This window comes from Apis mellifera, linkage group LG13 (assembly GCF_003254395.2).
Source record: "Apis mellifera strain DH4 linkage group LG13, Amel_HAv3.1, whole genome shotgun sequence".
NCBI lineage: Eukaryota > Metazoa > Arthropoda > Insecta > Hymenoptera > Apidae > Apis > Apis mellifera.
This window is the reverse complement of record NC_037650.1, coordinates 7,651,736-7,940,093: the sequence shown is the minus strand read 5'-3', so window position 1 is coordinate 7,940,093 and position 288,358 is coordinate 7,651,736. Positions and strand designations below refer to the sequence as shown.

The window sequence follows — 288,358 nt, the reverse complement described above, 5'->3', positions numbered from 1 at the left end:
CCCTTTGAATATTTCATTTCGACGACACCACGTAGGAAACGTAAATAGTCCGTGAGCTTTTTAATCATTTTCTCCGCTCTCCGTATACGCGGGGACACAAAGTTGTAGCGTGCGCGCGCGCGTCCGTGTTGCTCGAAGGGAACAAAAACATTGCGCGCTGTACAACGCTGTCAAAATATACCTTGCTCGCGCTTTCGTCCCGCGGGTCCCACATTACGCGAATGTTAAATATTATTTTTAGGGGGACACATTTATTTGCGAATAAAAAATAGAGCTGTCTCGTGAATAAAGTGGAAGCCCCGCGAAGCGTATTTCGACGAAGCGCCTGTTGCTAAATATCCCGTTCCTCTCCACGCGCCCTCTCTGTCCCCTCTCTTCCTCTTCGTCTCGCTCGCGCGCAAGAGGAGGAGGAAGAGGGCGAAAGAGAAAGAGGAAGAGAGAGAGAGAGAGAGAGAGAGCGTGTACGTGTACACGTACGCGCAGAGGCCGGTGCACGGTAATTACTTGGTAAACAGTAATTATTTTTGAGAATATAGAGAAGCGACCTTTTCACGAGGGTGCGGATCGCGCGATGATAAAGCGCGGCAACCCGATTAATGTTTTAAACGATAACGTGTAACCGGAGACAATTGACATCCGGCCTGGCTCTCTCCACGCTTCCTCGGCTTCCGTGGCAATGTTCGTCAGGGTATTTTTCCCCCACCCCCGCTCCTCTATCCCTATCTACCAATTTCGTTATCGAGAAGTAACGAGATCGGTTTATCGGCGGTTAATGGAGGATCGGATGGAGTATTTTCTTTTCGGTGAAATTTCGTTTCGGTTTCGAGAGGGGGAGGTTGGGAATGCGGTCGGGGATTTTGGCCAGATTGTGAATTTATTATATCGATTCGGGGATCTAATTTCTTCGGGTTGTATATAGCTAGCTAGTTCAAGTTAATGAATTTACGATGCGTGTATATTGGAATAATAGGAATAATTAGATCTGAATCTTTTGTCAGAAGGTGATGTAGAACACGCGATACTTACAACGAATCGAGTATGGAAGGAGAAAGGAGTTAAGTAGATACGGATTGTTCGTAATCAGACGCACAATCCGATTACTCCTATTCTTCCTCCTTTTATTCATTCATAATGGAATTATAAAAGTATATTTATATTACGTTACAAATTTTTATAGTAAAAAATGTAGAAACGTATATTTTTTTCCCCAAAAACTTGCAGGAATTCTTTCAAAATGATCAGGATGAGCGCGATTTAAGAAAAGTCGAAGATCAATGATCGAAATCATCATTTGACCGTAAACGAAAAAAAAAAAAGAAAAAAAGAAAAAAAAATATCCCGAATCGTATCGATTGACAAGTGCAAACAAAGAAAATTAGAGCGTCACGATTGTTCAGTTTGAACCCAAAAACCGGGATCGTTTCGGCGGGGGGCCTCAAAGACGCATCGAAGCGGTCGGTCGGGCGTTTTGCGGCGTTTATTCCGGGGGCTGGTGTGGCAACAAAGGGACGCGAAATCAAAGAAAAAGAACGGGGGAAGAGAGGGTGTAGGAGGAAGGGGGGAGGGGCAAAAAAAGGAGAGAAGAGAGGGGAAAAAATCAAATTTTTCGGTGGAAAGACCGGTATAACTGAATGCATTTACAGATATGTAGGATAAACGCGTATAGTGCCGCAGTGGCGCGCGTCTCTACACGTACACACTACTCCCTTACCTCCTCTCTCTCCCCTCGAACCGACGAGCCCCCCCCTCCCCTCCCCCCTCGTGTTTCTACCCTGTACACGCTCGCAGCACGCTCGCGCTCTCCTCGCGGATGTTGGTAGACGTGCACGCGCATCGAGACTACGTAACCACGTTAGCGAAGAGAATCTGGCCGCGGGGTACTTTTTAAAAATTCGTGATTTTAAAATTCGCGTTGGCAAACAGCCCCCCTCCCCTCTCCTCCACCCGATTCGGGAGAGCCGAGCCACCCCTCTAGACCAGATCCACTCTCCTACTCTCGGTTCTACCTCGATACGGTACTCTCTCTTCCTCCTCGGGGGGTGCTGCGCCCCAATCTGCGCCCCCTCGTCACCGTTTCGTCTCTTTTAGCCTGCACTCACACTCCCGACGGCGCCAATGGATGACAAAATATAAGCTCGAAGCCTGGATTCAATCAGAAATGGCGACGCCCCGCGCGCCACACATACGCGATGCCTTTTTTATTCTATTTCTTTTTTTTTTCCTTTTCTTTTTTTTTTATTCTTCCCAGGTTTTTTTCTTCCTCCTCTTTTTTCCCCTCCCTTCCTTTTTTCCTCTCTCTCTCTCTCTCTATTTTTCTTTCCTTTTTTTTTTCTTCTTTTTTTTTTTTTTTTGCTTCCTTTGTCGGCTTCGAACCGTTCCTGTCGGCTTTTCCGGGGTCGACGGCTCGATAAATAACCATAAGAACGCAGAGGACTCACTTTGTAGGCGATATGAAGCGATCATACGTACGCCTTTTCGGTCGCGGTTCTGTTTTCTCCGTCTCTCTCTCTCTCTCTCTCTCTCTCTGTCTCTCTCCCTTTCTCGCTTTCTCCCACTTCTCGTCACCTCGTTTCGTCTCTCTCGTTCTTTCGTCTCTTTTTTGCGGGATCCCGGATAATTAAGCGATTGCTTTCCAATCCCCGGACCACGGATGCTCTTTGATGGAAAGGCTTTTAAGATCGTTTTTCGAAAGCGTGTCGAGAGGCTTTGGTAGGTCGAGTTTGGCTTGCGGCTACCGGGATTAGGGATCGAAGGTGGCAACTGTTGATACGCCCGCCCGGAACGGTGAAATGTGGCGAACGTTATCCTCTCACGAGTCCTTCCTCTCCCTCCTCTTCTTGTACTCCCCTTGTTTCCTGCTCGTGTATCGCCTCGGATCATCATTTTTATTAACATATCCGTTTCGCCAACCTCGCGTTTTTAAAATACTCGTTCACACTCGTTTCATCGTTCCCTCGCGTATTTATCGGCCCCTCAACACCGCATCGCGCTTGATTTGTCGCGTCCCGAATTTCCAGAGATCATCAAGTTCGCGCTCATTCATAAGCGATGAGATATTCGGAAAGAAATCGTTTTCGATCGATATATATATATTTATAAATTAATACAATTACTTAAAATAATTATAATTGAATCTGGACTGCTTGGAATTTAGTTAGATTAAGAATTTATAATCTTTGAAGCTAGGCTTTGGAATGTAGAGAATCTTTAAGAGAATCAGGAAACTGTAAAAGTTGTAGGATTTGGAATCACAAGTTCGTTGTATCCCTGAATTCTGGGTTTTCCTCAATCTCCAGAATTTTAAGTCCTTTAACCCTTTCAAATTTGGAATTTTTGAAATTTTATTATCGAAGCTCATTATATTTGAGATTATACTTTTCCAAAATCTACAATCTCCAAAATTTTATTCTAATAATCTATAGTTCAAGTTGAAAAGAAAAAAGGAGGAAAGAGTGGAGCAAAGCCTAACATCGTAGATAGACGAGATAGCATTTCCCCGCGAAACTTCCCCTCGTGAAACGCGCGAATAACTTGTTCGAAACTAGGTATCCGCGTGCTCCCCCACGAATTTCTCGCGGGGGAGAAACGGAATGCAATATCGATTAAAGACGAAAGCAGCCGGCACACGAGCACGTCGGTCGAGGGTAAACGGGGCTCCATTGTAAGTACCAAGTGGCATTTTAACGTCGTTAAAGCGGCGTTTCTGAGGGCGCGAGAATTCCGCGGCGGCGCTCTGTGGATTAAAAACTAGCTAACGAGAGCCGGGGCCCCGCGATGGTGATTGCAAATAATAAAATCTATTTTGCCGGTTTATTAAATCCGGGGCGCGGAATAAAAATGCTGGCGGATTATTGAATTATTCCCGCGGCGCGGGCGTAAAGCGCGGGCCCGGGCCACAATAGCCGTCGTGCGGGCGGAAAGACTAACAATTTTTGCATCGACCAAGGCATCGCTTATGAGATTTCGCCCACGGTATTACGACGAATGTTAATGGAATTGCTAGGCGCAAAAACCGGCGAATGATTTCCCGACGTCCTGCGCGGCCCGCCAACTCTTGGTTTTTAAAAAAATCCAACGAGAACCGCCCTCGTGGAAGGAATAATTGTGTTTGTGATTGCGAAATTGACTTGATCAAGTGTATTTGTATAATTGTACGAATTAGTACCGATTAATCGTAATCCTTCTCTCCGTTTAACGATTTCCAACGGTAATAGAATCATCTGTGCAATCGTCGTTTTTATTTTTTCCGCTTTGTCGGTGAAAATGTCTTGTGCAATTTATTATTTTTTATAATTGCTTTTGTGTTTTATACGTGATTCCTAAAAGATAGAGAGAAAAGTATCAGGAGAGTACAATTTGAGGGGAGGTGGCGTAAAAAAATTTTCCTACAATTCAAGACAAAATTTTAAATCTTGTCAATCTTCCAAGAATTCTTTGTCTTCAGTTTGACGACTTGACGATTGTATCAGGAAAATATGACGCGCAAAAGACAAAGCGTGAACTGTTTCCAACAACAAATTGTTGTTTCGATATCGAACGTTTCAGTATTTAAAAAAAGGAAAAAAGAAAAAGAAGAAAAATACAAAATCTTACGTATCATTATTACAAATGTACAATTCAAAATCGTAAATGGAACAAAACTCTTTTCATTCCTCTTCAAATCGTTGCTCATCGAAATAATTACGATCTTATTCAAGCCGACGCATCGAAACCCGGCTTCGAAAAGATCGCATCGTGCACCAAAAAGAGAGAAAGGGAAGAAAGAGAAGAAAAAGAGGAAAGCAATACGGAGAGAGGGAAGAAAAAGAAACTAACAAGTACGAGGAATTAAAACGAAAACTGGGGGAACGAAACGCTCGTCGTCGATTCCATCTCTAAAGAACGAAAAACTATCTATATCCCCGGCATCATATCGATAACATTCGTTATTACTCTTTTTGACATTTCATTTCCATGGTATGCGGGTCGAGGGTGCACGTGCAGCGTGCTGGCGCGCGCGCGCGCGCGCGTGTTCCACGCGCGCTAAGCATATAACACCGGGTCCACCGGTGAAAAGACATCTCCGTTCCATACCCGCGTTTTCCAAGCTCGAAATCCGAATCAAAAATGCTTCGCGAAACGAGAGGCGCGCATGACGCGAGGCAAAAGTCATTTCGACGCCGCTCCTCCTCCCTCCCCGTTTATTTATATTTCACAAATCGCTTTCAAAAAGAGCGCAATACTTTGGGATTATCGGGAACGGCTCAGTCGGCCAGGAGAGAGGGGGGAGGAGGAGAGAAAAAAAAAACTAAAAAAATAATAATAAAAATGTCACACAGAGAATCGCCTATGAGTCGCAAGAGCGAGAGAAAAAAGAGAGAGAGAAAAAAAAAATTCGGAAATATTATTAAAATCCGGTGGAAACCCCCCGTCCACCACCCTTTCCCCACCCGTCGACCCGTTTTCCATACCAGCTCTTCGAGTTCAGAGGTACACCTCTCTCGGTTATCTTGGTCGAACAGCCCGTACACAAACATCCATTTCGATCGTATTCAACGCGCGTAGAGAGGATCTGTCATCTCCGTTCCTTCACGGGGTTCCCCCGTTCCTGGGGTAAAGTAGGATGTACGTATTAGATGATGGAGAAGAGGCGGGATAAAGCGTGTGTGGACGAGCGTGCGGTTGAAACTGGGTCTCTTCGTCTCTCCTATCGGGTATCGAGGATTTTTTTCGATCACGTACGGGTCTTGATTGCAATCGGCCGAAGCTCGTCGATATCGCGAGGAGAAGTTATGTCGCTGCCCGTGTTGAATTAACGACGCTCGGGTTGGAGGAGCGGCAGGGGGAGGGGGGAGGGGTTGGATTGTTACCACCGTAGGGATGGTGAAGGATTTAATGCGACAAGTTTTGGGGGTGGATTCTTGGGGAGCGGGGATTTTTTCCCTTTCTTCTTTTTTTTTTTTCTTTCTCGGGGGTGTTGTTTGACGGACGGACGGACGGACGGACGGGATTAATTGGACGGGAAGGTGAGAAATTGTTTGCAATGGTCGGAAAAGGAGAGGTACAAATGATTATATTGTTCTTTAAACTTTATTTTTAAAACTATTGGGTTTCTATCGAAGCGTAAAGTAATAACTCTTCGTTAGAAATAGAATACGGAATTTTTCCCTTCTCTGTGCAATTTATGATAGGATTGGATATTTTCATTTCATGGTGTATATATATTGATAATGGAATAATTAATATACGATCAATAATTAAATTTTTTACTCTTATTTTAGAAATTAAAAATCAATAATTAAATTTTGTTTAGATTGAATGGGATATTTCGATAATAAAATATTTAATCGAATGATGTAACAACGGTTAATAAATAAATGTTAACAAAATTACAATCAAAGAACGCAGAGGATTAATTAGAAAAATAAGAATAAAGATTCGAAAGCTAGAATCATCGCGATTAATTCAACCTTCAACATCGATAAATATAAAATAAATATAAAATAAACCGATCTCTTCCAATTATTCGTCATCAAAAACTGTTCGAATATATCGCCTACAAGAAAGAACCCAACAAGAATTAAATATAAGAATAAAAGTCAATCAACTCGACAAGGATCTATCAAATTCTCAAAATTACACCAAAAATTTTACAATAAATTTCACGTCAACAGAACGTCAAAATCCAAAGAAAACGAAAGATTATTCCATAATAATAATAATAATAACGACGATGTAGGTGGTCCCAGGTGAGTTATAAAAATTTGATAATCGAAAGTAGATTCATTTACGCGCGTCGTAGAAAGAGAAGAGTATCGTCGAGCCACTTTTTCTGCCCGATCCCTCCAGTGGTTCGTGAGGTAATCTACATTCATATAAAATATTCTTCCAGGGCAGAAGAAACGAACGATAATAGTATTCATTATGGGGCTAAACTGCGGGTAAACGATCGCGTCAGTATCGTAACCGGCCACGTCGTTACGTGTGAAAGTGTTGCAAACCGAAAAGGAGAGATACAGAACTGGTTCTGACATCTTCACCGGTTCATTACAGACCGCGCCACGTATAAAAAGAAGCTTGGTGGCGAGCCGCGTGCACCGAGTCGGCCGATCCGCATTATTATCATTAATTATATGCGCATTACGGACACGACTCTGTTCGTAACAGTGTTGCGGCTATTAGGCAGCCGTGTAAACTCGCGTCGATGATCAACATGGGTACAAGTACACGATCTCGATGGCTTTTTGATCGGATCAATTGAGAAATAATTCGTATCCCTGGATAAAATATTCTGGGAATGGTCGATGCTGAAATCGATGAATGCGAAGGCCGATACGATGAAAAGGTATAAACACGAAAATTTGAAAACATTGATTCTATATTTAACGTTGAAATTTTTATTCGATGCGAATAAATAATAAAATGAACGTTAATTATTTATCCGTCACGTATTTTCGTCTCGAATGTTTTAGCAACAATGAAATAGAAGAATGTAGAAAAGTATATGATCTCGATCTTTTATCTTGAAACGAAGATCGATCGAAAATTACTCCAAGTCAATTCAGTCAGAGTGTCAAAAGTGTATCCTGAACGCAAGAAATGAAAGCAATAGAGAAATCAAACTCAGGCTATACTATAAATCACGCAGCCATTCGGATTAAATGAGATTGAAAGACAAGTATATTAAGAGAATCGATCCAAGAGGATTGTTGGACGAAGGAAGCAGAAATAACGTAGAAAAGAGCGTAGAATCTCGCATCAGCGAAGGTGAAACAGAGAGCCGAATGTAGAAATATGGACGGCGGTGAGGGAACGGGGAATAGGAAACATCATCCCTTCCAACGTGAGTTTTTTCGAAGGTCGGTCGAACCGGGGGAGAGGCAGAGTCCGAGGCCGGGTTTAATGTAATGCTATAAAACCGGCATAATTTAGTAATGAACGGCCACTTTGCACAAATGGCTTCGTGCATCACGGGCAAACCAAAGAAGTCCCTTTGGCCGAGCGAGCGCGTGATAGGATAATAGTAATGTGCTTAATGGTAAATGGAGGCATTCAAGAGGCCGAGATTCAGATGGCACTCATAATGGCCGCCTGAACCGGCGTATCACCCCTAATAAGTACAAGTGGCACAAAATAGCTGTAATCACTTGACATCGTGGATCGTAAGATTATCCTTCTCTCCCCCCACCCCCCTAAGACGTCGTTCTGCTTGCATGCGATGATGCGTTTGTCACATAAGCATCTCCCGTTCTCTCTCTCTCTCTCTCTCTCTCTCTCTCTCCTTTCTTCCTCCTCTCCTCCACGAAGAGTGTATCACTTGGCTCGAGCCATCCAAGAAAGTAAGAATCGCTCGAGATTGGAATCCTTCTTGCTCCATCCACGTTATTTCCTCGATTTTCATCGAGGTCTACCGCTTAATATTTCATAATTCCAATCCACGCGCGAATCTTCTTCTGAAAACGCTCCGTCGTGTGTTCGTGCAATCGTGAGAATCGTAAGAAACACGTTTTAAAATCGTTCCAACGGGGAAGTTTCGCGCGAATAATTCTTTCTCGACTTGAAAGAGGGAAAGCGGAGGTGCGAGCGAGAGCACGCAAGGTCACGGCAATGGACCGTACGGGGATCACGGGTTAATAATAATCCAGGTCGCGTCGCACTATCGGCGGTAATTCAAAGCAAATTTAACGCGGAGCGTATCGCAATTGCGGACAAACCGTATATAGAGCGGGAAGCATAACTCACCGTGGGTTTGTTTGCATTATCTGCCGCGCTCAAATACCCGTATTTATCTCATCTCTCGTGACACCCTGATGGGAGATCGTTATTTTATTGACACCTCGCGTTACGCGAATATTAAATAACCAACGATAACATCGGCGGATAACGCGATATCGTTCGTACACACGGCAACTCGTCTACTCCTTACGATTCTTTCGATGCCAATCGGATCGAAAATCGATGGCCCACCGTGATTCCCCGACCGAACCGTCTCCACGTGGATGGACAAAATTTTGCAGGCCCGTTTGCCGGCCTCTTCTGCGATTTTTCTGATCGAACCGAGGGAAGAGGATGTATGATTGGAGGGGGGGAGGAGGGCGGTCGATGAGTTATCGGTAAAACAGCCGGCATAATATCGGCGGCATTAATCCCAGTAATGGCGACGCGGGGTAATTATTAATTTATACGACGCCTAGGAAAACGATTCGTGACGCCGGGGCATTTGTCACCGGCTTAAACCTCTCTCTTTCTCTCTCACGTACCCTTTCGACTCGTCCCTCGCCAACTTTCATCTCCCTCTTCTCCTCGTTTCCCGCCAACAGCCACCAACTTGCAAAAGCCGAACTGACCTCTCCTCAGCCCTGCCCATCTACCTAACTATCTAACACCTATCTCGTCTCATCGTCATCCGTGGACGTTCGTTTAAGGGGTTGTCCGTGAAACGATTTCAATTAACAAAATGCGCCGCATCGGTACGCGCGTAGCCCGATGTCTCTCATTTCGCGTTTTCCGAATTCCGTGGAAAAATATGCTCGCACTCAAGGTTAATGGGCCGGTCGAACGAGGCCGTTTCGACGAACCGGAAATCGCAGGGAGAGATACTGCAGTTGCCCCGGTGTCGCATTATTTTCCGGGCCTTCGATGGGAGTGGTTTATTCCGAGGCGAATACGCGGTGGGCGCACTTTTTTTCCACGGTTTCCATTTTCGAATTTTGCTTTTGATCTTGTGTGCGCAACGTTCTGGCGTGTTGTATTTTTTTTTTTTTTTTTAATTTATCGAGGAAAATTTAAAGGTGATCGGACGGAAATTTCGTTTATTTGTTTATTTAATCTATACTCTATCGGGGAGTCACGTAGTTATGTATAGTTTCGTATAGTTTTTCTAACACGAGGATCGTAAGGTGTTTCGTATCTCGATTCGAAGAAAATCAGAATACGAAATGCGGTATTCGCAATTATGGATCGCTTTGCCCGAGTATCGATTAAATTTGAAGAGCCTTTATTGTTTACGATAAAACAATGAAGTTTTGCGTTTACAGTTTGCTTCAATTACACATCTCTATATTTACCTTGTCAAGTATGTCGTTTATCAATATTTTCCTTCCGATCTACACGCGATTTCCAATTCCTCTGGATTTTGAATATAACGAATTATTTCCATTCGTTCATATTCTGGAACTCTTTCATCAATCTTTATAAATTCCTTCTTATAGATTGATTTTGAAAGCGATTGAATTCTGTACAATTCTGAGCAACTTCAAAGATAAACAATAACGAACAAATTATTGAATTATTCCGACCATCTCAGATGTTAAAATCGACAATGTTATAAATAATTTCACTTAAACTTAAATATATTTGACAAAAAAAAAAATTGTTGTCAAAGAGAGTAAGAAACTAGGCTCTACTCGACTCGATTTTCAAACGATCGAATTTTTACATTAACGATTCCAAATTTTCGACAGTACGTGCACGAGAAACGATAATAACACGAAGCGATAAGAGTTCGTTACTTATCGTAACGTGAAAACTGTCGGCACGCCGGTTCTCGGCATTCATGCAACGGAATTAACCGTGAAAATTAATTAACACACTCGACGTGGAACGTGATATCGATACTCGAATCGGCGAAGGAAACAATCGGGCAGAAATCAGATTCGCCTAGAAACGCACCATGCTACGCGCGTTTCTCACTTGAGCGTCGTCTGTGTAACGTAGCTACCTGCGATAATTAAGCGACTGCTCTAATGAATCTCTATTCGCATGACTAATTTGCGCGATAAACTGACTAAATAATAATCCGCGATATTTCTCCCCTAGGAAAAGCATGGTCGATCGGATTCAACGTCGAGGATACACATATATTTCACGTATATTCGTATATACCGTGTATGCGTGCGTGTGTGTGTGTATACACATCGTTGAAGGATCTCTCTACGCGAGAGAGAATGTAATTTGACAGGTCAACGTAGCCGATAATGCGTTTCGAATTAATTCCTTTTTAATCCTTTATGCCCTCAACGAGCTGCAACTCGACTATCAATCGTCCCTCTCCCTCCCCCCCCCACCCTGCATGGACGTTCGAAGAAAATTTGAAAAATACAATTTTTCGAGAAGAGAGAATTCGTTCGTAAAGCCGAAACGAAGAATTTCGTGGTCGAAGAATTTTATAAAGGATATCACGTTAATTGAAAAATAATGTTTGACGTTCCCTGTAGATGCGCAGGATAAATATTTACAAAGGGAATCTTTGCAGGTCTATTTGTAAATTACACATTTGAATTGATTCCGATTGATTCCGCTTTTATCGTAAATATCGCGTGTATCATAAATGCGTATTATAACCGGAAACAAATATGCAACTGCGATCGTTGACGGTGTACTTACCCATGCGCTGAATTTCAGTTTCACGTGTTGATTCGTCCCGTCGTTGTTTTTGTTGATCATTGACGTCGGAGGCGAATCGAAAATGAGGGCGGAAGGGAATAAAAAAAAAAAAAAAAAAATCGAAGATTGGTTTCGAAGCGAAACCTTTATTATTATTCGTTATTATATCATTACAACGAAAAGAAATTTGTGGAAAGAAATTTTTCCTGTTCGACGAATGATTTCGAAACAATGATTTAATAATCGCGTGATCAATCACGATGATGATGAAGATATTTCATATATTTTTATCTCGTTCATATTAATTCAACTCTACTAAATATAATGAAACGTATTTTATTATGGACGTTTTACATATTTGTTCAAGTTATATAAATTTTCATCGTGTACATTTTCACACCTTTAAATTTATGCAAATTCAAGAAGCGGGAATATAAATTTAATTCGCGGGCTAAATATCATAAAGGATACTTCTATTCTACGTTTCTGCATTGTTGCACAACCCCGTGCACAACCCTTGCTACTTTAGAAAAGTCGAGGATTATAAAACTGCAATTGTACTATTAACTGAAACAAATTATTACGAATATTAATAATTAATATTAATAATTAATATTAAAAGTAAATTGCAGCCGGAAGAAACGAAACATTCGAGAGCTACGTGATAACGTACAAAAATTTATTCTCACTTTATTACATATTTTTCACGCGTTAATTAATTATATCTTCACTAATGATAATAAAAAAATACGATTCTACAAGAATGTGTTACGAGTATGATATAAATACAGTATGCAAACGCCATCATGATAAAAGAAGAAGGACAAGCCTCGAAAATGATCGATCCTCGGGGACGTCTTGAACCGTGTCCGCAAGATCTCTTGGAGGACGAGGACGGTCGACCTAATTAATTTCCACGGTTAATCCCCGAAAATTAGACGGGTTTCTCGGCGGCGCTGATTCGCTAATGATTCAAGGCGAGATCCTGGAGAAAAAGTTCTTCTTCTTTTTTTTTCCCCCCCCTTCTTCTTCCTCTTCCTTTTTTCCCCTCCCCTCCCCCTTTTTATCTTCACAGTCTCCACGGCCGGATCTCCGCGGGTTCCGCATTAGCCCGGGATCGAGATAGTTTCGTGGGCCGAGATGGCGCGATCTCATTTGCATGAAAAAGGCGAATGGAAACTTTTTTCCCGCGGACTTCAACTTTAATTCTTAATGAAAATGAGACCCTCGTGAAGTCACTAGGCTGGCGCAAGATGAGATGGGAGCGAGAAAGCACGGCTGGTTGGATCCCGTCCTGCCGTGGGGGTGGGGGTGGTCGACAACCGAGAGAGGCTACCAAGGGGTAGGAGGGCGCTGACTATGAACAATGAACACGAGAGGGCCGTTCCATCGCCTTTGGCCACGCGGCCCACGGCCGTGCCACTTAACGTCGTAGCTCTGGAATTGTCGTTGTCTCTATCACGTGTCTTTGCACCCTGCCACCCCTTTCTATATGGTGGAAAACGATACGCGCTTCTTTATGGATTCGATGGATTCCGATGCGAAGAAAAATTTGGTTAAGAAACATTATTGATCGAAGATTTAATTTTCTATCCCATTCCTATTTCTTTATTAATTATTAATTATTGTTTCTTTTCTCTAACTGAGTTGGTCCAGAATAAAATAGGATAGGATCTATACAATACAAAAGATTAAAGTATTAAAGAAATTTTTCTAAATTTTTGTCAACTTGGCTTCCATCTTTTGAAAATATTCTTTTTTATCTACGAAAGAACCGTGAAAAGGATTAAATATAAGAAATATAAAGAAATCGACGGTTTAGAAATTGCTGAAAAACTGAGAACGGATTCTGCAGACGTACCATTGGGGCAATCTTATTAGTCGGCGGACAAAATTTCACCGGCCGGATTCACCGGAGAAGAATCTGGACGAGTATATGTACTCAGTAAGTATATGCAAGCCTTTATCTTGCGGAAGAGCCCTCAAAACCTTACCGCGGGCGTCACACTTGGCGAGTGTACGCTCTCTTTCGAATGCAATATTGCTTTACCCGGTAGGCAGTCGAGACGCTCGACTGCCAGGCCCGAAACAATAGTAATCGCACTCGACTTCATACTTAACCGAACACGGTTGTGGCACTGCCAGAAGGTATGTCTCAAAATCAGGAATATAATCGTTATCCGTGCTACGCGTACAGTTAAACGAGCTCCCGCTTCTTCAATTCCACCGTTCCCTTTTACTCGTCTCTGTTTCAAATTACTTTTTCAAATAAGTTGGATTCGCCTTTAATTTAAAATTATCTCCTTATAAATCATCCATTAATTTACTCTGATTAAAATTTCAAATAAACTTGTACATATTTGTTCAACAATTTCAGATCTTTTTCTCCTTCCATCGAGCACTCGAAACTCCTTCCATTCCTCTTTTCGAAAATAATCCAAGATCAATAATCCAGTTAACGAAACAAAGAAAGTCTTGTACAAAGTGTAGAATCTAGCTTATGCAACCGATCGACCCTAAAAGAGAAAGAAAAGAAAGAAGGAGAGGAAGAAGGAAGAGAAAAAAGATCGAACGGTTCGTTTCATGGTCGAGGTAAGCACTGTTAAAAAATCTTGGCCGAGAAAAATCCCTTCCGTTACCCTCTCCCTCTCTCTCTCTCTGTCCGCCTCTCTCACTCTCCCCCTCCCCCCGTTCGACTCCTTTTCCACCACCTCCGCCCCCTACCACCTCCTCCGGAGCCAGGCCTGTGCTCCTCCTGAGTTAACAATGGGGCGAGGCTCACGTGCGCGAGGAATCAAGTGTTCTCACACACTGGCGCAGTCCACTAGACCGAGGGCGCATGCATAATACAATGACCCTGCTAAGTACTATTTTAAAACAATGCTGAAATTGCTTTAGGGGATAAAAATGAACGAGGTAGCTAGGTGTATTTTTCTCCCCCACTTCTTTGACGAGGGTGCACGTACACCCAGGCCGGCCCATGCACGGGGTAGTTACCGTCGCGCCCCCCTTTTTTTTGCGCCCCCTTCTTCCTGCTGCTGCGCCTGCACATAGGCATCGCTACGTACAAAGCTCCTAAGCCTTTGAGTCGCAGTCTCACCGGCGCACAATAAGGCGTCCCACTTTTTTGTTTTTACATTCACTTGGAGGGAAGTAGTTGGCGAGAGAAGGATGGATAGCGGTGAAAGGGGGAGAGAGAGAGAGAGAGAGAGACACCGCTGGCTAACCAGTCAAAGGAGGGAGGGTGACTATAAGGCAGGGAAAGAGAGAGCCGGAGATGTAAAGTATGTATGTCTACCGGACTGAGGAAACTACGTTTTTTTCCTTCTACTCTTTCCTTTTTCTTCTTTCTCTCGCTTCTTCTTCTTCTGCTTCTTCTTCTTTTTCTTTTTCTTCTGTTTCCTTCTTTTTTTTTTCACCGAGTACGAACAGATAGTTATCCGACATCGCGTGCAGGGTGAGTTTAACGCAGATCTTCGAACGGATTTTTTCACAAGTTTGCGAGATTTTTTTCCCAACTGTTGATAAGTTCGGTAAATTATGGAGGATTCTTCCCTTTCTTTCTCGGTTGGAAAATATTATTTAACTTTCTTTTCTTATCTACTAGCAGAATGATTAAAACGAGAACAAGTTTAAAATATCTTGAGTATTATTCATACGCTTTATCGAAAAATATTTGTATCTTTTGTATCGAAAGACGTACATTTTCCGTCATCGATTCCCGTCTAATTACGCTGTTAGAAAAGAAACCGATAGTTAGCACCACAAAAAAAGCGATCCAATTTAAGCTATTATCAGTTATTCTTCCACGACGACGATTAAAACTATGCACGAAAAAAAATTACACGATAAACTTACTTCGAAATCCCAATCCCGTCTCCCGATGATGATCGAAACAAGAAACTTGCCAAGAATCCAAAAAAAAAAAAAAAAAGAATGAAAAGTTATAATCGAGCATTTACATACACGAACCGGTCATCTTTCTTTTTTCCATACGTGAGTCAGTCGCTCATGGAACAACCGCAATTAACGGTTGATCGAAAGTTAGTCCGATCCGAATTTATGATTGTCGCGTCGTGGGAATTTGACCGTCGCGTACCCTCTTTTATCGATCTTCGAAATCGTGGTCGGCCGTCGTATTCATCGTCTCGGGGGTGTATAGGCGGGGGTATCGCGGGAGGGTGGGTCCGAATGGCCACTCGAGGATCACATAGACGGAGGGGGGAGGGGAGGGGTGGGGGAGAGTTCTTAGAACCGGCTGTTACTTTGACATTTTTAATTACCGACCCCTTGTTTCCGGCAAGCTCACTTGTCTGTGCTTTGTGAGCCGTCGACTCCTGCCGGCTTGACCGGCATTAAAAAGCGGAATTTTTCTCGGCGGAACGAGTCGAGTAGCACCGGGTTAAGCTTAAATTAGCGATCATCTAAGGCTATACCGGCCGCACTTCATACGATTCCTTGCTTCCTGGAACCCCCTTTGACAACGAACGGTAGACGAATCTTAATTCACCCATTATCCCTATTAAATTCTTTCGTTGTTAAATTTTTTTGAGGAAAGAAGAAAAATGGCGAGAGAAAATATCGATCGAATCCATTTCTTTTTTTTTCTTTTTTTTTTTTTGATCGAGGTTTCGATGTTATTTTTTAAAATAAGGAAAAAGAAAAGAAGATTCGTCGAGGATTTAAAATGTCTTAAGAAAAGATATTTCTTTTTCTTTAATAATGTTCAATAAAATGTGTGAACGATCGTGCGTTTTTCACTTGGACATGGAAGAAAAGGGTTGATATCTTTAATTCACTAAACTCGTTTAAGTGACGTTAATTAATCGGAATGAAAATTTAATGGTTGTAATAATACTTTGTAAGCGATCCCTGATTTCATATTTTCTTGTTACGTTTCACGTACTTTTCATTTATTTTCATTACTCGATTCCAAATTCTTGGGGGGGGAAAATAGTTTATTGAGAGATATTTCTCGTTCCATTTATCAGAATCTTATACCAGAAGATATTATATTACGATTAAAAAACTTTTTCCCCGGAGAATATTTCTGATAATTTATTATACATTTCGATTATTTTTTTTTTCATTTTTGGATTATCAGATACTCCTTGGAATTATGAAAGTGTAACAAAAGTGTAGCAAGTTTATACGTTTGTTTGTCAAAGGAGGGCGGCAGAGAGAAAGCGAATCGGACAGACCCTTCAATTTTGTCCGTATCTTGCAATTTTGTTAATGCGATTCGTCCCGTGCAATTTGATTAAAGTGATATTAAATCTCTGCCGGGTTTCAGATTCGTTTATGACCGCCACATCGATAATGATGTTATTTTTATTGTAAATGAAACGAAAAGCAGGGTGCAGGAGCCGGTGAACGACCGGTGTCCTGCTCTCCCTTTCATCGTCTCTAACGCAATTTTTCAATGTCGTTACCGGCAACGTTTGAGGGAAAGTGGAGGCTTTTAAGGTAAACTAATGCCTCCATGTTTTTCACGGATGATATTCGATACGATCATAATTATCGGCATTAAAATAAATTGTTTTGTTATTTCATATTTTTCTCGTGTTACTCGAATTTAAACAATTTCTTAAGAACGCGATCTTATCATTATCTTCGTAATAGCATCTCATTTAAATTTCAAGAATAATAAACATAACATATTACTCGAAATTTCGAACGATCCTACATTGTTGTCCTTTTCAAGATTTTTCTTCTTTATCATTAATTTATCTCGAAAGAATGCAAAATTGTATTTCTTTTCTCATTAATTAATCAGTATTCGATCAATAGGATTCTCTCGTTCGTCGGAATCGAGTCAAATAGCCGAAATTGTACGTTATTTATAAACGACGCGTATCGAATATTCGCCGATTAGAAACATACGCATTTCCAAAATTAGCGTCACCCTGTAGGCATAATGTAGATAGCCGTCCTCGCGTGAAACCAATAATCGCGTGGCACAGGGTTGGATATAGATTAGAAGGGTGAGTCGGCATAGCTAATACACGCGTTAATAAGAGCCCCGTGTTCCACGCTCGAAGCTCTGTATATAAACGGTAGGCATGTAATTTCTAACCGCATTTCCCTGTATTCGCTTCGAACCTACGTACACGTACGTACGAACGAAGGTGGCTGCAAGGCTTACGAATTAGTATACCGTGTGTCTCGTGGCAGAAAACAGCCAGATGATACAAACGTTAGAATTAACGTCTCCCTCCCCCCTCCTCCTCGTATCGTGATAACTGACCCCTAGTTTCCTCCCTGGTTCATTGATTTTTCTTTTTCCCTTCCCTTCTCGAAAATTATATTTATAAATATTTTAAATAGAAGAAAGAAGGGGAGGAGAGGGATGAAGAAACGCAGAACGTTTCGTTATTCGAAAAATCTTTATATATATCTAAATATCCTTTTCACGTGTGTCATATTTATGTTGCCATGAATTTTAGCCTCGAGGCTTTAATTAACCTGAATCAATTTGTACCACGTTCTTCGATTAAACGAAACGATCACGCAGAAAAGACGCTATACAAAATTTACTTTCTCGAATAAATTTGAATAACACGTGAACGATTGGAAGAGAAAAATGATGGAGGAGGATATTAAAATATCCATGGACAGTCTGGCTCGATTCTTGAGATCCGGGCTAGATGTTTGCGAGACAAGTGTTTCCGGCCTTGTTCGCCGAAACGTTCCGGTGTTTAAGCAACGCGGCGTCGGGGCAGCGTATCACCCGTTACAATTTGACTAGACGAGTACTTATACGCCCACAGAGAGAGAGAGAGAGCAGACACACCGGTAGCCATGCAGGAGGGCGGAGGGGGTGGACGGTGGTGGCTGTCCGTAGCCCGCAGCCTGTAGTCACGTAATTAGGTGATTAAAATTAGATCTCGCATCAGCCAGAAACTCAATTAGCAATTAAACGTGGCATTTTCTCTAATTACGATACGTTCTCACTAATTACAGCAGCTAACCTTCCTCCCTTTCGCCTCGTCTCTCGCGAACTCTCTCCTCCCTTCCTCCCCTCCATCCTCCCCTAATTCTCTCCCTTCCGTCCTCTCCCCCTCCCTCTCCCCTTGGTGGTGTAGACCCACTCTCTCGCGTGCACACGCAACTCGCTCTCTTTCCTTTCCCTGCCTCCTCCTCCTCCTCCTCCTCCTCCCCCTTTCTCTTCTTCTCTCCTTTTTTTTCCTCCCCCTGCCTCCCTCTTACGACGGTGTCCTCCGTCGAAGCGAGAGAGCACTCGGGGAAACGAACCGGATCTGACTCGATGCACGCGTTTCGACCTATCGAAAGTATCGATGCCAATTGCCTGCCGTCGCACAGGCGGCCCCTGCGACGACCCTCCGGATCGTCGACGATCGGGGACGACGACCATCGACGCACTCGTTTATCGAATTACGGCGAGGAGAACACTGCGTCGTCTCCTCTCTCGTCTCTAACTCTTTCGTCCCATCCCCTCGATACTTTGTTACCTTCCACTTGGAGGAGGGCTGATCATGCTCGATCGACGAGATCGCGGAACTTGGGGAGGATGAGGAAGGGGAGGGGGAGAGACGAGGGAGAGGGAGGAGGATTGGAAACATGGTGTTTTTCTACAAAGGGTGGAGAAAAGGTTGTTGTGCGTGTCGCATTACTTTTCTTTTTTTTCTTTTTTCATTCTATGTTTATATGTCGTTCGAGTCGCAGAGTTTTGAAGGGTCGCAGAGAGGGATATTTTGGGTAATTGGATCGTTCGTTTTTGCGGTTGTTTTGAGAAGGGAATCGTCTTTTATCGTTGAGGTAAAAAAAAAAAAGAAAAAAAGGAAAGAAAAGAAAGAGAGAAAAAACGATAGTTACGTTTCGATTTCGAATTTTGAATAATTGTGATATTAAATAAATTTTGACAATTTTCTAAAATTTAAAATTTGTAACAGTTGTACGATAAGACGTTAATTTCTGAGGGATCGTTCTCCACGCAACGAACCGTGGCAACGTAAACTTTTGCCCGGAAAATTACCGAGATCGTTTCGATCCAGCAATAAACTCGGCCGGATGGATTCGGCCATTAGCATAATGCGGCGAATGTCTGTATTACAGTTTTCGGTCCAGCTAACTGTTTGCCCGCGATTAAGTCAGGCAACGGTCATTACTTCTTGAAATGTCACTAGGCATTTAAATCGAAACGGTTTATTACACTATCTTCCTTTATTCTTTTTTTTTTTTTCTCGTATCGAAACGACATTTCCCAAAATTCCTCCTTCAATTATTCTCTTACTTAACATCATCAGTATCAACGAATCACATTATTCCGAAGGAACTTGAAGAAATAATCGCAACTTAAAATATTTCAATCGACCCAATATTCAAAATTCCATCCATCCAATCAAAGAGAATATCTTTCGAAATATTCCTCCAGATTTCTCTACTGCTACTATTCAACGAATATCTCAATAAAAATACTTATAGAACTTACAGTAAAATTTAATGGTTTCGAAGAATTTCCAAGATCCCTCGATCGATCACTGGATCGATCGAAAAGGCTTTCGGGGGAGGAGGTTTCGCGCGGGAAAAAAAATGGGGGCACGAGGGGAGGTTCGATTCGCGTGGACGGATGAAAGCGTTTATTATCAGGCGGGTAACAGAAATGCGATGCCGGTGCACGGTCACGGGTGCCGATTATTTTAATCACCGCGGAATTACCGTCGCATTCACCTGTCCCAATGAATAATCATATCGAATTACACACGAACGGCTCTCAATCGTAGATACGATTATACAGCGTAGGTACGTTACGTAACACCAGCCGACTTAATTATTGAACGGGAGTCAGGCGCGACTATTGGGTTTGGTAATTTGCCACTTACACGGATTGTCGTATATGCGCCCGGGAGACAGGGGCATGTATGTACGTGCCCGAGATTGTTATTTCGGATATCTGATGATGAACGCGAATCTGATTCTCGTAAGCACGTGTTGTCGGCAGTGGTTTGAATTATTGGTATTGTCGATTAAATAGCTGACGTTAATTCGCCTTTCCCGATTCCCCCGCATTTTCTTCCTTCCTTTCTTCCTATTTCTTCTTCTTTCTTTCGATATTATTCTCTGTAATTTGTTCTTTTTATATTTCATTCAGGAGATTTTTTTAGGATCTTTCTTTCAATTTTTTTATCGTTGAAAATTGATTTCTTACGAAGTGAGAAGTTCGATCGATCAATTTAGGACAATTGTTTTCTTCAATTTCGTTGGAAAGTGTACAAAGAAAAAAACGAAGTGTCTGTTCCCCTTCAAAGTGGGATGGAATATAATAAACGCGGCACAACGTCACACGTGCGGTGTTTAAATACACGGTATTTGGCGAGACTTTGCGTCCGATTAAGGTTTCGCCGGATGAAAATTGATTCCTTTTTACCTCTCCTCATTTATATAACTCCGACATCCGTTAATACGTTTATTAATCCCTTCCGCCCGATGGAGTTCATTAATTTAAATCCATACCAGCTTTAAACGCTCCTCAAGGGTGTACCGTTCGCGCTGATTTCAATTATTGGTGTCGTCGATCAATTAACCGAAGTTAATTGGCGGTTCGAAGACCGTCGTGCCCGCTTCTTCATAACGACACCGTGGCAAATAGGCTCGATCGAACCTTCTTTTTTTTTTTCCTTTTTCCTTTTCTTCCCCTCTACATAATTCGCTTTAAATTGGCGCACACTCGAATTACTTTACCGCAATTTATTAACTCGAGCCGTTAATTCGTCCGATTGTCGCGCCCATTTTAAATTTCCCGCCACCGTGAGAGAAACCTTTCGAAGTTTAACGATCACGGTCCGATAGATATATTTATACGATATTTATACGAACGAAGTAATAAGCGCTGATTGATCTGCGTTAACGATCGTTAATTCAAATCGATCCTTGTTTCCTATCACAAAAGTATAAAGATAATAAATCGAGCATCGAAATATTTATCTTTGAAACGAACGAAAGAACGGACGGAACGGACACTTTGATTAAAGAGAACGGTATTAATTCTAAGAGCATTACAACTTTTCCGAGATTAAAAATGTAAATAATAATAATAACAGTTCAAAGAAAGAAGATCGAAAAGTTCTGTTGCCGATCCAATTGTTTATCTTTCAAACGAATGACTATCATAACCCCTCAACTTCCCTCAATTACCCCTCTCTCTCTCTCTCTGTCATTGATCCTTTCTATCAATTTTTCCTCTCTTTCTCTTTTTTCCAAAAAAAAAAAAAAATGACGAACGAACACGAAGGTTGAATCTAACTGACGGACACCATGGAATTCACAAAACAGCATTGTTAGCCTCGGTTAATAAATTACGTTGATCCGGTTAGTTCCGATAAAAAGAAAGGAATCACTTTGACGTGCGTTACAAAAGACACTAATGACGCCCGGCCCAATCGATAAAGTCAGCCTAGCATGACGCGGATCCTGAAAGCCTCCGGACTGGTGAGATGTATAATTAAAGCAATATTTGGGCTTACGTAATTACGGTTCATTACTGGGTTCCCCCGACAAAACACCGGACTCAATAAGATACGCATGCTTGGTTAACATTATGTCACATGGCCAAATTACGTCCCCGATTCCATTAGCTGAGTTGGAATAAAGTTACCGATCGATACACCCTCTCTCTCTCTCTCTCTCTCTCACTTTGTATATATATATATATATATATATATATACATGATTCGAGTCGTATAAACTCGACGACGAGCGAAGAAGATTGGTCTCCCAAGTTGGTTGGTGGCGACGATCGGTCAAACGGACGCCATTGTGCCTTACTTCAAGGAAATTTGTACAGTCAGGGCGGACTATTTTTTTTTAATGAACCAGATTTGCATCTCTGAACGGCGATAAGGGGCGCAAAGTGGTTGGTTGGAAGGACTCCGAGATTGGGACCAAGTTTCAGAGATAAATTAAGGCGTGCTGGTTGGAGGGTGGGCTTTTGTGGAAAGGGTGGATTAGTAACGTAGGAGTCGAGGTGTTGGGAACTACTGTAGGATTGGAAGTGATATTTTAAGGGAAGGGGTGGGGAGTTTATTTTTTTGAAATTTAAAATTTCGTTTCTCTCTAAGCAACTTTTAGCAAGATTTATTTAAGTTTCTTTTCGAATTCTTTTTTCTTTTTCACTTTCTTTTCAATCCTTTTTTGTTTCCAAGTATTCTCTCGCTCTATCGAGAAAGATATATATCCACGAAAGAGTTAAGCAACGTGACCGACGAATAATTTCTGGCAGAAAATATTTTAAAGATCCTCCACTTTCCCACACCATGAATATTTTATGAAAACAGTTCCACGAACAGGAGGAGGTGAAACCTTCGCGCGATAATGAACAAGTACTCCGCTCTCGCATAATTCATAATAACCACGATAAATCCTCGAAAATTCTACGTTTTCCAGGGAACGACACCGACGGATCCACGGGTAGGAATGTTATTTCAGAATATTAACATCGTTGACGTTAATTGGCAAAAAATCGTCGGTTTGAGCCGATTACGCGCTGGATATTACCGACGTTCGAAGAAACAGGTATCGATCTACGTGGCGAAAATGCTACATCGTTCAACATAGTAGTGTTTACTCGCGTGAAGGTTGGAGGGAGAGGAGGGGGTGGAGGGGAGGAGGGAGAGGAGGGGCAGGGAGGGAAAGGCATTAAAATTAAAATTGATGGACTGCAGTATCGCAGCCAGCGAAATAATCTGGAAAGTTATGGACCTCGTAATTTACCACGGCCTTACTTAAATTCATAATGAGACGCATTTAAAGCAGCTGCCGGTAATCGCGGCGATTAAAACGTCCTTAAGCGCGCACCGAAACAAATTATATGCCCAGTTACGAAACAACGATTTTTATTTGATCTTTTCCTTCCTCCTCCCTTTCTTGCATTTCTCGTTTCTCCTTCGTCGATATTGAAAATTCTTTGTATCATTATTGTTGTTGTTATTATTTTTTTTTTCCTTTTCTTTTTCGTATCTTCGATTCTAATTAATTTCTAAAACGCGAAACCGTTCGTTCGTACGTTCGTTCTTGATGTGTTATCATGGATGGTAAACGATCGTACGCGTAACACGTTGAGATTGCCTAATTGCGAATGAACTATGATTCACCAGCGCCGTTTAACCCTTACACGTGAGCCTCGCGTTCTGCGATGATTCGATGTGATTAACTCGGCTTAACTGCGGGGAAACGGAATCTAGGGCAGGAGTTTGTATTTTTTGTTTCAATTTCATTCCCACATTTGCAATTGTGCGCCAGTATATCTTATCTAATCTAGATCGCAAATGATTATGCAAGCTCGTATTTCTTTAATTGCAATTAAACGAATAATGCAAATTTAATTTTTATTACCGAATTTTATATAATAAAACGAGCATTTAATTCCAAGAATAATATTTGCAAACTCGTACGTATTTTTCGCTCGTTTAACATCTATTTTTATTTTGTATTATCCCCCGGTCATCGATGCGGTCTAAGCAACGCTCGAAATCCTTTTTTTCTTTCCTTTTATAAATTGGTTCGAAAATTGATTCGTAATTTTAATACACGTTGACGTATTTCTATTATATTAAATTACAATACGAGAGAATAAATTTTACGTATTAAAACTGAAGGGAATCGAATGAAATAGAACGTCAAGTCCAATTCGACGTAGGACCGCAATAGGTTAACCCCTCTGCATCCGCAGATGAGATATCTCGCGATGTAATTTCGTTCATGCGATACTATGAACGAAATATTTCGCATCTCTATTTTCCGATATTTGTGATATATTTACAAAAAGTAGGGGAAAAAAATTTGTTTCGATTTAATTTAATTTAATAAATACATTTGACATTGCCTACGAATATTCCAGATTGAAGAATGACAAATATTTTTATACATATCCCTCCTTCCCTCCCTTAAAAAAAAATGTGTCGCCAATTGCGTCAATAAATATCTTCCTATTCCATATTTTAACATCGTTAATTATTTTTTTCTTTTTCGTGCGCAAAAAAAAAAAAAGATAAAATCAATCTTTTCCATTAATAGATACCTGTACGTCCCATAACGAACATAACGTAGTCCAATGAGATCTAGCCCATAGGTGTAAAAAAGGGTTAAGCAAATTTGCGGCGATCACCGATCACCCCGAAGAATTTCCTTTTTTTTTCCTTTTTTTTTTTCCAACACCGAAGAGCTTATCCGCGATAAGAGAAACGGATATTACACATTGGAGATTTTTCAATTTTGCAGTTTTAATTCATTACAACACTTCCATATAATTTTTTTTTATTTTCTTTTCCCTTTTTTTTTTCCCCCTTCCTTTCTTTTTTTCCAGGGAACTTTCGATTCGAAATTAGTTATTGTACACGAGACCCGTCGTCGTCGTCGTCGAATGGAAGTCCTGAACCCCCTCTCCCTCTCCCCTTGCCCCCTCTCCTCGCCCCCCTCCCGCGAATACAAGAACGATATCGAGACACTTGGTGGAAATTGATTACCGCTTTCGATCGAACCTCTCTCTTCCCCTCTCCCCCCCCCTCCCCTCACTCCCGATATCAAATTCAACAAATATAATTGCAGCAAAAACGAGGCTTTACTAGTATGACACGTTCCCCGCACGTATCCGGACAATTATTTCTCCATCCATTTCCTATCGCCGCAACCACGATATTCTCGAGGAATCCGATATATTCAATTAACGTTATACCGCACCTCCACTTGCGGGGGGCAGAGCGGGGAGGAGGGAACCGCCGCCCGCGCGTATTTTCCACCGTGCCTGAGAGTTGGGGAGGGGAGGGGGGGGGGGAGTAATTCTTTTCCGGGACATCGCCCAGCCTTTTTTTGCGCCCGCCACGGCTCCCCCTCCCCCGCCCTGCCTTCTCCCGCCACCTCGCCACCCCAAGTTTATGAGGTCAATATGCGGTTTGCGGTCGCTTACGATTTTAATTCGACCGGCGCGCATATATCCCCGGCGATTCTTTCGCCGATTCTCAATCTTCGTCTGACCGAAACTGGATAACTGGATTTTTGCGATTTTCACAGCGCGAAACCGATATACACGCGCGGCAAGGGGAGGGGGAGGGGGGGAGAAAAATTTACACGGATTCAATTCGATGATTTCGATTCCGATGTCCCAGTTGTTGGGGGGTAGTTTCTTTTTTTTTGTTTTTGTTTTTTTTTCTCCTCTCCTTGAGAATATCGGGAGTCGGTGAAAAGTGATTTGTTCGATTTGTCTGTGAGGAGAGGAGTCGAGTGTTTGAACTGGGATTTTAAACAAAGGAAGATTAGAAGATTAATTTTCTTCGTTTGGAGAAGAAATGGAGAAGAGAAGAATTTGGGAGGGGATAAAAATTATTTGATTGATGGCGTTTGTAAAATAAATAGATAGTATGCCGGTTGGAAAAGGGGTGGTAAATAGACGAAGAATTTGGGGAGGAATAAAAATTATTTTTTTTAATAATTACGATGGGAGTAAAATAAACACGAATTGGAAAGAGAGAGAGAGAGAAAGAGAGTTGTAAAGAAGCGAGGTAAAAATAATGTAGAAACGGTAGTTGGATAAATAAAGAATGTTGATTTATTTTTTCACTAGGTTTAATAGGTTGTTTTTTTTTTTTTTTTAGATGGTAGAATAATTTTTATGTAATATTTTATTTATATCGGGGAGTACATTTATTCTGATTTCTTTTTTTGAATAATTTCGACATTAGTATTTTTGTCGCTTCATTATTGCATTTTAACAGTTACAACGCCCGTGTATATGAACTTTATAAAGAGGTGAAGCGAAGATAATATAGAAACAATATGTCCTTATCGCGGGGATAAATTTTCGAATAATTTTGATATAATCTTTTATTATTACTTTCATTATTATTTTATGATATAACTTTGCAAACGATCTTTCTAAAGAAAAAAATAAATAAATAATATAAGGATAATTAAATAGAAACGGTAATAATTTTATACATATATAAAATTTTCAATAAATTTACACGTTAGTTTTAATAATTCTAGCTTTAATTATTATTATCTTTCAACGATTGTATCGTTTCATTTGGAGACTACACATTACACATTTTTCTCATTCATTATATTTATCCATACGTACCGATCTATCTATCCAGTTCGATTCAATTTCATCATCGAGAAACTTCTGGCGAACAGAAAATCCGTCATACCATTCACATGTAAAAGGGAAATTTTACTAAATTTTACCTGAATGCAGACTCATGGAAATACATAACATAAACATGAAATTTTCTTTTTATGGTTTGATTACCCGTAATTTATCTCTCATTTGCATACCGCGTATCGTATTCATGAAAACTCCGCGTGTATCTGGGGAGAGGGGGGAAGAGGGAGAGGGGGAAGGGGAACGAGAGGAGAGGGAGGGAGGGGAGGGGGAAAAAAACCCGGTGGGTGAATTCGATATACCATAAAAATCGACATTCCTCTCAATCACCCTGCACCGCTCATTATCCTCATCGATTCGAAAACGCGACGAGGGGTGGCCGTGCTTCGAAAAAGCATTTTTATTTTTTTCATTCTTTTTTTTTTATTTTCTTTTTTTATTTTTTTTTTCCACGCGACGAAAATTCCTTACAACGATAAATCATGATTATTTGACCGAGGCTTCCCCGACCGGGCAGTATATTTTACTTACAAAGTCACACGTTGGATCACGCGCACAATTTTTTGCCTGGTTGCCGGGGTATTATATTTTTAAATGGTTTTTACGTTTTGAATAGCAATAGGGGTGTCGCTTACGTGCACCCTCCACATATTCCTCCCTTTCGCCCATTTTCGTCCACTGGACTGAAGATTATTGTGCTTCAAGGTCACTGGATCTCTTCTCCTCCTCCCGCTCCATTTTCTCGAATTTCTTTTTTCGCGTTAAATTTTGATACAAATTAATCGATTAATCAAGTAAATGAAGTTACGAGTTTAAAGAGATAAAAAAAAAAGCGTATAACGATATTAAAAATAAATGGAAAATAATCTTTGTAGAAGAAGTATATGAAAGAGCGTATATAAAATTTCAATCGGGAAATTTAAAATTTTAATTCTTACACATTTAATATCTGAATTGGGAAAATGAAATATAAATTTTCAATTCTTACGCACTTAATATTTATTCGGTTTTTAACTTAACTCGATAGTTAAATTTAATTGAATTTCAACTATTTTATTTTAATTTTATCGATTTTATTGATGTTTATCACAATGTGAAATACATAGAATGTAAATCAAAATAAAATATCGTCAAGTGATACGATCTAATCGTTACTACATATCGATCAACGATATTGAATCATAATGAAAATCGTAAATGCGTGGACTTTAAATAGATAATATTAAAGAAGGAGATTGATTTCTTTAACAGACGAATCGAAATCGTTCGACCTCGTTATGATTTCCAACTTACGATCACGCCTATGAAACGAAGTCGACGTCAGGCTTTCCGCGCTCGTGCACGGTATCGTTTGTGTCAGACAGGCGCCGACCTCATTTGCGGGGCTTTCGTTGGAACTTCGCGGCCAAGAATTATAATTAAGATCCTGTGGCCCTTCTCCCCCCCCCCTTTGCCCTCACCCTGTCCAAGGCCTCTTCTCACCTCTCCTCCTCCGACGCACAGGCCACCTTTCGTGATATTACATTCCATTCCAAGCTGAATCAATCCTCTAAATGGGCGGAAGTTTAATTTGTGAGCCGTTGCAAAATAATCGGGCACGTTGGAAAACGTGACTCCGTCGTGACTCGTTTATTATTCATCGGTGCCGGTTCACCATTGCTTCTCGTCGATGCTTCAAAATGTCCGCCCCTGGGATGGGCGGGCGGCCCAAATTTTCTCAACCGAAACCGATTCCAAAATCCGGTTTGCAATCATGGTAAAGGAGAATGGAGCAAATATTGAGTCTATCAGAGAGACGTGTGTCCATTGAAAGGATAGATACTACGACGAGAATCGTGTTGATCGAGTTCGATGTCCAGACAGGCAGGATTCTCATTGTTTCAACCAAAAATCGGATTGATCAACTATGTTTATTTATTTATTTATTTTTTTTTTGCTTTTTGGAAAAATTAACGTCTCTATAATGTACTATTAGCTGTTACGATAATAAAAATAATTACACGATTAAAATTTTCGTAAAAAACACGAGAAGAAATTAAAAGTATTTTCGTTGAAAATCTCCGTTGAAATCGCCTTTCATTTTATTTTAATATATCAATCGGTTATCGGGATATCGAGGATGTCAAAATGTCCATGCGAATGTTTTTATTTATGAATAAGCTCGTGACCTATATTTTTTACTGAAAGTAATACGCATTGATACTTGCAAGTTAAGTAAGTATCGCGTCTTTCGTCGTGTCCGATACTTATCCAACGAGAGCAGGTGCGAGCGAGAAATTGGGATAAACAGAGATAGTAAACGATTAAAAAATACCTTTCCCTTTACAGGATGTGATATCTCGAGAACCGGAAGTCGTATCGAGATAAATAAAAAAATGTTTCAAAGAACAAGATTCCACGCTTTTAACCATCATTCATCCATTGACCGAAAATTATTATCTTCGAAGTTACAACGGTTTAAATTTTTTAATAAATTACTCGAATAAATAAATAATAGGAAAAATATATACCTTTCCCTTTACAGGATGTGATATCTCGAGAACCGGAAGTCGTGTCGAGATAAATAAAAAAATGTTTCAAAGAACAAGATTCCACGCTTTTAACGATCATTCATACATTGACCGAAAATTATTATCTTCGAAGTTACAACGATTTAAATTTTTTAATAAATTACTCGAATAAATAAATAATAGGAAAAATATAGAGAATCGAAAAAAGTTAGGATAAAGGATTGCAATTATTCTCACTCGAAGAAATCGAATTACCTTCGACTTCGAACTTCGATAAAAAAAAAAAAAAGCACAAGAGATATAAGAAGTATTAATCTTTGTCCAAACGGGTGAAAGACAGTATCGAAGTCGGTATCGACGATCAAGAAGTTGAGAAACCGCTTCGGGAAGTCTCGCTGCGGGAGAAAAAAGAAAAGATAGAAAATATTTTTCGTTATTGATCGATTGGTCGTCGTTCAATTGATAGTGAATATTTTTCTTCGATTAAAATCTGAAAAGGTTTTTAATCGCGGCGAGCGGAGACGCTCGTTGAAAAACAACAAGCCATCGTAACGAATAATATTTAATTCATTCGAGTCGCGCTCCAGAGGAGGAAGGGAAGAGGAGGGAAACGCTCTTTCGTCACGGGTAAATATTAATCGCAAACCGGCTGGAGGGCGCGAAAGAGAAATTCGAGTCGATCTGCATGCGGAATCTTGTTACCATCCTCGATCGATAAGAATCGCTTCGTGTCATTGGATCGACGCTTATATATATACATATACGTTTCTTTGGAAGATACACATATATATGAAAGAAAAAAAAGTGAGAGAAAAGAAAAAAGAAGCAAAAAGAAAGGAGACGTATATATATCCATGAACAAACGAGAGAGAAGAGAAACAGAAGAGAGGGGGAGGTTACAGACTATAGTTTTCGCGTGTATATTATACGAACGTTTTACACGGAACTACGGTAATTTCGCGGGACGATTCGCGCGCGTCGAAAGTTATTCGTTTGATTCGTTACCAACGAAACGAGCACCACGCCTCGGCCATCGTGCTCGCTGAAATGCAAAACGTTTTCGTATCGCTACGCCCGGAGTCGGGATACATTTTTTTCAAAGCAAGTCCCGTATCAGGGCCGGCCGCGAGAGGGACAGAGAAGGGACCGGTCGGGAGGAGGATCTGGAGGGGGGGGGGAAGGGGATGAGGCGCGCTGAGGCGCGGAGGGTGGCGGGGGAATCGGGCAGAGAGGAGAGCAGAGAGAGAGAGCCCCCATATGAAACCGTTATCTCCACCGATTCAGCAATATTTTTACATTTACTACCCCTACTACCTCCACCGATGACCCCTCCTCCCCCCCCCCTTTTTATGCCCATACCCCTTAATCTGAAGCCCGCAACCTAACAAATGTACGAGTACAGCGGGGCTTACATTGACTGTCGCTGGGCGCAGTTTCCAACCAGCCTGGTATAGAGAGGCCGAAAAACCCAGGGAACACTTTAGACTCCGTTTGTTATTATTACGAATTCGATTGCCACAGCCACACTGCAGCTATACACTCTATCTACAGGTATACAGGTATACATGGATTTCTTTCTTTTGCTATTTTTTTCCTATTTCTTTTTTTCCTTTTTCTCTTTTTTCCTTTTTTTGCCTCCCCTCCCCTTCCCTCTTCCTTTTATTTCGAAGGGATACCACCTATATCCTCTTCTCGTTTCTTTTTTCTCTCACCCCTCTTTTAGATCTTGCCTACTTTTTGCAATTTTCATGTTTTCGCTTCCACGCGTCCACACCACCGCCTCTCCTCCTCCGCCCTCTTCTCCCCCTCCTTGCCTCCGTCGGTCCTGCACTACGAGTCGGAAACTGAATCCTGTAATAATCCTTTTCGATAGATCCGGCGTGGACTAGGGGGAGAGGGAGGAGGGGAGGGGAGGAAGGGGATGATCCGAGTAATGTCACCAGATATTTATAGCTCGTTCATTCGCATGCCACCGGGAGAAAAAACGTTATTTTCGAGATCCATAGTAAATAAAATTGCAGATTAATTCTGGCTAAAATACTACGTCGAGAAACGCTGCGACGCGTTGTTATCGTTGGGATACGGTTGGAAAAAAAGGAAAAAGGAAAAAAAAAAGTAGAGTAGGAGGCAAAGTGAGAGGGAGAGAGAGAGAGAAGGGGAGAGAGAGACAGAGCAGGCGAGCGAGGGAGCGAGACGGACATGGGTGGGGCGGAGGGGGTGGGAAAACAGAAACGGTTGTGTACGGTTATCGAAACAAAAAGAGGGAAAAAAGAACGGGAGGGGAGTGGGGGTGAGATAGAGGGGGAGGGGAGAGAGGAAGGAGGGTGGAGAAGAGACGAGCCGGCGAAAAAAATGACGGCAGACGAGACTGGCGCGAGGGAGGGAGGGAGGGATTTTCGTCGCGCGGAAAGAAAGTCATCGAATTGGACTTATCAAACGGCGGCTGGTGATCCATCGAACCTGATTTTCGCGGTTCACGTAACGAGCACGGTTGAGCTGTTGAAATCGAGGGTTCACGCGCAGTTGAACCGCTGAGTGGTCGTGAGTCACCTTAGAATACAGGCAGTGGTGCTTCGAAAGGGGTGAAAGCGTGCGCAGGGTGAAGTAGAAATGGGGAAGGAGAGAGGAAGAAGGAATAAAATAAAAAATAAAAAAAAGAAAAAAAGGGAGGAGGGACGAAAGAGTTTGATAGGGAAATAGACGGAATCGTTCCCGGTGTCAATTGTTCCGAACTGGATTTTATTTCACGAATGCGTTGACTCTCGCAATGCGTGTAATCATTCGAGTGGATCTCGACTCGCGTGCTGTCATTCCATCGATGATCGTACGCATACGATATGGGATTATTGTCTCGAATACGCGTGCTGATAAGATGTTCGGACGAGCGAGAGTTTTTTTACTCGGATAATTGGATATGTTAATTTTCGTTAGATTGAAAGAGAAGAATAAGGGATGATCGATGATTGAGGGTGAGAGCCGCTGTTGCGACTACGCAACGAGAACCCAAGCGGCGCGCACAGCCCTCGGTATAATTCCACCCTTACAATTATCCCTAGCATTAAAAACACGATGTTAATTTCGCCGCGTAGAACCCCCTTGAACCCCTTCGATTCAATCGATTTGTAATTCTGCGCCTAAGCGTTGCCATCTTGCGCGATACGCGCCGCCGATGAATTCGTAATATTCCACCCTTCGCGTTGCGTGAACATCGAGAAACGCGACAACGAACGAAATGGTCGAACAGCGGGAAGGAAATATATATGTTGAAAAATTATTTTCGATTCTTCGTGATTTTTTCCCCCTTTTTTTTGACTCGTATTATTGTTCGAATCGAATTTTTGAAATCGATACGGAAAATCGTACGAAATTAATTCGTATGAAATTGAAAAGAAAGGAAAGTAGTGAAATTGTTAAAAAGAAAGAAAAAAGTATTTTCATAAAAATTATTTTTCTTGTTAGGGGAGAAAAAGTAAATTGCATTCGGCAAATTATTTTTTTCCACGGCCGATCTTTGTTTTTCGAAAAGATCGATTTTCGAAAGTGCGCCCGGGTATACGGTTGCCGTTGATTAAGTCTCGATTTCACCAATCTCTGATACATGCCAAGTGCTCTGGTTCAGAAGTTGCGGTACTCGAAAAATAGGTAATCCAATCCTCATATTTTTTATCTTTTTTCAAGTGGTTGGGAATATTGTTAAAAAAAAAAAAAAAAATATATCTTCTTTAATGTCTACTCTTTGAACTCGTTAAACCTTTGAATATACTCGTTTCAAGTTTCTCTAGATCGCGTTTCCAATTTCTTTCCCCCAAAAATAATTTATCTTTTCCCCGAAAACGAATATTATTTGTTACGATCGAACATCTCGTTATTAACAACGTTTTTGTTACAAAATCAATTCGAACGAATCATCTGAAAGATAAAAGGAATAATCTTGAAAAATCTTTTCCACTTCCTATTCTTCCTATTCCCTTCGAAACACCCTTTCCATGTTCAATTACGACACATCCAACGCTCTAATCACAAACCATCTGTCACACGTGACAATCGAGTTATATCCAACATTCAATCGAACCTCCATCCCCCCTCAAAAAAGAACCCAATCATAACCAAACTTACTAAAAAACATTCTATTCCATTAAACGTATATAAATAGGAAAAAAAAAAAAAAAGAAAAAGGAAACTAAAATAGAACAATATTTATCTTATCCAAGCGCTATCCAAAACTCCACGCATCTTCCACCCTCCTCAGTCGTCTCAAGAAGTTGTCTCCATCCTTTTCTTCGTCGCTCTCTCTTCTTTGGAAATGTGACGACGGGGAAAAAAGAAAGGAAAGAAAGAAAGAAAGAAAGAAAGAAAGAAAGAAAGAAAGAAAAGGAAGAAAAAAAGAAAAAGGGGGGGAAAAAAAAGTTTAGATTCGCGTCTTGACCGTTGTTCGCTCTCGTTTTCAACGAGGGCATCTCCCCTTTACCCCGTGCGTGCCCAAGTGGTCCGGACGCATAATGCAGACGCACAGGATGGCGGAGTTGGCCGCGCGGGGGGCAAAGGGGGCGGTATAATTAGGGACTTGAAGGGCGGCTCGAAGGGGAGAGGAAGTAGAAGAGGCTGACAGATGTGGGAGCATTGTTTTATGGGGTGAACCAACCCCCTCCGTCCCCTCTGCCCCTCTGTACGTCACGGTGTTTCCCTACCACTCCTTTTGCGCCTTGTGTCTTCCGACTACACCCCACGGCGCGTGGCGTGCTGTGATTTCAAATGGGTCCGTCGATTTCGTGGATACGACCACGGACGCGACATTTCCAAGCCCAGAACGTGGTGATCCATCGTGTGAATGTTCACGTTTTTTTTTTTCTTTTCATTCAAGATTGGTTCTTTTTTTTTTTTTTTTTGAAAAGAAGGAGAAACGTTTCGTAGATAAGTTTTTGGATCGAGGATAAAGTAGAAGGAGTAGGAATTAGTTTTTTTCTTTTTTGAGAAGAAAAATCCATCGTGTGAATGTTCAGGTTTTCTTTTTTACTTTTCATTCAAGATGAGTTCTTTTTTTTTTTTTTTTTTTTGAAAAGAAGGAGAAACGTTTAGCAGATAAGTTTTTGGATCAAGGATAAAGTAGAAGGAGTAGGAATTAGTTTTTTTCTTTTTTGAGAAGAAAAATCCATCGTGTGAATGTTCAGGTTTTTTTTTTTCTCTTCCTTCAAGATTGGTTCTTTTTTTTTTTTTTTTGAAAAGAAGGAGAAACGTTTCGTAGATAAGTTTTTGGATCGAGGATAAAGTAGAAGGAGTAGGAATTATTATTTTTTTTTTTTTTTGAGAAGAAAAATCCATCATGTGAATGTTCAGGTTTTTTTTTCTTTTCATTCAAGATTGGTTCTTTTTTTTTTTTTTGAAAAGAAGGAGAAAGGTTTCGTAGATAAGTTTTTGGATCGAGGATAAAGTAGAAGGAGTAGGAATTAGTTTCTTTTTTCTTTTTTGAGAAGAAAAATTCTTGAAAATTAAGTAGGTGAAAATTATTATTTATTTATTCAAGAAAGTTATTGGAGATTTCAGAATCTTTTTTCAAAAGTCATTTCAGCTTTAGTGTTAAATTTTTGGCTTACCTTTGAACAAAGCGTCTCTTTCATGCCGATTTTTTCCCCGTGTCCCGTACAATAAGCACAGGAATCATCGGCTTTTGAAGCATGTGCAGTTAAGCTCTCATGAAACATTACACGGGTTTCCGTTAAAAATTCCGCGCCAGTTATAAAATTTCCTTTCAAAGTTTAATTTGCCGAAAATCGTATTTCAATTTTATAACAACCACCTCTCTCCCTTCCCGATATTAATCAAACGACGTTCTCCTTCCAAGCGTGGGAACAACGATTTTTCGAATTTCGAATCTATTTCTCTCTTCCTTTTCAAAACACGGACCGATCACTGATAATCCATAACTTTAATACACATCTCGTATGTGCCGATTTTACCAATTTTATTTCGCCGATGGAATTGGGTTCAACGGGAAGCAGAGATATCGATATAACAATCAGCCACGGTAACCGGGCTGATAGTTGGAAACCTCTCTCTCTCAACCGGTTGCCAGGAATATTTCAATTTATATATATATATGTATATGGGGGGGATGAGTCACGTCTTTGAATTTTAATTTCTCTCAAAAATCTGAGTAATCACGAGAGAGGCCGGTGAACATGTGCAGTCACACCTCTCATTAGGTTTTTGACAGCCCTTCATACGAGGATCAACCCAGCCCTGTGCATCCACCCGACCGTTCCCAACCCCCCGTCCGTCCCTGCACGCTTCTTTGTTCTTTGTCTCACTGAATGCTAGCAACCCCCCTTGCTGTGCGCGGCTTAAATCAGTCGAACGTCGAATATGAGCACGAAATTCACGAGTCGAGCGGCAATTAAAATATTCTTTACAATCGGGCCCGTGCTTTTTGGCCATCGTTTATTCCCACAACGATAATGAACGATCAATACCCAGATTCTAAGAATAATAAGATCGAGGCCGTGATTCGAAAAGAGGAACGAGAAATCTCCAGCTGCGTTTCCAGCCATTTTTTTTTTTTCTTTTTTCCATCGAGGAGCACCGAGATCTCGCCACTGTCGAGCATTCTGTCAACAGGAGAGAGAGAGAAAGGAATTTTAAACGGAAGAAAAATTATTTCGCGTAGAAAAAAATCTATCTGTTTATATCGAATAAAATTTTCCAGATTTGAACAGACACTTGAACTCGGTTTGTGGCTCGGAGTTTATCGAGTTGCACGTGTATAACCGGCGTTTACATAAATGATTAAAACGCGAGGCTTAATTGCGGGTAATAGTAGAAGGCGTACACACTCGTCTCGATACGTTCGATTCATAAATATTCCAGTAGCGGTTGATTTATTGGTGAGGCAGTCTGATAACCTCTTATCCACCAGCTTCGGTTATCATCGTTCCCAATCGACTATTAATAAACACGGGCAAGGATTTAAGAGACCTCGATCTGGAATTGAGCGTGTATCGTCTGTCATATCCGTAATGCGATTCAATTGGCCGTCGTTAACGTTCGGTTATCGTTGGCCGTGCGGATCGACAGTGAGTGAGTATTTTTAAAAATATTAATCACCATGTGAAATATTATTTAGCAAGTGGCCCCCGGCTACACGCTTCTTGGAGCGTGCACGTTTCACCTCAAGGATGAAAATCCAAGTATCGAAAATGGAAAGGTAATTAATTCGAATTGCGGATGTATATCCGTTGAAAAATCGAATTGGGTCATTATAATCGAGTCTTTTCTTTGGATCGATGTTTCCTCTCTCTTTTATTTATTTATTTATTCGCGTGAAATAATTAATCCAATGACGTGATGCAATCCATCGTAATATTATATCATCCGCTAGTGTTGATATGCAGGTACTTGGAAAATATTCCAAGATTGTTCTCCAGTGTTCAAGAAACGCTCGTTCACCACCCGTATCATCGGTGTAAAAGTTTCATCTTTGAAGGATTAAGTTGTTGGAATATATTACAAGATACCAACTCCTGTTATCCTCGCAACCATAAAATGAAATCAATTAATTAAATTTCTACTTTATTCAATTACGAACCAATTTTTCAATACGTCATCTAAATTCAAATTTCTAATTTATTCACAAATTAAAAAAAAAAAAACATTCGGAGTTATTTGTAAATATTACATTCAAATCAAATATCTATCCAAATTTCTATCCACTTTTAATTTCAAAAGAATTTAAAAATTTTAAATTTTAAAGGGGTGGAATATTTGCTGCTCAACGATCCGGTCGGTCGACTAATTCGGGTTAAATAACTCGAAAGATGTACAAATAGCAGGCGAGAAGAATCCAGTCACAAAGCGGAGGAGAGGGCCGATTGAGCGAAGAAAGGGTTGGCCGACGAAGGGGCCAAGGTTGGAGCAGGACGGAAGGTGGACTGGAAAACATGGAAAGAGGAACGTGTCTGTCATCGGTTAAAATCGATCTCGGGCCGGGCGCAAGTTAAAGGAAGAGGGGAAGATATATGGAGCGAGAGGGTGTCGCAGAATGAAGCGAGTGCCACGCCGCGAGAAGCGAGTGCGTAGCTTAATTTCCTGCTAAATTACTACTTTAATAGGAAAGATGAACGCCGTTGATGAGGAGGGTGAGCCAGAATATAAATAGGGGGTACTTCCCTTTCCTTCTCTATCCACTCGTTCCTCGACACCCCTCGACAGTACCGCTACCACCCCTTTTCTATCTCCTCTCGCCTCTCTCCTTCTCTCTCTCCTCTCTCTCTCTCTCTTCTTCCCTTATCCTCCCTTGCTCTTCTCTCTTTAGCAACCCCTTAACACGAGACATCGTTCGTCGCTCGGTTAACAGCGGTGACAGGAGGATGGAGGATGATGATTCACGGGCGTGACGATTTCACAAAGAGTTTTTTCTCTTTTCCTTTTTTTTTTTTTCCTTTCTTTTTCCTCTTTTTTCCCCTCGAATGCTGGCCAATTTCACGTGACTTTACGAACCAGACGACGACGACCACGACTACGACGACGACGACGACGACGATGTCGCGTGATCACGAAGTAGGAAAATCGAGGAGGGAGGATGGAAGCGCTCACCTCTCGTGTCGGGAGCTCGTTCACTTTTTATAAAGAGGACGCAGGAAGAATCGCGAATTGATTAATTGGTAATTGAGCCGTGACGGGTGTCCCAGGGAGGGATTCGAAGGGACTCTTCTTCCTTCTTCGTCGAGAGCGATTTCTTTTTTTTTCTTTCTGCCTTTGCGATTCGCGAGGGTTGTGCGTATTTGTCTTGTGCTTGGTATGGTGTTTTGTCGGGAATGGCTTTTGTTGTTTATTTCGATTGGATGCAATTGTGAATTGGAGGAATTATTAATTTTTTTCTATTAAATCTTTTATCAACTCGTTTATATCAGAATTGAAAATGAATTATAATTTGAAGAATCTATCTTGGAAGCAAGAAACAGTATATTCAATGAAACTTCTACTCGAGGCAATTAAACATAACGCCTCAGAGTGGTACCATCATGTTGCAAAATTCTCTCTCCGAGGAATTAAACACCTTCTCCTCTCAGTTTTCAAAAGACAGGGATTCAATAGAATAATATAAACGGTACTGGTAAAATACAATCAGAGCTAAAAGAACATTCATGCAAGATTCCTCAATTTTTCCAAGAAAAAGGTAAAAAGAATTCTGCTTTTTGATAGTAATTCTCTCTTCTCACTTCGAATAAAAAGATCTCGAAAATAACAGATAGATAGATACCCAAGGGTGGATTTACGACCTCCTTGGCGCCAAAATCCAAGAACCATCTCCATTAAGGCGTCGCACGGGCGAAGAATTCGTCCGATTAACGAGTCAAACACTTTCTCTTCTTCTGATTCAATAGTACTGGTAAAATCAGAGCTAAAAGAACGTTCACATGTTACAGGTATTTCTTCACGCGAGATCCATTCAAGAAGAAAATACGTAAAAAGAAACCTGCTTCTTGACGTTTTCTCTTCTCTGAATCCTGAATTCAAAGATCTCGAAAATGATAGATAGACACCGAAGGGATGGGATTTACGATCTCCATGGCGTCCTAAAATCCAAGAACCATTTCTATTAGGTCATTGCACAGGCGAGGAATTCTTTCTTCCGATTAAACACCTTCTCTTCTTCTTCTTCAATAGAATAATAAGTTGTACTAGTAAAATACAATCAAAACTAAAAGAACATTTACATGTTACGTATTTCTTCATGCAAGATTCTTCAATTTCTCCAAGAAAAAGATAAAAAAGAATCTGCTTCTTGACAGTAATTCTTTCTTCTCACCTTGAATTCATCCGATTAAAGTTAAACACCTTCTCTTCTTCGGATTCAATATATATATAATAATATAAGTTTTACTGGTAAAATACAATCAGAGCTAAAGAACGTTTACGTGTTACAGATATTTCTTCACGCGAGATTCCTCAATTTCTCCAAGAAAAAGGTAAAAAGAAATCTGCTTCTTGAGTAATTCTCTCTTCTCACCTTGAATTCAAAGATCTCGAAAATGACAGATAGACAGACACCAAAGGGATGGAATTTACGATCTGCATGGCGCCCCAAAATCCGATCCACCATCTCCATTAGGACAAAGAATTCGTCCGATTAACGAACGGAGGCGACTCGCGTCAATTCAAGATCGACGATCGACGATGCAGGCCGATAAATACAGGAAGTAGGGAAAGGAGGGGGAGTAAAAGAGGTCGTGGCCCGTTGGCATTACCGGGGCAAGAAATTTCGCATAATAATAATTATCGATCGGCCGTTAATCTCTTCTTTGTTCCCATCCCTGGTCGTTGTCCGCTCGCGCTCCCTCTTAGGCGCGCATTTCAACAGAGGAAAACGAGCCGCCACAAAGCGGATCGCTTTAGTCGTCTTATACATCTCTCGTGGAAGTTAACAAACATTGTGTTCCTTATCTCTCCCCGGCACAATTAATGCTAGAGAAGGAACGAATGAACGAACCCTTTTGCCTCTCCCCCCCCCCCCTCGCTTTCTTCTTCTTCCTCCTCTTCTTCTTCCAGTTTCCAAGAAGGCGCCTTTGGTGCTTTTCCTTAACGCGGTATTACTTATGTAGATGAGCCTCGCGATTCCTATACATTATTTGCGAAAGTGCCTCGACCCCCGCCCCGAGGGGCGGTTGAAACGGACTCCAAGGGGGACAATGAGGGATGGGGAGAAGCGAGGAGAGGGGAGTGAGTAGCGAGGCGAGGAGGTAAAAGGATCTCGAAGTTTCGAGATTGCGCCGCGCGGCACTGTGCAAATTCCGATTCGCGCCCGATGGAGAACAAAGGGAGACAGAGGAGTGTATTGGAGCTGGCTCGTTCCCTCCTCCGGAAGAGGAAGACGCGTGTCGTTTAAACGGTGTTTGTAACGAGGAAGCTGTGTCGTTTGATGCATCGAAAAGATGCGCCACGGTGCTTCGCTAACCTTTGACCCAACTTCGCCAAGGTGTTCTTCAATCTTTATTTCGTTGGGATATAAAAGGGGAATTGGCAGGGGATAAAGGCGTTGGATAATTATTTCTTCTTTGAGAGAAGGATCTTGGGGGTGATTTTTCAGCTTTTTCTTTGTCCTTTCTTTCCTTTCTTTTTTCTTTTTCCTTTTTGAGTTAGGTTCGAGTAGTGTCAAAGAGAGAGAGAAAGAGAGAGAGAGAGTTGACGTTAGATCCACGCAATCTATGCTTTGGAAAACTTACTTTTAAAGAATTATTTAAACTCTAAATTGAAACGGAAAATGGTGAGTGGAGATATATTTAAATATAAATTGTTTCTTTGTCTGGTTTTTATTTGAGAAAATTTTAATCACACGAAAAATGGTAGAATGGATAATTCCTATACTCTTTTTCTTAGTCCAATTTTTCTAAATTAGATCCATTTCATTTGAATAAAAAGAATAATTCTTTACCACTAATATAGATTAAGAATGTATCGCATCTGTTATGAAGTTCAAAATTGTACAATCTTCAAACCAAATATCCGAATTTAAATATTAAATTGTAACTCATAAAATTAAATATTGATAGACGAAGTAATTGAATCAGCAATCCTATCAACCTGTTCCTTCTTCAAAGGAGAAATTCAAAGCATTATTAAAGCCTACCATCACAGCGATCCGAACGAAGGGAAATTTTTACGAAGGAGAAGAGGAAGAAGAAGATTTTTACATTTGGCTTTGTAACGGACGCCCTCTTATTACGCGAAATCACGGCTAATCGTAAAAAATCTGAAGGTTTGATGATATACGACGAGAATATTCCGAGTATGCCTCGAAATCTTTAACAGGACAACGATTCGTGGTTGAGAAAGGAAGAAAATGTGACATTTTTATCGTGTCGTATATCGAAATGTAAATTCTGCAACTTGATGGCCGGGTATATCCACGGTTACAGCTGATTTTAGTAGTGATATCCTTGCACTTAATGTCACAGCATGCAGGCTGATGCTTCCTTGAATATTTCAACTGTTTTCTCGGCCTATTCATCTCTGCATATACTCTGGATATCGAGTTTCGTTGGTCCTGTGTTACTCTGTTCGAACACTATGCTTACTATCTTGTGACTAAATTCTAAATTTAAAATTAATGCATGACGAATGGAAAGATAAAGAAGTATAAAAAATTGTTATTATAAGAAGAAAATCAAAGTGCAAGCTCAAGAAAAATTCCATCCAATTCTCTTCAATTTATATGTTGCATCGAAAGAATAACGAAAAGATTTAACTCTTCGTAAAATTCTTAGATCCATTGGATAATAAGCGAAAACTTCTACGTTTCTCAATTATTATTTTAATCCTTTCCGAAGAAACTCTCGAGCGAATAATTTAAAAATAGATTGGATAATGGAACGGGAGAATCTTATCGACTGACTCTGAATATATCCTTGAGAATCTGGAACGTTAAAAAAAATATTTTGGCAAGGAAAATTCATGGATAATTCACACCCCACTTAATTCGAAATCTCCGGTTAAATCTCTCCTTTCCATCAAATTTTTAACAACCCCCTACCTACCCAATCATCCCTATCTCACGATTATTCCTCGCAACGAAAGAAATATACCTTGGCGAGAAATCAACGATAACGTTTGGAAAAAAAAGGCATTGATATACCATAATTATACGCGTGATAAAGGGCAACGATAAGCGAAACACTCGTGCACACGCGTTGGAGGAATAAAGACACGACGAGGCATGGAAACGGAAGGTTCGCGCGCTCATTTCGTCCCCCGCATCATTGAGAATTAAATGACCCGTGGTACACAGTCGGCCGTGTTTCCATTAAGGCTGTTGGCGCGATTACAACCGATCCAGGGTGAACAGCACGAATTCGCAATAAGAAGGCTCGCATTAAGGTGGCAACCGGCCGGAGAACGGATTCGCCATGCACGCAGCCGAACGCGAGCCTGTAATGAGAAGAACATTGGAATCTTATCGAGGTACACCCACGGATCTGGCTAATTATCCGGCCGCATTGATTGCGAATTAAAGAAGAATTTTTTCCACGGAGCGGATGTAAGGGGTATTAAATGAAATTGAACCAATTTTTCAATTCGTTCGAAAAAAAGAATTGGAAAGTCGTTCTTAGTAATTTTTTTCTCTTCTTTGAGTTAAGTGAAAATGGAATGAGAAATGTATCGTATCTCGAAGGAACGTTTGGGAACATTTCAATTTTGAGAATGAAGAGAAACTAGAAGGGAAGGTAGAATAGAAATTTGATCAAGAAAGGGAGCGGAAAGGAAGGGATTTTGAGATGCAAAAAAAAAAAGAAAAGAAGTTTCGTAATTAAATTCTAAAGGGGCCCATGTTTTTCTTGAGCGAAGCGAGATTTGTTACTTGTTACTTTGAAGACCTCTTTTCCATTCTACTTTGAAGACATTCCTTCGCACAAACCTCTTGGTCTTGATATTTTTAATTCATCACGCCACGTTAAAACGTATCCACTATGTTAAACGTGTTTAAAATTTTTCCTACCAACTATACAATAATTTACAACGTAAATTTGCGACGCAAATTTTGTTACAATTGAAAGAAAACTCCCCAATATTAAAAACTTTACAATGAGGATCGTTTAGAAAAGATCAAGAATCCGCGTGAAATTCGAATGTAATAAATGCATAATACACGGTAAACTCGCCGACAAATATACTCGAACGAGACAGTTTTTAAAACGGAAAAGAAACAGAAACGAAAATTACAAAAAACGTCAACGAGAAACGTACAACCATTTTCATCCTCGGGGAAAAAATAACAGCGGACGAGAAAGAGAGAGAGAGAGAGAGAAGGAAGAGAGAGAAAAAAAAAGAAACACGTTCAATCAGTTTTAAGCGGCAAAACGTTCAAGAAGATTTATCCGGGAAGCGTCCGCGTTCCCCGTTCGGTTGTAAAAATTGCCGGACCATTACTAATTGTCCCGTGTAATTATTTCATGCCGGTAACTGGTAACTCCGCCGCTCGACGATGGGCGAAGGGGGTGAAGATTCGTCGTAAAAAGCTGCGGTGCATCGTTCATCCAAATTTACTTTGCAACGCGGTTAAATAATAAATAATGCACTCTGTCACGCTGCCCCGTAACTTCCTCCATTTTTAAAGTCGCGCTTCATAACTATTGGATACCTCCGCTTCTTTCTTTCTTCCTTTTTTTCCCCACCCCCTCCTCCTCTCCCACCTCTTTCTCCCTCCGCCGTTCTATCACCGTTACACTCCTCTCTCTCTCTCTCTCTCCATCTCCATCTCCTTCCTCTCCCTTCTCCACCGGTTTTACGTACAGAGAGCGAGACGATTATCCAGCAGAGAGACCTGGGGGAAAGGGGGAGCCAGGAATCCTCCCCCGTGGATATCCTCGGGCCAGATTTTATAATCGCGGGAAACTGGGCTAGATATCCTGTTGGACACCTCTCCTCCCTCTCCTTCCTTCCCTTCTTCCACTCGACTTTCCTTCTCGAGAGCTCGAAACGAAGGTGAACCGAGAGAAGAAGAAAGAAGGAGGAGGAAGGAGGAGGAAGCGGCGTAAGGAAGAGCGGGATCGGTGGTGGGCCACGGGAAGTTGTTCGTCACGTCGGTTCTTATTGAAACATTCACAAAAGGGCGATCGTAGCTTTATCTGCAGTTTGATTGTAGATTATTGATGTTCCTCCCCGTGTTCGTTCATCCAGGCAAGCGAGGGCCGTCGCCCGTAAAAAAAAGCCCCGAAAAATCGACGGCAAAGGGTGGTCCACCCAAGCCAACCCTCCCCACCCGCCCTCCCCCTCACCTGGCCCTCCCCCCCTTCCACCAGCATCCACCGTGGATTCCACCCTCCCTCCCCTCTCTCCACCTCCCACCGCCCCCTCCCCCGACCACCACCACCACCACCCCCCCGGCCAGTCGAATGCATGTCTCTCCCTGCACTCTCTCCCGTTGCACGTAAAAAAAATATCTACGTCCTCCCGGCACGGCAGCAGCTCGGCGAAACGCTCGCGCGCGCCCGAGCTTTTTTTTTCACGCGTGTGCGTGAACCCGATGTGTTTGCGCCTATATCTACACCTACGCGCCTGTACACGTTTACGACGTACGCGTATCGCGAAGGGAGAGACGAATATACGCAGGAGAGGGAGGGAGAGAGAGAGAGAGAAGGAGAGGGAGAGGGAGAGGTAGAAAAGGGAGAGACGTGTGTGAAAACGATGTGGGTGGACGTGGACGCGTAGACACGTACGCTCTCCCCGCGGGAGAGACAGTAGTGGCGGAACCGTAGGATCCTGGCCGCGTTGTTTTCGCGTATGTAATCTCGATTCACAATGATTTCACATACTTTTGCCATTAGAGCCGATTCACAAGTGAGCAAACAATGCGTCCCATTCTTCCGATCGCTACAAAAGGGTTTTTGGCACACTTTCGCGCGCGCTCGAGCATACGCGTTTCACGAGCGGCGAGTGGGAGAGGATGGGTGGCGATGGAGGAGGAGGAGGAGGAGGAGGTGGCGCAGGGTGGGTAGGATGAGGGATAGAACGGAGGCGAGCGAGGGAGGAGCATAACCGTGTGGCACACCGGTAGTCGAACCGGTGGATAGAGGAGGCGAAGGAAAGAGAAGGAAGAGAGGGCGGAGGGGTGAGGGAAAAGGGAAGGCTCGACGCGAAAGAGGCGCCCACCGGCGGAGGGACATAGGGGAGGGGGGTGAAAAAGGGGTGGTTACCCACCCGTCTGAATTGCATCGTCGATGCACCGGCGCATCGGATTTCCATGCGACTCTTCCTGACAATCGCGGTCCTCCTCGTTAGCAAACGAAAAGCCTCCGCCTTGCTTGCGCATACACATACACGCGCGTCCCTCTTCCCGCGGCCGGGAAAGTTTGGCACCGACGAGCCCCCGAGCTTATCTTGTCACGGGACGATTAGCGAGTCGGTGATACCGAATCGGAACGCCGATGACGCGCCAAGGATTCCATCGCCCCAACCTTTCCCTCGCCACCTCGCGACGCGACAAGTGGGGATATAAATAGTAAAAGTAAGTAGGATTATTCGTGAAGAAGAAAAGGATGTTTCGATCCTTCTTTCGCGAATGATCGTTAATTTTAATTTTAATATAGATCCGATCATCAGAGATGCGAAAGCTTCGAATTCGTCGTTTCTTCACAAGATTTTCTTTTCTTCCTCTTCGTCTTTTTCTTCTTCTTCTTCTTCTTCTTCTTCTTCTCATCGTCTCATCTTCTTCCTCATAGGTGCCATCGTCACCGATTTTGGACTTGCATAAATTCTCGCAGGCCGGTAACACGATCGCTGGCGGATGGAATTCCTGCTGATGGGAATAAACGATTTCGAAACAATATTTGTTGTCTTTCCAGACAGCAAATACACGGGCACAGGGCCGTCGCGTACCGGCGGCTGTTACATAGAAATCAAAATGTAGAAACACGCGCGCGCACCACTTGAATATCAACTGAATTGGATATCGAGAGCCTCTCCCCGAGTGAGCGCACAGGGCTGATCAAATATTTTTTTTCTATGTTATTTTTCTTTTTTCCTTTTTTTTTTTTTTTTTTGTTCCACCGTACTTGACGAAAACACGTATCTGCGCCCGACTAATCGTTAGCAGCGGATATCTGAGCACATCGAGGGAGAATAGACGTCGCGCGGACGTAGGGGATTTGGTATTCGGTGGTTCCCCCCGACACGCTCTTCCAAGCACGCTTTTCCACGAAAGATCCACGTCGAGATCCACCGCGAATTCGCGACAGTCCATTAAATATTCCCTGTCTTCCAACATTAATTACCAAAAAAACCGGCGAATGCATCGAGGAAAATCTATTTTTCCACAAACTGATCGAACCCGACGCTTTCTAGCCGATCAGAAAAATTGACTCCGACCATTGGTTTTCCCCGTTCCACGATTCGATTCCCACGACATTTAGAAATTGGACGTCGAATTTTCCTACGTTCCATCAAATTTCCATCGAGAGAAAGAGTGTTACGATGCTACGCCTGATCTTTCATCGATCGAGGATCTCGTGCAATCCGAAAGAATTTAAAGAAAAAAAAAGAAAATCAAGACATATATATATATATTTTTTCACTATTACCAAAACCCTTTACACGATATTTGACCATAAAACATACATTACGTCCAACTAAAATAAAAAAAAAATATATATATATATATATTCATATAGATCAATCATCGAAAATCGTTGGGACACGACGTCGTGTTTTACGACAATACGTCTAACCGGATACAACGAGGCACGTCTGCTCGGCCGTCAACCCATGCCCATGGATTCCTGAAAATTCCGCCTTGGAGGGTGGTCAGGTTAACGCGGTGGCATCAGAGGGTAGCCACCCTCCCCCCCGATTCCCCGTGGCCGGGTAATATATCGAATGATGAATCCGCGCATCGCAAACCCATAAAAACCCGTCAAGCCCCTGGACAGATACGAGATACGCCCTATTACTGTCCACCAACACCCAGCCGGAGTATCCAGTCCGGAGCGTAGAGTTCAGCAACGGCTAACTAAATTACCAGTTACATTTTTTACTGTCCGATCCCTGGGCGTTTTTTACCATCGTATCGAACGCAATGAAATGCTTCCCTAGGTTCGTCGCCACCGTTACCGCCTCTGCTACTAGCCCTCTGAAAGGCCCCGGCTGCGCCCCCCGAAAACGTTGCTGCTCGCCTGCTTTTTTTCCACCCTTCCTTCCTCCATCCCCCCATCCCTCCCCCCGCGAACTAGCCGGCCGGCTAGAGCTGGCCTACGTTTTCCGCGCACACCGCCACGCGTCCCGGTTAAAAACGATAGGTTGGCGAAAGGACGAAAAAGGAAACGAATCGAAAAAAAATATATACATGTATATATATATATACGTATGCAGGCGCGCGTATATACGCGCGTATAGACGCGCGTGGATGTAATAATAAATACGGTCGAGTAACGGGCGTAAATGCGCGAAAAAAATACGACTCGTCATGGAGGCGCGGCCATCGGCGCAATGGCGAGGGCGGATACGACGAGTTTCCGTGTTTTCGAAAAAAAGGAAAAAAAAAATGGGATGAGGCCGAGTCAGTGGCGGAAAGGCGGCCTCATCCCCGGAGGGGATATCGGGGCATATTTTTATAGGGCGCGGGAAAAGGTTTTACTAATGTCATATAATACTTTTCGGGTTTTCGTGTTGATAGAACGCTCGTTCGAGGCAGAGGCTTGGTAACGCCAGACATGGCGTCGGCCGCGTCGACGCAACCAGGCGACTTCGACGACCGGGGGAATAATTATCAGCGGTGTGTTTAATTGATGGAATTGGATCTAGGCATACGAGTTGTAATGCGCGCTTCTGCGCGCCGTTGATACTTGCGCTAATCATTGCACCTTGTTAAGATGACGTTCGTTAAGTGGGCGTAATTGGAGGAAGATGTAATTAGAGGCTTATTACCAGGAACTGTTTTGCCATTTCTGGATGAGCGGGTAGGGATGATGATGTTAGAAATGTACTGCGTATCGGTGGAAATTTCTCGATAATCGCCCCGTATAAATATCGAAAATGTTCGAAATATCTTTTCCATAGCTTTGCTCGTCCATTTATTCGTTTACTCGTAACGTCCAATTATTTTGTATATCTGTTATCTTTACAAAATATCTATATAAAGTAAGACAGATTCTATTCCAGAACCTTTAGATTCTTCGATTATGTATATTCGCTTCGAAATATATATAATCTCGACAATCGAGCCGAAAAGCAACGAGGAAATATACGTAAAGTTCTAAAAGTTGGTGCAATTTCCCGCTCTCGCGAGCATTATCTGGACGGTAACTGCGGTTCGTCGATACATCGTGGCCAACAAATTTCCGCGAAACGGGCAGAAACTACACGGTGGAAATTTATTAACTGCGAACCACAATGATCGGCGGGCCCCCTCTCGTTCAGCGCACGCGTTCCAGGGGGACTAAACCGTTGCCGTTTTACGGTGAGCGATACGGGCGAAGTGCCGTTTCGAATTTTTTTCCTTCCTCTTTTTCTCTCTCCTTTCTCCTTTTTTCTATCTCCACGAAGAATTTTATTAGGCGGTCGCAAAATCAAATCCGTGACTAATATTTTACTATAGGAGGGGAGAAGGAGGAGGGTTTAGGTGTAAAATAAAATGTTGCACCCGTTTATGCAACTGCCGGCCCACTCGTTTCGGAAGTGAGATGGTGTAAATTTTACAGTGCGCGGACGATAAACGTGCGCGCCAGATGAAACATGGTCCCGACCATTTTTCTTCGCCATCCATTTGCGCGTAAGTCACCGTGGCGCGTTTCTTTTTTTCCTTTTTTTTTTTTTCCCCAGTCCGCGTGCGCGCAACCGGATCGTTATCCTTGGATCATAATCGTTTTCGATCCCGGATCCCTGTAAAACGTCCACCGCTTCTGGGAAAAAGGTATTTCGTTGGGGCATCTTCGATCGTCGAGAATGGATGAATGAATGGATTTCAGTATTGGTAATATTCAATGAGAAAGTGTCCCATGATTATCGATATATTTTATAAGAAGAGATTAAGAGGAGTTAAGTGAATGATATAATAGAGATCGGAGAAGAAAATTCAATGGATAAAGTTACTGTCTTTGGTAAAAGGAAACTAGACGTTGAAACGCTAGATGTCAGCACTTGTATACGAAGATATTTAATGTTAATTATCCCTTCTAGATAAATTGATACGAATATCCTTAGTTACTCTTGCAACGATCTTTCGAAAAATATTTACGATTCTGTTTATGTTGGAGAGATATGTTGAAAAGGAAAATTTCTTTCGAATTGGCGCACGGTGTATGCAAATCCCTCCTCGAGTCTGAGAAGAAAAAAGAAATGAAACAATCCGTAAAGAAAGAGAAGAAGTGGACGGTAGCAGAGAGGAAAAGAAGAAGAAAAAGAAGTCGAAGGAACAAGGGGAGCAAATTTGCAACGGCTACGTTGCATCGAGCGTACCTTCTCACCCCCTGCCCCCCCACACGTGCTTCCCTCTTTCTCTGATGACGCTGCAACTTTGTTCCCCTTAGAAAACGATAATTTAATTCCCGTGGGATATCCCCGGCCAATTATGCTTCGCGATAAAAAAATTACGCCTTCGGAACATCCATGAAAAATGCAACGGGGCCAAAAACTCCTTTCGGCTTCCCGGAAGGAGTAAACCGTGCGGTTAGCCTAATTTATGCCGATATCCTCTCCACTCCTTCCCCCCTTTCGAAGAGGTTAAAGGTAGAGTGGATCTCGGAGAGGCATCACAGCTCGTAACGGATAGTCGGATATTCGCGGCCTTAAGTTACGACCTCGTGGGCCCCGACTCTTCATCCCTCGTAAAAAGAAAGGCCCCGGGTACGGCCTTCCGAAACGAGGCAGTGCGCATAATTATCCCGCCACGTCCCTCATTCGGCCCCGGCCTCTCTTAACTTTAACTGTCCTCTCTTTCGGAACGCCTGTCGAAACTTTGGTGAAATTACGCGCAACCCGGGTCCGGCCGCGATTATACGCACACCTGAAGCGGTATCCGAGGCGGTATCTGGCCCGTTTGCGTGGCGAATTAGCCGGATGATGCTTACCAGGGGAAGTTGCATATTTTTCACGGAGGAATTATTATTAAAATTTTCGTGCACGACGATTGTAGAGAAATTACGGGGGAATGTAATGTCGTTCTGGGGGATGAGGACGAATTTTCGTGGGTGGATTATTTCTAATTTTTTGATGGCGTGATTCGTGCAATAGAGTTGAATCTTGTCGTTGTAATGGGGGGGATGCGAGGGTTGTAAGTAGCGAGAATATAAGTAGGGTTAAGATATAGGATATTGTGTTTAGCAGTGGATAAATTTATGAATTTGATATATTTAGAAATTTATGGTGCAGTCACTGATTAGGAAAATAGTAAGTTTATCCTTCTCAAAATCACAACCTCAGATTACCGATTTGATTTAGGAACAGAGGGATGGAAGATTTGCGGTCCCTGATTTAGTTGAAACTTTGCTTCGTTCTCTTTAAATATTCAGCAATTATTATAAACTATATTCGGACATGATCTATTTGAATAACTACCTGTCAAAATAATTTTTAGACACGCCATAACAATATATATATGTAATATTTACGTTTAATAACAAATATTGTGATAAATAATGATTCAACGTAAACAAGGAAAATTATAACACAATTTTGATATGATAGTTTCCTCTCGTAAAGAGAAATATATAAATTATTCGGCAAACAAATTTGTCGAATGATTAAGAGAATTTTTCGATTTTAAGTTAAGTTAATTCGACGTGTAACGAAACCGCGCTCGTTCCCAGTAAATTATGTTGCAATCACGCGGGAGGAGAGGAGAGTTCATCGGTAGCAGCGGGTAATTGCGTACAAGGGCGGTAATATATTTCAAGGTTCGATGTTTGGAACGGGGTAATAAAGTCATTCGAGTAGCTTGGTCCTAATTACTCGACGAGAATGCTTGACGAGAAGGCTCGTTAATTCTTTGATCGGGACACAGTTGTTTGTTTCTACCCACGGGTAGAAGATTATCGTGCGTAGTTATTGTCAAGTAGCACGGATACTCCTTCCACAGTTTTGGAACGGACGTTGAAACGGGACGTGGTTAAGTATCAATTTGCCCGGGAATCTGTATTAAAAGACTCGCGTCACGTGAATTTATTTACGTTCGTAAAAGGGGTAATCCTTTTTTTTTTTCTTCCTTCGAGGACGAGGAACGACCGCAAAACATCGATATCGATCAGCACAAAAGGTGCTCGAACGGTGCGTATCTACGTTGTTATGACTCAATTAAGGTCGCGCAAGGTGCAAGGACACCCGGAAGAAAACGTGCACCATTTCTCGTACACCTGCTGGATTAATTTCGTTCTTCTTTTCTTTCAACGCACACCGTTCCTTTCAACGAGAAGTTGTTTTCGAAATATACGGTATGTTTGAAGTTGAAAGTTAAAAAAATACGAATTCCGCTGTGTAAAATTCTCGAGATGCGATAAGTCGCACGAGAGAGCGTCATTTCGTATGTGAGCACTCGATTCGAGAAATCGTGTCACGATTAGGAATAATTTCGGTGCGATAATTCCAGGTGGAAAGGTACCAGTTCGAGGTGCGATATTTAAGGATCGAAAGTTGTTATTAGGTATAATTGTGGTATAGGAGCCCGTGCCAGCCTGCCACTTTGCTTGATAATGTTTAAGAAATTGGAGACTCGTAACTCGGAAGAAATTCAACGGCTGAAAATTACTCGTAGGGTTCGTTGTTCGAGAAAATTAAATCTGCAATTAAGAAAATTGTAACGGAGTAAGTTTCATATCTGGGAATGCGATTTTGCAATTGGAAATTTTGATATTCTAGATACGAATATTAAACACGATTCGCGGAATCGGAATAAAAAATGCTTCGCGTACAACACTAAATAAAATACTTTCCCAAATTTGCCTCACACTCTTCCACAAATCAACTAATTCACTTCCGATATCCAACCCCTCCATTATCCATCCATGCACGCTCACTGATACAATTTATTAATTAAAATTAAGGGACAGGTTTCGAAAAACCTTTCGTGGAAAGGTTAGGCGAGAATAGGCCGTCAAACTTCCAGTTTGGCGAGGATCGGAGGCCAATGGATGGAAACTGCGAGTGGATCGGGGTGCGGGGTGTCGCGCGATAAAGATTAACTCCGTGAGACGGGGCGAGGTTGAGGGGGGAGGGGTTGTAATCAGCAAGGCGGGCGCATAACGGCGAGCGGCGAGTTATCAAATTGATCAAGGCAAAATAATCTGTGCGGGAGAGCGGCCCCGTTTATGCGCCATAAACGCGGTGTACGAGCAATAGACCGCGTGCCACCTAACCGTGGCACACGTACAAAGCACGATGGAGCCAGGGAACGCTGAAAACGTGGGATCGTCCAACACACGGGCGGAGGAGCATAACATAACCCGGTGTCACGCGCAGGACTTTACAACTCTGCCATCTCGTCGTTGGTCCTCCTCGTTGCTCCTCCACCTCCTCCTCCTCCGCATCCTCCTCCCGCCCTTCCTACCTCGCCTCCCTCCTCCGCGCTCGGCCCTTAACCGCCTGTTCTTCCCTTTCGAAACGCGGCTCCCCCTTTCGCCTACGCCCCGCGGACAACCGCGTGCCCGCGATTTCATTCCTCCGGCAAATCTGTAACTCGTCGTTGCCCGCTCGAAATGGCGTGGTTTTCCCCAACGGAATCCCCCCGTCCAAAGAGGCGGGACTATCCCGTTTTCGGGACTGCTACGCGGAAGGGATGGGGAGAAGGGATCCGGGATGGTGATTCGGGGTGTTAATGCGACGCGTTTTCGGTTTTCTCGAAATGAGGATGGGATTTGGACGACGCCAATGATGAGGAACAGATAAGGAATCGAATTGAGAGAGATTTTTTTGGATCTTTCTCGGTAAGAATGTGAAGAATCTTTCGTGGAGAGGAAAGGAAAAAGTTAGATGAGAATAGATTGACAAATTTCTTCTTTAGCGATTGGAGGCCGATGGACGGAAACTGCGTAAGAAAATTCGTAAGAATTGGCCGATCGAGAAATTAAGTTTCTTTACGGATTGGAAGGATATTTGGCCCGACTTATTTCCTTCGAGGCTGTTGAAACTTAGAACGTAGAGAAGTGAATCATTGTAACGAGATAAAACGAGGGAAAAGGAGGAGTACGGTGATCGGAAGCGAGAAGGGACGATGGAACCGGAAGAGGAAGGGAAAGGGAAAGACGCGGCGAGGTCGCCTGGTCATCGAAGTCTCTGGGAGCGGATTGGACGATAGGAGGAAGAGATAGGCGCCTGGATAAAAGAAAACAAGGGGTCACTCGCGTCACGGTTGGCCATGGTAACGTCGGAGGAGAAGGCATTGAACATCCCGCTGGGTGCTGGCAGATATTACTATAATGCAACTCTGGACATAAACGCGTTTACGACGCCGGTGCGTTGTCATTACGCGGCCCCTGCATCGTTCGCCGGTGGCTTTAACTTTATCGGCACCACCACCGACACCGACACCACGCAATCCTTGTGCGCACCACCACTACCAAAAACGGTATCTGCGATACGACTACCGACTACCGACCATCTTCCATCCACCATCCGACCGTCGTCCATCCAAAGGAACCCGAATCCCTCCTTTTTCGAACACCTGTCCGCCGGTGTTTTACGGCGCAATCGTAAAAATTAATTACCTATAATTAGAAAAATCGCGAGTATGTGCAGGCCGAGTGGTGTACGCGAAGGGGAGAAGGTTTGGGAAGAAGGAAAGAAGGAGGCGGAATTGGGGGGGGGAAGGAGTGTGGTTACTTTTTCGGAGGAGGAGGGAGAGGGGCGTTTTATGATCGTTGAGAGTGACATTGGGAGGGAAATCTTCCGTTTTATCGCGTTCGCGAGGAACAAAAGGAAAATTTCTGACAGTTACAAACGAGGATATTAAAGATTCCGGAGGACTTTGAATATCGCCGTTAATCTTCAACGCGTGTTATTTCCAGATTTTTTTTTTTTCTTTCTTTCTTTTTCTCAACGAGTTGAGACAGTGGAGTCGTTAAAAGGATCACGAATCAAATTTATTCGTTCCTTTCCCCGTTGCTAAAAAAAGGATCTTTCTGGAGGATTCTTAAGACCATTAAATAGAGATTAATTCTTCAAAGCTTGATATTTTCGGATCATACGATGAATACATATATTTCAAGCTCGAAGAAAATTTCTTGAAATATTCAACATCTCCTTATTCTCTTTCTACTTTTCTTCAATCCTCCCTCTCTCTGTTTAATAATTTTTCTAATCGGAAGAAAAATCGATCGATTAATTTTCACAATTCTTTATTAGAATTATTTCAATCTTGCTAACAGCATCGATCCTCGTAAAGTTTCGACAATTATTCAAAATCCTTCGAAGTCGAATAAATTACCGAGAATTCGATAATCCCCTTCGATAAACAATCTCTGACCATTTTGAAATTCCGATTACGCATTAAAATATCGTATCGTATAGCTTTGAAAAATTGAACTTTGAAAAAAATACCGATTTAAATCGTTTCCACCACGTATATTCTTCCAATATACCTATGCATTCTTACGCAAAATTTATTCGATCGAACACGGCCAATTAAAGTCAGCTCGCATAACTCGTTAAATTAAACGCGGTTAAAGCATTCTATCGGTAGAATATTTATTCTATCCGAGAAGTAGCAACGACTCTTGGATCGTAACCTCTCTCTCTCTCTCTCTCTCTTCCACCAACATTCTGCTTACATCGTGTCTATTTAAACCAGTCTGAGTCCGGGTGGTAGATGGAAACTAACCGGTCGAAGGAGCACGAAACGGGCAGAAGAAGACAAAGTGGTTGAATATGTATTCGCGCGTGCGTTATATCCATCCATACACGTCCATTGGCCTCTGTCGTACACGCATTGGCGGGGTGTTGCGGCAAGGAAGGGTTTAACGATTCGCGTAGCTGCGTCGATTTACGGCCCCTAAAACACATCGAATGCGCTTTATATGTATGTAAATTAGGTCAGCCGCTTTGCCTCGCCCGAACCCCAATCTTGGTTGCGCGCAGGGCGAAACGGAGTCGAAAGCAAAATTACGACGTTTTCGTTTCGGACCGAGAAACCGTACAGGAGATATATAAACGCGAACTTTGCTCTGGATTAGAATTTCTTCTTTCAATTCTTCGCGAAACTTATAGGTAATACATATGCTTCTAAACTTCTAGATGAAAGCTTGAGAAAAAGAAAAAGAAAATATCGAGAAATGATACTTTAATTGTTGGACGATAATTAAAGATGTGAGATTGAAGATTCTCAAATTTGATTTTTGAAGAGCAATTTAAAGTATAATTGAAATGATAGTATAATTTAAAGTATATAATTTAAAGTAAGTAATTGTAACATTTTTAAAAAAAATTATTCATTTCTGCTCGTAAACTTCCTTTGTTTGATGATGTAAGATTGAAGATTCTCAAATTTAATTTTTGAAGATATAATTTAAAGTAAGTGAGAATTCGTACGCAACATTTCCAAAAAAAATAATTCATTTCAGCTCGTAAACTTCCTCTCGATTATCGTTAAAGTCAATATTGATCGCATTGATGCACCATTTCGAAAAATGTAAAATTAAACAAGAACGAAAGCGTTCCTCTCCTCCTCCCGTAAATTCCGTGTGATCGTCGAAAGGATCGACAATGCAGATCGAGTCGCGGGCTCGACGAGTGGCTAATTATCATTCCTCTCCCTCCGATTACCTTCGCACTTGTTTGCCTTGCCCAAGTCCGCTAATGGCCGCCCTTGAGTCGCCCCCTCTCCCCTCGTTTCTTCAGCGCCGCTCGAAATCGGCGGCGTTTTGCCGGCAATAAATCGTAAACAATGCGAGGGATGCGATGGCAGAAGAAACGGGGAAATTTTGATTTGCGAGCGTCGGATCGTCCGTAATTTCAGTAATAGCTCGCGCTAGTTTCTCTCGCTCCCTCTCGCTTCGTCCCGTTCGCGGAACGAGGAGTAGGAGGAGGAGGAGAAGAGAAGAGAAGGGAACGATTCGGAGTTAACCGCTTTCAGAGCGGAATGTTTCGCAGTGGTAACTTCATAAAAGGGCGCCCTACTCTCCCATGCCGTAGACGATTCCCTATAAAACGGTATATCTCAATTCTCCACTCACGTCCATCTTCTTCTCAGCCACGATGCCGTCCCTCTTTTCTTTCGCGTGATCCGCGTTTACGGGACACGATGGAGAAATTTCGAACGAGAGGGAGAGACAAGGTTTTCGGGAGAGGGATGTTGCGTGATGGTTCACTTCTGTTGTTTAAATTTTGTATCCCTTGGAATCGAGTTACTTTTAACGTATATACGGAATCAGAGATTGGAGAGGGATCTTAAAAACGAAGATACATGAAAAAAGAAGTATATATTCGTAAAATATAAAAACGATTCAGATGATAAATACTGTATTACGCGAAACCATCTAAATGGAAACATTGTTGTACGAAAGCGGCCTGTCAGGGTCGAGAGAGGAGGGGGTTAGGAGGGAAACAGTCGGCGAACTTTATGATCACCCGGTACAAGTTGAACGGGAATAGCCCACGTTCTAAAGGCTGGAGCGGCGCTGCCTACGTAGGTTGCAGTTTGAACTATAAAACGACGTAAATTATGGCCACGGATTGCAATATTATGAGGCTATATACGCACGTTTAATGATCGAAGCTACCGGGCAGGGGAGCCACGGCTAAATATTGTCCGGAAATGGTGCGAACGAGCATTCGCCCGCTGACTCGTCTTCGCGGCCGGCTGGCAAGTATTGACCGATACATTCGTGACTTCGAAACGCCTTCCATCCTCGCTTTCCCATTCCCCGGGGAGAGATTCCGTGAGAAAACGGTTGGGAACCGGCGTAAAAAAAAAAAAACATCGATCGGAATAACTGGTAAAGCGGACAATACCAATCCGATGGATGGAAAACGCGCCGGAGTAAATGCATTATTGCTGGTAATAATTGACACCTGTTTAAAACATCCAACTACCGGCATTCCAATCGCTTGTTCCATTAATGATACCTGTAAAAGGATTTATGAAATATCGGTGATATTAACAGATATTTAGAATCTCTTTCTTTTTTTTTCTTTTTTTATAATATCCTTCTAATAACGAAATGATTGTTTTTAAAGGGAAAGTTTTAAGGAAAACGTATCTTTTAATCTGAGTCTCGTTAAAAAAAAGAAAATATAATCGATACTTTTATTTTTCGGTTCTAAAACTATCGAACGATTAGAAATTCCATAAATAGCTTCGAGTGTATATAATTTCGAAATTTTTTTTTTTAGTCCTCTTAAGTTAATAATCCAGAATATTCGAAACGGAAGAGATTCGCGAGGAAAAAATTCTTCGTCTCGATCTCCTTCATCTTCTTCTCGCCTCCCTATGCCTTTATTAACCCTATGCCTCCGTTTTTTCCGCTTTTTAAAAGGATTTATGAAATATCGGTGATATTAACAGATATTTAGAATCTTTTTCTTTTTTTTTTTTTATAATAACGAAATGATCATTTTTAAAGGGAAAGTAAGGAAAACGTATCTTTTAATCTGAATCTCGTTAAAAAAAAGAAAATATAATCGATACGCGTGTTATTTTTCCATCGATTCTAAAACTAAATAGCTTCGAGTGTATATAATTTCGAAATTTTTTTTATTAGTCCTCTTAAGTTAATAATCCAGAGCTAAATATTCGAAACGGAAGAGATTCGCGAGGAAAAAATTCTTCGTCTCAATCTCCTTTATTTTCTTCTCGCCTCCCTATACCTCCGCTTTTTCCGTTTTTTAAAAGGATTTATGAAATATCGGTGATATTAACAGATATTTAGAATCTCTTTCTTTTCTTTTTTTATAATATCCTTCTAATAACGAAATGATCGTTTTTAAAGGGAAAGTAAGAAAAACGTATCTTTTAATCTGAGTCTCGTTAAAAAAAAGAAAATATAATCGATACGCGTGTTATTTTTCCATCGATTCTAAAATTAAATAGCTTCGAGTGTATATAATTTCGAAATTTTTTTTATTAGTCCTCTTAAGTTAATAATCCAGAGCTAAATATTCGAAACGGAAGAGATTCGCGAGGAAAAAATTCTTCGCCTCGATCTCCTTCATCTTCTTCTCGCCTCCCTATGCCTTTATTAACCCTATGCCTCCGCTTTTTCCATTTTTTAAAAGGATTTATGAAATATCGGTGATATTAACAGATATTTAGAATCTCTTTTTTTTTTTTTTTTATATAATAACGAAATGATCGTTTTTAAAGGGAAAGTAAGGAAAACGTATCTTTTAATCTGAGTCTCGTTAAAAAAAAGAAAATATAATCGATGCGCGTGTTATTTTTCCATCGATTCTAAAACTAAATAGCTTCGAGTGTATATAATTTCGAAATTTTTTTTATTAGTCCTCTTAAGTTAATAATCCAGAGCTGAATATTCGAAACGAAAGAGATTCGCGAGGAAAAAATTCTTCGTTTCGATCTCCTTCATCTTCTTCTCGCGATTAACCCTATGCCTCCGCTTTTTCTCCGTTCGAAATCCTCCACCAGTAAAGAAGCTCGCCACCAGAAAGAGGACGAAGAACAAGAAGAAGTCGATAGGGAGGGAGGATTATTATTCATCGAGTGGGCCTCCTCTAAACGCAAGGACAAGGGAGAATCGTTTCGAATCCCATTCAAACGAGAGAGAAGTGTTTTCTCGTTACCGGATCACGGCGGGAACGTAGCGAACGAGCGTGATCTTTAACGGCGACACGAAGATGCGGGTGAAATATCAAGTTTCTCTCCTCCCCTCCTCGTCCTCCGCGAGGGGAGAGAACACCGTCGGTGTCGCGAAACCATTTCAATTTACGAATATTGCGCGCGGGAACAATTACGAAAGAAGAAGAAGAGGAAGAAGAAGAAGAAGAAGAAATTTTTCGAAGATGAAACAGTGTGAAACGCAAGAACGATATAGGATATATTATGTACACGGAGATATATTGGCCGGAGAATCGTAAATCTCTGAAGGCTGGTCGACAAAGATAATAATTGTTAATTACGCGGTCGCAAGAAGAAGCGGTTTCGTTTAAAGTAATGCTGAAGGGGGATGGAGGAGATGAAGCGTCGCTAACGAATCTAAACGCCGGAAGGGACAAGATTCTGTTTTATTATCGGCGTGTAAATTGTGCAATAAACAACGATATAAGACACAAGATAGTGTATTATTTGCTCGTAAAAAAGGGCATGGTTTTCTGTTACATTTTCGCTGGAATGATTCTAGGATATTTCGTTTTCTTGTACAAATGAGATAGAAAATTTTTGTTTCCATTTATTTAATAAATTAAGCGATAAACAATAATCGGGATTGATTTAATTCGAATAATTAATTAAATGATCCGAGTTTGAGAATAAAAATCGAACGATTCAAACTTTAGAAATAATTGTACGTAACAATTTCTTTGAAAAAAAATGTTCATCCACGAAGATATATATGTATAAAAATTCCAAGAAGGATTTCTCCAAAAGGAAACAAAGGAGAGGAAAACGAAAAAATACTCGAGAAATTATTCAACCATGGATCAAAACACGGATCCAACGATCTATCTCTGGAGAAGAAAGGGGAATTGTACGACCTCTTCCGGAGAAACATAAAGAAACGTGTAAAGTCTTTTAACATCCATCCGCCTGATATACGTGGAGAAGCGGTTATTACGGCAACAATGATGCGCGAAATTATCGATCAATGGGAGGTTGATACAAAGAGATCCTCCCTTAGATTACTTTGTTTCCCGGGTATCCCCGACCGGACACGACATCGCACATCCTCGCGGTATTATCTTCATCAACCACCTGCTCGTCCCTTCTCGTATCCCTCTATTCTCGACCTCACTTTGAATACATCTACCAAGACGCGAATTTTCGGCGTGCCATTCCACGATCACGCGACCAAAGAGGTGCAAGGCGTACGTTTTTATTTATATCCTTCTATTTCCACTCCACTCGATATTCCCGTATATCTTTCATTCACCCTTTCTCGTGCAACGAAAAGGAACAATGTTATGAAACAAGAAACATATATATATATAAAATATATATAACATATATATATATATATCTCTTTCAATCCACCACCTTCATTAGGTAATTATCCTGAATCTCTTTTATGCCACTTTCCTTCTTTTTCTCGCCACTTCCATTCCTGCACCGCCTTCGTTCGTTTACCTCATTGTTTTCTCGCCTTTCATCGAACATGCACCGATCGACCCGTTCGGATCACGCAACATTGTCGATCGCCACACTCTCTCTCTCTCTCTCTCCCGCATTAATTAAGCCCGGTGGAATAATCGGAAGGAAGAACGGCCGTTCTTGTACAGGGACCAAGCCACGAAACAGCCGTTACGCGTGTTCCAGGGCCTGGGTTTATACTTCTGGGAAGATGCTCGTAAAGACTGCTTGGCTTTCGTTGGCTCTGTTATTAGCCGAGCGTAGTATGCGACTTAAAACGGGCGAAACCGGGGCCGAAGGGAGGGTGGAAGGGGTTGCAGGCCCCCGGGGATATAATCGCGCCTTCTCCAAGCCTTTCACCCAATACCACTAATCTTCCGTGGCTGACTATCAACGCGAGAAAAGGTGGTCGGTTTCGGCTACCCGGGATTAAAAGGCCTCACTTCCCTTTCGAACCGCGTTCAAGTTGGCGGGATTGAGTGATCGAGAGTTTCGCTTCGATTTTCCGAAACGAAACTCAGACTTGATTTCAATTTGAATTTTTTAATATAGGAATATCGTGTAATTGTACCGCATTGGAGATATCAGGGAGAGAGGGCACGTTGATTGAATCTCACAGTTGTTTTTAGAAATGTTGACGAGGGATGATATAATTTCGTAAATATTATATATTCGTCGCAATTATTTTGTAATTTACAAATAAAAGGAAAGAACTGATCAATTATTCTCACTCGCTTAAGCAAAATCAATAGTTGAAATTCCGCGCTTACGCTTAACGCGTAACTAAAAATTCCATCTAAAATTAAAAAGGTAAAAAAAGGAAGGAGAGAAAGAAAATCCTCTAAATCGTCCTCATAATCCGCCTAAAATGCAGGTATTACAAACTCAATCTCGTGGATTAGTCAGTCAAATCGAGGACTCGTCCTGCATAAAATCACCTTCCCTATTAAACGCTTCCTAAATCTCTCTTTCAATCGATTTCACGCGGGTGAAAGGAAAGAAAGAAAGAAAGAAAGAAAGAAAAAAAGACAAAAAGGAGAGGGGAGGAAAAAAAAATGATCTCGGTATCGTGAAAAACGTCCCCTCGATGTACCCTCTCCCCATCCCCCTTCACATCGCGGGCGTTGCACCCGTTGTAAAGACAGGAAGCGTGAAAGGAACCGATGAAAGAGGAGAGAAAAAGAAAGAGAGAGAGAGAGAGGGCGACGACGAAGTCACGGGCTAAGATCATTAGCATCCGTTCGGGTGGAAGAGGAGTGGATCCCCAGAGGGTAGGAGAGGTAGAGGTAACGTCCGATCGTCGGCGGCACGCCACAGGGAAAACAGAGAGGAGGAAGGGTCCCGTGGCCGCCGCGTTGGCGAAGGCAATCCCGTCGGGACGGAGAAGTTTTACGCGGAGATTATCAGGAAGCGGAGCGGACGCCCATGAATACGGAGATCCTGGGCGATAAAAGGACGAAAAAAAAAGGGGAAGGAAAAAAGAAAAGGAGAGAGGAGAAAGAAAGAAGGAAGGAAGGAAGGGGAAAAAGAAAGGGAAAGGAAAGAGGAAGATGGAAGATGGAGGGAGAAGAAAAAAGAAGGAAGAGGAAAAAGAAAAACACGGTTGGGAAGGTAGGTAGGTGGAAAGGTGGAGGGAGGAAGATGGAAGAAGAAGGGGAGAAGCGGGAAAGACAGAGGGCCAGAGGCAGTAGGGAAAGAGTTGGTAACCCAGTGCCGCCAGGAGAGTGGCGGAGCAATGTAGTCGACCACGAATGAGCGTACCAACGGATGGAGAGGCAACACTTTGTAGTTTTAATCGATCCGGTGGGACGGGGTGGAAAGACGGAGCACCCCCGTGCAGCAGTGGAGCGAGGGTGAGTCGGCATGTGCGGCAAGGAGCGCGAGGGAGGGTGAGGGAGAAGCACGAGCGAGACGGCTGAGAGGAAGGCCGAACGCGGACGAGGAGGGTGGCTATCGGCGGAAGAAGGACGCGGCGAAGTGGCCGAGCGACGAGGAAGACGGTGGTGGAAGTGGGATGGAAGGAATACCCGGAGAGAGAGTAGAGACCCACATCCTGCCGGCTCCTACAACTTCAACCACCAGCTGGGATACACCTCCTGCCTCCACGGGGGCGAGTTATATGTGAAAAGCACGTGGACCCTCGGGTGGAAGAAGGACGGGAGGATTCATTCATTTCCTCGTATATTTCCTGGAAAAGATACGCGCGTACTTTCGTCAATGTCGTGTGCGGGGTTCGAGGGATGGAGGAACAGGTGGAAGGTCGGATTTCTTTGGGAATATTAGGTCGCTCCGTTTAACGGGGTTTGGGGTGGCGTGCGAACGTGTATTTCCAAGAGAGAATTTTCACTCGAAAGGGAATTGTTCTTATTATATTGTAGATAGAGTTATTATTTCATTGTTAAAATTTGGAATAATTGATTTCCAATTTGTTAATCATTCTCTCGCGATCTTTTTTCTTTCGAATAGATATCGTTCTCGATGGATGATTGATATTTGATTGATTAACTATATACTCGAATTTTATCAACGACGAATCCTCAAACTTACCCTTGATGTCTATAAAATTTTACGATACTCGTAGCGTAATAAAGAAAAATTTGTCGATATTATGACAAAAAGTAAGTAATCGCTATCGATTTATCTTCGTCGGATAATTTCGATTCGAAGATGGCCGAATTCGAAGGGTTCTCATTAGGAATTACGAGACCTAATCAGCGGTTTCACTGATCGATATCAGCATTATGGCGAGCGTGGGGCAGCACGTAAAGAAGTACAATAATTTACTGTTAGCTAGCGTGACCAACATAGGCAGTAGGCTGGAAGAAGAGCGAAGAACTGGAAGATACTCGGTATCTTCGGGCGATGTTTCAGCCGAAATGTATTTGTAGCGGAGGACGCGCCTCCAAGGGTCGAATCACGACAGAATATTGTCGAGGTCGATGTTGGAGAAATTGAGGGGAGAACATTAAAACACCGAGGGTGCGGACAGTAATAGTGGCGCCGACGAGGGTAGCTCGTCGCTCAAAAGGGGTAAAATTTGGACTTAATAAAGGCTGCGTAGTAACGAAACACACAGTTATATTTACATGAAATTCACCGTTCAGGAATATTTTCACGCGTAGGTGGATCGTAGAAAAGCAATAAAAGAATCGCATAAAAAAAATCATTATATCTCTTATCGAACAATAAAATTTTTACCAACGAATAAAAAGACAAGAAAAGAATATTTTCTCGTGAAAAAAATTAATTTCGAAAGGACGATTTCGTCGCGACAGATGGCGGAAATAATCAACTTGTAAGTATACGGGCCGAGTCAAAGATAAGATGCAAAAATCACGTAATATATTCAAACGACCAGACTATACTGTCACTATGCAATATTGTGAACAAAAAAAAAAAAAAAAAAATTCGAAAGATTTACATCCTATGGAAAGCGTAATACTTTAGATTCGTCTACCAGATTGACGCATTTTAATACGTACAGCGGCATATTTCTTTTCTAACTCGACGTGATCAACTGTACACGATGAAAATTCAAACCTCGAGTTATTTCACTCGTTTCATGCGTCGAAGTAAAGAGGAATCATTTCGTCCCCTATTTTTTTCCCCAATGGTTCATCATCAAACCGATCGTTCCTTCCTCCACACATATTTCCATCGTTTTTTACTTCGTCGAGTTGACGATAGCAACGAACGTAAAAAAGGGTTTTAATGTTGATATAAGGTTGGCGTGTAAAGTATCTTAAATTGGGTAATTTCGTGCTGTACGCACCTGTCACTTAACGAGACTCGGACGAAACTCTTGAATTTATCTTGGAACAAAAGTTGAAACTGGGAACCGTTATTCGAGAGGATATTCGGGGAGACAGAACGAAACGAAAATGGCGCGTTATCGGTTCGTACCGTTGCAATTACCAGCCACGGGGTTCATTGCGTCCCTGAAGATAAATGAGACAGTGGATCAACGTCGACGAACTCCGACTTCTGTGTACGACGATTTATCAAAATTAATGATCACCGAGGCCTATCGGACCGACAGACCGTATATGTAATTGGGCTACGTATGTGACTACCAATTGATTGGATAGATACTTGAAAAATACGGACAATTGGTGAGAAATAATTTTTGGGAAATAATACGCAAAAGATTTCTCGAAGGTTTGTTGTAAAAGACAGGAACTTTTAATAATTGCCGAATAAATAAATTGGTTTTTATCTCTATAAATATTTTAAATTCCCAGTCCAATTAAAGTCTTTGGTCGAAAGAATTCTTTACAAATAGTTAAAATTCAGAGAGAAAGAGAGAGAGAGAAAGAGAATAAAATACTTCACAATATACTTATAAAGTCCAAGTATTCGTCATTCAAAGTATTCTTTTCGTTTACAAGTATCACTGAAACTCGAGTCAAAGTATCATCTACTTATTGTATTCAACAAATGGAGCAGAAAAAGGCGTATCGAATTACATGGACTCCAAGTTCGCTTGCGCGAAACATGATACGGCGTCTCAAATTACATGGACACCGAATTCACTTAAATCCAGTCCAAGTGCCATTTTTCCTCCGCCATTTTAACCGATATGAGACCCGATGCCTTCACGATCGTCTCCCCCTAAAAAAATATTTAAAAATTCAATCGAAACGAGGTAAAATAAACTAGTCGAAAGCACTCGGACCCCAAATTCACCTAATTCCATTCCACGCGCCATTTCTTCCTCCCCTTTCTAAATCTCGCAGGATCTACGCAGAATCACCCTCGATGACCTCCGAACTCTCAATGATAATCTTCCCCTCCCCTAAAATCGGCAAGCAGAAACGAATGGAACCGTCCCAGAGAACAGCCCATCACTAGCCGATCATCGAACCCACTCTTCTTACCGATCGAATCCACCTTTCGAGACGAACTCGGCGAGGAGGAAGAGGACGAGGAAAGGAAATCCTATCCGTCCTCGGGTTCCTTAAAATCACATCGTTAAGAAGCTGGTGTCAACCGGTGTTCCGAGAAGACCGATGGGTGACGGAGAGATCGGGGTCCTTGGCGGCAATCGCTCCTCCCGGGCATCCCCGGCGAAGTACTCTTCAGCCCCGTCGGGCTGATTTGCATCACGGTTACGAGCTCGTTCGAGCTCGTGGTGGTTATATTACAGAGCGAGGGAGAGGGCGGCAGGATGGAAAAAGGGGGACAGAGGAGCGCGCGGGTCCCTCTCGCTTGCCGCGTTCCACCCCCAAAGTAGCTCGCTGGAGGCAGCTCGGACACTCATAACAATCATAACAACGGGATCCCGCGAGTAACTCGCGGACCACCTCCGCGCATCGGGACCGCCCTCCGGACCGCCCACGTTACCCCTACCAACGGCAGCCAGCATTGGCTGGCGGCTAGGCGGGAGAGAAGCCACGGCGGGTTGCCTTCCCTCGGCTCAACAGCGGGGCCACTACGCAGCCAGACTGCGGACCGTCAGGATTCAGGTCCAAGTTTTCGCGCCGAGCTTCGACCGCGCAACGTGCACACCACGCTGCCACCGACACGAGGGCAGAGGGGATCCTATTGTCCAGCCATCGATCGTTCGACCAATAATCCATCGATTATCGCCGCATTCACCGGATCACCGATCGATGATTCAAGGATCCGTGGATCGAGAGTCCAGCATTCGAATCGTGCGAGAGTGAGAAACGACGCGAAGGGATCTCGCTGGTCGGGATAACGGGATGTAAAGTAGAGAGGAATAAGTAAAAAGTGAAGCAAGTTGAACAACGAGTGAAACGCGACGACGGTGATTCGGCAAGTGTGTGAGTTCGAGAGTGATCAGGGAATCAGAGCGTAGAGGTGCGTGCGCCAGTCGGCACGTGGACGCACCAAAGAAACACGTTATATATGTATATACATATACATATATACATACACGCATATACATATATATGTGTATATACATATACAGAGACACGCATTCCTGACTGTTGGTCGTTCGATCAACACGGTAATAGTGAAGCGACGAAACAACAACGGCTGTGACGCGTCCAGTGGAATAAGTGTCCATTGTCCGACCGCTACGTGCATAGACTACTTGTGTGCGTCCGGATCGATTGACCCGGACGGGGTTCAACCGGCGAACAGTTCGACTCATTCCACTGGCTTATTTCGGTGGTGGACTTCGGCGAGTGAGTTACGAGGGGCCAAGGGTTCACGTGTACGCTACGAAGACTGTCGAAAATATATTATCGCGAGGGCCACGTGCGGGAGGCACTAAACGTGGCAGGTGCTACGGACAGGTGGTGGCCGAGTTAATTGCACGGCAATAAACGTAGACATTCTGCGAAAGATTGATCAACGGCCTCTATCTACCTATCTCTTTGCATGTGTACATGGTGCGTACGTGTACGGTGTGCTCTGGCCAATCGCAAAACGGAGAACGTGCTCGGTATCATCCACGTCGGTTTCTAACGACTCCTAGCCGTTTCTTCGCGATAAAAGTGACCACGATACTACAAGGACTTTTCCGGACTTCTAACAAACTTCTAATTATCTGCCGCGGGTAATTGCGACACGCACGTGACCGTCGTTTCTCTCCCCCCCCCCCCCCCCCCCCTCCGTGTTCCCCGGCGTGGAATCGCGCGCGATAACCACGCTCGACGCGCACATCGCCTGACAAATAGAATAATTAAAATCGCATTAAAGGAACGCTCGTGTTCGCGCGCTTTACACACCGACGTTCTCCAACGAATCGTTATCTCCGACGAAACTCGAAATCGCTGAACTCACGTTGCCGGATATCTCACGGATTTTATAAAATTGTTTCAGTGGCAGTTATCACGGATATCACTGCGTATACGACGATATAAAACGATGAGCTTTTTTTTTCAATCTTGAGTTAATAAGAAGAAGAAGACGAAGAAGAAGAAGAAGAAGAAGGTGTATAATATACCAGTTTCTAGAATTGGAATTCCTTCCGGGTGGCAGGGACGATCGAAGAAGCTAGAGAAGGAATCGAGCGACGACGCATATTATCGGGATCGCGGGCAATTAACTGTTTGCTTCTTAATCGCTCCTAATTACTCACAATTACCCGGCGTAATTAAGTAGGCTGATGTCACCGGCGGTCGATGTATTTGTGAATCGTTTGTCCGTCGACGTCGGTCCACCGTCGCCATCCGGGCTGTTGCCTGTTGTCGTCGTCGCTGCTCGTTGGAAAATTACCGGGGGATCGTGAAAAAAAAGGGAAGGAGGAGAGGAAGGGGACAGAGGTGAGCACGGTGAAAGATCGGGCGGTGAAGGACCGCGGTCGAATCGTTCGTGTTTTGGATCGTGGAGAGGAAAAAGAAGAAAAAAAAAAGAAAAAGAAGAAGAAGAAGAAAAGGGGGACGATCATCCGAAGGGGAGGATCGATCGAGAAAGGGAGACAGAGGTCGGGATAGGACGGAAGATACCCGGATTCGTTCGAGCAGGTGGCATCGAGGTGAATAAATATAGCAAGAAGTCGAGAGTACCCGCGTCAGGACGACGTCCCACGTACAACAATCACAGGTCGCTTCAGGTGAGTTTTGCATTTCGAACTTTTCCTTCATTCATATTGGAACAGGAAATAATAGGATAACGGAATAATGATTAGACGAGCTGTCGGCTAGTTGTTTTCGGAGAGACATTCGGAGTTCCCATCGGAATATCGACGAGCAACGTTCGTTTCGCTAAAAGTTTCTCGATGGGAGTAATTATTTACAGGGGATGGAAACGGATTATTTCGCAAGTTTATTTGAAACGCGAAGGTGAAACGAAACAGGAAGAATTTCTTTTTCGTTTAGAGAGATTAATATTATTATAGAGAGAACGAGGCGAGATTTCTCCGTTACGATTTAATCCCTTAATAGAAAAGGTATATAATCGGTGTTGGTAATTGATGGTAGTCGAAAGGGAAGGGAATAATATATTTCCATCAAAATTCGGCTCGGTCGATCCAGCCGTGTATTTATATCTAGCCAGGCAATTGCGAGGCTCGCGAGCGATAATCGTTGCCCCGATAGCATGAAGTTAATCTCTGTAATTAAGAAAGTTACTCGGGGGCCTGGCCACGCGGGAATGTCGGCTAGCGAGAGATTGAAACAGGCGCTGGGTATCCGCGCTGGCTTCGCCCTCGAGTGCCCGGTGATAATTCCCCGCGGCTACTTAGCTGCGTTCTAATAATTAAGGTGATAATTATGCTCGATCGCGTACACGTCTGTGTCCGGTCCGCGAGTTGAAAATGCTAATTAAAAGATCGGCCAGATACACAGTATATTTCTCAACGTGATTTTTTTAACCTTCGATTCGTTTCCGAACGCAGGAATAATTAGTAGTTGTTTTGTCACTCGATTCAGATTCTTCTTTTCCATAATGGCGAATCGACGATGTTTTTGTGGAAAAATTGGAAAAAGCGAAAGAATTCTGCTAGAAAAGATTATTCTATTTTTTTCGTTAAAGGAAAAGTGTGGTAAAAAATTATATATAGTAGGGTGTACATGAAGGATTCGTTGAATTTTTTTTAGTTGTAATGTTTTTATCATTCGTGAAAAAATATAGTAGATAAATAGTGGAATTTATGCGTAGGATTTTTTGGAAAAAAAAGTTTTCTCGTTGAGAAAGAAAGAAAGAGAAAAAAAAAATTCAATTATTTTTCATCGACAGATATAGCGTATTATGATATTTTTAATAAGAGGAAGTTTCTCGCTAACAGGAAAATTCTATTATTTTTTTTATCGAGAGGATTCCCTGATTTCTCGTCGTAATTCTTGTTTAGACTTCAATTATAATGTTCAACGATTTCAAGCATAAAATTCTACCGGATGTCGTTTATTTTTATCTTCTTTCGACCACCTTGTAATAAAAATGTCAAAATGAAGTTTTTCTTCCAAACAAAAAGTAAACGTAGACGTATCTTCTCATAATTTATCCCCTCTATCAAATAACGTATTATTTCTCCTTAAAAAAAGAAAAGACCAAAAATTATCATAAGAAGTGTAAAAAAAAAAATCCATAAAATCCAAAAAATCGCGAAAAAATCCTCTTCTCATCCGATCTTCCTTCTCGATATTCTTCGAGAAAAAAAAAGAAAAAGAAAAAAAATTCATCGATCAAAAACGCAAAGCACAAAATTTTCCAACTTCCCTAAATCTCTCTCTCTCTCTCTCTCGTTTATCGTTTCAAAGAAAACGCGAAATAAAAAATAAAAACACGCGGCAAAAATAACGAACGATACAACTCAACAAAGTATCCGATCGTCATCATCACGAAACATCACTTTCACCCTTGAAACAAAAATCCAAACACCGGAATGGAAAATGGAGTAAAAGAGGGGAACAAAAAAAAAAAAAATAATAATCCGCGAGGGAAATGACTCGTAACGTCATCGTGGGGCTCTAAACCTCGACTACCATCGATGCACGCGGCGCGCAACCTCTTCATTACACCAATTCGATGACTGCCCTTCTCCCCCTCCTTCCTTCCCTCTGCACCAGGCGCGAGCGTGCAACCACCACCCTCCTCCACCCTTGTTGTTGTTGCGTGAAAAAGAGGCCGCGTGTGTGGACCGCGCGGACCTGTGGACCATCGAGATCATCGGCGGAATGATCCGGCCTGTTGTTGCGCGTACGCCGCAACCAGAAGTGCGTGTCGAACACGCATGCACTCGTCATGAATCGAGTTTAACCGGGCGCGCATACGCGCGCGCCAGATATTTTCGATGAAATGACACCGTCAGTGAGGGACGTGAGGCGCGTATACGTGCGCCCCGCGCGGGCCATGTGATCGGGGCAGAGAGGTAAACAGGAGCACGTGTTGGCAGCGTGACTGCTACGGCAGAGTGACGCCGCAGGGGTTGAGGCGAAGGCGGTGGTGGATGGAGGAAGAGAGCGAAGGGTGGTTGCGGAGTGGTTGCGCGGAGGGGGAGAGGAAGGGCGTCGAGGGTGGAAAATCGGTGCGAGCTTTACCGAGGGGGAGGAGGGTAAGGAGAGAGTTCTTTGCTCGCCGCCTCGGGACCATGGGCGAGCCGGTAGAAAGGGGGGTGGAGGGTGGAGGAGGGGTGAAGGGAGGAGAGAGGAGGGCCACCGCTTTTGCCGGGCGAGAGGGCAAAGCGGGGAGGATGGGACGAAGAGAGGAAAGAGGGAGGAGGAAAGTGGCGGTTGATGGAGAGTCGAAGGCGGAAAATCCCAAAGGAAACCACTCGACTCGCGATATCGTTGGGAGGGTGGTGGAGGTTTCTACATCAGCTGGGAAAGAAAATCAAAGCCTTTCCTTATCTGCCGTTGGATTCTTTTCTGGTGTTTCGCTTCGCGATTTCAGCGAAGGGAAATTGAAAGGGAACGGTCGGAAATTGTTTCTCTTGGCTTCGGATTTTTGGCACGTGTCGGGCAGAGGGATGTTTTTCTTGGGTAATTTAGGTGGACGCGTGTGAATATATAAATTTCCACGTTTTAACATTGAATATTTTTGAATCTTTAGGACTCGGTTATTGTATATAGGGAAATTTACTTACTACGCCCTGTGTGAATGAATTTTTCACGATTAAATTTCTGAAACTTTATTATTGATTGAAACGGGGACGGATAAAAAACATGAATAAACATTTTTTAATATACTCGACGTTAATTATACGAAAAATACTACGTACGTACGTATTTTTAATAATCACGAAAAATACGTTTGTTTCAACTTAATTCTAACGATTCGAGTGACAATTTGTTTTCCAAATTATCATTTTTCCATAGATACTATGGAATTTAATTTAATAAAAAATATAATACGCGGAAGAGAGACGGATTATTAATATTTAAAACGATATTCAAAAGAGAAACTACGAAATGGATACCATGGAAGGAGCGAGATTCCTTTTCACCAGGGGAAAAAAAAAGAAGGGAAAGAAAGAAAGAAAGAAAGAAAGAAAAAAAAAAGAAGAAAAAAGAAACGCGAAAGTATGAATAAACGGTTGGCCGGTGAGTAATAGAGAGAACGCGGATATTGTCCAGGTCAAGAAAAGTAATCGATGCTCTCTCTCTCCCCCTTCTTAAATCCTTGCACATCTCTCCTCGTCCCTCCACCTCGCTCAATCCTCGCTCTCTGTCTCGCCTTCTCCCTCTCGGCTCGTCAACCCCCGTTTCCAGCCCCATTCAAGCTCCCTTTTAGCCGATTCAACCCCTGCCGACGATCCGCCGCGCGATAACGTTTCGCTCGACAACTTACCCACTTCCAGGCTCGCTTTGTAGCCTTGCTTCTCTATTTTCCATCCGACGCCCTCCATCGATTATCGACTCACGGAATCATCGCTGGTGTAAGCAAGTTACACGCCGCCGCAGCCGTCTTCGAGCGTCAAATGTGAATCGAGTGTTTCCCACAGTTTCGTGCTCGAGCGCGATATCGCGTATTAAACGGCCGACACGTCTACTTAAGTCTCTCTATCGAGTAATCTTTCTTTTTCTTCTTCTTTTTTCTTCTTCCCTCCGTTTGAAAAATTGAAATTTTTTTTTTCTTCTCTCCACACGAACTCGAACTCGTTCGGCGTATCGATCTGTTTTCCTTGAATTATTTCGACGATAAAGCAAGTGATTTTAGAAGGATAAATTTATAGATACGTTGGAAATTATTTCGGTTGGTTATATCTATAATTCGGCCGAGTTAATTTATCAACGATAAATATTATTAGTCTTGTTTCGGATTAAAGATTCAGATATCGAGTCTATTTATCGATTCGATGTTTAATCTTCTTAGTGGATGGGTATCCAATTTGATCCAAGTTTTCAAGGAGTTTCTTGGATCGATGACTATTTATATATCATCGGTGCATACGAAGCTTCGATCTTGGGGATTGCTATATTATATTTCATTGCTATTTAACATTCGTCTTTTTTTATACCAGTATCATTGAAATTTTTATCCCAACAAATTTCTATTTCACAAAAAATTCGTATCGTTGAAAACGAACACTCACTAATTAAAGATTAACGTCTCCATGCGTAATTTGAATTATCGAGGAGAAATTCCATTTTCGATTTTATTTATTTATTTTTTTGGAACAAATTTAAACGTATTAAACTTTAATTCAATACGTAATTATTTCATCAATTTTCCTCGAACTTCAACGCACAATTTAACCAATCCATTATTGTGATTCGTCCAAGAATTAAGCACGTTTCAACCGAGTGGTTTTCTTGGCAAGAAAAAAAAGAAAAGAGAGAATCGAGACGAGTTGGATGGAAGCGATAAGAAACGGAACCCTTTCGCAGTTCGACCTCTTTTCTATCCCATTGAGGGATAAATCCTCGACGCAAAGCAATTGGACGACGTGACGCCCCATAGCGCGAGGCGATGCGTGAGGTGTCATTAATTCTAATAATTCATAAAGAAGCACGCACGTGCGTAACGGGACGACGTCGGGTGCACGTCGAGGGACAAGCGTGATGCCGCGGCACGAGTGTTTTTTTGTACGCTCGATGCTCCTAATAGACCTAATTTGCGTGTAAAAGCACTCCCGAGATTTCCGTGCCTCGTTGCCCTATTGAGAACTTCTTCTCCGTGCCTCCTGTGATTCCAGCCCGTGAAAGGGTCCTCCTGGCAAGAATTTTAATTCCTCGAACAATGGAAGCCCCTTTCCTTCGTCAAATCTTCTTCCTCTCTGAACCGATCTTACATTCCATTCGTTACACATTATCGTAAGATATATGCGTCGTTCGATTTTATTCTTCGAAGAGATCGATAAGGATCTCTTCCTCGAATTTGTAGATACTTGCACAATTTTCCAGCGCAGGAATTATTACAATATTAAGTGCAAGTGTTATGAGAATCGTTTCATTAGTGTAATAATTAAAGCTTATGAATGAACATTTATGCACGATCATCACGCGTTCGTTAATGATATTATATACGATTATATTCCGTATCATTTTGCATATCATCAAATTCTTCTTTTCATTGTATATTGTTACAAAAAAAAAAAAAGAAAAAAAGCATCCACAGTTATTAAAAATTAATACAAAATGAAATCGGCTAATGAGCGCGGTAATGAGCTCTTCTGCGTGTTTTAATTTTCCATAAATGAATAAATACCGTATAAATACATCCTCTCGTCACGAGATCGTAGATAGACAAAAAAAAAGAAAGAAAAAGATTAACAGTATGGTACAAGTGGTTGTTACAACCATATACTTGTTAAAAATCTACAAAATTTTAATGAATATTTTAAAATTTCGATGGAAATGCATGAAAATTTTCACTGATTAATTATCATTTACGGCGTCATCCCTTCTCCTCCCCCCAAAAAAGAAAAGAAATCGCGTTCACCCATAAACCAATAATTCCCTCTTTGAAACTTGAAAAACTTAGGTTTGCACGGATCAATTTTTCGGCTCGATCGAGGGGGGAGGGGGAAGCGGGGTACAATATCGCTCAACCGTCAATCCGCTGGAAGTCGGTGAAAAGGGGTCCAATGAACCGAGTGGCCAAGTCTCTGGGGCCAGATGTTAATACCGAACGCGCTCAGCGTGAGCCGCGAAGGCGGTTTAGTACGTAAATACATCTTCAGCAGGGGGTACCATTATAATAGGCATATGCGGTTAAAGTTCTATTTGTGGTAATTCGGAGTTTAATGCACTCACGCTCTGATTTAGCCGGCGGGCTGACACTTTTTTTGTCCGGCGCAACCCCAACGACGCCGGCGCCGTAAAACGTGAAATATTCTTCCTGCGGCTCCTCTGGACGGCCACCCCCTCCCGCCCCCCCCTCTCGCCTACCCGCTCCCTGCCCCAGCGTATCGTATCATATTTTCCATCCTCCATGCCAAAATTTGACGCCACATTATGCCACCTCTTCCTCGCACGCCCCTCTTCCCCTTCTTTTCCACGGATTATTTTCGCTTAAACCACCCGCCGTCTCTCTCTCTCTCTCTTTCTCTCCCTCGCTCTTTCTGTCTTTCTCGACCAACGTTCCGCCTTTTGATCGGCGGCGTCCACGTACGAGAACGGTCTCGTTTCGCGAATTGGGCTAATTTCTCGGGGGAATGCCACGGACTGTTTTTGAATAAAGTACTTACTACGCCACTTTACGCGTTTTACGAGGAATAAAGTGACAAATTATAAACGTTTGTCGGACAATTTTGTTCTGTTGGATATATATATATATATGTATATATATATGTATGTAGGTATTGGATTGTTATGCAGTTTTTATGAGAATTGAATTCGGGAAATGCGTATTATTAGATTCGGTTGTATCGATGTAATGGATTTTTTCTTTTTTTTTAGCGCGTGATTGGAAAAGACGAGAAATCGAAGTTAGAAAATTGGTAGAAAAATTATATGCGTGTTATTTTATTCCAACTTGCTTTAAAATATCGAATATTTATTACTTCCTCTTTCCAAACATAGAAAGCGCTAAAACATCAGAAAGTTGTTTAAATTTCTTTTACTATCTCCATGTAATATCAATCATACTTTCGAAGGCTATAAACACAACAGGCTAATTTGATTAAAACGTTCATAAACGTTTCCTCGAGGAAAGAGTCCAAATTGCGACGGGCAGCTTTCTAATAATTATAACAGTATATTCCTTCCCGTCCTTAATCGTTCATCAAACAAATCTCAACACTGTCTCTTAAAAACGATCTCGCTCTTAAAAAACGATTCTCAAAAAAGAAAAACGGAAGAGAAATGATCGAAAACGTGAAGAAAGCCCGAAGAAATCTCGAAATTTTTCTCTCTTCAAAATAATTCGTAACTTCGTTCAAAAGATTTAGAACGCGAAACAAAATCTTGTCTACTCTCACGAAAAATTTATATCGCTCGAGACGATAATAAGTTCCGATCCCCAAGCCGAAATCCCCACTCCCCTCATCCATCAACCCTCCATCCCTCCGTTAATCAAGCCTGTAAATCGTCATCCAAAATTTCAACCCCTTGCGAAACGCGTAAGCGGGGCAATCAGCCGACGTCCAAGCACGGTGGCAACCAGGTTTCCGGGAATCCCGCATCTTGGCGCGCTCGGACGTCAATTTCGGGATCCCCTTTGGATCGTCGATTTATAGATAGTCGTACGATCGAGGATCCGCAGGCCTGCGCTCGTACGCACACTCGTACAACGCGGCGTTGCTCGTATCCTCGGCGAGGCGTTTCGCACGGCCGCATTAGCAGGCCTGTGTTCGCGTTTAATCCCCGCGTTTCGTGACTCGGGACAAAGCCCCTCGGATTTCTGACGGAATGGTATCGCACGAAACGACCATTACCTCGGCCGGCACTTAGCCGCCAACCGTTACCTACGTACGCGCGTTAAAGATTAATTCGAATCACTCGATACCCGGCCGAGCCACCCCAGAGGAGAGAACGATTCAGGAGGACTCTCTGCGCCCGCCTCGCCGTTCCGATCCGATACGCTGTTATGCCCCGTTTTCCATCGTTTCGATCACGATGGACGGGGTACGTTTCATCGCAAGCTGGGGCTTCGAATGAGACGATCTATTGGGTTGACGAAGGATGAAAGGAAATCGAAAAGATGGTCGAATAAGTCCAAGGAGTCGAGAGAAAGGGTGAGATTGATCAAGGATTTGTAAAATGTGAGATTTAATGATTGAAATAAATAATGATTGTGAGATGTAAGATTTAAATTGAATAAAGTTGTAATTGAATGAAATTTAATCTTGGGATTGTGATGTCTTCAGGAAGAAATTATTGTAATTGCAATCTAAGATGTTGAGGTTACACCTGACGATGCAAAAGTGAAAAATTATATATATTATTGAGATTTTAAGCAAAGTTATATTTTCCAAACGAAATAATAAATTTAACGGAGAAAAAAATCGGCAAAAAGGAATCGTTGCATCATTCGATGCAATATACTTTTTAACCTCCTACTCTGCATTAAAATGGTGCAGTGGCATTGATAGAGGCTATAGAAGTATAAAAAAAAAACGGGTATCGCTATAGCTCGTGTCACCCCTCTCATCGAATCGTTTCGTACGCAGTCGAAATACGTTCAAGTTCTCCTTCCTTTTTTTTTTTTTCCGCCCGGCCTCTTTAGCATTATGAGCACGGCCAGGCGCCACAAAGCCGCGATTATGCGTTGCCATTAGGCTGGTCGATTGATTACGGATCGTGAAAAAAAAAGAGAAGGAAAGAAAGAAAGAAAGAAAGAAAAGGAGGCAAGCAAGGACAATGTCGCGATGGGCGGTTGCCAACTGGTCCCGCTGGGATCATTTTATTGGCCGTGTTTCAAGTAGGAGGGTTACCCATACTGGCTTCTTCTTCTGTCTTCTCCCTCTCCCTTCCACCTTTTCTTCTTCTTCTTCTACCCCCTCGCACACGTACCTCCGTCCAACAATTCCATATCCACAATTCCCCCTCCCCTTCCCCTCTCTTGATCCAAATTTTCGCATTAACATCGAACATCATCTAATTTTCTCCAACTTCCAAATTTCAAACGAACTTCTTCTTCTACAAATTTCCATTCAAAAATTCCGAAGTCTCATAATAAAAAGATTTCCCTTCGATCGATAGATAGATCCTTGGCTCTATATCCATAAATTCCCTCTGCAAGAAGAAAAAAAAGGACGAAACTTGTCTAAAATTGACAAGAAAGCATTGTTCATCTGTCTGACCTTGAAACCTCGAGCCTAACTCGAGCGGAGAGCGGAAGTCTCGTGCGCGAAGTGCGACGCATCTATCAGAAAATCGTGGGCTCCCCTTCTTCGATCGTCCGCCACGAAGTCGGCGTGTTTCTTCGCGTGCTCGGCCATATGGCGATTATCCACGGTTATTTATAGCCATTCGTGGAGAGCAAGAAACGTAGCTCGCCGGTCTCGGGAACGTGGCGCGTATCCGCCGCGAATTGGACCGAGGCTAAAATTCTAGAAGCGCGCCTCCGCCCGCGAATCGCTCTCATAAATCGAGGCAAGGATTTTCGGCCCTTTAGTTTACACGCACCTTTCCAGTCCAACGCCTAAAGCCACACGGATATCACCTACCTACCTACCTACCTACCTACCTACCCACCCACGAGTTGAAGGGAGACACGTGCACGTATACGCGATGGGGTATAGAGAGGGACGGGACGATGCAGCCTACGACCGTGTAGAGGAGCTAGCTGCCGGCCAGAGGCGTACCGTTGTTTCTAAACCCACCTTATCTACTAGCCCCTATAATAAGCTGCGATCTGAGACCGTATATTCCAACCGACCACCTACACACGTACACGTAGCGCGTAGACGAGGGAGACGCGGGTGAGGAGACGAAGAAGGCAATGTAGACACGTTCTCTCTAAACCGTGTGCAACGTATAACACGGAGTTTCGAGGAGTAGTTGTCGGTCAGCCGAAGGAAGGAGCTACCCGCAATTCCTGGCCGCTTATACTCGGTGTTGTAGGCAACGGAACGCTTGCAATTACAAGCTGGTCAACATATAATTATCCCCAATGACCATAAATTACCGGATTTTTATGCGCAACATTCTTAATTACCCTTTGAATTAACATCAATCAACCCCCTTAATTGTACGCTGCTGCTGCCGGCGTCGTTCGCGCTCTCTCTCTCTCTCTCTCTTTCTCGATCATCATCTTCTTCTTACCTCTTCTTCCTATACTCGTATTCGTTCCAACTTCTTAGACCTTAGGAGGAACTAAGCGGTAAACGATGATAACGCGAAAAAACACGCACACACGCACACACACACACACACACAGGTACAGCCTGAATATGGAAGGTGAAGCGAGAGGGGTAAGAGAAAGTGGAGGAAACAGAGTCGAACGTCTACGATTGGTGGAGGGAAGAGGGGTGAGGAAGGGGTGAGGGCTCGCGACCAGGCTCGTGACGTCTCGTCGCATAATGCACGCGTTTTAATTGCCTCCCTAGACACTCGACCGATCCTCGTATCAATGGGTCTCGGTGTTTTAATTGCATATTCGATTACGCGGACTTTCACCACGGGCTGATCCCTCGTCAGCAATTATCGCTCGAGAAGACACGGCGGGATGCGTCCCGGGTGAAAGCTGATACTCGGTGCCCGATCGAGAGAATCGAGGATCCTCCATTTTCTTCAAAAAAGGAAAATTAACCGGATTGGATGGACTTCCACTGGTATCTTCGAGGTTCGAAATTTTGGAAAGTCAAGGTTTCGTCGAGGGCTCGTTGTTGAGAGATGCTCCGAGAGGAATAGTTTTTAGTACTTTGCGCATAAATTTAATTTGAATTTTATCTTAATTAAAAAATGATATTATTTTTTAATTTTAGTATCTGTGACTCTAAGAGAATTAAAAGTATTCACGTAGATATTGACGAGCATTTGTAATATTCCGATACTTTGAAATTCTATGAAATCTAATCGAAGAACCAATTTGTAACCAATTAATTAATTCGAAATTTAATGATGCTCAAGAATCTTCGTTTCGTTAAATATTATTAACGTTCTACAATCATTGGAAGACGTTATTATTCTCCTTTTTCAATAACTAAATTCCATTACCACGAAACTCACTGCAATTAAATTGTCATTGCTTCAACATATCAACAATTACCATCAATATAAAAAACGTTACCAAATTCGACCATTCTACAATACAACTTTGCAATGACACGCGTATAATTGCGAAAATTGGTTCACAGTGTCGATTAATTCATTTCTCTCATCTCTTAAACGCAGAAACCACCTCTGGATGAAGAGGAGGAGGAGTAGTATCGGACCTAGCAATTTTTTAAAACGTTACCATTCAATGACACCCGGATGGACGATCAAGTCGATTTCTTCTCAAAGATTCTCTCCTTCCGTTTCACGTATCGCGATCGAGAAAGAGAGAGAGAGAGAAAGACAGAGAGAGAGAGAGAGAGAGAGAGATGAAGGGAGAAAGGGATGCAGGCAGGGAACGAACGATGCCGATACGCTAATGAAACCGCACTCTCATTAAAGCATCCAAATCGACGATACTAATTGGCTAGCTTTCGGAATACCCGGCATTATACCTCAGGATGCGATATAATAATCGTTGCGGACGAATTCGGGCCGGACAGCCGGTGGTTAAAGCGTCTAGTAATTTCATGGGCGCAGCCCTAGAGCGATTAATATGATTCCAACGGAAATTAACGACCGCAAACGGAAAAAAGGGAGGCACGGTTGGTGGATCGTCGAAAAGCGGGCAGGCTCTTCTGGAACGAGAGAGGATTGCTCAAGACCGATTTGTTTCGTTCGAGGCGTATGCGTCGGATGCGTGACAGCGTTAAGTTTAGCGAGAAGTTAACTCGCAACTTCGCTTTTCCATCCTCTCTCTTCGAGTTCGAGAAATGATTGATTCGATATCTCGTAAGATTTTCGTAAGATCTTGATCTATTTTTTCTTTTTATTTCGTGAAAAGGAAAGAAGAGGAGAAGAAGAAGGGAATGAAGAAAGGAAAGAGTGAGACGAAGGAATTTTTATAATTTTAATGCAATTGGCAATGATTGAAGATTTTGTGTCAAATACTCGGTGGACTTCGAGGGATCTTTTGTGGTTTTAATTTTGATATCGTCGTTTCGTTTTGCGTGACAAATGATTTTGATTGGATTCCTTCTATAAGGAATATCTATCCTTATCACTTTGTAACTCACTTTTATTTTGGAGAACAGGCAATAGATTCGAGAAAATTTTAATCATCTTGACGTTTGATTTCATACGAGGGATGCTGGTTTTACCATCTTTCCTCGGGATTATGTTACATTCCTCGTATATAAGAATCCTTTTCCAGAACAAGCTATTCGAACGTGAGAAGTTATTATAGATTTGACGTTTGATGACGATCCTGACTGACAGATTTAGATAAATTCTATCTTAAAATTGTCCGGCTACTTCGTATAACCTATTTTCTTTTATTTTTTTTCTTCTTTTCTTTTCAATAAAGAAAATCAGACTCGTGAAATATTTATAATTCCGATATGTTATACCGATATTGGACAACAGACAATTTATATTCTATAAATTACGCGAATCCCTTTGCATCCATTTCGCATCAATGGCCCTCACTTTACACGTTGCACATCAAATCTACAACTACTGGAAGCAAGACGCTTCCACAAACTTTCTCCACGAACACACTTGACGTTCCACAGATAATCTCCTCGAATTAACTCGAACGATTAGATCACCAAGCCACAATTACACTCTGCTTAACCATGACCCCAAAATTTCAACCGTAATAATTCCCTCAATGAAAACGATTAATCACAAGTGAGTGTAAACACGGCCAACCCTTTCTCCTAACTATGCTCCGCTCCGTAGAATAGAATTCTTCTTCCACGCAACGGGGAAAAAATCGTCGGGCAAAATCGTCATGAAAATCTTTCGCGCCTTTCACGAGCAATTAACCGCCCGCCTATAGGTTCTCCCAGAAATTCTCACGAATGATGCAATCCCGCGCGTTAATTCCCCGATAACGAGACACAAAACTACGGCAATTACGTGTGTTACGTGTACATCGGTGTGTGTGTGTGTGGTGCCAAGCCACCTCATACACACATCTCCATATCCCAACCCATGCATGCATGCACGTCTAGAACCAACCTCTCTCTCTCTCTCTCCTCCTAGAAGAGAACCTTTATATATCACGGATAGGGAACACGGTGTCGTATCGTTTTTTTTTTTTCCTTTTTTAAAAAAATACACCGTCCGAGAAATATTTACACGGTCTGCCATTATAAAACGCCTTTTATGAGGAACAAAGTAGCCCGGCCGGCAGAGAAGGTGCGCCCTTTGACAATAATTTGTCCAGAATAAACCGGCCACCCGTCTCTCTCTCTCTCTCTCTCTCTCTCCCCCTTTCTTTCGTACACAATCTCTGTTCCACCCCTCTCTAGCCCTGTTCTGCTTCCGCTCGATCATCCATCCAGCCGTTCGTCATAGGCGCACACGGCTTTTAAAAAAGTGAAGCGCTGGACTCGGGCCAGCGCAAAAATAGAAGCAGATGTTGTTAGTTGCGTTCAGTAAGTACACGGGCCGCGCCGTTTTCGACGATGGATCCCTCGAGATTTTGCCCCTCCGGGAGGAGGAGAGATTAGGGAGGAGGGAGAAGGAAGCGATGGAGAGTGGAAGGAGGGAGAGGATTGAAGAGGGAGGAGGAGGAAGGAGCAAGAAGAAGAAGAAGGATCCGTTCCAGTGGAAAGGCGGGTCATGATCTCATTGCCCTTGAATTCTCACTAACTAAGGCCACTTAGATAAAAATAATTAACCAGATAAATGCGAGGTGTCGCTAGGTGGCGCGCTCTGGTCGGAGGATTTTATTCTTGAATCCATCGGGTGCCATGACTCTCTCTCTCTCTCCCTCTATCCTCGCCTCGCCTCTCTTCTACTCGAACATTTTCGTCCGATGCCATCGACCAAATGTTTTTGCTTTGAAGTCGGGGAAGATGAACGGGGGAACCTCCTTCTAATTTCCACCGTCTGCATTCTTAACAGCTGCGCGCAACACGCGCTTCGATACGGCCGGCGGGAGAGGCCAGTGTTTAATTAGTATCGTGTTTACGCGTGTCGCTGCCCTTTCAAGTTTCCCGGGGACAATTTCGAAATCCGTCGATCGCGCCGTTTCTATCCGCGGTTTGATCGAAGATTTGCTCGGGAAGGTCAGTGATCGGTCGGAGCTCGAGCCGAGAGGTCCTCGTCGCGCTGTTGTGCTCGAAATCATGTGACTCATCGCCCGCGTGTCGCTCCGTGTTTCGCCTCATCGAAATATGTTGCTGCCTTCCATTCTATGGATCTTATTGGTAACAAATTATTTCAAATTATTAATTATTTGTTAATAATTTTAACAAGTGTTCGCGATTCTTTATCGTGTACTCGTTTATATTATTCGATATTCCTTCGAGAATTTAGGATTGTATCAGGAATCTTAATCGATGAGTTTAGATTTGTATTGAATGGATTAGTTTATTAATTAATTTTCTAGTTTGAATTGTTACTTATTAATATATCAGGAATCTTAATCGATGAGTTTAGGTTTTTATTGAGTAGATTAGTTTATTAATAATTTTCTAGTTTGTTGGTTCGTTTAATGTTAATTCAACGTCGATGTTAATAGATTTTCCTTCGTAATTCGAGAATTTAGGATTATATTAACAATTATCTTAATCGATGAGTTTAGATTTGTATTGAATAGATTCGTTTATTAATAATTTTCTAGTTTGTTGGTTCGTGTGATTCTTCATGTGTTTAATGTTAATTCGACGTCGATTTTCCTTTGTAATTCGAGAATTTAAGATATTATCAGGGACCATTTTAACAATTGATGAATTTTTATCGAACAGGAATTAATATTGTTATAATTTGTGCGAAAGATAGGATAGGAAAATATTCGTATTCGATAAAATTAAATTCACACGTGTCGCGAAAATTTGCGTCGCAATTCTCCGTGGGCTCTGCTATTTCGTAAACAAAACAAAGGTGGTGCGATACACGATTCGAGCAAGAAAAATTATTTGTGTACGTGGTACGGAAATTTACAATAACAAATGAGTGACTAAGCGCGTTCAACTTTTTACACATCTCCGAATACACGATACATCATAATGAATCTATGATATTTACTCGCGTGATCCTTTCCAAAATTTTCAAGGATAAGCGTATGATACAAAGGGGCGAGAGAAAAGAAAGAATCGTTTCTTACAAAGTTTCAATTCAAGAACAATTTCATGTAATTATCGACGTAATTCGGAGAACGAAAATGAGACGTGGTTCGCAGGTAAGGCGAATACGTCATCACGTATCCAACAATCGCGAAATGATATCCCTGGCATTATGGAATTGGAGCAGGGGTGGCGCGCAGCCGGCGATTTCAACTATTAGATCGGTCCTTAGAGAGTTTTGGTCGATTTGCAGATTACGAGTCCCCGGGATGCAAGGCTGACATGGCAGAGGGTTCGGCCGAGGAGGAACAGAGCAGTACCGCTGCGCCCGCTTCCCCGCCAGCTGATCTTCGCACTCTGAACACCCAATTGTCGCCGCCTTATCACCACCAGTCCCATCTCCAACCTCGTCTTCAGCATCTGCAGCATCCCAACATGTTGGCGACCGCCGTGCCGCCCAGGCACAGCCACAGTATGCTGTCTCATCAGGTGAAAACGGAAGCCGAGTTGGACGCGCCCTGTGATGTGCCATTGAATCTCAAGAGCGAGGTAAGTCCTCCATGAATCCACTATCTTCTATCCACTATCTCTCTCTCTCTCGAGAGAGAGAGGTGGATTAATGTACCGTGATCGATTAAGATTCGTTCTAATCAACGCGGGAACGGAGCTACGTCGACGCTCGTTAAATAGGCGATTATTAATTAAATTTGGATAATATTTAATCAGTCGTTCGCGTGGATGTCGTTCGATCGAAGAAATTTGTTGGAAATTTGAAATGGGGTGGGTTTGGAAATTCTTCGAGTATTATAATTAAAAAGGGTGGCTAATCATCGTGATTTATATCACTGTCGTTATTTTTTTCCCCTCTTTCTACGTATTTACGAGATATCAAGACTGAGAAAACGTTTTAGAAAATTGAGAAATAGAAACAGCTATTAAAATTTATAGAGGCTGTAATTATAAAATTTTTTACGATTGGAAATTTCTTCTTTTACAAAAGAATTAGAAATCGATAATTTGTGAATTTTAGATTAGATCATTTCGAGCATTCTTGTGAACATAGATGAAAATATTTCGAATTATTGGAGAAACGAGTTGTACATTTGCACAATTCGGGGCACATTAATTTCTCAATTCTACTAATTTCGGGTGGAGGCAAACGCGAGGATTCCACCCCACGGGTAGTATCCGTGGGCTGGCGTTCCAGATCGTTAATAAGAAAGACCCTCAGTCGAAAGGATCGTCACACTCGTTAGTAACGGTTTTGTGTGTCAATGACAACCAATTGTCTGGTTAAGTAGCTGCCGCGCCGCATCCCAACCTAAATCGGCCAATGGTCTCTCTGACCTGTATACGATTAACGTACAAAACAAAGCGTGTCGAACGACTTCCATGTGGACGGCCGGGGTCAATGTACCAAGCTGATTCTTTCTTTAGAGATTGCACAACGCGTGATACCCGATCATCAATCTGAAATCAAATTGTCCCCCCCCCAAACCTTACATGTCCAAACAATTGAGAAGCTTCCTGGTTGAACGTGATTGAAATTGTCTCAGTATTATTTTAATTGAATTTACATTTCAAATGTAATAAAAAAATTAAGGTCGAGGATGAAATAATTATTAATTACTCGAGAGAGTAAGACAATCTTTTCGTTTCTGAAATATTGATGAAAAAGATTTATAAGTTACTTAGCTATCTTCTCTGATAGATCGTTTTTAATTAAGTACAATCTGTCTGATGTACTTAAATCTATAAAAGTCAATTTCAATTTCGAAAAATTTGTAATTTTAGCTGTAGACATTTTTGATAAATCAAATATATATATATATATATACGATTTACCAGAGAATGCTTCATTTATGATAATTTTTCCCAGAAAGCTTCTCGAATGTTCCTCCCTAACCTCAAAAAAATGATGGAACATCGCCTCGTCAGAAATAACCATTTTTACATTTGCACGTCATAAAATATATTATTTCTAGAATGGAAACTTCTCCGATCGTAAAATTTTCACTCGACTTGGACAATTTCTCCCCATATTATATCGAATATCCGAGTATATAAATCGTGGAGGCAATTTATTCGAAATTTCCACCGAATCATAGATCACGCGATCACAAGATCACTCTTAAGCCCTTCCCGACTTTCTAAGCCCACGTATAGGCGGGGAGAAAAAAGACAAAAGCGTTATCGTTACACGTTCAGTTTACCCTCGTTTACACTCTCTGCCAATCTAATCTCCATACACGGAGATGCACACCGTGCATTAAGAAGAGAACGAAGACCCTCCCTTCTTCCCTCCCTCCCGACTCCTTATGCGTTATTACCTTAAAACAGGCGGAGAAATGGTGCTCCCGTTAGTGGATCGGTTTGCCCGTGGGAAAATCGTAGCGGATAGAATGTCAAAGTTTCTAACGGGTACGTACTACACGGCGTGTGTACCACCGCGGTATACGACTTCTCCACCGCGCTTATGCGCGCACGACATTTGCTTAAGCGTTTGCACGAAACACTTCCGCGTTCCACGGCACGGAGTAAAGTCTAATCACGGTTTCCAACCCGCCCCACCATCCAATAGGCGGCGTCGATCATTTATCAGGCTGTAATCTGTATCGAAGAATCGACCGCTCGATCTTTATTACGATCTCTTGATCTCTTTCTTCGTCTCGGTTGAAATTTTTCATTTCTTCTTTATTCTTTTTTTTTTTTTTCGGATATTGTGCGAGATTGCGTTTGTTACTCACGGATAATTGTTTATTATAATCCACGGGTATCGAGGAAACTGGGTGTAGACTCACGATCGAGGAACGGCTTTGAGGTTAGGTCCGTGTGTACGGAGCCAGTTGCGTGCTACGCGGGAAATTAATATTTATGGGTGGTTCTGTTAACGAGAAACGTTTTGTTCGGTTCGTAAGCGGTGAATTACTTGATAGGTATTCGAGAGAAAGAAGTTAGGAAACGATTCGCAGTTTCGTAAATTTGTTAGGAAGCGTTCTTGGTACTTTTTCGATTTTTGTATTCCGTAACATGAAATCTTATAAATTCCTTTTTGACGTTTGTTATATTTTATAGATTTGTCGCGTATGTAGGCATAAAGATTGTACGTATAAGAGAAAGAAACGCGTACAATAGATTACACGTAATGGGGAAATTTTCAGAAGCTCGTTTAAAACGATACATACAACGGAGCTTAGCCGATATTAACGCGTAATCCTAATTGTCGGTCGCATTCGACGGTTGTATTATTAAAGTTCGACAAAAGCGTTTCTTTTTTCCCGGGGATTCCAGTTGATTCCAGGCATCGCGGACAAATTCGCGTCCGTCCAACAATGCACAACAATGATGCCAATTAGCCGACAAAAGAGAATAATAGTATAGCAGAAGAGGAACCGCGAGGCGCGGCAAGCCTCGAGACTAGAAGTCTCGAAAACAGCAGTCTCATCCGTTGGTCCACGCTCCTCCTCTCTTTCCGTCTCTCCTCCCCCCCCCCCCCTCCCTCCATCCATTACACTATTATCCCCTCGGCAAACATCCATCCGTGGACACTCGACGCATGGACTTAATGCCTCCCAGGATCGGGTGTCTGAGGAAGGGAGAGTGCAATTTACGCGCAAAAGAACTGGAATGTGTTTCATAGCGACTACGAGCGCAAAAAAGAAACAGGCCCTCCCCCTCCTCTCTGTTTAACAGCATACATAATAATGTGAGCTTCAGCCGTGGCGGTGGCGGTTCCAGGTTGAAATATGAAAAGATTCTCGGCGAGAAATTGCGATCGTCCGGATTCTTCTTTACTTATCGCTGTTAAAGATTGTTCTTAACTTTTTCAAAGCAGTTTAAATGCGTTTGGGACGCGATGAAACGATTTTCACTTTATCTTATCCTTTTTCGAAATTTTTATTAGCTAGAGTTGAAGTTTGGAAAATTATTATTACAGGGAGAGATGGAAATTAAGAATTCGATGAATGAAAGAGAAATATGTACAGTATACATAATAGAATCTTTTGATTAATGTATATAATCTTTGCAACGAGAAAGATTTTCACGAAATTGCAGTTAATTTTAATTCTAAAAAATCAAATTACAATTTTTCCAAGATGAAAGTCTGTATGTGAAAGAGGAATCGTTCGAGATCCGTTCAATGATGATAAATTATCGAGCGCCGCTTTCTTGATGATTCTCTCAATGTCACTGTACTTATTTCTCTTCTAATTACGGAATATCTTCTTCTCGCGAGAATAATGGTCATTCAGCAACGATAATAATAAGTAACGAGAATACAAAGAGTCCTTCAAGGATTTTCGTTAGACGCGCGCGAGGCTGTTCGTGACTAAACGCGAGCCACTCAACTGAAAAACTCCTCCGTGAAAGAAAGACGGTGCGAGCGAAGACACGATCACAGATAGACAATTAAAAACCATAAAAAACGTCGTTGCGAAAACGTTTTCGATGCGAAATAACGTGTTCAATGCTATCGGTCACGGTTTTCTCATGGTCATCCGCTGCTTTCGCTATTTCTTCTTATTGTCTCATTGAAACAGTTACGCTCGATTCCATCTACGTCTAATACTTGCAGAAATCCTGCAAAGGTTACGCTTATACTTCCCTAAGATCTTTCCTCCCATTAGAATACCAACTGTACGTAACAAGATCAGATAACACGATCAACGAAAGTATATAGAAATTATACACCGTGTACACGTATGAAACGTGAAACTTTATCGACAAGAAAAATATCCCTTCTATACTATTACTTCCATTTCCTCAATTATTGGAACCAAACAATTCCTCGAATCATTCCTTTTAATTATTTCTAAAATTGTACATAAAATTTTGCTACAATTTTTTATATTCATTTGTCACTCTCGAAGCGTCTTATTTCGTATCTGTACATTTAACATTCAAAAAGTAATCTCCTCCCTCTCCTTTCTTCCAAAAAAAAAGGAAAGAATATTCGTAATAATCGATTTTATCGCGAGATACACGAAGTCGAAGCGCCATCGAGGGCATTGAAATCACCCGGCGTGCGGCGTGAAAAAGACCAACGGAAAGAAAGTCTGCCCACCCCCTCGATTCCATTCCACTGGCGCAGCGGCCTCGTCGTGATCCAAGATTCAATTTCCTTGCATCTCCACACCCTTGAAACACGAGTTGAAATAAAAAATAGAGAGGGGAGTGGAAAGTGTATCTTTGCCAACAGCATCGGCGAAGTCGATACGTATCTGTTCGACTTGAACGAAACCGAGCGGATGCATCGTCACGTACGTGTCCTTAAGAGATTCTTGAAGAAAGTGTCGTTCATCTCAGAGTTCATCTCAGAGTTGGAATATTATGAATCTATAAACGATTTCTGCCGAAAAAGCATCGTAGTAACGAGAAGTTGGCTGGTTGGATGCGAAGGATCGGATACGGTGTACGGGAGACCCGGTCGATGGATCGATAGGTTGAGTTCCTGTGTGAAGGAGGGCCTTAAGGCGCATTCCACCTTGATAGTCAGGAGGCCAGAACCGTAAATGCATCTGTCAAGAAAGTGATTGAAGGCAAACGAGGGGTGCTGGCGCTGCAAACCGGCTTCACGTTTGGATCTCATTACCTCTGCTGCCTCATTTCACCGAGTCAATCGAGGTTCGATCGAATTTCACAATTATCGTCCGCCACTCCGGGACAAGATTGCGCGGATTCGATGACTTCTAAATGATTCCTGATGACGGCTTGCAATTTTTCGGGGAAAAATTAAATAAAAGAAGAAAAAGTAAATATTACATAATTTTTTTCCATTCATCGAGTAGCGATATTGAAATTTATTTTTGATATTCAATCAGGGAGTTTTTCCAAAGGAGGGAGTTTAATCGAATGGGCTAAACGTTTGATAAGAAACGTGGTGAAATGAAATCTCAAATTTTTCACTTATCAAAGTATTGAAAATTAATCTCGATGGCGGCCGAGCCAAATTTTCGCGAATCTCTAATTCGTTCGAAAATGAAATTATTATCGAGGTAATAAAAATTGTCGGGATACAGGTTGTCGGGACAAAGTAAAGAATATCGATCGTGATTGCGCGTATATGTATTTTCGAAAACGGTTTGCCACATCCACCACATCTATACCGTGCAATTTGCTACTTTGTGTTTCCAGTTCATCAAGCACCTCCGTTCTTCTTAGAGAAACTTGTTGTCGTTGAAACTTGCCAACTAATTGGTTTACTGACTAAGTAGTTACTCATATTTCAAACGCGACATTGTCTGTTTTGTACGATATAAATGAATTTACGACACGTAGCTTTAAATTTCTTGTTTTCAAACGCAAATTATTTTCAATACGATCTTAACGAGTATCAAACCGACTGGAAAATTTATCCAATGTGCAATTAACAAGTTTTATTAAAAAAAAAAAAAAAAAGAAAAAGAAAGAAAGAAAAAAAAGAAAAGGAAACACGTGTACGAAAAATCTCAGCGATACCGCGATAATTAGCCGAACGATTTCTCTTACCCCCCCCTCCCCCTCTTATCCAAACTTGAAAATCCATAAAGCATCTCGCTCCGAGAGTGGACGTCGCTTTATGGATTGGAAAATCTGCGATTTTATGACGCACGATCGTGTGCTTGCCGTTCGGCGAAAGGTTTATTCAGCCAATAAAGAATAAAAAATGGGGAAAGGAGAGTAAAAAGAAGTGAATCGAAAGAAAAAAAGAGAGGGGGGAGGGGGGGGAAAAAGCGAGGAAAAAAGGAGAGAAAAGGGGTACGCTCGACAAGCGGCGTTCGGTAAAAGCAAGGCAGCCAGAACGACGTCGACGAAAACCTACAAAAAAAAAAAAGGAAAGAAAAGAAAAAAAAAAGAACGGACATAAAGAGCGAGCGAGAGAGAGAAGGAGGGGAGAAAGAACGAGCGAGAGGGAAAGATCCGAGCAGATAAAGAGAGCGAGAGAGAGAGAAAGGGAGGAAGAGGGAGGGAGGGAGAGAGACACAAGTACACACAGCGAGAGAAAGGGTGAGCGCACGGTGGAAGGGGTTTGGGAAGGGAGGGAGAAGGGTGATATCCCGTCGGCCGACGGCTCGTCTATTCCTCCCGCTTGCTATTCGCGGAGTGATGGAATGTTTATCAATAGATTAATCTCGGAGATCGGCGTGCGGCTCCGCACAATCGGTGGAGCGGTGGACTCCTCGATTGCGATTAAACATAAAAGTATTATTTCAATCTGGCCCCTCCGCGGCTACAACATTCAGACTCCAGTCGTTGTCGCTCTCCGTCCATACACGCATACACGTTATATACGCGTTATATAGAGGTGAAGCCATGCATGTACACGCGTACACGGAAATACGTACGAGGAAAGAGAGAGAGAGAGAGAGAGAGAGGGAGCAGGTAAAAAGAGAGGAGTAGAGGGAGAGAGAGAGAGAGAGAGAGACGACGAGCCACGGCCGAACATCCCCCGATAGATCGGGCATTTTTCCATTAGATTGGAACTTGATTAAATTGAAAATCTGTCAATTTAGGAAAAAGCATCCGACAGCTTATATTGACGGTGGACATTATACGCCAGTGGCCAGGCAACGAGGCAGAGAACTCGTTGGCCTGACAACTCCGGTGCAGATAAAAACCCATCGTCGCGCGAGGACCCCGCGCGCGGACCGTCCTGAACCACGGCCCACACACGGGCCGCTTTTCCTCCTCCGCTCTCTCTCTCTCTCTCTCTCTCTCCCTCCTCTACCGCCTCCCCCTCCGCCCGCCCGCTTATTCCCGTCCTTTTCGCGTCCTTGTAAAATTAATTGCCGACGCTCTTTGAGGGCGACGCTCCCGTCGCGACGCGCCGCGCCACCGAAACCTGTCCCACCATCTCCCGCTTCAGACCGCGAGCTCCTCATCCGCTCCACCCCCGCAAATTCGCTCGCGGCCTGTGTCATTCGTTCGATCTACACCTGATACGAATCTTGCGCTAATCGCGATTATATAGCTCATCTTTGATGGGATCGCTCTCCGATCTCTCTTCCTTTATTTGTTTTCCTCTTTTTTCGATGATCGATCGATCGATAAGTCTCGAGAGTGAATTTGCGGAAGTATTTTTGGACGATTTTGGAGAAATTTGTTCGTTGGTATTACGGTATCGAGTTTTGAGATTGGAAAGTATTCGTATTCGTAATTGTGATCCGTAAACGAAGAAGAGAATTTGTAGATGAATTGTAAGATAAATTGCGAGTGGGATGGATAGTGGTTTGGAGTGTTTTAAGAAAAGGATTTTTAGTTGGGTCAAATGTTTTTTTTTTTTTTTTTTGAGGAAAAGATTTTGAGGAATCGGGAATTTAGGGAAGTAATTTTAGACGATTTTGGAGGAATTGGTATTCGTTGGTATCGAGTTTTGAGATTGGAAAGTACTCGTATTCGTAATTGTGATCTGTAAGCGAAGAAGAGAATTTGTAGATGAATTGTAGGATGTTGGGAGTAGGATGGATAGTGGTTTGGAGTGTTTTAAGGAAAGGATTTTTAGTTAGGTCGAGTGTTTTTTTTTTTTTTTTTTTTTTTGAGGAAAAGATTTTGAGGAATCAGGAATTTAGGGAAGTAATTTTGGACGATTTTGGAGGAATTGGTATTCGTTGGTATCGAGTTTTGAGATTGGAAAGTACTCGTATTCGTAATTGTGATCTGTAAGCGAAGAAGAGAATTTGTAAATGAATTGTAGGATGTTGGGAGTAGGATGGATAGTGGTTTGGAGTGTTTTAAGAAAAAGGTTTTTAGTTGGGCCGAGTGTTTTTTTTTTTTTTTTGAAGAAAAGAAGATTTTGAGGAATCGGGAATTTACGGAAATATTTTTGGACGATTTTGGAGAAATTGGTATTCGTTGGTATTACGGTATCGAATTTTGAGATTGGAAAGTATTCGTATTCGTAATTGTGATCTGTAATTGTAATTTGGAATATTTTAAGGAAAGGGTTTTTAGTTGGGTCGAGTGTTTTTTTTTTTTTTTTTGAGGAAAAGAAGATTTTGAGGAATCGGGAATTTACAGAAATATTTTTGGACGATTTTGAAGGAACTGATATTCGTTGGTATTACGATATCGAGTTTTGAGATTGGAAAGTATTCGTATTTGTAATTGTGATCTGTAAGGAAAGAAGAGAATTTGTAAATGAATTGTAGGATATTGCGAGTAGGATGAATAGTGGTTTTAAGGAAAGGGTTTTTAGTTGGGTCGAATTTTTTTTTTTTTTTTTTTTTGAGGAAAAGAAGATTTTGAGGAATCGGGAATTTACGGAAGTAATTTTGGACGATTTTGGAGGAACTGATATTCGTTGGTATTATGGTATCAAGTTTTAAGATTGGAAAGTATTCGTATTCGTAATTGTGATCCGTAAACGAAGAAGAGAATTTGTAGATGAATTGTAGAATGTTGCAAGTAGGATGAATAGTGGTTTGGAATGTTTCTTTTTTTTTTTTTTTTGAGGAAAAGAAGATTTTGATAGAGGAATCGGGAGGAACGAAAATTTGGAATCGTTTCGATTAAACTGGAGATGCCGCTATTAATTTTAATCCAAAGTGTGGTATCTATTAACTAATAGAAAACGGAAGATGAAAAATAAAGGCGCAATTGTGTCTTAATCTTCAAACAAAGAACGATCCTTCGAGTCTATTTCAAACTAATTGTTAATCAACGGGCATTCATTGACAAGCTTAAGTTCCCCCTACCCCGCGCTGTGGAACAAGGGATTTTCTGCCACGTAGACACCTAATTCGGTATAATCAGTCAAGCCCGTGTGTATATATTCGTGTGTGTGTTTGCTGTGCAGCGGCCAGTACGTATTTAGCCAGAGATCGTTCCTTAACGAGATTCTAAGAATCCATTTGGAAAATACTTATTAAAACGACGATCCCTCTTGCTGCGAGCGACCAATCAATTACACGCTCGTATAAATCCCAGCTATCGTCGTGAGAATCTTCTCCAAACCCAGCCCATTAAATTCACATGCATATGAAATTATTTATAAACGGACATCTTATTACTTTTGATTGAATTTTTTTCTCTCTTCCTTTTTATTTTTTATTTTTATTTTTATTTTTATTTCTTTTATTTTTTTTTTTTTTTAATTCGATTTTTTTCTCCTTTCCTATAATTGTGGGTAATTGAAGAAATACAAACACAACGCTGCACATAATTGCACTGTAACTAATGATAATTATATCATTAACTATTAATTTACTCGAATTGCGCGTTGTAAGACGCGCATTTTATTAGTATATTAAAAAATTTATTTCAAAACTACAATTATTCAATTGATGGAAATTCCACGTAACGTTTATGTCTACTTGAATGATTTAAATAGGTCGTGCAAGAGTATTGAAGTTTATTAAGATCAATTACGTTTAATCTAATATTCCAAAATTTTTTTTACTCCACACAACAAATCACTTTGAACGAAAACATTGCTCAAGAAAGTTAAATTAATATTTAATTTTCGACTGCGGATTTTTATTTTACTCGAAAAGTAGATAAAACTTGAAAGTCTAAAAAAATTCTTTTCATCGAGGAAAATGCTATTAAAGTTGCTTCCCGTTTTATTTCGATATCTCAAACGGTTCCCGATATAATACAACGATTCGAAATTATCATAGTTTAGACTACGAATAGATGATTCACATTTTCTCCTGGAGCTAGTATTTCATTGATACGTGTCCGATACTTGACCAATGAAACGATCCGAATAATCGACGAGGATAAAAATAACCAACGATTTAAAATTATTCTACGACGAATATCTCAGGAACCAGAAATCGTATCGAGATAAACGAGAAACCATTTTAAAGGGAAAAATTCCACTCCTCCAATGATCCTTCATTCGTCGATCGAAAATCATTATCATCGAAGTTATATCGGTTCAAAATTTTTTTCCCCTATTTTAATAAGATCCAATAATATATATATAAAACATAACTGCTGACACGAAAGAAAAATAATTAAAATCGATACAACGATGTATACCACTCATCGATAAGTTTCTTTCGAATTCTTTATTTCTCTTTTCTTCTTCTTTTTTTCCCCAGTGTTCCCCGTATAAGGCTTCTTTTATAGCGGTTTCCTTTGTTTATTTTAATTCCACTTGTACATATCAGCGGTAGGAAAAAGAAGCTAATTCGAGCAGGGGGGGAGGGGGGGCTTAGCCGAGCTGGTAGCCGAGATAATTCGACGATTAGGCGGAACATAAGCCGGATAACATTATCTCGACTGATTTAAAACAGTATCTTGCGAAGGAGGGAACGCTAAGCACCGCGGGAAACGTGATTGCAATTCGCCGCTGCGCCGTATATGGGACCATTGTCCAAACCAGTTCGATGCTCGCCTCGCAATCGAGAACGTATTACGCCAGCGATAAGGCGTCGCGATTACGCGAGATATATTTAATTGAAAATGCGGACCGCCCCTAACGATACTGCCACGCAGCTAAACTTCCATTCCACTCCCGTGCCCCGTTATTAAGTAATTTAAACGGCGATGATTATACTCGAACCTCTTCTTACGATAATTCACGGATCACGTGTCGAACTCGCGCTACATTTTTCACGCGATCGAGATCCCAGATACTCGAGGGACGCATACCTTTTTACCGATATTTACGAGTTTGGTCTTGTTATCGCGCGATATCGAGGAATAATTTATCAAGGATATTCGAATTGAACGGAGAGGATTTAATGAATTTAATTCCTCTCCTGTAAACTGGATAAATAAAATCGTGAAGAAAATTGCCACATTTTATTAAATCGAACAAAATTTTGGCAAAGATATTTTCATGGATACACGCGATGTATTGTCCAATTCGCGAGAAGAAGGGGATCTAAGAGGCTAATTTCTTCACCTTGATTAAAGACAATGGTGGAAGGGAGGAAGAACCGCGGATAAGTCAGGGTGAAATCGCGCACCAGGACACCAGGCCTTTTAAAGTAGGAAACTCGGCGGAAACTAGCGGCCACACGGTACCTAGAACTCTCCGGTGCGGTGCCAAATAACAATGTTGAATCTCATAAACAAGGAGACAAGACAAATACCCGGTTGGACGGTGGTCCAAGGGCGCGGAGTGGACAGAGTCCGTTCCACCCATCCACCCACACGGGGATGGGAGACTCTGCTGGTAATTTCACGGTGTCTTGCATCCCTGAGCCACCCCCTCCCCTCCCCTCTGCCACTCCCCTAGGTCCACTCTCGGTCCAAAGCCGCCGCGATACGTTCGCCATATTCGTACACGCCACTCCTGCATTATGATCGGCGTTCACGGCATTAATCGGATGCGAACCGGCTGCCTCGACGCGTTCCTCGGATTCCTTTCCCTTGGAACACGTCTTGGCCATACTTTTCCGTCAAATTGTCCTCAAATTTAACCATTAATAACTCGATAAAACTCTTCATGATAATTTATCGAACGTGTTGACAATTTGTTTATATTTCTTTCCAAATCAGAATAATATCGAGTGAATTAAGATATCGGTGTATCGATTTCATTACGTGTTAAAAGACGTGGAACTGTGTTGATAAGGGGTTTTACTCAGAGAATCACTCAGGGGAAGAAAAAGACGATCGATGTGACGAAATAGATCGAAAGAGATGGTTGGTCTCTCGACTGACTTGTTGGTCTTTCTTTCAGGATTACGAACACCACGAATATTAGTAAAAATTGTCGCGAATATATCGTACGTGGCAGAGCAACACGGTGTCTTGGTGGGCTGGCGGATGTCTGGAAGGGTCAGCGGGATTTGCGCGAATGGCCGACGACTTAATTGATCGAGGGCCATAAGCGAATTAGGGATGACCAATGTTCCACGTGCGGAGCTCAGGAATAGAGCCGGGGGAAGACGCCGAGTTAATTCAATTCGAGGAAGGCTGAAGGGGTTTCGGGATGTCTCTCTCGCGAGACGTAAATTTGCGTACGTACCGCCCACCCCTCCACCGCCCCCATTCGGATCAGCCTCTCTTATCCCCCAAGGACGGTGGACACACTCCGGCAAATTGCATCGATGACTCCTCCGCAACCCTTCTTCCGCGCAAAACCCTTTCTTTCCTCCTTTTCCTTTCCCCCTTCCCTCCTCCCCTCCCTTCTTTTTTTTTTCTCTATCTCCTTCCGGCCGAACGGCCGCGAGTCATAAATCAAATTATACGCCGAGTGAGATTAGATTTCTGTTTGGCCACGTTCGAGTTTGGATCCCGTGGATTCGACGAGGGTAAGGACTGCTGCGGTGGCGTGGACCTTCCATCCTTCCCTCCCTCCCTCCCTCTCTCGTCATACCGGTTCATTCCCTCTCTGTCCTTCGTACACGGTGTGTTGCACGCTTGGTGATAGTGGCCTGCGACGATGGCCTGCGAGCCAGTTGGACGTGGTGGTGGTGGTGGCGGGTACACATCGGCTTGGTAGTGGTGGTGGTGGCGGTGGTGGTGGTGCGCTACGAGGTCCAACATTAGTTAACGATTAATCAAGGCGCTTGTAGCTCAACATATATCATTAAACTAGTTAGCGAAGTAGGGTCGGCCAAGTGTGCTGACCACTGGCTACCGCCACCCACCTCCCTCCACGACCTCTCTCCCTTCAACCTGACCAACCCCCTTGACCGAGCCACCTCCCCTCCCCCCATCTTGTTTCCGCGGCCGATCCAACCCTCCAGCGACGTGCTCACGTACCGAGCGGAACTCTTAGAGACTCCCCTGGAGTTGGAACCTCCTCGTCCTCCCTGATGTTTAGCCCGTTTCCACCGGGCTGCCAATTGCTCGTTAAAGCCCGGGCCAACGAGCAAGTAGTTTCGCGAAACACGGAGCGAAACCGTGTCCAACGAATTCGAATACCCAACGATCGGCCACGATAATCCCCGCAGGTGCATTATCCTACCCCCTTCAGCGGTGCATAATGAATGAGGGGGAGGGGTGTGTATCTGGACGACGTGATCCTCCAACGTTTCCATTACGATTTAAGGATGGAGTCGCGGTGGTACGTGGAATCAAGTACGTGGATAGAACCCAGGGAGGAGAGAGGGATTCGTACGTAGTCTTCGTAGCGTATGGATGATGGAGCGTGCGTTTCCTGCCCGGATCGTGGTAAACACCGTCCAGTTTTAACGGGAGAAATTCGAGAAGTTGGAGAGGCACCGGGGAGGGAGAAGAAGGGAGGAGGGTAGGTATAAACCGACCGAATGCACCCGATGCACGCGTATAAATATTCCCCCGTGTTTCCAGAGATCGCAAGCCTCCGGCTGTATCTCTGTTCTCGCCCTTCCACTTCTATCAGGCCGAGAGCGCGCATCTCCACTCTTGCTCCCCGATTCCTCCTCCTGTCTCTTTCCGTTTCTCCGCGATGTTGGCGGCCGGACCGATTCTCGATCCCTCCCCCTTCCCTCTTCCAGTTTTAACCAACGGAGAGAGAAAGAGAGAAGAGAGAGAGAGAGAGGGAGAGACGACCTCCGCATAGCCTCCTGCGCGCCCGCGGGCGCCCCTTATAAATCCTGCAGGACTCCTGCAGGCACTAATGTACGACTGTTTGCGGGTATAACTTGGCCCCGACACGAAGGATAGGGGATGGTGTTCCCAGTACATGCTAAGCCGGGGCTAAAGGCTCGCTAGACCGAGCCATTCCTCACTGCCCTACAGACTTACACCTCCCCGCCACTCCCCGTGTGCTTGTCTTTGCTTCTTATCCCTAAGCAAATGTGGTCACCGCGAGGAGGGCGCAGGGATTTATTGATGGATTTACGACCTTGATGTTTAGATCTTAGAGTAAGACGAATGGAATCTTGAAATCGCGGACGTCACTCGTGTTTAATCTTCGTTCGCGCGTATTCCTCCTCGTTCCGCATCCACCACCTCCTGCTCCTCCTCCTCCTGCTCCCTTTTCTTACTATTACTACCGGCCGGAATGGAAACGAGAAATGTTGTTTGTTTCTTCGAATTCACGTCAATGGCGACCGACCAACTAACCAACCACCCTCCCTCCTCGTTTCCTAACGTCGATGGGAATTTTCAATTAATACTGATTGCGATGGTGACTGTGGACTTTTTGCACGGTGAATTTAATCCTTGGCGCCTTTATTGGACCGTGTAATCGAAGCTGCTTAATTAAACGAGAGCCTAACTAACGTCTGATGGGGAGGAGAAGAATTATCGGGGTCATAGCTTAGATTAGGCTGGATGGATTTTTTTTTTGTGATTTTGGATGATGCATAGAATACATAATACGTGGGATATAATGGAATGGACACGGTTGCAGGACGGTTGAATAATTTTCCGGGAACGTGGAGGCTAATGACGCTGGAGGGGGGTGGCGGCAACACCGCGCCTTTAGATTATCGACATTTCGAGATGAAGCAGAAGCCCGAAGGGACTGGACACATTAATACCGTCGCAGGGAATCACTTGGCCGAAGTTATTTGACCACCACTGTTCATCCTGGGAGATGGTATTAAATCCCTCCCCCCTTGCCGCGACCCAACCACCCCCCCCGGTGCCCACCTTCAGTGGTTCGGACAGACTTGTACCAAGGACCAGAGCTAGCTAGGCACCAGTGTCCGGCGGTGTCGTCGGCAAACGTTTGCTCGACAAACAAACTGAACTCCCGGTCCCTGCTTCACCATTGCGCGACTCTGTTTTACTATATAAATGAGATGGTCACCCTAAGTACGGGGTTGAAAGGGATGATACTCTGTACGTGTGTGCCGCCACCACCCCACCCGACCCCACCCGTTTTCCACCTTGATGACCGCAACCACCGCCGATCCTTCGTCCCTGCTCTTTAACTTTGACTCGGCCGAGTTGGATTCAGCCCGATAAGAAGAGTTCCTCGGGAATCGCGTGAAAAGTCTCGAAAGAAAATTTTCTGCCTGAGCTAGAGATCGAGATCGAGATCGTGGATAATCGTTCGTGTCAAAATTTTATTTTCCAAAAGAATCGAAATTTGAAATGCATTGGAAGATTTCTTTCTTTAAATTTTTAACCAAGGAGGAGAGAAGTGTAAGGATTTTTTGGATAAAAAAGTTTGATTTTCCTTCGTCCCTGCTCTTTAACTTTGACTCGGCCGAGTTGGATTCAGCCCGATAATAAGAAGAGTTCCTCGGGAATCGCGTGAAAAGTCTCGAAAGAAAATTTCCTGGCTGAGCTAGAGATCGAGATCGAGATCGTGGATAAAGTAATATAATCGTAATCGAACGTTCAAAATTTTCCAAAAGAATTTTACTTTCCAAAATTTGAAATGGATGGACGTTTCTTTCTTTAAATTTTTAACTAAGGAGGAGAGAAGCGTAAGGATTTTTTGGATAAAAAAGTTTGGATTTCAAAGAAATGGAAGGAAGAAAAGAAAGAAGTTAAAGAAAAGGGTTAAAGAGTTCTTCTCCAAGAATAACATAATCCCCTCCGGTGTAGGGAGGGGAAGCTACTTCGTATTAATGTTTGCCCCGATATCTGTAAACAGGCATTACCTGTATCTCCGCATGGAGGTGTAACTATCTGCTTGGCCAGCTCGCCGTAGATTTGAACGTTAGCTGGCCACAGGGATTAGGAAGTTCCTTCGGCCGGGTCACCGTGTTTGCGCTTCCCTATCTGTGTGCATCGCGGAAGGAAAAGAGAAATTCGTAGTTTGCCGATTCTCCGACCCCCACCTCTGCAGATACGAACACTTTTAACTGTATCTTTAATAAGCTTAACGCTTTCGAAATTTATTATTAATCGCAGAATCTGTATGACAAATTGATAGCGTAACCGGACGCTGTTATGAAAATAATTGTACGATGGAAAGATTACGAACACTTGTGTATCGTTTGATCGAGGCAGGAAGGAATGGTGTACGTACGCAAGCGCGTGCGTGAATACGAGATAGAAGTGAAAAGAAAAAAGAAAGAAAGAAAGAAAAAAAAAAGGGAAAAAGTTTATCATCGGTGCGTGGAGGGAACAAAGGGAAAAACACGTTGGTCGTTGGAAGTTCCTGTTTCGCACGAAACAGTCCGGTTGTCACAAGGACAGAAACAGAAGCGGCATGAAAGCAGGGAGGCAAGGTGTTAGTCCGCACGGAATTTCCTACGCTTGATGCCGGATACGAGGCTTAATTGCACCGCCACACAATGTAAATATTCCGCGTCAGTTAACCACCGTCCAACGTACACGCACGCGTGTGAATGAAACCGGCCACTCTGTCATCTACGGTAATGCCAGTGTGTCATCGTTCTCCCTCTTCCCGCCCATATCTGTGCGTCCCTGTCCCACCGGCCGGGGACCATATAACCGGCGTTATCGTCCACAATGAATCCTTGCAAACCGGCCTTTTTATTCTCTCCCTTCCTACCGAAACGTATCTGAGCAAACAGCGTAATATAGATGATTGCACTGGCCGCCGATGACAAACGTTGAAAAAATACCGTGATTTAGGGCGTATGAGGACTGATAAACTGTGGCCGGGAACGTGGGCAAGATCCGAATATGTATTGCATATTTCACGCTGTGCTCAACGCCAATGCGTTACCTCCCCCCGTCGATTTTCGACCTTCCCTGATAAATTACCCCCCCGTTCCGCGATTATGGATCGAATAGATTCGGGTCGGATGAGATACCGAAGGGATCTGGGACAAGTGAGTGCCGGGGAGATAGAGCCGATACATGACTTTGTTTCATTTTTTTTTAAACCTTGAGAACGAGAAGAAAGGTACGAAGGGTCGCTAAATAAGTCGCTTGATGTATCTGGATGGACTTGGAATAATATGAAACAATATCAACGCTGTGGAGATCGGTGACGCGACACTAGCGCCACGCAGTCGTTAACTACCAACTTGAGAAGTAATGCATTCAAAAAGATTTTTGGAGAAAGTATTTTCCTCTCGATGCATATTTTTCTTATACATATTTTCGTTCTTTGTCAAATTTTTAAACGCTTATTTCTTTCTCTATTTTTTTTATTTCTTGAATGGGAAAGTTGGAAAAGGTGAGCCGGTAAATCGCGCGAATCTAAATTCATAAAGCTATGCGTAGCAGGAAACGAAGTTCGATCGTTGGATATCGATCGGCGCGCGCCATCGAGAGAGGGTGTAACTGTTTCTACTGCTCGTAAGGGAATTCCAGGCTTGAATCGGCTGGGAAACGTTTCAGGGGATCGTTAACGTATCCTTGACTCGAGCACACCTTACGGATGATTGTCCTCCGGGGCAACAGCATTTCCATCCGCAACATAATTCTTTGCTTCTTGTTCTTTAAGGATCGAGAGATTTCGTTAAACGCCAAATAAGAAATCTCCAATTAGTTCTAATAACGCGTGGATTTGTGGAAAATTATTGGTAATTTAATCGGAAGTACTTTTAACGAGATACCAAAGATTGTAATGGTAATTCTTTCTCTGAGATTATATCGTAATGGGCAATTTTTTTGGAAATTTATTAATTTAAAATGTTTCATTGCAGCATTGTGGGAGGAAGAAAGGAAGCGGAGATTTATCGATATATGGGGACAACATGTTGTAAAAAGTGAACGAGAGTTTCGAAATTCTTTATTAGATTTAGCGTAATTCGAATTGAAAGATTAAAATAAAAAATTTTAATCTAAATTTAGAGGTTCATGAATAGACGAATCTAAATTTAAGAATAATTTTAACTCAAAATTTGGAAAAGATCGAATTGGGGATTAAAATTGCCCGAAAAATTTAAATTTAAATTTAAAAATTAAATAATTCGAATTCGGATCGAAGAACTTGAAAAAAATTCAAATTAAAAAAAAATCTAAAAAATAGAATATACTATTATATAAATAATTCCAATTTTTTTTTTTTTTTCATCAACTCAAATTTACTTTTATCCCATTACAATTCATCTCGAATCAAAAACCGTACTATTTATGAAACCTCAAACTGCTACGAAGACTGTAACACAGATATTTTTCCACATAGCAATCCAATTATCCCATTTTATTAACCCTCTCCTCCCTCCTTAATTTCTATCCTTATCGAGCAACAAACATCCTTGGATACAAACATCCAACACCCCTCCTCCCTCACTATTTTCCAAAAATAATTTTCAATTTTTACTTTTCCTCTGAGCGGCCGATCCTTTGCACGATGCTCGTCGAAGAAAACGAGGATCCGCGAAACAATGGAGCCGAAGTAAGGGCAAGAGGCTGTATCTAGCCGCTCGAGTCTCTATCTATCCGGTTCTATCTTTTATTAGCATCCCGTGGAAGCTATTTCGTGGCCCTTTCTCTATCGGCGAACCTATCCCAGCCAGTTTCTCCCAGGCAGTTCCGCAGCCGAGTAGGAGTAGCAGAAGTGCGTATTTACGAGCGTTCCCGTCCATAAAGCAACCTCGCGCCTGATTTTGATACATTCTCCACTCGCGCCACTATCTCACGCGCGAATACGACCTACGTAGCCATACTACCACTTGGGATTTATGGTGATGCCGCTCAAGTGGCGCGATAGTTCTGCCTTTCTCCTCCGTTTCAAAAAATGTATATATTTTTTGTTTCTATCGAACGTCGCGTTACACGCGGATTCAGCTGATTTCTAGGATAGGAATTTTGCATTGGATTCTTTTTCAACGATCGCTCGATATAACGATCGGTTGCGTTCACGATACTACAAATTATGTACAGGACTGTCAATCATTTCTTAATATCTCTAATATCCGAATATCATTATCGATGGAATTTAACACGGAAAATAGCATCCGTTTGGAGTGAAAGTTTACTCGCCAATAATTTTCAAGAATCAAAAAAGAATATTTTAAGAAACTGAATAAATATATAATCGTTGCACACACAATCGAACATGTTTAAATAATTATCATTCTTTAACTTCTTTGAATAGAGGGAAGTTAAAAAGAAAATAATATTTGGAGTGAAACTTTACTTATCAACAATTTTCAAGAATCAAAAAAGTATCATTTCCACGAACGTTTTAATCGAAGTGTTCATCGTTCTTCTCGAAGCAATTATCACCAATCATCCCTCATGGAAGTTACACGAAAATAGCATCTGTTTGGAGTGAAAGTTTACCCAGCAACGATTTTCAAGAATCAAAAAAGTATAATTTCCACGAAACTATATAATCGTTTCATACATGATCGAAGTGTTCATCGTTCTTCTCGAAGCAATTATCACCAATCATCCCTCTTATAATACCATCATAGAAGTTACACGAAAATAGCATCTGTTTGGAGTGAAAGTTTACCTAGCAACGATTTTCAAGAATCAAAAAAGTATAATTTCCACGAACAAAGCTATATAATCGTTTTATACATGATCGAAGTGTTCATCGTTCTTCTCGAAGCAATTATCACCAATCATCCCTTATGGAAGGTACACGAAAATAGCATCTGTTTGGAGTGAAAGTTTATTCAGCAACGATTTTCAAGAATCAAAAAAGTATAATTTCCACGAATGTTTTAATCGAAGTGTTCATCGTTCTTCTCGAAGCAATCATCCCTCATGGAAGTTACACGAAAATAGCATCTGTTTGGAATGAAAGTTTACAGCAACGATTTTCAAGAATCAGAAAAGTATATTCTAGGAACGAATATACTACAAGAAAGACGAAACTGGTGACATAAAATTAAGAATTATCCTCCACCCCCTCCCCTCTTGTATATCTCGTCCAGGCAGTATTATTAAAATGTACATTTTAGGCGTCGGAGGACTATAATGACGTGAGAGGTCGATTATGCAGGAATAAATGTATCAAGGGTGGTGGAAGGGCGATATACCGATATTGGGCGAGTACACTGGGCAAGGGGTATCCGTCCGTACCCGCGCGAATATATAAGCGTCTCTGCATATCGTAATCACAATATTATGCTGAAATTGGGAGGGCCGAGTTTCCCATTTCTATTTTAATGGCTTCGGGGATTTCAAACGGGTCTGAGCCAAGCGTCGCGTAATAACTTGTATTCCCCTCCCCCGTTCCACCCTCTTTCCAAACCCCTCCTCCCTCCCTCCCTCTCTCTCTCTCTCTCTGGTTGATTGCCGAAAAAAAATGAGAGAGAGAGAGAGAGAGAGAAATATCGAAAGAGGCCCTGGGACTTTGGGTTTTTACGATTCCCGTTTTTCATCCGGCCGTATTTTAATAAACCTTTCCCAACGTTCGCGTTGTCGAATGAAACATTAAGGCAACGGGAGGGAGGGGAGGAGGAAGTGGAGGCGGCAGATCGAACAGGGAGAAACTCGATTCTCGCTTTCTGTCTTGCTGCTTTTCCATGAATCTCGCGTGAAAGGGATCGAATCGTGTTTTGCTTGCTTTTTTTTTACCCGATTCTTGAGAAAAAAGATCTTGTAGATCAAGTGGAAGTTGATATGGCATCGATAAGTTGAAGAAAATGATTGAGGAAATCGTAGAAGGAAAGTGGAGGATGTCGAGAATATTTGTTTGACGAATTTAGAAGAATTGAATCGAATATTATTATTTTATTTAATAAGAAAAGAAGCATAAAAGTATGACGATGAAAGTTTATGAAATTCAATGCATTTAAATAATTCGTTTTGAAATAAAACGTTTGTTCGAGGTATTCGAGGATTTGTTTCGTTTGGGTGAATTTCTCACCTCATGAAACGCGAAGGATAACGATTAACGACGAACACGATTGTAGATCTTCCTTTATTGCTGCGCGAGTGCAACACGAGTTAAGAAGATTTTTTATCGCAAAGATGCTGATAGTTTATCGTTCGCTCTGGATTTTAGAGAAATTAGAAGATGTATCTCGCTGGACTTTTTTTCTTTTTTTCTTTTCCTTCGAAAACTTCTTCCTCCACGGTTCGAAAGTTTGCGAATAAGGAGTGGCACGATATAAACGGAAAATTAGCATAATGTATGTCGTAATTATGATCATAATTGCCCAAGTTGTTGGCAACTTATTTCAATTTGCCAACATCCTGCCGCTCATTCTCGAATATCTTCCGCGACGCTCTCATTAAACTTCATTTTTCATAATTCTCTTTCCTCTTACACAGATTCTTCGTGTTAAACTTCTCGAAGGATAATTTTTTAATCGAAACAACATTCCAAAAGTTTACCATTATTACCCTCCTTTTCACGTGCAAATTCATCGAATCGTTCCAAATATTTTTAAAAATAAAAATCACAGCGGAAGAAATTTCTCGCGAAATGATTACCTTGAAAGAGAGAAAGAAGAAGATTTCACAAAATATTAAGGGAAAATTGGAGAGAAATTTTCCACGAGAATACCGAAAAACGAAACGATAAGAAAGATAAAAGAAAAATTATATTTTCTTTTATAAGTATCCCGAGCACGGGGATATAGGAACAAAAGAAAATACGTTGGATGGAAGGAGAAGGAGGAGGACGAAAACGTCTCGGCTTATTCGATAGCCATAAATATCGATCGAATTATGCCGCGGCTAATTGGAAATTAAATACATTAGGTGTCGATGGCGTTAGACAGAGGACAGCCAGGAGGGGCGTCGTTTGCCGGCTGTTTTACGAGGAAAGAAGAAAGTTGGTCGAAGAGGGGGGGTTGGAAAGTTTACCTCGCCCTCTGCGGGAGGGAAGGGGACGGTTCACCTCGAGAGAAGAGAGAGGGGTTGGGTGGTCGGCGGTCGGTGAGAATGACTCCGAGAAGTTAGGATCCATGAGAAAGGAGTCTGTAAAGTTGGCGGGAACTTTTTAGCAAGAATTAATCACCGGAAGATGGTGACTGGTCCTTATTAAATTGCGACCTCGCCATTTATTTCGATGCGGTTAGTCCTAACGATTCAATTTCGCCCCGACCCGGCATTATGCGAGTAAATTATGCGAAATGACGACTCCGCTGTTACTTAGCGCCACGGCTAATTTACGGAAATTTTCGCGAGTCCGCGGGAATTTCGTTACACGAATTCCGCGGGATCGTTAAAACTTGCCGGGAAACTTCGCGCCTTTCGCGGGAATTGTTCTATTTCTAATTTATCGTGTCCCCTCCCCTCCCTTCCAGCGAAATTATACTTTCAAAGGCGATTAAAAATAATCTCGGGCATTAGGCTGAGCGTGAAATTCATTTTCCTTTCTTCCAAACTTTGACGAAAAGAAAAAAAAAAATTGGGAATGAATTGATATAAATTTAACGAGATCTGATTACGATATAAAATTAAAGATTGCTTCTGTAATCTTCTTTCTCGTGTTCGAGTTTAAACTGTGTAAAAATCTGTGTCGAAATCTCAAATTTGGTTTGAGGGATTAGAAAAGTATTCTGTTCATAGTTTCGCAATTTTTTTTCATCGATAAATTGTTACGTAAGAATACGTGGAATCATACGTCTCTTTCTTTCTTTTCTTTTCTTTTTTAGTGAAATTTGTTTAAAGAAGGAGAAAATTTCATCACCGTTTCATAAGTATGAAAATGTACACGGGGGATAAAGGGAATGGCGCTTAAAAGGAATTCTAGTTAATCCAGTGTTTATTACGCGTGTAGGACGGTAAACTCGAAGGTTTAAAATGAAAGAAAATAGGGGTCTATTTAAGTCTCTTCTTCCTTTTTCTCTTTCTCTCTTTTTTTTTCATTATTACAGTAAATTCGAGTATTTTTGGAAAGCGTTGCAGGGCCCTTGGGCAAGACACAAACGGTCGTGAGTAATCCTGGCAAATATGTACTCTCACAACTCACGGGCAATCTGTTGTAAAATTCTCGTTCCATAGCAGGGAATCCTGAGACAAAAACTAGTCGCGTCCAAGTCCCTTACTCAAATTTCACCCCTCTCTAGTATTATATTTATCGCGCTTCCATACACTCGTAAATCCAGATTTTAATAACGCAGGAATAATCCAAGTCGCAACTTTTCAAGAGATCCCCCCCCCCCCCTTAACGAAAATCGAAGAAAATCCATCCGATGGTGGATTTTTCATAGACGCGAAAAATGCAACGAAATCCTACGCTTACTCGAACGGCTCTAAAAATAATTTCCAATCGAATATCAAAGAAAGTTGGATAAAAACTTTTTTCCATCTTTTATCATTTCTCGTGAAAAAGTTCACGATCGTGTCAACCGCCAATAAATAAGAAATCGACATATATACTCGGTCGAAAGTGGGACTCATTCAATTATCCCTTGGAAAAGTCGTCGTATCGTTGTACCGGAAACCGCACGGCCGCGTTTACGCCGCTATTTTTATGCCGCGTTAAACTCGGCTCGCCTTAATTCGCCCGCATAAAAACCGATGTCGAATTTAATTTCTCCCACCACGGTGTCGAGAGGAACAAAAGAGGGGAAGGGAGGGAGCCGAAGGAAGGGATGGAAACGAAACCTAACGATTACGCGTATTCTTCGAACGCCTCCTCCCCTTCCCTTCCTCCCCCCTCCTCGGCTCGAATCGCCACGCGAATCGAATTAATACGCGGCGCAAAATTAAATACACGCATTCTCATAATTACCAGAGAAGGAGGAGGAGGACCCACGAAAATTTTCGTCACGCGAACTCTCGTCGCCCCTCCTCCACTTTTTACCAGCCGAAAAATATTTTTATCCCCCTCCTACGACGAATGAATTATCCCAGCATCGTTAATGAATATGCGCAAGTGAAATCGCCGTTTCGGACGATCGGGGGAGGCGTAAATGGAATTTTTGCTATGGTGGAGTGATGGGTTGACCAGGAACGAAGGAAGTTTTGCGTTAAACGTCTGTCGGCCGGAGAAAGTTGGCGGCAAAGTTTGAATCGACGCGTTGAATCGTTGGAAATATCGGGGAATTTGCGCGTATGAAGACGATCTTTTTCTGGTGGTTCGAGCGAATTTGGTGGGAATTTTTGCTGGACATGGTTCGTGTAAATGTTTAATTTAATTTTACGGACGATTCGTGCGTCGGGATTTGTACAACTGAAAATTCGAGAGATCGGGGGTGATATTTGTTGCGTTATTATAAGTTTGAAAAATTAAGGATGATTCGAAGTATCTCGTGGAATAATAAAATGGTTAAAATATAGCTGTCAAGTTGCATGGAATCAATGCGATCGGAGAATGGAGATATATTTGGGATGACCTGAAAACATTGGAGTATTTCCACTGAAATATTTGTCTGGTATCCGATCGCGATTAAATCATAATTAAAATTTTTCTAGACAACGGTACGACACTTGCAATTTGTATTGTTAGGGAGAAATAATAATTGGTAAAATATGATATCGGTATGAAATATCAACACCTAATAACACGTCCCGCAATATACACATATAGAGAAAATTATGGAGGACGGTGGACATTGATCGAGATTTGAGAGATCAAAATAATCAATCTTATTTTATTTTGTACCAAGTAAACGTTTGAAAAATTACATATTAAAAATAAGAAAAAAACAGAATCCGAATCTCCGCAAATATTTAAGTGTTTCGCTAAATAAAATCGAAACGATATTCACATAGAAAGAGAAAAAAAAAATCGTCACAAAGGAATATCATCGAGCAGAAACATTTTCATTTCGCGCGATGCATAAAAAGAAAAAACGCCTATAAACGTCTCGTCTCGCGAGAATCTTGGCGACGATGTCCAGATACCTCATTACATCGCTATTGACCCGGATCCTTTATTATCCGTCGAACGTGCACACGTAATCCGCGATGGTGGGAGTGACTGGCGCTCATTATACCGTGGAAAATAATCATTATGCCTATTGATCGCCGCGCACGGGCAATTTTATATTTTCTGCGTGCCCGTGGTCGTCGGTGAATACGTCTCTGATGACGATTAGTGGCCCCCGGCATCCTTAATGACCACTCACACGTCCCTGCGACCCCCGTAATACTCTCGTGTGCGTGTCTAGTCGTTCTCCTCCTCGTCCTCGTCGTCGTCGTCGTCGTCGTCGTCGTCGTCGTCGTCGTCGTCACCGTTGTCGTCGCATGCACGACGACGGTGACACGGTCGCTGATATCTAGATCGTTCTACCGAGCTGAATATGATATTTTGAGCGGAGAACGTTTAATTAGGCGTCACGCGAGTTATCGTACGGAACGGTCACCCTCCCTCTTTTCCGTTGTTCCCTTTTTCTCGATCTGATCCCCAACCAGCATGGTGTTTTGTTAAAACGAACCGACGAGTTTTCGACACCGTTTCGCTGGTAATAGTTTGCAAATTATTAAGTTGCTCGTGTTTTCGAGTTATCGGTTTGTAATTGTTCCATCGAATATCGAATATAGAATGTTTTGGGGGTCAGGTTTTAGAGGGAAATATTCTCGACGTTTATAGAGGATGTTTATAGGAAATAATGTATTTTTATGACGAGGTAAAAAGGGGAAATTTTTAAAAGGACAAAAATTTTTTGGATGGATTTATTCTTATTCTTTCTTGAAATTAGTCGAAGATAAATAGAGTTTCGATTTAAATTAGTTTTCTGATCGGGACGACGATACAACGTGAATTTAATAATAAACATTATCCGACAGCATCTCCAAAATAGGTATTAGATTGGCGTTTAAGCGAAATTCAGGTCAGCCACGAAATATTTATTATTCCGAATGAATTAAAGTTCTGTTGAGTTCGTGATTTTACTGATTCTCTTAGATTAAAGAAAAATTGAAATAATTGCGGGCATCCTTAAATCCATTCTTAACGATATTCTAAATTGAATTTTCGTCTTGTGGAAGTAGATTCAAATATTTATTCACCTAGACGAGGTATATTTTAACAGTTAGCCGAGGTTTCTTCTCCGTGAAATCTACATTATGTTGATGATTAATCATTGATGCGAGCTAATATTACCTTTGAGATAAACGAATGGACATGTAACTGCACAAGGTCGGAACAGATGCTGGAATTCGGAAACAGCTTTCCTTTGATTAGAATCCTTTGGTGGAGGAATGCTTTGGATACGCTTGATCACTTAATGAAATAGACCCTGATAGGATATGTGTAATGGATAAAAGGATGTTCAAGGAAGTGTTAAATTTGTTTATCCATTTCGTCGTCCGTGATCGGCATTCGAACGGAATGACGAAATCTTCCCTTTCGTCATCCAATCGTAATCCTGGAAATAATGATAATAATGATAAACGAATGAACGAACGAGTGATATTTAAGGAAAACGAACATTTCGAATTATTCGAAATAAAAATAAATTCAACTAGTATTATGAGAAAAATTCGAATATATATATAAATAAAACTGTGACACGAAAAACAACGGTATTCGAAGTTTCAAGCTCGACAAGCTGCACGATTCTCACGCGCAGAAACGATTTTTAATCCGAAATCCATGGAACATGGGATATAAAAAAAAAAAAAACAGAGACAGAGAGAGAGAGAGACGAAATCGAGAGAAATTGGCCTAACTGGTGATTAACCGTAGCCGGTTAATCCTAATGATAGATCCGACAACGACAGCGTATACTTACGCGTGGCCGATTCGCCATTTCCTCGACAGATTTTAGATTTCAATGAAACGATCCAACGGCCAAGAGAGGAGAATTCACCTCTTTCCTTTCACCTCCCTCACCTTCCCCCAAGGAGGAAATTAAGGAACGACCTCGGGGTTGGAGGATAGATATCCTCCCCGAGGAACGATTTAAAAAAATCGGCGTAATTGATATGCGAGCAACGCGCGTTCGATGCAACGCGGTTGGATTCGAAAAAATTGCCGTGGAATCTGTTCTATTATTCCGTGGCCGGGGCTTCAAAAGACCGAGCGAAACGGTCGAAATTGAAAAGGGCCGGTGAAATGAAAGAAGCGATTAAAGAAGAGCGGGGCAAAGAGGAAGGGAAAAAGAAGAAAGGGGAAAAAAGAAAGAGAGGGAGAAGCCGTTGATGAAGACCGAAATTCTATTAAGCGGAAATTCAGGTAATACGGAGAAAGAGATACGGGGAGGGTGGAGCGAGAGGTTGGAGAGAAAGAGGGAAAGTTCGATCGGTAACCTTGAAATTGCTCGCGCGAGAAGGAAATGGTGGAACACGAGGAAACACGGAATCACCTTTAACTTCGATCTCGAGAGGCCTACTCTCGAGATCCCCGTAATCGCGGTTAAAAGCCGAGAAGCGGCGAGGGGGTTGGGAACGACCCAGTCCACCTCGTGGGGTGAAAAAGAGAGAGAGGAAAACGGTAGAGAGAGGAAAACGCGGCGGTGGAAATGGGAATGGTGGAGGAGGGGAGGGAGAAGGAGGGGGAGGAGGGAGAAAGGGGAAAGTGGAAAACCGAATAATCGTCCAGCGTCGACCTCGGTGTCGGTTAGGAGCCGACGAAAAAGAGGAGATGAAATGGACCGTCCGACTGACAGGAATTTACATCCTCTCGTGCGCAATCTGCGTGAGTGAATTGTGTCGTGTTACCGTCCGGAGAATTAGATCCGGAAAATCCGTAATAATTACTCGAGCGACGCTCGCCGAAGCATCTCTTCTCTTCCCTCCGACTTCGTCATCCCCGCTCTCCCATCCCCCTCCTTTCGCCACCCCCGTTTCGACGCTCGGCTCGCCGTCTCCGTCAGTCACCCGTGTATCTCTTCACCCTCGTTGTACCGCGTCGAAAGCCTTTTCCCTCCTTTCTTCCCAATCCTGCCCCTTCCCTATCCGCCTCTCTCTCTCTCTCTCTCGTTTCCTCCGGCCGGAAGTTGGCCGCTCGTTCCAACCTTCGACTCGTGACTCCCTCGACCTCCGACAACGGGGGAGTTTGTCCCGCGTTGGCCGCGAGGAATGCGCGGCGCGAGAAAATAAATAACGGCGATCCTCACCGCGGGTTAATCCGCCAAGAGATTCCTCCTCCGTTCTTCTACGAAACCGTGCTATAATACAAGTTGTCCGCGTATTCTCAAACGGATATGCGCGTACACGCGCGAAATGAAATCTGCTCTCATCTCGTCCCCTCCTCCTCTACTGCAGTCGTTGCACGTTTCACTCGTTTCCTCGTAATTCGCCTCGATTATTACTGAGTTTCGAGCCCCCTCTTACTTGTCTATCTCTCGGATCTCAAGCAGCGTTATCGTTATTGTTAAGGGTAATTCTGGCGCGATGACGGTGGAAGGGAGAAAGGGAATGGTGGTCGGTCGTGATCGTGACATAGCTTGAGTTTCCGCGCGAGCCGCATTCCAAGAAGTCGTTAAGGATCGGATCGGTAATATCGAGGCGGTAAATTCGTTTCTAGGAACCGTGGGTGGCGCCGCCGTTTAACCGACGCGCCGCTAATGTAGCTGCTTAGAGACAGTTGTAATTAGCACGCCTAATGCCTAATGATTTATACGGGGTGCTCGCGCGATCTGGGTTAAACGTTGCGCCACGTGCGCGGACGAGCGGCTGTCTGCGCTCAACCCGCGGTTAATTCTCTTCGCTTCGTTGGCGGAGTTGCGAAGTTTCGGGTGGTGGCTCGGATGTATCTTTGTTTTCCTTTCGGCGAGTCTTCTCGCCCGTCTGTTTACCTAATGAAAATATGCAACGCTTTTTCTTCCTTTCTTTTTTTAGAGACATGTAGGATGCCAATTTCGCTATTCAGAATTACGAGATAATTTTAACCGGTCGTTTGAGGATTTATAGAAGCTGCGGAAACGTATATAATTTTTTTTTCAGTCTCCGTATATAATGTAAATTAAATTCAATTTCACGTATACGATAATTCTAAATTAATTATCCTCTCCAGAAATCGAGAGGATCTTTATCTTCATTATAAATAAAATTAGAAAAAAAAAAATGTCACGAATCTTAGCCCAATTCGTCTGATAACGATCCGGGGGTTGGGATCGGATTACGAAAATCCAATGACCCGGTTCGCCGAATATTTAGGCGATCGTTTAGGGGCGATTTCATAGACGGGAAACACGCGGTGTAAACATCGATAATTTATCTCGAACCGATAACGATATAAATACATTATACATATATATATATATACACGGTTAAAATTTGCGAAAGAATCTTGCCATTCGAAAGGGCGATCGGCATGTGCGGTGACTATATATAGCACGGTCGATTGGTTCGCGCGAAATTCGAGTTAATGGAGCGCGCGCGAGTAATCAGGCTGGAATTCGAGTTCATCACTTTCTCGATGACTATTTCGGGTCATCGTTCACCGGCTCGTGTTACCAATCGAAAATAATAATTTTCTTTGTCAACATTGCGGCCCGACCGTGCCAAAAGCTCGCGCGTGTGTACGTGCACCGTATGCGCGCGTACACCGTCCGTTTATCGATTATCATTTTTCACACGGCCGGACTATTTATTACGCCCGCGGCTTTCCTCGATGATCATTGCCCCGATCGATCATCCGACACCCAACCCCCTTCCTCCTCCCTCCTCCTCCTCCCCGCCCCCCTTCCCTGTGTCTCTAGTTTCGCTATTTTAATTTCACGGCCTCCGACCGAGCCGATACCGAGCACACTTTTAATTGCCAATTATCGATTATAAACCACTTAAATACGACGTACCACAGATCTTGTTGCCGCGCTATTTTCCCCATCCCGACTTTTCGCGCCATTCGTCATTTATACCTCTGTCTTTCTTTTCCTCTATTTTCTCTTCTTCCCTTCGATATGTAATTTATCGATCTTTCCTCGAGATGTCAGGAAATTAATTCTACATAGTTTTGGAACGAGTGAGTTTTAAACGGATAAATAAACGATGTAAATATAATTTATTCGATTCCTCTAGAAGAATCGTCAATAGTTGAAATGATGTTGAACGGAAGGATCGATATTATTTCCGATTCACGCATGGTATTCGAGATATCGTATTCCACCAGGAGATCTAAATATACTGTTTAAAGAGCGTTAAGCGGGAATCGTGTTCGTTCCCGTCGACGACGTTGACAAATGTAAACGTGGCGGTTTTTATCCGACTTACGCCATCGTCCGGGAAATCCCCTCCATCGCGAGGACCACCGCCGGTGGTGGACATTGATTCCAATTCCGTGCGGTATACGCGCGACTTCTTGGTAATAATTCCAGATGAATTGCACGTCCGTTAGGATCCATCGTCACACACATATCGAGACACTCGGATTGTGGCAAGTGTGTACGAAGAGTCACATGAGGGCAAAGGCTTGAAAGAGGAGATCGGCCGGCGGATGAGCTTTTCCCCGCGGACAATAAAATTAATTTCATTCGATTCAGATTAACTTCGTTTGTAATCACGCGAAAAATAAACATGCACGAGAGGAAAGATAATTCCTGTGTCCCTTCCTCTCTCCCATCTCCTTCTCCTCTCTCTCCTTCTTTTTGTCGCTACTCTTTTTTTCCAAGGCAGCCGCCACCCTTCTCGCCCTTCCATTTGTCCGCCCGTCTGTCCGTCCATCCGTCCGGAATGGTGGCGAACGTACGGCGGTCGCTTTACTTTTTCAACAGATATATATTTTCTGTGTCCGGCCGCAGCGGACCGCTCGCGGACCGAAACGTAGCGAATGAAATAAAAAAAAGGAGAAAAGGAGGGAGAGCGACAGAGAGAGGGGGAGGAAAGGGAGAGAGAGGAGAGGAGAGAGGAGAAGAGAGACAGGGAGACGCGGCCGTCGGTGGGTGGGGGACAGCGAGGGGCGAAGCAAAAAAAAAAAAAAAAACGAAAAAACGAAAAAACGAAAAAAGGAAAAAAAGGAAAAAAAAACGGACGCGGATGAACTATTAAAAGGCACGTTCGGGCGGGCCGCCGATGGTCGGGGGTTTTCATTAAAATTCTTTCGATCTTTTAACATTTCCAATCGGTGTTTGTCGGAATATCGAGTTCTCGCGCGTCCGTGGTAAAAATGTAAAAGGGTCTGCGCCCACGTAGGGGGCACCGCCGTGTGCTCCCGCGATGCGGCGTCGACAGGGTAGGCTCGCGCGCGCTTATAAGCGTCCAGTCGTGTCGAATCGAATACTTTCGGTCCGCGATTTTCCATTGTTCCTGTCGCTTTTGCACGATCCACCACGCCAAGATTCGAACACGGAACACGGTGAATATGTATGCGCGCGCGCGCGTGTATATATATATAAATATATATGCGTATATCGAATGGCGGACATGGGGTGTAGGCGGGTGTGGGAGGAGGGGGTGGTTGATCGGGGGAAAAAAATTTCGGCGTGGAGTTCGGTTCGCGCGATTTTTCAATTAATCGACGGAAAAAATGATCGAGCCCCGAGTCTTGCGCAAATATTCGATAATATTTTCATTGTAGCCTGCGTGAGAGATCGCTCGGTTTTTAATTAATTCTCTACAACGCTGGATGGGGGGGGAGGGGAGGAGGGTAGAGGGGAAACGCGTATCGACTTCCGCCAGATCCGCGTCGCGGCGAGTGATTCCGGTCAATTGGCGAAATTCGAGTTTAGATGAAATGTAAGGAATCGATTAATGTTCAATGTCGCCCTGCGTCCATGTGAAATGTTCGTTTGCATTTTTTTTAAAGGGGGTGAAATGAAGGGGGAGATATATCGTGGCCGGGGAGGGGGGAGAATAAATACAGAGACGGAAAATAAGAAGAGGGGGATTTATCGAGATTGAAATGGATGATCTTTTGAGAACGAGGAGATGAAATATGGCGAAATTTTGCGCGCGTAAACGTGGAAAATAAGATGAAAAGTTGAAATGACAAGTTTTGAGAAAGGGAGTATAAATTATGTTACGTTAATCGGGGGTTGCCGGCGCCGACTTTTCGTGTGCGTGTTTCGTATCTCTTCTCGGAGAACTACAAGCTTCGTCAAGACGCGATTCATACAAATTTATAAGAATTCTAAATTTCATCGCTCCTTTTGAACAAGTCTGGCGCCACCACAGATTACTGCCGTACGACTCTAACTTTTAGGTCATCCACTTTGCTTCGTATTTTTAGAAAATGACGTTGATCAAGATATATATATCCATTCCTCGATTTCGATTAGGAATCAATTTTCAACCACACACTACATGCGATATGAGTATATAATTTCTTCGATACATAAACGATAATATTATATCTTCTACGCATAAAATATTCCACACCATTTATTTCCATCCACGTTTTAAAAAAAATGGTAGAAAAAAATCGTCTTTCGGTTTCGAAAAACGACACGCGACGAAATAAGTTCAACGACCATCGTTCAAGATTCGAGCGGGAACGAGTATAAGCGAGGAGAGAGTAGAGAAACGTGTTTGTTTTACCAGCAAACACTCGTTCGCACGTATCGGTATCTTGGTTGTGCCTCCTCCTCCTCCTCCACTCTTCCCTCCCTCTCTCCCCCTCGTTCGTTCATCCCCCTTCGACCGTCTCTGTCCTTCGAACCAGGAGCACACGTTCCGGCTCGACCACGTGTGTTACCCGCTACGATCCTCGCGTATACGGCGAAGAGTGGCCAGCCTTTCATTTCCCACCCCACTCGGAAAGCGGCCGCCAACCAATCGGACCTCACCCCGCGTAAAAACATTGAACTGCGCCGGGGTGGCGGAGGGGGCGATGTGGGCGAAGGGCGCGTCACGGGTGGTCGGGGGTGGTTGGGAAAAAAATCGTTCAAAATTAAAACAGTGAAGCAGACAAATAATCAGATTTCCGCGTATATTATTAACGAAGATACGCCCGGCAATGGGCAGAAGTATTGACGCTGATCGGCGTCGATCCAAACCCTGTAATACCGTTCCGGTATTCGTTCGATTCCAGGGATTCAATCGAGTAATTTTTTTTCCCTTCCCCCCTCCCTCTTTTTACCCTCTTCGTTAAAATTTAGACGGATTATTTTTCTATAGGCGAATCATTACACGTGACGCGTCACGAAATGTTTATCATAACTGATGAGATTGGGAAGTAGCACGTAAAATGCGAATTAAATTTCATTTCGAACTTTTAGGTTCGTTAGATGGGAATGGAAGGTAGTAAGAAATTTTTGGAAACGTTCTCTGTATTTATTCCAATCGATCGATATATATATATATATATATATATATATATATATATATATATATCGTTAATACGGTTCTTACGTTTTATTTTAAAAACGAATCGTTCATTGATTTCTGCACAATGTAAATTTATAACCGTATTAAAAACCAATATCAAAAAGAGAGGCAAAAGTGTGCAGGTTTAATTAAGTCTAATGACTCGCGGACTCGGGATTTTGAAATTAATCCCAGCCTTCCCCTCCCGTCTAACTATAACGGACCCTAACTATAATCGTACGTATTCATTTTAATATTCGATGATATTGCAGCTACGATATGACGCGCAAGAAATATTCAATCCGTACGAAGAAAATCGGTGAAATTAAAACTCGGCCGATCGGTTGCCACAAATTTTTGGATTCCGTTCTCATGCTCACCATAAGTATCACACGAACGCAATTACAACGCAAATATCATTAAATTTTGGTCGATGGACTCGAAGAAAAAAGTATTTCTCAAACCATTTCTCAAAATTCTTCGAAAGGAGGAATTGGTAACGAGATTCAATCTTATCGTTTCTTCAAAATTACTCGTTGGCCAATTTTATTACCTCCTCGTATCACTTCCAGCCAACCTCCACCAAGAGAAATCGCAAGCTCGGATTCAAACACATCGACACACATCCGCGTACGTAAGCTCGTTTATCGCGGGGGTGGAAGGCATCGATGGCGGCCTGGAGAGGGTGACGCGAGGGGTCGAAGAGGGCGCGCGGTCGGCTGCTGTCCGGAGCAGAGGATTTATAATGCGAGAAAATGAAAAAGAAAAAAAAGTGGTAAAAATAAAAAAGGGGGAGGGGGCGAGAAAGGGCGGTACCGCGGCGCAGCCGGTTGTTTAAACTGCGCGAAGCCGCTTAAGCCGCGGTGGAGACACCGACTGGCAAATGGTGTGCGTAACGCGATGGGATTTATATTTCGAAAAATCGGCGCGGACTCTGTGTGAATGGAGACGCGTGATTTTTTGATAGCGGCTCCACCCGCCTCTTTTTGTCGCTGCCGTAAATTATTTTTCTGAGAATCGCCCCGCCGTCACCAAAAACCTGCTCGCATTGTTCCCCTACAGAACGCGATTTCCACCCCCTCCGCCACCGATCTCCTTTTCTCTCCTCGCCTCTTTTCATTTTTCGTCCCAAATTTTCTAAAGATCTTGATAATTCGTGTTTTCACAGATCCTCTTTTTTCGTGTTCTCTTCGTGTTTAAGGAATTTTTTATTCTCTTTTTAACGAAAAGGTGGGATGCAATTCGAGGTATCTCGATTTGGAGGATTGGTTAGATAGAGATCTTGATTAGTTTTAGAGATTCTTCTTTATCTCTTTTATATATAATTGTTGTTTCAAGATTTGTCGAGATATTTTTATTCGGGGATTTTATAACGATGCAGATTGAATATATAGATCGGTACATTTTTTAATATCATAATATTTTTTCGCAAGATTTTTCAAAATCTATCATCATCTAAAACGTCTGTTCAATACAAACTCGACGAATAGAATATCATCATCCTCGTGCCTCGAGACACCACCTTTTCCGTTTCACCTAAATATAATCTAAATTTTCAACCCTCGCCGACACGCATTTCCGTTCGCCGCATCCGTTGGACGGAGGGAGAGGGATGCGAAGTTAATTTCGACATCCTTAATCGAGTTCGATTGCATCTAAATGGAAGGATAGGGTGTTCACGGGGGCGGGGATGGAGGAGCACCGGGGAAGTTGAGACTGAAAATCCGGGTCAAATGTGTAAACAGGCGTAACAGACAATACGAGAGCGCGACAGATACGAATTCGGTGTCCTGGGGTGTCCTACCCCCCGCCCCCTCCCCTCCCTCCCCTCCTCCCCGAATCGAATCGTTACTCGAACGAACACCGCAAGCACGACGCTGGACAAATACCTTCGTCGAGGTCCTTCAGGAATCCCTGGAGTTTGGGCGGGTAGCGGTGGAATCCTTCGATACTCTAATTGGTGCATTCACGCTGGTGTTGGCCGTGTATTCCGGTTGCAATCTGTATGTACCAATTCGATTTTCGTTCCGTTCCATGTATACGTAAACGTCGTCGTAGCGTGACTCCACGGAACCAATTTGAATTATGCCGATAATCATGTACGTATCTTCAGGATCGAAATTCTTCGTTAGCCCGGTCACGGTAATTAAAGTTGAAATTGCTTTTCAAGCGCGCCCGGAATCTCCCCGATGGCGGGACTCGGCCTCTGCCTTGAAATATCGCCGGATTTAAACGTGGCAATGCATTTTTTCCCCTCCTCTTCTTTTTTTTCCCCTCCTCCTCCTCCTCCTCCTCCTCCTTTTTTCCCTTTTTCCTTTTTATTTTTCGCCGTTTCGGGAATTAGCTTCAAAGCGGACGACCGTTCAACGGGATTCTTCTTATATCGTTTATCACGTATCGTATCGTATTTTTTTCTCGGAAATCGAATATGCATGTCGAGCGATTTCTGCGCGTTTCCCCTCCTTCGTTCCCCCTTCGCCTTCGTTCGTGTTGGAGAATCATCGTAAGTGCTCGTAGATCATTCTCCATTCTCCCGTACGGAATGTACGAAAATTTATCGGGTGTAGCCCTGGTATCGCACGATCGATCTGAACGATCGTGGCAGGTTATTATTATTCCATTCTAATTAATCTCTCTTAATTAATTATGCGCCAGATTCGAGAGGTTAAAGCTGTCCGCTTGGTTTCTAACGTCTTATGCGTTACAGCGACAAGAAAAGAATAGATGGAAATAGAACTAAGCGATCACTGTAAATAGAACTTTTCACGAATTTTTATTTTATTTTCATAAAAATATTCGTACACATATTACAGCGTACAATCGTAATCCTCATCTCACGATATTCGTATTCTCAAAAATTTCCACACTCTTTCTGATTCTAACGAAGTCTTCCAAACCACGATCATGTCGAACATATTCGGATAGATAAATCTCGAGAATCACGAATTTACAACAATAAAGCTGAACTAATCCTTTTCCTACCCTCCATTGTTCTCTCACTCCCTTCGTCACTCGACGGAATCATCTCGCGATCATTTTTTTTCTTCTCTCTCTTTTTTTCCCATCATCGAGGTGAGAAGCCCTCGTCGCCGATGATCGTCGATAAATTCGAAACGGTCTTCTTTGAGGGCAGCTCGTTTTGTATCCATCGAGAGGATCTTGTGCACACGACCCCCTCCCCCCTATCTCGCTACCCCTCGCTTCGCATTCTTCCCCGTTCCTTTTTTCCGGAGGGTAGCGCGTATATATATATATATATCGAGCACCAATCACCACGCATAATCTGCGTGCTCATTATTACTAGGACTGTAAGGGGGCGAACGTGTGTGCACGTTCCCTGGTACCCGCGTTCATTATGGACGACGATACGGAAGCATTGTTTGCCGGAACGAGGGAGGGTGAGCGCCACGACGACTCCCCCCTTCCCTTCCCTCCTCCGCCGGTGACAGACCCCTTTAATGCGATACCAGCCCTTCCTCCTTCCCTCCCCCCGCCACTCTTTTCGCGTGTCTCGCTGACGAGTCTCGAGCATTCTTCTTCTGCTGCACTCTCGCGCTTCCTGAGCACCGTTCTGCGGCGACACGCGTACAACTAAACTACTTATCTCGGGGATCGAGCGTGCGTTTTTTTTTCCCGCCCCCCCTCTCTCTTTCTCTTCCTTTTTCATCCCCAGGAAAGATTTCCACGACATGTCCACGAGTCCAGAGTGTACCGTCGTCGTCGTCGTCGCGTCGATATCGTCGTCGACGCGACGGAAGTGGCGGACAAAGACCTTGCGAATTGTTCCGTGAAAATTGGAGCGAAGAGAAAGTGACGCGTGATATATAATGGATTGCGATACGATGGATTGACTTGGAATTCGAATTCGTTCCAGGTGTTTGAATTGAAAAAAGGAGAAGGCGCGAGGTTGATCTTGGAAGGAGCGTGATCTTTTTCTCATTATTATTATTATTATAATTGTTGTTATTATTATTATCACGGAACGAATATACATTCTCTAAATTACATTCGGGGATCCCGTTTCTTTTTTCCCGCTAATGAGATCCGTTATTGCGCGTGTACCAAATTGAGAAAGATGTAATTATACGTAAAAAGAATTTTAGAACGAATACACGCTTAGAAAGATTTATTATTATTAACCGATAAGTTAAGTATTACGTTCAGAAAATTTGAGAATCGATATTTACAAGCCGATCGATTAAAACGATAATTTTCACGATATTTTCACTCTTCGCTCCAATTTCCGTCCGATCGATCCGCGCCTCTTGGCAGTCCGCTTTCTAAAAAAGAAAGGAATCGTGGAAAGGAAAGTCGATCGGATAACGATAACTCTCCTCCTCCTCCTCCTCCTTCTCCTTCTGTAATTAATTTATTAATACCCTCGTTACGAAATGAATGTGGCGTACACGTGCGATCTAGATCCGCGAGATACCGATACCGATTTCGTCAACTCTGGTGAAAGCCAGAAAGCCGGGAGAAGCGAAAATTTCGCGGTTAGGAAAAGTGAGATCGGAACGATCCCGCATTTTCTCCTCCTTCTACTGTCTTCCGTAACCGGAGGAAGCGGAGGAGGGAGGGGAAGGGAAGAGGAGGGAAGGGTGGGATATACACGAGCGGCGCGACAATAAAAACACGCGCCGCTCATTTCCATACACGTAGCAGAAGTCTTTGCCGCTCATCGGTACACGAGTGTGCAATCAAGCAGCGCAATTATCAAGGCCTTTGTTCATGAATAATTACAAACAGGAGAGAGAGAACCGTAAGCACGCTCTTTCCGCCCGCTCCTCTTTCGCTCCTATTTACCACCGAGGCCTCTCTCGGGCCTCGTGCAAGGGTTTGCACACAGGGAGAGAGAGAGAGAGAGAGAGGGGGGGGGGGGGGAGAGAGAGAGAAGAAGGGATCCTGACATGCCGAGGGCAACTGTTCGGAATCAAGTAACGCCACCCTCTTTTGAATTTTGGCACTTCATAACGCCTCTTTCCTTCGCCCCTCTCAGACGGACGAAAAATTGTTTTTCCTTCCTTTTTCCTCTTCTTCTTTTTTCTTTTTTTCTCGTTCCTTCTTTCTATTTTTCTTCTCATTCATACGGAAAGAAGGAGGATACGAGGCGGGATATTTTTCTAGGGCTGCTCGAGAATTTTTTTCCCCTTTTCGCGGAACTGTAATAATAGAGGGGAAAATGGAGAGGATATTTTATACACGTGATTTTTTACGGTTTTTATGGAAGAGGAAATTTTGGGGATTATTACTCTTTTCTTTTTTTTTTTTTCATTCATATTGAAAAGTTCCTCCTCTTCCACAATTACAACAAGTGACGCCGGATGCTACTGAGTTGAAGATAATTTTAATCTATACGGAGAGGGGAAATTGGATGAATTGGATATTTTTTTTAAAAAGAACCATCAAATCTAGTGTCGAAAATAATTTGCATCTGCGATTTCTATTCCATTCTTCGTGTCCTCGAAGAATTCTCAAATTATATTCCATCGAAATATCCACCCTTAAACGATATCCATCCTGTATCTACTATCCCAACCCCTATCTCCTCTCCCCCTCCCTCCGGTTCGAAGATCTTCCACTCGCACGAACACGCGCGAGCGAAGGTTATACACCGATGATTGCAATTGACGCGTATCAGTAATTTCGGCCCGTGCTTGTGCACGAACCCGCCGTCGCTATACTCGCGCGGCGAGTAGCTGCTAGCGACAATAATGAACGGCCGTCGACTGTATCGCGACGCAATCTGCACATACTTAACCGTGGAAAATGCATATTCATAACAGGGGGGAGGGATACGTAGGCGCGACCGCGTGTGCGCGTTCTCCGTTACGCGTGGAATTCCGCTCTTTCCTCTACGTCTCTACGTGCATACACACACACACACATGTATACGCGAGCACAGTTCTCTCGTGGGTAGAGGAAATGGGAGGGGGAGGGAGAAGAGAGAGAGAGAGGGAAATCTGGGCGAGTTTAAGCGACGATTCAATGCCACGCGTCGATCCAAGAATAATAGTAATAATAATAATAATAATAATAATAATAGCGAATGAACAAGCGTTGATTGGGGGCGATCGATAACGCGATTCTTCTTGACAGCTGCGATGCTTAATTCTCGAGACGGAGATTTTTCGCGCGGTTTAATGTGAGGGGAGATGAGAGAGAGAGAGATGAATTGGATATGGACTTTTTAAAATGGAAGCGGGGATTGCTTTTGCTTGGCGTCATGCGTACGATCATGATGCGGGCTATTTGTCGTCCGTTCTTTTTTTTTTTAGAGGAAGATGGTACGTATATTCTCGTGGAATTTTTATCAACTCTCGTTTATCGACCATCCTCCTAATTTTTCCAATTTTGTTTCGTTGCGTAAAGAGAGTTTCGTGTAAAGATTTAAAGATTAGAATGGAATAAGATTAATTTAATAAAAACAAGAAATGTTTGAGTCTGTTGGTGGTGTCATTAATCAATCGTGGAGTGACAACAATCGTCACAAGAAATATTGGAAAAAAAGGAATGATTTCGCGCGAACGGATGCGATAAAAATAATTGAATCGTCAATCATTTGCGTATTTACAAATTTCAAGGATCTTCTTGCCACGATTAGACAGACGTTGGCGGTTTAGCATGGTGCGATTTATGAATGGAATATTAGACGCGGCGCGTAACCATGGGGCAAATCTAGCGAGAATAATACGGCGTGGATCGCGACGACGCTAGGTTTAACCCAGTGACTGTGGCTGGTGGGAGTCGTGGAAGTCGGCGGCGACGGCCAGTCGGGGCGCAGGAAGAAAGGGGCGTCGGGACGCTAGAAATAGGCGGTCGACGCTTTCGCTCTCGACAAGCTGGAAGGCGCCGTTCCAACAAGAAAACTTTTAAGTTGGCGGCCAAGTTCAAGTCGCTGCCATTCAGTGGCGAATGCCTAAGACTCTTGAAAGTGTGATCCCGATTTGCATTGCGTGCCTCTGGCAAGCGGCAGAATTTTCCTCTCCACCCGACCGTGGATCTCGCGTAATAATCATCGATCATCGATTTTTTCCTCTCTCTCTTTCTCTATTGAACACGTTTGATCGTTCATTTTATCCTTCGGTATTTTTATTCGAACTATGAACTTGTAAACAATTTTGGAAGATGTTATCGTTACATATAATACGTTGAATATAATAAAATATTTAAATCCTATTCTGACATGGAATTAATTACGTGCAATTAATTAACGCAAACCATTTGCGGTATTAAAATTCTTCGTTGGTTAAATTAAAATTAGATCTTATGTTCTATTAAAGATGAGGTGAATTATTTTCAAGAATATTCGTCACAATTTCAATATCACTCGGATAAATTCCGTTTCATAATTCCAATAATGAAAAAAAATAATTATTTTTCTGATTCAGATGCGCGGCCATGAACTATGTACTTAAAACATTCGGCGAAAAGAAAGGGAGCGGGCAACATTCTCCCTCCTTCTCCCTCTTTTCTCTCTCCCTCTCTTTATCACATACGCGCGCGTATCGTAACTTTAAATTACGCCATTTTGCAACTCGTTTCATAACTAGCATCAATTATTTCAGGCGAAAGGGGTGACAAGGAGAGTTCCAAACGAGTGGTTTTCTCTATGTACGACGAAAAGTCCGGCGTGTCCAACTGTCCCGCATTTCGCGCTTTCATCCACCTATGCCCCGCTGCTCTTTTTTCGTTCTTTAATCTCTTTCGTTCCACCTGTTCCCACCCCTCCGTCTTGCCTCCTGTCCCTCGTATTCTGTCATTCCCTCGTTACCGATCAACGTTTCTCCTGCTCATCCCTCGGGGCCAAACAATTTATACCGTTTCTTCTCTATTTTCTTTTTCACCACCACCCAGACCTTCGCTTTCCCTTCTCCCATATTTTAATTTCTTCCCTTTCTTTATCTTTTTTTTTTGTTCGAGATGAAAATACACGATTCGTAAATATACGATTCGCGAGGTTGATTCGATATTTTTAACAACTTTCTACTTTGTTTAAATTATCTACGAATCAGCTTAGAATTTTCTCTTAGAGTTCCTCTATCCAGAATCCAGAATCTTAGATTTTAATTTTCGCAAATTCATCTTTCTTTTCGTAAACGAACGTCAACGAATTGAAATTTATTTGGATTCAATTATTAATATTTGATCATGAAAGTCAAATTAACGGTTTAAAAAAGTCGTTCTCTCTTCTGTGGTGGAAAAAAAAAAAGAAAAAAGGAATAAAACAGAGAGAGAAAAAAAAAAGAGAAGAAATGCGCAACTCCTTTCGTAAATATGTATCCAGAATCTAGAATCTTAGATTTTAAGTTTCACAAATTCATCTCTTCTTTCGTCAACGAATTGGAATTTATTTGGATCCAATTATTAATATTTATCGATCATGAAAGTCATATTAACGGTTTAAAAAAGTCGTTCTCTCTTCTAAATTCCTTGTAAATTCTGCTAAACCGTTGAAGGATTGATTATTCATCGCGCAGTATGGAGTTGTGGTGAAAAAAAGAAAAAAAGAAAAAAACAGAGAGAGAAAAAAAAAAAAAGAAAGAAAAAATGCGCAACTCCTTTCGTAAATATGTATTTTTCTTCTCTCCTTTCCTTTTTCCCTTTCTGCGCGCGGGGAAAAAAAAGTGGGGATAGAAAAAATTATTACTAGAACAGAACAAATAAAACAGCCGAGTTAAACAAACCTACTGTGCAAGGGATGAATGGTCGGGTTATTATTTTCGCACCCTTGGAGGGGATCGCGAGGAAGATCGATCCCCGCCGTAGCCAAGGTCGTCCCACGGATGCCAGGAATTAACGGGAGCTGGCTCGCTGCAACTGTCCCATCAATTCTTATATTTTTTACCCCCCCTGCGACGGAACGAGGCGTCGTGGACAGGGATTTATCGCTGCGAATTAACCAATGAAAGGGCATCGTGTTTCGTCACTTCGATAGAAAAGGGAGCAAATTTTCTCCGCGAGAAAGACTCACGAGAATGACAGTTCACATGCATGGATTTGCGTGTATCCATTTGCTCAACACGAATTCTTACACGATAGATAATAATAGATAATTTCTGTTAACCGAAATTCGAAATGAATTTCTCTCATTCGAGTGAGAAAGTATAATATAAAAAATTTTAGAGGGAATAATTTTAATCGTACGAGTGGATGGAATTTTTTTTTTCTTTCTTTTTACGGAAAATAAAGGAAGGATAAATTTTTCTCTCTATCAGTTTAATCAATTGCTGATCAATTTTTCGGGGGAGAGGAGGGTTTCGAATTATAAATTGTAAATTACTAATTACGAATTAACACACCTGTTGTGACCCGTTGCTCGCCATTTAAATTTATTCGATCGTCAAAATTACATAAGTTGTAACAAAATTACAATAGCATAGGATAATATCGATTGAGTATATCGATCCAATTTCTTATATAAAATATCAGACGGTATTTTATATTTCTATCATATCCGGTCAATAACGCGATTTTAATTAATGGATCTATTTTTAACCGTCGTAACGACTAAATCCACCAATTTACAATTAATATAACGATAACAAATTCTGTCCAAGTCCCCGTTCCCTTTTTTCCAAAGTTCGATTAATTAATAATTACGAACAATGGTCGAAATATAACGCGTAATAACGTTAAGTATATCGAACTTGTACCAATGTTAAATCAGAAACGAGGCGGAACTAATAGCCGTTATATCGAGACAAGAGAGCAACACTTACCTACACCAATGGAAATTCGATTAAATGATATGAGAAAGCAAAGTCTGATGCAATTCACCTCTAAACGTGCACGTAAATATCCGAGGCTAACGGATCTAATTATAATTGGAATGCGCGATAAAGGCGTGAACATTCATTTTCCGGTTTCTCACATGATTTTTCTCCCCTCTACCTCTTTACATAATCGTCGTTACGTCGGTCGAAGCCTGAAGGTAAAGCCGATGCGGAATAACGATACGAGTATTTTGAATCGTTATATATTGGTAAGGAGTTTGGAGCGGAGGGACGAGCGTGGTGCAGCTGCCAGAAATTCGCTGCCACCCTCTTTCACCCTCTCTTTCTTCCCCTTTTCGACCGGTCCTCGAGCAGGGTGCTTCTGGATTCAACGGGCCGAGCGACGAAATCAACGCTCATCTGTTTGCGCAGACGACTCTCTGGATAACCAGTTAGTTTCAAAATTGCCGGACGGCCGTCGAACAAAATTGAAAATTCTCCCCCTCCCCTCTCTGCCTGTCCACGCTGTCCGTCCACTTCTTCCGTCTCGCGAGAACTCGCGCGGTCAATTCTCGAAGAACACTCGAGAAGAGATTTTTCGCGTCTCTCATATCTCGTGACGAGAGTCAATTATAGTATTCAATTTGCTTTTCCAATGATTCGAACTCGTTTTTAAATTTTTGAAAGATGATACAGTGATAATTGTGATAAAATATTCGTTGTTCCTCTTTTCTGACACGTGATAAAAATATCGTCTAAATTGTTGACAACAAGCTTGAAAAAGCTTGTTTATGAAAGAGAATGGGATATTCGTATCTTTAAACTGGCTACATTTCACGACTAATTGCTCTATAAAAGTGTTCTCTTATTTTTTTCTTCGTTACGTTATAATATGTCGTTGATTACAACAGCTTAAAACCCTTTCGCGCTATAAAGTATCGATAATATGCCAGCAATTTTATGTCTTCAAAGGATACGATATATATTTTCCTCCCCCTTCCCTCCCCCCCTCCCGTTTTTTTTTCCTTTCCCGTGGTGTATAGTGAACAAGTAAACAAGCTTTCCATTCATTCCAAAAGTCCAGGCGATTTTACATGCGGGGGAAAAAAATCAAAAAAAAAAAAGAAAGAGTGGGGAGGGTAAAAAAAAAAAATGCAAAAAATGATTTCCTTGCAAAGGCGTGCACGAAATTTCCCGGCAGCCCACGGTCGTATTTTTTCCGATCAGAATATTCCGTACGGAAAAAAGCGTATGAAAAATAATCGTTCGTTATGATCGGAGCTCGAGTTGGCCAGGGTGCGATATACATATGTACGTGTCTATACATGTAAATATGTATATATATATGTGTATATATATACGCTCTCTCTCTTTCTCTCTCTCTCTCTCTCTCCCCATCTCATCCTTCCTCGTTTGGAGGCGTTCGTTTATCAACACGGCATAGACGCGGGCATAATAAGTGTTGATTCCGGCTCAGAAATTACCGTCCCTCTAATTCCTCCTCGTTTTTCATCCGACGACTGTCCCTCCACGCCGTTTGTTACGCGCACGCGCGCCACCCCCTCCGTGCACTCTGTGTACGTCGTGTGTACGTGCGTGTGTGAAAAAAAAAAAAAGTATTTTTATTTAAATTACCGATGGGAGAGCAATATTTTCGATATTATTAACCTCTCTAGATTGGAATGCACGAGGACAGGCGCCATGCATTTTTCTCTCCTCTTTCTCTCCCCTTCTCCTTTCTTGCTCTGCGTTCCTCTCATTTTCATCCACCCACTTCTCTCTTTCTTTCTTTCTTTCTTTCTTCCTTCCCTCCCTCTCTTCCCTTCCTCTTCCCTTTTCTTTTTCCCTCTTTTTCGTTTTAAACGCCGCTCACACGTAATATCACACATGTGCACACGCAATGTTTCCAACATTGTATACGTGTATACACTTTCGAACGAAACGTCGAAGGTGGAAGGAGAAAAAGGTGGGTGGCGAAAAATCGGGGATATTCGGGAGAGGGAGAGAGAGAGAGAGAGAGAGGGTAGGGGGAGGAATTGAAGAGTAGGGGTGATGCACAAAATCGTATATATCCGCGTAAACGCACGGCATCTCGCCGGATGGCGAGGGAGAAAGGGCTCGAACGAATGGACGAGCGAACGGTTTCGCTTCGGTTCGGTTCGGTCGTCCCTCGTATAAATCAGCTATGCTTATCGGTCTTTCATCGAGCCGGAGGTGAACTCATTTCGTTCTCTCTAAATACGAACTCTTTTTTTCCTTTTTTTCTTTTTTTTTTTATTTTCCTTTTTTTCGAGGCAAAAACCTATTTCGATTAAAATGGCGCGCGCGTTTCGCATTTTGCCGGATTATAAAAGGTTGCCCTCGCAGCTCCCCCTCCCTCCTGCGTCTTTCCACCCCTTCCTGTTCGAACACGCCGCGCTTCTATCCTCTGACCGCGCTCTTCGAATCCAACCCCCTCCATCATCCCTTGATCCACATCCCTGCTACACGTTTCGATCCTCTTTTTTTCTTCATTTCCTTTCTTCCTCCCGATTTTTTGTTTAATTTCTACTTCTTTTCTTTTCTTTTCTTTTTTTTCTTGTTTCTCTTTTTCTTTTTCTTCTTCTTCTTCTTCTTTTTTTTTTTTTTTTTAGTTAGACGTTCTTTCGGTTTTGTTTCCCTCTTTTTTCCCTTTTTCTCTTTTTCGTGATTTGGCTTCAATCGGATACCGCCTATAGCGAATCGGCCGAACGGCGACTCCGAAATTTTTTTACGCCGCCTCCCTTTCCCTCCCTCCTCCTTCGTCGATCGAACCGGCGCGTTGCTCATTTTCGATTCCACTGTTATTTCTGTGCTTGATTTTACCTCCCTTCTCGTTCGGGGCTTTCGACCCTTCGGAAAAAGAAGAAAAAAAAAAGAAGGGAATGTTTATGGTGGGTGGAATCTGTGTTGCGCGTGCCTCGAAAAGCGAGGATTACGAATTTCCGTGGTTTGATGGATTAGAACGTAAGAACGCGTGGTTTTATTCCAGTGATTCCAATACCTGACGAATATTTTATATCGGTTCACAATAATTCCTATTACTATGCGAGAAAATCGTATTTACCGTTAATCGAGAATTATCAAATTCTTAAGATGGAAATCTTAATCTACGAAATATTTCGTTGTGTCGCGAGAAAATCTGTTAACGAAAGTTGTTACAGTTCGAAACGATCGAATTGAATGATTGAAAGATGATCGAGAAGAAAGAAAGAAAAGGGAGAACAATTAGACACGTAACACACCATTTCTAACCATTCCCCCGGGACGAATAACGATAACACGCGTGGTTATTAAAAAAATCACAAGGCAAGGGATTAACCTTTCAATCCACGAAAAGCTTTCGTCAAATTTCCCCATTCAAAATTACACGAACTCCACCCTCGCACCCCCTAATTACGAATTCTATACACACGGACACGCGAAAAATACTTCGTCTCCCCTGTATTCCTCACCGTCGAACGCAATTTTATTTCAACGCGCGCCGCTTCGGATTTTTCCGCTCCCGCCGCTTTTAATTCGTTTTATCCAGCGCATTATAAATCGTAAGTTGTTGTCGTTTTTTTTTTCTCTCTCTCCCCCATTTCCTCTCTTCCTCCTCGGTTCGTTGTCGATACGCGTATAAAAAAATCGGGAATACCGGAATTTTCGTCTCTCCCTCTCTCTCCCTCTCTCTCAGCCGTTAGGACACACGACCCCGGCGATAGAGATAATAGAGCGACGTAAATCTAGTTATATTTCCCCTCCCCTCCCCCGAATACACGGTGACACCCTGACGCCCGCCCCTTAGGGGGATAAAAATTGCGCGTCGGCTAACGAATCGTGATTCTCCGCCCGAACCGTTTTCTGTCCTTCCGCGAAATTAGGCGGCATTAACGATCCTACCTGCGATTAATTGCGAGCCGCCGCCGCCGTTGCAAACGAGGACGTGCGCCTACGCTGTTTGCCCAACGCATCAATCCTGCACCTTCCTGAGCCCACCTGCCTCGGGAAATATTCGCGAGCTCTGGGATGGGGCAACGTTCGATCCATCGCCGATGGGATCTTCTGGTTCTGGGGAAGGAAATGTGGATAGGCTTTTGGTGGAGGGTTGGTAGAGGAGATGAGAGGAGGAAGATGTTGGAGAGTTAGGAAGAGGAATGGGATAATAATTCGAGTGGAAAGTGAGGAAGGTGTTGTTATTCAACGTTAAGAAGATTGCAATTTTATCTGCGTTGAGATGTTTGTTAGCTTTGAAGAGGAAATAATGGATTGTTGTACGACTTGTATGACTATTTTTGGGAGATTTGTTACTGAATGTGAAGAAATTGAGCTGCGAAATTTGGTTAATTTAGGGATGCAAGCGGAGTTTGGAATTTTCTTTTTTATTCACACGGAGAATGAATTCTTCTTTCACACTTTGCAACAATTTTTAATCAATTTTATGCGTATACATATTTTGTGTGTACATTTTAAATAGCCAAGAAATCATTCAATCGGGACGAAATAAGAAGAAGCTAACAATTAATTAACGATAGATGAAAAGCAACTCGGAAGGATTCCTTTAAATCGCAATTAAATGCGATACGAATAAGGAAACTCGTTTCTTCCCTTGCCTGATCATTTCTCGAACATCTGCGCAACATCTTCGAAAAGAGAATTGAAAGGAAAAATAACCGTGAATCGTTATAGAATTTTAACGATCCCGATCTTCGTTACTTTGGCAATTTGATTCGTTGACGCGATTATAATCGTAACGGTAAATATTGTTCCGAGCCGGCTGTACACACCTCGGGCTCGGACGTGGAGTTAATTTGACGGAAGGTAATTAGATCTTAACTGTCCCGTCTTAATCGACTTCGAGAGCGAGAATGATAATGGAAGAAATGAAATTGGACTCGGCCGATTGATTGAAACGGGGGAAATGAGGGGATGGTGGGATGAATGCGAAAGAAGAACCCGGGAACGATGATGCGAAATGACTCAGCTACTTCTATATACCGAATAACGATACCATCTTCCAACGTTTATAGATCGTCTCGACGATCCATACTGTGTGAAAATATTCGCCACGTCTCAACGGTCCTTGTTTAAAGTTTAATACGCGATAATCGGCTGTTCCCCTTAATCGATTTCAAGATTATCGAGGGACAAAATACTTTACATTTCTTCAATCTCTGTGGAGATAAAATTTGACTCTTGCCGTTGGTCAATTGGTAAATTGGAATTCGAGTCAATGGAAAGTCTTCGAGAAAAGAAAAAATGAATTTCGACTTTCAAGAAAAGAAAAATTTAAAGGAAGATCGTCTACAATTTTGGGAATATCAATTTTTTCGGATCGATATTTAATAACGTTTTCATTGACAATAGTAAAATTTAAAATTTCAATCAAGAAAATTCAAGAAATTCTACATTGATGTAGAAACGCATCTTTTTTTAAATTGGCATTCGAATTTTTTTATCGGATAAAAAAAAGGAAGGAAGAAAGAATTCTAAGCATTTCGCGGCGAAACCGTACAAAGAAACGAGAAAGAACGTAACAGCGTCTAAGATATTAAAAGTGTCGGGGAAGCGGGGAAGGGGGAGGAGAAGGCGGTTGTGTTTAATCGCCTGACTCATCGCCCGATACTTCAGTTCATCACAGAGCAATCATTCGTTTGTCCCGTGCACTCGAGAGACAATCGCCGCTCGAATGGAAATTTATAATCCTGCTGTACAAGTACGTGGCACGGGATGACGTCCAAGAATACGATGGGCGAAAGAGAAAAGAAAAAAGAGAGGGGGGGGGGGGAAAGAAGAAAGAGGAAGAGGAGATGATCAAACGACGCGTAATACAAAGCGTAAAGAGTCGAGGTTGTTATTTTAGGCGGAATAGTAGAACAAGTTGGCAACGAAATGGGTTATTTCGAGCCGTTGATTTTCTCCTGTTAGGTAGGAACGAAACGCGGGGAGAATATCATTATAAAACGCCAAGTCACGAAACCGGCCATTCCGGCGTCCTATTAAAATATTAAAACACCTCGTCCAGCCCCTGGTGAGTCCTGGCGTGGGGTGTGAAAAAAATAAATCTACCTTGTCATGCACAGCCCCTCTCCGTGCCGGCCACTCTCGTTGTCTCTCCGCCGTGGTGTTTCAGGAACAGGTATGAACGGTCCTTGAACACGTCCGATCGATCGATGGAACAATTCGTTCCGTGCCTCCTCGGCTTTCGCCTCCGAACAACTTATCACACGCGACGTTATAAACAATTGCTTAATTATTCCTTATTCGCTTAACTTCCCTCTTGTTTCCGTTTCTAACGACAAAGAGTTTAAGGAAAAATTAAACGAACAAATCGTTCAATTACAACCGCAAACCGTTGTTTCAGAAATTCAGAAAATTGAAATTTAACTTCAATGTACATGAATCGATGGAAATTATTCGATTGAGAGGAAACGATACGAAGAGAAATTTTGAAAGAGAGAGAGAGAGAGAAAAATAAATAAAGAAAAGCAGCCTGGAAAGAGAACTTCAAGTTCAATCACGATTTGAAAGAGAAAAAAAAGATAATTGCCAACTTTTGTAGTTAAAAATTCACGGATATTGTTAGAAAACGGAGAAGCGTGACGAAAGGAAAGAGAAAGAGAGAGAGAAAAAAGAAAAAGAGAGGAAAAAGACACGGTGGAAAGGAGAGGAAATGTAAGTCGGTCGAGGCGGTAGTTCGAGGCCGTCACCACTTCTACGCTATTTCGACGCTGGCTGGACTTGTCCGGCCGCTCATCAGTCAGAGTCATTACCGGGATAATTAATTACATTTGCCCTCCTCGCCTCTCCTGCCCCCGCCAGCTCGTCTCGCCCCTTCCACGGAGGCCACCCTCGACCCTGATACGAACAGTGGACGGAATCAATGGAAAAATATAGGATTAGGCGGGCATAGGTTGACGATGTCGTCGACGAGGGACGAACGATGGAAAATGGCTCGTGAAACTGGATCGAGAGAGAGAGAGAGAGAGAAGTACCGGTTAACCATCGCCACCCTCGCTTTGAGAAGGGCGGGGAAAAGAGAGAGAGAGAAAAAAAAGGGGAAAAAAGAAAAGAAATAAAGCAAGAATATCCCCTCTACCGGGGTCGAAACTGAATTTCACGGGGTCGTTTCTGAATCTCGTCTGACCCGAAGTAGGGTGGTAGGGAGGGGGGGATGGGAGGGTGAAGGAGAAGAGGATCTCGAAGGTTCTCGTCCGAGCCGAAGGAGAGAAGGCACACGGCATGAAAATCTGTTGAAAACTCGACTCCTTCTTTAATTAATTATGCAAATGGCCGGCGGGCAGCATGCTTAAACTTTTCGCCGGAGACCCGAGCGAGGCCGCTCGCGGTAGCTCGAGCCCTGGCGTTAATTATACACCGAATAATAACAATTATTACAATTACCGCGTGAACCACCCTCCCTCCCTCCCTCTCTCGTTTCTGGTTCTCGAGATGCAAGGAATACATCTACGCCACTGGACCGTCCTCCTCCTCCTCCTCCTCTTCTTCCTCCTCCTCTTCCTTCTCCTCCTCCTCGACTCGGTACACTCGGTCGACGCCAAACGGCTAGCAATTTGCACGTTTCACAAAGCGTATTATTTCTGTATAATACGTCCGACTTGTTTGGAGTTCGTTAAACGATAACTGGAGTCGAGCATAGGACTGATAAGAAGATGTAGAAAGTGTCGAAGAAGGGGTTGGTTGTAGGCTTATTATTTTCTTTTCTTTTCTTTTCTTTTCTTTTTGGGGAGGGAGATATCGAAACGCCATTCGATCATTTGATAGCGATTGATTTGAAGGTAATCTGTTTGACGTTGTATTCCGCTTTGGGCCAATGTATGTCGGGTACTTGGATTGCATGTGAGAACGTGCAGGTAGAACAACGAAACTCGTGACTCGAAGTCACGTAGCTATTCGGTACACCGAAGGTATTTTGATTGTTTAGAATGAAACAGTTTAGAGGTGACGGGTAACCCGATGTTGCTGTGTACAGAGATAACTTAATGGACGTTCATCCAAGTACTTGTACCTTACAAGAGAGAATAATGATTGTAGAAATGAATTCTTCTTTTTCTTTTTTTTTTTTTTTTTTTTTTTTGATGAAACTCCTCACGAATTTGTCTAAAAATGACTGTTATACACTCATGAATGGACTGTGTAAAAAAAAAATTCCATCCCATTCGAGTCAGAAGTGGAGAGAGAGAGAGAGAGAAAATAAAAATAGATCGACGCGAAGAAAAAACGAAAATAACGACCGTCGTCTTTTTAAGTACAATGAAAAAAGCAATTAACACGCGATGGAGTCGACATGGCCGCCGTGGTAACGAGGCTAACATCGATTTTTATCGTCCGTGCTGTGAAATATTCCAAAATTAGTGCTTCTGTCTTTCTCTCCAACTTCGTCCATGCCGCCATTTCCTCCCCGCGCTTGGACAAATTAGCTCTAGGCTAATTTATCGGGATCGTGAAACGTGAATGAGCAAGGACGTAAGAATATATAAAACGTTGACGTTGTCGCGTGGCCGCTTACGTAACCTGGCTTTCCGGTCAGGCGAGTGAAAACAAGCATTCGTTTGATTTAAGGCCGATCCACGATAGGAAAAACCGCGGATAATTCGCGGATAGTAATGTGGTAAAAGATATATAAGGATTATCCTGAGATGATCCAACGATAGACGTTGACCTCGAATATAAAAGGAACTCGGATATATATATATATTGCCGAGTCATGTCATGGAATTAAATTTCAATACATCTTCGATAAACTTTCGTTTCGATTCTTTTGGATTCTTATCTAATATTCATTGTACCTATATTTTTATTCCTTTTTTTCTTTTCGCATTATTTCTACGTTTAGAAAAAAAAAACGGAACATCGATTTCTGATCAGATCGTATCGAGATTAATTTTTTTTTTAATGCAACATTGTCAACATCGATGAATGGAAAATTTTCTTTCCAATTTTTAAATATATATATATCCAATTAAACGTGAATATGTGTTGACTTGAATAGATAATCTGATTGGTAGACGATGTATACGAATTGTATGCATCTGTCGTAACAGATTTGCACGTTTTTTTTCTTCGTATTTTTTTAAAAAAAAAAAAAAAGGGAGAGATAACCCGTCTCGTTGTGATATAATTTTGTAGGTTAAGTCACAGAAAAGCGTCTCCACTTAAAGGTCAGCCTTGTTCGTAGTGCGAAATTATGTTCACGCAACGTGCCGATTAAGATCTCGTGTGTATACGATCGCTTTTGTCGAGATACTGGGAAGTAATGAGCTTTCCGAGAAACGCGTTTCCGTGGTAATGAGGTTTTTAATTTGCGTCGGATGTCACGCTTGGATTTGCTCGAATCGAGCGTTTCTGTTCTATTTTTTTTCTTTTTTTCCTTTCTTTCTTATTTCGTTCTTGTTGGAACGCGCTTTTTTTGTCGCGATTCTTCGAGCGAAATCGATTCGATATTTACAAAATTCGAAAACTCGTGTAATAAATCGATTTGATTTACTTTTAAAACATCTTCGAAAATAATTTATTTATTTCATCGATCGAATGAATCTTTAATCTTTATTTTAATTCTTTATATTCAGTTTGTATTCGAATGTAGGTTAAATTTTATTTTTCAATACGTATCATTAATAAAGAAACTTAATCAATAATTAAGTTTAAAAGTTTATCGTGGAGTAAAGAAGGAATATTAATTTTTTTCAAAAATCCTTCTTTAAGTTTAAAATATGGAGACAATTTGATTTTAGATAAGGTTGCTATTTGTGAAGTTAAATATAAAATGTATACCCTTCGGTGTTATAATTTAATTTAATAAAAATATGTCAATACATTACATTATTGATTATGAAGACATGAAAATACATTCACATAACGAACAGATTTCGAACGTAGCTTATTGGGTAACCAGTTGGGATATATAATGTCGAATGCCGGTTGGGCCGCAAAGGATTAATTTTAATTAGTACGAAGTATTTCTTGGAAGAGAGTGCAAAAGGGAATTTTTTAATTTGCTTTGCGCGTGAAAAAATTTTACAAAAAGTTTTTTACACTCTCTGTGCATTCCCTTGAACACGTACGTATGAAGACGAGTAGGAATTGTGCGGGGCTCAAATTAAAAATCAGAAAAATTTGGAAACAATTTTTTTTTAAGATAATTTATAATATAAAATATATACACCATTAGTATAAATATTTTGAAGTGTGCTCGATCGAATGGAGAATTAAGAGGGAAAAATTGTAGTATTTTCAAAAAAACTTTTTAATGAAAAATGTAGGAAAATATATTTTCGGTAAAATTTAAATTAAAATTAATTAAAAATTCGATATAGACAAATAAATTTAGAACGTGTAATAGGACACGGGAGCAAAATGCATAGGAAATAATTATTCGAATTGTTAATAAATGTTGATCGAACGGAAGTCACAATAGGGAAATAAAAAGTAAGGAGAATCGGATCGTACCTTGCCAGACACGGTCAAAATACCTACAGCATTCTACACCCCTGCAAAAGTTTTTCGCAATTTTTACGCAATTTTCGAGAAATCACTATAACGAGAGAAACTTGCCGCGATATTCAAATTCGAAAATTAATAATCGCACAAGGAAAAGAAATTCTAGAATTCGAAATTAATTAACAATTAAAGTTGGAAGTAAAATCAGATTATATTATACAAGACAACGAAAAAATGTGAAACTTATAATATGAGAAAAGAAAGGATACGTTATGATATACTTGTTTTCAAATTCGAAATTAAATAATTAAAATCGCATATGGAAATCGAGCAAAAAAAAAAAAGAAAAAGAAAAAAAAAATTCTCAACTAATAAAACATTCTCGTTGCAAACTGATTGCATAATTTAGAAAATATACCTGGCAAGAATAAGAATAAAAAAAAAAAAAAAAGAAAAATAATTAGATACATATTACATGCCATATTGTACCGTAATTACCTCGCGATGTTTCCTACTTTCAACGGTACACTCTTCACTTTGTTGTACACCGTATTTGCCTCGATCTAGAAACATCCATTTTACCCATATATTAAACACCTCGATCGTTAAGATCCGTAATCTCCGTTTATCCTTTTAACAGAGGCATGAAACGTTTCTTCCCCGTGAACGCGACTCGCGTTTAATGCACAGCTAGCGCACAATCGCCGATCAATTCTAAAACGGGAGTTAATGAAACACACATTCTTCGCCTGTGTATCCGAGATCATCGATGTGGATAAGCCCAATTTCTCAAACAATCCCGTTTCCTCCAGAAACCGAAATGAATGGGCACGGCGAATTGTAAACTTTTCGAGTGAAAAAAAATTGTAAAATTTTTTAGATAAAAATCGGAGACGGGGGAGGGAGGAAAACGGAGGCGTTAACGCGATGCTCCTCCTACGATTGCATTCGTCACGAGTAATTACGTTCGTGCAAACGGGTCGATCCTTATCTACGAGCCGCGCACGTATGTATATGATCGAACCTCTCCCAGAATGGTCCTAGAACGAACATGGTAATGTGAACGATCTCGTGTTCAGAGAATCGTGTATCTATATATATATTTTGCAATACAATGAATAAAAAGTCATTTTAAATTGACGACTCGTTCGAAACAAAATTATTCGTTCAAATAAATATTGTCACCGAGAAAAAAATTCGACGAGATCCGAATTCCGGTCGATGAAACCGATAACCTGCCTCGTTGCATCGAAGGACCGAAAAAATAATAAAAAAAAAAAAAAAAAAAATAAAAAGCACACTTTCTTCGCGTTCTCGCTCCCGTAACCGAGAACGGTTCGTGTTCGAACAAATTGCTTTGTTACGTAACGGATAAGCGAGGAGAGGGACGAGACGGCGGTGGCGGCGGCGGCGGCGTGTCCGCGCCGCGCGCCCGTTTCACTTGAAAATTATTGCAAATAACCATGTGATGTAATGAGCTAAAATATAATTGGCCGGAAGATCGGTCGGTGCGTGGCGTAACGTTGCACACCTTACGGGTTCTCGCTTTCTGTTATCTGCGTGTGTTAAGCGGGAAAATAACCGTAATCAGTCGCCCGGCGAACCGCCACATAATCCTACCGCATTACAAGTGAGCATAATTTATTTACTACGCTCCAATTAGCCGTACAGCTCGCCTCATAGAGTATCGAATTTTACTTGTTGCGTTTAATCACTGCTTGCTATTGCCCCGAGGACAGCTCGTGCTACTGCAGCCCGATGTTGCCGTTCAATTTAATCGTTTATTATTTCGTTCCGTTCCCGAACTTTTCCTTCCTCCTTTCCAACCCTCGCCTACCCTCCTCCAACCCCCTCCAACCGTTCACGTTGGCTTACGCGAAAAACGTTTGGAGGAGGATCGAAACATACACATATATACACACACACACGTATATATACATACACACATTCTCCTCTCAAATCCAACCGAGATAGGATTCGATAGGAATCGGTCGGTTGATAGTTGGGGGTGGTAGTTGCTCGATCGTTGTTGGCATCCTTTGTGTCCCCCGCCCAATGGATCGAAGATCCATTCGGATTGATACGCGTTCGTATCCATACATTTGTATAATTTGCGCGTGTTTATAGGAGAAGTTTGGTTTTTCACCCGATATCAAAAGGGACAGGATTTTAAGCGGCGTTTGTCGGCGCGCGATGAAATGTTGGCGAAACGTCGGAAAAATTCCCGGGCGCGCGATAATTGCGCGTTCGAAATAAAGCACGGGCAAAGGTCTTGGGACCCGTGCTCATTTCCTTTCTCATTTAGGTCTGTAAAAACCGCTCATGATATCGCGTTACTAATTAGTAAATGAAACAGCTCGAGATAATGCCGCCGGTGCCACAGGGAAAATATTGCACAATACGTTTACAACTGTGCAATCTGTGGTTCGCCCAGGGATCGAGGTGTACGCGTATGTTTTTCCCTTCTTTTTTTTTTTCTTCTTCTCTCATTTTCATTTTTGTTTATTTTATTCTATTTTGTTTTATTTTATATATATATATATATGTATATATGTATATATATATATGTATATATATATATATATATATATATATTTTTTATTTCGTACGTTTGTTTTTTCTCCCTGTACGGAGCATTTTCTCCCTGCGCGTTTTTGTTTTTTTTTTTTTCTTTTTTTCCCCACCGGAAAAAAATTTTTAATCATATTAGTTCCATTTAATGACTTTGTCCGGATGATACTTTATATCGGTCGTATACCATGTGTATATGCGTATGTTTGCGTGTATGTATGTGTGTGTGTATGTGTGTGCGCGCCACCCCGCAACAGGCATTAACAGAGAGATGAAGAGGGAAAGGGGAGGGGATGAATGGAAGAGGGGTAATATAATTAAATTTAATTTAAAAAGTGTTCAGGTTTTGTTCGAATTTTCATGGCGAAATAAAATTTTAACGAACCCCGCCCTCGACCACTCTCTTCCTCTGGATAGTCGGCCGCGATATCAACAAACGAAATTAGAATCAATTAATGTCCAAAGCGGAAGCTCGGGGAACTGGACAGATCAAGGAACTGGGGAGATTATTTCGATGAAAACAAGGAGAAAATTATTATTGAAAAAGAAAGCTGTGAAAGAAACTTGTCCTCGAGAATTTTTGTAAATAAATAGAGGTTTTGCTCTCGATATCAATGTACGTTAACTCTCGAGAGCAACTATTGAGAGTGCTTCATTCTTAAATGTATCAACGATAATTCTTAAGAAGAATTGTTGTTAATGGAAAAAAAATCGTTTCTCTTATTCGATAATAATATTTTTATACTTTAAATAGATCGATTATCGTAAGGGTTTAATAATTTTATGAGAAATATTCGTCGAGTATATTTATTATATATACTTCCAAATTGATTAAGGTAGATCTTCATATATTATACGTCTGTTTAGGATTCGTTATTTGGAGTTTGATCCTTTCAAAGTTAAATATATTGTTGGGACGCGATTCATAATTAATAATTTATTCAATTTTTTCGACTTTATTAAATTCATTAAACCTGTCTTAAACAACCCGATGATTTCATTCCCAAATGTATTTTCCTCCTGCATTATTATCGTCATTTTACTTCTTTATTCCCATTAATATCAAACTTTATTTAATTTAGACGTCCGATTGTTATTACGAGTTTATTTTAAATTAATGGAACTTATCCATCTTATGACGGCAAGAAACTGTCTGGACATTTGGAAATAACCTTTCTTTATTTTCATCAAACCACGTTGAATTATTCAATTTAATTTACATGAAAATTGTCATACGAATTTTTATGAGATTCGAAAAATTTCCGTAAATTATCTATCCTTTAATTCTTTAGATAATAATAAGCATTTAAATTCTCGAAACGATAAAACGATATCGATTTAACCGAAATCATTTCTTAATGACGTCTAAATATTTCTTATAAAATAAACCTCGAAATTTCTATTCATCGAAGAAAAAAAATTCCATTCTCCTAAAATTAAAATTTACCTATCGAATCGTCAAAAAAAATCGACGTCTACGATCATCATCCATTATTTTCCCATCCCTTCAAAAAAAGTAACAAATTAACAAAATTTCATTACAAACGTATGATCGCGCAAATAATCGGCAAACGCTTAAAAAAAATCACCGAGCGATCCTCGCGTGTCGAAGAAGAAAACTCGAATAAAGAGGGGAAGATTGAAATGAAATAAACGTTTTCTCTCTCTTTCTCTCTCTCTCTCTCTCTCTCTCTGTTTCTCCGGGCCGGGTCGATGGAAATTTGCATAGCGGCGGGCGAGATAACGGTGTGTCGAGCGTGGCCGGTTAATAGACCGAATGACAGGCTCGGAGGTTTCATAATTTTTTCAGAAGGAGAGACAAATTCGAGTCGGTATCAATCTAATGGCGGAGGGGGAGGATAGAAAATTGCGGAGAAGAAAGAAGAGAACCGCGAGATGGAGCACGTGGTTCGACGGATTGGAAGCAAATTTGGCGTGAAATCGCACCCCCCACCCCCGGCCGCGACCCCGTTGATCCGTTTAAAAATTCACACTACGTACCTTTAAACCTTTTTTCGTCGCGGCTTTTCCCAACCGTCGTCCCTTGCTTCGTCGACCTCCTTCCGTGTCCTCCTTCACGCCCAGCCTCGGAAATAGAATCCATTAAACGGTTAAGAAACGATGAAACGCCGTTGCCCCGCTCCCCGCGGCTTTGACAGTTGTAAAAAAAGATATCCAGCGCGGACAGGTTTCAAAGATTCCCCGTTTCCTTCCCTCCGATCTCTTTAGATAATTTGTTCGATGTATTTTTCTCGATTAAACGCAAATAGATCATCGGGTATAATTCTTAAAATATTTTCAATATGGGAACGGTTGAAATTAATTTGATCGAAGAAAGAACTTGTAGAGAAGCTTGAACGAGCTTAATCAACTTTATCGTTTCCTCTTTCATTTTCTTCCTTTCTTTTTTTTGATATCTATTAAACATTCTTAGGATGTTTAAAGGAAAGTATGTTTCAATTTTCAATTCGAATCACGTACGATTAAGAAAAGGAAGGATCGTTTGTCTCATAGGATCTCGCGACAAACATCTCCACATAATTTAAATTCGATCCCTGAAAAGAAAAGCGAAAAAGGAAACGCAACGGGGGTATCGAAAGATCCCGTCCCAACTAGTCATACACGGGCGGAATCCAATTCGAAAACCCTATTCAACGTTATTTTAATATTAAACGATATTCAACGGGATTTTAATTCGAGCGAATCCGCGGTATCGCGGTGTACGCGCGAGCGTAAATGGCATGCGAGCGCGCGATAGTCGCCGCTGTGGCCGCGGTGCGTTAAATTAACCGCTAAATGATGTCAAGCGAAACCGCGCCACCGTTTCACGCAAACTCGGCGCACGCAAACGAGTCTCCCCCGAATCTCTCTCTCGATCGTATCCCCCCTCCCTCCCTCCCTCCCTCCTTCTCTCCCTCCTCACCAACCCCCGATTAAATCGATCAAGACTCGCTTCGCTCGACTCCACCGCCTTTCCACCGATCCTTTCCCTGCACACACGCGACACGAATCAACGGCCGATTTAGGATCGTGAAGGAGAGGAAAGGGAGAAGAAGAGGGAGAGAGGAGGGAGGGAAAAAATATCGCGCGTGGTTCCAATCAGACGAGCGTCGTTTCGCGCGATCGCGTATGAAGCACGTCTACGAGTGGAAACTCCAGTAGGAGGGGGTGGTGTGGGCGCTGGACGAATTTGTTTCCGAACAATTTTCAGTGTTCCGCCGTCCAAAGGGGTTGGCCGGCAGGAATAATGTATACCCGAGGTTTGGCTGGCCTGTCGAGCCGTGGAACTGTTCAGCGAGGGACGCGGGGGGGGGGGAAGTTTCAGAGAGCGGCACGAGGTGGAAAGAGAGCGTAACGACATCGGAGCGAGGGAAAAAAAAAAAAAAGAGAAGAATCGGGTTGGTATGGGCGAGGCGCGAGGGGGCGGGCGGGGGGGTGACGGCGATACTTTTTTCGGGTGTAATTTTTTATCAGCACCGGCAACCAAGCGCTTTGACCAATCCCTCAACCACCCTCCTCCCCCCCCAACAACCCCGTATATAGCTCGCCTCTCTCGCGCCGTCCACCCCTCCCCTCCCTGGAACCCCTCCGCACCTGTAGGTACCCCCCGAGTCGGTCGCGCGCTATATAGCTGCCCTCTCCTCCGCCCACCTTTGGCCCTCTTCTCCCTCCCCCCACCATCGACCAATCTCGCCACCGTATCGGTGCTCAATCACATTTGCGATGCATTTTTTTTTCCTTCCTCTTTTTTCATAAAGCTGGATTATAATTGCATCGCGAGTTCGAGTTGCGGGATAGCCGGGCGAAAAAATGGAACATTGGCCGGGGGGAGGTGGGGAGGAGGAGGAGGAGGAGAGCGGGAGGGAGCATGGGGGTATGGTGCGCGCCGGTTCGGTGGGCCAACCGCGCGGACGAGGATAGCTCGGAGGTTGGATGGAGAGAGACAGGTGTACGCGGGTGGGAGAAAAAAAATTGCGGAGAAAGAGCGAGAGAGAGAGGAGGGAGACGTGTAGAGTACACAGAGAGAGAGAGAGAGAGAGAGAGAGAGAGAGAGAGAGAGGGAGGTAGGGAGAGGAGAGGTGGGTTGGACGGACGATCGGTTCGGGAGCGGGTGGAAAAAAGGGGTGGGACGGGGGATCGAACAGGAGGAAAAAACCGATGAGGTTTCGGGGCCGCTTGATTGGTAGCCGAACGTACACCTACTCGCTATCAACGAATCCGACTATTCGTGTCCTCATCTTCACCCCTTGCGTTATATCCCAACACCCTCTACTCCACCCTCTCTAGCCGCGCGGATCTTGCCTGCTCTCTCTCCTGCCGCAATCCATGGATCCTCTCCCCCCGTATCCCTCTCGATCGCGTTCGACGCCCCCTTTGCTCTATATCGTCCCCTGAGCCGGGAACGATTCGCCAATTCTCCGCTTCCAAAGCTAGGGGGGGGGGGGGAGGAATCGTGGCGACCCCCCTCCGCCGTGTATAGGATCTCGAACGACGTCGTTATCCGGTCGGAATCGGCGGTATCCGGCTGACGGCCGACCAGGCCACCCGGAAGTGGCGCGTGGAAACACTGGACTTTCGTAGTTTCGCCTCCTCTCTCAACGATCCATCTCGGCTCGGCTCGTTCCTGTTCGCGCCGAGATTTCCACAGATTTCGACGATTCGAATCTCTTTTTCCTGCGGCCGAATCGATGTCGCTGACGTCCGCAACCACCCCGCATTCTCGTTGGGGGAATTTTGATGGGGAAATTTGGTAGTCGATCGACGATCGCGGAATTGATTAATGGGGGACGTCGTTATTTTTTCGAATTGCCACGGAAGGAATTAAATTGATGGCCCGGTTCGATCGGTGATTTCGGGGTAAGGAATTTTTTTCCTTTTTTTTTTTTTTTTATGCAGATCCTGTTTCCTCGTTGATTGAATATTTTTCTCGTTTGTAAGGGAGGATCAATTTTTCCCTCTCTCTCTCTCTCTCTATCTCTGCCTCGCTCCATATATACGTATCGATCTTGATTCATTCGTGGAGACGATTAAACGCGCGTGAATATTGCCACGGGCGATAATTGTGTATTAATGGCGGTCATAAGTCAAAAATTCGCGCTTTTAGCACACTTTTGTATCGTGGACGTAGTATTTCTTTTGACGAGATATAATTATCGCCGCGCGAATGGGGGCGAGCAATTTACAGGGAGCAAATGTAATTGGTCGGCGGGAAGCAAGCGAGACGAAACATCGCGAGCCGGGAACGTCGAAAAAATAAAATACGAGGATGAAAAAAAAAAAAAATAGGAAAAAAAAGAAGGAAAAATATTGCAGGAATACATACGCGCACGCACACACACACATATATATACATATATATATATATATGTATATATATATATATATATATATATACATATATATATATACACGCGTACATATATATATATATATATGTATATATATTAATTCGTTCTTAATCCCCGTACGTCCAATTACTTTCGCCGGCGTTGCATAACTAATTACGAATCTTCCCGCGAGCGCGTTGCAACCACCGTTTGCAACTTCTTATATTTATTATACCATCATAATTACATGAATATTTTATTCCGCGAAGAGGTACCGGGCCACTCGGTGCCTCTTACTAATTAAAACCATTCTTCGCATCTGCTTAAGCCCCATCCTCGATAATCCGGCCGCCGGTTATAGAATCCTGCAACTTGAAACCGATAGGGTGGGCGGGGTGGGTGGTGGAAATTCGCGGATCCGTTTCTTTGACGATAAATTTATCGCGACGACGAGAGAGGCGACGTGGTGGGATAATTAAACGAGCGAAAAAAGGGGCACGAGGTATAGTTATAGCCGAGCGAGAAACGAGGAAAGAAGGAGTAGAGGGTTGGAAGGAGACGAGGAGAAGGTTGGAAGGAATAAGAACAAATGGAAAAGTCGTCCAATTAAACCGGCGGAAGAGTGGGGAGGAAGGAAGGGGAGATGTCCCCCCTCCCCCTTGCCGAGAGCGACGGAGAAGGAAGACGAGAGGATCTTCGGAAATCGGCCGCCGCTTCAACCCTCGTGACAATGGATGCGAGCGTGTTGCGCTACACCAACAATTCCCAATGCCTAACAAAGATCATGCCGGCGATGATCGGCCGGCGATATCGCGCATCCAACCCCACGGGGTGTTTTATCTGGCGCGCATAGGGGAAGAGCGAGAGGGACGTATAAGGGGGTGTGTAGGGTGGACGGGTGAAGAGAGAAACGCGACGTCCTTTGGACGTGCAGCCCGTCGATAAATAGCGAATGCGATAAAATGCCGCGAATTTAAAATACGCCCAGGATTTTACAGCGGGGACCAAAGGACAAAGCCGCTCTCGTTGTTTCGACAATACCGCTCGTCGAAAGGGGGGGTGGAGGTGGTGGGGGTGGTGGCGATGGTGGTGGTGGTGGTGGTGACGACGGCCGACAGAGAGAAAACGAGAGGCCGAGCGGAGGGAAAAAAACAGGGAGAATCGAGACGAGTGGAAGCGAGAGGTGGTGATCGAGGAGGAGGAGGAGGAGATGAAAACAAGAGGCGAGAAAGAGAGAGAGAGAGAGAGCGAAACGGTTGTGTATACGTACGTATACACAACTATAAAAAGAGGCAATGCGCGTACGTATATCCGTAAATGTATGCGCGGGCGTGTGTGTGTGTGTACGTGTATGGTGGCGAGGAGGAGGCATAGAACGAGGGCTGATTCTTCGGGGCAACACACGTTCGCCCACACGTTCACGCAGCAGCAGTAGCAGCAGCAGCAGCAGCAGCGGCGGCGGCGGCGGCGGCAGCAGCAGCAGCATCACGCGCCGGCAGGCGTCGCTGGTTTTAAAAATGGGGGATTTTTTCACATTTATCAGTGCACGCTCAGATCTGGCTTCCGTATCAATGTCCGAACACACGTGAACACCCAGACAATCGAGCGTTTCACACGAATACATTGTGCTGATCGGATTGTATGGATTTTTTTCCGGGACACACACCACCGCCCCCTTTGCACCCGTCTCTCCCTACCTTTTGCTCTTCTACCTCCCGGTACTCCCGCCCTCCCCACGATACCCTTCACCCGGCCGGGTCTGCACCCGTCTACACCACTCCCGTACAATACCACCCCATCAGCTATTCCGCCACCCACGCGACAACCGTAATTTTAAGCTGAAAGGACCGATTTTTGTGCATCTCGATGCTGTTTGCTGCGTCGTCGGCTTCCACCCACCCTGCGCCTGCCGATATCAAGCCCTCGTTCGTTTTTCTCCCTCCCTCCTCTCTCTCTCTCTCTCTCACTCGCTCGCTCTTTCTCAACTCTCCTTTTTTCTCGCTCTTCGCGGTCGAACGACGCTGACGTCGACCGAACAATCGTTTTGTACGTACATTATGTTTTGATTCCTCGCGGCCCGGGATATATAATATCGATGCTGTATTTTCATCCCCTTTCACGCTGTAACCAGATATTTTTCTCCTGGCGAAAAGATAAATTGCCTAATTTACCAGACCTCGACTCGCGCCCCCGTATCTCGAGAACGAATCCGTGGGATTCTCTCGCGGTCAAGCAAAATATCGTCGACTAAATCACCACGGGGCTCTCTTGTATACACAAAATATAACCGATCGCCGCGATTATCAAGCGAAACGTCCGAAATACGCTTCGACCCATCCACCCACCCTCCCTCCCTCCCTTCCAATGTCGATCGAGGTCGAAGCTCGATGGCTCGCGTCGCTCGTGGCCGCAACGATACCCGGTGGCCTCTGCGGTTTAAAGCCCCCGACATCTGCGGAATCAAAAAGCTCTTTCCAATGAATGGAAGACGATCGGTCGTGTCTGCTCGCATGCTCGGATAAATAAATAGGGATCCGCCATTATCTGGAGGACCAGCCCTCGACGCCGGGACCCCTACCACCGTTCTGTGTTTGTGTGTTTGTGTGTTTGTGTGTGCACGGGTCAATGGAATTCATAACGTTTGCGCGCGGATAAAAAAGCTGGCTGGCCCAGTGTGCGGGAGGGTGGGGCCACATCGGAACATTACTCATGCCTCGGCGTTCGCGCAATTTTTAGCTCTGAAATAAATCATCATTATTGCGGCCGGAGGGATGCGCATTATGGGGGCCACGGGGGTAGATTATCGTAGGTGGAGGCCACCTACCGGGTACATGCCCTTGCACACCCCTTGCCGCGCTTCACCGTGCGGGGCTACAACACGCCCGATGAGACGAGAAAGGGGGGGAGGAAAAAAATAAAAAGGAGACGAGGTTTTCTGGAATGAGATGCGGATCGCGAGCGTTGCCACACGTTGGTTGGGTTGGTTTCGATTGATAAACGAATGATCGAATATGCGCTTATATTTTTATCGTATGGATCGTTTGGATCGGCGGGGATTTTCGAGATGAAAGGGACGAGATTCGAGGAGTGAATCGAGGTTGAGAAAGTTTTTGATTTATATCGTGGTATCTTGTTTTGGTGGACGAATGAAATTATTGTGGGTAACATCGATCCTTTTTTATTGCACGAGTTTGTGCATTTTTTTTTTTTTTTTTTTTTATACGTAACGAGTACTTACTTGTGTGAAATGTAAATGTAACCGTAGAACAACCGAACCGGTTGAATTGATTTTTTTTTTTTTTTTTTTTGCGCAATTATTAAAAACGTGCAGGTGTTTTTGACAAAATTAATATTGGTTTTTATCCAGACGGAAAAAATAATTATTACATTTGACTAAAATGAAAATGGTCCGAATGGTCTGAAAAGTTGAGAACGTGTTTTGTTACGGGAAGGATGGATTCTTGTAAATAAGGGATACGGAGGCAGTTTCTATTTACGACGAAAGATTGTTTGATTAGTCTTTTAACCAACAAGGCAACAACCAAGATTTTCTCGTTGAATAGCTTTTGAAAGGAATTTACCTCGTGTTTTTCTCTGCTCGGCGATTCAGCGATATTATTAAAATTGATTATCGTGTTATAACGACATAGTAAGTTTTCATCTTCCACGGGAAATCACGAAGATTGGAAATAACGAGTCCCCCGACCTTCACCCATTTCACTACGCCTCGCCTTGACACGATTCTTTAGTTCCAATTTATGATAATCCTCCTTTGAAACGATCCTGTCAGATCATCGAACATCCAACCATCGTCGAAACTCTGCACGATCCAAATATAATTAATACCCATCCATCCTTGTCGTACACTTTTCTAAATTTTAATCTCAACAATCTCGAAAAATACATAACATAATTTAACAATCGAAGCAATTGCATTTCCTCCGTTCTTCAACAATTATTCACTTTATTTTCCAGTCACTATTTTTTTCACTATCCATCTCATTATCTCATTCGATAGATAAACGGACAAATGAAAAATATATACGTACGTACGGGAATTGATGATGTAATTAACTAAATTCTATTAGAGGTGAAATTACAACTTACAACTAATTACATTAGAACGTGGAAATCTATTTAACGCAGCCGATCAGCCTGTTTACCGTCATGTATATCCATCGAGGAGGGATAGAAAGTGAGAGAGATGGAGGGAGTGAAAGGGCGGAAATCGGGTGGGAGGGTAGCCAGGATGATGTTACATCATCAATCAGCTGGCAAACATCAACTCAACACTCGCGTCCCGGCCGGTATGTCCTGACCTGTAGCCAAATATATGCGCCGATAATATCGTCCCAGCATTGCTACATCATGTCCGGCTGTAATTAATTATCTAATTCTTAATCGACGGTTGCCGTGCATCGATCGGCCCTTGGCTTAGATCGTGACAGATCTATAGGAACTTGGCTGTAAAAAAAGTTATTTTGTATTTTTCGTCACGTAAGAATATAACTTTGAGCCTTTTCTTGTTTTTCTTTTTTTTTTTTTTTAGTTTCTTTTTGAGCCATCTAAGCCATCGATTATGAATTTGAAGGAAAACGAATTAGTCAGTTTTTTAAAATTGTTCGGATTTCGATTCACGAAAGTTTCAAAAAATTTAGAAAATAGACATTTTTGGCAAGGAATCAATAAAAGTTTTATACGATAAATAATGACATAAATAATACAATGGGAGTCGGTTGAATTTCACTTCGACATTACGAGAAACAACTCGGATCTTGGACAATTTTAAAAAAATCCTCGAGAAAATTCCAAAAGATTTCCATCTTGATAAAATGGATAATAAAAATTCCTAAGTATTCCATCCAGAAAAGTACAGCGCAAAAAATAATCCGATTCGAAAAGGAAAACAAGAAACATCGAATATCGAAAATAATTCTCTCGACAACCCATTCAATTCTTCTGACATCTCGCTCCCCCCAATCCCAGGAATCACAATCATCGCAACTGCACTCTCCATTCTCTCATCTCAAAACCATACAGGACTCACAATTTGCAATTACGCCCACGCTTCGTTCAACAATCGCACAAACACACACAAACACAAACATCTCTCGTCCGGTAAAAATGGCGGCAAATTGAGACGTGATTTAGCAGGCGAAGGTGAGCCGATGGAAGAGAGTGGGTTAAGGTTACTCGGCTCATTAGCGGGCCCGCTTTTCACGCCGTGCTCGCGCGTCGCGACGAACACCGCGTCGTCGTTCCGGCAATCATCGGTAATTGTGACGATCGATCTTGATCGAAATGCTCATTTCCTGTTTGCCTGGCCGCCAGCAGAGTTAGGGTAGAGGTAGAGAGGGAACTGTCGGCTGCTGGATGACTGTCCAACCTGGGTAGAAGGGAAAAGGGAGAGGGAGGAGGAGGCAGAAGGGGAGGACGAGGCGAGGAGGGGTGTGGGTCGAAGGGCGCCTAGGCTGCGCATCATTAACGTGATTAATGTTGAAATAAATCAGGAGCTTCGAAACGGTAGTCGATAAATCCAATAATTGCGGTATAATCATAAGTAAACAGGTAACGCATTTCGCGTTAGCATATCGCTGCCGGCGATCGGGCTAACGCCTGCTATATATATATATATACATATCCACCTTCACCCTCTCCCCCTCCCCCCATTACATATGCATTGACTTTTGATTCCCGGTTTCGTAGCGAGTTTTCGCGTTCAGATGCATTCGAGTCGTCGCGTAAATCTTCTCTTGGTTTATTATATATCGATATATCTATAGCGTGCGTGAGTTATCGATCGGGTCAGGTTTCCGGGATCGGTGGTGGTAGCGTTGTCTTTCTCTCTCCTTCTTCCCTCCTCCCTGGTATTCAAGGAGCGTAATTATTCGGCGTAAATGAGTTATTAATTACAAGGCGGTTTAATTATATGCTGATGCATGATTTATGGCGCGAATATATATATGTATATATACACCGCCCTACAGTCTTTCCCTCGAACGAGGTTCCTTTCGAACGAGGGTAGGAAAGATCGATGGCGTCCGATCGAGTATCCGAGTATCTTCTTGGACGAGGGGATTTTTTTTCAAGGTTGGCGTTTCGTGAGGGTACGTGGGCGCGCGCGTGAAAAGCGTTTGATGAAAGATCGATCGAGAATGATGAAATCGTTATTTGTATTTATCGAACTGTTCGATCGAAAGCAGAATAGTAGGGGAAAAGTAGTAGCGATACATATTTTTCTTGTTGCGAGTAGGTGGACGTCGAGTTGTTGAAGAAAGGATTCGAGAGAGGGATCTGTTTTAATTAAAAACGAATTATGATAAAGTTCGAGGCGAGGCGCAGATGGTTTTCACGATTAGGAAGGTGACTGTCTATTTTCGTTGTTTCGATTGGAAGAATCGGCGGTGCTCGGTGATCGGTGATATCTTGACACTTAATTAGCAAGTGTGATAGGTGGTAATGAAGTTTCGCTGCGCTGATTCCGATCTTATCGGGGGGAGGAGCGAGAGGGAGGGAGGAGGGGGGAGCGATGAGCGGTTGGTGAATTTTCGATGACGCCGAGGCGAGATCAACAAGTATCAACGTTGTTAGCTTTCGTGCGCGGATCTTGGTGCGATGTTGAGTTACGTTGGGACACCTTGTTTGTTTGTTGAAGATTAACTTAAATAAAGAGTTAAAAAATTTTTGGAAAAAAACGTGGAAGAATGGATTTATGGAGAAAGTATATACTTTTATGATAATTGTAATATCTAATTTGTAGGGGAAAAAATTTGAAGGAGAACATAATTGTATTCTTGAAAAAGAATTTGCGTGAATCACATAAAAGATTTTCACACTTTTGCGATTCACATTCTTTCCCATGTTCGTATTTTACTTTCCTTACAATGTTTATATAACCGTTTGAACGTAAATAGCATAAATATAATGAAAGAATAAATTGTTAAGGAATCATGGTTTTTTCGAAAGGTAACGCTTGCAGTTAGGAAGTAAGGAAATTCAAGTAAGCGTATGCTAGTAAGATAAGATCAAGAGATAAGATTCGGATTTGCTTTTAAGCTAATATACGAAAGTATGTAAAACGGTAATATTTTTAACCATACTTCAACTCTTATCGTTATAGTCTCTCTGCAAACTTCTTGAATAATGAAGTTAAACGAAAGATCTTAATCAAGGTGTTAAAATACCTGTCAGATGTTTAAGTGACACGCGTAACAAGGCTATCGAATCTTGAAACGGTTCACACGCGACAGCCAGGTTAATGAACGAAAATAGAGTCTCTGCTTAATGCATATGTCTTCCATTCATTCACGCTCTTTTCCCTTCGTTCTCATCAATGAATCTCTTCCTTCCTAACGCCTTCTAAAAATAATATAAACCAACCTCGAGTTACCTTAACACTTTAATCGAGTATTAATAAAAAAGATTTTCGTATGAATCGATACTACTTGGAATTCTCCGAAATGAAACGGAGCAATATTATCGATCGAAATTTCTAAAAAAAGAAAGAAAAAAAAAATTTCAAATTCCCCAATCTTACCCATCGTTCGAAAAATCGGTCGAAAAATAATATCCCGGAAAACAACGAAAACAACTTTCCAATTTACCCCGCGTGCAACATCCGAAAATCCTTCCTTTCATCGTGGCGTAGCTGGTTAAACGATATCAGTCTCGAAGGTGATCCACGAGCATAGTAGATCGATCGTCATCCAGCTTTCCTCCTTTTCCCTCAGGATAGAATCAGAACGTTGTACGGTGTGGTGGCACCGCCACGTAACAACGCGTCCACTCATACGTACACACACACGTACACACACACACATATATATACACGCGTGTATATATCTATCGGAGCGAGTAGAACGTGGCATAGGTACAACGTGGAAATTTAGCGAGCACGCCGAGGAACCGTGTCGGGACAGGTACAACGCGGAGGCTTTAACACGCACCGCGGACAATCGCCGGCCGATAGATACATAATAAGCGTGGCGTTGTACGCGTCCGTCTAAGGCCGCGGCGGGCTAATGAAGCCTGGCCTGGTTAGGCCGCGATGTTAATTAAATGATATGATCATTAGTCATTATAACGTCATTGTGTTGCCGGCGACTTGACACTCGGCGGTTGTTACTCGCTAGCTGGGAACATGCGAAACGTGTAGTGGACGCGAGAGATCGGTACGCCACGCCCGATACACCGGCTGTTTCTATGAATACAGCCCCGTGTCCACCAGTGCGCCTGCGAATAATCGTGGCTCCAGGATTAATAATTAGGATCCTCCGTCCGGCTCAACACTGACGTCATGCGAACGATCGTTTCGTAACTCGACTACTTGATGAGGAAGGATTCGTTCGAAATTTTCTGATAATTCGAGCTAATGCATAACTCGATAGAAAATGTGAAAATCCATCTTGCATTTAATATTTCGAAGTAAGAAGGAATGGTTTGATTTAAGTTAGAGATTGATAGAGATTAGGTGATTAATCTCGATTCGTGGTGTAATTCGAGGTAAGAAGGAATGGTCATTCCTTGAGATAGTGTGACTGAGATACGTGGAATGATTCGATGTAATTCGAGACAAGAAGGAATAGTCATTGACTTTGTAATGTAATTTGATACTGTAGTGTAACTCGATACGTTAGGAATGATTTCCATGACGAAACTTGAGAAGAATGGTCATTGATTTTGTGATTCGATACGACTCTTTATGTGACTAAAGAAAATTACTTTTGACACTGGTATCGAGGTGTAGATCACTGATTATACTTTTCATTGGATAAGAAACAATTTATAATTTAATCCTCGATAAGAAGAAAAGAATCGAAGAATGGAAGATGGCTGGTGTAAGTCTTGGAAGTGACTACCAACGTATCGCCGATTATTCACGATGTGGGAGAAAGAGTGAAAGGTTTTGCGGCTCGCGTTGGGTGCCGAGGTTACGAGTATTGCGATACGATGGTTGTTTTGCCACGCCGCTGAGAAATTGAGCTGCGTTTGGTTTTAATAGGGGAAATTCGATCAGGAATTTGAGAAAACGATTTGTTGCGTATCGAACGAAACGGATTGAATTTTGATGTTCAAATGCTACGAAATGAAACGTATTTCTGAAATTGTGTTGGGAATGGAAATAACGGGATTTTTTGATGTTCCGTTCGAACCGCTTATATTTTATAAAATTTCCACGCCTGGATATACATATATATATATACATGTATATATAAAATCCAAAAGTAAGAATATTTGAATGAGAATGAACTGTAACGCAGATAAGAACTATTAAAATATACATTTAATTTGATTTTCTTAATTGATATCTTTGATCAGTGAAATGAAAAGTTCCTTAGATTAAAAAGAATTCGTTCTCGTATTCATCTATATATAAGAAATCTGCCAAAGATGCAATTTGCTAACAATATATATATATAAATTCAAAATCCAATTTCCTTCCGCAAAGGGGATCATTTCACAATTAACGCTGAATCGTTCAATACGCCGACGCGGATTTCCAAGCCGCGGCGTGTGAATGATTGGATGAAAGTCGAGAAAGTTACCGGTTCTACTTTGCTTTCTAATGCTTTTAGAATGTAATTGACGTACGATTGACGCCGCCTTTAAATTCCTGCCGCAATTACCACCGCTTTATCCTTTAATTCGCTACTAGGAAATTCTTTTATCGAGGTCGAGAGCCGCTCTCTCACAATATCTTTTTCGGGTCGAGACGCGATCTTGGAACCGTGGATCTTGCGAATATATACAAGAGACGATCATATATATATATGTATACATATAACTCTCGACTGTGTGTATGTGAATGGCCTGGTAGTTGGATCGAATCGAGCGGTTTCGCGGTTAACGCGGAAGACGAAGTTTCGGGGTCTCTCCCGACTGGGAAGTACGGCGTGCAACCGGAAAAACATTTGGTCGCCGCATCCTACCTGGTTGGATTTAACGACGCCTGCTGAAACGACGAGACGATTTATATCATCTTTCTCGAAGAAGTAGTGCGAGATATAATCTTGGAATTTTCTTCAATTGTCGGCTTGGACTTCGAGCTTGGAAAAAAATTGTGAAACCATTCTCATAAATTCTATGGTTAGATGATTCGTGTTCCTGTTTCTATTCCAGGGGAGGAAATAAAAATTAGTAAAGTTAAAATCGAGTATCCTAAAATAATCTGTTTGGTTCGAAAAAACTTGGATAAATTTGCACGAAAGAGGGTTGAATCTAAGGATGGTAATTTATGAAAATATATCAGAGCAATTGGAGGAAATTTTTACTTCGAGATATCCAACGGGTAACAGGAAGAATTATAACAGGGTGGACATTCACACTTCACAATTGAATTTTTGAACGTATGATTAAATTTATCTGTTGTACAGCTATTTTTTCCCTCTTTTTCTTCTTTCTTTCGCAATAATATAGAAAAATTTAAATAACACGCTCAAGGCTTTCACGCCCGCCTCTCTAACGAGATCACCTCATCGCGCACTTTCATACTCGACTAATTTCTTGAAGGAAATTACGAGATAAGAGAGGGAGAAATGAGAAAGAGAAAGAGAACAGCATAGATTCTATTTATATGAAGGAGAAGCAAAATAAAAGCTCGTCCTTGACGCGTCCACCGGACGATTTTCCTCGACGATATTCTAATGATTCCCCGTCGCAATCCACCTTCGGCCAGATACGTTCATTTATAGATTAAAACGGGAGACACCCCGCGCGATCCAGGTTATAATTAAATTTATCATCGGGACGTATCTAAAAAGCTCGAAAACGCAAAACAGTCGTCGCTATAGTGACGCGAATAATACTGAAACTCGCGCTTACATTATAAACCCCCCTCCCCTTCTCCTTTCCCCATCCCCTCCCCCCTGTCCACGCTCGAATATAATTTACATACATCGTACCGCCGAAAAATTTGCCGGGATAATTGCCGTGATAATTTTTCGTAACCGTGCGCCATAAATTAACGATTATTATTTCTCACCCCGTTAAGTAGGCGCTGAAAACGGGCGAACGTTTTCGTCAAATATTTAAAAAAAAAAAAAAAAAAGAAAAACTGGACTTTCGTCGAGATACGGATCTAATTGCACGTACCTATTTATTTTCATCATCTTTAATCATGATTCATGAACTTTAATTATTGTTATTTATGTGCACAACGGTATTATACACTTAAAGTGTATGCACAAGTGTTATTGTTGTTGGCATTTCCATCATTATAAAAAAATACGATCGGTTAATATATATTAACGTCACGTTTTATTTAAACGCAACGTTTTTAATTTAAAGTATTATAAAGTTTAAGTATTAAGTATCCTTCGATATTTATTCGCGATTTTTATCTCGAGTCGATCCGAACGATCGTAATTTCGTTCGAGTTTTTTCCAAAGATTTTTAGAAAATTAATCCAATTTTCCTTTCTTCCTTCGTTTCCTTCATTTCTTTCTTCCCTTCTTTCTTTTTCAATAAAATATCGTGGAAAATGGCAATTGACAATTGACGACTTGAACTGTAATTATTGTCATTTATTAATACACAGCGGTATTATACACTTAAAGTGTTATTATGGCATTTCCATCGTTATAAAAAAATACGTCGTAATACGTTTGTAATTTAAAATATTATAAAGTTTCGTATTAAATATCCTATCCTATCGATATTTATTCGCGATTTTTATTTCGAGTCGATTCGAACGATCGTAATTTCTTTCCAAATTATTTTTTTTAGAAAAATAATCCAATTTTTCTTTCTTCCTTCGTTTCATTCATTTCGCTTCCTTTTTTAATAAAATATAATTCTTGATTTTCAAGAATCAGATGGTGAAAAATGGCAATTGACAATTGACGACTTGAGTTTGAATCAGGCGACATCTCTCTTTCTCTCTCTCTCTCTTTCTGGCCCCATCTCTCTCTCTCTCCTCTCTGATTCCGTTGGCGGGTCCGCGGCCCGCTTAATTTCAATCGAGACACCGAGAAATGCTAATTAGATCGTATTTATAGCGCGGTTTAAAGCGCGGGGGCATAACCGAGCGTGGATCGGTGTGAACCGCTTGTTCAGGCAACGCATCGCTACGTCGCATTTCGCGTTAATGGCCACAATTAGGTGTTTTAATTAGCGCCTCGGCTCGCAGTGGCAGCTGTCGGCTGCCAAATTAGGGCCGCCACGAAACAATAACTGCCGATTGAAGAACCTAATTAACGGAGGTTCACGGCTCGACTCGAATCCGTGCGCGCCACAGGTTTACATCGTGGACGTGGTTATATATAAATTAATAATTGGCAACGATCGTTGTTGTGTACGTATCATACAGGATAGGATACGAATGTATGCTCCAAGGTGTAATCTTTTGCGATCGAGTCGTCGTTCGAATCGGACGAAAGCGTTTGCTTGATCTTAGAGTCAAAATTGTTGAGAGAAGGGATCGTGAAAACTCATATCTCGATCTTTCATTTCGTTTCCGTATCTTCTTGACGAAGATGTTAAATTTTAGAAATAAAGAAATAATGGGTTTCGTTTCATCACAGAATACAATCTCACTCACTGTTCAAATTAATTTTCTATTTGTATAAATATTTGTATAAATAATAATATTCTTGCGCATTCGACTTAATTGACAATGTATATTCTCGAGTAAAATTTATCAAACGTTTCTTTACATAGTCGATTAAAGAAACGAATGTATTATTTTCAAAGAGATAAACGATTGGAAGGGTTAAGCGACCAGGAAACTAATTCAGCGTTGTGAAAGCGCGCTTAATGTTTATTATCGCGTTACATTGTAAGCGCGGTTAATGCGTCCATGATGATGTCACGCGCACTGAAAGTCAAATAAATTATTGGTCGCAATGCGAGAGAGTGTGTGGATGGGGTTATGTGTGAGAGGAGGGGAGGAGGATGGGAAAGGGAGTAAACGGGACGCAACGAGAACAGGCTGCGCACTCTTTCATTAATTTTCGTACGTTTCAGAGCTCTTGTGCACGCTCTCATGAGGGAAGTTGTGTTTAAATATGCGGTTCCGGGGAAAGAACGACTACAGATGAAACTAAGTAACGCGAAATATATTCTATCGTCTCGTGTAAACGCTTAAAAAAAAAAAAAAAAACAATTGTAATATAATATCGCATGTGCACTTCTTCATCTCGCTAATTTTCTTCCTCGTCGGTTGCTCCTTCGATGCGAAAAATCGTTCCTCGAAATTATTATTTTCATTTATGATCGAGTATTCGATCATTATATCTACAAATTTCTGACTTTTCTTGGATAGGATCTAGAATTGTAAATAGAAAATTATATAATTTTCATAAAAACGAAAACAAAATCTATTCGAGAGATGGAGGAGAACGTGCCGATGAAATCCCATTTTGTTCCATCGCGATATCTCAATTCGTTGTCGAGATATAAAGAAATTCATAACGAGATGAATGGATCCGCGATCTATATTTTTTTGGAACTGATACTTACGCGCCGATACTTACGTCTGATACTTACGTCCGATACTAGGCCGGTGAAACGAGCAAGAAGTCCGATAAACGACAAGGATAAAAACAGCAAAGGAGTAAAAATTACTCTTTCCTTTACGCGACGATATCTCAGGAACCGGAAGTCGTATCGAGATGAATCAAAAAGCGTTTTAAAGAGTAAGATTCCACTCTTCCAACGATCTTCCACTCGTCAACCAGAAATCACTATCTTCAAAATTATAACGGTTCAAAATTTTTTCAATTTTAATAGAATTTATTCTAATTTAAGTAAACAAGGAAGACACGTTCCTTCCAAAAGAAACATCACTTATAAACGGTATCTCACTAAAGACATGTCAAGTATTCTAAATCGATTAGAAAATCCTTCGATTTGAGATCGATCTTCGTTTAACCGATCGATTCTTCCAGCCTCTTCGGTTACTTAATAATCCGGAAAAAGGTATCCGTCGTTACACTTGGAGAATTGAGACACGATTCGCAACAATTACACCATTCCTCATGGTGGCGCGGGCGAGAAGGAACAAGTTTCCCGATTGTTCGAGCCTCCATCCGACGTATTATCCTATGCAGCAAGAACCGAGTTCGGCTAATCCTCCGAGTAGTACATGTGCTCTTTCTGTAATATGTCCCGGTCGCGTTCCTCCGCCCTCCCCCTCCTGTTCCTACGTCGAAACGGCTCTCGCTGCCCCCTCCTTCCCCTCCCCCCTCCTCCTCTCCTCCTGTAATTTAATATACGCACGAAAATGGAGACAGTAATGACTCGTATGGTTTCCGGCTTAAAATTAAATGCGACTATCCGAGTTAGTAAAATTCCTAATTCGTTCCCGCCTGATTCCGGAGATCCTCCGGGCCTGGACTGCGAAGCACGTACATTTTTCGTGTGATCTTCCGGGGCTTCGTTTCCTCGTACCAGTCGGCCCTCCCCTCCCCTCCCCCCTCCCCTCTTCCCGACTGCGAAAAGGTGCAACTGGACGCGTTCCAAATTAAATTTCGCCCAGGGAAATGAAAAAGAAGCAGACGGCGCCGCCGCGTGTCGGCGCACGCTTCCGAGACGCTACCCAAAAATTCGTGTGTCCCTCAGCCTCTTGGAGGAGGGATCCCTTTTCCATTCTCTCGTTTCCTGAGGCGGAGGAGGAGGAGGAAGAAGAGAAGGAAAAGGGATTCTTAAATAAATCTCTTCGTCACCCGCATGCTCGCATGCTCGACGAGAATATTCTTCGAAGGGGAGGGGAGAGGTATGCGGGTACTTTCTTGCAGCGGTATTTTCTCCAGTCGATCGAGGGTTCGATCTTTCCATTCTTTTTTTCGTTCCAACGAATGAGATATCTCATCCGCGAGGGAACAATTGTAAAGAAATCGTGTATACATCGATTAAAACGCGTTTGGATATGTATTTTGCGTAATAATAATAAATAAAAAGAAGTCTTTTTGGGTTTGATCAGAGAGTTTTCTCATCCGCTAGGGAACAATTATAAAGAAATCGTGTATACATCGATTGAAACGAGTTTGGATATGTATTTTGGCGAGGAAGCCTTCTTGGGTTGATCAGAGAGTTTTCTGAGAGTTATCCAAAGAGAAAAATATAGATGATAGAAATTGAAAAGGGGGCGATAACCATTTGATTTCTTAATTCTTCTTATTCTGTTAACCCGGTGTTGTACCGTTCTCTAATTAGAAAAAATTCAAAGCTCGGCCGCAGTTATCGAGCCCTATCACCGCAGTTAAACAGCATCGTCACGCGGACTCGTTCAACATCACAGACGTCTATCTGCCCTCGATCTCAACGCTGCCGGGCATCGTCGAGCCGCCCCGTTGCCTCGTTGACGCGAGCCATTCATCCCGCGACACTTTTTCAAAAACCTATACCTATAATATATACCTCGTATTAATCTCGTCTACGCTCCCTCCTCTCCCGTTTCAAAAGTTGCGCGTTACACTCCCCCTCTCCTCTCCCCTCCCGGTTATATCCTCTCATAAATTATGCATCGACCAACTTGTCCATCGTCCCGTCAATCAGTGGTGCCAACGCACAATCACGAGTCCGCCCATCTCTACGATCTCTCTTTAAACTACTATCATCCTCCTAAGAAATCCTATTATAGGCTTACACGACGCGACACAACACAACACGAGTCGACGTATTCGTAACAGAAACGCGTACGTACTTTTCATTATTTTCCCTATTAAAAATATAATACTCGCTACTTTTCGATCCTACAAATAAATCCCAGTCTTGATTATCGATCAAGGAGGCGAGAGCTGTTAAGTTTTCTCAAAATCGAGCCTCCATCCCCTAATTAATACATCAACGTCGCATCGTATAGATATAAAATATATTCGCTATTTTTCCACAGCTACAAATAAATCCCAATCTTGATTATCGATCAAGGAGGGAAGCTGTTAATTTTCCTTTTCTCAAAATCGAGCCTCCATCCCCTAATTAATACATTAACGTCCCATCGTATAGATATAAAATATAATACTCGCTACTTTTCCACAATTACAAATAAATTCCAGTCTTGATTATCGATCAAGGAGGAGAGAGCTGTTAAGTTTTCTCAAAATCGAGCCTCCATCCCCTAATTAATACACCAACGTCCCATCGTATAGATATAAAATATAATACTCGCTATTTTTTCACAGCTACAAATAAATCCCAATCTTGATTATCGATCAAGGAGGGAAGCTGTTAATTTTCCTTTTCTCAAAATCGAGTCTCCATCCCCTAATTAATACACCAACGTCCCATCGTATAGATATAAAATATAATACTCGCTACTTTTCCACAGCTACAAATAAATCCCAATCTTGATTATCGAAAGGAGGGCTGTTAATTTTCCTTTTTTCAAAATCGAGCCTCCATCCCCTAATTAATACACCAACGTCCCATCGTATAGATATAAAATACAATACTCGCTACTTTTCCACAGCTACAAATAAATCCCAGTCTTGATTATCGATCAAGGAGGGGAGGGCTGTTAATTTTCCTTTTCTCAAAATCGAGCCTCCATCCCCTAATTAATACACCAACGTCCCATCGTATAGATATAAAATATAATACTCGCTACTTCTCCACAACTACAAATAAATCCCAATCTTGATTATCGATCAAGGAGGGAAGCTGTTAATTTTCCTTTTCGAGCCTCCATCCCCTAATTAATACATCAACGTTCTGTATAGATACGATGCAATTTCTGGGACGTCGTTCCAGAGATAGGAAGCAGTTTTCTGTCCGTTTCGTGGGAAGAATTGGAGAGAGCGCGCGCGAGACTGAAAGGTGGCGGCCGGGTGGTGGACACATACGCGGGCCCGTTTAATTAATGTGGCTTATTAGCATATAAACTCGCGCGTCCAGCCCGCGGCTGTTCTAGGTCGGAAGGAAAGGGGAAAATCGTGGAGGTTTTGCTTGTGTGCGAGAGGAGAGCAGTCGGTCCGGTGCAGCACGCAGCACGCTCGGGGAGTGGCCGGGCAGGAGATGCAAAATGTCGTACGCGCGAGCACTACTCGAGGCAGCGGGCATTACGAAGCCCCTGGAGCACTGTATCCGCCGGCCACTAGTTACATTGTCTAAGGTTTCAATAACCTAATGAACCCCAACGCGCGGACCGAGCCGGGCGAGCTACGGTCCTGGACGGAGGTGGCCCGGAGACTTGGTTAATTAAATACAAATTAGAGCCAAGAATTGCGTCCGCGGGGGGTTGGCCGCCGCGGTGAAAATAACACGTTGAAGGGGAGGAAAGGAAAAAACGGGTTTCTTTCGAGACGACACTTGATATCCGTCGATTGGCGAACGGGAGATTGCTCCTTTAATCCTTGGATATGAAGATAGATACTTTCGTATCGTTTGAAAACGTCGATTTTGTGATATTTTTACTCTATGAAGGAAAAAGCGAGAGAAAGAGTATGATGTATTCAGTTGGAACGTGAAGAATGAAAAAGTATATAATAACAATTTTTCGGTGTTTCTAAGTAGGTGATATCACTTGGTTAAATAAAGGGAGGAATTTCGAAGCGATCATTGCACAAATTGCGAATAACGGGAGCAATTTTATTCAATATAGTTGGTAATCATGGAGAACGAACAACCGTATCGAAATAATGGACGTAAGAGAGATCGGCTCGACTCGGGCGAAAGCTGCACCATCCACCCCGCGGAGAGATAGGAGGAATAATTAAATCGATGATAGCGGGTCCCCGGTCACCCGGTGATTGGAATTAAAAGATACAGGATCCGAAAGATGGACACCCACGTACATGGAATATAAAACGGGTCATTAATAGTACGATTAAATTAATATATTCGGCTGTGTATATACGCCGTTCTCAAAATCGTTTCAAGCACGAACACATCGAACACACGCGATTGACCAGCGCCCCGTCCAAAGGTGCAAACGTTAAGATAAAACGAATTTTGCCGGGGATATTTACGATTTCGACGATTAAACGCGGAACAACTCGGTGACCCAGCCGATCGTTTATTTAAATAACGTCGATGAAAACGATCTCCGAGCGTCGTCTCGGGATCGTTTAAAGGATACAATTAAGCCGTGAGATCTCGGCGAAATTAAAGAGGCCTCGTTCGTCCCAACGCGTTGCCGTGCGAACGCGTGATTAACACAATCGTCGAGAAGAATGATTTTGATCCTTTCGTTTTATCGCCACCACAATTCCTTCCTTCGATATCTCCGGCTAAGAGAAATATCCCGTTTGTTTGATATGACTAATTGAATTTGATCTCTGCAACTCCCCCTCTACACTCCCACTATACACTATACACATTCAATTTCCCCTACACATCCAACAATCCATACATCCGTCTAATCTCCGATATTGCGATATTTAAATTCAAAAACTTTCCAACGAAACTCTGAATATCCGCTTCTGAATAATTCTTTCCATAAAAAAAAAAAAATCCCAAATATAAGGTTCACCGGAAGAAATATCATTATCCAATCAACTCGCGTACAAGAAAAGCCACGCCTGAATACATCATAGCGACAAGTCGACCCGTAACAAGCGAACAATATCGCCCACAAAAAGAGAGAGAGAGAAAGAGAGAGAGAGGGAGAGAGCGTCAGAAAATCCCTCATGCCTCCAGACCGGCATTCCACCAGATGATAAAGTAATTAAATCACAAGGAGGCCCTCCTCCTCTCCCCTCTATCCACGGGGATTGAGAGGTATCGCGAACCGTGTGGGGGCCCGCACGAGGAGGAGGAAACGGGATCGGCCACGTGTACCGAATGTAAGACGGATCATTAGAAGGGCGATTAAATTAAAATATTTGATTGGGGGAAAAGGTTTGGGGGACCGCGATCTCGGCTGAGCCGTTGCCCGGAGGGCTGGCTGGTAGCGGTATCGCCACGGATGAGGCGCCCTCTCCGCCGAATTTGAAATGCTAAACAGCAAATACGCCTAATGAACACGTATGCCGGGTCCTCGGCCGGCTGTGGCTATGTTTGTACCAACCGGCGACATTACTGCCGGCGTATTTGCGTTGGCAAGGCCCCCGCGCGGATAATAGATTCATCCTTCACGCTTCTTAATTAGGAGTTAAGTTTTATTGGCCTTTACCCCGGCCACCGCACGCTTTTCGCGCCGCTGTGTGCGTCACGCACACGGAACCGAGGGGGCGGGGGATTATAAAATGCGCCGATCCCGAACGCAGGCCACGCCTGTGTTCCCAAGTTCCGTACAAACGTTTTTTCGATCCGGACTGTTTGCTCGAGTATCCGTTTCCGGTTTGTGGCGCAACATGATGGAGCAGGGAGAATGGAAGAAAATTGGGGAATTGAACGGTGGGAAGTGATGAAAGAGGAAGAGGAATTTTTTACTTGCATTCAATAATTTTGAAGTTCGACTCTGAATAAATATATATGTGAGAGAAGAAATTATTAGAAATGTAGAGGAATTGGAGGAAGAATGGAAGGAAGTTTTTGATTCGATGCAAAATAAATTTGGATTTGGAGGATCTTTGAAGATGAAGAATGAAAATGATTTTTGAGAGCTGTTGATTCTATTAAAAATTAAAATTTCTTTGATAGTTTTGAAGAGGAATTTTTTACTTGCATTCAATAATTTTAAAGTTCGACTCTGAATAAATATACGTAAGAGAAGAAATTAGTAAAGAAATGGAAGAATTAGTGGAGGAATTGAAAGAATGGAAGGAAGTTTTTGATTCGATGCAAAATAAATTTGGATTTGGAGGATCTTTGGAAAATTAGAGAAAAAAAGATCGCAATGGAAAATCGAGAAAGTGAAAGAAAGTTTATGGAAGATGAAAAATGAAAATGAAAATTTTTGAGAGCTGTTGATTCTATTAAAAATTAAAATTTCTCTGATAGTTTTAAAGAGGAATTTTTACGTGCATTCAATAATTTTAAAGTTCTGAATAAATATATATGAGAGAAGAAATTAGTAGTGGAATGAACGAATTAGTGGAGGAATTGGAAGAAATAGAATGGAAGAAATGGAAGGAAGTTTTTAATTCAATGCAAAATAAATTTGGATTTGGAGGATCTTTGAAAGATTAGAGTTTATATTGGAAAATGGAGAAAGTGAAGGAAAGTTTATGGAAGATGAAGAATGAAAATGATTTTTGAGAGCTTTTAATTCTATTAAAAATTAAAATTTCTCTGATAGTTTTGAAGAGGAATTTTTTACTTACATTCAATAATTTTGAAGTTCGACTCTGAATAAATATATGTGAGAGGAGAAATTAATAGGAATGTGGAAGAATTGGAGGAAGAATGGAAAGAAGTTTTTAATTCGAAAAAATAAAAATAAATTTGGATTTGGAGAATCTTTGAAAGATTAGAGATCGTATTGGAAAATGGAGAACATGAAAGAAAGTTTATGGAAGATAAAGAATGAAAATGATTTTTGAGAGTTCTTCATTCTATTAAAAATTAAAATTTCTCTGATAGTTTTAAAAAGTAGTATTTTTTACGTGCATTCAATAATTTTAAAGTTCTGAATAAATATATATAAGACGAGAAATTAGTAGTGAAATGAACGAATTAGTGGAGGAATTGGAAGAAATGGAAGGAATGGAAGGAAGTTTTTAATTCAATGCAAAATAAATTTGGATTTGAAGGATCTTTGGAAGATTAGAGATCGTATTGGAAAATGAAGAACATGAGGAAAAGTTTATGGAAGATGAAGAATGAAAATGATTTTTGAGAGCTCTTAATTCTATTAAAAATTAAAATTTCCCTGATAATTTTGATACGTATCGTTAATTTAGAAAGCAAATGGGAAACATAAAGATTAAGAATAGTTTCCAATAAATTTTAAGAATTAAACTAAAATATGCAAATTCGATTCCTTTTGTCAACCTATGAAATTTCATTACCTCGCTCCGATTATCCGATTTTCGATCAATTTTTGTCAATTTAGCGTACACGAATCGAGAATCCGTTTATAATCAGATTCGGCAAGACGCAACGAATAAAATCTTGAATCTAGAAAATTGGATCAATTTCGAGAGGGTTAAATGCGCGAGGAAATGAGGATATTTGGTAAACGATATTACGATATTATATCGAATCTATTTTCAACGTCGGATTTCCTACTTGACAATTCATTATCAGTCGCGCTGGCAACCAGTTAATATCAACTTTCTAAAAGAAACTTCTTAAACGTAACGCGGAAAGAAATTGCTCATTAATGAAGCAACCTTCCATTTATGACCGGATTCGATCGAGATCATTTCATTTTAACCGGCAACGTCGATATCGGACAAAAACAGACAGACAGTATCAATTAAACAGACGAACGAGATTGGTCATCTGTTTACAAATAATCGATTGTGATAATCCACAACTACTTGAACAAATTTTATATCGTTTTTTCGTACGTAGAATATAATCCAAAAGAAGAATGTCAAAGAGATCTTTTTAATCGAACGTATCGAGTAAAATATTCTCACATCGATTCAAAAACAATGCCTAATTTATACTGAAACAAATCAAAATGGCATTTCATTCGAGAAATAAGACAACTTCGTATCATCGACAAATTCTCCTTCTTTCTTTCCTATAATTTTAATAAATAGAATCCATAAAAGAATGATACCTATGTATACCTCGTAACAATTGAATTATCGATACGAAGAGGCTCGAGGCCAACAACGACTTGGCTCGGCGATCGAACAATATACTCGCTCCCGATAAGAATCATCGTTCGAGAAATATTTTTTAACGCGAGAAAGGATATAATTAAATGAGGTGAATACGCCGCTAATGCCACCTTGATATCCGAATCCACCTTTTTTCTTTCCCCTTTCTCTTTCTCTCCGTTAACGGGAACAAAACGGTGTGTAGGTGAATAACGCGGCGAGGGAGGAGGAGGGAAGGAAAAAAGAAGAAGCGGGCGAGAGATCGAGCCCATTGAGAGACGTTATCGTCTCGGGGATCCCCCTTTCGCCCTCTCTCTCTCTCTCTCCCTCTCCTCTCGACCGCGCCGCGCCGATACGTTCCTTCCCGGAACGCTTTGCATTCCGCTCGCCTCGTTCGCCGTCTCGTTTTTGCAGGAAGCATCAATATTTATATTGCATAATGCATTCGTAATTGCCGCGTGTACACTCTATTTGTTCCGATTTTGTAATGCCATGAAAATGTATGAAGCGATAGCTATTATTAGAACCGGGATGCAAAACTTCTCCCGGGGGCCTGGGCGCCCGGGTTAACTAGGTGTAGACAGGTGGGGAAAGAAAGTAAATGAACCGGGGAATGAGATTGCAGAATTATCAAAGGACTTTCTTGCGTGTGAACCCCCCCCCCCCCTCCTCATCTTCTCTTTCTCCAGCTTTCCTTTCTTTCCCTTCCTTCCTTTTCGTCGCTCCTCGATATCGAAGTGTCGATGAGTCGTTCGGCGGATCGAAACAATCTGTCCATCTATCTTTCTATATCACGATGCGCGACGAGATTATCGACCTTTGTAGAAGGAGTCATCCGTAGGAAGATTGTTGTAATATCGTTTTGTCATTTTCTTTTTTTTCTTTTGCTGTTTGTCCTCCTTATCCGGGTGGGATAAAATGAGTTTTTGACGAGGATCCAATCGGAGGTGATACTTCTTTCTATCTTATTTGATATTCGATTATGGAGTCTCCAAGATTGAATGTGAAAAAGAAAGAAAAAAGGTATCCAGTCACTTTCGTTAGAACACACATCTATAGTTATTTCAAGATTGAGCGATTCTTGGTTCATCGTAATATCACAGAAATTAACCTCGATACAAGTCCAAAGAGAAGGGCTGATTCATTCGAACGAAGAAGTTCACGATTCAAAGCTACATCGAAAACGTCGAGCGCCTTTTCTTCCTGCAAATCCAGCTCTCCATTCCACTCCAGAGAGGAAACAGGAAAAGGATTCCTGGCAACACGCGTCAAAAAATCATCCCCCTTTCGACGAATCGTCTCGCATCGATGCCTCCACTCTTTCACTTTGACTTTCTCTTCCGATATTTAAAAGAAGAAGAAGAGCATAAAGATGATCCTCGAAGGAACAACGCTCCGTCCAGAAATGGCCGAAACTGACCAAGGAAGTCTGGGCAGGTGTCGGACGTCTCTCGGCTCGCAGAGGCGTGTCAGAGGGAACTGGACGGCTTTCGATTTATCGACAACCTGTACCGACGGTGTTGTTAAGACCTCATGGAAATGGCTCGCGCAGTACGATCCATATTACGGAGGGAGCGGGCAGACAAGATGACCGCTTGCTCGCCGGCCAAGATCTGCGAGAGAGGAAGGGTGTTCCATCGGAGGAGGGTGGCGGTGGGTCGGGCTGCGGGGGCCAAGCTGGAATAAGTTATCTGCAACTAGCAACCCTTGGGCTAAGTGGACGGTTCTCAAGCGGGAACATCTCACTCCATTGTCCTCCGCGCGGAGACGACGTTGGAATTCCGGTTAGAATGGCCGTCTGTCGGGCGAACATTGTTAGTGTCGATTGGATATCGTTGAATGGAATAAAAAAAAGAGACTAACGAATCTCTCGTTGATCGTTACAGAGCGTTAAAATATTCGAGAATAATCCTTTCTTCGAGAGAGTTGAAGATTGAAACGAATATGGTGTGGAAAAATCTCGAGGTTATTTAATCGAAACGAGGAGGATGAAACAGTGGAGACTAATAGCTTGATTTGAAATAAGCCTCGATCTTCTTCATCTGTTTCATTTCGAGCTGCTCTCTAAAATATATTCCACGAATATATTTCTGAAAAGAAAAATCGAGAGGTTAAATATAAATGAGGGGGAGGAGAAGGATTAAAAATGTAAGACATCGTGTTAATCGTTGGGCTCGGTGATTAGTGAACGTGAAACAAGCAGCCTTGTGTTTCAGTGCAAAGGGTTCTCCGGTTGGGAACCTATTTTCCTAAGAGGGTGGAATAAAGGAGGGTGGAAGGAGAGGCCGAGGAGGGAGTCGTTGTGTCCAGTGTCTCGGCGTGCGGCCGCTGGGGTGGTTGTGGCCAGTCACGAGGGCGTATGGGATGGGGTTAGGTCCCTCTTGTACACGAGGCGAGGTTCGGACTTGAGAGATCAATAAACGACCCTCCAACCTGGACACTCGGCCCATCCCTCATTCTACTACCGGCCAGCTACCTTCTCCGCTACCTACTTCGACCCATCTAATGTCCGTTGCAATTGCCTTTTTTCCTACACGCTCCCAAGAATCCCTCCCGTGTGTCCACGAAACACGAAACCTCCCTCTTTCCACCACCGTCCGCTCGAAAACCTCTTATGAATTTGCAAATTTCTACCCCCTCCATCTCGAATTTTCTTCTCTTTCACCCCGCACAGAGAGATACCGATCTGCTCTACTAATCCAGATCTTTTATTCTTTGTACACTTTTTCTTATGTACATACGAAACGAAAACTTTAGAAGAATGAAAGGAAAATTTATATCCGTCAATTATCACGACTTTCTCAAAAAAAAAAAATATTAATAATAATAATTTACGCATCTGATTAAAAGAAACATCAAGAAGAAAGAGAATAAAATTAATCAAGATATATAGGAAGAAGAAAAAACTTCATCTCCTAAATTTTATTATTGTCATTTTTTCTCGTGATTCCTTTCGTAAAAAAAAAAACTTTTTGCAAACTAATAATGAATAGAATTTAGTCTTTTTTTTAAAAAGTCATTAATAGAGGAAAATTTCCAATTTATCGAAGGCTGGTTTACATAGTCAGCCGTAAAGAGCAAGTTCACAGAATCGAATCGATGGACGACTATCCAACGCGGAAACATGGTAACGGACGAGATCCGTGTTTCAAGGAGATCACAGCGTTAGATACACGATATTCACGCGCGTCGCAATTTCAAGAGAGATCCAGAAGCAGGGATGAAAGTGAGTAGAACAAGGGGACGCTGTTGTATCTTTTCTTCGGCGGAGGGTTGAAGGATCGCGTCGCCGTACTTTGTTTCGTATTAATTTGCATAAGGGTGGCTAATGTAAGCGGAGAATTGCTGTAGGGTGTGTGCCGTCGACCGCCAGGGGCGATGGCATAATGCACGACGATCGCGACTTCTTCTTTCACCGTCGTGCGCCCACTAAAAACCGCATAATTGGGCAAATTAATTCCCTGCCAAGACGAGGCGGCAACGTTTAAGATAAAGTTACGAGCTGAAGGTTGACCAACCTTCGAATACCATCTTGAAATCGCCGGAAGTTGAAAACACGCTTCGCTTTCGGCCACGCGTCGAATTTTTCTCTGGCGAATGTATTGAATTAATTCGCGCAAAAATTAATGGATATCTTGACGATAATGAAAGCTTTCGCGCTTCTTATACTTATTCGAAAATAAAAATTGGGAAGATGATTTAGATTCATAATGAATATTATAGATAGAAGATAATTGTATCTGTTACACTGATTGATTAGGAGCAATTATTCAAATATTAAATTATTGTTATTTAAGGGGAAGAAAAAGATGTTCATCGATATTTCTTCCAACCACTGTAAGTTTAGAAAATATTTCGAATATTATTTGATCAATCATTGTTACCAGAATAGAAAGAATATTTTTATTTCACGGTAAAAATTTATCCTGTTTTATTTTTACAGAGGCTAAACATACTCCTCGCTTTAAAAAAAAAAAAAAAATAAAAGTCACTTTCTTCTCATAATCCAATCAAACTGAATTTCAAAGAAGCGTGTTATAAATAAAATTGTTACGAAGAAATTTTTTTAAATGGCGATTCGATCTTTCTTTGAAATCGTGAGCGAGGCTTTGATCGACCTTGAACCATTTCAACCACCGTTGCTCGATTAAACGAAACCGGTGGTTCCGTGCCTTTGCGCAACTTTGAACGTACGGAATCGCGGAGTATCACGGAATCACGGTGATGGTTCGTTCCCCCAGCAATCGACTCGTACGCCCACACTTTTCCCCTGGTTTTATTCTCTAACCCAGTTTCGCGGTCGAAGAGAGCGAGAGAGAGAGAGAGTCTGGAGGCCCGTGGAAGGGGAGGGTGGAAAAGGGAAAAAGAAGAGGAGGCAGCCGGCAGCCACGGCGGTAACTGAGAGGTTCAGACTTTTACGGTAATGCGGCGTCGATTCGAGTGGGGTTTTCTGGCCTGGCAGCAACTGGTGGCTGAAAAAAAACCACCCCTCGACGAGTTCCTTCGAAATCTTCGCGTTCGTTTTTATCGGTTTACGATTACGCGTTGACAACGGCTATCCGAAACTCTCTTTCCCTCCCCCTCCCCCCTTCACCGTCCTCTTTTAACCGAGAGAAAATCCTCCAAGTTATTCGAACACGCCTCTGTACTGGTTCCTCCACTGTTACCGTTTCCGTGAATGGGATGTGGAATGGAGAATCGAAAAAATAGAAATTAAGCTGTCAAGCTTCCTCCTTTTCTAATTAATACATCCAAGATTCCGTTTTTGGAACAGAAAGAAGAAAATATAAATATTTTCTATCGTTGTTATTTTTGTTACAAAAACGAAGAAACTCTCTTTAATTCTCCCTAATTCGCTCTGATAAAATATACGGATCGGATAAATATATACATAATAAAGATGTTTAAGACGATACGAAGTATAACGAAGAGGATGTTGTTAAAATTTTCACGATGTTGGATAAAAACATCTAAGCATAAAGGCAACAAGCAAAGAACACGGGACGGGTTTCGGGCACAAGAGCGCAAGAACAGCAAACAAACGTGGCACGCGCCACCCACCCCGCGCCACGAGGGTCCATTAATCTAAATTCTATCAGCGTCGTCAGATCCTCCTTCACGGTCGTTCACCTTCACGCTGCACGCGTTCAACCGTGACAAGCCTCTTTTTTTTCCATGTCCCTGCACGGAGTTGCTCGTTACGCCCTCGAAACCCACGCGCCTACGTGTGTATCCCGCATCCATAAAACACACGCGTGTATGTGTGTGCGTGTGTATGCGTGTGTATCCAGGTCGAAGAGGCCAAAACGTCGAAGAGAGGAAAGAGCAAAGTGGACGGTTGGAAACGAGTTTGGGACTTTTATGGTCTGCCAACCTTCTCTACCTTCTCCACCTCCCCCTCCCTCCCTCTCTCTCTTTCAGCGTAGCATCGAGAGGGGTTTGCGGATGCCGCGAGCAACTGGTGGTGGAAAAACACCCTCGTTCGCTCGCCACCCCCTGCATCGCGCGCCCCAGCCTCTCTCTTCCGCTTCCTTTTCTCCTCGTCCTCCGCCGATCCTCCTACGATACGCCTGCAACCACCGTGCTCAAAGCGATCCTTCGACTTTTATGACCGCATAAACGCTCCGGGCCACGCGTTATTTCTTTGTGTATCGTGAATCGTGTCGCGCACGACACCAGCCCCTGCCCTGTGTTGCTTTTCCATCCGTGCAAACCGTTCTCCTACACGCGAGAAAAATGGAAGGGAGAGAGAGAGAGAGAGAAGAGTGAGAGAGAAAAAGGAAAGGTTAAACGGTTTCCATCCACGACACGAACTCGCGAAGGCTCGAGTTCGAAGGGACGAGAAGTGAGAAAATAGAGGGGAGAAAAAAGGAGACACTTTCACCTCCGATTCCGTCCCCTCCCGGGTGTTCTTCCGTCGATGACGATTCAAACGTCGTTACCCATTTACCAACCCGTGTTCACTTTATTGTCCCTCCCCGGTTTATTCTCCGGCTCCCGTTTCAGCTTTCTTCGGTTAACCGCATTCCGTATCCATTGTTCCTGCGAACACCTCTATATCTCATATCGTGGTTTCTCCACCCTTTCTCTCGCGCGCCGCTAGATCCGTCCGTTGTTATTGCCCATTATTATATCGGATCAAGTTATTACGAATCTTTTGAAAAATTTTTCTTCGCGAAAAGAATCCTCCGAGGATTTTTATTTCTAATCCAATTCGAAGATTCATTTATCGTTGTCCAGAGAGAGAACGTTAGGGATCGTTGAAATCGTTAGATTATTTTCCAACAGGTTTTCCTCCAAGATTGTGGATACTTTATCCACAGGAGGATAATTGAATAATTTTTTCGAACGAGGAATCTGAAGGATTTGACTATATTCTGGATCCTTTAGATCGAGAAGGGACTAAGCTGTCATTAAGACTCGAACAATTCAGAGCAGCCCGGGAATAATCTCGATTTGCATCTCGTTGTTTGCTCGGTGCAGGCCGGTCCAAGCAAGAATAAACATCCTGGACATGGTGGCATGTTCCCGTGTCCATGCTGGACACTCAAAATTCGAGCGGAAACAGTTCCTCCCCATAGTTGATCTCTCAAGTTATTCGAAGAAATAATAGTTGGTAATTAAATCAACAATTGCCGGGGACTAAATTTGTAACTTTGCCCGCATCAATTAGCTTCATCATCGGGTTCGACCAATTATTCGAACCTTTCGAACTCTATATATTCTCATTTTCAAACTTTTATCCCAGTAATTCCAAGTTGAAATTGGAAATATTACCAAATTCATACAAATTCATCCTGAAATCTTAATTTGAACGTAATTTATATATATATCGCCTCGTTGGAATTGTAGATCTTAGCTTCGTTGAAACGATATTAAATTTTGGATTTCAATTATTAATAGATAAGTTGACTTTAAATACTACAACTTTTATTCAACTTCTGAAACGATTACATCCGTCCAAAATCGGAATAATTATCTCTTTTTCAAAGTAATTTTCTCTCGGCAAAAATAAAAGATACAATCGATATATATCTCTTTGAAAATTATGGAACGATCTATGAAAAAGATCGACTTAACAATATTCTTTCATAATTAATAAATTCTAAACACATAATTCGCAATCAATCCTCGATTAATTCGTTTCATATTTCTTCTCTTTACCTTCCACTCCTGTCGATAGATGTCAGTATCTTATCTCTTTCCATCCGTTCCATAAAAATAATACTCACGCACTCGCCTCGCGAATGATCGATCTAAGAAACCAATTGTTCCAAAAATTTCGATCGAAACGATGGTTAATTGGCGTGAAATCGACAGCGAAATTAATCTTATCGATTTATCCGTCCGTATCCCGCGAATACCTTAAAAGTAACCGGCCCCGTCTAATTTGCCTGTCCATTCGAAATTGCCTTCTTCGTGAAGCAGCCGTCTCGGGCCGGGGTCCCTTCTGGACGATGGTCAATCGGTCGAGTCGGCAGAGTCGAGTCGCTTCTTGCAGACTCTCTCCCCGAGTTTCCAGACTGTGGGGCCGGTTACAGAGCTGGCCGGGCAAATACAGGCTATGCATAACAATCGATCTCCCAGGAAACTATGGGGGTGGATGGTGAGCGGGCGGATAAAGCAGGGTGGTTGTACGTCGTGGCGGGGCGAGGCCGGGGGGAGACCGGCACAAGATGAGGGAAGTCTGAGATAGCCAGTGGCCAACACCCCATCTGCTGCCCCTTTCGAAACCAGGTTATCTGTTCAACCCCCGTTAGAGTCGAATGAGAATCGGCCAGCAGCCGGGAACTAAGTTGCGCATCCCTCCGTGTGATCGGGACAATTGTTAATGCTCGAAAGACTTGCGGAATTATGTGCTCGCGTCCATGGTATTTTCTCTCCTCTCCTCGACGAAGAGATCGAAGAGAGTGTTCGATCGTCGTCCCTCGATGGGTAATAATAAGATGTGGAATTTTTAAAAAAGTTAAGTTTAATTAAAAGTTTGCTAGTTTCGGGAGGAGGAGGGAGGAAATATTGTCTCTCCATCGTTTCGAATCCATTCGAGCAGGATTCCAGGTAATTGAATTCCAGAGTTGATAGTAATCGTTGGACGATACTTATTTCAGTATTAAGTATCGCCCTCGATACTTTTCGAATATATACTTTTATTTACCACGATAAATCTTTCGATTCGAGAAGTTTAAACATTTTCAAGAAAGATGAAAAAGAAAGAGCTCTCAAGTGTTGGATAATTTAAAGAGAATATCCATTGGAAAAGGAATTGAACATTGATTATTACTCGTTAGCGTGTGAAACGCTATAGAAATCGATTTCATTTCAAGATTGAAATTAAGGAAAAACGGGATGACGGGAAGGGGAGGAGGAGTAATTATTAATGGAGGATACGAACGTGCCGAGGACGCGATTCGAATTAAAATACAAAATTCGTTTGGACGGGCATTTGTTTTATTAATCGGGTAACGAAAACAGCGAGCGGCGCGAGCCTGCGTATTCCCGGTTAAAATAAAAGTATCCATTATAAAATGAATAAAAATTTTTATGGAAATCGATGCCGGTGTTCAACATAATACGAATAGGTAAACACGCGAATACACGCGATCCGTGCGTAATGCATTAAATTATGTCTTCTTCGACGCTCGACCGTGGAAAAAAGTGGTATTATATTCGAGGAGGAAATTTATAATATTTATATTCGCCCGTTTCGCCGCTACCACGGGACGGGAATAAAAAAGTTCATTTTGCAAAATGCATGTACGCTTACACGTTTTAATTATCCGGCCATTTTTCCCCCTCTTCTCCTCCCCCTCCCCCTCCCCCCCATGGTCAACCCGCGATATCAGCCTTTTGTTAATTTTCGTTTGTTGTTGTCGGTTACCTAAAATTAATATATTTACGATTTCAAAAGATTCGACCATTCTTCCACCACTTTGTACGCATACGTATACACTTGCACGATGCACTTGCAAAATTTGTTATTATAACGTAAATCGTGTCTCATAATTACTATTGAAAACCGTAAAATGATAATTTCCAGCAACAAATGCAACGATAAGTGTAGCATTTTTAAACGTTTCTTTCGCCATTTTTTTCGTTACAAAGGGCACGATTGATATCGACAATGGACTAGTATCTGAAGAAAAATTTTTTCCAAAGAGGGAACGATTTTGATCGATAAATTTTTTCTCCTCGTATTTGTAAAATTTGCAACAAATAATCGGCCGAATCGAAGGTTTCTTGGCCAGAAGAAAGAGAACGTAGGAAAAGCGGGGGTTCCGCGGAGCACGTCCGAGACTGGAGACGAGTGAAACCATCGGTCAACCAGCATTACGGCATTTGCATGTTATTTACTCGCGAGCCACCGAGTACATTTGTTTGGATTATCCCTGAAATAAACCAGTGCCCGTTCCCTCGCGCTACCCCTTCCTTCCTTCGATGCCACGGCATCGAGTACAGACCCCCAGGAAACCAGACAAATGGCCCTAGTTTGTCCACTTTATGTCCGTTTACATCATTCGGGAAACGTCACTATCGCGTCTTTGCAGGTTACGTGTCCTTCTACGTGTCCTCCACCTAATTCCAAGAAATCGAGAAGTTTCGTCGATCTCAAACGAATCTCAAAAAATCTTGGATATAAATCGTTCCTAATTTTCGAGACAGGATTGGAGCATTTGACAAATATATCTTAGAAATTTCTTAAATTTTCCTAACTCAAATAGAGCGTACTTACATATACCTCTTTCCCTGGCGTTCTTCAAATAGAAGCTTAGCTCGTTCATTCTTCTTCAAAACAGTGTTCCATTGTGCCTGGTAACATTTTAACCCACCAAATATCTTTCGTTCGAAAATCTGTTCGAGCGCAATCGTTCAATCTTCTGTCATCATTCTCCACAATCGCGATCCTCCGACCGCACAACGGACGATTTACGATTCGGCCTCGAGAATCACCAACGATTAGATCATCCCGCAAAAATTCTGCATAAAACGTCTTCACAACCGATCGACGTAATCTTACATCAACGATCGCAACGCTGCTGCTCTCGTAAACGAACCAAACAAGGAACAAGAAAGAAAGAAAGAAAGAAAGAAAGGAAGGAAGAATGAATCGATCCTCCATCCGGACAAACAGCCGTCCGAGCTAATTACTCGAGCAGCACACCGTATCTGGAATTTAGCCCGCGTTTCGTTCGGGATGATTAACAATAATACAAAGCAATAATGTTTCAATAAAAAGTGCAGGCAGAAATTGGAAACGTAACAAACGTGGGTGGGTGGGGGATGGCGGACGAAAGGAAGGCGGCGAGGGGGAGAGGGACAGACGCGCGCTCGCGCGCTTGGAGGGGGGAGGGAGGGGGTTGAAGCGGCACGAGCAAATTTAAAAGCGCAATTACACGAAGATAAACGCTTTGGCAAATATCCATTTTTTTTCGCGAGACCGGAACGCGTCCGCCTTCGTTATAGAATCTCCGCTCTCTCTCCGTGCATGGACGAATGGAGCCATCCAGATATGTAGATCCGATTCAATTAAAGAGAAACGCTCTCTACCCTCCCCCCTCCCTTTCTCTCTCGTTCCCTCCACGCGTCTCTATGGATCTCTCAGCGTGCTTGGTACACGCTGCCAGATATACGAATACGTGAGTTATTCCCCGACGAATCCCGCTAAACCTGTACGACTGAACCGCCAACGGCGACTTTTTCGAATTCCCATCGAGTCGCCGGATGCTCTCGGATACCAGACGACGTTTCCCTCTCGGCTCTCTCTTAATCGGTATACATTGGAATGCATCTGACGGCCGGCTACACTCGGCCAAGTAATCGTTGCACAATGACGAATCGCATAAACGCGAAGGATCTCGGATGCGACTCACTTGCTGCTTGCCATCCTCGATACTGCGTATCCCGCGTGTGTATACGTATATACACGTACATGTTTGGAGAAGGTTCGGTTGCCGAAGGCAATTTCACGGAGCGGGAACCTTTAACCCGTGTTTCTTCTACGGTTTCTTCTCTTTCGCGGGGGAGAAGGGAGAGGGAGGGAGCAAACGTAAGGCGAGAAGATTCAGAAAGAGGTTGGAGAGGAGCAATAAACGCATCCAGGGGAATGTAAAACGGGGAAGCTTCATTATCGATATAAAGGTTTTCTTCCTTTTATCTCGACGGAGGTTTCGTTTCTTCTATGAGGGATAGAAGAAGTTTCGCGCCAAGGAGGAGGTTAACGGGTCGTGGAAATTCTTTCCATTTTCGGGGGAGGGGGGATGGGTTAGTGAATAGTTGCGACCTGGAGGGATATCGAAATTCGTGGATACTGTTAAATATCTGTCTGGAGATTTTTATCGAGATTGTGTAAGGCTAGATTCTATCGAAAATTTCCGGCAATTTCGCCCTCGGAATACTGCCGTACTACCCTGTCCCTCCCCCGCCGAACGACGACACCATTCTTCCCGAGTCTCTTCAACGTCTCTTCTCCCCCCTCGGTCGAGGATCCCTCCAAGACTCCGAGAAGAGGGAGAAACTTGGAGGATCGGTCCACGACTACAAAATATCGGTGTATCGATCAACGGTGAAAAGCTGAACGCGCTCAAAACTTGGTGGAATTCCGTCAATTACGGCCCCCCTCCTCCCCCGTCTCTCGGAATTCCCACCTAGAGGCCGTCGCGTATATACGAAACGACCACGTTCCGTGACTCTCCTAATCGGTATTCATTGGAATTCGTTTCGATCCCAGATGCACGTTTACGCGGGCGCAGTGTACACACGCGTGCATATAAATACGGTGCACGTGTGTACGTGTGTATAAATGTACACGGGCAAGGGTTTCCGCGTGGTCTCTGGACGAGGAACGCTCGCCGCCTCTCGTCGACTCGTCTTGGTCGTCTTCCCGTCTCCACGCGATATTCGCAAATTTATGGCAATTCCGTCAATTAAGTCGAGTGAAGCGAAGTCATAACATAAATATGTAAACGGCCACGACGAGCCTCTCTCGGAGTAGCCATATAAGCTGCGCTTGTCCATCAATGTCTCCGCGAAAGAGGTCCAACATGCTCGTAAATGCATACCCAACGAAATGCAACGGTCAGTGGCTATCATACATCCGTACGTGGGGATCCAGGCATCGCATAACTCGTACACCCGTTCCACGGGTGCACGGAGGGCCGTGTACACGCCCGCGTGCGTGTGCATCGTCGCGGTTTATCGTTCGAGGAAAATAAGAGGAGATATTCTTCTCGCATATTTTTCGCTCAATTTACCATCGGCCCATCTTTCCATGGTATTTCGATTTCGAACGTTTCGTTTATTTATTTCGTTCGTTTCTTTTTTCGTTCCGAGTAACGGCCTACTTCTTTTCGTATTTTTTATCCTAATGGTCTTTATGCTAATTATCTTTCGATCGAATTCGATTTGATAAGTTGATTAATTACGACACGTTTCACCGTCGAACGAGACGGTTAGAATTAATTATGGAAATTCAATTGATGATTCATCCCCCCTTCCTTTATCTTTTATCTCGTATATTCGTAATTTGGATTTTGTAAATAGAAGTGATAAAGATATTGGAGTAAACTCTCATGACTAATGACTCATGTTCACGGAAGAAAGAATGGAATTGGTAGACAAGTGGGAGTAAATTCGATTAATCGATCAGAATACATGAAGAAAGTTGCAAATCACGAGGGGGCCGAGGAGGGTCGAGAGCGAAGGGGTGGAGAGTCGCGCTGCTTAAAATGCAGTAGTACTCTTTTCAACCCTTTCTTTCTGGCAGAGTGCCCGATATAAACTTCCTAAACGATTTCTTAATTCGCCACCCCGAGCCTCGGGATGGTGTGTGTGTGTAACTCGTCGGTTCTCGAACGTTTTCGGCCATGTTTCCGCGTCCCACCTTTTCCCGTCCCCGCTCGCAACCCCTTTTCGCACACCCCTTACCCTCGTCTCTCTTAATTTCCACGAAACCCTCTCACCCCTCCTCCCACGGCTTTCCACGGCGAATGTAATTAATGTTTAGCATCCGCGTTATTTGTTTAGTTTCATTTCATTATCTTCGAAGGCGTCGACTACGACGATTTTATGCAAATAGAGGCGAGAGACGAAGTTTCGCGTCCTCTCTTCCCTCTCTTCACCCCCCCCCCCTCCATCCCTCTTGGCTCCGACTTTCCTGAACACGTTTCTTATTGTTTCTGCACCTTCTTTATGCCCTTTCCTTTATTATTATCGTTCCTTCTCGCGTATTTTTTTTTATTCTCCTTCTTCCTCTTCCTCCTCCCTCTCCTTTCTCCTCGTCTTTTTTCTCCATCTTTTTCGCCCCCATCCCCCCTCCCCCTCTCGGTGTTGCCGTTGCTATTATTATTACGATCGTGACGAAGATCCGCATTATCATTTTCCCAAGTCGCTTCGGTACTCGACGAATAAATATCATTCATAATTCATTCCACTTCTTTGGCGTTCATTAATCCTCTGATTAAATGTATCTCATTATTTAAGAAAGCCCGGCCCGTTTTATAAAAGCGGCAGAAGTTCCATTACCAGGCGCGGGTGAAATTCACGGCGAGCAGTTTCTTCCCTTCCTTTCCCCCTTTTTATCTCTCTCTTTCTCTCGCCCCCCCCCCCACCTTTCTCTCTCTTTCTCGCTCTTATTGTTTTGAATTTAGTAACGAGAGAGTCCCCTACCCATGGGCTAATCGAAGCCCATCCAACGATGCCCCGCTCCTCTCTTTCGATCTCATTTTCGCTTGTTAATTAGAATTCACGGCTAAGGGATACGCGTAATTTCCGCCCTTAGGACCGGATGCCGGCTGAATAATTGTACGACAAGCGTTTCCACGTGTTGGCAACGCGTCTTTGAAAATTCAGTTCTTTCTTCTTCTTCTTCTTCTTCTTTTTTATTAAAGTAAAGTAAAAAAAAAAGAGACTGTTTTTCGTTAAGCGCATCTTGAAGTTGAATTTTTTACTTGAAAAAAAATATATAAGGATAGCACAATGACGTGTGCGTAACGTAAGACGAGGAGACTGGATTGGAAATGATTCGGTATGGTTAACGGTCAAGAGAAAGTATATAGTGACGCGCTCTGGAATAGACGATAGATATATAATAGTTACCTTTGATCTATACTTTGATGATGGAAAGTTGAATTAAATTATTCATGGTGCACGATGCTTCGAGGCAGTGTGATTGAAGTGGTATTAATAAAGAGAAACGATACGATGGTAACTTGATACCGAGAGAAAGATATGGCTATTCAATTTTTTAAAAGTTCGAGTTTCTAGAATTGCGAGTAAAAATCGGCTCGATTAATCATGGAAAGAGTATTCGGTCGATAGTTTAATAGACGATGAAAAAGAAAAAAATAATAATGATAATAATAATTTACGAGCATCTCGAACGTTCGTCTCGACTTTAAGGAAAAAGAGAATCCATCGATATTTAAACACCTTGGTTACAATCATTCTCATTAATTCACGAATATTTAAATAATTAAATTCCCTTAATCGCGGGAAAATAATTCATAATAACTCCCTCCTCAATTTCTTTTCGTATTATAACCATAATTATTCAAACCTTCAATTTTCCATCATCTTTACTTACTTATCTATCTCGACAAAATAATATTCGTCTCCAATAATTCTTGCTCCTCTTTTATTCTCAATTTTTCTTACGATATTATATCCATCCATCCATCCATCCCGAGATGAAAAGGGGGCGAGAAAGAGACACGACATGGGGGGAGGGGGCTGGTGAGCATGTTGCGCGACTTATCCAGACGACGTATTTAAATTCAGCCGAACTTTGGAGTCGTAAGTTCGGGCCGGGCCGAGCTGAATTGAAAAGCTAATTCTCGGCGTACAATCGACTCGTCTCGGGCGTAGGGCAAACTTTGTGAATGTGTCTCATTAACCGGCTGCGAGGAGCGTGCGCACGCGTAAATTCGCGCGAGCCCCGAGACGCGTGTGCGTGTTAAAGCGTTTCACCCGGTGTAACCACCGCGTAATCTCCTCCACGGTCACATATTCCCACCGCATATTTCAATTCGCAAACGTCACACACGTCGCCCCTCCGAGTTGGAAACCGAGATGGTTTTATTCGTATCGCTTATCGAATTGTCGCGCCTTCCTTTTCCTTCCTTTTTAATATATATATACATTTCTTTCTCTCTTTCCTCGAACGTAATAATTTATTGGAAATTGAAGACGTTTACGAAATTAAAAAATTAGAGAAAGAAAGAATTCAGAAGCTTGTCAGATTATTAAAAATAAATATCTGACACGATCTCGAAGAAGATGAGACGCTCTCTCTCGTTCGATTTCGTTCTTTTTTAATATTAACAAGAATTTTCCACGGTATTATTCGGATAAAAGGAGAAACGATTCCTGCCAAAAATTCGAGATCTTCATTGTTTCCATCCAGAGAGAGCGCAGAAACGGTGTGCATTATTCCGTCGAATCGAGCGTGACTCAGTTCCCCAACTATTTTCCCTACTTTCCCAATTAACGTACCGCGAGATGGGGAGGCGGCGCGATAAAATGGCACAGTTCTCTCGCCGACCACGGGCCACCCCTGAACTCGGTTGCACGCGGTCGCATTCCTGTGTTTTAAAACCTCGGCAAGGGCGCGGGGAAAACAAAAGGCAAGTTGCAGCGACGCGCAACTTGCCCCCGTACGTGGTGGCGGAAACGAGGGACAGAGAGGGTGTAAAAAATGAAGAAAAATAAAAAAATAAAAAAGAAGCGAGAGGAAGGGAAAAAAAGAAGAATGGTCGAGGAAAAAAAAAGGAGAGAAAAGAACGAGTGGAAAAGAGACAAGAAAAAGAACAGTTGGGGGAGGGAGGGAAAAAGGTGGAAAAAAGATGTACGTGGGTGGGGCGGGATGGAAAAAAGGAGGAGGAGGGGATTCGCTGAACCCGGAGCCCCGACGAGCTAACGCTTTTATTATCCGTCGCTTTAATTTAAGCGGCTCTAGTCGCTCCGTCACGGTTCCAGGTGTGAATTAAGCGCGGAATAAGCGAGCAGCCGCGTATCCACTTTCGGCGCCCACGGCGATGCGCGGAATAATTAAATGTGTGTTTTGATAAACGCAAACGAAACCGTCGCCGTGTGGCCAACCCCCCCGGCAGCCACCCCCGGCCGCCAGAGACGCAAGAAACATGCAATTCTCCGCCCGTTTCCGAACCACCTAGCGGAAATTTCACGGGCCACCGAAGGACACCCGTTCCTCCTTCTCACCCCTCCTCATCAGAGCGATCTTTATGCAAATATTTTTCCTCCGCTTTATCGTCGAGCGATTTTCCACTCTTGGAAAATGATCGATGTTTAACGCGTATTAGTTTCCTTAAACGATAGGATAAGAGCGATTTATCTAAGTTATTTTGGGAATTTTTTATTTCGATTTGGGAACAATGGGTTGATTTTTGGTAGTCGATAGATCTATGAATGACTGTAAATAACTGTAATTATTTTTATTATCGATCAATTTGCAGTCTTCTTATGTAAAAATTGTGTAAAATTTGTAGGAATGTATAACGTGTAAAATTTATGAAATGATCGATGTTTAACGCGTATTAGTTTCCTCGAACGATAGGATAAGCGATTTATTTGGGAATTTTTTATTTCGATTTGGGAACAATGGATTGATTTTTGGTAGTCGATAGATCTATGAATGGCTGTAAATAGCTGTAATTATTTTTATTATCGATCAATTTGCAGTCTTCTTATGTAAAAATTGTATAAAATTTGTAGGAATGTATAACGTGTAAAATCTATGAAAATATATAAAATTTGTTTATTATAATGTTTATTTATTAAACGGATTAATATGTGCATATGGCGAGATTAATTAAAAAATTTTATCAAGTTTGAGATCTTTTTATAATGGATGCAAAAATCATTCCTTTTTCGTATAAGATTATCTTTCTCTTTTTTTTTTTTTCTTTTAAACTGATTTAATTCGGTACGATAAATATTTAGTAACATTCAATTATTTTACATTTTATTATTATTCATTACAACAATATTCATTAATATTTATCGTATATATTTATATACATACAATAACTTTCTAAATTAAATATAAAATCTAATAAAACTTTTAATATATATATATATATATATATATATATATATATTAAATGAAAATAGTATAAAAATGTATATTTATACATTATCTTTTATGCACAATAATGAATTATTAGTTAAATAAAATTTACATTATTATTTATACGATGAATAATTTATATATAATTCAAGGAATTATATAAACGGTATAATAAAAATTAGTATTAAAAAAAGAAAAAAAGGAAAGAAGAATTTTCGATGCAAAGGATAAATTTTCATAAAAGGAATTAAATAAATAATTAATTAAATGAAATAATTACGCGGTTGTAAAGTAAATTGAAATTTATTATCGAATTATTATTTCACGCCCTTCGGAGTCCCGCGCTCTCGTGTCTCGTACGATGTTCGCGCGTCGTCGGCAAAGCCCGTCCCAAATCGTAAACAAAGACGGCAGTCTGCTTCGAAATTTTGTGCGGTGAGGAGTGATGTGCGTGTTTCTCTCCTTTTCGGAAATTGCGACATATTATCTTCGGAATCTACGAATGGACGATGACCAAAGGCTACTTCGCTATCTAACATGCTGTTTCGATCGAGATAGGTTCGTACTATTTAATATTATATAATTTATAACCGTTCAGATACGATTATCAATTCTTTTCTTAACAAGAAGAGATATTTTATATTGCGTACATCGTCATTTATGCGTTACGTTCGATTTACTTCGTTGTCTTCACTTCCTGGAGACAAATTATAATCATTTTAGCTATTTTATTACGATAGTTTAATATCTATTGTATTTTAGTTAGTTCGATATAGATTAATGTAATGTTTAGAATCGGAGAATGGATGTTTGTTGCAATTCTACTGATGTAAATTTATACGGCTTTGAATAGATATGGATCAAAAAATATATAACGTAAATAAAGATTTGTTTAAAAAGTTATTCTTCCAAAAGTTACGATATTTGCGTTACGATATTGCACGTAATTTAATTTAATTTATATTTAAATTTCTTTGCATAAAGCATCCAAACTCTATTTAGAATTCTAGAAGTGTATATACATATGTAATTATAATAATTTCCTCTTTATTAAAAAGAGGAAATATCTCGTAAATAGATAATATATTCATCGCGCATTGAAATCCTTAGTAAAGAAGAATCTTTCTCTCTCTCTCTTTCTCTCCCTCTCCCAAGAAATACTCGGAACAATTTAAACATCGTAATATCTTTATTTCGTTAATATTTTTGTTTTCCTTTGATGGACAACAAAGGAAAGAAGGAACAGAATTTCCAAGAAATAAATTTCCTCGTTCGTTTCCGAGAAATTTCACGCGTGTAAATACAGATAATTTTTCCGCGAACTCGATGATTCCAAAACAAAATCTCTCTTTTTCCCGTCCGTCATTTATTTACATTATTATTTAAAAGGTGTACGTACACGTATTTGTATGAATAGGGTGAAAAGTTATGGTGAGTGGAGCGACCAAGGACGGCCGAAGGTAACCGAACGTGGCCGAGTGGGGAGCGGAGGAGGACTGGGCGCGATTTTTGAGAGTGCAATGGCGCGACGACCACTTTCGACGCCAGTGGCAACCCGCGGTCATAATTAAACGGTGTGTTTCGATGAACGTTGCACGCGATATTCTTCCGATTAGACGTGCAAGCAAGAAACGGCCAACGAGGCAGCCGTTCGAAACTTTCGTGGAAGTGTCTACACAGCGTCGCAGCGTTGTGGAACCTTCGTTCCTCTCCTCTCTCTCTCTCTCTCTCTCTCTATAAATATATGTGTCCATCTCTCTCGCTCCAATTCGTCCGTCTCCTCGTACGTGTCTCTTTGTCTCTTCCCCTCTCGTCTTAGCTGCTGTCTCTGTCTGTTACCCAAGTTTGGAAGCGCAGGGAGGCACGACCATAGGCGATAGGGATTTGTGTTAGAGGGCCGCACTGCCACTGCTCTGGAAACTGCTGATTCGAAATTAACGAAAATTAATTGGCAACGTCGCGATATTAATTCCCGAGATTAATTCCCCAGGACGTAGTGCTAATTGATATCTCTCGGTGCCAGGAGCGAGTGAGAGAGAGAGAGGAGCGTTGGTTGCCAGGGAGGGGGCGGAGGGAGATGGAAGAGAGAGAGAGAGATCCACAGCTTATATCCACGGCCATATCCTGAAACGAATGTTCGAATCTTGATATCAACATGAGTTATCCTTTTTTTCGATGGGGGGAGGGGAAGTGGGAGGAAGAGAACAAAAAAAAAATTCGAATATTATTTCGTCTCGCGGCTAAAAACGAATATTGGACCGATTGGTTGACCGATCGTGTACGGATGAAAATCGATTTTAATCATCAGATCCCATTTCCCCTAAGTAACAATACCGAAATAAAGGAATCGTTCTATGAGAAGGAATAGGAAAATTTGATCGTTCGGACGAATATCAATTTTAATCGTCGGATTCCGTTCCTCCTTCTTCCTCTCCCCGAATAAGAATATATTGAAATAGGGAGGGATGGTTTAGCAGTGGGAAAATTTGCTCGAAAATTTGCTCGACTCTTGAGGACGGGACGCGCGTTATATGTAAGCGTTCAAAGAGATCACGATGCTTCTCGTTAGTCGGGGTTAATAAGGTAGAACGAGAGTTTTAGCTATATTTAACTTGACACTTACGTAACTTGCGGTCGCGCCATTCCCGTTTAATGCGCTTGTAAATGATACGCGCATTCTTGGTAATCGTCACTATGCCTTCTTTGTAACGATTCAGGAACTTCTTTCGACGGTGTTCCTTCGATTTTTCTTTTTTCCGTTGGAAATCTCTGGAGAAAATGCATCTTAAACGGTCGATGGATGCATTCGTCCAGTATCGTATCGTATTTACGTTGGTGAAAGAGAAAGTGTTAGTTTCTTTTCTTTTCTTTTCCTTTTTTTTTCTTTTTCGTATTCAGAATTAACGATATTCCTTGCAATTAGAATCTAACGACGACGCTTTGTCCGGTTTACGACTTCTTAGCGAGCAACGATTCAAATTGTTTGGACAATAATTTCTTACAATAATTCTCGTACGAATGTACAATTTGTCTAAAAACGAATATTGGACCGATTAGTTAGAATTGGTTAACAATTATACAGTTTAACGTATCAGATGACGCTAAGAATTCTTCTCCAATTATTTTTCCAAACTCTTCGAAATGGATAGAAGAACCTAGCAGACGAAAATATTCCAAAAAACCAAAAAAAAAGAAAAAAAAGGAAAAGAAGCACATAGCTCGCTAAATTCCAATTGCAAGAAAATCCCCCAAAGGATCCAGCCAGGGATTTAATCGATCCCCGGCAATCAAATATCAATTACCAGCGTGCAACGCGATAAATTGCAAGAACGTAGGGGGGGAAGGGGATAGGATAGGCGGACGTGTCTCGAAACAAAATCGTAATTAATTCGTCCAGCAGGGTGGATAATGAAGACGAAGCGGAGGATCGTCGCGTATTCTCATCGAAGGAGGGAAGTGTCGCCGGCCCCGGTGTTTATAGCCGGATAAACCACCGGGACTGGTGGTCGACAATTAAAGTTGAAAACTGTTCGGGCCCGGGGACGTTTTACGTCGGCCAAGACGGTCGACCTCGTAAAACCTAATATAATTAAACATAAAAATATCCCGCGCCGCCACCGAGGAGAACCCGAACCCGAACCCGGCCCGCCTGCCACTGCCTGAACGAGGCAAAGTGAATAAAAAGTGCTCTTTATTACAATGAGCTTTAATTAACGCGCGCGCTCGCTCTCTCGCTCCCTCCTCCCCCCTCGCGATGACTGCTCGCGTACCGCGCACTTTCTCAACTTTAATTTACAGCGTCTGAAAGCGCACCCGCGCGCGTTCGTTACATCGTTGCCATAAAGCATAGACACATAATTATGCGGCGCGCGGGGTGAACGAACGCAGGACGCTGATTCGTCTACAGGGCATTAAATCCTTTTGTGAAACCCGCGCCCCTCCCCTCTGTTCTTCGTCACGGTGTCTATGTCTTCTATGCTTTACGGAGTTCCGTGAACGATCGTCGAATCGGGAAAAAGGAAATTTGGATATTTTTTATTTTATTCGAGAACGGTGGAAATTTTTTTCGGGGGTTTCGGAAGATTGTTCGATTCGTTTAATTGAAATTATCGTCATGAGAAAAAATTTAGAATGTTTGGAGAAAGATTTTACACTTATGTCGTTCTAATTTTCGATAGGTTTGGATAGGTTAGGATTTTTGGTTATATTGTTTATATTGTTTCTGAGAAGATAGAAATTTGTATTCCTACGCGTTTTATTATTTCATTCTTAATCTCGGATCTTTGCGCGCATCTTGAAATGAGTCCACTTAATCATTCTTATAATTTGTTCCTATTCTCACTGTTCGCATGACTCCTTATCGAACGATCTACGAATATAAAATTACATTACATTATCGTTTTACACGTAGCTTTGCAAGACGGTTGAAAAAATTTATGAACCTTTACAAATTGTAATTACGTATATATTCGCATGCTTTGTAAATTGAAATGAAAAATAACTCGTTGTCAAAAAACAATATTTCAATCAACTCGAAGCACGAAATTTTACGTAATAACAAGGCATACTTGCACAATCTTGGACAAAATTCTGAAACACAATTTTAATTCCTCTTCTGGAAAATCATATTTTCTTATCCAACCACGTCAATCCTCGGAAAAATCTCGATCTCTCGTGTAAACTCCCCGTAATTTCTCTTCCTGGAACAGAAATCGGTAACGTGTCGTCCAACTTTTCATTACGTCAATTCACATTTCCAAATCTTCTCAATCTTCTCAAACGTCTCCATCGAAGCGCGATAAAACGATCCACTCCGCCGATCGAAGGTGCAAGCGAGGAAAGAGAAGAAAGAAAAACTCCGTTGGAGGAGAGATACAGAAATTGGTGGAGCACGCGTCTCGCGCGCATCTCGATCGGTGGATTTTAAAGTAATAAATTTCTCGTTGCCGGCCGGTCGATGCTTCGCCGTCAGGTTATGCGCGAAAGTTGAAATTTATGCCACGGTTGTTTATGATCGGCCAGTGATAAGGGATCTACGGACGCATGACAAATGATCCCGTAATGAAAAGTGAAAGATACTGCGCGTAGTGGGTCCCCTTCCCTCCTTCCCTCCTCCTCCCCCCCAGTTGTGCATAAATTTCAATGATTTAACGCGTCGCGCGTGTTGCCGCGCGTATCCCCTCATTGAATATACAGGGGATCGATAAAAGCGAGGCTCGAAATCGACTCGTGGCGGCGAAAAGTCATCGATCGAGGCGCGTGTAAACGTTGGTGGCGTGGCCGTTTTCAGCCGGGTTTCACTTCGGGTCGAGGCGGCCGCGATCGCGATCGATCGCCGAGGAAAGCGAGCCGAGCGTGGATTTAATCGTTGCCGGCCGTCTTTGCGCCGAGGCAGAAGGAACGTTTAATTTCTTTTGTTCGGCGGGGGAATGGGCAAGCGTTATGCAAGGATGTGGTTGCGCAAGGATATAGTAAGGTAATAGCATTGCGCGAATCGTGGGTACTTATGAGTGTGCTCGAGGTAGATGTTTGCTCGGAGGTGGATGGAAATTGTTCAGGGGCGACTTCCGTCGTTAATGATCCGCTCGATATTGTTGTAGATGGGAGATTTAAAAAGTGGAATTGAGACGCTGCAGGGATCTTACGAAATTAGTTTCAACGCGTTGCTCGAACGATCTAAGTACACGTAGAAAATTACTATTTAATTTTTCCATCTAACCTCTACATTGTCCCTTCACACCAGTATCTCTATTGCAAGATCGAAGGATGATGACTTTTTAGAAAGAAAGGAGAGGAAAATTTAAAAAATATTCGCACTAACTGCGACAATTATCTCTATTTCTAGGAATCAATCATCTAACACACCCTCGCATCCTACGTCGACCGAAAAATCCTTAGAAAGAGTTGAAAGGAGAATCGAGAGGTTGTGTCCCCGCAATCACGTGGCGCGATATCGATAGCCGGCCGGGCGTGCATGCAGGTTTCGAAATAGCGATAATCCTAGATTGGCCGAGTGACACTGTAATCGTTAGCGAAACGATCTACTCGGTACTGCGGCAGCAATGACCACGTCGTAGCACGGAAATCGTCGTGAGGGGGCGGCCCGATCGATGGCGAATAACGGTGGAAACGCTGGCTAGGCTCCGGTTAGGTTAGGTAGGGTGCTTAGGTGTTACAATGATTATCCGAGAGGGACAGCGAAAGGTAATTATGCCCGATAGAATCGGCGGGCGGGAGCGAGACGGTTGTATACTTTGCGCGGGGGAAGAAAGCGAGATGGGTCGAGGCGGGGCGCCGCCGCCGCCGAGAAAGACGGCGAATCCTCGTAATTACCTCGAAGTGAGCCGCTTTCGGCTTCGCCCGAGCCTTCGAAACTTGGGGAATAAATAGTGTTCCGTATTACCGATCCGACTTTACGAGGTCAACGGAGGGACTGCCACGATCCCGTGGAACAGTTACGTTCGATCGAACGCCTCCATTTTCATCGGGACGTGTTAATTCGTGGAACCTTGCCCCCGATTTCCGCCGTCTTTCTCTCTCTCTCTAAAATCCTTCCATGTTTCTTTCGTTTCTTTTTTTTTCTTCTTCTTCTTTTCCTTTGCGACGATGTAACGGTAGATAGGGAATTCTAAAATAAGAATAATTTGGAATTTTTCGAGTTTTACGAAGAACGCGGAGAGAAAGGGGGAAAAAAAAGACACGGAGGAATAAAGTGAATGAAAGTTTGTTTAAATATTCTTCGTGTGGTGAATAATTTCGTATATGAAAAAACACGCTGTTCGAAAAGTTCTCGTCTCTTAAGGTACTTAAAAACATCGGTCACATTCCAAACGGCTAATCGAATTTCCAGGAAGCATCCTTGGGAAAAAAATCCGAGGAACGGAACGAATCGCGAATCATTAAATCCTCTCCTCTCGGGAGACTCATCATCATCTTCCTTCGAAGTATTAATCAAATTTAACGCCACTTTTCTCATTTTCTCTCCCTCTCTGTCCACGATCTAACCGGCACGACACTCTGTACCGTTCGATTTTCTTCGCGAAATCGCCTGTCCGCGTGATTCGCATACCATTCGCGATAAACCATCGCCGTCGGTTGAAACGCGATTCCGTTCGCGCGTTAACGGGATACGTCGCGTTAAGAGGATCGTGGAAGAGGGAGAAAGAGAGAGAGAGGGAAAAAAAAACAAAAAAGAAAATCTTCTATTCCCCTCCTTCTCCTCTTCCGATTCGATCCAATGTTTCAGAGCGCGTCGATTAAACGATACAAAGTAACCAACCAACATGCGATTCAATCTAGCGCGAGGAAAAAAAAGAAGGAGAAGAGAGAGAAACTTGTAAAAAAAAGAGAGAACGAAGCGGTATTAAGCTGACTGTTGGTTAAGAGATCGCGTATAATCAGGGTCAAAATGGCTGTCGACGTCGAGGGATAATGGGATTCTTTACGAGGCGTTTATCGATCCGTTTTCTAGTCGTAGAAAACCTCGGCGAACCGGGCGACGAATCGGGCGAATATAGAGGGAACCCGGTAGAGGAAAGGCGTCCAAGTCTTACTCCGCCCAGTCTGTCGTCGGTTAAGATTTAATCCGTTAATCTATCCCGAGTAATAAGGAATCCATAATGAGTAGAAGCGAGCGCGTATCTCTCTTTCTCTCTCTATATATATATATATATATACACGTTGGTCGAAGGGTTAGAAGAAGAGAGAGGAACGGAGCGGTTACGCGGTTCACGGGAGGAGAGGGCCGAAAGGAGGGAAAGAGAAGCGGCGCGGAATGGGTGGTCGCGGGATGTGGGGGTGATAGAATTGGTGGGGCGAGGAGGGGTTATGGTAGGGGGTTAATTAAGCCGTCCTAATATAACTTCTCCTCGGCCCCCGAGTTATCGAGTATTATTCCGCAAATGTGTCGACCTCAAAGACAATGCCATTCCGGGAAAATTTATTTGTGTCGCTGTACACTGCCATCTCTACCGCCTCGAAACAAACCCGACGAAACTTCTGCCAGCCTCGCGCAACTTAATTAAACCGACCGTGGCCGCGTCGTCGGTCCTGCACCGAAGTGTCGACTCTCCCTACATCCCTCCCTCCCTCTTTCTCTTTTCTACATTTTCTTTTTTTTTCTCCCCCCTTTCTTTCCTCCTCATCCCCCTTTACCTCCTTCGCGATATATATATATACTTTCGCCCTCGCTTTGGTTCGCGTTGCGTGGTTTATTATTCGCGGTCGATTAGAATTTTCAGAGCAGATGCGATAGTTTAATTAAGGGAAAGGGGGTGTTGAGATGGAGAAACCCTATATGTCGCAGCAGTAATTTGGAAATTTGGAACGAAGGAGGCATAGAGACGTGGAAAAAGAAATTGAAACGAACAATAATAAAAAAGAAGAAGAAGAGAGAAACAGGGAATCAGTCACCTAGATTCCACCAAAAGAAAGGAGAAAAAAAAAATAAAATGAATCATCTCATTCGACTGCCAAATCTCCAACCCCCTTTCAACAACAAACGTCGCTCCAAAGAAAAGAAAAATTCATCGAAACTGAGAAAAATTTTTGTTTAAAAAACCGATTAACACACGAGAACTGGAGGAAATCGGTATTCAAATTCACCCTTATAGGGAAGGTATAGAGTGTCTGTACTGTAGGCTCGAATTACGGGGAAGGGATGAAGGGACGGTGTCGGGCAGAGGGTATATATTGGTATTGTTGCCTCGGTCGGCCATCACGTTCGTGCCAGTAATTATGTGCTGACGTTTTCCTCGGTAACCGTCGTCCAAGTCGTCCGGCGTGGAGATGCTCTTCCCAGAAGTCATCAGCGAGCCGTTCAACGCATGTTAAGAGATCCACTTGTCGTTTGTACGAGTGGAGGGTAGAGAGAGAAGGGGAGAGGATGATGGAGGGAGGTCGAGGGAATAAATTATTATTACCCTGGTAAATCCGGTCAATCTCGTCGGGCGATGAGTCGCGATGACGAGGAACGCGCCGCCAATCGGGCGCAATGGAGATGCATGGGAGTGCGTTAATCCGCGCAGAATGTTCCGACACTTGACATTTCCTTTAATAATGGCGTCTTCATTCGTTGAACCGCAAGTTCAAGTTAACTCGAAGGAAGCTCGAGGAGCGAGCGCATACGCGCATGCGCGCATGCGCGCGCGCGGGTTCTTTAAGATCTGTGGAATTCGTACGTGGAACTCGAGGTTTCAATTCGCTTTTTATCCTCTGGTGGAAAATAATATCTGGATGCCGGGAATTCTTCTTACGTTTGAAAGTTTCCACGAAATACTCTCTCGGGATTTTGATCACTTTTCGGTATTCTCTGAATCCCTGAAGTGGAAGAAATATCCGTCGAATGTATTTGGAATTGGATTTTTTTCCCCCTCCCCTCTCCATACGTAGAATTCCACGTAGATGATTTGGTTGTGTATTGTGTGCTATCCGAAATTTGTTTGACTCGTACATTCTATATCGATCTTATCGAAGAGAAAGATACGTGGATACGAAGAGGAAACGTTTAAGAAAAAAACGTTTGTCGTTGAACGGTATAGAGCGTTATTGTTTTACGAAGAAAAAGTGATGATTCCATGACCACCGCTATATATAGAAAACTAATTATCCCAGAAATATTCTCCAACTTTTTATACGCTGTCTCTAGAAACATCTGACCGATGCGACTCATCCATCCTCGACGTATCAAGTAATAAATAAAATTGAAGATAATCGTTTTCCAACGTGTACACAAATAGACGCAAAACTCGGAGAGATTTTCATCATAATTTCCTGCACGAACGTCTACAGTGAATTACAACCGAACGTGTGCACGCGTGAAATCAATTACAACGAAAGGCGAAGACGTTAATTAATCGATACCCTTTAACCATACGAAACACTTAAAACAAATAAATGGATTCCCTAAGGACAACCGGATTATCTTATGCGCGTGTACGCGTGTGAGCGCACGCAAGTGTGTAATAAATACGAAGCAAATGCAATTTTGAACGTCAATTCCCCGATAAGAATCGTTCGTGGAGAAAATAGGAGGGACGTTATTACGATTCGAATATGTGTTACGATGAAAAATGCCGAGGCGAATTAATATTCCTCCTCTCTCTCTCCCTCTTTCATTCACTCACTCTTTTCTCTTCTCTTCTCTTCTCTCTCTCTTTCTTTCCCGTCGCGAAGACCGAATGAAAATTGATTCGACATTGATAGTCACGTTTCACAGCCTTGACGATGATAATGGAGAAACCTCGGTACCGATTAACCTTTTTCCTCGCGAACTATATTGACCAGTACCTACTTACGGTCGTAGAGCGTTATGTGCCGGGGATGTGTGTCTGGGCAACGAAGCTAGAATAATCGTCTTAGAACCGCGAGGAGGAGAGCCGGCAGTATCGTTGGAACATCTAGAATTACGCTCATTAACACCGAGGCATCTGCTAATGATCTTACTTGGCTCCGGATTGTGTAACTCAAGGACTGCGCGGAAATCGGTCGCCGTGTATAATAAGCCTCCTCGGAATAATGTTATTCCTTATACGAATTACGACGTACTCCCGTTGCCTTCCAACCAACGCGCCGACTACTTATAAATCAAACGTTCCTCCTCCGTGTAAGAGGAGGAAGGAAGAAAGGAAAAGAAAAAAGAAGGAAAAAGAAAAAGACTCGGACAATTGCCTCCTTCTCTCCTCGTTCAATCCACGCGAGATTGGTTTATCCTTGTCCGGTTAATTTCTTGCGACACGACAACCACGGGGTATATAATTGGACGAGGTTTGATACTCGAACAGATGGATAGGAATATTCGCTGTTGTTGTTTTAATTAATATCAAGATGATGGAACGAGATCGGTTCGGATCGCCCCGCGAGACTCGAGATTAATAATTGATAAGGGAGATGCATGACGATAAGATGAATCGAGGGAATTCGAGATAACGTCGCAGATGTAGTTTTCGATTCCGCGTGTATCACGCGTTTCACGCGGAATTCTGTGCAGACAGAAGAATTATTTATACCTGAGTTTTCGAACGGGTTAATCGAAACATAATCTCGAATAATGCACGGAATCTGTTAACTTTATCCGATATCGAGAGTTAATGTACACGTATAATATTTCTTCCAGCGGCGGCAATTTTTCAAACGCGTAATAAATCAAGCGCGCGGATAATAAGAAGAGGAAGAAGGAGGAGGAAGAACAAGAAGAAGAAGAAGAAGAAGAAAAAAGAATTATATAGAATCAATTATAAAAATAGAATGGATTCTATAAAACTTGGGATACGAGCATAGAAATTATTTTCCTCTTGAATACAATGAAGAATGCAAAAGGAATTAATTACAGAAATAGAATAAATTTCTGTAAAAAAGAAAAAAAAAAGACTTAAGAGAGTAATTAAGATATCCATCGCGCAAGATCCGCGCAAATCGTATATACGGCCGTTCGTGTCATAATTATCGTCGACTCTGGCGTCCTTGGACGCCGCGACGACGTTGAATCGCATTAAGCTAATCTCGTAGTCGCGCCTAGACGCGCCGCGTTAATTTCCATGTCTTTGATTTTTGGCAAGCGAGTTTTCAACGCGCCCCAATCCAGACACCTCTCGCCGCCTCTTCTCCCCCCCGACACCTTGAACGCCCCGTGGCACTTTTGTCGCACGCGTAGGATTTCGACGTGAAAGAGGCGCGCGAGGAATCGCGCCGCTCGCTTTTGCCGAACCGAAACACTTTGTCTCGACGCGATCTAATAAAATCCCTTCCCTTGGATGAGAAGGCTAATATTATTCCACCCTTTGACTTGTTTTCACCTAATTGACGGCAACTCGCTTTTCGCGCGCGTGTAGCGAGCACGATCGGGGCAACAAAGGAGAATCCTTTGTGCCTCGCCTTCATTTTTAATTTCTTCGATTTAATCCCATCGAGAACGTTCGAACCTTCCCCGAGAAATATCCATTACGAATATTTTCATTCACGAATCCGAGAGAATTTAGAATTTTTCTCTAACTCGGTTGGACAGGATTTTTTTTTTCTACAAATCTTTCCAATATACGAATATACTCGTCGAGTTTCTTTTACGATTCGTCGGATTTATTTTTACGATTCTATATCCCTCCTCCAACGAAACGAACGATCGAATGGTGGATCGTGTCGAAGGAAAATCGAGGCGCGAATCGGACGAATATCGATGTAGCCCGAGGTGCCTTAGGAATTGCGGACGGCCGTCAGAGATCGTTTATCAATTGGAATTATTGATCATGGGGCGAACGGTAGCCTAATTTACAGAGCGAGAACGAACAGGGTCGGCTTAGGGTGGCGGGGCGTAGGGCAGAATGACACTCTCTTGGTAATCCCCCTCCTCCCCTCCCCCCCTGCCCTCCCCTGTCGTTTCCGACCAACGATCAGGAAAGGAGAGGGGCCGCGATGCCTCACGGTACTATCGATCATTCGGCAGGCCTCATAATTAGCAATTAACTATATCCATTAGTCGGTGATATAATTACCATGTGCTCCTACTACCGACGCTTAACCCGCCGTCTGCACGGCACGGCGGACGTTGCGAGGGGCTGATTTTCGCGGCATTAGCAGGTACATCACGATAATTATACGATCGATTATTCTAGGAGACCGGCGGGGGGCCAGAGACGAGGGGGAATGAAAATTGCTCCCTTCGCCCCCCCCCCACCAAGTGTCTAGTAAACTTGGCTGGCTTCGACTCGAATCGATCCATCCTATTTTCGATAATTCAAGGTCCGCGCCTCCTTTCCTCGCCGCACGGAATAACGCGTCTCCCCCTCTTTCTTCTTCCCATAGGAAGAAGTCGGCGTCTCCATCTCTTGCCGTATCGCGAACCAATATTCCTTCGATCCGTATCGCGACGATCGATAAAATTGAACGTGTTGTCTCGTGAATCGATAGACGATAGATGATATCGAATTTTTTTCCCTTTTCGGGGGATAAAGATTCGTTTGTTTACGCGCGGCGCATACGTAAAGCGCGTCGATAAAACGAAAGTTAAGAGATTGGGCGGGGGCGACGTAGGTGGCGACGTAGAATCGATAGTTGGAGAAGTTATTAGAGGCAGCACCTAGGTCGTTTCACCGCCGCGTTCACGACCGTGTGGAAATCTATGTCCCTTGTCCACGCGGCGCCCCTCGTGCCTTCTTCTTTGCCGCTCGTCGTGTCGTCACGACCGTTCGAAATGAAATTTAATCACCGAAGAAGTTAGAAACGGGGCAGGGCGACGACGCGTGTGCCGGCGAATTAGCCGCACGAGACACGGTAGTTCACACACGCGGGTTCACAAACTTTGAGCCACTCGGCCCACCCCGCTAATTATTATCGTGGGATTGGGTATAACCGTTGATTATGGCTATTATAAACTGTCGGGCAAATATAAGAAGGTGGTGGAAGGTATGGGGTATCGCTGTTAGATAGCGGTGGTGGTAGCCGTGGTGGTTGGAATTAGCCGTGGCTAGGATCGGCCTAGAACTATCTTGGATACCGCTGATTGCGGAATTAGAATTTATATGGATCCGTGCACGCGAGCCACACCGGTACCATACCATACAGTGGCTCTCAATTTCTCCCCGAGTCGATGATGAAAACGAGCGTCCCTCGGTGATACGGACGATCTGTTTTCGGGCCGCGGTCGGTTTACGATTAATTCTAAAAGCTCTCGATATACCACTTAATTCGGCCAACGATATCAGCGATTAACGTCCAGCAATGATGTGGCGCCTACATCGCCCCGCCTCCGGCGTCCGGCTCGCCAATTCACTCGAAACCACCTCCACCGACGCCCCCCTCCTCCTCCTCCTCCCCCACCACCCCCTCCCGGCCTCCCGGCTTTCCACCCGCTTTGCCCGTCGCACGCAATGAAATTACTACGCGTCCCATGAAAATAATCTAATTGAATAACGCGTCGTTATCATTTTTGCGTAATAACGATGAGGGTAGACCTTGATCGTGATTTCGGCCCGGGGAATATGCCGATGTTTTGGTGAAAACGATAATTGTCGAATATAGCCCCGGCGACAGTGCAATGCTACGGGTCGATTATATAACCTCCGGCAGATTAATGTTTCAAGGAACGTTGCTTGGGGAATTCCGCGGCCCCATCACTCGGTTAGTTGAATCGGTTTTACGAACGGTTCAACCGTTCGTGATTTCGCGATCCTTTTGAAATCTTTTCTTCTTCTTTTTCTTCTTCTTCGATTTGTTATTCGTTCGTATCCGAAATTTTTTGATAACTCGTACAACGAGGTTTATAATCGAATCACTTTAAAGATATCTTTTCGCGAAGAAAGTGAAATTTTCGATGATAGTCTTCCAAATATGAACGAGACGATCTACTTACTTATTCGTTCCTCGAAAAATTATCGCCAATTATAAAGAATTGCATTAATTCTCCCTTATTCATATATTTCCCGAAATTATTCAAATTTTACCGTTTATAACGAGAGAGAAAATATTCCGTCCCTGGTCACTCGGAACAGCTGGATGCGAAACACGGTATCGCGGTTACCAACCCACGTGTACGAATAGGAAATCCGTAGAACGGAATCCCTAGGCCTAGGGGCTGATTAGAGCCCAAGCTGCTTGAATAATATTTGTCGTAGACTTTCTTCGCGGGCGAAATCCGCACCACGTTCGATTCTCCTATGCATATGTAAGAGCCGTGCCCGGCACTCGAATTGATGAAATTCCCAACATTAATTGTATCACAATGGTAATTGAATCTGCGGAGCGCCGTCTATTTGAACAATAGTTGGTTATATTATGTAGATTTGCCGTCGTAGCCTCGTACCCCGCCATCCAGCTTGCCCCCTCTTCCTCTGCTCACCCCTTCTTGTTCCCCACCCCACCCACTACCCCCTTCACACCCCCCCCTCGTCTTCCAATTACCTTGGCTGCTCCACCACCGAACCCCCTCGTCCTCCTCCTCCTCCTCCTCCTCCTCCTCCTCTTCCTCCTCCTCCCCCCCCCTTCAACCCTTCTCCTTTTCGTTCCAACGACGACGGTTGCCGCAGCACCGACTGGCTGTTTAAACACAGACGATATCAGAACTACCAGAACTAACGTACGGAGTTAGCACGGGTTAGGTGACTCGGCTACGGTCGCCATTATCATAATTGCACGCGGTAGTTCCTTGGACGGAACTCGGCTGACCTGTCGCAATGGGAATAGACGATGATCTCTCCTGGCTGACCTGGAATCAGTGCTCCGATTCGAACGCGTTTTCCACCAAGTTTGAGATCGATCACGAGGAAGAAGAACTGTTGGATCCGCGATTCGTATGTGTATGTGCGCGCGTAAACTATCATCCATTGAACAGTTCTGTATATAAAGAAGGATATGTTTAATTGAAGATGTTTCGTAATTGAAGAGATCCAAAAAGAAAATTATCATACATTAAATGATTCTGTATATAAAGGTTTAAGAATGATATGTTTTGTAATTGAAGAAATCCAAAAAAGAGATCATCCATTGAACTGTTCTGTATACAAAGGTTTAAGAATGATATGTTTTGTAATTGAAAAGATCCAAAAAAGAGATCATCCATTGAACGGTTCTGTATATAAAGAAGGATATGTTTAAGAAGGATATGTTTCATAATTGAAGAGATCCAAAAAGAGAACTATCATACATTAAATAGTTCTGTATACAGTTAAGAATTATATATTTTAAGAATTATATATTTTGTAATTGAAGAGATCCAAAAAAGAGATCATCCATTGAACTGTTCTGTATACAAAGGTTTAAGAATGATATGTTTTGTAATTGTAGAGATCCAAAAAGAGAATTATCATCCATTGAACTGTTCTGTATACAAAGGTTTAAGAATGATATATTTTGTAATTGAAGAGATCCAAAAAAGAGATCATCCATTGAACAGTTTTGTATATAAAGGTTTAAGAATGATATATTTTATAATTGAAGAGATCCAAAAAAGAGATCATCCATTGAATTGTTCTGTATACAAAGATTTAAGAATGATATATTTTGTAATTGAAGAGATCCAAAAAGAGAAATCGTTTCGTTGATCGATACATACTCCATCACTTGTCCACGGAGGATTTCATCCAAATCCGGATGAGAAACACTGCTCCTCTCTTTCGAAACTAAATTCATCTATTACAACGAATAAAGTTACAAAGATAACTTTTATCCAAGAGATATTCTATAAAACCGATCCTTGTCCCTTGTTCCCCTGCTCGAGGGGGACGCCTACGCTTTATAATTTCTCAGATCGGAATCAAAACATTGATCGAAAACATAGTTTCGAACGTTTATTTTCTCTCTGTCGTTCCCAGCTATCATTCCCACTCGGTGGGTATATATGGTGCGCGTATATTTTTTCAAGGATCTAATCTTGGAGAACGGGTCGGTAAATGAACGGAAGAGGTGCCAGCAGGCCGGAAGATAAGCGACAACCCGTTGCAAATGATATGCACGCGTCGCACTCACAGGTTGACACCTTCGCTAATCGACCACGTTGGGACTATCAGGGACGGTTCGACCGTGTGCCATGATATGGCCGGGGGACGGACCTGTGACGATATTAGGGACGTGTTAGGTTTGCCGAGGGATCCCTCCGGGGACAACAAAAGGACCACACGCACCGGGACGTGCCAATGGACAACGTTATATTGCGCTGAAATTGCTCTCCCCCGCATATCTCTCGCACCTTCTTCGTGCCTATTCCTTCCTCCCCCTATTTTCGATTCTTTTATTCTTACAGGGAGAATAAATTTGATATTCTCTCCCACCCCCCTTTTTACTTTTTAATCAGGCCAAGTCGTTCGGGTTAAGATGTTCCTTTCCGTTACGGGTGTTGAAGTTAATTACTCGCCTCTCAGAGTATCGTGTATCTGACGTTAGAAATTACCAAGTTCTAGGCCTAATGGAGCGAAAATTTAAGGTTTAATTCGAGGAGATCGAGGGTGATTTTGGTTACGAAGCTTATATAAACTCAATCTTCGCGAAACATTTAAAAAAAAATAGAAATTTAAAAATTCGTAATTACGCATCCTTCGTCGCCGTTTAACGGGACGATACGAAAAATTATGATCGCGATAATCCCTCCTACTATTCCCAATTACATCTTTACCGGGAAACTATCCTTTCCTCGGCTCGACAGGAAAGGAGGGGAGGGGGTCTAACTTAATCCAGACCAGGCTTAAACAGATTAGGATTCAATTTTTACGCCGTTCGATCCGCGATAGGCTAGGTTAGGAAGAAAGGGGAGGGGGAAGAGGCGCGGTGGGAGGAAGAATGATTAAAAGGCCGTGGCTTAGATAGGTCGAGGGCGCGTCTACAGGCCGGGCATTAGCCCCGGGGTATACGTAACAGGACCATCGGATCCGAATTTCGAGAATTCCGCTAGCTTTTAACGGCCATCGCACCCCGAACTCGTGTTAGGCCAGGGCCAGCCCCGACGTACGTACGTACGTACGTACGTACGTACGATCGCCCCGATGTGCTGCACGGACTTTGCTCGGTGGCGATGGTGTTCTCCCACTGCTGAGTTGGTAGCCCTGGCTGGCTGTGCCTGCCTGCCACCACCTCATTTGAATTTCTAATTAGGAAACCTCCATGCAATTATTGGATTAATGTAAATTACGAGAGCTGGCTCGGTCTCCGCCACCGCTACCGCTACCGCCGCACAAGGGTGGAGCTGTCTCTCTCTCTCTTCCTCCATCCACTGTGTATATATAGCTATATATAGCCCCGTCTCGCTCGCTCCGACCGTATCTCACTCGGTCTAAACGCGTTTCGTCTCTCTTTTCCACTCGATCTCGAACGTTGCCTCGAACGTTTCTCCTCCTCCTCCTCCTCCTCCTCTCTTTCTCTATCCCTCTTGCTGATATTTCGTCGGTCTCGCTTCATCTTGTCCAACCCCTTATCGTTCACCTTCTCTGTCTTTGCGGTCGTCTCTCTTTTACCACCACTCTTCTCCTACATTGCTGTCCTCCACTCCTTTCCTTCGGCAACTCGCCTCTCCTCCGTCTCCTCTCTCTCTTTCTTTCTCGACAAGGGGTTGGGGATAATTAAAATCCGTTGATTAATATGTAAATTTAATAAGATTACTGTTCTAGGAATGCCCGGTGCAGACAAGCGGCTGTGCCGCGGCTGCTTGTATCGGTGCTGCGCCCGTTGTAACGTTTGACTGTCGTTAGAGGGTGGTTGTTCGCCGATAGCAGATTTCTTGTCGGGTTTCTTTCGAATCCGAGGGTGGTCGGTATTCTTGTAAACAGGAAACTATGATTCTTTTCTGTCTACCGATTCCTCGCGTTTATTGACTTTCGATGATGCTCGACGAGTTTATTCGCGATTGATTGTAATACTATCTTGGTTGGTCTCAGTTGGTTGGAAAGTAAGAAAGAAATATAAAATTTTGATTAGGTATATTCGTCAAAAAATTTCCTTCGACTTGATTCGATTGAATTAAATCGAACGGAATTCGAAATTTTATCCCTATCCTTTTTCAATCTTATCGACAATTGGAATCAACGAATTTTAAAATTTCCAAAATTACACAATTCACAGAATCTTTGAAAAATCGATATTATTTAAATTTTCTTCGCAAGATGTTTGCCCGCGCACGATCTTTCCCTCTTAACTTCGATTTAGATAAATCTGAAGATAGATAGAAGCAAAATCGAAAGACGAGCGAAAGGATTACGCGCAATTTCGGCGGCTGCGTAAGCTAAAAATACAATTTGAAAAATCCAACAATACCGGCCAATTCGCAGGAAAATGCGCCAGTCACCCGAACTCCGTCGGTATTGTTCACCGGCTGGACACAATGCGCCCGATTGGCGGTCCCGGATTTTTACAACATTCGCGACTTTTTTTCGCACGTTCAACTTCCCCTCCCTCCCTCCCTTGTGCTCCTCGTACGCGTACGCGGTCCAGCCAGAGGCCAGAGGCCGGGCAAACCACCTTTTTTGTTTCCTTTTCCGCTTTCTTCTTTTTTTTTTTTTCCCCTCTTTTTCCTTTTTTTTTTTTTCTTTCCGCCGGGTTTTCGAGCTCGCTCGCGCCAAAAGCGGGGCGTAATCGGCCGCGTTGCGCGATTTGCATAGCGGAGTCGAAAAGTGGCCGCTGATTTTCCCGCTCGCGCCATCGCTTTTTTTCCACGGAGAGAGAGAGAGAGAGCCGCGTGTAGAGGCGGCAGGATAATCCGCAAAAAGCCGCGGATTTCTCGAAAATCGGAGCGCGCGTAGACGCGGGCAGGTGGCGCTGGCGCGCGGTTTTTCCCCGCGTTCCAACGACACCCTACGTTTATTAACCATCCCCCCGTCCGGGGGTGGTTTTGCAACGGCGAGCCTGTGGCGAGTCAAACAGTCGTACGAATTTTTAATTACGCCGCCGGCTCCCTGCCGCGGGCGAAAATATCGTCGTGATTAGCGGGGATTGTTTTATGAGAAACTTGTAACGAGACCGGTTCAATTAACGGATTTCCATGGGAATTGCGGAGGAACGGTTGGGCTCTCGCCGCGTTGTTTTTCGACGAGCGGCCGCGATTGTTGCCCGCGATACCGTCCAATGGAATCTCTGCGTTTGATGTAATTCGAATCGTTCGATCACCTCGTGCCTCGAGCCTCGAGGTGGAGGAGGAGTCGGATGGAACAATTTTTTGACAGAGTTGCGCGAATCTCGACGCAGATGCAATTCGACGCGGGAGGTCGACGACGCGATACGTGTAATTATAAGCGGGGAGGGGGAGGAAAAAATTGTATATCATTAGAAAGTTGGTTCGTTTCAATGTTAATAAGAGGTAATTCAGGTTACGCTTGTTCTCCTGCTATCACGTGCACAATCTATCCTAACGTAATAACCAGGTATCACGATGGAACAACAATCAATGATCTCGATGATGTACGCTCGTACATTTTAAATATATACATATATACACGTGGTTGTCCCAGGGTAATCGCGATGCACGAAGGATTAACAGGCCGATTGCTCGCCTCGTGTCTTCTGGTTGAAGCGTCGTTTGGCAAGCCGCGATCCAATCAATTTCGCGTCACCGCGGGACGGAAGAAGCCTCCCCTTCTGGTTGCGCGGCGGCGAAAAAAGGGCACGAAGTTATTAAAATTCTGGTACCAACGAGATCGACGTCGACTGGCCGGGAATAATTAATCGGCGAACAAAAAGATTCTCCCGGTGGCCGCCACCGGCCGTTCCCATAAATTAAGATAAATTCCTGTGACACGTCGATTCGTTTCAGAGGTTCAGGATCGTTGCCAAACATCGGCGCAGTTTTTCGTCCCTCTTCCCTCTCTCTCTCTCTCTCATCTCACCGCTTACGGAAAAATGAAACAGAACGAAACGGAATCAAAAAGAGAGAGAGAAAAAGGAAGAAAGAAGGGAAAAAAGGAGGAATGAAGGGCAAAAAACGAGCGAACCATCGGTATTCCCCCAACGAATCTGTCACACTCCCTTTAGCAGGCTTGTAGAACGAAGCTGACGCTCGCACGCGCTCGATCATCCCCCTCTTTCTCTCTCTCCTGTCTGTATCTACGCGACCTGGGTGCGTGTGCAACGTTTCACAACGCGTCGATCGGTGTTGGATACGCGCGTGTACGTATATATATATATAGGCACGTGTATACAGGACGTGGAGGGCACCGTATGGAGGAGCGAACGGCGTGGTACACCGACGATTCGGCTACTAACAAACCCAATAAAAATAATGCACTTTCGTGCATTTGCAAATGAACGTTGTCATTTTATTTCGACGGGAACGAGTCACGTGGTCCGCTCTGGGGCTGCCAACACCTCCTCCCGCCGTTGATAATAATTATGGATATTGAGAATGGTTATCGCTGACGCCCCGCGTATTAATGCCGTGGAACCGGCTCGCGCCCCGATAAACAAATTTGCCGCCGTCTACGCGGCGTCTAACTTCTTTTTTTCCCCCTTTTTTTTTTTTTTTTTTTTTTACAAGCGAGACCCTCCCCCTCCTTTATTAGGGTGAAGTGATTTCGAGAAAGGTTGGAGATTAGTTGCTGTTTGTCACGACGAGAAAAAACGAAGGGAAAATCGTGAAGCATTATAGTTTGCACAGGTTCGAGGAAGTTTGAACCGGTCGAAGGAATCTTTTGGATGATGATTGGATTATGGATTTTGAGGAGGGTTAGTAATTGGTTCGTGAGGTAGATGGGATAGGGGTGAACGGGGGTTGTTGGATTAGATAAAGATAAATGGGAGAAGATAGCTGAGGAATGGATAAGATAAATTGGAGAATTATCTTACGGTTGGAGAAAAATATTGGCAGTTATTACGATTATAATAATTGAATTAAATATACTAATATCGTTTCGCGTGATGAAGGAGAGAGGAAGAGAAAATTGGGTACAACGAAAATGAAATTGATCCTAAAAACGTGTATTTAGTAGAAACTTAGTTTAATACGATTAATGCTTATCGTTCGATAAAATTACGGATAAAATAATATCGATGAAACGAATATTTTAATATTAACCATTCTCTGTTCAACGCGTCGATTATAATATTAGAATATACTTATATTAACGGATAATTAATTAAATATTCCACATTTTCTCCACCCGAGCTCCAATATTTTAATATCGCGAAATTTTCAAATTTTGTCACTCACTGTTTATTTAATTCTCCCTCCCCTCCGGAATAAATCCGAAATCCGCTTTATAGTTCTCGATTTGCCGACAAGATAACTTGATACTCTGGTGGTTATTCAAAAAAAAAAAAAAAAAAAAGAAGGAACGCGGGGACGAAAGATTTTTAACGGTGTTCATTCGCGGTTTCGCGGCGCGAAATTTTCTTTTTCAACGGGAAACGGGGGGGAAGGGGGGAGGAGAGAGGAGAGTTGAATCGACGGCGGTGAGCGCATAACGCGTAATTACTGTCCACAGAGTGGACGGAGTGCAACGTTTATGTGCCGGCCATGTAACGTCCAGTTATACCCGGCTCTCGTCGATGGTCGTCATTTACAGCGATGTCGCATCGGCGATGGTGTCCCGTGTGCGTGCAAAAGTCCGCGCGTGTTGGCGCGCGGCTATTTATGAATTGACACCGCATTAGGGATATTGCTTAACAATAGCGACACTGTTACCTCGTCGAAAGGGTCGGCGTGAAAAGCTGTTATTTTGAAACGTGTTATCGTTGCAAGTAGTAATTGCGAGATTGCTGGACGGATCGGCTAGAAACAACAACAACAACAACAACAACAACAACTCGCCGAACCTCGCGATTTCCGGTTATTTTTTTTTCCCCCCGGTTTAAGTAAAAGTAAAATCGAGGGACTATGATAAATCTCTCTCGAACACTCGAAGGTAATGTAAAAACTTCGATCTTGTTCTCGTTGAAAAAGTGATGAATTACAAGCTTGTTACATTTTGGTCCCTCTTCGACTTGCACGTTTCTTTTTCTCTTTTTTCTTTTTTTTTTGTCGGTTTTAAAAGTTGATCGAATCGAGTCTTATTAATTTTTTGCTCCTCTCCTCCTGTGGACTCCCGTGAGTAAGTTAAGCGCGGGACTTGCGTTTATATTCTGTAATTAATTAAACGTGGCTCACAATCGGAAAAGAAAGTTTGTATGGACATCGTTGTAATTAAATTCGTTGCTGCGTTTTTTTCAATTAAAAGGAAGAAAAAAAAAAAAGAAGAAGAGGAGGAGAATATTATTTATATGTGCGGAAGGGGGTGGAAAGAGAAAGAAAGAGAAGGCGAAAGCATGAAAAGGGGGTTACGTAATTTCTGACACGTTCTTTGCGACTCCTTCCGCGAACGCGTTCCAATAGAACGCTCGAATTCGTAATTAGAAAAGTCAAACGGCAAAGCGACCGCCACCGGACCGAAGAAAGCGAATTCTTTTTTTTTTTCTCCCTCCCCTTCTTTCTTCCTTTCTCTCTCTCTCTTTTTTTTGACAACAAGGGGAGAGGGGAGGAAAAACAAGCAAGTACAACACCGTCGCCCTTTTCTCTCTCGCCTCGTTACGTCGATGCCTTTTACGGTTCCCTCATTACTTCTCAGCAAGAGAAAGTAATTTCGCGTAGAATTAATACTACATATTAAAAACTATCGCGCAGACACTTTGCCCGCTTTCCACGGGCTTGTTCTTTCTCTCTTTTCTTCTCTTTTCTTTTTGCATCTTTTATTACTCGAAGAGAGAGAGAAAGAGAGAGAGATTTTTAACGGGTGACGCATTGTGTCTAGTGTACCTAAATTCTTAAACGAATTGTTACCCCCAAAGTATACAGAAAATGTTCTTTTCAACTTATGCGAATAACTATGTTTGTGAGAATAACTACGTTTGTTACATTATGCTTATTACGAGAGGTATAACAAGAAAGAGAGAAACTCTATCGGATTATAATATACGTGGAAATATTTACAACATGTGCTTCTTACAAAAATCTGCGTATATAAAGAGAAGTTTCAGATTAAATTCTCTGTATATACAATTTTTTTTTATTAAAAACTCTAGTCATAAATTTATTTCGTCACCTTGTATCACATTAATCAGAAATATCAAATTATAACGAATTATAAAGAAATAATTGACGAATTTTCCTCAACTACGATTCTAAATCTTTTGTTCGTGCATTTTATACGAAACAATAAACGGAAAGAACATTTCTAAACTCTTTCATTCCCGCGCAACACAAATATATATATATACATATTCTATTCCTAACACGAAAGAAAAGTTTTCCGAAATCTATCCAATCTGCACAACTCACCCTGAAGCCACGAACGAACAATAAATAAGAACACGTTTCACCCGCGAAATCACAAGGCGTAAATAGCACCTACAATAATCCTAGCGTCCTAGAAACGAATGCAGGCCGAAGCAAGTGGAGGGGAGGCGTGGGCGATTTGAAAAAGAAAAAAAAAGAAAAAAGAGCAACGAGCGAGCTTTGTCCGTGAAGGGGAATTCTCAAACACGAGGCGCGTTTCGCGCAGGCGCGCGTGAAGTGCATAAACTTGGTTGGCGACGCGCGCGGCCGAAGGCACAAAACCGCGTGCAAGTTGCGGGCGGCGAATGCGCGCGATATAAAACGCCTTTGTCTTGCAAAAACCCGCAGACGTATATCATGCGAGGCCAGGCCACCACCGGGCATTGTTTCACTCTCGCATAATTACCGCGAGTCACGTTTTAAAGTTGAATTTCACCTAAATAAAGCTTAATGTTATTATCGCGGCCAACGGCGAGCCGCCATTATGAGCTGGTTACAGTCTCAAACGTCATTGTGCCGCGTGATCGTTTCCACGATATTAAGGCGAAACGATGTTTTTCTACCGTTTTTCCTTTCTTCCTCTCTCTCTCTCTCTCTCTCTCTCTCTTTTGCACTTCTTTCTCCCCCTTTGTTTCCTTCTTTTTTCCCCCCGATCGACGTTAATTAGATGCACGCCACGAGCGTTACCGGTGTTACTGGATATACTCTTGAATGGCTGCTGACTTCGTAACGTTGACTTCCCGTCGTTTCTTTTGTATCATTCTTTCTTCCTCCTCCTTTTTCCTTTCTTTCTAAATGGAATTTCGTGTTTGTTAAGCTGGGATACGTAACACGATTTAGCAAAGGATGGAAGAGAACATTTTGCACAGAAATTATACGTAATTCGTTTCGTCTTGGTTTCGATCGATCGAGGAAAATTAATTTGGAATTTCATAACCAATGGAAAAAACCATTGTCAAAAATTTCGACAATGGTTTAAAATTCAAATTTACAGAATTTTTGTAACAACTTATCGCTCAAATATGCTTCAAATACGTTCGTACGTCAGATTGGGTTGATCGAGATCGGGAAGGGAAGGGAGTTATCAATTTTGATACCATCAATTCCCAAGCTCATCGTTATAAAATAATTCTGAGGCATTAAATCAACCCGTAAACAAGATGATGAGTTTTAAAAGAGGAATCATAGGGGAGCAAGAGTCGAAGCGAAAAGAGGGAGGGGGAGGGGGTGGATCGGGTTATCCATAAATTTAGCATCGACACGGAGGACGGAGGATGTCGGTTGTCGAACACTGACGTCAAGAGACTAAATCGAGAAATTAATTACTAAAATTGCAAGAAAAAGCGGAGCGGGTCGATAACTGATACAACTTCATTAAATTTGCCGATCGATGAGGAGTGGCGAACGCGGCGGCGCGGGCAAAAAATCAGGCTATTATCCCGCCGAAAACGGCGGTATTGATAAAACCCGCGTCGCGATCACGGCCGACCGGACAAACACAATGATAGCGAGCGAACGAAATTTTTTTTCCACCCTCCTCCACCCCACCCACCCTCCCTGCCCATCCTCCCTGCTACCCCTGTCCGCCCATTTTTTTTTCCCTCCCCCCGAACGAACCCACCCAACCCAACCCAACCACCCGTCCTCCCTCCGTCCCGCCGCCCGCACCACCCCTTTCGTGCGTCGTTGCTGCAAAACTCTACCGTACGTGGGTATAAAAGTCGGCGTAATAAGCGGCGAGCGTACGAAAGGGGTCGAAAGGGGTGGATTAACCAACGGCGGCCGTTGATGGAACAACGTAATGCATACGTGATGTTTAATTAATCAATTAATAACCGTATTATTGTTTTGTTTAATTAAAAATAATGAATCTCTCTCTGTCTGTAGCGTTGGTGGGCGGATTTACGAGCACGACCGGCGTCGGCATCATCCACCGTACGTATCAATCGCATTTGAAAGCTGACCCAGGACGAGCCTGCGTTATGCATCCTATGCTTTTATACGATATGCGATATAGGTTTCTTGTTTGTCACTTTTATTTTCTTTTCTCTCTCTCTCTCTCTCTATCTTTCTCTCTTTTTTATTCTTATTTATCTTTCGCTCCTATCATATATCGCTTTGTTCTTATCGCTTCGGCGTTCGATCATGAATTTCTTTTTTTCTTTTTTCTTCAATGCATGCATCAGTTAGCGAATTTTTAGTGTAGTAAGTGAGCAAAACGTTTTCCTCCTTTCGATTGTGAGTATGACGTATGTAGAGTGCATTGCTTTCTTGAAATTGGAAACAATTATCGACGCCTTATTATCGACGCGGTTAGTAAGTAATTTTTTTGTTTGAAATTGTTTAAATTATGTCATACTTACAATGGAAAGATTTTCAAGCAATTTTCTTAGAGAAATCGAAGGATAGATTAATACAATATACATCGAAGATCGGAGAAGGAACGGGAGAGCGATCTGGCGGCCGTCATCCGAACAACGACCGATGCGTCCACGTTGACGGTTTATATTTCGCCTGGCAGTCGATTTTAATAAACCCGATGTAAACGGTTGGCCCCTACCCTTTGTGCGGAGAGAAAGTTTCCGGGAGAGCGCGCCGATTTTTAAATATAGTGTGCCCGGCAGGTTTGGGCAGGAACGGGTCGGGTGGGAACCGTGACACCGTCAAAGCTTTTCGCCAAGCGTTCTCCGCTTGCCTCGTTGATCCACGAAAAAGGCTCGCCATCCGTGGAATCTTTTGTTTATAATTTTTTTGATCATTACCCAACAGGCTACTAATTCCGCCGGCGGGTGCATTCAAAATTTATCGGCGGCGCGACAAAACGCACCCTTCAATCTTTTTTATCTCCCTCTCCGCCCTCCCCATCTCTGTCCGCCAACCGGCCATCCGCGATCGCTTCTTCCCTTTTTCCTTCTCTTTCCTCCCTTTCTCTCTCTCTCTCTCTCTTTCTCTCTTCCCTTCGTCTCTCTTCACTATCGCTCCTGTCTCTCTGTCCGTCGCGGTCCCTCTAGCTGTCCGCTCGCTTTCAAGCATCCCACTCCCTATTGGACAACGTTCAAAGGGTATTCAGAGTCGAAGGTCCGGAAATGGTTGGGTGAAAAAAAAAAAAAAAGCAGGTAGACAGAGTTAGGCACTTGTTTGTCCAACGGATCTATCCGGGCGTCGTGATTCCCTCAAAAATTCAAATCCTGTACATCTGTTCATTCCTTTCTTTATCTTCAGCCTATCGATTACTTGTGTATCGTTATGTGAATTTTGTAGAAATTTGTACGAATTAATAACCTCGAATCAGAGTTTAATTTGTAATTTTTCTTTTTTCTATATATGTATTTTTAAATATTCTGGAAATATTTCAAAGAAATTTAGAATTACTCGAGGAAAAGATTATTTCGTTAATTATTAAATGGTTTCTTTAATCAATAAAGATAAGAATCAAGATAGTGAGAATTTTGAATAGAAAGGTTATCATTATTTTGGTCAAAATTTGATCTTCGTTTCCAAAGTTATTTTTCGCACTTTCCATAAACGTCACATTTCCTATATCGCTCCTTTAACTCTTTAACGGTCCCGTTACTCACCTCATCCGGAATATATTCGCGTTTTAATTTCCAAACCGATAGAGCACGCGCATAAATCAAGCGCGTGGAACAGAAACATTCGAGAAGTGTCGAGCGTGTATCGAGGTGTACAGCGCCCCGAATAAAAAAAGTGCCTTCCTCGTATGTGTACACGTATACATCTCTGTATTTGTATTTATATTTTTTTTTTATCTTTCATTCTTTTCCCCCTTCCTCTTTTTTTTTATTTTTATTTTTATTTTTATTTTTATTTTCACCGAGTTAATTGAGATTGCTCGAAAACGCGAAAAACGCATCCGATCGCGAGGCGCGGCCGGCCCCCTCGGTATCCCTCTTTGATCCTCCTCGTTTCGACGTTTTTCCAGCCGGAGCTCGCGTAATTATCAGCATTTAAATCCCTGTCCCCATAATCAAAAATGCCCACCCCTCCGCCCCGCCGACCGAGGCTTTTTGTGTTTTCACGGGGAGAGCAAACCGGGGCGCGTTTTCGAGAGGTAATCAACATCGTCAAAGAAAGCGACGAGTTTTTTTCTCCCCCCACCTTCCCCCCAAGCACCATTAATGAGACGCGTTTTACACGCGTATTTCGCGTATCCTCGATTCCCGCTCTCGTGTCGCGGCATATTCGAAACCAAACCCCGTGCCGTAGGTAGGAGAGAAATAATAAAAAGAAAAAAACATAGGGAGGGGGGAGAAAAAAGATAGAGCGGGGGAGGGGAGAGAATAAAAAGAGGGCGGACAAGTGGTCTCGAGGTGGTGGGAAAGGGTAACAGTCTGCATTCAGAGATCGTGGAATATATCTGGGACGGGGGACAGAGGGGTGGTAACACGCGTTGGCCGTGGTGGTGGCGGCGGTGGTGGTGGTGGCGGTAGTGGTGGTGGCGGTGATGGTGGTGGTAGTGGCGGTGGTGGTGGTGGTGGTAGAGCAAAAGCAGGGCTACGGTAGAAATAATGTGTTTAGGCGCAGGCATTTTTATCGCGCTATACACCCCCGCACCCTCGATCTCCCTGCTCGCTCCCATCCCCCTCCCATCCACATCCAGCCCGAAGCTTTTGTTGTTTCCAATGCTTTATGTGAATTGCACTGTAAAATCTCATTATATTCGTGTGCAATGCGTCCATTATATCCTGTGCCAGAAACATTTCTCCCCTCCCCCCTACGGATTTCCCCTCCCCTCCTCCTCGCGTGTTCTTTTTGTTTTTGTTTCTTCTTCTTCTTCTTCTTCTTCTCCTTCTCTCGTTTTTTCTCTTTCCTTTTCTCTTCTTTTCCTTCTCTTTCTTTCTTTCTCTCTTTTTTCTTTCTCATCCGCCGTTGTTTCGCTCCTTCCCTCCTTCTCGTTCAATTTTCGTTCCTTCTCGTTCCCCCACAAGGCTTCTCTCCCCCACTCCCCTTATCCCACTCCCACATCTCCGCTCGAAGCCGAAACATTCCCTAAATTTATTCGCTCGTGCGACGCGCCACGGTCTAATTTGTTTCGCCGGAGAACAACGCGGCCGATGCGGAACAACGATGGACGCTAATTACCCCGCCGCTTCGAACGATCGCTGTTCGATTTCGTCTCTCGGATCCCGGCGTGTCGCGCGCCGCCCACCTCTCCTATCCCGACCGTCGCATCCCCCGCCTCGCTCGCTCACCCTTCCCCCTCCTCCCCCTTCGCTCGATCTTTTGTTATGCCAGCTTTTCGTGTGATTTAGAATCGGCCAACCTTGCTTCCAACCTTTCTCTCCGCGAGATAGGGGATAGAGAAGCCACGATTTTTCCAACGTGATCGAAATGTTGTGGATCTGTTGCGTTGTGGATCTTCGATGGAAAAGAAAAAAGAAAAAAAGAGAGAATATGAAAATATAACAGAAGTTAATTATATCTATCCGGAAAGGATTCTCCGGAAATTGGAATTCCGGATATCTAACTTTGATATCTTGCACGAAATATATCGATCATATTCGTGGAGAATCTTTTTTTTTTTTTATACATGTATATATTTCGAGCCAATAAAAATAGACAGATTTCGAATTATATCGAATTCAGTTTCGACGAAGATAAAATCTTCCAAGAATATTGATAAATTTTCCTGCTAGTGCACGTGCGAATTTTTAGAAGCTTTTTGTAAATAATAATTTAAAAAAATAATCATTAGACTCGATTATCTGTCTCTCGCTGCTTCTTGCTTGAAACAAATTTTTATTTTCCAACCATTACGACAAACAATCTTAAGTTTTCTTCACGATATATAAATAGTTTCCATAGTAGTGCATGCACGAATTTTAAGCACGTTTAAAAAAATTTCCACTCCTCCCTGTAATATTTGAAGATTTATCGAAATTGGATTACTCGACATGGTAGCTAAAGAAATAATAGACGACGACAAGCAAAATCTCGGACAAAGATTTTCTCGAAATCGCGTTGCAACACGAGGTCGGTCACGTCGATACGAATCCAATTAGGAAAGCCGATACAAATGACGATGCGTCATCGGGTGATTATTAAGCAAACTGAAAGTCAGTCGGAATAAAAGTACGAGACAAACCGTTAAGCTCGGCTCGGCAAAGCGACTGGGAGGTTAATGGCGCGTCGTTGCGTATTCCAACGGTGTTTGTTTCCTCGCAGTTGGCAATAAACTAAGATAAATGAATGTCCGTAGGCTAGGCCACTATTATTCCTTCGCTCGCTGCTTACATTAAGTTGCCCCGCATTAACGGCGATGCGGAATGTATCGCGCCCATTACAAGCTCGAATTCCCGATCGAACGCTCGTCTGTGCGAGACACCGCGAGGCAAACGGCCGCCTTTCCCCAACGAGAGCTGAAAATTTACAAACGTTATTACACACCTTGGTTATTACTTCCAATATTTCTTCGAAAAGTATTTCTCTCCGTCCATCGAGAAAAGTATCCTCGTTTGGAAAAAAATCAAGAATAAGAAACTTCGATAGAGATCCGTTCGAGTAATTCCTTCAAAAGTGAATTTCTCAAAAACTGGAAGATTTCAAAATAACATCGACAATAGAGAAATTTGAAGTTGGAAAATTTCCAACAATTATGTTGCAATCTTTACTCGGTCAGAAATGAGCAGTATAATAATAGATATTATCTAGAGGATCGTGATTAAGGAGAAGCTCGCTAAGAGAATAAGAATAAGACATTTCGTTTTCGTCTTCGCATCGACGAGACTCAATTTTGGTTTAAAATTATAAAGATTGTAACATTGTGCGTCCAAATAACCCGGCATCGTTTTCTTGGAATAGGTTTGGATAACCTGTGCCAGGAACCGTTTACGATTCGTTCGCAAAGTCGCAAAACGCTGATGGTGAGAAGCTGCGAATCCATCTCAGCGATGAGAGAAAGAGCTGGCTGGGGGGAGGGAGAGAGGAGGGGAGAGGGGGGACACACGGTGGCAGGCAACCGTCGGCAGTAACGTCGTCGCAAAATCCACTGTGAGTACGCCTCAAATTCCGGGAGAGGAGGCTCAGCTCGTAAAGCACAGGAAGATGCATGCCGGGATATTAAGGCCATTATCGCCGTTGCATATTCATGCCGTATTATAATGAAAATACAGTTTATTACCGAAGATTAACAGCTTCTTACGACGACGTGCGCACGTTGCTTAGCTGGCGACTACGTTCCCCTCCGTCGTTTCCACCGATCCTTCCTTCTTCGGCTTCCATGAGTTTCGTTCGATGACGATGAAAACGATGCTGGTGGAGAGAATCGATGGTGCGGCGAATTTGTCGAAGAATGTCAAGCTGTAATAACTGTTTGATTGCGTTTGTTCATCGATCCCTCTTCGATTTTCAATCATCCATGTATGAGTTTCATTCGATGAAGGTAATAATAGTGTTATTGCAGATATAAGAATTTTGACGAAGAACGTCGATGCTTGAACGGATGTTTGAACGTGTTTGAACACGTTTGACGCCTCGCACGATTCAATATTCGTGAAACGATATCGATGGTATGAAGATTTTGTCGAAGAATGAATGTTGGAACGAGTTTGACGCTGCTCTTTTCTCGTTCGATGACGAGGGGAGTTGAAGTAATGAACCGTTCGAAGGAAATTCGACTCCTTTGGCGTGCTGAGGAAGTCCCGTGTACACTCCCGTTTATCCACCGTGCACAAGTAATTAATTCTATGATTCGATTGCCGAGCGACGCGACAGCAGTTGGCAGAAGCTGTCGCATGTTTGCCGAAGAATAAATAAGAGAGTGTGGAGACAGATTGAGAAATAATTGAGATACGTTCGTTAATTTTTTATTTCCGTTTGACGACAATTGGAGAATTGTATTCTGCCAAATGCAAGAAAAAATTAATCGTATATATCCATATAACATGCCGAATGTTTGTTTCAACAAACATAAATGTCTAAACGATGAAAGAATAAGTAGATGCTGGGGGAGAGACGCGATTACATCGATCCTATTATAACGTGGCATTATTAAACATTTAAAAGAAGCTTTTAAAATGTGCAACTTGGGACAGTATCGATCAAAGCCGAAATTATTAAACACGCAGAAAAGATTCGAAACCTATTTTTAACGATACGAAGAAAATAACAAACAAGCAAAAAAAAAAAAAACATAATAATACAGTTCAAGGCATTAAAAATAAGGGAAATTGAGAAGAGAAATTGAAATAATCCAGGACAAACAAATCTTGATCAACAACATCGTCTCGCTCGGACAATCAGAGAGATCTATCTACATCCTGGAAATCCAAGCGATGTCCAGCGATTGTCATCCCCTTGAGCCAATTTCGCAATCCGGTTGGGGCCGGGTCCTCGTCGTCTTAACTCCTCCTCCTCCTCCTCCTCCTCCTCCACCATAGATTCGGAACGAGGCATTACAGAGTTTCCGTTTACGTACCGTAAATAAGTAAATAATTCATTCTCCGACTCGGTTGGCAAGTGGCACGAGGAACGAGCGTGTCCTGGAGGATGACGGTGGGAGGAAGGAGGACGAGGAGTGGCGCGCGAGGACATTCGTAGAGCAGTCGAAGGAAAGGGAGAAAGACTCTACTCTACCCCGGTAGCAGCCACGTCTCGGAGACGACGACGACGACGACGACGACGACGACGAGGACTAGGACGGGGTGGCGACCGATGGTGGGGGAATGAAATCTGCATAATATCGGTAATGCTCAAAATGCGAGTCGCGTAGCTACCTTGCCTTGCTTACCCCCGCGCTCACCGCTCTACAGTCGCGTCAACTAAAACTTAATTATAATTAATTAATGCGACTGCTAACTGTGCCGGCCGGACAAGTATTGACCCGGCACGCTCGACCGTTTCCGATTCTCTCTTTCCACGCGAGGATCCCTCTCGATCTTTCGTGTTCCTTTCGTCTGTTCGGTGTCACGAAGGCCGCTGACGCGGCAGATTTCGCGTCTTAATTCCGCGTTTCGACCATCCCTTTCTTTCGCCATCGCCAACCCTCTCTCTTTCTCTCTCTCTTTCTTCTTCTTCTTCTTCTTCTTGGCGTCTTCTCACTCTCGGTCGGCCGTCACACCTCGAGCCGAGGAGGAAGAGAAGGCTGGTGCAAGAAGTGGGACATAACATTTCCGTGGCGGAGGCGGTGCTAAGTCTATGGCTCCGTATAGTACGTAATTAGAAACCTTTGTGCAAAATGAATACTGTTAATTAACGTACCTAAAAAGACATTATACCCGCGGGCTGGTAAACTAAATATGGCCTCCGGCGAGCGTATTACACCGTTCACGGTGTAAATAAGCGATTTGCCGTCGCCCACGCCGACTATATACGCTTTCTTGCTACCGTTAAGTCATAATGAATTGTATCCGCGGCTCGCGAGAAGACTTCTCCTCTCTCTCTCTCTTCCCTGTCTTTCTTGGCTTCGAGACGTTTCGAGTTTCGCCGCCTATTGCGATTCCATCGACGAACGATTGCAGACAGGATGAAGGAAAGTGACGAGAGAAGAAGGATCTTGGAATGCTTGAAAATGAGAATTCTTCGATAATTTTTCCTCGATAATCTCATAAAGTAATACAGAAGAATCGAAGAAAATCGGATTCGTCTGTTTTCATTTCGGTTTCGAGATTTTAATAAACAATCTTCGATGTTTTAATAATGTCCCCATATTTATAGAATGGAATATCTGTGGGCGAAATTATTAGATTATCAGATTCTTGTTTCGAATTTACATTTAAGGTTAGGTGTGCTCTCGAGATCGAGATTACGAGAAGCGATTGAAATTAGCTATTGTGCCATTTAATTCACGGTATTTTCATCGCCGTCGTTGAAAAGGGGGACAATTTGATTATATCGAGGGAACGAAGGATGCAAAATGGTAGGATATTAATTGCCCCTTAATTTATTAATTCATCCGTATTATATCGGGCTTCGTGCATTAAGGGATCTCCTCGTCCGAGATCTTCTTGGACTTCTGCTTGCTTTTGCAAGCAGGCCCGACTGGAGTTCGGCGGGCAATTACAATATGAAAGGCGCATAAATCAGCGGGTTTAATTAACGCGTTGTTATTATGATTATGACACCGCCGCGGGATTATAATATCCCGAAATGCTTCTCGAGAGCGCGGCTACCCACCGCGAGCCATTTTTCACCCGGGGCGCAAAAGCGAAAGCTCCTTTTGATTTGTCACGGGAGGATTCCCCCGTTTCAAAGAAACAGTCATTCGCTTCTTGCGAAATTCTCTTCCTTTGTTCTTGATGAATTCTTAACGGATAAAATAAATATCTTGGTGAGGAGGAGAGGGAGAAAAATATAAGAAAATACCACGCTACGCGATAAATCCAACAACTGTTGTATCATATTTCTAATAACAAATGGGAAGAAGAAAAAAGAAATGGAAACCGATTCGTACGCAAATTACATTCCATCTCCGATCGAGAGAGAGAGAGAGAGAGTTTAACGTCCAAAAGCTATTTTTTAGACTAAAGTAAAAAAATCGCGTTTAAAAGGGGGGAGGGAATCAATGGAGAGGGGAAAGCAAATTCTCGAACCGGCACGGTTTACGAAAGGGGTTGCGAAACGATGGAAAGAAAACGAAAAACGTTCAAACAGAGAGAAGCAAGAACCCTTGGTCGTAACGGAAGAGCGCCCGGGAACAGGGATATCTCTCCTCCCCCCTCCGTTGCCTCCCTTGGCTGCGAAACAGTCTGTGAAAGCACGATTTCTCTATTACCGTCGGTTAATAGGGTTTTTAAAAGTCAAGTGCACCTCTGCATCCTCCCTCCCCCCTTCCCCTCCTCCTTAACCCCCGTGACGAGGGTGTGGGACGCGCAGAGGACGACGCGGGACGACGCGAGCGCTCGCGTACGTGGAGAGGCGAAAAGGTAGCGAGACTGGCGTAGGATGGGAATCGTGGGGTGAAAACCGGAAGGGGATGAGGCATGAGATTCAAAGGTCGGCAATACAAGCCACGCCATGAGTGGCGGCGGTGTCGGAACGTTTGCGAGAGATGCTGCGTTTTCAGGACGCTGTTAGTTTTCAGGAAGCATCGTTCACTCGATACCGATAATCAAGTAATCGCAGATGATGAGGGAAGGGGGAGGGGGGGCATCGAGTTCACGTACGAGTTTCAACTATCAGATATTAACCCTTCTCGATGTACGGATGTACAGAGGGGAAGGAAGAGGGAGGGGATGGAGATGAGAGACGTGGGTGGGCGCCTTTTACTCAGAGATTCTCAACGATCTCTGTCTCATACCGCAGAGAGTGTGATAGGTGGCGTGTGTGTCTGTGCGTGTGTATCACAAGGTGATTCGAGGTGCAATGGAAACAGGAAGAGAGACGAGAAAGGTGTGACGGGTGGTGCGTATCTCGCGAGAGATCGACGAGACGATGGGCCCTGAGGGGTCGAACTACGAGAGGATCAATCTACTAGGGGGAGGAAGGAGGGGGCACATACGACGGAAAGCGACTGAGCGACCCTGCGATATTTTTTAATTAATCGAATTATTGAACTGTATCGCAATTGAATTGAATTAAGTGTCGGTGCTGTGCCGCGGAACTTGGAAGCGCGCAATTTTCTGTCATTATTGCAACGCTCTCCGTCCCCCCTTCTCCCGTTTCCCCTCCCAGCGTGCAGTCTGCGCTCTGTCCCTCCTCGCAGTCTCCCAGATCGCATCTTCCCTCCTCCACTTTGCTCCTCCACTCCATTTTCGCCTTCTTCGTTCTTCGCCACACTCCCTCTTCGCCACGTCATCCCTCTTATACCTTTTCGTCGCCCGTATCATCGCGACCCTTGGACCTCTACCTGTCCTCCCCCTTCCTCTCTCTGTCTCTGTCTCTCTTCGCTGCTCTGCTTCCGCGTTCCATCGGCTCCCTCTCTCCCTCCCTGTCGAAACGCACGCACTCACGCATCAACCGATACGGCCGTGTGACGCGCGTTTATATCGGGGGTGCACCACGTGGCCCCTCGCTAATTACCTATCCAGCTGTAGCTGCGCGAGTAAACGACGGGAAGGGTTGCGTCCTCCGCGCGAAGGATTTTTTTTCGATCACCCGGGGGCGAATATCGATAAAGTAAACGTAGCTGTCTCGGGACATGAGAGATGATTATATAGAAAAAAAGAAAAAAAAGGGGGGGAAAAAGGAAAATAAAGGATCCCCGTGTCGAAAATCGAGCGCGAATCGTGCGATCTTTGAGGATACGTTTCTCTGGGAAATACGGGAATATTGAAAATACTTAATTAAAAGTGATACTCGTCAATGAGTAAATTCGCGCGTCGTCTGGTTGAAGAAGGGTTGAGTTTAAGTTTTTAAACCTCGCACTTTTGGCGAGGGAGAGATTCGTTAGCGACGCGTCAAAATTTCTTCCAACGCAGTGCAGGATTGTTAATCGCAGCCTCGTCCAAATATCCTCCAGCGCTCATACTTGACGTATTTCAATTAACCTCATTGCTCGTGGCTCGTTACGCTCGCCGTTTGTCAAACACGCTTGTCCGTGTTATGGGACTCCATGGCGGCCGTGACATCGAACCTTCCACCAGCTGTTCGACCATTATTATTTCAACCGTTGTTAAGCGTCGTTCAGCTCCTACAATCAACGCGTATTTGAACCCGCGTGTCGTGGAAAGATAGACTTGAACCTTATTCCACTTACGATTATAATAACTAATTTTATTATTCATTTATTTCCATAAATCTTGTCTTCGATCCTTTCTTCGATCTCACTCATTTCCGCTCTCGAGGATTGACAATCGCACATCCCATCGATCCCATGAAGATCTATACGCCTTTAATTTCCTCGATTTTGAACGAAGCATCTCGCGAGTTTCAAAAATTCAACGAATCGTTGTCCCGATTCTCGAATCGAGATTCTCCCTCTTGGAGAAACGGGATAAGGAGGCCTATCGAGCGCATAATTCGAGACAACGATAATTCAAAGGAGACGAGGCCGGAACAGTTGCGAAAACCGCGGAACGAGTCGTCGTCGTCGGCGAGACACGATTTAGAACACCTTTACGTGCCGCGTAAGGGCGAGGAGGGGGGAGGGATAGGGGTGAGTGAAAGGAAGAGGAGAAAGGAAGCGCAGAAGAGGGAAAGGCGAAGTTGAAAGGGGTGGTTTGGGTGGACGATAGGGTGCGGAAGGACGAGCGTGGTGGGGGCAGGGGGTGGTCTAACCAAACTTAATTGAATCCCAGTCCGAATGTATAATATGTAGACTGCCTGCATAATGTCGTGAGCCAGCAGTGATTCTCAACGGGCCACGTGGCCGTGGATACGTGGGCGGTCACGACGGTTGGCCAACACCGAATTTTGAGAACCATCCGCGGAATTAGATATACAATAATGTAAGCAGAGCCCCGTTGCGGTGTAAGGGTTGGTGGTAAGGTCATGTATATTCATACATCGGTCGACCCACCTCCGATTCTCTCGCCCAACCGCCCCTTCCTCCACCTAGCCTACCACCACCACCATCGCCACCACCACCACCACCACTATCGCCAGCACCGCCACCTTCTCAGCCGGCGGTTTTCCATCCTCCTCGCGCCCTGTCCGCGTTACTCCTACGCGTTGTTCCTCCTTCCATCCACCACCGCTCGCTCGCCTTCAACCCAACCGCCCCCTCTTAGCCGGCAAAGACCGTGAGCCGAACAAGCACGGCTGCGAATAGATTTACGTCACGTCCGCGCTGTTTACGACTAGCGAGCATTAAGATGTCTGTTGCGAAGAATATTCGCAACCGTTGCCGATGAGCTGATTACAGGCCTCGCTCGCGTGTATCGGATAGTTGGCTCGTGTGGATGGCTGGCGTAGCTGTGTGTGTATGTCCGTGATGCTTGTTTCAGGAATACGTCGTTGTACGTCGTATTCTCGATTTATCGATAAGGGGAACAAGTTTAAGGAAGTTTTAAGAAATTAATATATATTAATGTGTGTAAATATATGTAAATATTAACAAGATTGTATTAAATTCTCAAGGAAATTTTTAGATTAAGGATATATATATATACATACTAGTCGTGGATCTATCAAGTTTCAAGAAACTAACTGGAAATTGAATGAACGAAACGGACTAATGAAATATCACACGTGTCAACCGCAGTTTGCAATTTTTTCCCGAGTTGGAGGCTAAACCTTTACATAATCGAATAATCCCCGAATAGATGTTCCCATCTGGTGACAGACTTTCCTCTCTCTCTCTCGATTATTCAAAATAATCGCATCCGGGGCGCGTACAAGTCGGGGAAACGGGCTGTTATTTAAAAGTTTCCCCCGAGTGATAGCGAGTGCAAGTTGGGTCCGAAACTTCGTTTCGATTCTGCCCAATCAGACGAGCGAGCGCCGTTTTCGCCGTGGAAGTTATGCAAGGGCGTAATTACACGAATCCGAGTAAGAGAGGGAGGGAGAGACGGAGGGAAGGACGGAAGGCGGTCGTGGCGCATTATCGCACACCCTGAGGATTCTTACAATTTCTCGAACGAGGCGAGGCCGTGTCCGAATAGTCGTTAGAACGCATTTCCCGAGGAAACGATATCTGGATATAATGAAGGATCCATTTACAAGTAAGATTCCGAGCCCCGCGACTTCATTACCCAACGATTTTACCACGGACGCCCCGCGGCATTCGTAATGAGCGATGGTCATTCATTTTAATATCCATTAAATGCAAATACCACCCCGGGCACAAACGTTTACTCCTATTTCGAATTATTTCGCTGACTCGCCGTAATTAAGCTTTTCGAAGGGATTCGGGGGAACGTTACCTAACGGAGGAGTCGTTACCGGGTAACGATGCCCCCTCCTCCTCCTCTTCTTCCTTCGCCATTCTGTCTTTCTCTCGTTCTTTCTTTCCACGTGTGTCCCCCCCCCCCTTCTTCCCTCGGGATGGGTACGAGGCGGTTATGTTACGTTACGTACAGGTAGGAATTGTAACTCTACGTAACTCGGCCCACTCACCGTGACGATTTTTCCCCGCGATAACTGGAAATTAAAATTTAAGGTGGACTAGGATGGAACTGGAGAAAAAAAAAGAAAAAGAAAAAAAGAAATGGAGAGGAAGGGAGAGGAGAGAAGGAACGATCGCCTTATCGTCTTTCCTCCCGTTTAAAATATTCATAAATTCCCGCGTTAATGACGCCGGTTTTATAATTATTTTAATAGAATCGTGTTACTCGAGCACAAGGTTGACATAAAATTCGCCTCGTGATTTCCATATCGCGCTCCGGGGAACGGTATTCTTCAGTTGGATTTTGTCGAATTGTAATTAAACTAAAAGGGTAATTGGTGCCGAAGGAATTGAAGGAGAAATTTAAAAATTATAATCGATCCAATAGCGATATAGAGATCGAGGATATTTATCGTGTAATTTAAAATTTTGAATTCGTTCGAAGAGTTGAATAATTTGATTGAGAATTGATTGAATCTTATTGGGAAATTAGGAAAAATTTGAACCGGTATAACTCTAAAGATAAATTATTTTCAACCGACGAATGAAAGATGGTTGGAAGCAAGAAAACTTGCCCTTTAAAATCCATTTTGATTTGTCTCGATACGAGTTTCGATTCTCGAGATATCGTCGGAAAGAGAAGGGTAATTTTTTAATCGTTTATTATCTCTATCCTTGTTTCTTACTCGTATTTTATTTCAGTAGCCTATCCAAGTGCTAGTATCAAGACTAGTATCAGATACTGAGTACTAGTTCAGCGGCCTATCCAAGTATCCGACTAGTATCAGACGAGATACTGAGTACTAGTTCAGACGAGTATCAGACGAATATCACTGAATACTAGTTCCAGAAAAAAATATTGTTAATTGCTATTTTTTATTCGCACATTGATAATCTTCGCGTCGTTTCAAGTGAATTATGAAAACTTCGAATCGTTATATCTCGGTAACCGATTGAGATATCGGGACGAAACAAAAAGGGGTTTCAACGGCACGATTTTCTCTATCTTCTGAATGATTTGAAACCCTCAAATCACTTTGCACGTTCGCATGTTTGGTAGTTTAAAATATTTTGAGCACGAGTTCTCTTTCTCTTTCGTTTCTGCAACATTTATCACACCAAAAAAATGATAAAAACCAAGAATTGAACGGAATGGAAAAGAAATAAGTTTCGAAAAAACTTATAAGAAGAGCGATCGAAGAGCTAATCGAAAGATAGAAAGCAGAATTCCTACTAGTGGAATTTCAATGTTAAATTTTCGGACCGAAGGTATACGTAGATTGACACGTTGCGAACGCGACAAGGGTTGCGCGGTTACACCAGCGCCTAAGCGTGCTTGAATACCGGACGGGGCGCATTAGAATGCAGTGGCGTGTGGCAGGAGGGGAGGGGATTTTTCGGGCCTCGCGTGTGCCGCAAGAGTAAGACGCGAGCCGCGGATGCTCGAGACACAGGCCACCGACAGGAGGAGCGTCGGTCGTTATACACTCAACATTCTGCAATCTACCCTTTCTATCGGCCCTAATTTATGTTGAGTAAGGTTGCAGGAGCTAACCCACCCTCGACTTGCTTCGCCTAGGAAGCCTCGGTAATGTTTCAAGTGGCTTGTCTGTTGTTAATTTAACCCGGTGGAGGCCTTGATGGGGGTCTGTCTACCCGCTGCCATGCTCTCCTCCTCCTTGCGATAAATCGGTCATTATCCCGATACGTCGGCCGAAAAGGGAAGAAGATCCACCCTTCCCGTTTCATCGCATTCCACGCGTATCGTCTCCTCTTCCTTATTATCCCCCCTTCCCTCCCCCCTCCTTTTTTCCGTTTCGTGGATAAGTGGCGGGTGAAATTTTGGGTTAACCGTTCGTTTTCTCCGAGTTACACGATTACCATAACCGGATCGGACGTTTCTGATAAGGGGCCAGCTCTGGCCAGATAGCGGTCCAGATTAGGGGAAATTTCTCGAGTGAAAATTACGGATTCTCGGTGGTAGAGTCTCCAGTTTTCGAGAACGTCTATCTCGGAATAAATTGAGGATACGACCTGTATCCTCTTTCGATTCCTCTTTATTCTTCCTTCGATCGACGAAAATCTCTTTAAATCATTTTCCATTCCGATTCCATTCCATTTTCCGTTCCTCTCAAGGAAAAAAAAAGCAAATTGATCGAAACAGGGAGAAGGATGGAGGGAATTTCTTTCATCGCTCATTGGCGTCCGACTTCAGTCGCACCCTTCGATCTCCCATCCGATCGTAATTTCTAACGGAGGGAATCGGTTGTCGCGATGGCAAACGGAACGGTCGTAAACATATACGGGCCAGGGCGAACCCTTTTCCGCGTATCCTGCGCACCCTTTCGCGCCAGGCCAAGCCGACTCGGCTGGAACATTAATATCGCGAAATGAAGCTCATTTGCATATAAATAAGGCGGTGGTGGGGCACGGTGGCGGGGCGAGGGAGAAACCAGGATGAGCCACCCTTTTCCTCCGTCTACCTCTCTCCCTCTCACCCTTGCCTGCCTCTGTCGATCTCTGTCCCTCTCTCGAGAAACCCCACCCTGGACTAATTACACTTACAGACAAAGCAGCCTTGTGCCGAGGGGTAGGTCGACTCTCTCTCTCTCTCTCTCTCTCGTTCGTCCCTCTCTCTCCTCTCTCTCTCTCTCTCTCTCGTGGCTCTTCGTCTAACCACCCTTCCTCGTCCTCGTCCTTCTCGCACGTGGCCTACCCTTTGTCCGTCCCTCTCACCCCTACACCCCGATAACAACGATTCGCAATGACCACGTGATAATTGCAACCCCCGTGGAGCACGTCCCCGTTAGGATAGCCCTGGTTAGGTCGTCGAGGAAATTCATCGTTTCCTCGCACACCGCTTCGCCCTGGATGGCCACGGGTAATCCTTAATCCCGATCAATGGAGTACTCGTGACGGGGTACGCCGGTGAGTTAAAAGTGTCTTGGTGGGTCTGTTACCTCGTGATACGGACTTTGTTAATAGGGTTTTCTTTCGTGTCCTTTTTTTTCCCCTTTCCTCCTACTCCTTCTCATTTTGCGGTAAGGTTTCTAATGAGGCGCTCAGGGTTTATTCGCTTCGATCGGTTTGCGGATTGGTTTGTCCCTTTGGTGGCGAACTTTTTGAATTGAAACAGAGACAGAGAAAGATGAGGGGTGAGATCCCGCTTTGCGAAACATGTTTGTTTTTAATTCGTTCGTTCGTACTTTTTCTTTGGATTCTTTTACGTGATCTAATCTTAGTTTTTATATGCCAATTTCCCTTTCGAACGAGAAAGAGAGTTTTTTTTTGTTAGATAGATATCTAAATATTTAATTTTATTTTATCACAGTCCTTTTCATTCCCAGTCAAAATAATTTATTGTCTAAGCGAATCATCTTCGTCATTTTCTCTACTATGTCCAAATTTCTATCGAGAAATCGGTGAATAATTAGAAAAATGTCGCTACAAGCAGCAAAGATCGGTATACTGACTGATTAAAAAGAACGTATCATCATGAAACATGTAACTACACATTAGGAACGGTCCATTCCCAATTACCCACACCCTCGGGCCGTACGTTAAACAACAAGAATCCCTTCAGTAACCCGAAGTCGGGTAAACTCGAGACTCGTGTGTACGATATCCGGCGGAAAGCTCTAATCCCCGATTGTAACGAGCAGGCTAGCAGCTCGAAAGCCTTTTAAAACGCAACGTTACGAGAGGAGAAAAAAAAAAAAGAAAAGGGAAGAAAAAGAAAGGAGAAAGAAGGCGAGGGGGGGGAAAGGAAAAGAGAGAAATCATCGAAACAACAAGAAAGCAAGAACCACGGGGTGGGAAGGAAGGAAGAAGGAAGGAAACAAGATAGAAAGGGAGAAAAGAATCGATCGTAACGAAAGATTGGCGAGAGGAATAGGCGGGAAAAGCGAGGTACGGGGGTGGAGGGGCGGACGGCGCGCAGTTTGTATAGAGAGAAAGAAACATAAAAACGCGTATTACCGATTCCGGAATACGGCCATTAGTCTGAAGTCAGCGCGGCTATCGTTTATTAAGCGCAAACAGATATTAATGTATTTTTACACGCCGGCCGCCGTTTTCGTTGCGCCGACGCCACCACCGCCGCCGCCGCCGCCGCCGACGCCACCGACGCCAGCCACCGCTGGCGCGGTCCGCGGGGTCGAAGCCAAATCCAATTACTTTTATTCGGGCGAAATGAGTGCAGCTAAGTCATTAATACTAATCAATGGAGCCGGGACCCGATCTCCTCTCCCTCTGTCCTTCTCCTCTCCACCCTTCGATACACACCACTCCACCGCCTACCATTCTTCTCCCCATCCCCCTTCCCACCTATGTCCCACCTCGCCCTCAACCCCGCGGTCGGGGTTGGTGTGCGCGCGCGCGCTACGCCGTTGGGTCCTCGCCTAGCTCGCGCGCGAGGATTCCACACGAATTACCCATAACTCAAATGCCTCGAAATGACTTTATTGCAAAAAACTTGCGCTTTTGCGCGGCCGCGAGCCGCTTCTCTCGTCGTATCCGCATTGTTAAAGGCTCCCGTGCCGATAAGTAATGTTTATTGTTGCATTTCCAACGACCGTGTATCCCAATCCTGCGCCGCCACCCCCCGCCCCATTTTTCCCCTCCACGCCCGCTCTCGCAACGCCCTTTTTCTGCTCTCGCGTTTTTTTTTTTTCCTGTTTTGTTCTTTTTTTTTTTTTTTGCGCCGAACCATGCCGCGTGTATTCGTTCCGGTATACGCATAGACACAGACACGGATATACCACCACCCTCCTCTGATCCGATCCGAGGGTGGTGGTCTCTCTATCGCCCTCTCTCTCCGTCTCGTGCTTCTCCCTCCCTCTCTCTCTCTCTCTCCGTCTCTCCCTCTTTTTCTCGCCTTCCGTCGAACAGAGAACGCTACAGCACGGTTTTTCGCATTAGCGAGATGGCCCGTGAGGGCTGGCTAACGATTTTTTACTGCTCGAACCGACCAACGAACGATCCTTGCCGCGAAATTTAAAGCGTTATTATTTCGTTCGGTCGGGCATTGTCGCTGATGGTCGCTGTTCCGATTGCTCTGGACGCCGGCGCGCGGACAGGGATCAAGGGAAGAGAGAGAGAGGAAAGGGTGGCTCTGGTGTAAATCGGGCTGCTTTCCAGCCGTTTCGAAGGTGTGAAAGGTCGCGGATTAGTTTCTTTGTATCGGGGAATGGGGCTTTTTTGTCGGGCCGTCCTGGGAATTTATGTCTCGCCGCGCACCCCCGCCGACAAGAATGTTACCCCCCCCCTTCCTCTTCGATTTATTGGAGTCGCAATAACTCGAAAATTTCAAGTTTATTTTACCTCCTAACTTCCTTCCAAGCATCGGGGACTGTTTCGTTATCCGACGAACTGGAAATTTGTAATTGCGATTTGTCTTATTATTTGCTGTCAGATAGATTTTTAAACAATACTCCCCCGAGTGGCGAAAGTTTCGTTTCATAATTTTTGCAAGAGGTAAATCTCGCCTCGCCATAATTTCGAATCGAATCGGCAAATTTTCTTTAGCGTCTCATCAAATCCGTTACAAAATCGAAATTTCTTAAAGAGAAATTATCAATAATAATTTTCAAAATTTTTCTAACGAAATGTTCTAAATTTAATAAATTTGTCGAGCAACTTTTTGAGGAGGATGGTCACGATCTCGTATAAATAATCGACATCTTTCCGAGAGTGAAATTTTCAAACTGATCGATTGATCGTAAAATAATTGGCAAGTTTCCTCGGATAAATTTTTACGGAGAGCGGGGTTACGATTAATATTCCGTCCCATCATCCCTCTTTACAATCCTCACCGCTTAAAAATTAAACACTCTTTCGTGTTATCTTCGAAATCCCCTTCGAATTTTAATTTTCCATCTCTCTTTTTTAACGAAATCTGATAATGGTACGTACACAACCACACACCCGTATCTCGTGAATGAAAATGGCCAGGTTTGTAATGATAAGTGAAGTTGATGCAATTGCGGCTTCCTGGCTAAATCCATTTTCGGAATGCGGCAAACTTTTTTGTCCCTTTCCCTACCCGCTCGGTATTTATATATTTAGGAATATACTGGAATCGCGCGAGTTTACTCGCGTGGGGGTAATTAGAGCGAGGAGGGAGAACTTGTTAACGGAATTGAGAAACGACTGCCAAAATACGGGAAATGAATGAACGAACAACAATTAGGAAACACAGTAACGAAGCTCAATGAGAGGTAGTTGTGAATTATGCGCGCGAGAAGTCGGCTTCTGGTTCAAGAATATTCCTTTTTTCTTTTTTTCTTTTTTTCTTTTTTCCCCCTCCCCCCTTTTGTTTTCTTTTTTTCCCCTCTTCCCTTTTCTCTTTTTCCAAATGATTTGTTTGCCGTGTTCCAGCGCGGGTCAAGAGCTCGTTTACATTAATTACAGGACCGGCTGGTTGAAATATTTGTTACATAATTAACGGAGTAAAAGTCATTTGATCTTGGCGAAGAAAAATATGATACCGGTATATTTACATGAGCATCGTATTAAGTTAAGTTACGATGCCATAAAGGGTAATTGGTATGTTTGAAAAATAACATTCGGCCCGTCGTTATCGAAATGGGGATAAATCCGAAGGAACGATGCTCGGATAATTAGAAGACACGTTTAACATGGCCTGGACAATCCAACTTATCAGTTAAGGGTTGAACAAACCGCGGTGTCGTGGGTACATTGGTTAAAATTCATTTCATGCATACTAAAGTTTTTCCTTTCGCTGTATAAATTACATTAAAATGCAAAGTGACCGGCCACCTATGTTTACATGAATTTTCTTCTTACTTCAACTACTTGTGCATAATCTCCAACCGCATCCTCCTATAACCGTCACGATTATTACTCGAATAATTCCGTTTAAACAAAAAAAAAAAAAAAAAAAAAAAGGAAGGAAGAAAGAAAGGAAGAAAAAGAACGGAGAAATATAAAATGATAAAATCGTTCGTATCATCGCGGAGGAGGGGGGAGAAAAAAAAAAAAGAAGAGAACGTATCCAATAATATTTAATTATTTATTTCTACGTCACGATCAATATTCACCGCCATCATTCCGAAAGAAAAAAAATAAAAAAATAAAAAAAAATAAAAAATAAATATCCGTTCGAATCGAAAGCATGAAATTTTTAAAAAGCAAAAATTGGCAAGAAAATATTCCTCCATTCTCGCATTCGTGCAAACGTTCCAAGAATCGTATAAAAAAATCGTCCGTTCTCCGGACGAAGGAAATCGACAGTTTCGTGCCGATAGGGAAAACGCGACGCGCGATATTTGCGCGAAAGGGGTCGCAACGGCTGATTAATTTATGCGAAAATGCCGAAACTCCAACGTAAACATACGTTTCTACGGCTTACTATATATATATATATCAGGGCGCACTTTTACAAGCAAAATGGCCGGGCCTGGTGCATTCAACTAATCCCCCTCGCCTCGTCCATTTAATATGGGGGAGGGGGGGGGTGGCCATACCGTCGGTATAGCCGTTTACGAATTTGCGTGGGAAAAAAAAAAAAAAAAAAATTGAACTACCGACGTGGCTCCTGCGCCTCCTATTTTCGTTCGTTACCTATCGACCGGGCTTTATCTATTTTTTATGCAATGAAATGCCCCGATACCAATGGCGGCGCGGCCGCGAGCGCCCGCTCTCCATTGTACGACTTTGACGAAAATTCGAAATTACAGCGCCCCGGAAAAGGGGATATTCGCCCCTTTTATATAGAAAAATGGCAGCGAGGGCATTCGAATCGTTTGATAACTTCCACCGTTCTGGGATTCGAGATCGTTATATATATATATGTATGTATGTACATATATATATATATATTTTTTTTTTCTCTTCTTTTTCTTTTATCATCCCCTTGTCACTTGTACGAACGAGATTCCAACGCGATCTTGCCGTGAAAATGTTTGTGAATATATTTTCTCGAAACGATCTTTATGGAGAAATCATTATACATGTATATGATCGATATTGAGATACAAGTGCAACTTTGTATAAATTTTTCCAAATTTATCCCTGAATGGGAATAATACTTTTCGATGTCCAACTTGGAAAAGTATTTCCATTTTCTCGGTGAATTTATTCGAAGGTCGGTATAAAACCGGGCTGGGTAAAGAAATTATCAAATCGTTAAATATCTTCCCCCGTAACGATCCCTAAAAGCTGTCCAACCGCCCAAAGAACTGTCCACCGAAGACAAACGAGCCGGCGAGTTTACGAGGTCTAAAAAGACCCTTGGCGAAAGTGGTGGCGGTAGAATAATTCTGTCATTCTGGGTGGGAATCGTCGGTGGAATCGTCTGGTAGTCTGGTCTCCGGCCAAGTTGCTCGACTTGACCGGCCAGGCGTCGAGAGTAGGGCGGTTGTTTCGGTCGAATTTATTCATGGGTCGTGTCTCCCCCCGTGGGGAGAATCCTTTTTCGCGAATTAGCCGGGTGTCGAAGCTCTAACACGCTTAATCTGTATCCAACTATGGCGATACACGTTCCGGCATATTTCCATGCCATTATGCAAAGAGGCAGCGCGCCGCGTGGGTAACATTACTTTGTACAGCCATCGACGCGTGGTGCGAGAGAAAGGGAGAAGAAAACCGGTGGTGGAGGGAGAGGGAAAGAGTGAGCCGAGGTGGTTAAACCATCGAGGCTCGTGCGTGCTCCATCGATTTATTATAATTTAAATTGTCTTTCTAAGAAGCCGACTGTAGGTGCACGTACGTATATACACACAGGACGCGCCTTAATGCGCTGCCGTTCGTTAATTATTCCTCCGGCATCCCGTAAATATGCATGAATTATATATCGCGCGGCACGAAAGGGATACCGGGACGAATGATTAATACACGCTTGCGTTTCTCTATTTTCTTTATCTTTTTTTTTTTTTTTCTCTCCAGATAGCCACCCACGGTTTCCTGTTTTTTTCTCCCAGAAAGGGAGAGCAGATCGCGAGGCGATAAATTTCTCGGCTTTCTCGATAAAGATCGATACGTTACGTGACGTTGAATTTTTTTTTCAAATCTCAAATCTTCTTCTTGGACGTTCCTTGATGAGATAATTGAACTCCTCCTCTCCTCAAAAAAAAAAAAAAAAATATCGAAGAACGAAAATTACTTTGGAATATTTCAAAAGAGAATTCGAAAATGGCAAATGAGCGACGATCGAAAAATCGATGCCTAATTTCCATCTGTATCGTATTAACGGAAGAAAAAAAATTCTATCGCAGAAAACTCGTCAAAGGATGGAACGAAGGGCGCGGAAGACACCGGTCGACCGATATCATCGATAGTGTAGCCGACTAATACGTCTCTGTATCGATAATAAGTTACCATAGAAACTCAGTGAATGGCACGTTGGTAACGCAAAAATCCGGTAGCGAATAATTGCCACAAATTCCAATCTTCACCCCCCTTCGCCACTCCCCTCCTCCTCCTCCTCCTCCTCCTCACCCTCTCCCTCTCCCTCTCCCTCCTCCCTCGCGCATTCAAACGCGGCCTCGCGAGATTGTACATTCGCCGGTGGTATTTTAAGAAAATTGACAATCCGTACCCATCCTTTGTGCACCTTTGTAATCGTACACCACCGGTATAAAAAATATTCACCGGCTTGATTGCCAATATATCGCGCACGCCGCTCTGATTGAACCTACAACCAACCCCCTCCATCTTCACCCGCTGCTCCCCCCCCCCTCCCCCGCTCTCTATACAAACCGAACCGTCCTCCCGGCGTCGGCCTGTTAATTTGGGATATCGCCGTTCCCACAATAGAAAAATTGCGCGATACGAATTATTTATGTTTATATAATATCCCACCCGATACATGGGAGAACGAACAATGCAATTTTTCGAACCGCGAAAAAGAGGGGAGGAGGAGAAGAGGAGGAGGAGAGGAGCGGTGGGGCGGGAGGAGTGCTCGTTTCGTTTCGGGCATAGCCGCTCTGTATCGCGGGGCGCGCGAAAATCGTATTATCGCGGATAGAATTTCGTTAACGAGCTTCATTTCGCGAAAGAATCGCGCCACTCACAAAGAATCGGTTTCGGATATATAACACGGATCATGGGAAATATTATGAACTCTCGCGCGTTCGATTCGAGAAATCGGCGACGCGTTTTGCCGTGTGTTTTTCCATCGTGTGTATGTACGTATGTATGTATGTATGTATATCGAATGTCAGTTTGTTGCGCGCGTGTGATCGAGATCTTGGTGAACTTGATGTCGCTGATTTCTCTATTCGTCGATGATTCGTTGCCCATATCGTATATGGTATTTCGTTGTTCCTCTCTCTCTCCTTTCTCTTCTGCTCTCTTCCCTTTTTTTTTTTTTTTTTTTTTCATTTTGCACCACCCCTCCTTGTACCCTATCGAACGGCGTGTGTGTCTACCACCATTATTTCGTAGCGAAGCATTTTAACGTCGGCCAGTTGGACCGTGAATGATTATTAATCAATTTTCAGCGTTAAACGTGCCGCCGCAATAAAAAGCGTGGTACGTTAACGAACCACGCGCGTATAATTGAGCATTTTGGCGAGAATGATTGCGAGCCCGTGATAAAACCTTTGCGTGCCCGTTCGATTGATTTCGGTCAGCAAGGAGAGAAAAAAATCGGGGCGCGCAGGTACGGGGATGATAAAAAGGGTGGACGACTTGTGTAGTTTCGATTTCTCTCTCTCTCTCTCTCTCCCTCTCTCTCTCTCTCTGTCTGTCTCTATCTATATTTTTATTGGATAGGAAGCCACGTCACCGTGGCAGGGATCGCGTGCGCGGAATCGATTAGGATATCGGATTAACGGTTTTGGGAATTTAATAATTCGGTGAGATCTGTAGATTCTTTTGTTTCGCGTACGTCGAATTTATTAAAAGCCCGATCGGAAAATATTTACGCGATTGGAAATAACAAGTGTGTGTAAAATAAAGTGACATATGGTCATGGAATAAAATTGTTGGTTCATTCTAATAAAAAAAATTTCCTTTTATTGAAAAAAAAATTACTCGTCATACTCGTCTTTATAAAAATAAGCAAAATTCTTCAAAATTCTTAACAGATCGATTTATTGGTACGATCTAAATTAAGAAAGGGGATTGAAGAGATCGAAAGAAACGACAAGCTCGATTTATTTTATATCTCTGATATATATATATATAATAATATTTAATAATATTTCGCAAAATATTACGAATGAATCGAACATTACAAACTTACGATGATGCAAGTTCGTTACGAAATCGTACACAAATCGATTCGACAGGGGAGTAAAAATAACGCGTAACATTTTAAAAAAATGTTAATGAAAAATAAATTAAATATATCGCCATTCCTGTTCTTCCTCTCAAAGTGTAACTCTCAGTGTGTCAACTTGCTTACGCAACGCGAATTAATTATATCGGCGCACAATGGGCGATGGGGATCGATAATTTTAAAAAGTTGGCCGTGTTCCCGGGTTGGGCGAAGAGCGTCATCGAAAAGTTGGGACGTTTATCGAATCCCCTTGGGGTAGGTTGGGGTCCCGGCGATCCACGCTGTCCTTAAACAGGTAGGAAAGTTGGAAGTTTGCAGTGGCTTTGCCTGACCTTCGTGAAATAATCAGTCGTGGTATCGGGCGAACTCCCTTCGAGCAACGTTGTTCGAACGTTCCTCCGGGTTTTAACGGCATGGAGGGAAACGGCACGATAATTGTGCCACTCGTTTACCTTCATCCCCCTTATTACGCATTACTGGAAATTATAATCGAAACTCGTTCAATCGAATTCTACCATTCACTTTCGACTCCATTCAAACGTGATCATCGAATTAGTCTCGAATTACATTATAGTGTACTATGCATCCGTAATTATCCGTGTATTCAATAATGATTCGATCGCGTGATCAATTTTCCAAATTGAAGAAACGTAATTTGGAAAAATTGTGATTCCGATCATCTAAGAATGATTCCAATTCCATTTCGATTCGGATCTCGACTCAAATAATAATGATCGATTTTCACAAAATCTATTCAAAAATAGACGAACGGAAAAGGAAAAAGTTTTCAGGATTAGATCGAGGGAAGACGTTTGATCGATCGTCAACGAAATATCCCTTCCCTTAACTCTGTCGCCGTTAATGTCGAAAATCGGCGACAAAAAAAAATGGAAAGGAGAGGGTAGAAAATTTGCGGCGACGTGTATAGTCGAAAGCACTTTGTTTCCAGCGTCGGCGGTCGAATATTTTATAATTGTTATCAATACGGTACAAATGCGAAGGGGTTTCAAACGCGGCGTAATAAACGAAATAAAGTATCGCCATTTTCGCCGCTGACAGAGCGCATTGCTCGCCGGTCGGACTTTTCGGCCGTGTTTTCACCGGTGCCTCTTCAATCGTAATTAATATTTTTTCCCGGCGGCTGCTTTTTTCTGGCTTTCGATAAATTCGACAAAAAAAAAAAGAAAAACGGATGAAAAAACAGAAAAAAAACATTACAGGGACGTATGATTTCGCGATACAGTGTTCGATCTTTCCCCATCTTCTTTTTTTTCTTTTTTTCTCTTCCTCTTTTCTTTTTCATTTTGTTTCAACGTTGCGAGTGATCGAGAATGTTTGGCAGTTTAATCGCAGATGATTCAAGTAAAGTAAGTTGCGAATTTGATGTTGTAACTTACCATCTGGATGGACGTTTTGTTGCAGGATAGCGATAGAAGTAGCGTTGGCAGTCCTGAACCGGTGGCGGCCACTGGCTCGCTCCATGAGCATCAGATGATGATGGATGAAATGAAAAACTCGCGGAAGAATAGTCCGTCACCTGAAAATCTCCATCAAGCGAAACGGGCAGCGGTGGCGCAAGCACATCTCAATGGGACGAGTGAGTTTAGATTTTCCTCTATCGCGTAGATTAATAATTTAGTTTATGATTTTTATTAATTTATAAATTATTTATTTACAATTAATCATTGAAGATGTACATTTTTTTATATCGAGACTTTCTTCTTCTCAGTTCAGTATCGATAAATAAATTAATTATTATATTTTTTTAAAATTTAAAAGTAAAATCTTAGATACTAAATATTCAAATAATTTTTATATTTCTCATTCTTATCGAATTAGAGATAACAAAGAGTTAATGTGACGAATTAGAGGATGCGTTTAATTAAAGAGAAAAATATAATTAAATGTTTGTTTCATTATCAGTGGCAGGAATGGTGACCCTACAGAATCTTCAGAATTTGGCGAGTCTACAAAATCTACCGCAAGTCGCATCGTTGGCCGCAGGTCTCCAGGGAATGACAGCGGGATTGACTAACAATCAGCTCATCAACACACCCCTGAATCTCACTGTCAGCTCCTCGGGTAGGGATACAAACAGTCATCGCGTGGCTTGACGAACCGGCAACACTTGACACTGACTTTTCATTTGCTTCAATTATATTCAAATTCCATCCCTTCACCGATTCAATTAAACATTTGATGCAAATAGTTGCAAATAATGCAACACGCTTGTAATCTTTGAGCCTTTCACGCTGATTCGTCAAGTTGCTTTCTTTATATTCAAGATATCTCTCTTTTTTTTTTTTGGTTTCTAATTGATCGAATGATTAAATAATTAATATTTTTCACGCTAGAACTACCAATTTATATATACATGTATCCACAAAGATTTTCTTATTGGTTAGAAAAAAATTTCAGAATCGCATTATCTAAATATCGGTGTAAAAATTTAGAAAATATTCATACATATAAAAGATCACGATTAATCTGTTTAATCCGTTTAAGAAGCGTAAAAATACGCGCTGCTAAAGCGCATAAAATAACGTGGAAAAATATATAAAACGCTTGAAATATAGTATATTCGTATTACGTAATATAATATTCAAGTAGACGAAACAAATCTCCGTTATATTTATGAAAAAATTATACACGATTTTTCGCAAACGTTCCTACTTATAAAACTTTGACAAATTTGGCGGTTCTAGCGTTGAGATAAAAAAAAAAAAACAGGTGGTGGACAGCTAATTAAATCGGCAGATTCTGTTTTCAGCGAATGAATTTTCATGTTCAGGTGGCACGGTACCAACAGCCTCGAACACGACAGCTGCCCCTCACCTCCTGCCGCCGAGCTCGACGCCAATGGCGACATTACCTCAGCTATTATCTCAGCCGCAACCGGTCGCGATGCCTCAATTCATCCTAACGTCCGGTCAATTGGTTCAAGGCATTCAAGGAGCTCAGCTCCTTATCCCTACGTCGCAAGGTAAGCCTTCTGTTTCTTATGTGTTAGCACCCTTTCAACACACTCGAAACGAGCATTGAACGACACCCATTAGAGGCTTGTCCGCGATCGAAGTTAAGGCCGTCCACGTCCGACGTGTCACGTAAATCGATTGTACGTCGAACCCTCTCGCGGATCCTATTCACCACGTAGTTCGATGCGTAGTTTCAAATAATTAGATTCCAAGAGGAAATATATTCTACGGTAAATAATAAGAATTATTTTTGATAAAACGTTATTTTATTTCCGAATGCGTTCATTTCAAATATTCAAATAGCTGTATTTTGAATATTTGTATATATATAAAATCTTTCTTATAAAATTTGTATAGGAAATATGCTTCTGTAAAAAGTATTTGACATTTTTTTATTGACTTATTCGGTGAAAAAGAAGAGTTTTCTAAATTTAAAAAATTTTTATCGTATCTTTTTGAATATTCTTGAGGGATGAAATATTATCGTCGAACAATTTTATATATACCAAATTAATTCAGAAGCAGACGAAATTTCTCCTTCCATCACAAATTAATTCGAAAGTTCCAATTTCCCAACAAAAGTTTTCTCCGTACAAAGATATATATTTCCCCGCGCCATCGGAAGATTATTGCGATTCACTTTACACGTCACGGTGTATCGTTTCCCCCCACCCCATTCTTTTTTTTTCTTTTTTCTTTTCTCTTTTTTTCCCAAACTCGCAAAGTGAGTTGGACGCCGGCAAACCGGTCCAAGCTGTCGAGCTCCCGAAAACATTCGAGGCGGCTAATCGCGGCCTCACCTGGGAAATTTAATTAAACGGCGGCCAAGAGGGAGGGAAAGATCGAGAGGCGCAGAGGGAACGACGGGGAAACAGAGATAAAGGACCCAGAGAGAGAGAGAGAGAGAGAGAGAGAGAGTAGAGCAGGGTATATCCCGTTGCTATCAGTAAACCAACAAGAAATCTCCAACAATAACCCTCGCACTAAGTACCTTCGAATTTCGGGGCATAAATCAGTCCGAGTGGTCTCATCGTGAAATCTGCACGATGTGCCGGCGCATAATGTTGTGCAATCAAGATGTGCCGATGTATATATATTATACATACATACGTACATATAATATATAATATGATATCGACTATCTCTGACCAAGGCTCGGACTAAGGCTCGCCCCGTCGTCCATACTTAGTGGTCCTAGACTAGCCTGGCGAGCAGAGGGCAAACTCTGCAACTAATTTCAATGTATAATTAACGTCTCACTACCCCTTTCCAGACCCACGAATAACCCACACCCCCCCTCGCCTCCTCCTCGGGTCCTCGCTTCTCCTACTCGCTTCTCCTAACCCTACTCTCCCTCCCCCTCCCTCTCTCTCTCTCTCTCTCTCCCCCTCTTGCTCTTGCTGGCTGGACATCACAGCTCCGCGGATTCGGCCGCTATTATATCGATTGCGGTTCGCGCTAACTTCGTTTCTACCAAGTTGGGTTTCTATTCTGGCAATTGAGAGGGAGAGAGAGAAGGAGGGAGGGCTTGCGGAAGGGACAAAGGAAGACAGATGGTTAGGAGGGCGAGAGAGAGAGAGAGAGAGAGAGAGAGGGAGAGGGAGAAGGAAGTGAGGCATGGTGGGCGTAGAGAAGAGGGGTAAGGAGAACTTTGCGAGTCCGACTAAGTGGATTGAAGTTGGTGGATATGGACCGGTCGTGGTAGGATGACGAGTTACGTGGTGGCAAATAATGTTTGCACTGCTTTTCGGCACAATCGATGGTAACTGATGGTAACACGCTCGATTGGGCACCGATAAGACGTGAAGAGAACGAGTAAAGAAGGAGCGTGTGGATTCCTTCTGGATTTCTGTCGTGGTGGACGTCGTCGAAAATTGGGTAGCGATATGTATTATTACGATAGATTTGAAGATTCGTTGGAAGATTTGACGCAAAATATTTTTTCCAACGCTCGTTCGTGAATAATTAACAATGTTGACTTTGTATCGTGTCTATGCGAAACTGAGGGAAAAAAAAAGTCTCCCCTACGATTCGATAGATTTATTTAATTAATTGCGAAACTTTATAAATGGCAAAACTTTTCAAAAATCCGAATCGAATATGAATTAAAATGATTATTTTATATTTGTTGGAGGGGAGAAGCGTTGCCTGTATATGGAAAGAAATTCTTCTGCAATTATTATTTCCGATTAATATCGTATTTATTTCGATCCCTCTCTATTTGTCCACGTACATGAGTAGAGGAATGTTTCATCCTTATGCTACACAACGCGATAATAAAAAATTTAACGTAACATATCGAATATTCACCGACCAGCTTATTCGAGAGGCATTTTTTTTTTTCGGCTAAGGACAGAGATTTAGCGATGCGGGAAATAGAGTACGATTAAATATGCATTAACCTGCTTAAACACTTATTCGACGTATTGAACTTTTGCACCAATTCGTCTGTATATATATATGTATATATATATATATTACATATATATATATATATATATATATATATATATATATATATAATATATATATATATATGAGATGGTTGGGATCCCAATTGAATCTACGATGAATAATTTTACAATCGGAACACGATTGAAAGCAATAGTGAGAATGAATGTTTGATACTCAAGATAGGAGTAGGTCATGAGGATACGGATCATTGGCAACGCAAATAACGTTGGATACTTTGGAATGCTCGTTCAGGAATAAGCCCTCGCGATAGATTGTCAGTTGCGCCGATTTTATTTTCGTCCGGAAATTGAAGAATCTTGAAAAAGACACAGGTCAGATGACTGAATCTTAGCTTGATTATAAATCGAAATTCGACCGGTTAACCTCGACGTACGTTGCATCAAACACGGATGGATTTAACGGAATGATTCGATTATTCTTCGATCAATTTTTTCCGATCCGATTACAATTTTCCTCCTTCCTTTTCGAAACTTTTGAACATTTTTGACACTTTGATCGACCGAGCGATGAATCTCGAATTTATCTAAAAAAAAAAAAAGAAATTAATGATGAATCGAATAAGCGCCACTTATTTCCCTCGCAACGAAGCTGAATATGTCGAAATTGTTCGTTAGAACAATTGAAATTAAATATACGATTCGATTAATATTTGATGAGTTACAATTACTAAACTAACACCGTAGTATTCAAACTTAATTCTAATCCCGCGATCGTATTAAAATTTATATCCCAATGAAAAATAATCAACTGTCCGTGTATACACACGTTTCGAAGCGGCGGTGTACGTCAGCCTTAATCTGACTCCGCATAGTCGGCCGGAGGAAACGTAATAGTTTAAACGGGAACAGAAATGAGATTTCGCGGACACGTGAAAGTCCATTTTCACCGGGCGTGGAAAAAGGAGGAAAAAGTTGAAAGGAAAAAAAAAAAAAAGAAAAAGAAAAAAAAAGAAGAAAAAGAAGAAGAAGAAAAAAGGACACAGGGCAGGATGCGCGTCGCGACGACAACACGGAAGGGAATAAAATAAAAAAGAAGAGAGAGAGAGGGAGAGAGAGAAGGGGGAAAAAAAAAGAAAAAAAAACATACACCAGGCGGAATATTATCGTCGAATATCACGACGGAACTAAACGTTAATCGGATTGTCAGTTGACCTTACCTCAGAACGCGAAACTTTTATGGCTGTTCGGAATACGGGATTTGCTTAGCTTAGCTATAGGTACCAACACGGGTACGTACTCATGATCAGTAATCATATTAAGCGCGTGTACAGGGTAATCAGATTAGCGGAGCTGGAGGTAATCCCGAAACTATTCTAAGTATGATTAGGCGTCCTTCTCGCAGCCTAGTCCAGTGCCAGTACCTGTACCCACTATTAAGATGACGATAATAGTTTGCCAACTACGCTGGCCTGCGAGGTTACCTGCCCTATGGGTTGCCTAATAATCCCTCTATGAGACTCTGATAACTTTACTACCCTTCCTGGATCAACGACGCGTGGACTACGTTCATAATGGAAATGAAGTATCTATTGATTCGAGACACGTTCATACGCGGGGATAGGCTAAAGATAGAATTATCAAACTCCGTTGTTCCCTCGCTCTTTATAACCTGGGTGTCGTTGTCTCGATGATGTTTGCTTATCCAGAGGGATTAACACGTTTCGTTTCTCGTTTTTCTCGTTTCTCTCGTCTCGGACAGGAATAGCCACCCAAACTATTCTCACCATCCCCGTCAGCCACGTCACGAACAATCAAATGGTGAACTTGGCGCTCAGCAACGGGCAAGTGGTGTCTACGACCTTGGCGAACCTTCAGTCGATCGCTCAACCGCAGAACATGCTGAACACGCCGACTAGCAATGGTGAATTTACAGGTATAAATAAATTTATTTTTACGTTCAGGCAAGGATTCTATGGTACGGCAATTTTTCCTGAAAAATTCTAATTCTAATTCTATATAGATAATAATTTTTCTTTTTTTTTCTTTTTATAAAGATTCGGATTAATGTGAAAAATTTTCAAAATTTCATCTCATTTGGAAATTTTCTAATTCTAATTCTCCGGGAAGATTCGATAAATTCGATTAAAAATATACATCGAAATGAAATTGAATGGCACAAGTCTAAATTCTGGCGCGACAGGAGGAGTAGTAACTCACGCTTTTCTCTTCCCACGTGACAGTCCCAACAAGTCCGAGTTTAGCATCCGGATTAGGGTTAAATCCGGCCGCCTTACCGCACCTTCTGAGCAACAGCTCGGCCAGCCAGCAACTTCTGAGCGCGATGCAGCCTCAGCAACTGCTCCAGGCCGCGCAGGCGGCTCAGGCTCAAGCGGCACAAGCGGTCCAAGCTGCACAGGCCTCTCAACAACCGCTTCTGACCACCTCGCCCCAGCAGCACGGTCATCGACACACCTCTCACATGAATCATTACACGGTAAGTAGATCCTTGACCGCGAAATAATTTAAACCTCTCCACAATCATCCCCCCCCAATGTCCATCTTACGAAATAAGCAAAATTATTCCCATCGTATAATTGGATTATCGCTTTGAATACCTCGTCAACGAACATCCTATTAATAGACCGTTGTCGATAATTTAATCAATCGCCTGTACATATTTTTAGCGAAACGTTTCCATCCATAGCGAAACCTCGTGTTCGATCAGGCCTTTGTTAAGAATTCAACGAAACGTGTCCGACAGATATTACTCCATCCTCGAGAAAAAAATCCCGCTCTGTGTTTAAACAGAGAGATTATCGGTCGATAATCGTCGATCGGCAATCGATACCTGTTGTCATGTTAAATTTAAACAATTTCTTTTTTTTTTTTTTAAATCAAATCACATTTCCCCGGATTATTTTAAAATTACCTCGACAATACGTCCCACCCAGAAGTAGGTTTCGCCCCCCCGTTCTCATTCCCTTCGACAAACTGTTACGCGATCGATTTTCCCCCTCGACATTTCCCCTCGTTTCCTTCAATTATTATCCAACGAAGAGGAGGGGAATTGCGTCGAATCAAAGGATACTTTTTCGATTTCGGTATAATTGACCAAACACCGGACCTCGATATATATATATATATATATATATATATATATATACACTGATGCTGATGATCCAACTGACGTAACCATGCGAAACGAGCTTTCGATATTTCGTTGCGGGTATCGAGATGCGATGCATCGGGGAAAATGGCGAGTCGAAGGGAAAAAGGGAAGGGCTTGACCGTCGCGGGATCGGCCGAACAAGCGGAATAATTCGCCGATAGCAAGCGATCTCGTTAAGAAAGTATTCGCCAGGCGGCACTTTTCTTCCACTAATTAGAGTTTAAAGTGTTTCGATCTTGGATGGGGGGGAGTTGAAAGGAGGAGAAGGGTCTCATTATTAAGTGTATAATTGGCGTGGAGGGGAGAGGAGAGGCAGGGCATCGTCGTTGATACTAATCCGTTACTACTGTTACCGTACTCCCTCCGACTAGCCGACGGAGAAACATCACAGAGAGAGGCCCGAGCAATCGTCGCCTTTGAACGAGTCCGTGGTATCCGCAGCCTCGGCCCTGAACAGACTGGCGGCCAGCAACGGGGAAATAACGATCACGACCACGCATGGACCCAGTGGAGCCGGGGTGAAGGCGAGTGTCACGCCGAGCAGCATGCACAATCCTAAGAAGGAGGAGGAGGATCTCAATGATTCACCTAGTAAGATCATTTTCATTTATTTTTGATTTTTTTTTCTTCTTTTGTTTTTTTTCGATAAGTTTCGTGAGAAGATGGTTTGGTGAATAGGAAAAATATCATTCTTGAGTTTGTTTGAAGTAGATTGATGTATTGTTGAAAAGTTTTTTATTTAAATTTTGGATGGAGAGATAGTTTTTGTATAGAATGGTAGAGAGAGGTTAGATAATATTTGGAAAAAATTATTCTTGGAATGACGTGATATCTGGTAGGAATAATTTATATAGATTGAGTAGTTATGTTTCCAAAAAGAATCTTTTAATCTTCTCGATCGTCTTGTTGATCATAGTCGGGCGATGGTGGCACCATCGACTCTATTTATATATCTTTACAAGAATTTAGAATTCATATATTTAGAATTCATATAGATATATTTAACATTTATCGATTTCATCGCTTTATCTTATTTTAGTCCACGCCCCAGAATTAGCAAAACTGTTAAAGTATTTATAATATTTAACCATTCACGCATTATTTATCGACTCCATCCAATTTTGATTTCATCTTATAGAATTTCAAATCAAACAGACGATCAAATAAACGATTTAAACGAATGTGAAACGGATAAAGATAATGAATAATTTTTAAACAATATTTCAAAGAATCAAGAATATATTTCAAGAAGTAAGAATCGATCGACAACTCGAGAACGTCTCAATACTATTATCTTACAATATATTGATATGATAATTATCTAGATAAGAATCTAAGTATTTAGAAAATTTTCTCACGGCGGCACCGCATAAGAATTCAATTCACCGATCTTTCCGATTCTTTCTCGTGCCTCGAATTCCCTTCTGCTCGGGTTCAACATTTAACGCACGGTCAAAGCCGATAAATAATAACGTTGGCGGCGTCCGTCCGCGCCTCCAAGCTCTTAATAATCCTAATAGGATATCGTACAATGCACGGCTCATTACGGTGTATTAGATCGTATGCTCTCTCCCGCTGCCTTCTGGGAAGCCATAAAGATTCCGTGGTACGGTGCACGTAACCCCTCGACAAGTCGGCCAGACAATAATTTTAATAATTCACAATCATTGCTCAGGCTGTGCGGCACTTCGTCATTCCGCGGGACAACGGATGATGATGATAATAATAATAATAATCGTTCGACGTATCGAGCCTAACGATTCTCAATTGCCGATGCCAACGTTACTTGATAAATCTAAGCTTTTGTCAACCAATCTCGCGTTGATCCTTGAGAGTCGATTCGTAAATTTAGAGAGGACGAGGAGAAGGAGGAGGGGGAGGAGGATCGTTTACGATCCGTATGGATGGATAGAGGGAGGACAATGGGGAGTAAATTTGGAGGGAAGAGATCACGATCGACACGAGCATTCACGTTGCTCGTTCACGCCCTTATTATCGAGTGTCTTTCTCGTTTGCTGGAAAAAGAAAAAAAATGTCGCGAATCGCTCGTTAAGAACAATGAGGCTTCGAATTAGGATTGATTGCGGGTGATGAGAAATATTGAACGTGTCGATTTGGTTAAAATAATGAGGATTAAAGTGACGTTCTTTTTTTTTTTTTTTTTTTGATCGAGGTCTTGAATAATTGAGGAATAATTGAACGAGCAATGCGAATTTTTAAAATAATACAAAGAAACAGGAATACGATTATAAACGTTTACGTTACTTTTTTACGTGCTGGTCGGGCACGTGGCGCCCTCTCTGGAAAAAAAAATGGCTCCCCTAAAAGAGTTAATAATCACTTTACGCACTCGGTTCCTCCCTGAAGTAACATTGTCGAATGTTTTTCATACATTTTTTATAAATCATTATGTATAACCACCGTGAAAGTTTTTCCAACAGAAATTGCATCTCTGTCACGAAACTTTAACGAATGCAAATGGAATTGAAGAGAAATTAAGTTATAACATTGCGCATCAACTGCTCGATTTCAGTATGTACAGTGATGTGTTATATACTTTAATTAATTATTTTCAACGAAATTTGGAAGTTTCGATTAAGAATTCGACCATTTCCATCCTATGATAGATCAGATACAGCAAAATATATCGAAGATATAACGAAGAACAATTCGAATGGAGAAATTATTGCAAACAACATCAAGATATTATTAAAAAAAAGAAAATCACATTAAATACAACTTGTATCTATTTCATTAAATTCCTTCTTCATACGCGTTTCTTTAGTTAAAAAACATTCGTGTAAATGTTCCTCACATTCATCTTGATACGAAAATAACGGATTCTTCTCTGGTACCGATTCGCGAAAATACTTGCGCATTCCTCGAAACGAACGAGGCACTTCCTCGTTGCACGAGAAAGTCGTGGAGCATCGTCGTCGTCGTCGTCGCGTTTTTGTCTGTGTTCCACGGACGAGGATCCCGCGTTCGATTGGAAATTAATGATCGCAGAGACGGCGCAGAGACGGAAGAAAGATTTGCGGTTTATTGCTCGGCGAAGAAAGCCGTTCAAACTGGCCGAGATTGTTGGCCACCTCTATTGCGTGCGTATGTACATACGTTCGGGGTGACAGATTTACGAGAGAAATCGGCGCGTTTGAAGCAACTTTAACGAAGCCGGTATCGTTAGATATAGGCCTCTCTCGCTCTGGAACTTTGAGGCATTCCTCAGGTCGATCGATCCGGAATTCGTTGGACAATTGCTCTTTGTCGAAACACTTTCTTCTAAAAAGATCGTAGATCTTTTTAAGAGAATCGGTAAGATAATGGATTAGAGTAAAAGTATTTCTTTGAGAAATGGAATTCAATGGAATATTTTATTAGACAATCTCTTTTAGAAAATCGTTCTAGCTTTTAACCAAACATAATTGAAAATAATTTATTCTGGAGTGTATTTTTTTGGATCGAGATTTGCTCGTTCTAAGAAATTAATTAAATGAATTAATTTTCATTTCTTTTTGGCAAATGTATCTTTCGAAGAATGCAATTAGAAGAATCGGAAAATCTTGTCAATTTTAAATCCCACCAAAGGAAAGATTCTCTCTGATTACAGATCAACCGACGATCAATGAGGCCACGAACAACGTAGTCGACGGGATAAATCTGGACGAGATCAAGGAGTTCGCTAAGGTGTTCAAGTTTCGCAGATTGTCGCTGGGTCTGACGCAGACCCAGGTGGGACAGGCCCTGAGCGTGACAGAGGGGCCAGCTTACAGCCAAAGTGCCATATGCAGGTGAGTGTGTCCGAGACACCTCGTCGTCTTTCCTTTCGTCATTTTAGTTTTTTTATCTTCATCTTGTCACGAATATTTCATACGGACGTCGCTGACGAGACACAGAAATGGAAAAAAAAAAAAAGAGAAAAAAGAAAGGACGATGAAATTAGATTGATATACGACAATGTATACGACAGTGTGCCAGGTCACTGGAAATGGCCAAAAAAAAAAAAAAAAGAAAGAGGGAGGGATGCTTCCCTCTGTTTTTGGCTGCTAACAATCTGTGTACGTTTCTAGACTACGCTGAATCTCGATGATGTCTTCTTCCATTTAAAGAAGTCGGGGCTAAGGGACACTCGTTCCTCAAAGTTCCTCCAAAGGAACCAACTCTTTTTACTCCGCCCTATGTCCAAATTAAATTGGTCATTCGATTTGTTGCATTAATTCGGCCACTTCTTTGAGCTCTCTGGCTAATCTGTATCTTTGTCTTGCCCGTATCTACCTCGTGTTTTCCAATTTTATGAATCATTCTAAGAAGAAGAAGAAGAAGAAGAAGAAAAAGGATTTCGTCGTTGAGATTAGCATTTCGATCTGGTCCCAAGTAACCAATTAATTTTGGACATAGCGCTGTCGCGACAGATTTAGCCATGTTGTGTACCTTGATCGCGTTTTCACGAGTTCTTCGAGTATTATATTCCGAGAGAGAGAAAAGAATCGTCGTTGAATTTTCATGTGTAATGTAAATAATCTGCCACGGTGGTTCCTGAACACGTGTTTCGTTGCGCGCGTGATTTCGATATGAGATCAAAATGCGTCCCCCCTGTTCTCTCACTTTAAGTTTGTTAAGAGATAAGATTTGTTCAAGATCCAAGAAGGAACCACGGTGGTAGTGCTGGTGGCAAGTAGAAACGATGTTTCTACAACCCTGGTATTGTTATATCGTAACGACTAATTTAAGCATTGGTGATTGTTCCCCAGTGCCCTGGCTACCCAGATGTACGCTGCCTCGCAGATTGCCTCTCAGCAGCAAGCTACGTACGTTCACCCCTCATGCTACTTAATTTACCTAAAAATCTAAAACTTTTTCAAATCCTTCTGGAAGCATAGCAGTTATACCCAAGCATGTGAATCCGTACATTTGGTTATCGTCGTGTGCGAGAGTAGCTCAGAGTATCAGTGTTCTCAAAAAATAAATAAATAAATAAATAAATAAATAAAATCTTCGATTCTTCAAGGCTTGTTGAAATTAATTCCTTGTAATAATTGAACACGAACAAGCGAGACACACGAGTATACACGTGCATAACGATAATATAACATACATGAATTTACATTATCTCTTTCTCTCTATCGCCCTTTGATCTTTCTTCTATTTTTCTCCAATGTATGTCGACTTTCTCCGTTTCGTTCCTCCCCGGTGTTTCGTTAAATGGAACGATTGTATCGCTTCGAACACGTTCTTTCTAGTATCAATTTTTTTGGGGCATATTTGGGTATAGCTGCAATATCGCTATCACTAATTTCTAACTCCGTTTCTGGCAATGAAATAAAAAAAAAAAAAAAAGAAAAAAAAAGAGAGAGAAAAGAAAAAGATTAAAATGAGATGCGAAAGGAGCACTTGTGAAATTTGTTAACGATTTCTTCGAGCCAGGGCATTGGCAAACTTGGGCATGATGTCGCCAACGCGTGAGTACACGTAAAAAAAAATCGCGAAGATCGACGTCCGTCGATGAGAGTGTGTTCCTTTTTTTTTTTTTGGACGATCTTCGTTTCTTTTTTTTATTTCTTTTTAAAATTTTTTTTTTTTTTGTCTAAATTGATCACTCGATCTTTGTATACGATTATTTTGGTATATTACGCCCGTCGTTAATATACGCAGAAGAAGAACACTAGCTCTCGAAGCGCGTTGGCAACATCATACACGGCATCACCAAAACCTTTAAGCATGCACGCATTGTCAATGTCCTGTTTTTGAGTCAATGCATGCTTTTTTTAGTGCTCCTTTAGTCGAACAAAGACGCAAAGAATTTTCTCATAATTCTTCATCTTCTCGTTCAACGAAATAACGGTTCGAAGTAAAGTGTCTTGAGATTGAAAAAAAAAAATTGAAAAACATCGAGATTGGGAGAAATTGGATCTTTACGTCTTTGACGATTGAAATTTCGATTTCTTTCTTCACGAGTATAATATTTCTATACACGATATGGAATCGGAGAACGTGAATCATAAATTGTTGTTGGCTCTAGATTCGAAAAATTGGACATCACGCCAAAAAGTGCGCAAAAGATTAAACCGGTCCTCGAAAGGTGGATGAAAGAGGCTGAAGAAAGGTGAGTTTTGTTATTTTTTTAGAATATCCGATTTCTATTTCAATCCATTCCATTATATGTAATGAGCATTAATATACGTAGAGGATATCGTACGTTCAAAAGAGAACGTTATTAGATACGAATAATTTAAAATCATAAATATCACGAACACGATTGTAAAACACGTTGCACGTAACAATTTTCTTTGAAGTTTCTAACTATCCATCACATGTTCCTGATATCTAAATTGCCTATCTATTTAAATTACAAGTTTTCCATTTGATCAAATGGAATATTCCCTTTAAAAGTATTCTAAGAAGAAGAACAAAATTATTCGTATTAAAAATGTTTAAAATACAAACTGTTCTAAAATTCTCTATGAAAAATCAACCATTTCTTTCTTCGAAAATACACAAAAGAAATTCAGAATGAACACGTTTCAAAGTTTACTTCATCGTTCAAATCTCGAATCAAATTTCAAACTGCCTCATACTGACTCAGCTCAAATATCAAAAATCAAACTTCTTTCTTTCAAAAAAAACAAAAGAAATTCAAAATTCAAAGATTATTTCATCGAAAATTAACCATTCGTCGCCTCGAACCAAATCTTAAACCATGTCGTACACGGTTCAAACTCCGTCAAACCATTTTTCGATTTTTTTCAACCTTTTTTTTCATTCTCCAAAAAAAAAAACAAATTCTAAAGGAACGTTTTATTCAAAGTTTATATTTCATCAAGAACGTTTGTCCCAACATAAAATTTCCGTTTGGACAAGGCAAATTTTACGATTATCCAACATCGGCCAACATCCAGGATCTCAAGCGGTGTCCGAGACCGTGTGAACGCGTGCGTGCTAATTGGTAATTCGCTAATTGAATCTGCCTGATTAATTGCGGATCCGCGTCTAATAAATACGCGGAATGTTAATTAGAATGGGGGAAACCGTTACCGTGCGCCGCCTCTCCACACGGGTACAGGTACCGCCGGTTTTATTCGTGTCGCGAAAGAAGTCGCCTATCGGCCTCTCTCCTTCGAGGTATCGGTTTTGCCGCCGACACACACACACACACACACACCGCCACACCTACACACCGCCGATTTTTCTCCCAACCATGTATCAGGATTCGTAATTAGCGAAATTCAAAGTTTAATTCATCGACCAAATCGTTGGATTGTCGATGCACAGCAACAACAACGGCCTCATAACGATCCACAACAACGACCAAAGCTGGATTTATATCCTGCAATTGGGAATTCTCGCGTAAGTTTTCGGTGTTTTATCGCTCCTTTCGGCCCCTTGTATGGATTTTAATTCTTTTTTTTTTTTTCCACCGTGGAAAAAGTTTGGCCTTGTTGTTGTTCGAATCGAAAGTTAGGTTTGCGCGGAATTTGGAACGCTCGCAGTTTGTATCGAAGTTTGCAAAAGATTGGATAAGTTTCTACAGGGTAAATGGAATTTTTGTGTTTTATCGTGGAAAAGAATTTTATTTTTCCGCACGCGCGGATTTTTTTTTCTTTTTTTTTTTCTGTCTCTTTTCAATGTTTAAACGGAAAGCTTCAAACCGTATTGGCGAGCGTTTCTTGAAAAAAATTGAAAAAATTTTCGAATTTCGCGAAAGGTGAAAATATTTGAATTGAAAAATAATCATAATATTCCAACTTTTCGGAAAAAATTTATGTTACATGATTTCTTTAATCCAAAGCGAAATTTATTTCAAGAGTATGTACGTAATGATTCCTACTTTCGATTTCTACTTTCAATCCGAATCATTCCAATATCATTTAAATATCCGTAAACTAAAAAATCCACAATGATCATTACGTATCACAAATCTATCTATTTCCATCCGTCTTTCACGGATCGATATCCGTGTTAACTCGATAAAGAATCGTCATTTAATCGATACCGGAATCTAAGAGCGTCAATCGGTCGAATTTTACGAGTCGGTGACGCCTAACACGGTTTATGGTTTCAATTTCATCGCGATACCGTTTCATTATTGCCGGCAAAAGCGTGGAAAATACACATATATATATATATATATATACATATATGTACGCGTGTTATATGCAAAAAATATATATATAAATACGCGCAGAGACGGATACGTGTTATAAAACGTACGTATGTATGTTTTACGCGTGTACGTGTGTACGTATATCGGGTAGCGTATCGAGGTGCGCGGCATGTATCTCGACCGTGAACCGGATGATTCGATGACAGGAGCACGCGGTCATTTCTCTTTCCGCGACCGAGCCGGCAACAATGACCCATTCCGCATTCCCGCGGCGTAGCATCAACAGATTTTCCCAAAACGAACAAAATGATTTGTTGACTGTGCATTAACACCTTCGCGCCGGCGAAACAGCGAATCATCCCGCCCGTTATTGGCCCGGAACCGTTTTTCCCCATTTAATGATTCGTTCCTTGATTACTCGTTCGCTTCGAAACGAAAAGCGAAAGTTGTCAACATTTTCTCTTGTTGATCCTTTTGTTTTTTTTTTCTCTTTTTCTCTTTTTCTCTTTTTTCTTTTTTTTTCTTTTTCGTTTCATGCGATGATGATTTTCATTTCGCGAATATAAAACGAAACCTTTGTTGTGTACCTTTCGGGAAGAAGAATATTTTATTCTTTCAAGTTTTACGTTGCTTTTCGTAATTTTTCCTTCTTTTGTGTGAAATGATTGTAACAGAGAAGAGAAATAATTAGCTGTAATGTAAAATGAATATTTTTTTTTATAATTCGTCGCCATTTATCTATTCAACTTGAAAATTTTATTTCAACGGGAATTTAATAAATTTGAAAACCGGTAATCGAATTATAAAACTTCGTGGCTTCTACTTTTCTACCACTCGTCTTTAAAATAATTCCAACGCGATATATTTACAAAATCGCTACAGAAAGTGCAAGAAACGTGGATCACGATGGATCCTCTGATCCATCAACCGGTTAACCCTCCTTTAATAATTATCCATCCGATTCGATGACGGTTCGAAACGCAGTCATTCCACTCTTTCCACTCTCCCTCTCTCTCTCTCTCTCTCTCTCCTCGCAACAATGACCCATCCCGCATTCTCGCGGCATAGAAGTAAGCGCGCGACCGTGCGCCTGCCGCGTCCAGGAAAAATGAAAGCGGCTAGTTTATGCGGTGCACGTGCACGATTTATCTGCCGAGTAATTAAACTGTGGACTAATTAAAATCAGGTTTCTGATGTACCCTCCTTCCCCTCCTCGCTCCCCACGATTCCTGTCCTTTCTTCTCCTCCTCCTCCTCCCCTCCTCCCTCTCTCTCTCCCCCCCGATCTCTCTCCTCTCCTTCCTTCTTAACGTTTCCACGCGATCGTGTAAAACTCGCCGACACTCTCGAACCCGATGCTGCACACCCACGCACGAATCCTCCACCCCCACTGTTTATTTCCTCCTCCGATCCGTGCCTCCGTTTTCCGTTTCCTCCCCCCCTCCACTTACTTTTCCAATGGACCCAGCAGCTGCTGCCCCGCGTTTCCACGCGTTTCCAAGCTCGTGTTCCTCTTCGTGTTTCGAAGAGCGGCGTCCTCGGTTGATCTTTTCTCCTCCTCCTCCTCCTCCTCCTCCTCCCAGAAGTTCGTATAGATCCGGGTAAATATGTGTGCCTGCACGGCCTCGAGATTTAGGTGGGCTCGTTTAATGGTAACCGGTAAGGAGTTTCTAATAAATATTCGATTGGCTGATTTATTCCGATCGATTCGAGACGAGAGAGAGGAGAGGAGAGGCAACAGAGGGCTGTGACTAAGCACGCTTCCAGAGTGTCTGATTCATATTTGCAGAAGAGAGAGAGAGAGAGAGAGAATGGAGAAAGGATCGACACGTCGAGACTCTCTCGTTTCTTCACCTGTTCTTCTCACGATTGATTCTTGTTTCCTTTTGTTTTTGTTCGAATGAGGTTCTTCTTAATTTTTTATTATTTTGTAATACTAAGAATTGAATTTTATTTATTCATGTAGTCGCTTCACTTGAAGTAATTTAGTTTGAAATAGTTCGAGGAAGAAATAATCTACGTAGTAAGATAACTTTTTTTAAAAAAGTATCCAAAAGTATCAGCAGAGAATGATAGATACTTTAAACTTTCAACTTCCCCCTCCTTCTCCCCTTAAATCCTTAGATTTCACGTGTGATTCATTTCTTTTTTTTTTCATCATATACTTGATAATAATGGACGGTATTAATTTATTAGAATTCAAACTTCGTAGAAACGAAATTTCATGTGCATCAAGTAAATAATCCTTGTTCGCAGTCGTACACCTTGTTCCACCCTCTTTCTCCCTTCGTTCGGCTTCTCACTTATACGTATGCGGGGAATACGTGTTCGAGTTAACCCTCGGCGCCGGGTTTGATTCCACGTTTTCCCTCTTCATCCTACCCTTAACCGGGGTATTCCTCTCTTCTTCAGTCAGCTTTTCTCGCCTGCAATACACGCGCGCGATAATAACGTTTCCTTTGGAGGCGGAAGGGTTTATTAAGATTATTGAAAGCGGTGGTAAATTGGCGCAAGAGAAGCAATTACGATATTTGTGACCGCTTTGAAACGGTCGCCTTTTAATTTGTGTCGCGTGTCTTCAGTTATTGAAAGCTTTGTGCTCCCTTTTTCCATCCCCCCTCCCCCTTTCTTCTTTCTCTCTTCTTCTTCTTTTTCTTCTTCTTCTTCTTTTTTTCTTTTTTTTTCGTTTCAACATGCTTTGACGAGTTCTCGGGAACTCGAGCTTGCATTTCGATCGGTCGTAATGTTGGCCAGGGCAGGGCTTTGTGAAAATCGTTTAAAAAGTAATATGCATAATTATTACACTTTGATATCCGATATTTATAATTGGTAGTCTCTATTTTTTAAGATTTGAAATATATATACATCGGTTTAATTTTTTTTTTTTGTTTAATCGTTTTTATCGATTTTACCTTTATATACATGGTCCTCCGAGTTTCAATATTTTCTTAATGGGTGAATTTACATTTCGGCGAATTCATCGAGCCTCCAAGCTTCATCAGACTTTCATACCAATAACACGAATGTAATCAATAAATCGTGTGCCGCCAAAAATAAATCCTCTTTTGTAGGAAAAATGTAATTACCGTATGGTTAATTTTAATCACATACCCTCCCTCCCTCCCTCCCTCCCTCCCTCCCCCCTTCCCGGACGTTAAACACGGTAACCGTAGGACGCGGAGGAGGCTTTTTCTCTATCAATTTAATAAATTCTCCTCCCATCACTCCCAATTCTTCTCGTTAATTAAGTCACCGACGGCCGATGGTTATACGACAGACAACAATTAACAGAAAACCAATTCGTTATCCGGCATAATGACAGTCTAGAACGATAAAAGTTTAAAAGCTTCTAAGAATATCTAACCGATCGTGAACTACATCGTGATCGCGAAAAATATGAAAACTTCAATTACTTTTTAAACAAATTATATAATTTTTATTCTTCGTGTCACGATTTTTATTCGAGAAAAAAATAACGATTATCATTCATCACCAACAATCTAAAATATATCTTCGTCGTCAAATTTCGAATATATTCGATTTAATATGCACAAGAGAAAAAAGAAATTCCCGAAATGAAGAAAAATGTATAAAATAACTCCTTATTCCGCCTAGCCTATCTCATCACCGTCCCATTAATTTTTTCCCCCATTAAACACCGGCGAAACGACGCCTCGATCATCGACGTATCGCCACGCACCACCCTCCCCAATTCTCGGTCGTTCGTCAGCCTCCCGTTGAAAACTCGCCCCACCCCCTGGATGCTTTCGAAGCATCGGTTCTTCGCGCACCCCGGCTTCTCCATTAGCATATTGTTTTCGCGGATTCGACGAAATATCACCATGCGATGCTAATGGCTCGGCCTGCACTTTTTTCGGCGGGGCTCGACAGTTGGTCATACGGAGTTAAATTAAAAACATAAATTCCGCAACGGCGTCCACCTACTCCTCCACCCCTCCTCTGTCGCCTAATGCTCCCTCTCTCTCTCTCTCTCTCTCTCTCTCTCTCTCTCTCTCGATGCGTGTGTATATCGCGCACCGTCGAGACTCCCAACCCTTCCACCCTTCCCTCTATCCTTGTCCTTCCACCCTCCACCCTTTCTCCGCGTTTCGCTCGCTTAGCCGCGATTCCCAGCGGAAGTTCTCTCCTGTTTACGGTTACGAGGTTTTTTTCGATGCGACGCGCTTCGATCGCTAATTTCATTTGCGCGACGGCGACATCGCGATGCGTCCCTCCGCCGTCCGTTCCATCAGGGAAAGTTGGTCGGCTAGGGACGAAGGCCAATCAGTCAAGGGGATGAATGTCTCGCAAAACCGGCCGGCTTTTGTTTCGGTCATTTCTCTTGTTTCGGCCATTCCTCCTCGTTCTTTTTATTCTTCTTTCTTTTTTTGGGGGAGATTTTAGTTTTTTTTTCCTTTTTTTTTCTTTTATAAGGAATGGAATCGATTCGAATCGCGAGACGACGCGAGAGAAATGTTGAGAAATGGTGTTCACACGCGACTAACTCCTCCATCTGTTTACGATGGCGCTTTCCGCGAGGATCGCTTTGATGTAGAGAAAGTTTGCCGAGTTAACAGACGACCGATCCGTCTGTTTTGTTTTAATATTTGATTAGAGTACGATCGGGGTGGTATTTGCACTAGTGTGAGATGAAAATTCAGTTTTCCAAGTCGTTTTTTTTTTACATCGGTTTGTATCACTTTTTTTCTTCCTTTTTTGTTCTTATTCCCTTTTTCTTGCGCGTTTTTCTCTTCAAGGTGATGAATCGTTTAATTATACGATAATACGGTGTTCGCGATGTATCGATGTTCATTCTGAATTTCATTCTTAAAATATTTCTTTTTCGAGATTCTTGCTTTTTGCTCGTAATTTATTAAAGTATTTCGTAGTATTAGTAAGAAGGTTGTTACCAGTATGAATTTTATTGAAGAGAAATGAGGACAGTGTGTTTGGTTACAGGCACAAGAGCGGGCTACATCAGCTGACGGATTTTATCGGGGTGGAAACGAACAAGAAACGAAAGCGACGAACTTCGTTCACCCCCCAGGCTTTGGAATTGTTAAACGCTCACTTCGACAGAAATACTCATCCTAATGGTAAGTTTTCCTATCATTTGTCTTTCTAACGTGATATTGATTCTGAAATTCGAAGCAAACTTTAAGGAAGAAGAAAACTTAGAACAAAATTAGATTATTTTATTTTAAACATTTTTTCTAACGAAAAAATATTTTGGAAGAATCAATCGTTGCATATTTAATACGCTCATATTACGGAAAGAGAGAAAAAATAAAATTTGGAGAATTAAATTGCCCTTTAAGATTAATTTGACTAATTATTCTCCGTATTCATTTCAGGTAACGAAATCACGAATTTGGCGCAACGCCTCGGATACGACAGAGAAGTGATCAGGATTTGGTTCTGTAACAAGAGGCAATCCTTGAAAAACGCGGTGAGACTGATGTCGAAGGACGTTGTGTAAAAGTGCTAGGACAAGATTGGTCGCGAATGGAACCAGTGAGCAAATATAATTAAAAAAAAAAAGAATGAATGAAAATAAGAAGCTTTAAGGAACTCGAATTTTACGTTGCACGAGTTGAATTCGTCGAGATTCGAATAGCGTTTCATTCATCGATCGATCACTTCGACGAGACCAGGGACGGATCGATGAATAATCGCGTGAACAGGAATTTCAAACAACGGGGGAGACAAAGGGAAAAAAGAAGTAAAATCTCGGCGTCGCGTTAATAAAATAATTCGGAGAAATTAGCGCGTTCCGAAGGAATCGCTTTAAAAAGTCATGCACGATACCCGTCGAGCCATGAATTTTTAAAGACGCGCTCTCGACGATCGATGTAAAGATCATCATTGTGATTGCAGGCGTATACGAGACCTATTCTGTAAATAGTTTTAACCTACGGTTAATGTGATGTACAGGAGTCGAGCGTTTGTAACGTTGATAATTGCCTTAAGCCGCCATCGTCTTATCCGATATTTCGTTAAACGAAGAAAAAAAAAAAAAAAAAAAAAGAAAAGTATGGAATCGATTAAGAAATTAAGAAAAAAAATTTTATCGACCATGAACCAAGTCAGTGCGATTTTCCTATTGGCAGCCGGTAAGAAAGCGACTGACGATAATGTATATTCCTATGGGTGATACACGAAATATTATCGATTAATGATAAAACAGGAAACCTTTTAAATTTTAAAAAGATTGATAAATTTTAAATTCTTCGGGGAAGAATTCGCGAATTAAAAAAAAAAAAAAATCTCGTGTATCATTCGTAATCAAGGGACGGAACACGATAAGACGTAAATCAAATACAACAATTATCAAGTCGCGTCTCGGCTCGTGAAACTAGGATAAGTAATTCCGTTAAGTAATCGCACAGATAACGCTAGTTCGTGAAACGATCGAGAAGCTTCCAGCTACTGAGAATCGTCTGTCATTATGAAATCAACAGACGAAGCACAAAAATGGTGGATCGTACGGAAAATATGATCGAACTTTTGAAATGGTTGGAATGGTATTTTTCGTACGAGATCCCATCGAGAACCATGAGATCGAGGAACGGACCGGTGTGTTCGGTTCCTTTCGCACACAGGAAAGAACATAGTTGAAGCAACGAGAACAGCAAACAGTAACAATATACCGATAACGAACAATAACAATAAACAGCAACAACAGTACCGTCACGTTCACATATGCCATACACAGCGGGATACAATTCAGTTGTTCACACAGGAAATAGAAACGGAAAAGTTTTGACAGTACCGCCGCTATCGTTTATGACGATCCATCATCCAACTCTTTTTATTTTCATTCTTACCGGTGAAACAACCACTTGTTTACAGGCTTCGTTAGGGAAAAAGGGAAACAAAAAAAAAAAAAAAAGAAAGAAAAGAAAGATGTTTCAACCATATTGTTCTCTGGGTGTGCTCGTCTGTATAAATTATACGCGTGTATTTTAGATAAAAAAGAAAAAAAAAAAAATTGATCGAAAGGGAAAAGCAAAAAGTCACGAGGGAAACGAGGATAGAGAAAACAGAGGGAGAAAAAAAATATATATACGAAAGAAAAATGAAAAAGAAGAAACTTTGTAGCGAGTAAATTAATGCAATAATAACGTCTTTTTGAAAGTATATTATCGATCGATCATAAGGATCCTCCTAATACCCTTTTAAAATTCTATTCGAACCGGAAACGAGAAAAGGGACGTTTGAAAGTGGTTTGACGTTTTTCCCCCGCAGAGATAAACATGGAAGAAAAAAAGTTACTAGTCCGTAATAATCTGCCATATAACGAGGTATACGTATTAAACATTTACGCATCTTTCGTTCCTAAATGTTCGATCTGCTTGGCCGCTGGTGATTGTATCGATATATTTATATTTGCTACGCGTCCCGTCTATTTCAGTCCAGGGAAATATGCAATCGAATTATCCACCTCGAAATAAGAAAAATATAATAAAAAAGGATCGAATAAATTCAATTCTTCCTTTGACTGGAAAGAAAAAAAAAAAGAAAGAAAGAAAAGAAACTGAATCTTTGCTTCTAGTTAAAGTAAAAATTGAAAACGAATCGCTGACAGTTTCAGAAAAGATTCAGAATCATCTTTTTCTAATTCTCGCGAAAAATCGATAGACTGTTGGAAGAACGAATCATCGTGAAAGTCACGGCGATCAATATCAGGCGTTCATTGGATTCTCAAGAGCCGTACGAGTGATTCGTATAAAAGATAATCTTGCGGTAAAATTTGTGCGAAGCCGACCGAAATAGTTATCACCGACATAAATTCCATGAAATAAACGTTAGCTGGGTATATACACTGTATACATATATATACATATGAATGTACGTATTATATACGTGTGTATAACACAGCCACGAGCGGGCAACGTGCACTCTATAACGATACTAATTCGATTGCAAATTCACCACTCGAGGACACTGATAAATGCGTGCTAGTGAATCACGCGTTCCATAACCGTCATTGGCGGGGATTAATTTCACTTCCGGTTACGCGATTCAGGCCGCCATTTGAAACGCGTCGTTATTTCACAAGATGGCGGTGTTCCCCGACCGAGACGGGACGCGGTACGACCAGGGACAGGTTTTTCCAATTTCCACGGACGAATCTTCGTATTTATTATAACGCATCCAGAGGAATGGTTCGTTAGTTAAAATGAAAAAAGTAAAAAAAAAAAAAAAAAAAAACGAAAAAAAAAAGAGGAAGAAGGAAGGGGAGGAGGAGGAAGAAGGAAGGGAAGAGGAAGTAAAATAAAATAAAAAGTATTAAATTATAATATCATTACAAGAAGCTTAAAATATCGACCATCCACAAGGATAAAAGTATTCACATGTATTCCCCGGTTAATCGATATAGTGAATAATAGCGTTTTACTTTTGAATGTGTTCCGCTTCAAGTGAAAGGGCTCTCTTTCTTTACGTCTAATCTTACTGGAGGGCAGGATAGTCGTTTTTAAATGGAGAAAAAAAAATAAATAAATAAATAATAATATGCGGAAAAAAAGTAATAATAATTATAAATAATAACTGCAGAATAGAGCGTGCGCGCGACCGATCGACATTGTTCTCTCTCGACGATTTTTCCTTCCTTGCCGTAATAAACGATACTGTAGGCGAAACTAAACCCATCCCAAAAAAAAAAAAAAAAAGTAATAATGGTACGACACGATTTCTTAAATATCTCTCAGCTCGAGTATAATTAAAGATGAGAAACATATACACACAGTATACACACACACAGACACACCGTATGATCGCCAATAAAGGGAACGAAACGAAATAATGGGATATATATATATACAACACGTATACACGCACATAGATACATAATAAACATAAAACGCGTCATTCATGCATACAGATACACACAGACACACACATACTTCGATACCCCGCCGTTGTAATGGGCTAACTCACATACGATTAATTATTAAACCACGAGATCCTTGCAAGGAGCGTAGCTAGAAGCGCGAAAGGGTAGCGAGTGTACATAATTAAGGCGACATCTAGGGACTGCAATATCGTAAGAATCTAAAAAAAAAAGAAAAAAAAAAGAAAAAAAAAAAGAGAAAAAAATGATACGTTCAACTAACTAAATCGTGATCGTGATAGCTATGAAATAGTTACACGAGGACAATGACGCGACGACGACAGACAGGATAATTATGTAATACGGACGGACGAAACACTATTAGCACGGTGAAAAAGATGACGAGAAAAAAAAAAATAAAAATAAAAATAAAAGCGTTAAGGGGTTGGAGGGGTTGAAAAAATGAAAAAAAATAAATTTGTAAGGGTAAACGCGTACGTTTAAGGTATTTTACTCTCTAGGATACGATTAAAGATACGAGCAAAGTGATCTGTTCCTAAACGAAGCATACAAAAAGATGGAGGCGAGTAGAAAATACGGAGAATGGAGAATAGTGCAAAAAAAGAGGGAGAGAGAGAGAGAGGTGGAAAAATGTATTATAGAAACGAATGGAATGGTGTACGGTTAAGGGGTGAATTGGGGACGATGGAGGGACGATTCAAAATTCAAAATTTTGATTAATGGGGGACGTGTATGTTGTATTTTTTTTTTTTTTTTTTTTTTTTTTTTTATAGGAAGATAGTGACGGAGTGCGGTGGGACAAAAAGAGAAAAAGAGAAAAGAATGATAACGTTTGTACAGAGATATTCCGGTTATTAAATTTTGTTATACGAGGAAAAAAAAAATGGGGGAGAATGGCGCGGTGGATGTTGACGAGAGAATAAATTAAAAAGAAAAAAAAAAAATAAAATTACAAACGAGAGAGAGTGAGGGAGAGTGTGAACGAGAGAAATACTATTGACGAGAGAGAGAAAACAAATTTACGAATCATGTGTATTTTCTTCGTGAAAAAAAAAAAAAATTGATATTCAATAGGTCATTACGGAAATATAAACATGAGTATTAAAGAAAAAAAAAAAAACGTGAACTGTATTCGTGAGTGTCATATTTCTAAGGAAGATAGATCCACGGGCGAATGTTTTATAGCAGTTTCCGGCCGAATTTTCACATTTCAGGTTCAGAATTCAAGAATGAAAGAAAAAAAAAAAAAAGAAAAAAAAAAAGAAAAAAGAAAGAAAGAAAAAACACACATCCACACGATATATTAGCTGTACTAGAAATAAAATAAATAAACACCGAATTGTGTTTTCAGGAAAAATAAGTTGTTTAAACAAAGATATATAAATCAAAGGTAAGAAATAAAAAAACTAAAAAAGAGAAAAAAAAAGTTCGTGGCACGAATGAAAAGAGGAAACTGCTTTTGAAACATTGCCCAGCGAAACCAAAGTTCCTACTACGTTTTATAAAGTATATAACTGAACTGCAAAACTTGAATTGTACATAAACGAGGGTTAAGCTAGCACACGATCCACAAATACAATCAGCAATCGAACGACGCTAAGAGACAAGAGGGATGCAGGGTCAATTGATTCCACGTCACGATTCGTTATTATTAATTTATTATTAATATAAAATTTCAACAAATTCGAGAAGATTACACGTAACACGTCCACGCGATTCATTCGAGTGGAGGAAAGAAAAAAAAATAATAATAATAATAATAATCTTGTAATAAACCATCGTCTTCGCAATTTAAAAGACGGGGGACAATTGATCGTGACAGCACAATAAATGATGAGCATAACGGAACACGCTACGAGAGAGGAAAACGCGTTAATATACATACATAAGCCACATAACAGATACACACACACACACACATACACGTACACGTACATATACAATTTAATACGAGGCACATTCACAGATATACGCATATATACATACATTATTATACACGTACACGTATACATGAGACACACGCGTACAGTGAAAAAAAGGAAATTAAAACACATTAAGTATACAATTAAATTAAGCAGCCGTAGCCTTTAGCTTGAATGTTAGCACCTAGACACACGATGTAACATTAAACTACGTATTTAAAAGGAAAAAAATTAAAAAAAAAAAAAATGAAGAACATGAACGGTGGAACGGAGAAAAAAAGAATCTTTAGCGATTAAGCGAACTATCTGTGTAAAATCTAGTAGGTGTCCACAAGAATAAAATAAAAACATATATTGTGGTACAAATCACACAAAGATCGTACCTTCAAGGTCCTGACTGCGCCTCCAACCGAACTCTTTCTTGTACATATAATTTTTTATATGCCGATCTGATTTGTGTATGATTTCTATATATACGAGATATGTATACCGCAATTTATAATATTATTAACATACGATAATCCTATTGTCGAGCGTTTTCAAATAATCCGAAGAATTATCGCTAGTAAAATCAGCTCTTTTTCTTTCTTCTTTAATTCACCGCCCTCTGTGTTTAACAATGATGCTACATATATATATATATATATATATATATATATATATATATATATACATATAAAATACTTTTAAATACCAACCAAAAATTCTTATAATTTTCTTTTTTTTCTTTTTTTTTTTGTATTACACCATAGAAAGCTCGAAGAAGCGTTCACATTTGGAGAATCGTTATACTTCAAATTGATAAAAATATAATCCAGAGGAATGTTTTACAAAAAGAACCATATACTTTCAGTTGTAAAGATTCATTAATTTATTAACTCAAAGTTTCGTCGTGTCATTAATTTCGTTGTTTGTAACCAACTCAAAATCTGGTTTTGATTCTGGAATTGGATCATTGATTTTTTTGAACCATTCGATCATACCATAACCGATCATTCCAAAACAGAGGATTCCTATGAGGATGTAGAGCTTTATCTCTGTGCACAGGTAAGGACTGTACACGTACGTGATCACAGAACCTGTAGATTCCCACAGCCGGAAATTTGAGAAGGCAGCTTCTTCCTTGCCCGGGAACAGTAACCCTGACAGAGCTAAAAATTACAAGAAAATTTTTATTATTATCCATTAAAACGACAATAAATATTGAAATATTAACAGAGAAAAATAATATCTTCCATATAATGAAATACAATACAAATTCAATACATTTTTGAGAAAAGAAATTATCTACAGTGGGTATAATAAATATCTTATATTAAGAGGTCACTTTCTACAATATCGACCTCTTGAACAATTATTTTGAATCTGCAGTTTACTATGATGAAGATAAGATAAGAATTATTCAACTTTATCGACGAAATGATGCAGTTATGTTACCATCAGTTATTTAATACAAAAACTATCTTAGTAGCAGTTAACAATATCACATACAAAAATTCGTTTGATCGAAAGATGGTAAAAACAAAAATATAAATATTTTCAAAACTCAAATTCTTACTTATTATAATTTATTATAATTCTCGAAATTCTTACCGTTTATTTGTACAAGCCACATGGCATCACAAAGACCCCATAATCCAGATATTAAGAAAAATATAAAATTTTGTTCAGGCATGGGTTTCCAGTGAAGAAGAAAAATTAAAACTCCCATGTGAACAAAGAAGGCGAATGCCATCAAAGGCCTTCTTCCTGTCAGTTTCATTATAGATCCTGCGCCCAATGCTGCTATAGCGTTCGTCACACCGAAACAGATCATCACATAACCGATATTATTAATTCCCCATGCACAGGAAACGAACGACTAAAACAAACGACTTGGATATATTAAGAAACGGCCAATCAAAATGTGAAAACACTACGTCAAAACACTCACAGCATTATAATCGGCAAATAAAAATGCTTGCTCCGCCCCGATGAACATTATTATTGGAAGTATAAGAATCTGATTCTTTTCCTTCAAAAGTTTCAACGTCACAACCAACAGTTTTAATCCTGACTTGCCTGTTGCTGAGCCTGTTCTATTTTTATTGTATCTGGGAACAACGTAGAATATAACATGATGTTATAGTATTGAACCAAACATCAATTTTCAAAATTTTTATTATTCTATATAATATAATATATTCTATAAATAATTTTCTCAAAATAATGGCGCCATCATTTTAGAAAATATTGGGCCATTGTAAAAGAAAATTGAATCAGAATATGTTTTCATTCACTACACGTGTTCGAACAACGAATTCAAAATTGATAGATTCGAACAATTCGATATCCATTTCATCTTTGCTTTTAAATCCAGATTTGTAACGAATTATCGCGTAATAAAGAATCATATTACATTCGAACCAATATTAACGATTCTCTTTTGCCGTGAAAAATAGTATTTGATTCGAGTTTCATCGATTAATCGTTAGAATTACCGGTTGTAATTTTTCAAACGGAAACAATATTGTACCTGCGCCGCAGCTTAATACACCATCAATTCAGGATTCGCAAATATATCTTTGCGATACAGCAACGATTTATGACAACCGATGCAATAAGCTTTGCCTAGATTGAAAAGTCGATCATGAATCACTTTCTCTTTGTGTATTTTGATTCATATGTGTATTTTTATCGATCGATAATGATCGTACACATCGATTGTAATATAAACAAAGATGCATACAAGATCGATTTTAAATAAGACAAGATACGTTTAAAATTTTATATGTTTGAAAGTTCGAAAATTTGAGAAATTGTGAATTAAAAAAAAAAAAAATATATAAAGATTAAACTAAATTATAAATACTATAATTAATTAAATCAAAGTTGTATTACCTAGTGAGAGAATCGACTCCGAATGCGACAATTAACGAGGCCATTATCATACAGCATAAATAGATGCCGGAAATTAGATAAATCCTTTTCTCTGATGGTCGTTCCAAGTTCGAGCCATCGTTATCGGCGGAAGTTGCGCCGCAAAATTTGGCACCGCACACTTCCGCTACAACACTAGTATTTAACGTGATATTCGTTGGCGCTGCGTCGATTCCATATGAAAGAACTGTGAAAAATGAATCAATTGCTGGATCATCACGAATATAATTCTAAAATTTAAGGAAGCGAGGGCAAAAATTTAATGAGGAAATAATTTCTACAATAATTAAAATAGCATCGAATGATAAAGAAATTCATTTTATATTAATAGTACAAAAAAAATGAAGCTCATCAAGAATAATTATCTAATAATGCATCATATTATTATCAATTAAAATTACGTGTATTAATTACATTGGATGTCCATCGAAATAAACTTCTTCAAATCGGGAATAATTAAAAATCAGAGGAAATTGATAATCAAATTAACAAATTTAAAACCGTTACATCGAACCGTGCTCCATGTGTTTTAATTTATCGCAAGATCTACTATCCTACTTTCCTTGGCCGACGGCAGTAATCAAGTAACCCCGTGCACACTGCCGGGGATTCCCAGAGGACAAGCTGAAATCGAACGATTCCCGACATTCTCGAGAAAGTTTCCCGTGAAATGGAGATGTTCTTTCCTCACGAATCGCGGCGAAAATTTGTAGACGACAACCGTTTTACGATATCGGGATTATAACCTAATCTATCGATAGTTTTCCACCATTCCCATACAGTATTTCTTTCAAACCAAGGACCCGGAGATAAAGATTTATCGGGATCTATCGTCGAAATCTTTCTTTATTCCTCCACACCTCTTTGCTCGAATCTTTTTATTCGACAGGGGAAAAAAAAATCGTTGACCCAGTTGCACTTCACAATTCTTCTCAACTAGAACGATTATATAAATCACTAGAACTTTGTCTAGGGATTTTTTTCGTTCTTCTCCAGTGTGGATTCCTTTATCCTTAAGCGTTGCATAACGTATGAATATCGGAGGTATTCAGGCGTCGACGTATCGGTAGGAAATGTTAAAAATTTCAAGAACCTCTGAATTTCGAAAGATCGAGTTAGAAGGCTCGTGAATAACGTTAACCTCTCGTGGGACTCGAGGCGAAACGAACCAATATACGTTGGATGTCGTTTCGAAGAAGGAAACTGAACTAGTAGGTTGCCGTCCAATGCTTTTATACGTTCCATCATTTATTTGTTGGTTTTTCGATCGGGAGAAATAAAGAGGGAAGAGAATAAAATTTTCGACGTGTTATATCTGTTCAAATAAAGTTATCGAATATCGGGCGTGATATAGACAGTTTTTAGGTACTGTTTGATTTACTTAAAAAGATTCTATTTGCGTGGCGATGCTCGCATTTGAAATAATCGTACCTTTTTGCAATATGATCGAAAAATTTTTACTCGATTCAAATCTACTGAAAGCTAATTAATTCTCTGCGTTTAACGAGGCGTTATATACGAGGTTTGTATAAATCATTTATTTATTTTAGTAATCTTCGATCAATTATTGAGACGAAATTAATAAAGAAATTAAAAGAAATTTCATTTCAAAAAAAAAGTTAAGATAAATTTTAAATTAATAAAATAATTATAAGAAATATTTTTTCATGATAAACACATTGAATCCTTAATTTGAATGGATATATAATTCCAAAGAAAGGAAAAGGAAATTCTTCAATAAATAAAACTATATTATATTAATCTCTGTATTTTAAAAAATTGTATGTCGAGTAATAAAATGTTTATCTCACAAATATTCGACATTTGATCGGGGAAAAAATAAAAACAATCTATTGAAAACTTCGCTCAATCTCGAAATGACAAATTCCACGCGACCTTTCGCATATTAATTCTCGCTATTTCCGCCGCATATGCACCGCCAAATGGAGGTTTGAAATAATCCCTGGCTCAGCTGGGTTCCGCTTCGAATCGCTTTTAAACAAACGATTTTACCACGAGCATAGAGACACGCAGAAATTATTCGTCACGTGGTACCATATTGCTATCGCGATTCACATTGCTAACTAAGATTAAAAAACAGCCCAACTAATTAATTCTTGCCCTCGGCATCGTTCACCTTCGAACGCGAAAGAAACGTTTATTCAATTATTTCGTCTCCTTTCATCAACTCCTAATAAAGAATAAAAAAATTCCGTTTCGTCGAACGCTTGCATCGCAATTAAACTTTATTTTTCCAAAATAACTTAAAAGGAAACTCGATGAATAACGTATATATAGAGGGAAGGGAAAAAGAAGAAATCGGATGAACGTCAAAACATTTCCGTGGTTGACCCAAAGGAATTAGAATGGCTAATGATTAAGTGAGATAAAACTTTTCACACGAGTGCCAGTAGCAACTTCAGTTTCAAATGTTTTAGACTTGTTCGAAATGTCTGGAAATTCGTGTTAACTTTTTTAAATTTTGAAGAAATTACTTCATTAATTATTTTAAGAAGATTATTAATTTTAAATGAAATAACTTCTCTTCAAAGTTATAGATAAAATATTATTTAAATTCGATCGTTGATTAAAATTAACATCGACGAAGAAAGAAGAAATTATATCTTATTAATAATTAAATAAATAAACTTTTACGAATTGAATCTATTCGTCTAAACATGAATTCTTATTGATCGTTTGATCGAAAAATCATACGTAGTGAGGTAAATCAATAAATTTCTATTATATAAACTTTATTTTCCGATATATTAAGTCAATATATTACATTAAATCTATTTCATGATTTCGTATCATGATTTCATTTTGTATAATTCCTATAATTCATAGTTATCAAGAATATCGAGCCAATGAATTATTTATTACGAAGAAAAATCAATTTTAAAGTTTCCTTCTTTTTCAATCAACGGATATTTTCGCATAAAAAGCAGGTAATTACAATCATTTTGCAACATATCGTATTTGGAATTAATCGCTCGTGTCTGATGATTTTTAGTAACGAGATATTTGATTAAAGAAACGCAAACTCAGGGGTCATGCTTTCCTCGCAAGAAATAACACGAATATACGCACCTGCCGAGGATATAAGATTGCCCCAGACTTGCGCCATCTGGTAAAACATGAAAAACAGGCCGAAAAACCTCGTGACGAGGATCTCGGTGGCCACATCCGACAGAGTGGCATACGCTTCCGCAACGACCGTTAAATAAGTACATTTGGCGCACCAAAGTGGAGCAGCGCCAATACCGACCAGCAGGCCGGCCGGTATCATGGTGTAAAATTTTGGGTAGAATTGAGCCGCCATAAAGGGCACGTAAGCGAGGATAGACAGAGATATGGTCCATTTACAACCCAGCCAGCTGTAACCAGATAAAAGGTGAGATAACATTCGTTCATATTTTTATTTTCTTCGAAGTTTAACTTAACCCTGTTTTACCTAATTTTTTTTTTTCCAACGATTATCTTCGTGCTTCAAAATATATGAATATTTCCTATTCGTATATTCTATAGAATTTTTAATTTGTTTTTTAGTTTTATATTTTGGAATTTCATTATAATAATTATCATCTATAACGATGGCAGTATTTCTATTAAACAAAAAGAAGTGGAAAACTTTTTTTCATTTTCTTCGAAAAAGTTTATGACGAAATTGAGTCAATCACGGAATTGGAAATCTTCATGACGAATAATGTCATTATTAATTATTTCAGAAAATTAAAAATTATTATTTGTATCACTTTCTTTCTCCAGAAGTTAAAATACGTATTTATTTCGAGTTTTTATTAAGGGTGTAAGTGAAAAAACTTCAGTAATAAAGTGTTTCATCGACAAAATCTAACGAAAGGTGCTTGCTTGTCCTTCGACCGGGTTACTGACTCTTTTGTTGGCACGTGACAATAAATAGACTTAAAGTATCAGACTCTGAGATTTAAAGCGTTGAAGCGGACGAAATCTCCTTTAGTCGTCTGTATGCAAAGGGAGTGGAACAACCTTTGGTAAGATTTTTTTCGGATATTTGTCTTTCTCGTAGCGTCTCAAAGAACGTCGAACGAATATCGAATTAATTTTAATTTAAAAAAAAAATCAACGAGTCTTCTATGAATATATATATAAAATCAATTTATATAATATTATTAAATAAATCATATAACATCCATCGTCAAGATATCATCTTCTTTGAAGATTGTATTTTATCAATTTTAAGTGATTCGATTTTGACACCGTGGCCAGATAATTCGGAAATGCTGGAGAAAGATGATGGTTGACACCAATGTGGTAAAAATTTCATGGACAATAAACTTCGGTAATAAAGTTTACTGCATATCCCATGTTACTTTCATCGAGGAATAGTTGATGTCTCGTAAATTTTAAACGAGGACAAGATTCCTGAATTTTTTTTGAGAACAACCCCCCCGAAATTATTAAACTATTACAATCTTCCACCTCTATTTTGACATGCATACTATTTTTATTTTAGTGGCCAGAGTTGGAAACTTGATTCCATTTTTAAAGTGTCCATTGTTAAGTTCAAGTGTCAATGATCAACACGTTCAGTTTCAGATATTACAGGTAAAGTAGAATCATTTTATACATCAATATACCTAAATAATTATACTATTTAAATTTATTTCGTTCATTTTAAATTTTTCTAATTTTTGATTTTCAAAAATTCATAGAAAATTATAATTTTTAATTCTTAATCTAATCATTGTTTTTTTTTTCAGTAACAATAATCTACATATTTCAAATAAAATTTTTAAAAATTATAACTTTTGATCTACTTTTAAATGATTAATACAAAAGAAAGAAAGAAAGAAAAAGAATAGATAAACAAATTTCTCTAATTTCATCAAGTTGCAATTTTTCGAATTTTAATGAAAATATAAATTTCTCTCGAGCACCAGCATCCCATCTGCATCCCTTCCAAGTGTTACTTAGCCAACCCTGTTATCACCCTTCCGTTTCATTCGAGCTCGCAAATGCAACATAATCCGCACGCTGTAAAACACAAAGGAAGAACGGTCCTTGACCCTTTTAAGGTAAATGAGTCACGTGTGCTCGTACACAATGCCGAAAACGGAAAAACGCTACCGCAATTCATACCGGCGCGTTTCAAGTAGGTTTTCACTGTGTCGTTACACCGTGTCGGCGGAAATAAAATTATAGTTGCGTGAGTTGATCGCAAGATAAAAGATCGGTTTGCGATAAAACCGATATTTCGTTGTATCTTTTCGCGTTATTTTTCACAGCGTGTCGCGAAGAGTGAATAAGAGTGAATTTTAAATTTGAATCCTTTATATAAGTGGTCGATAATTTGCAATTAAACGAAAGGTCTCAATTTTGAAACCGATTTCTTTTATTGACAGTGCTCTTCCATCGATAGACTTTATATCTAGTTGATAGAATTCTAGTGTTTGTAGAAGCTCTTCTTACGATAACTGTTTTCCAAGTGGTTCGAGGCTATCGGAAGTTATGATTGAATATTTCTTGATCTTTTCAAGTTAGATGTAACGAATTCACAAAATCTTGAGGAAAAGATGCCAGTAGTATGGATTAACGATCAACATCCACCGTATATTTGTCAAATTTTTATCAAGCTTTAAATTACAATCCACCATAATAATTAATCTATTATATATAATATTCTGTTTTAATTTCAGATTGTTATTGTATAAAAAATAATTGTGTAAAATTGAATTCGTGAATCAAGAATTATTATGCGAAACAGAATTATCGATATCACATAACTAAACAATTTTTTAATCAGTGCAAAAAAAATAAAAATGGTAAGTTTTCACATACGACCATGATACTTTTCCTTACTTAAATAAATTTTACCTTATCTAATCTAGAAGAAAAATATGATCTCTACAATCTCATCTCTCAAAACAACGGCATTCAAACGCACAAAGGAAGATTTCTTGATCGTCTTGCAAATTCATGAAACGCAACAATCTGCGAAGCTAGAAAATCTACAAAAGCTCACCTTATGATCAACGTCGGTAAAAATATATTGCTGAATATCAAACTGCCATAAATCGAGGCCAACGTGAACGTCCCCAACGATCCGTCCGCGTTAATCGAGCTCTGCAAATTGGTCGCCCCCATAAACGCCGTGAAATTCACCATAAACGCGAGCCCGATCACCAACACGTTCCTCGTGATGCGCCATCTCTCGGAATACCTGAATCCAGTCTTCTTCGTTCTCACTTCAACGAACTGCGCCTCGTCCATTTTGTCCAATTGCATCGTTCGATCTGCGCGATTCGATCGGCCACGATTTTTAAATCACGATCATTCCTCCTCGTGTTATTGTCGTCGAACACGTTTGCCGCGCTCGTATCGAATAAAAAAAATACCACTTTTACCACCAGGAGGAGATGTCACTCGTCGATTGACACGCCGAGGGTCCGCATGATGAAATTTATTGGTGGGTTGATTGAAATATTATCACCGTTTATATCACCGGTTTCCCTCTTATCAATTGTTTCGCACGTAGATGATCAGTGGAGAACGACGCGATTTTCGTGAAATCGTACGCGGATTTGCGGGTTGCGGATCATTGCCAGAGACGTGGATGTCATAATTGTCTCGAATATTGCAGACGTGGAATTCCTGCAACAAAATGATGACTTTACGACGGTATTAAAGACCGTTTTACGAGTTTCGAAAATAATTAATACTTCTTGTTGTTTGAAGTGCTATATGAGGAATATATATATTCTGTTTCGAAACTAAGTTTATGGACAGGGGAACTGTTTACGACTAATATATGTTAATTTTTTATGAAATTTTGTCGAATCAGATTCAACGAAGATATTTTAATGAAAAATCGAGTAGAAATTTAATTTTGACTTTTTCATACTTTTTCCCTAGAAATTTATAAATTCTTTTATAAATCATTTGAAATTGGTAATATTGTATTTTTCGTTTACAATATAATTATTTTTTATTTTCAGCTATAGAAATAAAAATTATACTAAAAATTCGTCTAGCACATATTCTACGGCTACTAAAAGTAAAAAGTGATAACAGACGGAAGGAGATCATAATTTATTCGCAAGTAAATTTCATCGACTAATTGATCTTATTATTCATCGATAACGATACATTGTGCGAGGTTCGAATTGCAAGATAACCAGTTTGTTTACGTTCTTGATGAATCGTTATATAGCTTTGCGTCAGAAGGATGGTATAACGATGCTCGAAGTGAATGGAGGAGGAATATTTATTTATCTTGGCTGATCAGAAATGATCGAGTGACTCTCATTACGAGGCAAGTTCCACTCGATGTCGTTATAACGTTATACATCATCGAAGATCCGTCTATGTAACTTGCCTAAGGCATCGATGATGTTAAGTGGTTGAGATATTGTCGATTTAAAGTCTCACGCTGTTTCTTTTTTTTTTTTTTTTTTTTTTGAGTAAAAGTATGTCATGCTTAATTAATGTTGTATTAATAACATTTAATAACATTATTCAATATAGCAAAATAATCTCTCTTTTTTTATTATGTAGATTCGATGATTTATTTTTGCTGCGATGGATTTTCAATTGTAAATCACGATAAAATTTTGACATTTTAATATATTACGTGAGCAGTGTATTTTTTTGACATTTAAAAGATATTGTAGCCTGTTCACATTTGTAGAAAATGTAGAAACGAAGAAAGAATCAGAAGAAAAAATATTTTGTAAAATATGTCACACGTAATTAAAGTTGTATATAAGTGTGAATATTATTTTAATAATTGTAAATTTTTTCAGATAAATAATAGAATTTTTAATTTAAGATCCAAATGATACAAAAATATAGATTTAAAATTCAACTATTACAATACAACAACAAGATACGATAACAATTGAAAAATAAAGAGAGAAAAAGATGGATATATCTCGAATAATTTTTAAAATTTCATCGATCAATCGTAAATAGTTAATTTATCAAAGGGACGAAAATGTTTAAATTCTATTTTGAGGATGCAAACGCATAATAGAGGTTTAACCGGAATAAATGCATCATCCCTCACTTTGACGTTTAACACGGTATTTTATCCACCATTCTTCCAAAAGGAGATTCAGATATTCGTCGAACGTTGCTACTGAATTACGACTTCCTTGTTTGGTGATTGATAAAAGAGATCGAGGAAAGACGAAATGACGAAAGCACGAAATGTGGACGTTGAAAAATGTTCGATATGGGAAGAGAAATGAATTTATTTTATTCGAAAGAAACATGAATCGAATGAAATAATTTTTGTTTATTTTCTGAATAGAAAAATTGCACATTTTCGTACGTGTCACGCATTTCTCTCATAATTTCCAATGCAAAAATTCTATCGACTTCTTTGTTGCTTGTAAGTTAAAACGATTTTTGCTACTAATTTACTTGCAAGTAATTTATTTAACGACTTGAACGTTAAAATTTCACGACATGAACAGCTTAATCCCATATTCGAGTCCCGTATTTGAAAATCGATAATCGTTATAAATCGAAATGTAATAATTTTTTTGAAAAATTGAAAAATTCGAGAGATTCTAAAATCGATGCAATCAGAAGATTATCTAATATGGAATATCTAATTGAAAAATATATTGAGAATAATTTGTGCTTACGATGTTGCGAAATCGATTGTATCGAATATTCATGTTTATATCGATATCTTGACAAGCTATTTATACAACTATTCATTTCAAGGCGAATGATTAAAGGAAAAACTTGAATTTAAGGAAAAATTGTATAATTGTAAAATATTTGAATAAAATATTCTATCTTGTATGCTTATTAATACTATTTGATTCGTTTAATGCATATACTGGATATAAAAATACTGAAATCTTTGAAAATTTACATGTATCTTATTTAATTTTAATTCATATCGTCGATCTCATTTACATCATTTACAATTTTGCAATATATCACGTTAAATGAAAAATACACTTGTAATCTCCATCTCGTTAATAAAAAGTTAAGAAAAATCCTACTCAAGGATCGATAGTCTTTGTCTCAAGGAAAGAAGCACGAGGCACGAGGTTTTAGTATTCGATAAATCTTCTCATTAAACTTTCATTAAACTTACTTGATCTAGATGAAGTTTATTAACTTAATCCTTCGGGAAGTCACATTATCCAGCATAAATTACACTTACCAGCGCAACACTAACTAAAAAAACTATAATTATAAGAACATTGCCACTAACCGAAAACTAAATTTCTTTTTACAAAAAATGAGATTAGATAATGAAAACTGGCCAACAGTGAGTATTTTATATTGTTGTAAGTACTTACTATTTTATAAATGCAATCAAAATAAAACGTTTTACTGTCAATTAAGATAAGAATATATAAAACGGTTATATAAAAGATTATATTAAACATAATTTAGTAGAACCTTGGAAATCGTTTGTAGAATTTAAAATATACAATTGCAGAGATAGAATATGTCGATCGAAAAAGAAAAATGATTGTTCGACATTTGATTGCTGTCCATTATATATCATAGTATATTATGATACATTAGTCGAAATAAATCTTAAATAAAAAAAAAAAAAAAAGAAAGGAAAAAGAAGGAATTATATAATATCGATAAACGTATCGAATTTAGATAATATCGAATCCGTGTAGAATCTAAACGAGCATAAAGCATCAGCAACCAATCGAAGCATGTCCGATTGATATCGTAATGTATGATTTTCTGAACACGCACACGAACGATATATGTCCTTGAGAATCAATATATTTGCTCCTTTCACGAGGTCCGTTCTGGAACTGGATACATTTCCAATTCCATCGACTCACGCAACATAGAAAACCGCCTAACTATTATACGATCTCGTAATTTAAATGTCGCAACTAGTTACTACGAATAGTATGCAGTTCAGGGTAACATTTCAAAGTTGTACAAGAAAATGTATGTAAAATATTTTAAATGGAATATAATACTGATATAAGATTAAATTATCGCTTTGTGACGATTTATCCCATTCATTATTTTCGTGAGTTTTTGCTTCATTCATTTTTATTGCAAATGAATTGTAAAATATGTTTTAGAAAGATTATGAAACGATATTTATATTCATGATTTTATTACATTAAAATAATTGTGAATCGTAATGATTACAGAAACAATTATAAAAGAGTAAAAATTAAAATTCTTTCGTATAAGAAAATTTATTCCTATAAAAAAAAATAATTTGGAAAAAGTAATTCCAAATTTAAAAAAATTCCAATATCTCAAGATTATTATTCCACCATAATAACAATTCAAATCGAGATAATCCAATAAATTTTCACGAATCATTAATCTTGCCACAGAATGACCAATATCGTTAAATATTTCTATCGAATATTAAATATTTCTATATCTGACTAATTATCTTTCAATACAGGTTCAACAATCATCAAAAAGTAAATACAAGTCATCGTAAGGAGAGGACGAATTAACATAAACAGATAGAAACAGGAAAGTTATTCGTCGTATAAATATACACATATATATATTGGAAATTCGGCCAGTGATCTGATTACTTCTCTGTTTCACACGAAACCTCGAAGAGGAACATTGGTTCTCTAGATAGACAGTTTCTATGTACAATTTGTGTCTAACATTTTCAAAATAACATTTGCATAGTTATCACGTTCAGTATGAGAAGCAAAACTATATAATAACTCAATCAAATTTAATCGAGATATAATAATACTATAAAATATTATAGTATAATGATAATATATATTTAACTATAATTAATATGAACATATATATATATATATATATATATATATATATATATATATATATATATATATAATATATGTTACATATTATATTTATTACATTGTATAACACATATTATACAAATTATAAAATAAGATTATATAACAATAATATAATGCAATTGTATTTTATTGTAGTCGAATCCAATTACAATTTAATTATTCCATTATAAAAGAAGTTTATTCAAATGAATCAACTGGTTGAAGTCGAATAAGAGAATAGAATCATTATAATCGAATCGTAAGGTAATAGGAATTAATTTATTATACGATTACCACATCGTTCCTGGTAGGAGGAATGAATTAACACACGGATTTATTTCAAGTATGGGAATATTTCTGACATTACGAAATTGTAATCCACGAGCAAAGCACGAAGATGCACGAGCTGCACCTGGATAATGGCGGATTTATGTTTTAATCCAAGATGCAACGATCCTCGAATTTCGGAGATTTTAATTAACAGTAAACATGGACTTATATTCCTGTTCAACGAGATGCAAGCCGGAATTTCGTTTGAGTCTCTCGTTATTGCGTTGAAAAAAAAAAGGAAATGTTACTTTTTTTAGTAGCTATTAATAGTTTTTTATTGAGTCATCCTGTATGTAATTTTAGGATCCATTAATAGTTTTTATTGGATCATTCTACGTGTAACGTGGTCTTCAGAATTTAGTTTAACATAATGGAACTTGTTACGATAGGAGTTTTATGATGAGGAGGAAGAGGATATTTAATAGGATAATGAGAAATAATAGTTATGGAAAATAAGGAGAAATATATTACTAATTACTTAATTAGTGATAGTTATTTATTTCCATAAATATTTAAACATTTTCACGGATTAATAGAAATAGTACAAGAAAATAAGATGAAGAAAATAGAGATTCCAAGTAAGTTTAACAAATTAACTTAGATTAAAGATCAAACAAAATTGTGGCAATCAACTTTTATTACAAGTTCTTATCTTTATATATACAATTACTTTATATCCAGTAAAAACCAAAGTACTGAAATATATCTGGAACATTTGAAGTATTCTTTTTATCATCTCACAAAAAAAAAAAAAATAAAACGTTTTCAGAAAAAAGTAAATATCACGCTTCGTAAATTAAATTATTATAAGGACTCGCAAATCTAACACTATATATTTAACGATAATTGTGTTCTAGCAATTAATCCATCTCTGTTTGATTTACAAAACGTCGTATTTTATCGACGATTTTCTTCCATCCACATCTTTTTCGCAGAAACGATATTGAAATATCGATACGAGAATTGAAAAACAAGATATCGAAACGTCACTGGCATCACGATATCTGTCGTGACGAATGAAATTTCTTCAAGAATATTCTAGACGAATTTATCTACCGTGCAGGCCACAGACTTATTTTTCAATCATTTTTCTCCATGGATTGAATCAAACATTATTGAGATTCCGTGAGATACGAGACAAAACGTCTCGATGTCTATCCATATCGTTTTTCCATCGAGTTGACAGAATCGAATGGCATAGACACTAATTCGCAATTAACGTAGCATTAATGAGGAAACGCTAATGACGAATTCGGTAAAAGAAAGTCAATTGCGTTAATTGGATTGGTCTGCAATGTGATCGATAGTTAATTTACAATCTGTGTACACACATTGCATATGTATCTTTTATTTTCAAATTTGTATCATTCACATCATCATTCACAAGGTTTCCTTAAAATAGAGATATATTGTGTGTATAATGAGAATATTTAATAATGATTTGAATAATATTATATGGACGGTTACGTATATTTTCCAATAATTATGATTTTTTTAATATTTTAATAAAAAAAGTAATTTTGACAGAATTATATCATGAAGGTATTATAAATAATTTTTTATTCTGTTTCAGATTTTGAATTTGGATAAATTCTTAATGTATTTCATGCATGAGAAATTGTAGTAATGGTAAATAATGCACAAATAAAAATTTTGCGGTATTACTTTTAAATAATTATAATTCTATCATTATTTCAAATGAAACGTGTTCAATCCTGATACACGTTTGAATAAATGATATTTTTAATGGTCAAGAGAAATATGAATCATACATAATTAATTGCAAAATAATTGTAACAAAATAATGAAAATCTACTATGCATCGTTTTGAAAAGTTTCTAACTCATACGTGCACACGTAAAACTTTTATTACTTTTTTTTTTAAAAACTTAAACATATAAATATAGTTTCCTAATTATCGAAATAATTATACCACAAAATTTACTACGTTTCCACGAAAAAGAAGATTCGTTTTTGTATATGCTAGATTTTTACGGTTTTTATTATTATTATATTCTGTTAATTACGAAATAATTGTTTCCCAAAAGCGTGCTTTATACAGGGAAAAGGAAAATAAAATTCACATAAATACACATTGCACATTTTGTGTCTTAAAATGTGTTATAAAATAATTCTGTTTTTAAATTATTATATATAATAATTTTAAATATCATTTACATTTGTTGTATACATTCTATTTTTCCATATAGATATCATTTTAAATAATTTTTTATAGCTTTGAAAAATACAAATTATTAATTACATCGAAATATTCATTGTATGATATTCATATTTCAAATGAAGTCTCATTAAATTACAAAATAATTAAATCGAAAGCACGTTTAATTGAGAAGAAGAAAGAAATAGAGCAATAAAATAATGTGGCAATATTTCATAGAATTGAACATGAAATAGAGGAAAGAAGAAATTGTCAATTGACAATAAAACCAATTCCTTTAGGAATCATTAAAGTGATCAAAATTCAGAATAAAATATAAAATTAATCTTTTGCATTATTTTATTCTTTTTTCTTAAAAATCTCTAATCTATCTCCATTTCATTATCCATTGAATTAAACTGATGGTAAAATCATTTACAATATGCAAATTTACAATAAATGCAAGACAAATATAGATATATATACGAAAAGAATCAAAAATATAATTCAAAGGAAGTTCAAGTTCGCTATATTTTTTTCTATATCCAAATACTTAATAATATAATTTTAAATTGCAATATTTCAAAATTAATAAATTTCTACAAGTACAAAATTTAAATTCTAATACACGAATCTCATTTTTATTTTTCAGTTTTCAACAATTCTCCATTCGAGTATGAATCTCACCTTTCTACACATAGGATGGACGATTCCCTTCTTCCTTTGTAAGACGATCACACAAGGGTTCTGGATCACCCCTTTGATTCGCTGACTTATTGTTCTCCTTTGGATTATTATTCGAAATCGTGGCGCGGATCGCTCGTAGATCGCAACGAATGAAATAACACTGAATCGAATAACACGAAACCTTGCGGTCAAACCTTCATCCTGTTCCGCCCCACCTTTCGCCATCTTTTTCTCGACGCGAGAAAACAGGTATTTGAGTAGGGATTTCGACGGTTATCGAGGAGAACGCAGCTATCTGTATTCCAAACATAAGCCACTCGGATCCAGCCACTGATCCGCCATTTTTTCGTGGATTCGAGCCAAGATTCGATTCGAGAAGGAAACTTTGGTGTTGTGGATATTCGATTTCCCAGTTATGCCTAGGATGTGGAAAATTATCGACCGAATTTGCCATGTATGTATTACGATTTCTCGTAAAAAGTTGTTTTACAACGAAATTCGTTTAAGAATTTCGAACGTTTTGATTTCACGTTTTGTTTATAAAGCATAATGGGTTATGGAAGATATTACTTTTCTCAATTCTTCTATCGAGCATTTCGAAAGATTTGAGGAATTTGTAACTTCATCGTCCTATTTTTAACATTACTTAGAAAGGTAAACGTGTAAGGGAAATTCAAATATTTTTGTGTTAAAATAGGACATTTTAATGCAGAAGAGAATAATATTTTTGAAGAGAAAATTGTTGAAATTAACTTTTAAACTTCCATTCATTTTTGAATACAATTTTATTATTGCTCTGATAATATAATAAATATTAAAAAAATATATATTAAATATTAAAAAATATTAATATAAATATAAATATTAGTAATAATAAATATTAATATATTAAATATTAAAAAAATTTATAAAACAAAATAATAGAATATTAAAAATTTTCAATATATTCAAAATTTTATTTTAACTTATATTATTTATAAAGTTAATAAATAACAAATTTTAAATAATTATATCAGATCAATTAAATTTTCAAGGATTTATTTATAATAATTTGTTAACTGTGATCGAAATTACATAATAGTACAAAATTATTCAAAATAAATTCTCGATTAATAGCTGTTAAAAAAAAAATTCTAACATGCGTTCCACTAAAGATATAGAAATTATAGAAACTTTCAAGAAAAATCTATATATAGATTACATTTTTAATAATTTTTTATTTTATATCCTATTGTATGTTCTATTATTGGAATGCGACAATACTAAATTATCTTTTTTAGATATTTTTTAATTTACATATTTTTTTTCGTTGCACAACTGATAACAAGCAACAAAGTGCCATTTATAAATCATTATTTTTTCTTGAATAATTCTATCGTTATCAGGATCTAGATGATTATTGCAATTTGTGCAGTAAATTATTTTTATTTATCATAAAAAATAATATTTCGTTAGATTTTTAATTAATTTTTCCGAATTGATATTGGACAGAATTATGCAGCAATTATTAACGTTTTAATTTTAATAATAATCTTAAATATATAAGTTCTCGTGGCAATAGAGGTAGACAATAGAGGCTTTAGTTTTTCTCTTTTTTTTTACTGATAAATGTGCAATTTTGTATCCATTCTCATGGAAAAAGAATTGTGACGTAAATCTATTATTAAGGAGATTCGTATCGATATTTTCTCATAATTAATTATGAAAAAATATATAAATGATTATATTTATCTTAAATTTTTGAATATAGAAAATATTTATTATATATTATTTATTAAATTATAATAAATAATATTATGATTTTAAATTATTTTATTTTTATATAACAAATCTTTTTCTATTCTAGATCAAAATATCAAGTAAAACTTTCGTTCATCATCATTTCCAGATCAGTCGGATCGAATTTTTTCACGAAAAAAAACTTCATTGAAAAAAGGTTTAACTAAATCTCATCCGAATCTCCAGTTTTTTCCTAGAAATTATAAATTGGTCCAAGTGTGTAATACATTATCTCAGTCTCTTTTAATTCGAACTGCGTGCATTATCACACACACGACCAGCACCGTGCTATCTCGATTATTTATAATGTTGTACCATCGAAACAAAGGCGGCGGCGAATAAAGTTTCTGTACTTTTCTTTGCAAATAATTAACAAAGCGTCACCACCATATAGTGTTATAATTGAAATTTACAATAACCAATTGTTACTTTTTTCTTCTTTTGTCTTATCGAATTCATTTCATTCTATATTCTCAGGGATAAAGCTGAATTGAGGTTATGCTCCCACTATTGTATTGCAGCGCCCTCTCTCGGAATTATAATCACGTATAATCTAAAAGTGGTTTGCAATTGCAATATAATACCTACGGAACTATTAAATTGCGGAATAAGAACGATTAATAAATATCGGATAAGTAATCACGAGCATATAATTTAATTCTTATTGCGGAATAAGGAATGAAATAGTGAGAGATGGAAATTTGTAAACTATATGCAGGTTATCCATATTAAGGCCAATTTATAAATATGCAAATTGACAAAATATTCTGCTGAATATTTTATATCGTAAAAGTATTGTGACAGTATTTTATGATTTCCGTTGTATTTCATTTGTCGAAAATATAAACTATAAATTATATATAAGATAACAGGTGCTCGTTAATTTTGCATTCATAATCTGATTCTTCTTTACATATAAATTTAATTATATACATTATTAATTAATTGGATGGAAATTAAATTAAGAATTGTCTATCACCGTATATTCAATAATAATTAAAATTATTAAAATAAATATTGAAATGTATATGTATATATATCAATGAAATTCAATGAATTATAGATAATTTATAATGCATCATTGAAGTGGATTGCTAAATTTAAGTTATAAATTACATAGATAAGATTGTTAATTTAATGTCAAAAAATTTTCCAGAATATTAGATATCGAATGAAATAAATCAATCGATGTTATACCCATCTAATCCAAATTCAGAAACTAATCGAGAGAATTATTTTGATGTTTATGCAGGAGAAATCGTCGATGACGGAATATTTATTCCACCGTGGTGGCGAAACACGTGATTATCGAATATTAAGATTAATGATACCATCGGATGTAATCAGCAATACCTAAATGCCCGTCCAGTAAACGTCATAACTAGTTAATACTCAGCCATGAATATTTGATTAATGCGGTTGACAATTAAGAAGAAAAAAGAGAAAGAAGTGTTATGTAAATTTGTTTTAATCAGCAGAACACTCCAAGAAGATTAAAGAACAACTATATAAGAGTAAAGGACAAAATAGAAAATTGAACGAAGAGAAGAATTTAACGTCGTGTATTTTCCATTTATACGTTTGTTCGATGAAGTTGAATTTAAACTGCACGACAGATATATGATGAAAATACGATTTGAGATTGTTCCGTGTGTGTTCGAAATGGAATAAATAAGAAACTAGAATTTGTTTAAAGAATCTCTTTGCATAAAGGTACCTATCAGTCAACTTTGTGAAATAACAATTTAATCGTATTTATCGCTAACTTTTACATTTTATATTTTTCACTCCATACTCTTATTTTATTCGTTATGTTTCATGTTTGTTTCAGATTATTTATTCGATTCGATTAAGAATACTATTTGTCATATCAAATTATCTTTACAAAATATTTATTTTAGAGATAACATATTAAAAAAAAAAAGAAATTGAATTGACAACCAGCATCTGTTTCTATTCGCAAGATAACTAGAACTCTAATCGTGTTTTATTTTTATTTAAAATTTTTTTATTTACACGTGTGAAAATATGAATTCATAAATAAATTATAATATGTAAAATTGAAACATAAAACGTTTCCTTCCTTATTAATTCCAATGAATCTTCGAATATATTTCCTTAAAAAATTATACATTTATAACAATTACAATTTCAAATAAAGAAAAAAAAAAGATATATTAATCTAGATTAATCTTTTATGAATTCTCATTCTTATTAAGAACGATAAAAAGAAGAGTATTAAGAATGATGTGCAAAGTAAAATAAGATGTTTATCCATGTATATGGAAGATCAAATATGATAAATAAACCACAAATGGTACAATTAGAAGTTAATTATTATTTTCCAGTCTGTGCAATTTATTTTTCATTTACGAACTGATGTAACAGAATTTCCTCTCAATTTTTTCTCAAAGTCATAACGATAATAAGCCATCGTTTCTTTTCCGGAAAGAACAATTTATCTTTCTTAAATAAATAAATTGTACAAGATCAAGCAGAACATTCAAACGGAATAATGGGTTTATTTTTTTTTCGAGAATAAAGAAAATTAAAAGAAAATTCATTTTATTAAAAAACTCGAAGATAAAACAGAGAAAATAAGAATTGTAAAATATGTTTATCGTCGACATGGCGATTGGCTGATTGTCTACAGGTATTTCCAGCGTATAATTAAATCTCTTATAACTTTTGTCGATATTTTTGTATAGTAAATTTTATATTTATTTGTAAATTAATCTATTATTACGCTATTCCACACTCCTATAATAGTGTTTACTTTAATCTCTACAATTGGTACACATCACACATTTATCAGTACGTGAAATTTTTGAGAATTCGACTGCAAGATGAAAAATGAATGGTTGAGAGAGATCTAATTTTTAGAGATTGATGAGGACAGCGAATAAGATCCAGAATATAAAATCTACCAAGTTATTATATAATAATATTTCGTATAAAGATATTCTACAAGTAAAATTAGTTTCATATCAAAGAATTATTATATTTTGTACATTTATGCATAAATTTAAATTTTTTACAAAAAAATTATTAAAAAATTCTTGTTTGGTAATCATGTTTTTGAAAAAGAAAAGTTCATTTTCATCTTGGCAATAAATTAGATTGACAATAGAAGCAATCAGTTCCACGAATTTCTCACCTTCTGAAATTCGACGTTTGATCTTTGAATAACGAAGCGACGCAATGTGTGGTGAATTTGTTAGCATGAAATTTCTATATATCATTTCGCATGGAAGCGATGCGTCATTGCAATTGTCGCAATCACGCGATATGCCCGATAATCGATATGCCCGAACAACTCAACAGGGTGTTATTATAAATTCTTCAAATTTATATATTTATTTCCTTATACATTAAGACACGTATATATTGATCGAAAATGGAAAAATTACGATTTACATTATTTTCACTTTAAATTTATTATTACGTATGTATAGATTTACATTGAAGTATAAAATTAATAATTATTGAAATTAAAATTTGAAAATAAAGAAGATATTTCATTTTATGTGAAAATGATAGGCAATGTTGTTTATCAATCTCAATCAATGAGAATTGTTTGTATCATGGAGATCGCCCACGAAAATTTCTTTTGTACGTCAGATGAATTTCCATGTCAATGGTGATAATTTACTATTCATATCGATTCGAATCGATGACAAATATTTTGCACATCGAATCGTCGACGAATCTTGCACGTTTATTTTATATTGGAACATTATAAAACGATATATTCTCTTTTCAGATATCGCTGATATAACGCCGCAGATTTGATATTTACAACGATTCTTTAGAAATTGAATATTGTTGGCCGATAAACAGTTATTGACCCTTAATATCCTGATCAATATCCCATACTATTATTGTGCCAATAAAATTGTGTAAGTATTCAAACTTTTATCATTTATTATTAAATTTCAATTATACTAATTATTATCTTGTTTTAGGGTTGTCAAACTGTGAAATTATATTTCGATTCATATTATTTTCAATAATATTGTGAAACGTGATTCGAAAATTTCATCGAAAATTTGACCACTTTATTGCTTCAACGATACAACAATTCATCTGCAGTATCATCTACATTCATTACATGTATACACACATTGTGTACACACATTGCACACGTTTATACGTTATACTTCATGAACTGGCATATTGAGGATAGCCAAAAACCTTGTATATCAATTCGTATTTGCAGATAACGTTTGTAAAGATAAACAAGGCTTACTTATAATACCATAGATGTAAGAACATTGAAGAAAAAAGGATAATTAATTTAATCACGAAACTAGATTAGCTAACAAAACATCTCATAGCAAACAAATTTATAATTTATAACGATTCATCCCCAATCTTCGTAAATATAATTCAATTCGAGCATAATTTAATTGCATAGAAGTTTCATTAATATAATTGCAAATGTAACTAGGAATAACACGAGGATTGCGTGTGATCGAGTCTCATGTTCAGGAACTTTGGCGAAATAAATTTTCAACGGCGTTTGAATTAGAATTTCAGATGAACAATCACACAGGAATATGCAACGGAACAACGGGAAGAAAAGTTTTACTACACCAAGACCAACAAATGTGACGTCCTTTCCGCGAAACGGCTGTACATACCTTGCAGACAAGTGAAATGTCATACATAGTGAATCGCGTGCAAGAGGCATTATGTAAATATCGGCTCGAGAAGAATGATGCACTCGATTCACTTTGCTTTCTCAATCTTTTTATCTATTCCCTTTCGATCGAGGATTTCTTCACGAGGAACGTTGTAATCTCGTCAAACATTTGCGTAAACGTATTTCGTCTCTAGATTTTTCTCGATAATTCTCGAAATTCTTGATACAGAATCAATGAATTGGTGATGTAAGATCTAACGATAAATTCATAATACAATTTAATTGCAAGAATACAATATATTTTTTTCAGTAGCGATTAAGTGATGAGACTGAGAATAAATATTTGAACATTATTTTCTATTGCTGACAATTTGAGAACAAATTTTTATTCCCTCGTATATTTTCATTTTCATTTTTTTCTTTTTTTGAGAAAATAATAAATTATTTATGTATTCAATTTATGAATAATTCTGTGAAATTATTCAGTCGAAACAAAATATGGAATTCTATTTGAATCACGAAGTTAGTTTATAAATTCGAAAATCGTGATACATTTCAAAGATTATTATCATCTGCCTAACTTCGACAAGAAGATATATTTTTCTCGAATTAATATTTATTTATTCACATCACAGTTCGAGAAAGTTTATTGCATGGAAAGAGAAACAGTAGTTTTTCCTTGAATTTGCTTTTGCAACAAAGTTGCTAAGCTGTCTCAATTCGCACAAATACGAATTTCCAAGCATCCACTCTTTCTTATTCCGAGTGATATAACGAGTCTACGTTCCATTTCGATAGAATAGTTATCGATTTTTTGAATCGAATTCTTTCTTGTAGAAAGCGCGTCTCTGGAAAAAAAAAAGCACTGGTCGAAGTCTCAAAGCCAACAGTGAACGTTCAGATTCAGAGAAGCGACAGGACAACGAAGTTTAAATAGCTTGACGAAATTCAAAATTCAAAATCCCCCCTCTGTCCAAACGTTCGAACTTTTCAAGTTGAAAATGGAAAAGCTTTAAACTTCTTCAACTTAAACATCTGAGAAATCGCACGAGGCTCGATGTAAGAACTTGGTGAAACTTTAATCTGTAAAAAAAAAAGAAGAAAAAAAAAGATGTGCTGCGAGGAATATAGCACAGAAAGTTCAAGTATTATAGAATTATCAGCATATTCACGAGAATTTGAAAAAAGAAATTAGATTGGAATATATGTTGGCGAAGATAATTTTTTTAAATTTAATTTTACAATTATAATCTTTCAAAAAGATTTATCTTATTTGAATTAAAATAAGAAAATACATCGAATTTTCTATTAATTTATAATTAAGAAAATTATAACTTTTGGCTAGATACAATAATAATGGACCCATGAGGAACGACATTGTAACCTATCATTCTAAACGACCAATCATCCTGTCACGTTTTTACCCCATGAGAAATGCATCGAGATTTCGAGAAAATCGCAGGAACAGAACATTGGGTAGTTCTTTTATTCGCATAAAATTTCTGGCAAAAACTATATATTGTCACAATGGGATGCTTTTAACAAATCGTCCGAAAAGTTGCATTTTCGGATTCGTGGCATTAATCTTCAACTACAAACTTGCGTGCACGAGGAAAAATTAGGAAAATTCTGATTTCCTTGTGTGAAATAAATGCACCATCGTTTTAAATTCGTTGGAAACGGGTCAAGATCGAGGTAGTATGCATGGTTAGTAATTTAAATCCACAAAGTGAATATTTAAACGTTGTTTAGCTTCCCTCCCTCCCCCTCCTTTTTTTTTTCTATTTTCTGTACATTTTATTTGCTTTTTAACCTCATAATGATTAATTCATAAATGATGTATAAATAAACGTAAATTAGCTCGACATAGATTTGTTTAAAATAGGTCAAAATCGTACTTGTATAGAAAGTTTTTTTTTTCCTTATTTTATTCGATTTTTCCTGCTTCCGTTTAATTGCTAATTAAAATTAAAACGATACAATTTTCTGGAATTTTATGAGGTGGAAATATTCATAATTTCGTGTGTCGGATTATTGGAAAGAAGGTTAAAAATATGTAATGTAATGCAGAGGATTAGCTATAAGATAGATTTAAATTAATAAAAAAAAAAAAAAAAAAAAAAAAAAAAAATAGAAGAAAGAATTAAAAGAAAATAAAATTGGTATTTAAAATTTTAATTTTACAAATATTATGTTTTCTAAATTGAAATAATTAGAAAGAAATAATTCTAAATTGTAATAATTTTTACACGTACTGTTTGTATTGAACTTGATGAAGTTCAGTGTTGTAACAAAAAGTCATTCTCGCTTTTGCCACTCACAAGTCTTTTGGAGAATGTTTATCCTCCTATTCTCCATGACAAAGCAATATCGGCATTCCTAGACTCTCGTATTTTCTAATCTATCAATCCTGTAACATCTGATAAGTATACGAGTCATCCTTTGACATGTAGATTACACATCTTCACAAATTCTCTCTGGTTACATGCACTTCTATTGTAAATCGTTGTAGACGAAATTTAAACTACAAAATAAATCGTTTTTGATAAATAATACAATACTTATAAAATATATTTTATTATTTTAATATTTACTTATAAATTAGATTAGACTAGTAGTATAGATCTATAATTTATCAGTAAAGTAAAATAAATAGTATTGATCAGGCACTTTTCAGACTAATAATGGAATATGATAGCTATGGTAATGCAAGTAGTATATACATTAAATAAAAAAAAAGCAAATAGCAATTGTACAATTATCGTATGTTATAAATTTCAATAATTAATTTTACAATTGAACAATCAATTTTTGGTTTAATATTATTTTTATATATACCATCTTGTAAAAAATTTGTATTTATTAACCATTATTTATTAAAACATAATTATAATAATTTGCAAAATAATTTTAATATTTTACATTTATTTTGTGTTTAATTTTTTACACTAACAAAAACTGTTCTTTTTTCAGAATCGAACAATTAAACAACTGAGCAGCAGTGTTTGTTTGCAAATAATTCAGAAATAGAATTTAGAATAGGAATCTTTTCAAGAAAAATTTTCACTGCAACAACGAATCGTTTAAATCTTCGTTGACATAGAACATTTGGAAAAAGTTAAGCAAAAACGGTGTGCAACACGATTTGAACAATGAAACATCAAGCAAGGACGCGAGATTTCCATACATTTTAAATAATTCCCACATCTCGGCTTTTGCAGCAAGATGATTTTACATTCAAATCTTCAAGCCACACGCAAATCACGAAAAAATATTTTACCGAGATTCCAAGTTGGAGCTTCGTCCAATTTCTAGCTCACGTCTCCTTGTTTTCCTGGACGACATTAAAAAAATATTTCGTCGTTGCACGACGAAAGACGGGGACAATTTGTTTGGATCTACTCCCACGGTGTTCTGAATCAAGATATTCCACGAACCTCGTTCCACTTTTTCCCTCTTCTTTTCCTTGAAATCGGCCATTCTTTCTTGGTACCTTTTGTTTCATATCTTAGAAATCTAGTGCATTTTTAGAGTAACATAAAAACACCTATAATTGCCATCTATGAATTTTAATCAATTACAAAATTCTTTGAAGTTGAAGTGAAAAATATTAACTCCTTAAATATTTCATAAAATGAAAAAAATCGTTCAAAAGGATGCGCTCTTAATCAATTTTGTGATTCACTGAAAGAAAAAAACAATGTATATGAAAATAAAGAGAAAGTAATAATTTTAAATTAACGAATCGAATAAAAAGAATAAATAATAAATAAATAGAAGCAGAATCTTTCGTAATTCATTGAAAAAAAAAATAATGATTTGAAATAAAAGTGAATTGAAAATAAATTGAATAAAAATAGAGAAGGGAAATTTCTGATTGAAAAAAAAAAAGAAAAATGTAATGCTTTTTAATCTGATAATCGGGGAAAAATTGTAAAATTTTAAAATATACGACGAAAGTGCATAAGACACTTTGATTTTTTTCAATGGACTTTTCGCCCCATGAATTGCAAAAATTGTTATAACATAAAGCCAAAAGTAGCCAAGTTGTGGCGATCTGGCTATTTGAAAGCCAGATTTTTTTCTGCCACGATTTTTTCCCCCCGACGACGAGGAAAGTTTTGATTGGGACGACACCCGTTTTCATACGAGGCTTCATTAGACCTCTCGCCTCCGAGTTATTAATTTCCGGAACGTTGACGACATTCACAGGAACGAATTCATCATTACGGCCAACTCCGGCCAACTTTCAAGCAACTTGAAAGTGGCGGAAAATTTAATTAGATATTGATCTCGAAACATTCGGTACAATCAATTGTTAGTCAACTGCATATATCTTCTTTTAAACATCGTACTTAAGCAAACGAATTTTATTTCAAAAAATTATGTTTCTTGGACGACAAACTTGGAATGAAAAAATTTCAAATATAAGAAGAACATTAAATGCAAGAGAAAAAAAAGTATCTTCAAATTAAGGTATTTATATCTTTCATTTTCCACGATCACTCTTATTGTTTATTACTTATTTTCAATATTTCCAGATTATCATCTACGAAGAATTAAATTTCAATCATCGAAAAACAAAGCTGTATGAATATCATGAGCGTAATTCTAATCTATCAAGAAAATTGTTACGATAATTAACAAGTATTCTTATCAATCAGGAAATCTTTAGCAACGAGATAATTAATATTCTGATTTGATCACAGTGGTTGATTAATGAGGGTTTCGAGTAAATTCATCAACGTGAACTAGATGGTCAATGAGTATCAACAGTATAAGATAGATACCCAAGGGTGCCGCGTGACCCGAATGAGGAATAAAAACTCCATCACCATTTTTGTCTTCCGTCCACGTATTTCGGAAACGTGGAAACTCGCGAGAGATCGGTTGAAAGTTAATGGTCGACGTAACAACCTCGATGCGTTAATAAAAGCAGTTTCGATTTATATTTAATTAGATGGGAGCATTGAAA

At 41.1% G+C, this 288,358-nt stretch overlaps 2 protein-coding genes and 2 long non-coding RNA genes across 15 annotated transcripts; 3 read left to right on the top strand and 1 right to left on the bottom strand.

The window, feature by feature from the left end:
- The first annotated feature begins 65,113 nt into the window (after positions 1-65,113).
- Positions 65,114-260,339, top strand: LOC408435 (POU domain, class 6, transcription factor 2). 8 transcript variants are annotated; one of them, XM_026444806.1, is made up of 14 exons: positions 65,115-67,223; positions 82,525-82,820; positions 208,355-208,402; positions 234,079-234,253; positions 234,580-234,738; positions 235,448-235,639; positions 239,805-239,978; positions 240,286-240,539; positions 241,586-241,805; positions 244,825-245,005; positions 245,966-246,022; positions 247,234-247,317; positions 254,274-254,410; positions 254,669-260,339. In XM_026444806.1, the coding sequence occupies exons 2-14, from the start codon at positions 82,554-82,556 to the stop codon at positions 254,791-254,793; spliced, it is 2,073 nt and encodes a 690-aa protein (XP_026300591.1). In that variant the 5' UTR covers positions 65,115-67,223; positions 82,525-82,553; the 3' UTR covers positions 254,794-260,339. The 8 variants fall into 8 exon arrangements, with proteins under 8 accessions (XP_026300593.1, XP_026300591.1, XP_026300590.1 ...); XM_026444805.1 differs by having other exon boundaries at positions 254,259-254,410; XM_026444804.1 differs by having other exon boundaries at positions 235,427-235,639.
- A 482-nt stretch (positions 260,340-260,821) lies between these two features.
- On the bottom strand, positions 260,822-277,116 carry LOC410465 (UNC93-like protein). Of its 3 annotated transcripts, none has more exons than XM_016915846.2 (7): positions 276,960-277,116; positions 269,017-269,645; positions 266,103-266,389; positions 262,974-263,199; positions 262,027-262,186; positions 261,687-261,954; positions 260,973-261,244 (listed from the first exon to the last, which is right to left on the bottom strand). In XM_016915846.2, exons 2-7 carry the CDS (start codon positions 269,277-269,279, stop codon positions 260,973-260,975), a joined length of 1,476 nt encoding a protein of 491 aa, XP_016771335.1. In that variant the 5' UTR covers positions 269,280-269,645; positions 276,960-277,116. The 3 variants fall into 3 exon arrangements, with proteins under 3 accessions (XP_026300595.1, XP_016771335.1, XP_016771336.1); XM_016915847.2 differs by having other exon boundaries at positions 269,017-269,662; positions 276,960-277,106; XM_026444810.1 differs by lacking the exon at positions 276,960-277,116 and having other exon boundaries at positions 260,822-261,244; positions 269,017-269,279.
- Positions 269,538-270,748, top strand: LOC113219213. Its single transcript, XR_003305992.1, has 2 exons — positions 269,538-269,672; positions 269,990-270,748. It is a non-coding gene; the product is annotated as an uncharacterized LOC113219213 (long non-coding RNA).
- A 111-nt stretch (positions 277,117-277,227) lies between the features above and the next one.
- Positions 277,228-286,921, top strand: LOC102655167. Of its 3 annotated transcripts, XR_003305991.1 has the most exons (7): positions 277,229-277,413; positions 279,991-280,451; positions 280,570-281,391; positions 282,502-282,637; positions 282,704-284,442; positions 284,729-285,090; positions 286,357-286,921. It is a non-coding gene; the product is annotated as an uncharacterized LOC102655167 (long non-coding RNA). The 3 variants fall into 3 exon arrangements; XR_003305989.1 differs by having other exon boundaries at positions 277,228-277,413; positions 282,704-285,090; XR_003305990.1 differs by lacking the exon at positions 280,570-281,391 and having other exon boundaries at positions 277,230-277,413; positions 282,704-285,090.
- The last annotated feature ends 1,437 nt before the right edge of the window (positions 286,922-288,358 follow it).

Excerpts from the sequence above, each read along its gene's own strand:
- LOC410465 (XM_016915846.2), bottom strand. The coding sequence starts at position 269,279 with ATGCAATTGGACAAAATGGACGAGGCGCAGTTCGTTGAAGTGAGAACG. Across the intron at positions 262,187-262,973 it reads GGAGTCGATTCTCTCACTAG|ATACAATAAAAATAGAACAG; the intron begins GTAATACAACTT and ends CGTTGTTCCCAG. Across the intron at positions 261,955-262,026 it reads TATTTGCCGATTATAATGCT|TCGTTCGTTTCCTGTGCATG; the intron begins GTGAGTGTTTTG and ends CGTTTGTTTTAG.
- LOC408435 (XM_016915842.2), top strand. The coding sequence starts at position 82,554 with ATGGCAGAGGGTTCGGCCGAGGAGGAACAGAGCAGTACCGCTGCGCCC. Across the intron at positions 241,806-244,824 it reads GGATCTCAATGATTCACCTA|ATCAACCGACGATCAATGAG; the intron begins GTAAGATCATTT and ends CTCTGATTACAG. Across the intron at positions 245,006-245,965 it reads AGCCAAAGTGCCATATGCAG|TGCCCTGGCTACCCAGATGT; the intron begins GTGAGTGTGTCC and ends ATTGTTCCCCAG.